At 45.4% G+C, this 288,358-nt stretch overlaps 1 protein-coding gene across 2 annotated transcripts; it reads left to right on the top strand.

Annotated features, from left to right (window-relative positions):
• The first annotated feature begins 95,309 nt into the window (after window positions 1–95,309).
• SCAMP5 (secretory carrier membrane protein 5) lies at window positions 95,310–236,349 on the top strand. Of its 2 annotated transcripts, XM_085643817.1 has the most exons (8): window positions 95,317–95,449; window positions 106,468–106,676; window positions 166,597–166,683; window positions 168,683–168,811; window positions 174,612–174,768; window positions 187,856–187,957; window positions 211,459–211,576; window positions 235,086–236,349. In XM_085643817.1, exons 3-8 carry the CDS (start codon window positions 166,677–166,679, stop codon window positions 235,278–235,280), a joined length of 708 nt encoding a protein of 235 aa, XP_085499943.1. In that variant the 5' UTR covers window positions 95,317–95,449; window positions 106,468–106,676; window positions 166,597–166,676; the 3' UTR covers window positions 235,281–236,349. The 2 variants fall into 2 exon arrangements, with proteins under 2 accessions (XP_085499944.1, XP_085499943.1); XM_085643818.1 differs by lacking the exon at window positions 106,468–106,676 and having other exon boundaries at window positions 95,310–95,449; window positions 235,086–235,428.
• Window positions 236,350–288,358: the final 52,009 nt, after the last annotated feature.

Consider the following 288,358-nt stretch of genomic DNA (forward strand, 5'->3'; position numbering starts at 1 on the left):
AAAACCTTACCCCATTTGTCACAATCGGACACTTCTGGGACTTAATCTTTCGGCAAACTAATGGTGAGGATTCTGTGTTTCTCCAAAGTGGTAGAGTGTGGAAAAACCGCCTCCAGTTGGTCAAAGTTCTCGGCAAGCTAATAAGGTAAATCATCCTTATTCTGGGGGTGCTAGCCCATCACTGAATTAACTATGACGGGGCTAATAACAACCGCAGGATGACCAGCTGATAGTCCCACAACAGCAGGTGCCCCCACCTGCACGTTGCGTGAGACGTATTGCACCAAAGCCCTATATACTGAAATGAGGGTTGTATGGAGTGTACGCAACTCATCCACCGCAAGAGTCAAATATCGGGGGTGAGGCGTAATCCGGCCAGCACTGGCCACGTGGCCCCTGGAATTGACAAAGGGCCGAGTCTAGCCGGTGCAACCGCATGGGGAAGGGCGCCATTAAACCAAATGCTATGCTGCCAGGCTGAAAGGGGAATCTCTAGCGTCCTGTATGGTGTATAATTTGCTGGGACCCGCGTATGAGTAAACGAGTGAAATGTGTTATCATCCGCATTCACTGCTGGCAGCGTCACCCAAGAGTAAAACAACTCATAAGGGTGGGAGCCATCTGCACTCACCACAAATATAACGGCCATCCCATCGTCCGGCACCCCATACTGCGTCAAATGACATCGCAGAGGCGCTCGACTATGTGCTGCAATTTCGACCGACATAAGGACACAGAGAAAATCAACAACGGATTTTACAGTAGCACAAGGGTTCAAAAAAAATAAGATACCTTTTTAATTAACAAGCTTGAAAGAACCTATTAGGCTACCAATAGGTAGGTAAAATCCGTCACTCCCGTTATCCGGAAACAAGAGTGAGGGTGTCGTGGACTAATATAAGCGTTTCAAATCAAAAGACCAAACGTTAGGTGCGCCATGTTGCAGGGATTCTGCTCATGCACAGAACTATGCGCAGGAAACAAGGACCTCAGTGAATTGTGGTGTACCAAAAACTCACCTCAGAACCCAGAACCTCTATCCGACCAGCATCAGTGTCCCATTCGTTATCTGTATTATCTCGGAGGTCCCAATGTATAGACAACCCAGAACAAGCGACTTAGAGTACTCTCAGGAATGGTGTGAATCAGAAATACCTGTTCGTAATTATTCTCATATCAGTCCACAACAAGAGTAATCAGAGACACGGTAAAGTTTAAAAGGTTTATTTTATAAACTACGTGTCCTAAGATGCAGTACTTTAGCTAACATAAGCAGACAAATGATTAAAATCAAAACCATCAGCATTGTTACAATACCATAGAAAATGAAAGGAGAAATCATAATAGAATGACAGTGGAATACAGCCACCTTCCTTTCGCTAGTAAACTAATATTATTAGACTAGTAGAAGGTCTCTAGGCTTGAATGGGGAACCCCATACCGTATAGATCAGCTTAATGGAATCACATCACAGGATCAGGTGTACTCTGCTCCTGGGAAAGCTCTTCTTCCGAATGTATGTAAAGCATGCAGTCTGCAATATTAAAAGCACTCGACGTTCAGTTATTTGCAGCTGCATGCGTGTTATGGCTAAATAGTGGGCCAATCAACCTGAACTCAAAAACATGCATTGTCTGGCGACCCAGACTGTTTCTTTACACAGTGTTCAGACCAAGGTCGCAGCGCACGTCTAGGGATGTGAACAACAGATAGTTCTCATGTGAAGAAAAAGGCGAGCAAGCAGTTTTCAAATAATAACATGTATCTGCAGTGTTGTGTGCAAAGGCAGCAAAAGTGGCAAGATGGCTTTCTAACATCTAACGCGCTTATGCCAACATAGCAATGTATGTATCTAAATCGCAGCCCTCACTACAGTTTCTGCACTCTTCTGCTTTCTGTGCTTATTTTCTGCTTTATGCCTTATTTCACTGTTTTTCTCCTTTTTCCCCCTTATTTCTCCTCTCTTGCCTGTTTTTCCCCACTGCTGCTGCCCCAGCGGCCCCTTCCCCCAACACGACTAGTGCAACCAATCCTGCTCCCCTCCCCGCTCCCTCCTCCCAGCTGTCCAGCCCTCCCCGACCCCTACTTAATGGAAGCCACGCGCAGGGGGCGCACCATGCCAAATGCGCGCCAAAGGCAAGCCCGTCTGTGCCCATCCACGACCCGACAGCGACCAGCGCCAGGAACCCTGGATTTCCGCACCACCAACGCTACAACCCGGTGACACTCCATGCCTTCAACCCAGGCAGCAACAACAACTGCAAGCTAGCGTCACCGGCTGACACCCACGGACCCTTCAGTTGTCATTGATGCTGGCACACCTGCAGCACTGCGAAGACCACTGACCCAGCTCAACCCACTCGCAAGAACACACCCGAACCGAAGACCCTGCAATGCATCCTCCTCAACGTCCGATCCCTGCACAAACATGCCACTGAAATCTGGGACCTCCTTGACAGCACCACCCCGGACGTAGCATTCTTTTTTTTTTTTAAAACAATTTTTATTAAAACAACAAACAAAAGTACACCTTTCGTCATTACATGGTAGATCTGTGCGGTACAATGTGTTGTCATATCATTCAATTTCTGACATTGATTGCTATTGTCATACAGGTACATCCAAGCCCAGTTTTCCGCCACCCGCCACCTCCCTCCACCTCCCTGACCCTCCCTCCGGTCGAGTCCCACGTGACAATACTGCCCTGAGTTTAGTCGCTTAGCTCAGACTCCGAGTTCGGTACAGGGGGTTCGCATAAGTTGCCTCTGTATGTGTTCCATTTTCCCCATATTCTCTGCCATCTCCGGGGGCAACCTCTGTTGACACACACCACCCTCTCCGCCATCATGGCACTATCTAGGTCACGGCACCATCTCATATGGGAGGGGGCGGACTGCGCCCCCCAGTATTGCGCAAGTGTCCTCTTTGCTAACGCTAGTCCGAGGGCCACTCAGGTTTGGTCAGCTGTGTTAAGGTCAGTGTCGTCCCAGACATTCAGTAAACACATCCGAGGTTCCGGCGGGACATCCCGACCGGTAACCCGTGAGATCGTGGCCATGACCTCCCCCCAGTACAAGGTAATGTCAGGGCATTCCCATAACGTGTGAAAGAAGGTGCCTAGTTGTCCACATCCCCGCAGACAGATCGGGGTAGATGCCCTCCCCATTTTATGTAGCATGTCTCTAGTGTAGTATATCCGGTGCAGTATTTTAAGCTGCACCAGCTTTACTTTGGAGGGGATAGCCACCTCCCGGGGAGACGCCAACGCTTCAAACCATTCGAGTTCGTCCATGGGCCCCACTGCCGCCTCCCATTTCTTTTTAAGGATCTCCGTGGGGTCTTTTTGATGATTCACCAGTTTACGGTAGGTCAATGTAATAGCTTTCTTGGTGAGGTGGTCTGTGAGCAGCCTATCCTCTAGCGGGGAGGACTCGGGTAGGACGGTCCCCTTGGGTATAGCTAGCTGTAGGGCATGCCGTATTTGTAAAAATTTAAAGTGCTCAGTCTGGTTCAACTGATACTCTAATTGGAGCTTCGCAAACGGCACCACCCCCCCTTTTTTCCAGAGGTCACCGACCTTGGAGATGCCTATCAGGTCCCACCCCTCAAATTCTTTACGTAGGTGACCCATACCTATCTTCGGGGAGAGCCAGAGCGGCGTCTGCTGCGTAATCACCCCTTCCCATCCCAACCTGCGCTGTGCTGTACGCCACACCTGTACCGTGTGTGCTGTGGGGCCTTGTAGCTTCTTCACCCCTGATGTGACATATAAGGCGTGGAGTACTCCATGTAGTCCCAGCAGCGCCCTGTCCATGCGGAAAGCGGGTTCATCTTGCTCCGCGTGTATCCATTGATTGACTGTTATAAGTTGGGACGCCCAATAATATAGACGTATGTTGGGCAACGCAATTCCCCCATCATACCAACTCCACATAAGTTTGCAGAGAGCTATTCTATGAGGTTTACCCTCCCACAGCAGCGAGCCCACCTCTGCGTTGATCAATTTAAAATAAGAGTCCGGGACTGGGGCGGGCGCATTCTGCAGCGCATAAAGGAAACGAGGGAGAGCCATCATTTTGAATAGCGCCGCTCTCCCCAGCAGCGTCAGCGGCAGGGAGTGCCAATGTTTGACATCACTTTTTAGTCGTTTTAGGGGCGGCAGCAAATTGCGTTCTAGGAATAGTTCTGGATCAGGCGTGATGTGTATACCCAGATATTTGAAACCATCCACCGCCATCGGGATTATCACTCCTTTGGGGAGTTGTGGCGGTGGTCCCTGAAGGACGTATAGCACAGACTTCGTCCAATTAATCGAATAGCCAGAGAATCTACCATAGGAGTCACAAATATCCAGTAATGCCGCTATGGAACGTTTTGGTTGTGTCAAATGGATGTAGCATTCTTCACTCAAACCTGGACCAACACCTCCTCAGGACCGGACATCGCCATCGCGATGGCCACAGACCTGATGGAACACCTTCATTTCAAGATATTGGCCAGCCCCACCACCAGCCTCCGAGGAACCCTCATCTACCGAGCCCCTGGACCCCGCGGATCTTTTACCGAATCCATCACGGACATCATCTCCCAGCAGGCCATCGCATCCACCAACTACCCCTCCTGGGAGACCTCAACTTCCACCTTGACAACCAACTGGGCCCCAGCACCACATCCCTCATGTACAACCTCCACAACATTGGACTTCGCCAGATCGTGACCGAACCCATGCACTCAGCAGGACACACCCTCGACCCCCTCATCACAACATCACCTTCAGCCACACCACCGAACTCCTATGGACCGACCATCGATGCATCCACTTCACTTCAGAACACCCACCATCCACAGACACCAGCACCTGCTCCCACGAAGAAATTGAACCAGAATCACCGACGACCAGCTAACCTCATCACTCAGCAACTCCACCCCTACTGTCGCGGAAAACAACGACCCCAACGCCGCAGCCCAAACCCTGCACAGATGGATCACAGACAGCGCCAAAACCTTAGCCCCCCTTAAGAAAAACAACAACACCCACACCAAGAAAGCTAGATGGTTTACCACTGAAATTCGAGAGTCCAGACGCACTTGCCACTGCCTCGAAAAGGACTGGAGGAACACCAAATCCACAGAAGCCCACAACAACTTCAGAGCTGCCACCAAAGTCCACCACCGACTCATCAGAAAAACGAGGAAAAAAGCGATCGAAGACAGAATCTCCACCCACGCACACAACAGCAAAGAACTCTTCAACATCATCAAGGAGTTCACCCAACCTACCATCGAGTCCACCGACATCCCACCCTCACAAGACCTCTGCGACAAACTCAGCACCTTTTTTCACCACAAAATCAAGAGCATCTACGACAACTTCGATGAAGACAACCAACACACTGAACCCTCACCAACCACCCCGACAACATTAAGCCAACGATCGACAACTGGACAGCCCTCACCACTGACGACACACTGAAGATGATGAACTCAATCCACTCTGAGGCCTCCACGGACCCCTGCCCCCACCACATTTTCAGCAGAGCCGCCGACACCATCGCACCCATGCTCTGCCACACCATCAACCGCTCCCTGGCAACTGCATCGTTCCCTGACGACTGGAAACATGCCAAGATCAACCCCCTCCTCAAGAAACCCTCGGCGGTCCCCACTGACCTCAAAAATGACAGACCTATCTCCCTGCTCCCTTTCCCACCGAAAGTCATTGAAAAAGCCATCAACAGCCAACTCGCCACATTCATCAGAGAGCTCAACATCCTCGACTCCTCCCAATCCGGCTTCAGAAAAAACCACCTCACGAAAACCGCCCTCCTCGCCGGAACAGATTACATCCGCACCCTACTGGACACAGAAGAACCAGCAGCCCTCATCCTCCTCGACCTCTCAGCGGCGTTCGACACAGTCTCTCACTGCACCCAATTACGCAGACTCCACAACACAGAGATTCAAGACAAGGCCCTCGACTGGATCCGCTCCTTCCTCTCTGGCAGAACGCAGAGGGTCAGACTCCCCCCTTTCCTCTCGGACCCTACACCAGACACCTGCAAAGTCCCCCAGGGGTCATCCCTCAGCCCTACGCTCTTCAACGTCTACATGGCTCCGCTCGCCCCCATCGTCAGAACCTACGGACTCAACATTGTGTCATACGCAGACGGCACCCAACTCATCCTTTCCCTATCCAACGAACCCAACACCACCAGACACAATTTTCGAGAAGGCATGGAAGCTGTCGCCAAATGGATGAAAAACAGCTGCCTTTAACTAAACACCAACAAAACAGAACTACTCATCATGGACCCACAGCCCGATGCCTGGAACGACACCTGGTGGCCCCCCACCCTCAGAAGCCCGCCCACCCCCACAGCCCACGCATGCAACCTGGGAATCATCCTGGACTACAAACTCAAAATGGACCACCAGATCAACGCCGTCTCGTCCTCCTGCTTCCACACCCTCCGCCTCCTACGCAAGACCCTCAAATGGATCCCCCTCAAACACAGAAAGACCGTCACTCACGCCCTGGTCACCAGCAGACTCGACTATGGCAACGCACTCTATGCCGGAATAAACAAAACCTCACACGCAAGCTGCAGAACATCCAGAACACCGCCGCAAGACTGGTCCTCAACCTGCCAAGACACTGCCACATCTCCCAGCACCTGCGCACACTCCACTGGCTCCCCATCGAAGCTAGAGTCACCTTCAAGATGCTCTCCCACGCTCACAAGGCCCTCCACGACACCGGACCAGCCGACTCAAATTCCATGCACCCCAAAGGACCCTGCGATCAGCCCAGCTCTCCTACGCCGTGGTCCCCCACACCAGAAAGACCAGATCAGGCGGCCGCTCCTTCTTCCTCACAGCCAGAGCCTGGAACCCCCTCCCTCTCCACCTCAGACAGACAACATCTCTCCCCATCTTCACAAGAAACTTCAAAACCTGGCTCTTCGACAGACCCCCTCCTTGATGGGCTGGAATCAGCGCCTTGAGACCCTCACGGATGAGTAGTAGCGCTTAACAAACGCATGATTGATTGACATATCAGAGGAGTAAGATGTGAATGGTAATGACTCTGTGTGAGAAAGGAGGTTGTAGCCTTTATCCCCGCCATATGGCTTGTTCCTGCCTGTTTCAGCCCTCTGCATCATGCCCTGGAACAACACCTTCCACTGTCCCCTGAAACACTCTGTGACATTCACCTGGTCCCCGACATGGACTGCCATATCTGCTCTGGTTACCAATGACACAGCAATCAGGCTGCGGACTGAACTCTTCCTCTTCCGATTAACTTGTCATTCCCCAAAGGACTCTGGTTGGCCCTCCACAGGGCGACCATGTAATGTGGGGTTTGCATGGCCATGTACTGCTCCACAGAATGTGAATAAAACATTCCAAATCGCACAGATGTGTCATGTGTATGTTCAATCAAGTATAAAAGTATGGATGAATGTAGGGACATTGATTGCACAAAAAGGTACACCCTGGGAAATGACATCAATGCGCATGTTTGACCCTGACCCACATGGCCAAATAGATGACTGTGAAGGTGTGAACTAGCTGTGGCCTCATTGCTCATGAACAACAATCTCGCAACCCCCCAACGTGGCTCCACGTCCATGTATTAAATAGGGCTGTGTGTAAAAATTTCAAATTCGGTAGCAGCCCTAAAGTAGTGTCCCCATCACATGTTACAACAGAACCTCTCTTCGCATACCTACTCACACTCAACTGTGTGGACACAGCCTGTATTAATGGATCACATTGATCCACATGGCATGAAGTTGGACACCATACTCACATTGCTGAAGACACGTAAGAGCACAGGTCTACCAGCAACTATCCCAACCACAATGTCTGGCTCACAGAGGTGGAGCTGCCAATAGGGACTCACCCCCAAGTGAAATGCGTCAGTTAGTCCCTCCCTGTGTACGGACAATGCTCATTGAGGCACACGATTTTTCATTCTAATCAACACTCATCACAGTTGAACACTAGTGAAGTTGCGTAGACTTTATTAGCATGTGTGTGTCAGTACGGGCAAGACAAGGGCCACAACATGCAGACCAATGCTTCAGACACTAACAGGCAGCATAGGAACATGTAGAGGTGCAAGAAATGGGAAGGCAAAAATAAACACCATCTTTACGGATGGTAACGGTCTCAGCCCACCTTGCCTTGCTGGACGAGTCATGTGATATTTGGCATATGCTCATTGCCTCATGTCAGGGGACACAACTCACAGCCCATGAGATCGGCATAGTGCTGTATCACCAGACTGCGCTGACTGTCTGCTCTGCTGTCAGTGAGCAGGTTAAAGGGTCCAACAAGGTCACATGTAGTACTACATTGCCATGTGTGTACTCTCCCTCCAGCAGTGTGTCAGATTTAGGAACGTTGCCAAACGACACTGTGCAGCTCTGCCCATGGGACTGCCTCCTTGCACAGGTGTGTGTCAACATGTGTAGGTGCACGCACATGCATTCTGAGTCCAGGCGAATGCAGACATGTCCACAGTTGTGGTGGGATATGTGACCATTCCTCCAAGATGCAACAAGGTGTGGGGACCTGTGTTCTGGGTTACAATCAGTTGTGGCTACAGGAACGTAGTTACTTGTCCATGAATGAGAGCGCAGCTTCCTGGGCAATCAGTTCAAAGAGTAAGTCGTTGTTGAGTTCAACGAACACGAGGGAGAGCCAATCCATTAACTGGTTCAGACAGCTGTGCTCCATCCATGCCATTTCACCAATCCGTAACACAGCCCAATAGGGGAGCGCCTCGATGTGGTCACTGCACACGAGGACTTGTGCAATCTCCCATGCCCAATCGCCAGTACATACCCCAGATATCAAGGCATCCCATGCATGGGTATCACGGTTACACTCCTGGCCGTGGGCCAACAGGGGACGGACACACAAGTCATAATCCAGTTCAGCTACGATTGTGTTGGATAGGCAGAAATCCATGGGCCACTTGGCTGTGCATGATCGACAGTGACACCAGGGCTGGCTGCAGGTGACGTACTCAAGACGGAAGCTCAGACTGTAACTGATGCGCAACACTGCCAGTGGCAGAGCTCCCAACAAATGCTGCATACGTGCACGGTACAGTTCCAAGTGACACGGGTTGTGCATGTGCCCGGGATGTCCTGCCATTGCGTTGGTGGGTCTCGTAGAACCGGCACTCTTCTGACCTGCGGCAGTTATGTGGATGATATGCCACAGCTCGGTCCAATGAGTCGTATGTGTGTGCAACATTTGGACGTATGGGTTGTTTTTTACTTAAGTGTCAAGGGCGTCCATTCAAGAGTACCTCAAGCAGGGACTTCTGTGTGTGGGGTGTGGATACATTGGTCTTTCATTAGCGCAGTTCGTGGTGTGGGAGTCGTCATAATCTGCTATGGTATCTCTCTCAGGGGGTGCCAGCCGCATTCAAGACCAAGGCCGGAGGTGCAGTTGTTCTTCTGCCTTATGTATTGAGACAAAGGAGCTTTCATCCCTAATGTTAGTCTGACTACTGCTTGCGTTCTGGACACATGATGTGGCTTTCGCGCTGGAATTGAGGCCAGGCCTTAGGCTTATGGTGCACCAATAGCGATACACACACAACAGTTGGCATGTATGAGCCAAGAGCCCGAGCGGCCTTGCGCTCCTTGTACAATCCCTCTTTTTCTCTCTTTCTCTCTCTCCCTCTCTCTCCCTCTCTCTCTTTCTCTCTCTTTCTCTCTCTCTCTCCATCTCCCTACCTCTTCCTCTCTCTCCCTCTCGCTCTCTCTCCCTCTCTCTCTATCTCTCTCTCTCTGTCCTTTGATGAACGCATGACACACCTTCTTATCTTGAGTTTTGTCTTGCAGGCTGTGACTTACAGATAGTCCACGGAAGACCCGCTATGACTCTTCCAAATAGTTGTTTTGAGTTAAATTTGGATGTAATATCTTGTTTGGAAATTCAAAGATGAATGAATGATTCTCCTTTTTCTGACCTCACATGAATGTTAATTGTTGTAATTGTGCAACATCAGGCGAATTGTTTTGTTCATGAATTCGTAAAGTTGATGTAAAATATCTTTGTCGGGGGGGGAGGTTGCGTTCCTGGGGGTGATGGCGGTGGGTGTTGTGGCCCTCTTGGGTGTCCGAGCTGCATGATCAGTTGCTCCACGGCATCTGTTGTTCTTCAGGTGTGGCTCTGGGCTGGGCTCCCTTTTATGGTGCAGGTTGCCGTCCGACTTGACACCAGGTAAGAGCAGGTGTTAAATCCCTGCTGCTAACGCGCCTTATCGCATGTTTTGAGATCTTATCGCCGATCTGGCTGGTCGTTGAGAATGTTGTGAAGTGGTGTTGTCACGGCTTTTTGCACGGGAACGCCTACTCTGCATATCATTAGCGTTAGTTGCCAGTGTCATCTGTGGCAATGTTTTTTGCGGCTGCTAACGCAGTTAAACTGGTGATATCGGCTGTTAGCACCAACTTGTGAATAGGGCGATAATTTTATCACCACTTTGGCTGAGATAAAGTGCCGATAACTCAGCGATAAGTCCTTGAGAATATGCCCCTCTATGTTTCAGTAGAGCCATTATGTAGTTGGGGAACTCGTTTTCAGGAGGTACCAGTACATATCTTAAGATGGCTTCCCTGCTCACTTGCAACATCTAGTAATATAACTAGACATCACAGGTGCATATCTGGTCATGCAGATATCTCCTCACATAAAACATGATGCACCCTGCCTTAGGGCTCAAATGCCTGCTATAGGGGTGACAGACATATATTAGATGTAGTGACTTTGGTCATGGCACACAGAAGTGTGTCATGTCATGTTTTCACTCAAGGTTTGCACCATGTCACGCAGCCTGCACTGGCTGTCTGTGTGGAATTTGTAGTTGGGTCCCTTAGGATGGCATAGGATATGCTGCAGCCCTTAGGGGCTCTCTTTAATACCCCTGCCCTAGGAACTTGGAGTACCATTTACTAGGGAGTTACAGGGGTGCTAAAGTACTTGGCCAATGGTAAGACAAATAGACTTCACCTTATTTTAGGGAAGGAGAACTGGCACTGAGGTCTGGTTAGCAGGCCTCAGTGGACTGTCAGAGTCGAAAATCTGAATCTAGTAGCTAAAAAGAGGGCAAAAGGGGAGGGGGCTAAATGCAACAAAAGCCCAGTTCCCTACACTAACATCTTTATTAGAGTTTTAATATCCATAACAAAACAATAGACAATGATGCAGTATAAAGTAATCATGGACGTTCATTAGAATAAAAAATGAAACAAACACCCACATTATCACAACTTGCTCCTGAAAGTTATGATACAGTAACTAGGCAATCAAGGAAAATCTACATATTCAAATAAGTGCATGGCTCCATGACATATGAGGGAATTTACTGGTTAAGCACCTCGTAAATATACACATTTTGCTCTGAGTTTTGAGCTGGCACTCTGGGTCTTTCCTATCACGAGTAGGAAAGTACATAAGGACCCTCAGGGAGAGAGGCTTAGGCATGTACTTCTGCTCTGAATTTTGGACGGTGATCCCCATATCTTGTTGAACTCCAGAGGCCACAATACTCAAGGCAGTCTATTGTCTGATTTGAGCTCTAATTCCAAGGCCAGGGAGTCTCAGCTGACCATGATTTTATCTTCTCTTGCTCTGAGCCTCAGGCATCTTAATATGGCAAACTCGGTCTGCGCCTACTTCTAAAGTACTGCTTTCCAACGCTCTAGAGTGGGAGGCGGTGCTGCCTGCCAGTTTTGTGATTATTGCTCATTTGCCAAGCAACAGGGTGGTGTCAACAAACTTACAGTTAGACCTGCCAATTTTTAGGCCTGACCATCAGTCCCAGCAAACATACTTTTGGATTACACAGATTCCCTTTGCGTGCCCATTTGCTTACCTAATTTGTTACTTGCACCAGAACGTCTGCAGCACTGGGCACTCCCAGACGATATGATAAAAAGATGTATATGCCTTATGGCAGCTGGGGCATTAGTGTGGAACCCTGGGTATATCATAGTAAGGCAAGCAGGTGTAAAAATAAGTGTTATGAATATAACTAAATTGCAAAATTTTCAATTTTGCATTTCTGGAAAGCGTGAATCTATGTTGAAGTGCCGGTTGCCACTCCATGTCTGTCAATTCAAGTTCTAGGTCACTTTCCCATTTTCGTCAAAAAACCTCAAACTTCCTGCTTTGTGTCATCCTCACCACCTCATACAAGACCGTTACTGCATGCCTTTGCCCTCCCTGTGTTAATATGGAATACAAGACCTTATTTGTTCCGAGTTTAAATCTTTGCCGTCACCATGTTGTTTTGACCACCTCATGCAACACAGCAAAAGTCAAAAATTACCCAACATGTAGCACATATTTGTCGCTGAGGCCCTCAAATGTGCTGAATACTGACCTCATTGTATAAGCTCAACTAAATAGTAGGAGCTTTTGTTATAATTGTGTTGATATCTGAGTGATCCATATACACACCAAACTGCAGATATTTCATTCAGGGAAGGCCTCTTGACATATTCATGCCTACAGCCACTGTAGTTGTGGCTCTGAATAATTCAATTCAAAATCAGGCACTCCAATGTCCCCCTTGTCAGCCAGGAGGTAGAGTGTTTCTAGGGATCTGCTTCACCTTCCTACGCCGCATATCTAATCAATCAATCCGAATTTCAAATTGGCAAAAAAAACTATCCCAGGGACACTGATGTCTTGACGAACAAGTATAACAGGCACACAAGAGAATCATTTCTGACTTTGTAAACAGTGTAGAATCTCTACATGAGCTTTTCCCCAAATGTAATGAGTTTGAAAGTGACTTGCTAATTTTTGCTCAAGATACAGATGTTATTGAGTAAGCACAATTAGAGGTGACAATGAATAGTGCATAACACAGGTGAGACTGTTTGTGTGGAGATTCCGTTGTCATACCTTTAGATCAAGTTTAAGGTGTGACTGCCATACTATATAGTTGATTAAAGATGTTGGCTGATTGTAAATTCTGAGAAGTCCTTCAGTTTTGCAGAACAGTGTGGCTATAAGACCCAGACAATTATGGAGGCAATTATGAATTTTGTTGGGAAGGCAGTACACAGTGAAAACTGAGACAGATAGCACATTTGGATTCTAGAGACAGAAGCTTAGAAATTGAAACAAGGAGAAATTGGATGTCAATCATTGTGGTACCAAGGCGTTCCAATAGAGCAGAATTACAGATTTATTGTCTACTGGTTATGTAAATATTATTTTAATACTAAATAAAGAGTTGTTAGCCACTCTTCTTTTGTACTTTTGTGGTATGAGAACAAGATGTTGCCCAAACCATAGAGATGAAAAGGATTTGCAGGTTTCACTATTCAATGCAATCTTTAGAAAAACAATGTATGAACTTTTCCAACATATTACCACCAGGGTAAATGCTTTTAAGTGTCTTAAGATGTAGATCCAGTTTTTAGCTTTATTGAAATTGTTTCACTTAGTTATTTATGAAAATGTTTTAAAATTGCCATTAATCTCCCATGGTATGAATTTATTAGTGTTATTGTAATATATGAATCAAATTTGATATAGGATTGTAACTTTTTAATTAATTGTGGAAACCTGGGAGCTGAAATCATATAATGGATCAGTACATTTATAAAAGGTCAAAAACTATGCACACAGCACATACATATAACTGAGCAGTTCCCACCAAATGAGACCCCCTGCCATTAACACATGGACCCCACCACTCCAACCAATTGGTTAACCCTTCGTTTCATTTCTCAGGGGGGTTCCCCCTTTTATTCCCTCGAGGAACACAATGTATAAGCCTCACTGTTGGGGAATTACTTAATTCTTCATCAAGTACATAGTATGTTCTACATTTCCCTCAGACCTTGTGAATCAATGCATTTTTGTCTATCAAAGTATATTTCAGATCATGTGACCTAAATCTACACCATGTTGTTACAGTGTATCATCTTTGTTTCCATAAATATTATGTTTTGTTTTCCAAAGGACATCAAATTCCCAAGCTCTTCACACTCAGACACGTTTAAGGAGTTGACCACATCAGCATTGCCAGAGAGGATACCACTCAGGCGAATTCTGAACGACTTAATGTTCCTACAACAGGAATTACCATGTGTAGGAGCACTGGACTTTGTTTTGCCTGGTGTAGAAATGCATTTGATGTAACCACTGAGGCTGAGTCAGAGACCAGAGGCTTAGTGCATCCCCTAGTCACACCCCTTCCACTGCGTGGAGTGGCTTGAAAATGCTCCCCAAGGTACCTCAGAGTCTGCCCTTCACCTGACACCCTAGCCAACCCCACCCCATTCATTACTATCTACTATGATACCTAACTCACATTTACCACCTGATCATGGCAAATAGTAAATATGAGTGGAAGTTGCCACAAACTAGGAAAACATGTTTTTTATCCCTGTAGTTCATGGTCAAGCATGTTATTCCTCTTTCTGGGGAAAGGCTCAGATCTTGGTTGGAGACTCCATCTGAAATTGGCAATTCCAGCCCAGGTATCTTAACACTTGCCTTTGGGCACTTTGAATGGAACCTTCAGGATGTAAGGCCTTCACATCTTCTATTTTTTTAATCAACTACTCAAACATTAGTTGCTACATGGATGTTTTCCTCAACTATTGCCATCTTCTACCCTGTCATAAGTCACTCATGTTGATTTGTCAAGTACAGTGCTCTGTTAACAATTAAATAATGATTTATTAATCAATGGCGAATGAGGGTTTATTAGCTGTTTGTTCTGTTAATAAGTTGGTAACTGTGTCCTAAAAAATACCAAAATAAAGAGTTAAAGTATAATTTACTGTCATGTCAATATCAATATTTCTAAAGGTCACATTTATTTTTTAAACTATGCATTAGGTGCCTCAGATTGATGAACAATTTGAATGCATGGTTTTCTTCTCAGGAATGAGATATAGGGGCTGATTACGATGGCGGATGGACTATGTCCGCCCTCCATCGTAGCGGTGTTTGGGACCGCCCGCCAGACATGCGGCGGTCCCACTACTGCGATTGGGATGCGCCCGCCATCCTGGCGGGTGCATCCTGGACTTTTCACATTGCGGGCGGTGCTGCTTGCTGCCGCACCGCAATTGGTTCATGGAAATGAGAGGGGTACAATGTACCCCCAGTGCAGTAACACCCTCCCACAAGAGGGGCCCGCAACGGGCCCCCAAACCCAATCCCCGCCAGCCTTTCATGGTAAGGCCTTCCCAAACCCACATCCTGTTCTGGTGGACGGTGCCTGCTAGGCAACGCCACCATTTCAGGGGCCCTGCACCATCCGCCAGGCAATCTGTGCAATTGCCATTGGTGGAAAAGCGGGGGACGGACGTTGCGTCCGCCGCGATACCTACCGCCATCCTAATTTGGTGGTGGGTAATGAGCTTGGTGATGACGGAAGGACCGCCACTGCCGCCCTGGATCTTTTGGACATTCCGATATTCTTGACATGATATTTTTGTACCACAATAATTTTTTTTATCAGATATTTTGTCTAAACACTACCACTGAAATAGAAATTATTGTGATTATTTCCCTTTCCCTCCTTTTTGAAAACCCAAGAATACAGCTCTCTACTTTAATTAGAGTTAAGAATTAAGGGCCTGAATTTGATCTCGGCGGACGGGTTACTCCATCACAACGGTGACAGATATCCTGTCCATCAAAATATAAATCCCATAGGACATACTGAAAAATATAAATCCCATATGACATAATGGGATTTATATTTCAGTGACAAGATATCCGACAGAGTAACCCATCTGCCAAGATCTTAATCAGGCCCTAAATTAGGGTGGCAGATTTTTAAATCCGCCACCCTAACTTAATTGACCATTTAAAGGAATTTTTTTTGATTTTTGGTCATTGACACAGTGGCTTCAGAGATAATGGCATGTTCTGTTGTTTTCTAATCAGGTTAAAAACTTACACGTACCAGTTTTGAGTTCCTGGCAAAAAATTGATCAAATTAGGTTTCAGATATATATGCTGTTTGATTGCCTTATTCAATTCCTCTGGTTGTCCATTGTTTGGAAAGATGTATATTTGGTAGAGTTTCGTAGTATACATTCTCTTGAAATGTATGCATACTGTAAAAAAATGTTCCTAAAAACGTATATCAAGTTTGTTTTTACTTAAACTAGGTAAAAACCATTGGCCATCACATATCATGCTGCTGCACACCTTGTTTGCTTTCATTGCCTGGATAATGATAACTGCTGGGTGTTTTATGATGGAATGAAAGAAATTTACAATCCAGGCCATTGCCAGACAGTTTGCAAAATTGAAGCTACGGAACAAAAAATAACATAATCATTCTCCAGAACAACTTTAAAAGTTAATTGTTTTAGGCTCCTGGAGACAAGTAGATTTTTCGAAAATCTTAAGCCAACAGTACTGGAGAATCACATGATACTAACCACCTATAGTATACAACCGTACCTCAAAATTGTGCCTGGGGCGTATGAGAGGATGATGTGGACCCGTTTGCAACTGGGGAACTTCCATAGGTTAATTAGCTTCCCAGTTATGAATGACTGGTCTATAACCATGTCTTTATGCCCATGTGACAACATGTCTTTGCAATCAACAATGCACGTTCTTCTATTTTGGAAATTTTATTCTCTTCCAAGAAGGAGATGTATTTTACCTATTTTAAGGATGTGAGGCCTGAGACAATGCCGCTCTGCGTTTTTACCATTCAAATTTTTAGAGCATGATGTGTTCATGAGTTCCGTAGCAATATACCTGAAAAATTTAATCAGATGTAGGAAAATTATGTGGAATCTGAACCTGGCATCTTAATCTATGGTGCTATTAACTTTTTATAATCTTTTTAATATGCTGATCTGTTCTTAATGTAAACAACAACGGGGTAACCCTGTGTCCCTTAGAACCTGGCAGTCCTGGTGAAGAGAGAGAGGTATCCCTACTGGTTGTAGAGAGGAATTCAGCGACTTCCTGAACCCTGTCTGTAGGTATTGCACATCTTAGTGAGACCTTATGAGTGTAGTTGTGGTAGAACTGCATTAATCATTGTGTTTCTCTCAACACAGGTCTCCCCTTCCCTGCTGATCCTCTCCTAATTCCCTATCCCTCGATTGATCGCCTCAATACTCATAGTGTCTATGTGTCAGTGTTGGGGATGTCAAGAGGTGGACCCCTTTGTGCATCGCACAGATTCTGAGGAGTATCTGTGGACGTAACACTTTCCCTGAGTTTAGTTGTTGTTGGAGTTTGAATAGTAATTTTGTATGGTTTATTATCAAATACATTCCTTGAGTTTAGTTAGTTTTGGAGTTAGGAATAGTAATTTTTTATTGTTTATTATGTCATTTATTTTAGAGTTTATATGTATATTCAAATAAAAAAGGAAACGTATGTTAGTTTTTATTGTTAACGTTTTTATTTACAAACACATGTATTTTATTTTTTTCTCAACAGTTTTTATTTGGGTTGGTTATACAATTTTTGACAATATTTAAAACATGATTCAGAAATGTTGATGTTATTCAGAATTTGATATAAGGTATAATATATTTTTAACATATATTTTTATGTATATGTGCAAAATTAAAAATATATTTTTATACACTTAGAGGTCCATTAGGTGGGAAAACCGGCAGCCAAATTAGGATTAACCGCCCAAAAAATCAGACCACGGCGGAACGAGGCCAAGAAAAACTACCCGCCGCAAGTATAGCGGAGACACCGCACCGGAAATGATGATATCCCTGACGGTCCCACGGTACGTACCGCTGTCTCCGACCACCGCGGTCGCACAATGGGATGAATGGAAGAGCCAGCGGAAGAGGTGAAGCACAGCCACCACGGTGGACGAACTGTAAAAAATATGGCGGACGAAGCCAAAACCCCACAAGAAGGCCAAAAAGTGCACACAGAAAACTAGCCATGTCCCCCAAATACACAAAACACACCCCAATGACACAACCACATGGCAAAACGAAAAATACAAATCCCAGGACAACACACCTGTCAGCAACACCCCAATTGGACACACCCACATAACTGAGTATAAAACCAGCCCCTTCCCTGACCACAATCCCTTCCAATACTCCAGGAGAGAAGGGACACATACCCCAGCTGACAGGAGAGGCAAAGGACACAACATCACTAGCCACACCACACACAGCACCACTACCACCTCCACACCAGCACAACTAACCCCCCTGCACAACATACACCATACACAGCACAACCACCACTCACACTCCTGCACCCACAACCACTTTGCACACCACACACCATGGCCACACAGAAAATGCCCAAATTCACTGAGAGTGAGTTGAAGGTCATGGTAGATGAGATAGTCAGAGTGGAACCACAGCTTTTTGTCACCCTGGTCCAACAGACACCATTAGCCACAAGGACACAAAGTGGGCAAGGATAGTCCAAAGGGTCAATGCAGTAGGGACCACCCCAAGATCAAAAAAGGAGATCATGAAGCGTTGGCATGATCTGAAGAGGGTGGTCAAGGAGAGGAGGAGCAAGAACCGTGAGCTGGCTCAGAGGACTGGCGGTGTCCCTCCCATTCCACCAAAACCATTCACACAATGGGAGGAGAAGGTGCTTGCCATACTGCATCCAGAGAGTCTCACCGGAGTAGGCGGGGGAGTGGAGGCTGGTAAGTACAAACAAATGACTACCACCACTCTGCTATGTACTGTCTTGCACAACTACAAAGCTACACCACCTAGGACACATACCATCCATCTGCACCACACACTCACAAAAACATGGCTCGCAGATCCAACATTCAGCCACTCCCATTCACCCCAAACGTAGCTACCAATATTACCATGGGGGCATGTGTACAGACAGACAGCACTACAACTCCCACCAGGCCCCCTGGCCCACAGCATCAGCAAGATGGATCCCTCCCTCCCACCCCACCCAGAAGCATGTGTCAGCCATTACACAACCCACATCAAACTTACAGGTAGGTAGCCATCTTCCCTGGGAGGGTGTCTGGGGGTGGGAGGCCTGCACCACTACTCCCACCATGCCCCCTGTCCCACACCTCAGCATGATGGAGCCCTCCCCCACCCAGAAGCAGTTGGAAGCCATTGCAGTGCACCAAACAAACTTACAGGTAGGTAGCCATCTTCCCTGGGAGGGTGTTTGTGGCTCGGAGGCCTGCACTACTACTCCCAACATTCCTTCTGTCCCACACCTCAGCAGGATGGACCCCTTCCCCACCCAGAAGCAGTTGAATGCCATTGCAGTACACCAAACAATCTTACAGGTAGGTAGCCATCTTCCCTGGAAGGGTGTCTGGGGGTGGGAAGCCTGCACCACTACTCCCACCATGCCCCCTGTCCCACACCTCAGCAGGATGGAGCCCCCCCCCACCCAGAAGCAGTTGGAAGCCGTTGCAGTACACCAAACAAACGTACAGGTAGGTAGCCATCTTCCCTGGGAGGTTGTCTGGGGGTGGGAGGCCTGCACCACTACTGCCACAATGCCCCCTGCCCCACACCTCAGCAGGATGGAGCCCTCCCCCACCCAGAAGCAGTTAGAAGCCATTGCAGTACACCAAAAAAAACTTACAAGTAAGTAGCCAGTACGTGCACCCACCCATTTTTCACAAATTAAATGGTGCCATATGACAACACCAGCCCTCTCATTGCACAAAGAGGCATACCTACCCCATTGCCAAGCACAGTGTAAGCTAAGGAAACTGTCACAGCTACCAAAGTGTGACACACCAATGTACAAGTAGAAGAAAGTCAGGGCACAATCATGCACAGCACCTAGTCACATGTGCATCGCCATGGGGCAAGTGCAACAAGGACCATTCGAAAAATATGACAGCATGTGTGGTGGCACAAAGCAAGATATGCACATGACAGGATAAAGGTATGCAGGAGATGACAATGGCCAGTCCATGGCCAGATGTGACATCTGCTAGGTCAGACAAATAAACAATGAGTTCTCAATTAAACACATGTTGTGCCAGGCCCTAGATGGCAAGAAGTCCCTTTAAACCTTAATTGTGCACGGGTCGCATGGTATGCCTTGACACCTCACACCATGGACAAGTAATGCCTGTACCAGTGCATCATGTCAGGAAGCACAGTAGTGCACATAGTCAACAATGTGATGATATGTCAATTGTGCAGTGTACAAAAAGTGAATGACACACAGCTAACCCAAAGCTTGCCGGGTGCACTGCAATGACCATTTCACATCTGACCCACAGGTGACCAAGAACTCACTGCAGAGGACAACACCAGCAACCTGCAGAGCCAGTCTCCACCCCCGGTACAAGGACTCTCGGATGTTGACTCCCAGGATTCCATGGATGATGAGCTCGAGGCCAGCCCATCTGGTGTGCCAGGAAGCAACTGGTCTCAGGACCCCATCATCCCCCCCACCACATCTGCGGCAACAACAACTCCACAGCAGACCCCTGCTGTCACGGCCTGTGCGGCCACAGCCACCGCCACCACCACCACCAGTGCTACCTGCAACACCCTCCCTGTCCCAGAGGATGACCAGCACACACCACCGACGGAGGAGGGCAGGGAGAGGATGCGGGTGTCCACAGTGGTGAGGCAACAGGTCCGTGGCAGCAGGCAGGTGGGAGGGGCAGGGTCACCCAGGGACACCAGGAGGCTGGGGCCCACTCCCTGGAACACATCACCAGAGTCCTGGGTGCATACGAACAGGCCCAGCGAACAGGCCCAGGGACAAACGGGCCGGTCTGACGAACTGTTGCACGAGCTCATCCTGCTGATGGGGTCGATCGACACCCGCATGGGACAAATCGTGGACCTCTTGGGCCAGCAAGTGGCGGTACTCCGGGACAGGCATGCGCCACAGACAACACCTCCACCTCCCTCTGGTGGGCTGCACAATGACAGTTCACCATCCTCCCCTGAACCCACAGAGAGGGGTGAGCCCTCGAACCCCACGGGCCCTGCAGCAAGGCCCACACCTGCCAAACGACAAAGGGCCGTCCCAAGAAGACCTTGGGAGTATCTGGAGGCCAAGCACCTGCCAGACGCCAGTCACGGAGCCAGCCATGATGGCAACCCTCTCCACCACTGCATTGACTTTTTGGACTGTCCTTCCCCACACTGCCTTGTGAATGGCATCTGTCTGTTGGACTGGGTCACCACAGCAATGTGGTGACTACTCGACTATCTCATCTATCACAACTGTCAACTCACTGCTCCACCCCACCCCCCAATGGAAATGTACACCCCCCCTCGCATCTCACCATTGTAAATAAAATATCCTCACACACGTGTTGTCGTGTCTGCTCCGTCTTTATTGCAGGATGTACAGTCTTCAACATGATCACAATGTACCAAGAGCATGGGCTGTATTTAGGCAAGGAGAAGTCGAAGGCACCTAGGGAAACACAACAGAACAAATCTTATTGGTCTGGGTGTGGCATCACAGACATCACACAACCCCTACCATCAGGATAACCCAACATGCACATGTCACAATGGCTACCAAGTGTCAACATACACGTCCTGTTGATGTTCCCAAATAACATGTCCCAGAAACATTTCCAACCACCACTGAGTCTACAACTGGCTGATGCTACAATTCTCACATGCCCCTTAACGACAACAGCAATATCATCAGACAATGGGTATGTTGCACATTGACACCCACCGTCAAAAGAAGTAGCGGGTGATGAGCTATTCACGCAGGTCAACACATTACTCCTCTCCATTGTCCTCATCACTGGACACGGCTTGGTTTGCAGGCTGGGGCCTTGGGTCCTCACCATCATCCAGGAGCAGGGGAATCTCCTTGCGAATGGCTAGGTTGTGGAGCATGCAGCATGCCACTATAATCTGACACACCTTCCTGGGCGAGTATGCCAGTGCACCTCCGGTCTTGTCCAGGCAGCAGAAACGTGACTTGAGCAGACCAAAAGTATGCTCCACCACACGACGTGTCCTCCCATGGGCCTCATTGTAGCGGACTTCAGCCGGGGACCTGGGATTCCGCAGTGGGCTCAGCAACCAGGGACGGTTGGGATATGCAGTCACCTAGGTATGACAAACCCAAATAGACACTGCAACGTCGCAGAGGTTCAGGGCAGCAGGTCACACACACAGCACACCACACGACTAGGCATGCTCACCCACAATCCATGCACGCTCGGGAAGAAGATTAGCCATCAGCTGGGGCACTATGCTGTTCCGCAGGATGTAGGAGTCATGTGCTGGGAATTTGGCACACACGTGCAAGATGGTCATATCTGCCAGGCACACCACCTGCACATTGATGGAGTGGTAATGCTTGCGATTGCAGTAAATGTGATCACTTGCCTGTGGTGGCACAAGACCGGCAATCAATGGCCCCAACAACATTGGGGATGTGTCAAAGGGGATAGAACTCTCCCTTCACAGCTGGCAATTCAGCACCCCTGGGGAAATGGATGTATCTGTCCTTGTATAGCATCATGGCGGACAGTACATCACGCAGCACCATGCTGAACATCGGTTGTGACATCCCACCAGCGCTGGCCACTGTCTCTAGGAACTATCCAGTGGCAAAAAAATGCAGGGCTGCCATCACCTTATAAATAGGGGTGAAAGCTGTTGGATATGTCCTGCGGGGCTGCAGGTGGGGCTCCAACAGATCACAAAGGGTTTTCAGGGTGGCTCTGTCCAGGTGGCATTTCCGTATGATCACAACATCCTCCATGTCCTCCAGCTCCGTCAAGTGATGAGTCAAATTTGGCCTCCCCTTTTTGAGATGATAGTGGACACATGTCAATGCAAAACTTCATGAGATGTGCATCACCACCTTGGTCAATGTGAATGCACATAGGGATATGGTCACATTTCACATGGGCACGCCTGGGAGTATAGCATCCAGCATATGTGTAACTAATCAAAACCACTGTCTCGTACCTAGCTGCTGTACCTGTCACACCTTAATGCGTCATTACAACCTGGCACACATCCACCACACAATGACCACAGTCGCCGCTGGAATGACGAATGTGTTCATGAGCAGACATGAAAGGCAATGCGAAATAGATCATCATTCATTGAGATGAGCATCACTGTGATTGTCACTGGACCTCAACACATTGTACAGTCCAGAACAACACTGTCCTGCCTACACCAACATCAAATCCATACGTGACATGTGAGTGGGTACAGGCCAATCTACGATACACACACACAAACATGGCATGTGTAGCCATCAGTGGAGTAAATTGAACATTGGCATTGTGTGCACAATGATGTGCCATTGAACATGTTGGCACTGTGCACTGTTGATGTTTGACAGATGGCCATTGCCATTGTATGGCACCCAAATCGTGGTAGCTACCGCCTGGCCCCGGCGGAGTGTCACCAGCACACAAATTCACACCAGTGCGGTAGTGATAGGCATGGAGACATGTGGAAATGGCGGTTGGCATGCTCCACCACCTGAATGGCGGAGCCTCGTGTCAATGTATGACACCCAAATCGTGGTAGCTACCGCCTGGCCCCGGCGGTGTGTCACCAGCATACCCATTCACACAAGTGCAGTAGTAATAGGCATGGAGACAAGTTGAAATGGGGGTTGGCATGCTCCACCGCCTGAATGGCAGAGCCTCCTATCAATGTATGGCACCCAAATCGCAGTAGCTACCGCCTGGCCCGGCGGTGTGTCACCAGCACACCCATTCACATAAGTGCGGTAGTGATAGGCATGGAGACATGTGGAAATGGCGGTTGGCATGCTCGGCCACTAAAACCGCGGTAGCGCACCCCGGGCCCCTGCGTTGTGTCACCGCCATGGAGCATGCCCGTACAGCCAATGGGAGCCATGATTGGGGTGGCAATTTTGAAGATCGCGGAAGGCATGCTCCGCCACCGCGGAGGCGGTCATTGGCTGCATTTGAAAGATGCACCATCGCGGTAGCGCGCCCGTGGAGGTGGAGTCATGCAGACGGGAGACACGGTGTGGCTGGGAGATTGTGGAGGGTGGCCTTCCACTTCTTGGGGATCCTAAATGGCTTGCCTGACTTTGGATCAATGGGAAGTGGTGTGGGCCCAACAGGCACACTCACCACCACTGCTGCAGCAGGTGCAGGAGCTGGCAGCCCCTCTGGTGATGTGCTAGACTCAGCGGAACGCTTTTACTTGCTTCGCCTCTCCCCCCCTTTCCCTGTTTACTAGGTGTTACCCCTACAGTGCCCTCCGGCCCCTGCTTCTCTGGTCTTGGAATAGGAGTCGAGGTGGTTGGTGATACTGCCTTGGAGCCCTTCCTAGGTATACCCTTGGCATGCACCACCTCCTTGGTGGGCACAGACACTGTACGATTATCTTTGCGCGATGCTTTAGGGGCAGGAGAGTCCTTGGATGGGGATGCCACTGAGGGATATGGGCCTGAGGTCTGCTGCTTTGCTATTTGTCCACTGGTGTCGCCTGACGGGCTTTTCTCCCTGTTGCTCTTTGCTGTGTGCCCCCTGCCTGTGCAGCTACTCATGGACTCAGTCTGCACCCTGGACTGGCCATTGGCCTTGTTGCTCTTTGCTGTGTTGATCTCTTTCCTGTGCAGCTTCTCATGGACTCAGTCTGCACTTTGTCTTCCCACTGGCCTTGCTGCTCTTTGCTGTGTTGGACCCTTCCCTGTGCAGCTTCCAATGGACTCAGTCTGCACCCTGGACTGGCCACTGGCCTTGTTGCTCTTTGCTGTGTTGAACTCTTCCATGTGCAGCTTCTCATGGACTCAGTCTGCACTTTGTCCTGCCCACTGGCCTTGTCGTTCACTGCTGTGTTGGGCCCTTCCCTGTGCAGCTTCTCATGGACTCAGTCTGCACTTTGTCCTGCCCACTGGCCTTGTCATTCGCTGCTGTGTGCCCTCTGCCTGTGCAGCTTCTCATGGACATGCTCTGCATCTTGTGCCTTGCTCTTCTCTTCTCAAGGTACCTATCTGTGTAATATGCGAATAAAGACAGTTGATCCTGTTGTCTATTTTGTCTGTCAGTGTCTTTACTGAATAAAGTTATTTTGCTGTGTGTAAATGGTTTACTGTGCCACATGGTCTGTGTGGCACTTCAACATGGTCAATGTTTGGTCTCACTTACTCTCTTTTTTTTTTAGGGGTGACAGGGTCATTTATTTTTGACCCAGATACTTGTGGTGGCAACGGTGTCAATTTTGAAAGGTTAGCAGTAGTTATTTACTTGATTGGTTCATGTTGGCTCTATTGTACACATGTCAGGGGGGGTCACTGCAGCACAGAGTGGGTTTCTGCACACAGTATTGCAGGCAGGCTGTCAAGGGTCATCATGTATGTGTGTTCTTCCTTTATGTGTGCCCAGTGTGTGGTCATCTTGTGATGGCCAGTCATCCTAGTCCCATGGCTTACTTTCCATTTGTGCTCTTGGATGGCCAGGTAGTGTGCAGTGTGAAGGGGGTGAGTGTGTGGGGAGTGTTGATGTGTGCATGCTTCTGCAATGTCAACTACACACATGTGTCACCCGGGAGTTGTGTGCCTGTTGTTTTGATTGTTCATCCCTGTGGATGTGGTTGTATACCCATGTGTGAGTTGTATGTTGTGCACTGTGCAGTGTGTTGGTGTGTCCTTGCAGTTCTGTCTGACTTATACTTGATGTTTTTGTCACTTGTGAGTATGCAGAGTGTGTTACTGGCAAGTCAATGTTGTGTTGTGTTGCACATCCATGTGTCTTGTTGCTGTTTGTGGGGACTGTGCAGACCTGCTGCTCCACACTGCCATTGTGATTGTGTTTTCTCATGCCTTGCTGTCACATGGTGCCTTCTTGCCTCCAGTGTGGCATGTTGTGTGTGTTGTCATGCCCTCCCCTATGTGTGCATTCAGCTGCCTACCCATTGTGGGTCTGCACTCCCTCTCTTTGTGTATGGTACACTCCTGCCATGTTCCCTACTGACATGCAGTACACTTCACTTTGGTGTGAGCTGTCCCCTTGGTTTGTATGTGTGCGTGCCTCCCCATGACTTCATTTGTGCCACTGTGCTTTGTGGAGCAGTTCTTTGTCCAGGGTCAATGTGTCACTCAGGGCATTTCCCCAATGGGTCATGTGTGATGTGCTGGTGCTGTTTGTCAGTCATGGTTGCTCCTATGCAGTTCAACTGTGTGTGCTGCCCAGTCCTGTGGTCAAGTTGTTTCCACCTTTGTGTCCCAGACTTGTGCATATATTGGGTGTTGTGTTGTATGTATGTGTGTTGTTTTTTGTTTTTGCTTCACTTCCTGGGTGTGCTGTTGTCTTTGTGCTGTGCTGTATGGTGTTGTGTGGGTTGCTGTTCTGTCACTGATGTCTGTGTGTGTCTGGTATGATTGGTGTTCACACACCGCTTGTTGTGCATGCAGTGCTGTGTGTGTATGTTGCCTTGTGATTGCCTGGTGTGCATCCCCTGATGTCCTGCTGTGTTTGCTATGTGATTGTTCTGCCTGTGCATCTGTTGTTTGTTTGCTGTGGCTGTGTGGTTCTGTGATGGTGCACTGCTTGTGTGTGTTGTGGTATGTTGTCTGTGCATTGTTCCTGAGTGATGAGGTTGTGCACTCCTGTTGTGTCTGTGCTCCCATTGCCTTTCCCCAGTTTAGCTGCATAGGGCATGTCTGTTGTTGTTGTTGTTGCTCTGTGTGTGTTTCTTTTGGGTTATGTGTTTGTCTGTTGTATTTGATTCCACATTTGTGGTGGCATCTGTGTGTGTGTGTGTGTGTGTGTGTGGTTGTGTGTGTGTGTGTGTGTTGTCTGTGGCTGAGCCCAGGGTGTGTAATTGTTTGTGTGTGTATTGACTGTTAAGTATTGCCAGCCTTCAGTGTGTTTGGCACTGGTGTTGTGTGCTGCTGGTGTGAGGGGGGTATGTGTGTAGATTCTTACTGGTGTTTGTCAGTCCTGAGGTGTGTAGATGGGCCCTGTGTGTAGTGCTGCTCGTGTGCTCCTGTGGGGTAGTTGTATGGATGTGTTCACAGTTTGACTTCAGGGCCGTCCTTTCATCCTTGTGCCTATACGTGGTTTGCCTTGCTGTCTCCCTGTGTTGTTGCACTGAGCTGTCTCTGGTTTGAGTTCACTGACTGTGCCAGCCATGTGTGCTATGATGGTGTGAGGGTGTTGTGCTCTGTTCCTTGTGTTGATGTGATGTACACATGCTTGTTGTGTGTCTCCATGGCCTTCCATTTGTGTGCAGCCCACTTTGGTTTCCATATTTGTTGTGCTCCTTTGCTGTTGGCATGTGGGGAGTGTATGTGTGTGTGTGTCAGTCTGTGGTATGTATGTGTGACTGTGCAGGCTGTGTGTCCATTTGGATGTTAATTCCTTGTATGTGTTCATTTGTTGCTTGTCCTCATTTATATTTCCCTGAGTGTGGTGTTGTGTGTGTTTCCCTGGCCCTGTGCTACTGTGCTGTGTATTGTGTGTTCCTGTGTAGCCACTCCTGCAGTGTCTGTCTCCATGATTGTTTGTTGTGTGGCGCAGGGTGTGTATTGCTCTGGCTTTTTGTTGTGCATGGGGTGCACAGGAGGGGCACATGGCATGTGCCTTCATGGGGTGTGCTAGTGTGTGGTGGGAGTGGGTGTGGCCCTGTGGTCTTTGTGCCCTACACATGCCTGGCACTGGCCCTGCCTTCTGCATTGTGCACAGGTATTTGCTTGTGTTCGTCGCTGCTGTGACATGACCGGGACATTGCTGCATGGTGGTGGTAGCTGTGTGTCCAGGATCCAGTGGGGTGACTTTGTGGCAGGTGGGTGATGTGTGGGTGCCCTTGTGGATGTGTCTCTGTCCCCCCTAGGGTGTCTGATGTGGGTTTGGACCCTGTGTCAGGCCGTGTGTTGTGTTTGTGTTGTTGCATACCTGCGGCGGCATCAGCGGCGGGCCATGTGTTCCTGGTGATGTAGCAGGTACAGCACCAGAATGATGTGTAGAACTGGGTCCATGGCGGTCGTGACCGGGACTCTGGTTTCGCGCTCCGCTGTCAAGCTTCCGCCATCTCTGGTTGGGCAGTGTCTCCGCTGCGGTGCGTCTGCTTGCTTGAGTCATCCTAATTTGTGGAGCGGGGCGGACGTCATTCCACGCGGCGGTGAGTCTCCATTGGCTCCCACTGCCGCGGTGGTCGGTGCACTTTGTTGGCGGTGCTCGTCGCACCGCGGTGGTCGGGAATTGGCCTATGTCTGGTCATACTAATATGGCAGGCGTGATGTCTGCTGCTGGCGGTCGGAAAAAGGCATTTTGCCACCGCCTTACATTCTAATGGACCCATTATTATTTTAACAGTTTTGAAAAATGATACATTTTTCTGAAGTATAGCCATGTAATAGTGAAGTAAATATATTTTTAGTTCTTTAATCATAAACACTTTGATTTTTATTATTTATAATTTTTTATAAGAAAAACTAAACATTTTAGCACATTTGTTTGTAGTACATTTTGTATCATTTTATTTTTCATGTAAAATTATGTAATATCAGGCACATGCATCATCATAGGGTTTTGCGATTCCTTAATAGCGATTATTAAGGAATCGCAATTAAGGAATAGCAAAACCCTATGCATGTAGGAATCGCTAAAGAAATAGCGATTCCCACAAATTCCTTAATTGCGACTAGCAAATTGCGAGTCGCAATTAAGGAATGTCTTCCCATTCATTCCTATGGGCCTCCAGGCCCATAGGAATGAATTAGAGATTGCGGGAGCAATTTGCGAGTACCAGTAGGCACTCGCAAATTGCTCCCGCAATGTCGATGGTGCAAGGGTGTCAAAATGACACCCTATTGCACCCATGTATGTTCACTCTGCACTAATGTTGCATACACACATGCTCTAAGGGCATGTGTGTGGGCAACATGAAACTTAGAAAAATGCAAATAAGTGCATTTTTCTAAGTTTTCGCAAATTACCATGAGGTCCAGCCTCATGGTAATTTGCTCACGCTAATAGCGAAATCGCTATTTTTTTAACTGTAATGCATTGCATTTAAGGAATCTCAATTAGGGATTCCTTAAATGCAATCGCTATTTAAGAAATCACAATAATTTGCGATTTCTTAAATTGCGAGTGGCAAGTTGTTTCATGCATCGCAAAAGCTATTTTTGCGATCGCAAACGGCCGATTTTTGCGATTCGCGCCGTTTGCGATCGCAAATAGCTTTGATGCATGTGCCTGTATGTCTTTTACAAAGTTATATTTTGTACATAATATGTCATTATTTAGTATATTAAATATTATTAAGAGACTAATATTTAATATATTAAATATATATATATTTTTTAATACAAACATATTTTTGTATCATTATTTTATTAAACATTGTTATATTGGGTGCGGCCATAGCAATGCGCCTCCGCCTGGTACAATTCAAATACCTACATCGGGTGTATTATACTCGGGCGCGCCTCAGATGTGGCGGGGCGGAGGGTACTTTCCTTCATACGGTTTGGCACTGTTCGTCGCTGGATGGCTTCTGGAGGGGGGGTTTTTCTTGTTTGTCCGAGGTTCTTGGGTGGCTGCTCCAGCGCACGCTACAGCTTGCGTTGTTGCATGTCATGGATGGCATCGGGGGTAATCTCTATAAGCGTTACCTCATGCTACTGGGTCTTACGTTGGCGAAACGGGACATCGCCAGGATGTGGAAAGCTGAGCGGACCCCCTCGGTGGCCGCCTGGAAGAATGGCCTTGACTTTTGTATGGGGCTGGAACAACCCATTTTTGTGGCCCGGGGTTGTCCGCGAAAGCACTATAAGATCTGGAAGAGGTGGGCGGACTACCGGGGCCTGTGGTTGGAGCCCCCTGTGGCGGCTGATGATCTCCCGGTGGGGGTTGGGTAGCCATACTATGTTGGAGTGTGCACCGTTGGGGGACGGAATTCACGGGTGGGCGAGGGGGTTCTGGGTGCGGTGGGCCCCTGCTGGGGCGGATAGCTTGTCATTCCTGTTTTTTTTCTGTGATCACTGGGTGTTGGTTGGTCTGTGGTTTGTAGGGAGTCGAGCGCAACTCGTGGGGGGGCGTGGGGGGAGGGACCTGAGTTCACACTTTAGCTCAAAGACTATGTATGCTTTCTTTTGTTTGGGAGTTATGTTCTTTTGCTCTGAAAAATGTCCTTTGCGATGTGTTACTGTGTATTTCTATGCGGCAGTAGTCTCTGGGTTACAGAGCCCTGCTTCCAATGTGCAAATGACAAATAAAATCTGTTGTTAAAAAAAAAAACATTGTTATATTGGTTGCACATTTACAGTACATGAAACAAACATACATTTTAATATATATTAAGTATTACATTTTTGGGTTTTTGATAATATATTTAATGTTTATTTTACAATTTTTGGGACATTTTTTCAACATTTGTATAAACAATTATAATAAATAAAAATATGCATTTAATTGTATGTATTTATTTAATATTTGTCCAGTCTTTTTCATTTTTATTATGTGGTGAATTTTTTTTCTCCTTTTTGTTTCACTTTTCTGTACATCTGTTAAGTTTTTAGGTCATTTTACAAGATGGAACCTCGCGGTTGGGCGGTGTGTTTCAACGGTTAAGGTAAGCTTGATTTAATTTACGTTTAGGTAGTTTTAGGGTAGGGGCAAGGTAGTAGTAGTGTAGTTAGATTTGTTAGGATGTGAATTGTTCGTTTTTGGTGTAGTTAGTTGTTGTTTTGGTAGTTTAGTATTTTATGTGTTTGACGTAGTGTTGGATAGAAGTAGAGTGTTATGTAGTGTTAGTTGCGTGTTGTTTAATTATGTTATGTTGTATTTAATGTTGATGTTAATGTGTGAGGGTTTCTATTAGTTATTGCAGTAGGGTGTTCTTTTTTTTTCTTTACAGGTTTTGCGTTTCGTGAACGAATGGTGCTGACGAAGCGTTTATTTTTTTTTAAAAAGGAAAATGTATTTTGTTTCTTTGAAACAAGTTACTTTTTTATATTTCCTTTTATTTTTTTGTGTTTGTTGGAGATTTTTTTTAAAGCTAATTTTCAGGTTTCGAGGGTTTCGTTATTGAGAGGATTGCGTCGTATGAGCCTTTTTTCTACAGTTGTATCTTTGCATTTTTTGGGGGCTTTGTTTTCTAATGGATTCGTCTTTTGATTTATCTACTATGGATTTGTTCTTTTTCGAGGACCGTCTACTGAAACATAACTGTTATTTTTGATTACTATGGGTGGAAAATGTTTTTGGTTAAAATTGTTTTTTTTGTTTCTTTTTTATTTTAATAATTATATTATGCCATTTATTTATATGTACGGTTTTAATTTTTAAATGATATAATTATAATTATTAATTTAAAAAAGAGTAGACTTGTGAAGTTTAAATGTTTTGTGACTTAAAAATGCCTATGATGTTTACCATTGTGTTTTGTTTAAAGTATCGATTTATCAATCATGTCTAGGTATTCTAGCAATTTGGTGTTTGGAAATAGTCGAGTTTTATGTTGCAGGTTTTCATACATTGTTTTTGTTTGTTTACTGAGTTTAGGGCTGATTTTAGTTAGGGATTGCTCTAGACTTAGCTCTTGATAGCTCTGTTCCTTTTTATGGCATCTATTAGTTTGTGTACGGTTGGTTGTCCTCTTCCTATTGTGGCTTGGAAGGCCTTTTGCCATCCTTCCATTGCGTTGTTAGTTTTAGCTTTTTGAGCTTGAGTGCTATGGTAGACGTTTCGCCATGGGATTTGGAACTTTGGTTGTCTACGGTGCCCTGACCTATGTAGCTTTCCCACCCAAGTGTCTTCAAATAGTCTAGGAAGGGAGTTGGTTTAGTTTTGTTTGCTTTGTAGAAAGGGCTTTAAAGAAGTATGTTGTTGTTGGTACATAGGCCAGGGCTATACACCTTTTGATTTGAGAGGCAAAGTTGCTATTGGTGGCGTAATCTATACTTAGGGCCCGATTATGATGTTGGGCAGACCGGAGTCCGTCACATTGTTCTGGAACTGTAACCGAACAACCTCCTGTCATCAGTAACAGCCCAGGAATTAGGATGCGAACCATTTTCGGTCGCATGCCTATACTTACCATGGGAGCATGCATTCCGAACGGAATGCATGTTGACATTGTAGGGGGCAGAGGTGCAGTTCATCCCTGCACCCCGTGGTAGGCACCTCAAGGTGCCTGCTACCGGGTGTTGGGATCAACAGGGGGACACCATAGGTGCCCCCTGGGCTGCCATTCTGTGGCCTGGCATCCATGGGGGCCCTGCTGAGGGCCCCCAAAGCTGTTTCCCAATGCTTTTTTGTGCCGGAAAGGCAGGCACAAAAAGGCAGTGGGAAACTGCCATCGAAATCCCTCGGCCGGGAGAAGCCGGCCAGGGGATTACTGTGGGCGTTCTGGATGGCGTACGGACTCTCCGAGCCTGACGGAAGCCATCCGGAAAACCGATTCAGTTTTCCTTCCTACTGACTCCAGCATAATGGGTCAGTTGGAAGGGAAAACGAATCAGTAATTACGATACGGTTAGGATGGCTCCGACCGAGGGTCAGAGCCAAATCTAATCGCATTGTAATCGGGCCCTTACGGTAGATTTTTGCAGGTGTCTCCAAATACTTTGCTTGAAGTGATAATAGCAACCTTGTATTGCAGTGTGTGGGTATATTTTTTAAATTGACAGAATCAATGATTATTGTTTGTGGAAAGTAGTTGTTGGTGTGTTGTTTTATTATTGTAAGGAGATCTATGTGGTTGGTGTGCTTATTAGGAAGTAGTGCGTATATGAAGGGGATGTTAGTCTTTTCATATTCACCGTGGATGGTATATAGTTGGTAAAAAGGTTTAGGGCAAACTTTTAATGTGCCATCCATCATCCACGTTTCAAAGTTTTTTAGTTTTTGTATGTTGTTGTTGGTGGCAAAGATGATAATTCGTTTTTCATGACTGTTATTGTCATGAAAAATTAATTTCTCATCTTTGTGGGTGACAGTGTATTCTGGTAAGATTTCTATTCCTGCAAAAGTTTGGGGGGTGGGTGGTGTTTGAGCAGTAGCTCTTTTAGTTCTGCCTATTAATCTTTTTAGAGTGGGGATGGATGGTAGTTGTCCTGTGACATGTTCAGGAACCATAGTCAATACTTTTTTTAGTTTTTGGATACAGGTCTGTTCAAGGCTGGTGTTTGCTTCTCTGTTTGTTTCTGGAGCATCTCTGACCTCGATTTCAGTTACATTGGGGGGATGGTTGTGTGCCCTGACATTAACTATATTTGTTTCTACTGTAATGGGTTTTGTTTCCAGTTTTTTTTCTTGCATATTAGTGTAGCCCATGTAGTACTGAAATAGTTTTCCCTTTTGTGAAGAGATGAATTTAGCTCCTTCTGTCATTTTATTGTCTATCTGTGAATATATGTATATATATATATATATATATATATATATATATATATATATATATATACATTTATTAATTAGAAGGCTTTAAACAGTAAACATGTTTGTATAATTATTATATTTGAAAATAAACTTACATTTGTCTTGCTTTAATTTTCTTGTTGGATATTTTATCGATGGTTGTGGTTGATTCACTGCTTTCTTTTTTTCTGTTGGTTTAAAAGCAAATTGTTATGTTTATTAAAGTGTTACATTTAATTTCACTATTTCATTTATTTAGTTTCTACATTTATTTACCTAAAATAAATACTTACTATTTTTAGTTGATAAAGTTTTATTTCGTTGATGTTGTTGTATGTTGAAGTTTGTAGAAGCTGTGAAGATAAAAGTATTTGTTAGTTATATTTTGCTTTTTTTTTTTTTTTTTATTAGTTTGATCTATTTGTTGGTTATTTTATATACTTGCTTAGAGGCCCATTAGGCGGGTGGATTGCCCCCGCCGGGCCGGCGGTAGCCACTGCCGGCTCGGCGGGGGCGATTCGCCCGCCATCCATGCCTGATTGACCCCCCGCCATATTAGGATGGCTGGGGGGTCTGTGGCGGACGGGAAGACCTTCCGCCTCTTTTCCCTCGACCGGGCAGAAAACGGGCACAATATGGTGGCGGTGTCTGCAAGACACCGCCATCCATATTGTGATGCAGTCGGTGATTCACATTTCCATGGCGGAATTGGCGTCATGGAAAGGCATGCGGTTCCTTCTGTTAGGGGCCTGTTGTGGGCCCCCGGGGTGTTGGGGGGTGTGGAGTGCACATGGGGGGTACCCCCCCTCATTGCCATGCACTACGTGGCAGGCACCACGTGGTGCCTGCCATGTAGTGCATGGCAATGCTGTGCACTGTCCTTTAAGATTGCGAGCGGGTCTGCAGCCAACAGAGCCACCTGCAATGTTAAAGAGCCAGGATGCACCCGCCAGTGTGGAGGGCGTATCCTAATTCACATGGCGGGACCGCCGCAGCTTCGGCGGTCGGTCCCTGGCTCCCTTGCGATGGGGGGCGGACTTTGTCTGCCCGCCATCGTAATGGACCCCTTAGTTTTTTTTATGTTGATTTTGTCCTTGTTTTTTAATTTAATCCTTGTTTTGAGTTTTTAGGTGGAGTTTTAGTGAAGTCTAATCTGTGAAACATAAAAGAAAACATATTTTTAGTTATGTTGATTATTTCTATTATTTTGTCTCAATTTTTATTTAGTTGTAAAAAAAAATATACTCGCTATTTTTCGTTGATGAAGTTTCTTTTGTTGATGTAGTGGTTTTGTTGACTTCTGAAGAAGCTGTTAAAAGAAAAGTATTTGTTAGCTATGTTTTGCTTTTTTCTGAAATTTACTAGTTTTCAATCCTTGACTTTATTTGTTGGTTAAGTCATATACTTACTTTGCTATTTATTTTTTGCAATGTTGATTTTATTGTTGTTGTGGATGTAAATCTTTGTAGGCTGTCATATTAAACCACATTTGCCTACAATTATATATTCCTAAAATAGGTAGTGCGTTAGATGTCATTATGGTAGGGGGTTTTATTTGCAGTTTTATTTTTTGCCAGTTTCAATAGCGAGAACTCGACCTGAAGGTATTGGAGCACTTTTCATGAGCACCAGTTACATTACACAAGGACACGGTCATTTTATTTTATTTAGGCACAGGAGATAAAGTGATATGCCCAGAATCACAAAATGTTGAGCCATTACGCCACCTCTTGTGGCCATCATTGCTGATTATCTTTCCCCCACATTATCCAAATCTTGGCCTTTTTTATTTGGTGAAGCCGAACATCGGGTATAAGTAGTCTTTGACCTTCCTTGGGCCGCTGGCATCGCTACTGAGTCTAATGCTGGGTTCCACAAAAGCTTCAGACTTTCTTCTCAAATATGAACAAAAATTGGGATGGATTTTACTAAGTTTCCTTCTGAATCTTTGAAGTTATACAGAAAAGCATCTGTTGGCTTCATAGGTACCTATAAATCAGTTGAATACCTATGAATCTGTTGGCTTCATGGGCATAGAAAAGTCAAAACGCTTCGAAGCTCACTCCAAATGTTTGTGGACATCTCCAATGTCTTCTTGTAGGAGAACTAGTAGGTGGTGCAATGGGTGAACCAGACAGTGGGATTACATACTCATCCCATTTCCACATGAGACTGACCAGTTTTGAAGGATCTACCCTTCTCCTGGCTGCTCATCCCCCTCACTGTCAACATAATCATTATTATTATTAGCAGCATTTATAGAGCGCAACTAACACCCGACGGGCACCCTGGCGCTGTGATACGAATGCCTGGCTAAGTGTAGATACCAGTGGAAAGCACTTACTAAAAGGAAAATTAGCAGAATGTCAGAGAGCCGACTTGAGGATAAAGCCAGGTTTTTACCCTTCTTCAAAAATGCAGGAGATCATCTATTTGTCTAATATCAGGCGGGAGTTTATTCCAGAGGCGTGAGGCTGCCGTACAAAAGGCCCTGCCTCCTGATTTAATTTTCCTGACTCTAGGCACCTTCACCAGATTGGCCGAGGAGGAACGAAGCATTCGGGAGAGGACATACCATGCAAATTGTTCCTGCAGTGATTTGGGTCCACAGCCATGCAAGGCTTTGAACACTATGCACAATGCCTTAACATGTATCCTCTGCGAGATTGGAAGCCAGTGCAACTCTGAGAGTGCCTGAGAGGCGGGAGAGCGGCGTGATCTCATCAATGCCAGCTTGACCGCCATGGTCTGTATTCGCTGTAATCTCTCAATCAGATCAAATTATGTATTGTGATCGGAGGTGAAACTCACGGTTCTGATTCATTCTGATGTCTCATTGGGCTTTTCTCCTGCTGTGGAAGTGGAATGATAAGTGGAGTATCAGAATGCATAGGTGTAGCCTGCTTATGTCCTATTGCCTGTGCATTAGCCTCAGGGTATCTTCTCTAATAGTCTAACATATGACGAAGATCTGTCACCAATGTAATGGGCGCTTTACATATTCACCTGAAACTGAGGTTGTTCCTCACATGATTCCTCAGTAGGATACTGGTCCAGGAAGGACTCATATCGATGAGATGCATATCTCGACCTTTCCTGAAATAGAAATCCTCTTCTAAGTAAAAAGAGATCTCTTTATTCTGTCTGTCATTAACCTCCTCTGGCACTAAAGCTGCGTGGGACTATATGCCGGTCTGAAAAGTCTATCCTCCGCGTCACATTCTTTGACCTCGAGCAGGTGTGCAGGAGGAAGTGGTAACACTGTGCTTGGAGATGTTTGATCCGGATGAATGGTTAGTGGAATACATTCCTCTGTAATCAGAATAGTGTCCTATGTGCCATCGACGAAAGAAGATTTCAGGTGTTTGTTGGCCCCCTGTACGCGAGACGAAGATGTTTTCGCAGTCAACGTTAAGGTGCTCATCGTCGATATCAGTCAAACAGTTTCGGCCATGAAGGTGCTGTCATCAATATTTTCGACAACGAGGAAGAAGTGTTGTGTCATGAGTGTATTTGATGCCATAATCGTCTTTGTACTCTTGTCTAAAAGTCATGTTATACCCTTCTGACATGGTGTTTAGCCAGACAAAAGACAGCTCAGATGTTACCTAAATGTTGCTTAAAGACTCAAACAGGAAATTCTCTGAGAGAAAGATTAAAGGTTGACAGAAGTCATGTGGTTAGACATCTGAGGTGTGGTGACTCTGCAGGGGAATAGAGCATCCTCTAATTGGCTTAGTTTTGGTTCTTCTAAAGCAATGTGAATTGGTAAACAATGTCACTTTATCTTTCTATTCCATGCAGGCTTGTAATTGTTACAGTAGGACATGGGGTAGATTTCAGCATGTAAATCTATGAAAGATTTAATACTAGAGAAATTGAATTCCTTTCTTAGCTAGTTTGGAAATAGGAGCCGTGAGAGAGGAGAAGCCTTCTATGAATAGTCTGTATAAAAAATTGTAAAACTCCAAAAATCACTAGATATTATTCACATTCTTTTTGCTGGTCAATACTGATGCCTTGTGGTGAGATGACATATCTAAAAAAAGACATAATTAGTGTCAAATTGACATTTCTCTAATTTGGCATACGTGGTATTCTAGCATAAACAGGAAACAAATTCACGAAGATACCAAAGAGGTTCTAGTAAAGTTTCAGAAAAGATGAGAACGTCATTAAGATAGACTGCAACAAATTCATCCAACATCACTTGCATAATGTCATTTTTAGATTTTGAGAGGCAGCAGGGCCTTCACATACCCTGACAGCATCACTAAATATGTAACGTGAACATATTTAGAGCATTATTTAGAGTTTGGTGGATGGCATACTTTGTCAGAAGCATAGCAGATATCCCGTCATTGTAATAATACATTACAAGTCATTATAGGCGGGGCGTGGCCAGGCAGCCAAGATGGCGGACGTGTGCTAGCATGGCTCCGCTGCAAATGCCCTGATTATCCTGTTTAATCCCCCCTAACGGAGGCAGCATCCGTAAACAGCACGCAGGCAGCTACAACTGTGCCGTGGGGGAACACGTCCACGACGTGGTTGTGCATTGTAGAGGCTGTGCAGAGGCGAAAACACACTGATCGCCTGCACGCCGCTTGGGGGTGCGGCGGTCTCCCATTGCCGCAGCTACTCGTCCTGAGTGGAGCGTTCCCTCTCTGCCAGGCCCTACTGACGTGCATCCGGCGACAGGAAGGAAAGGAGCCGGAGCAAGACCTACCACGGATGCGGCACATGGCATGGCGTGTTGCGGAGAGGGTCTGGTACGCCACGCCGGGGCAGCCCAGCGGTGGTCTGAAGGTGGCAACGGAGGGGACCTGGGTTGGCACAGCGCTTCCCTACCAGAGCTGCGGGCCCCAACCTTGATCCGGCCGCAGGAGCAGAGCAGCTGAGAGGAGCCTCATGGGCTGACTACCCAAGTGAAGGTGAGGAGCAGAGGGTCGGGACACAGCGACGGCGGGATCCAGGGGTCGGGCCTAGGCCTGCCGGCGGCTAATTTCCAAAATCAATCCTGCATCATCTCTCCACCCCCGCTCCCCCGCCCGAAGCTGCAGGCTCGACCCTGATCTGGCCGCATGAACGGGGAGGAGCACCATGGACCGATCACCCAGGTGTTGGTGAGAAACAGGAAAACAGGGCGCTGTGCCGGCGGGACCCGGAGGTCGGAACGGACCTGGGCCCACCGGCTATCAAATACTAGCGAGAGCCCAGTCTCATCTCACCTCTTTCACCCACCGTGCAACAGGCCCGGTGCGTTGGTGCCAGCAAGACTCAGCAAGCTCTGCCTGGAAAGGGAATTGCGGGGGAATCCACGCCTGTGCCCGGAGTCTTTGGCCCCCCCATCACTGAGAGGCTTCCCGAGGTGGATGCCCCTCCTCACTGCTACACATGAATCGAGCTAACCATACTGAGGCCAGGTTCAAGAAGCGGGGTCCCTCTCTGCAGTGGAGGCCCAATTCACAAGCTCTCCCTCGACCCTGGGCTGTGGCGGCCAAACCTGCCGCATAACCTGGAATGGTGAAACCGGTGCTCGAGGACCAGGCGACCTGCTGAGGTGAGGAGCGGAAGGGGGCTGCGCAGCATCGGCGAGGCCCAGGGGTCACGTCGGGCCCAGGCCCGTCAGTGCACCGAGTTGTGTGCAGGTCTCTCTCCCTTTTCTTCCCCCCTACCCCCAGTGAAGCTAACCCTTGCAGACACTGGAGCATGAGGGGCCCGTGGCCCAGTGCAGACTTCACAGGGATTGGTGGGTGGTTGATTTCCACCCCCTCTCTGGCAGGCGACTGCAACCGCTGGGGTCGATTCAGGGCTAATCTCATGACAGCGGGGGCTACGGTCCAGTCCCCAGCAAGCCCACCTTATCCAAAATCGGCGCAGCAGCAAAACGGCACAAGAGCCTGCGCGAGCCCTACGTCTTTAGCATACCCCGTCATTCGCCAAACATATGCCGACAGCCCAGCAGCTAGTCATGGGCCGACTACGGTCTACCTCCCTTCAGGCACCTGTATGCTCAGAGGGGCCGCAACAATCGCAAGCGCCGCAGATCGCTGCGACCCAGCACCAATTACTATCAGAAAAGATGGATACGGTCCTGAGTGCTGTTGAGAAGCTGGGCACAATGTTGGAAACAACCCGTTTCGCGCTTGAAGCGAAAATTGACAAAGTAGCCATAGACTTCATGCTTCTCCACGCGGATCATAAGAAGGTGGTCGACAAGGTGCAGACTCGATAGGCAGCCATCGTGGAATTGTGCCCGACCATTAGCTCGAATACGGCCAAAGTGGCAGGTCTCGCAACCAGAGTCGAGACACTCGAGGAACAACTGGACGATGTGGAGAGCCGGTCACGGCACAACAATGTGCGGATGGTGGGCCTGCCGGAGGATTCAGAAGGTCGTGACCCAGTGTCCTACGCAGAAAATTGGATACGGGCCATTATGCCGGAAGGGACATTGTCCCCTCATTGTTGAGAGGGCGCATAGAGTCCCAGCCCGGAGTCCCCTCCCGGAACACGGCCTAGACCCTTCTTGATCAGTCTCCTCAAGTTCAGGGACCGAGATGCCATCCTACCGTAGACCCGGAAAATCTCAGACACAAGAGTTGACAATGCCTGTGTCATGTTCTTCCCGGACTATACCGCGTTGGTCCAATGGCGCAGAAGCTCATTCCAACCAGTAAAGAAACGTCTTCAGGATTTAAACATGAGATACTCCCTGTTCCTCGCCCACCTCCGCGTGGCAGTAGACGGCACTGCGAACTTCTTTGAGTCAACAGGGATGGTCCACCGGCCACCCAGAGCCAGGAGTCATAACGAAGACACAACCAACCAGGCGACGCCGAAAGCGCAGCAAACATCAGGCAACAGGATCGCAGGCTTCACAGGTCATACCACCCAACTTAGAACAAATCATTGTATAAAGTTGGAGGGCCCTACAGGTCACGGCGACACTGGGCAATCCGTACAACAGTTCAGACCCAGAAACCAACTCCAATCAATCCATGGCCGAAGATGAGCAGCCCCAGTCGTGGTCAAGGGGTCCCAACTCCCCCCACCCTCCTGAAGGTGATGAGTGGGCTTAGCGGAACTGTGCATCGAGGAGCAGCCCGCCGAACCGCACTTCCGTGCCACACACATCCAGCAAGTAGCAAGCCTGCTCGACATCTGCCGGCCTCTAGCAGGGGTCATAACAGCGACAACTCATAAGGGCACAGCGATGAACCCATCACTGTGCACTGCAAACCCATATTGTACTGATATTGTTTGATGCAGAACGTACCTGCTCTATGGTTTGGGAGGGTTCCCATTGGAGATCCACTCTGTAAGATTTTTTCAAGTTCTACTGTTCTCCCTCCTCTACCACTCCCCTCACACCCCGTATCACAGCGCACCCCATATGAGTCGGGCACTCACACACTTCTTGGGTCAATGGACTGCGGGGTCGGCGGAGGGCGGGGTACCACATCTGGACACTAGGCACCCCAGTATGGAGCACATTAATGTTCTGATATGGAATGAGAGGGGCAACCAAACCCCATCTAAGTGCTATGCCATATACTAATACCTTCAGCTTAGAGCTGCTAGCATAGCACTGCTACAGGAGACACATATCATGCAGCCGGAAGCAACTACACTTCGCAGTCGATGGCACGGGCAAGTGTTTAGTACTCATTTTTCCACCCAGGCAAGGGGGTCACTAGTTTGGGTTCATGCTGGTACTCCATTTATTGCAGAAGAGGTGACCACCGATCTGGATGGTCGCTATGCTCTAGTACGAGGTAGGCTAAACGGACAGTCCATACTCATAGGGTCCATAAATGCCCCAAACATAGAACATCCAGCCTTCCTGCAAAAACTCACCAACGCGCTTGCACCTTGGGCTGGGATCCTGTGGCTGTTAGGCAGGGATTTTAACTCAGTGCTCGATATCTCCTTAGACCGTATCTTCCCCCTGCTGAGGTGCACCTCTGCCTCCTCTAATGCCCAGGCCCTTCGTGATTGGCTTATGCACTGGTCCTTAACATACATTTGGCGCGCCCGGCACCCAGATACCCTCATATACTCATTCTACTCCCACGTGCATGACCTGCATGTTCGGCTGGACCGAATTGGCGGGTCCTCCTCGCTACTACCATTAGTTAAAACCACTGGTTTTCTAGGTCACACGCACTCTGACCACAACCCCCAGATACTACAGCTGACTTGGGAGGCTGGCCCTCCACCGGTCCCTACCTGGCACCTTCAGGCGGCAGAACTAGAGGACCCTGCATTCCACGCTTCGTTAGAAGTTGTCACTGCACAATACTTTGAAGACAATGCTGGTACCGCACACAACACCTCTTTATAATGGGAGGCATTTAAAGTTGTCGTCAGGGGGCACAGTATGGGGTTGGTCTGGAACATGCGCAGACAACTCACCCGAAAGATAGAGCAACTAGAACAAGATCTTCTACAGTGCAAAATTCAAGTGGCATCAGGCAAAGGGAGCTCACAACCATTGCACGAGAAACAGAGCAAACACATTAGCCTCCTCGAGCGGCTGCGTTGCCTCAACTACAGAGCTCACTCGGTGCGCGTGCATGCACTGTCTGAAAGACCTGCTAGATTGTTGGCCTGGCTGTTATGACAGGAGCAGCCCAGACATCCCATACATGCCATACGCCCCACAAACAGCCCTACAGTATAAACCCAACATGAAATCCACAAAGTGATGACCAAACACTACGCAGCACTATATAGAGCTATAGGTGCACCCGATCACGCCAGGCTGGACGCGTTCCTCTCGGTGATCCAACTGCCGACCATCACACCGGAGCAACGCGAGGTGCTTGGTGCCCCAATTGAACCAGAAGAAATAAGAGATGCCATATCGGCATTAGCAACCCACAAAACCCCAGCCCGGATGGGTTGCCATCTGAATTTTATAAAGCATACGCAACAACACAGACACCATGTCTCCAAGCAGTCTACACTGCTGCAATAGAACGCCTCTTCCCTCTCACAAAATGAAGCGTGGCTGGTTTCACTACTTAAACCAGATATGGACCCTGTGCATCTAGGCTCTTATAGGCCACTAGCCCTTCTAAATCCCGGTTATAAAATATTAACGAAACTGCTGGAGGACCGGCTCGCCCCCTTATTCCATACGCTAGTACACAATGATCAAAATGGGTTCATCCCAATGCGCAGTACCCCACCCAATGTTCGCCGAATATGCGCCGCAGCAGTGGTCCAGTGCAGGATGCCTGATCCTAGATCTGGAAAAGTTGTTCGACACCCTAGGATGGGACTTCCTCTTCGTGGTGCTGCCACTTTACGGGCTCGGGGAAGACTTTATCAAGATGGTCTGTCTACTATATGACGACCCGCTAGTGAGTGTAAAGATAAGCCTATACATGTAAGCCCCCATCAAAATGTGAAGGGGCACCAGGCAGGGGTGCCTTCTGTCTCCGCTCCTGATCTCGCTCGCGGTGACGCCACTGGTGGCTATGTTCTGGGCTAGGTGCAGGGACTGGGGGATCCCCCAAGGTGATAGCATACACATGATATCGTTGTATGCGGATGACCTCCTTCTGTACCTGAGAGACACGCACTCCATCCCCGTTGAAGTAGAGCACATCTTGTGGGAATTCGCAGCAGTGTCGGGGCTGGTAGTCAATGCATCCAAATCCTGTATCTCCCCATTTGCCACGGACACTCCTGACCCGCAGTATGCTCTTGATGGCACAGGCATCAAGTGGGAGGCCCACACATTCTGATATCTAGGAATCCGGGTGTACCATTGCCCAGAGGACATGCTTGAAGGGAATTTGGGAAGAGCAAAAACATCTATCCGGTCGCAAGTAGCATTCTGGGGAACACGCCCTCTAAGCATCTCAGGGCCAAATAGCGTTAACAAAGATGATAATCCTGCCTCGATTATTATACCATTTCGCCAACTTGACAGTATATCTCCCACCGGCCCTTTTCAAAACGCTGGAAAGATTAGTGAGAGGGCACATCTGGGGGGCCTCCCGAAGCAGAGTAGCAATACGGAAACTATATCTACCGACAGACCGCGGTGGGCTTGCCTTACACAACCTGGAACACCACTACTTAGCCTCTCAGCTGCAGTGGGTAGCGGTATGGCTCTCAGACCAGCACCGGGTGGACACAGCATCGGACCTCCTGGCCCTAGCCCACAAGACTCTTCTCGCTCTCTTCCACCCATGCTGCAAGCAGAAGCCGCCATCGCAGCTCCTGTTAACTGTGGCACATCGGTGCTACCGCAGAAATCTATACTTGACGAGAGACACCAAACCGCATGCTCCTGGGACTCCCAATAGTAGGTACACCAAGTATACATGGCGCCATCACATCCCGAGAAGTGCGACATCTCACTAACGGTGGCATACAAGATGTTGGGGATCTATATTAAGATGGTATCCTGTCATTTTATGCCTCACTCATTGATGCTTATGGAGTAGCACCGGAGCATTTTCTAGAACACCGAACGCTCATAACCGTCCTACACGAGCACTGGGGAGACATGTCCACACAACCATCTATGCATCTAACCATCCAGTATTTGCACGTGATGGGGAGGGCCAGACATCTTATAAAGTGGTTTGCGACATCCCTTAGGTCCCATACAGCATCATCGTTACACTCCCTACAAGCGCATTGGGAGACAGACCTTCAACGACCTATCACAGACACTGAATGGGACAGGATACTGGAGGGCCCGTTAGGCGTCCCATGCAACATGCAGTTTCGGCTCATACAGTACTTTATTATGCATAGGGCATACCTCACACCTGCGAAAATCAATAAATACTCTGCAGAGGCGTCCGCCGCTTGCCCACGTTGTCAAGCTGTCAGTGCAGATTTGCTGCACATGCTGTGGAACTGTTCGAAACTGGGGGAGTACTGGGAGTCAGTAGTGACAGCACTAAGCTGTTACACAGGCTGCACTATCTCCCCAAACTGGGAGACTTGCATTCTGCACCTATATGCCAACAACAAATGTTTACGAGTTACCTCTCGGTTTCTGGCACTGGGCTGATCACTGCAAAGAGACTGATCACGAAGCGTTGGCAATCTGCGGAACCCACAGCAGTACAGGCCTGGAAGCGCTCGCTATAGGTCTGGGCTGCGGCAGAAAGTATAGCGCTGTGCAGGGAAGACGCACTGGGTCTTTGAAAGATCCCAATTGCGGAAAGCTGGGACACAATACTACGGGAACTTCTGAGTAGCAATGAGACCCCAGAACCCGACGATGGCCCTGCAACGGCCGAGCAACAAAGGAGACCCCTCACAGGCAACAGGTAACATAACACGTCTAGCGACACGCGTGGTGGCTGCGCGCCGCATCTACATAGACATACATTGACTTAACTAGATCACGGTGACCTCGCCCTCCCTGTACTGCGCAAGTCACCCCTCAGGTGCCACCAAATTGACATATTCTGTATTCCAGTGACCTGAAAACGATCTGCCTACCCATACCCCCCCACCCAGTTACTTGTAGTTACCCCCGACTACTTCACCACTTGATGCTCCCCAAGCAGCTCTGACACACGGAAGCAGCGAGAGTACATTCCATGGGAGCGTATTCCCCCTCCTGGCACGCAATCGAGAAGCACAGGGCACGCACCACAGAACACTTACCTGTGTCCCAGCCCATAACGCCCATTTACCGTATAGCTGATACAGCCATGCACTTTTCTCCAATAGGCAGCAGCCACGATTGCCACCTCCACACCTTTAGTTTGGGCATCTCCTGCCAGAATGGTAAACATAACTTAACAACAAGAGAGAGAGGGAAGTTACTGGAGCCACTGGAGCCACTCTTAATCCCTCTGGGCTATAGTAGTTTGCTGGAGCAGAGTTTTCTTTTAGAAAATTCTAGGGCTTTTGAAGCTCTGGCATGTCTATGCGTTTTATTAATTTATTAATAATTAACAATTAACTATTTGTCTTTGTGCAAGTGTGTTTTATTAATCAACCCGTTTGTCCTAACATAAGAGAAAGTTACACGAGGGTTAGCTTATTTGTGCTGTTTCTGTCCTAATAATAACGTGCAAGTTTTCATGTTTAAACGTTGCTGTGTGCTATTTATTTTGAGCACAAAACGCTGTCTGAATTAATGCTTTTTATGTCGCAAAGCTAGATAAATACATACACATAAGGGTATTAGTGGGGTTAACACTGTTTAATCATTATGCTGTAGTAACGTTTATTTTGTCTTTTTAATTAAGATGGTCTATTGTGGCCTATGAAGGCCTTAGCCGAGCTGACAGTATTTCAAAGCCTGGCTGTGGCATATTCTGTGATGTGGCAAGAGAGACCCCTGCTGGAAAAAGGTCGAAGACAACTGACCGTGGTCCTTGTTTTATTTTTCCATGAGGACATCAGCAGTTTGGAGGATCTCCAAAAGAAATGGAACGTCCTTGGCAAACAAAGGAGCTTCAGAAATGAACAATGAACTGTGGCCTGGCTGCCGAGGGAAGTTGTACAAGTTGGATACTTTGATAGTTTCTTGGTTCCTGTTCCGTAGTTCACGTCTTGTGACTTTTCCTGAGCGAAGATTTTCAGATGTAGCAATGTTACATCCCTTCCTTCTCGCTCTGCTCAGTGATACAGTTTATTTTGCCAACTTTATGTGTGTTTCCATTGTATTTTTCATTATAAGAATTGTTAGCTTAGGGAGGGTTTTTGCCACTTGCCATTTTACCTTTGCCGCGTGAACTTGCATTGCTGAGGATCGATGCTGAGGGACTTTGTCCTGAGAGACTTACCGAGAGACTGGTCCTGACCCGTTCTGACACTTAGTTAGAATAGGTAACTATGAGAAATGATTTATTCTGATTTACTTTGATTAATTTTGGATAAAGCAATATAACTTTTAAACATGGTGTTGAATATTCTTTCTTGTCAATTATTGTGTACATTTTGATCATTGTTGTATAGATTGTATAGAGTATGTTTAAGGATAACCACTATAATCAGGTCCTATCGTCCTAGATATAGATGCAGGGTTTTCTTCCCACAGGTCTTATGCTGGTAGAGTATTTGAGCGTATGTTAGTGAAATGGGCCCTAGCGTATGATGAATGTATGTGCGTGTAACTGTGAAATTACTCTATCCGTGGAAGTGGGTTTATTTTAGGTACCCTGATCTCTATCAATTTCTCTGGTAGCAGAGGATGGTTATAGATGGTTGTCTTGATCTTGATAAGATAAGATTGCTTGTATATTAGCTTATTGATTATTGATTTATTTATTTATTTATTTATTTATTTATTTTTTTTAAACCTTTATTTCGAAATTCAGGACACAGCTATTCAGCCGACAGCCCGAAGGTTCGGCAGCATTGCAAGTTAGATACAGTAATGTGTCCCCGATACAGTACGATGAATAATGCAGAGGTCCAATTTTAAATAAACACAGAAAAAACACACAACAAACCCCAGCAAGGCAGAAACATTGAAATCCCATGGCGAAAGCCTCCAGGGGAGGCAGGACCCCACTCATCTACTAAGTATAAGACTGTGTGCGGAGGAAGAAGGGGAACAGCAGAGGCCCAGAACAGTTACCAAAACCAAACTGTGCTGGAAGGTAGGTCAGGGGGAAAGCTGTTCCTCGGGAGGTTCCAGGTCCGGGGCAAGACATATTCCCCCCCTGTATTGGTTCCACCGCCCCCAGATGGCATGCCACTTCCGGGGGCGACCTCTAGAGCAGTAGACCGTCTTCTCCCTAAACATGCTCCAATCCATGTTCTCCTTCCACGCGGTCAGTGTAGGGGGTCCCGAGGAGCCCCATAATCGCGCGATATCCCTTTTAGCTACCATGTTACCCAGAGTCACCCATTGGGTCTGCGCCTCTTCGAGATCAGTGGGCCCCCAGACGTTCAGGAGGCAGCACCGCGCCTCCGGCTGTACCACAATGCCCGTCACCTCCCCCATAACTGCATGGACTCTCCTCCAGAACTCCACAATGACACCACATTCCCAGATGATGTGCAGGAAAGTACCCACCATACCACATCCCCTTCTGCACAGGCCGTCCTCCGAGAATCCCATGTGGACCAGCCTTGGCCCCGTAACATACACCCGGTGCAGTATTTTAAGCTGCACCAGCCTCAGACGCGACGGGATCGCAACCTCCTTAGGCGAAGAAACCGCTGACTGCCAGTCCTCATTATCCAACTCGAGGCCATCCCTGGTCCACTGTTCTCTCAGCCCCAATAGCAAGTCTGCCCGGACGTTTATCAACTTCTTATATATGAGCGAAATCGTGCTCTCGGGCATATGACCATCAAGGACTCGATCCTCAAGGGGAGAGGACTCCGGCACCTTCTCACCCTCCACAAGGACTGATCGGAGGGCGTGACGCAGCTGGATATACCTGAAATACTCTGAAGGCCCTAGCTCAAACTCAGTCTGCAACTCCTCGAAGGACTTTACCCTCCCCTTATGCAGCACATCTCCCACCTTGGATATACCTATCAGGTCCCACTTATCAAAGCCCTTCGTGTGCCAGAGTCTTCCCAACCTTTCCGATTCAAACAATGGAGTAGCGAGGGTGAGCCTATCCTTCCAGCCCAGCGAGTCGGTCGCCATCTTCCATACGCGCACCGCCACACCTGTGGGCCCCGTGAGGGACGAGTCTAGGGACCGCGAATACAACGCCCTGTAGTAGTTGCCTCCGCGCAGCAGCCACCTATCCATGGCATACCCAGGGCTAAGGGCAGGGCCGTAAAACCCATGGTTGATCGCGCTCAGCTGCGTGGCCCAATAGTACCGTCGGATGTCTGGGAGCGCAATGCCCCCATCGTACCATGGGAGCGTCAACTTCGAAATAGCTATTCGCGGCCGCCCATCCCACAGCAACGTCCTTTGGAGGCCTTCGACCTCCCGAAAGTATTTGGCCGGTACCCAGTCCAAGGTGTTCTGGAGGGCGTAGAGGAAGCGGGGAAGGGACATCATTTTGAACAGGGCCGCACGCCCAACAAGGGAGAGCGGCAGCCTCCGCCAACCTTCAACATCTCGCCTCAAGCGTGCCAAGGGGGGGAGCAGGTTCCTCTCATAGCGCACAGCAGGATCCATGGATATAAAAATCCCCAAATACACAAAACCTTGCTGTGCAACCTGTATCGAACATGTTCTAGGGATCGGTGGGACCTCGCCACTAAGAACGTACAAGTACGATTTGCCCCAATTAATCACAAGCCCCGAGTTCCTACCGAACGATGCGAGTACGTCACAGACCACTATAAGTGACTTCTTCGGTGAGGCAAGATACAACAGGATATCATCGGCATAAAGCGAAATACGGTCCTCGTGATCAGGCGACCACCGAAGGCCCCGTATATCCGGGTGCCAACGTATCCACGCAGCCAACGGTTCAAGGGCGAGGGCGACCAACAGAGGCGACAGGGGGCAGCCCTGCCGAGTACCCCTACCAAGCTGAAACGGAGTAGATGCCCGACCATTCACCACAACATTCGCTAGTGGCCCCTCGTACAGCAACCGGACCCAACTCACAAACCCGCGACCGAAACCAAACTTGGCCAGCACGGCCCATAAGTATGCCCACTCCACCGTGTCAAAGGCCATCGTGGCATCAAGAGATGCCACAACAGCCGATTCACGCAGCGTGCCCGCCCTGGCGATGACGCCATGAAGACGCCTAAGGTTCAATGCTGTGTTTCGGTGCGGGATAAAGCCAGATTGATCCGGGTGGACCAGATCGCCAAGTACCCTAATCAGACGGGTAGCCAGGAGTTTGGCCAGAATTTTCGGCTCAGCGTTGAGGAGTGAAATGGGCCGATAGGAGGCGCATCTATCTCGGGGTTTACCCTCTTTGTGTATGACCACGATCGACGCCAGCCGCTGATCCAACGGAAGGATCCCATCTCCCCGCGCCTCCAAAAACATGGCGCGCAGGTGAGGGGCGACCCTATCCGGGAACAGTTTGTACAGATCGATCGGCAGTCCGTTCGGTCCAGAGGCCTTACCCGAATTCAACGCGCGAATCGCCCCCACCACCTCATCAACCGTGATGTCGCCATCCAAATCGTCCCTATCTATGTCAGAGAGGCAGGGCAACTCGATATCACGGAGGAGATCAGTCGAGTCCTCGGGCGGCCTGTCCGACACAGAGGAATAAACCCTATGAAAATACTCCGCGAAACACTCCACAATCCCCTCAGGTTCCACAATCGCCTCTCCCCCCTCTCCAATCAACTCTGGCACCACTCTATTGACCCGTTCCTTCCTGTCCAGCCACGCCAGGAGTTTCCCTGCCTTATCTCCAACATCATACAGACGGCCCTGTTGTTCCCTGCTAAGGGTCTTGGCGGCTTCTGTCACCAGGTCCCTATACTCCGCCTGCTTCAAGCAAAGCTCATGCAATGAGGACTCTGTGACCTCCTCCTCCATATCCCCCTCAAGGGCCGCAATCTCCTCCTCCACTTGCCGCACTTCGCAATCCCTCCGATTCTTGGCAGTCACCACCAGGGAGAGGGCCTCCCCCCGAAGCACGGTCTTAAAAGCTTCCCACAGCGAGATCGCCGAGTCCACGGTTCCCAGATTGTCCTTGAAGTAATTATCTACCTTTTTTACCAGGGCGCTGCGCATCTTGGGGTCTCGGAAATACCATGGGTTAATGGGGGCCACCCTCCCTCCTCCCTCCCGACCGAGATCCAGCCGGATCCACACTGGCGAGTGATCAGAGATACCACGTGCCATGTGCCTCGCCTCGGATATCAACGAGGCATGTGCGGCCAGAGTGAGCAGGTAGTCAATCCTGGAGAGGCTACCAAGCGCCCCGGAGTGAAACGTGTATTGACTCTGTGTGGGGTGCCGGAGCCTCCAGCAGTCTATCAGGCCAAATGTGTCCAGGAGGTCTGGAAGCCATTTCTGAGCCCCCCCTGTGTCCCTGGGCGGGTATCTATCCAGCAGTCCGGAGCCCACAGCGTTGAAATCCCCTCCCACTACCAGCATGCCCCCCGGGAGAGTCAGCAAAGTCCTGCCCAATTCAGCAAATGTGGCGGCCTGCAGGGCCGGCGGGACATAAACCGAAACCAAAACCAAAGTCCTTCCTTCCCACCGCCCCGCCACCGCCACAAACCTCCCCCTATCGTCAACAATGGTGGAGTCCACCTCAAAAGGCAGCGATGCTCTAACGAGGATGCCCACACCCCTGGACCCAGAAGAGAATCCCGAGTGTGCAATGAATTTATACCCCTTCCTATTCAGGGCACAGCACGTATTGCCTATGAGATGCGTCTCCTGCAGCAGTACAACGTCTGGCATTGAGCGTTTCAGAAATTGCAAAACAATCCCCCTCTTAATGCGATCCCCCAAACCATTAACATTCCAGCTTATAACACTTAGGCCTCTACCCCCCATCCTCAAACGGAAAGAGGCCCACCCCACACCCGAGGCGCCACCATGGAACAACCCTGAGGATAATCATCATGCCTTGCAGAAATAAACCCCCCAACAACAAATTCAAACTCCCCATAACTCCCCCCACCCTGCACCCCTGCTGCAGCTTAAAAAGCCCCCCCAACTTGCAGTGTGCCTGTCGCCCTACAAAAACAAAAATCTACAAAAAGTACCCCAAGGGAGGAAAAGAGCACCCCTCGTCCTCCCGCAACCCTCCACAGTTACTGCACTCTGTTCAAATCTTCAAATATGGTCAAATCAAGTCAGGCCGGCTTTGAGATATCAGCCCTGTCCATCCCGGCCACTGTCTCCATGCTCAGCTGTGTCATCCCCGGTCCGTCGCCGGGGCAAAGCGTCCAGCCATTCGTCGGCCATAACAGGAGAGTCAAAAAAGAATGTCCGATCTTCATGCACCACCCGTAGTCTGGCGGGGAAAAGCATGGCATATTTTAGGTCCCGTTCCCGAAGTCTTCGCTTCACCCCCAGGAAGCTCTGTCTCTGTCTCTGCACCTGCTGGGTGAAGTCCGGATAAAAATTCACCGACGCATTCTGGAAGGGGACTGGGCCCGTCACCCTCGAAGCTTGCAGGATAGCGTCCCGATCTCGAAAATGAAAGAGCCGGGCGACAATCGGCCGCGGCGGGGCACCCGCCTTGGGCCGTCCGCCCGGCACTCTATGGGCCCTTTCCACCGCAAAAAACTTTCCAAGGCCCTTAGGCTTCAGATGATTGAGGACCAAATCTTCCACAAGCAGGTCCACCGAAGCCTCATCCGAGGACTCCGGGACCCCGATGACGCGCACGTTGTTGCGCCTGGACCGGCTCTCGAAGTCCTCCAGCCGGCGGGCGGCGAGGTCACTCTCGGCCCTCAGCTTCCGGACCTCGTTCTGCAGATCCGCAACCTCATCAGTGAGGCCCGTGGTCTTGTGGTCCAGGTCCTTAACGCGTTCGTTTGTCTTGCCCAGGTCCGAGCGGATCAAGTTGACATCCACCAGGATGGCATCCACCTTATGCGCCAGGGCCTCGAATTGCCTCCCCATCGAGGTCTGCATCCCATCAAGCGCGCCCATGACATCCTGCAGGGAGAGCTCCGGTGTCCCAGGCGAGTCCTCCTTCTGGGCATCCGGCGCCTGGCTCGATCCACTCGGCGATGTCTTCAGGAGGGCGTAGCGGTCCATACTGTTGACTTGGGAATACGTTCCCCGCCTGGTGGACTTAGTCTTCTGCCGATCTCCTTCTGCCTTGCCCGACATAATGGACTCCAGGCAGTCCAATGCAGTGAAGACCGTCCCCTCTCAGAGAGAGGTATAAAGAGTGAGCAGGTCCGCCTTGTTCTGCCAAAGTAGCCCACCGAGCGTCCCCGGGGTTATAAAGCCACCCAGAGCACTACAGTGTCCGGGCAGACAAAGGGAACGAAACCGAAAGTGAAAGAGCGAGGGCCTCCATCCGACAGTTCACACCTCACCAGGCCGTTGTTGATCAACTAGGAGTCGGGCATCCTGCCAACTCTAGCCCCTGGCATCTCCGGGAGTTAGGCCGCAATCTTTCGCCAGTCATAAGTCCGGTTCCCGATGGGCGATCCGACCGCAGGCAGCATCAATCGCCTCCCTGGCAACTCAGCAACACGGTGCCATGCATACCATCAGGATTGGAGACAGGATAGTCGACGGAGGGCGCGAGGGTCTCGGGAGCTCTAAGCTCACGCGGCCATCTTGGTCAAGCGCTAGGCTCCTCCCCCATTGATTTATTTTTGATGATATTGGTATATGTACTAATACTATATGTTGGAGTCGTCATGTTGAGTTATATGTAGTGCTTCTGGAATTTGGAAGCTGTTGTAGCAGTTCCGTAGTAGGGCAGAGGGAAGTATATGCTGCTCTCGGGAAAGACGGGATTGTAAGGAATTACGTGTGACAATTGAAGTTGCGCGTTCACATTGTCTGGGTTCGGAATCAGTGACATCGTCGTATGTTACTATTGGATATTTCTGGTATATAAGGAGTGTGTATCGTAGTGAAGGTTATCTGTGAAACTCTGGTCTTAAGTCCCAGGGATCCGTAAGGATTGCCGTTAAAGCTTATTGCGGGAGGAGTAATAGGTATTATCTGAGCTTGTTTGAGGAACTGGGCAGAGGTAAGCTGCTTAGTTGTTGTGAGTTATAATTCTGTAATAGGACAGATTGTGCGCTGTTCTCGGGAAGCAGGATTCTGTGTGCATGTACTATCAATCAATCAATGAAAACTTTATTCGGATCATTACAATCCATAAAAGTACAGAAAAAAAAAAAACATAACATTTATAAAATCATACAATTAGACAATAAAATGCTGTTTTGCACATAAGGGGTAAACCATATTACTTTAGGACATTGTTAGCCGGGCACGAACCACAGTTTTTAGAAAAGAGCTCACGCGAAAGACAAGTTCATCGTCATCCAGGGACAAAATCATTGAAAATGCAAGTTCCAGGCTAAGGGGTTTTAATTTTTTAAAATACGGGGATAAAAACCATTTAATATACTTCATATAAAATTTACAAAAAAATAAAAAATGTAAAATTGTTTGCCTACTCTGAGAGTCACAAGGGCATGGCTCAGCACATTGGTCATTAAAATTCCATAAAGGAAAGCTAAGTGCATATTTAATGGTGTCTGCCCTAAGGCGAAATATAAGGCCACGCTCCCAATGGCTCAACGGAAGAGTTAAATAACTAGGTGTCGGATAAATTGTAAGATTATGGGCTAGGTATCCACGGACACTGGGTTTCAGAGACTCCCTAGCTACCCTTTCGGCGTCAAATAACATATAAAGTGCTTTTTTAAGTTCGCATTTGGTGGGGAGCACAGTGGTAGTTGGTTCTAGGAAGATGTTTTCAAGATTCACGCTGCGGAATACGCTAGACACCCCTGATAACCAGGGGATAGCCAGGCCCCTGTCGCAGCGTAGACAATCCTCGATGATATCCCTAGTCAAAATGGCGGCAGGGTTTTTCCAAATCGCCAACCAAAAAAGGGCTGGGCGTGCACGAATAAAATCCCCTATAAAATGCAACCCCAATTCCCTATGACATATAAAATGTGGGGAAGTGATAGGAGCACATAGAAGTTTCCTACAAAATCTGTGTTCCTCAATAATTAAATCGGAACATCTAGCGGTTCCCCAAACTTCAGCACCGTAGGTAGCAACCGGGACGCATTGGGTTTTGTATATTTTTAGAATAGCAGGCAATGCCCCGGTTAATTTTGGACGGGGGAGACTCAAAATACAGTTAATGGACTTTGAGAACTTACTCCTGGCGTGGGCTATGTGCCCATGCCAGGAGTTGTTCGCAGCAAAGACCACACCCAAGTACGGGAAACTGCTAGTAGCGCCCAATCTTTCAGCCCCCACAACTATACTGCCAATGTGACGCCTCTTCGGGCCACAAGACATTACAAAAGACTTCTTGAAATTAGTCTTCAAATCTAGGGAATCCATATGTGCAACAAAGCCATTCACTAAGATGCGTAAAGCGTTTGGGGTGCGCCCCATAAGGACCGCATCATCTGCGTAGAGCAGAGCGGGGAGATAATTCCCTTTTATTGACGGGACATCGGTAGTTAAAGAAACCAGGTGTTTGTGAAGGCCGTTAATATATATTATAAATAAGAGGGGGGCAAGGACGCAGCCCTGTCTAACCCCTCTATTAACTGTAACTAGCTCAGAGACCTCGCCCCCAATACCAATCCTAACACAGGCCTTCAAGTCTCTGTGCAAATAGGCCAGGAAATGTACCAAGGATTCATCCAGACCGTAATCCAGTAAAGCCTTCCATAATAACGACCTATTGACAAGGTCAAAGGCAGTGGATAGGTCCATAAAGGCCAGATAGATTGGGCAATTACGTGCTACGGTGTATTTGCCCAAAATGAGGTTCAGGTTAAGACACTGCTCCGCGGTACCGACTTTGTTGCGGAAACCCAACTGGCAGCTCTCTAAAATTTGGTTATCCTCGGCCCATAATAAAATTTTATTGTACAATACTCTCCCTAAAATCTTTAAAGTGTTATCAATAAGGGAGATAGGCCTGTAACATGCCGGTTGGGAGCGGTCGCCCTTCTTAAAGATAGGCACTATTATACTGGATGACCAAGTTGATGGTGGTGGAGAAGTAAAAGTTAAATTCTTAAAAACATTCAGCAGAAGTGGGGCCCATAAGTCAGGGTGAGCCTTAATGATATCGATTGGGAGGCCATCTGGGCCAGGGGCTTTATTCCCCGCACTCTGTGCGATGGCCTCTTCCACCTCAGATAATAATATATCGACCCGTAGGGGACTGTTAAATATTGGGGTTGCCGCCCCTGAGGGTGGGGCCGCGTAGATCTTAGAAAAGTGGTCCACCCATGCGGCTCCAGGGATGGTGCAATCCATTGGAGTCGCAAGCTGGCCCGAACAACGCAGGTCTTTCACCGCACCCCAAAAGATATCCCCCCTTCCCCGGGCGGCTGTTTGCGCTAGCACCTCCCAACGTTCCTCGAGGATCTCCTCCTTCCTTTTGCTTATGGCCAGTTTGTAGCGAATCCTGGCGTTTTTTACGTCAGACAGGTTCCTCGGGCTAGCAGATAAAACTAGTCGCAATTCACGGTTTGCCAAGGAACACTCATGGTCAAACCATCCCTGGTCTTCTGTAGTGGCGCGCAGTGGGATAGTAAGCTGTGCTCGAAGAACTGAGCAGATCTTAACAAAATCGTCTACTGCCCCAGGGTTAGGACTTAAGTCAGACAAACATGAGAAAAAAAGCGGGAGGTTATCTTTAACCAGAGTCTGAACAGTTGTCATGACATTAATGCCCCTCCATTTTAATCTGAAATTGTTTGAGCCAGTGGAGAGGTCCCTAGCACCACATTCCTTATTGTAAACTGGTCGATGGATGATCTTCAGGCTGATCTTAATAGGATTATGATCCCCTTGGGACATTGGGATGACCATAGCCTTACTAATGCAATCTGCCAGCCCAGGGGAAATAAAAATGTAATCAATTGTTGAGGAACAATCTCTACCTCTAAATGTGGGCACTAGTGGGACAGTCGGGAAACGGTCCATAGCGTTCTCCAAATTATGTGTGCTCAAAAAGGTAGTTAGTTCCGCACCCCTTTGACACCCCGAGCCCAAATTACAGTCCTTGTTAATTGGGCAATGATCGATTAGTTTAGCGTTAAAATCACCACCCAGTACAAGGCCAGAAGTATCGTTAAAATCAGCCCTAGACTCCAAAGTGGTAATAAAATTGAAAAGGTTCTTAAAATGTAAATTAGATGATAAACTAAAATCATTATTATAAAAATTGATCAGAAAAAGACTAGCTTTCTGTTTAAATAAAATAGCCTGGAAATTCTGATTATTCGTCTGCAAGACCCTGGAAGAGCCTCCAACAGAGATGTTGATCCAAATGGATAAACCTCCCGAGGGGCGGCCCATCCTAGATTTAGTGGCAAGAATATTATAGCACTGAAACCCATTAACATGTAAGTTCTCAGTAGCCCACGTTTCCTGTAACATAACTATATCCTGACTCTGGATAAAGTTGACCCACCCAGGGTCTAAAAGCCTTTGCTTGAGGCCTGCTATATTCCAACTTATAATATTTAGAAAATTTGAAGTGCCAGTCCTTGGTACTGTACACCCCGGTGACTTGGCATGATCATCAGGGGGGACAGTTACGGGGGCTAACAGCGGAATAAGGTCCTCAATCAGCGACAGGGGAGAAGATTCATTACTCGATCTTGGTTGTCAATCAGGGACATCTAAATCAGACAGAGCCAAGAAACGATTGGCCAGAGGGAGGGCCGTAGATATAGTCATACAATTATTGGAGTTAGGTTTATAAAAGTGGCCAAGGGAAAACATGCATATATTCGTCGTAAGCCCTGGCAATAACTCAGGGGAGCGCATTAGAGACTGAACAATATGAGGTCTGGAAAAATTTATGACAATGCAATCCCCATTGATATTTTTGGCCGAATTGCCCACCCATCCCACTCTCCGCACCATTATAATATCATGCAATCTGGCCGGTTCAAAGCCCTTATGTTTCCCTAACCAGTCCACACATTTGTTACGAAGGTCCACCCATGATTCCTTCTTCGTGTCAGACAAACAGGGGACTCCGGCTAAAATTATGACATAAGGGTATGATGCGGGAGGGAGGTTCAAAGTCACGGTGCTGGGCAAAGTCTTCAGTATAGGTGGTGCAATGGGCCGTGGTCTGGCATCAATGTCTGGTGGGATAGGCGGAACAATCGCCGGGAGATGTTGTGATGGGCCATTGTGTAAGTGCAGGGGCTGAGTACTGTTGTTAACATTGGCTGTCCCAATACCTAGGTTGTCGGGGCCCCCCGGTAAGTGCGTCGCGGTAGGTAGGGGAGTGCAATCGGCAACCGATGAAACAGGGGCTGGCTCCCGGGTCAACAATTGTTCCATGCGTAAGAGTCTCTCATTTAAAGGGGCAAAATGTGCGTCAAATAAAGCCTTAGAGTGGCTAACAATGGCTTTTAAACCCGACTCCAGGGCTGACAAGATATCATCCTTACTATGAGAAGTAGGAGTAGAGGTAGGAGTGGGCTCGTCAGTTTGGGTACCCACCGACTCAGTATTAGATACAACAATTGGTTGTAATGCCAATTTATTACAATTGGCGGGGCGATGGACGGTATTCGGTTTGTTATTAGTGCCCCTTTTCCGTTTGGCCGGTGGACCACTAGATTTAGTCGCTCCAATTAATTTAGAAGTGTTGGATCTAGTGCGGGTTTTTTGGCCACTAGGATGAGACTCAGGGGGTGTAGCTGGGGTGACTAATAGAGATAGTTGGTGAGTGGGAGTCGCAGGCATTGGTGGCAGGGTTGGTGACACGGAGAGGCGGTGACATGTGATATCACCCTGTGACACGGCTTCAAGAGATGAGCGTCGCTGAGCCGTCATAAGGTCTAAGGATAGGCGCCGCTCAGTTAGCTCAATTTCATGGGTCAATACGCTCTCAGCCCTGATCATAAAAGCGTCCAGTGTCCCTACAACTCCCTTGCGTCTACTCATGATGTGCAAATATGATGCCCCCTCACTCCGCTAGCACGCATGTGTTACACTAAAGTCCGTTATGCAGTGTTAGACAGTGCTCCGTCGACCACGCGTAAAGATCCAAGGGGGGTGTCCCAGCCCGGCCTCCTCCGGCCCCGGACGGCAACAGACGGCCCGCCCTCTGCCCGGGCTCAGCCCGGCGCGTCCCGCGACGCGGGGGAAGCCTCTCGGTATTTCTATGCCTCCGGGCGCGATGTCGGGCGGAAGTGCCCCGCTTAGGACTCTGGGTATTGTAGTCCAATGCAGTTACGGCGGCGAGATAGACCACAGGACCACAGGACACGGCCCCACCGGGCGCTGCAGGACAGGACCCTCGCGATCCACACGAACCTCTCGCTTGCTGAGGTCAGTGTCAAATAAGCCCCCGCACCACAGAGGAAGCCTCTCGGTACTTCTACGCCTCCGGGCGCGATGTCGGGCGGAAGTGCCCCGCTTAGGACTCTGGGTATTGTAGTCCAATGCAGTTACGGCGGCGAGATAGACCACAGGACCACAGGACACGGCCCCACCGGGCGCTGCAGGACAGGACCCTCGCGATCCACACGAACCTCTCGCTTGCTGAGGTCAGTGTCAAATAAGCCCCCGCACCACAGAGGAAGCCTCTCGGTACTTCTACGCCTCCGGGCGCGATGTCGGGCGGAAGTGCCCCGCTTAGGACTCTGGGTATTGTAGTCCAATGCAGTTACGGCGGCGAGATAGACCACAGGACCACAGGACACGGCCCCACCGGGCGCTGCAGGACAGGACCCTCGCGATCCACACGAACCTCTCGCTTGCTGAGGTCAGTGTCAAATAAGCCCCCGCACCACAGAGGAAGCCTCTCGGTACTTCTACGCCTCCGGGCGCGATGTCGGGCGGAAGTGCCCCGCTTAGGACTCTGGGTATTGTAGTCCAATGCAGTTACGGCGGCGAGATAGACCACAGGACCACAGGACACGGCCCCACCGGGCGCTGCAGGACAGGACCCTCGCGATCCACACGAACCTCTCGCTTGCTGAGGTCAGTGTCAAATAAGCCCCCGCACCACAGAGGAAGCCTCTCGGTACTTCTACGCCTCCGGGCGCGATGTCGGGCGGAAGTGCCCCGCTTAGGACTCTGGGTATTGTAGTCCAATGCAGTTACGGCGGCGAGATAGACCACAGGACCACAGGACACGGCCCCACCGGGCGCTGCAGGACAGGACCCTCGCGATCCACACGAACCTCTCGCTTGCTGAGGTCAGTGTCAAATAAGCCCCCGCACCACAGAGGAAGCCTCTCGGTACTTCTACGCCTCCGGGCGCGATGTCGGGCGGAAGTGCCCCGCTTAGGACTCTGGGTATTGTAGTCCAATGCAGTTACGGCGGCGAGATAGACCACAGGACCACAGGACACGGCCCCACCGGGCGCTGCAGGACAGGACCCTCGCGATCCACACGAACCTCTCGCTTGCTGAGGTCAGTGTCAAATAAGCCCCCGCACCACAGAGGAAGCCTCTCGGTACTTCTACGCCTCCGGGCGCGATGTCGGGCGGAAGTGCCCCGCTTAGGACTCTGGGTATTGTAGTCCAATGCAGTTACGGCGGCGAGATAGACCACAGGACCACAGGACACGGCCCCACCGGGCGCTGCAGGACAGGACCCTCGCGATCCACACGAACCTCTCGCTTGCTGAGGTCAGTGTCAAATAAGCCCCCTAAGCATGTACTATATTTTTCTTGTATGAATGTGCGTGAATGCATATACATTTATTGATTGTAAGACTCTTTGGATACGTCCTAGAGGAAACAGTTATGAGATGTATGTAAGTTTTGTTGATTCTTGAGAAATAGACTCTTTTTTACTATCCTGTGGTTAGCGAAGCAGACAATGGAGATGTTTTTATGTTGTAACTAATAGATTTTGTAAAAATTTTGACACGAAGTCTACTGAGAATTTTGTAAAGGAGGGGTAGACGAGTGACAGAGACAGGAGACAGAGACTGCAGCGACTGTTGACGTCAGAAAGTCCGCGCTCTGATTGGATAGTGGATCAGAATAGGGTTCGCGCTAGGATTGGTGCGTTAGTGTGAGTCGCGCAGGGATTGGAAGAGCAGTTTAGTGACGTAGACGCTCCAGGATTGGTGCGTTAGCGGGAATCGAGTTTTTCAACCTAAACTCGTATTGTATATTTATAATACGGAGAGAATAGAGAGTTTAGTAAGCGATAAAATGTATTATCAAGAGGAGAAAAAGAAAAAAACGTTCTTTGGGAAAGTTAAAAAGTGGTTTACCAAGGATAAAGAGGTTAAAACGAGAGAGGGTGAGTTGCTACCTCCAGCGAAAACACCTGCATCCTTCATGGTTGCGAAATATGGATTACATACCTGTATATGGTTGCAGAATTGGGTTAGGTATACTAAAGAAGATGGTGTTCTAGCATTTCCAGAACATGGTTCATTTAATTTGGCCGTGATGAGAAATTTACGGGAAAAGATGTTATGCTTAGACCCGAAGCCAAGACCTACACAGTTCGAGGCTTTAGTGGAATGGGAAGAGGAAGTTCATGACCGAGAAAAGCAAAGATCTGGAGGGTATTACAGATACATGTTTGGGAGGAGACATGATCGTGAGACACATCATGATCGGATGAAAAGATGGCGAGATGCTAGTATGACAGAGGGATTATATCCAATGAGAACAGTTGAAGTTTCTGCTCCTTCTGTAGAAAGGGTTCCTGAGTCAGATATGAGAGGATATGGAGAGTATGAAGATGAGGTCTTAAATGACATGATTTACAAGAGACCACCTCCATATAGACCAGAACCAGATGAGAGTACACCAGTTGTTTCTCCCATAAGAGATACAGTTGAGAAAGAAAAAATGACACCTGAATCAAGAAGTAATAGTTCTTTCAGGGAGAGAGAGAATCGAAGTAGTGAGGAAAATGCTAGAAAATTAGCAAAAACGACAACAGAACTGACTGAGAAAATTAGGGAGTTAACGAAGAATTTGGAAGCTGTTACGGTGCCTGTAACAATAGGTCCAGTTATGCCTGTGTTTGACAAACAGAGAGCAGGTGAGAATGGACTAGTGATTCCATATGTTGGGAATAGTCTGACGAATTCAGTTGGTCCTTCAGGAGATTCAAATAAAAGAGCAGAAAGAAGTGACATGAGACAAACAAGACATGACACATGTAGTGAACTATTGGATGTTAGTGAACCTAGTTGTTCAGGGATGCCAATTTTAGAACCGCAGAAAAAGGTGGTTCCAGTAAGAAAAACTGCTGAAATAACAGTTGATGATTTGAATGATTGAATGAAGGTTCTTCAGAAAAAGGATAAGGATTCACAAGTTATTGATGTGGTTAAGTTACGTATAGAATTAGAAGAGCTTGTGACGGGTACAGTTCCAACAGAAATTCTGAAGAGTCATCATGATGGTGAATTAATGTTTATGTGCAAAAGCATAACATGGAGAGCAAGAAATACACATGACAGGCTAAGAACAATAGCAAATGAGCAGGGAGTTGACATTGATAAAGTGAAAGCTTTACAGAAATCTTACAGGATGGATTTCACAGAAAAAGACATTGAAAATTTGAATACTTCTGGTAGAACAGGACAGATTAAAGAAATGGTGGCATTATTGCGAAGATGGGGTGATGTAGAAAAGTGGAAGGATAGGTGGTATAAGAAAAGAGAGGAATCTGAAGATAGAACAACTTATTCGGCATTTCCAGTGAGAGAAAAGGAGAAACCAGTGGAGAATTATCCCATGAGAGAAATACCTGGAGGAGGATATGTACATGTTCCATGGACCAGACAGGATATATTATCATTTACGAATGATTTCCCTCGATTGAGAGAAAAGCCCGTCGAGTGGTATAGGCAGGTAGATAGGTTTGTGAAGTTGTCAAAAGTGCTGTGGGTTGACCTGAATAGTCTGTTTGATATAATTGTTCCAGCAGACTTGTGGACTGAGTGTAAAATAGTTGTGAGTTGGCCTACTGAGGAATATCCAAGAGATCCAAGAACAGGGGCACCAGATCCAGAAGTGATGAGGAAGTATGATCAGGTGATGGTATACCTGAAGAGTAAAGTTCCTCCAAAAGAGACAGACTGGGTTAAGATAGATCGAACACAACAGGAAGCAAAAGAATCAGTTCATGCTTTTTACGAAAGGTTGATACTGGCTTTTAAACAATTCAGTGGAGATGAACACCTGGGTTCCCTTGTCACAACTGTGGCCAGCTGGGACATTGGAGATCTGAATGTCCTAATCCACCATTAGTGAATAATGAGGGTAAATCCTTAAATCAACAGGTGCAGAATGAAGGGAATAACCAGCAGCAACAGCAACAGAAAGTTGTGAGACAGCAGAGTCAGGAGCCAAAACCGCCCTTGCCGCAGAATAGAGGGGTACAAAAGTACAATCAGGACTCGGGATTCTTCAATGATGAGCAGGTAAACAAACCAAGACGTTCTAACAAAGTACAGCAGTACTTGTTAAAGAGTGAAGGGAGTGAGTCTGAGGGTGATTATTGACGGTGCCGAAGAGAGGAGGAAGAGTGCATACTTGGTGCAACTCTAGAAATAGACCAGGCAGGACCATTTGTGGATGGGAAAATAAATGAGGAGAGTGTTACTTTTTTGGTAGACACAGGTGCGACAAGATCAACTGTCAGGTCAACGGATGTTAGAAATATTCCTCTCTCGGATGAAGCAATCCAAGTAGTTGGTGTAGCCAATACACAAATCAGAACACGTCTTACTGAACCAGTAAGAGTACAGATAAGGAAATTTTCAGACATGCACAGATTTATTGTCTGTGATACGAGTCCAGTGAACTTGTTAGGTAGGGACTTATTGTGTAAAATGAACTGCACAATTTTTTGTACACCAGATGGAATAGCTTTTGAGACACCAGATGATGATGTGTTGTACCGAATGACTCTAGAAAATAGAGAAAATGAGTTAATTGGTGCATTTGCTGTGTTTAATCCGGAGGATTTGCCTCAAGAGCTGAGAGACACTGTGAAAAGAGCAGTTTGGGATTTTACAGGAGAGGATGTGGGATTGATGAATAATGTAGATCCAGTGAAAATTGCAATGAAAGAGGGAATCACATATCCTAACATTCCTCAGTACAAAATGACACCAGAAATAATTGAAGGGATAACTCCTATAATTGAGAAAATGATTCAGCAGGGAGTTCTGAGAGAACTGCTGAGTAGTCCGTGTAATTCACCAATAATGGGACTGAAAAAGCCCAATGGCAAATTTAGGATCGTACAGGATTTGAGAAAAGTTAATCAAATTGTGGTGGCATGTTGTCCTATTGTGCCAAATCCATCAGTGATTCTGTATCAAATTCCACATGATGCTGAGTGGTATACAGTGATTGATTTGTGTCATGCGTTCTTTTCAATTCCATTGCATCATGACAGCCAGCCAATTTTTGCATTTAGGTTTGGCCAGCGTATCTTAGCATGGTGTCGAATCCCACAGGGGTATACGGAGAGTCCTTCGATATTCAATCAATTATTGAAGAAATCGTTGGAGAGTTTGATCATGCCCGAAAACTCAGTGTTAGTGCAGTACATTGATGACCTACTTGTGGCATCAAAGACACGTGAAGCTTGTGAAGTAGATACCATAGCTTTACTGAATCATCTGGCAGATGGAGGGTTAAAGGTATCTCCAGCCAAATTGCAGTTTTGCAAGAAAGAGGTGCATTATCTTGGACACAATATTGAAAAAGGTCTGAGAAAAGTGACTACTGACAGGATCAGAATAATCAGGGAAATGAAAGCTCCAAAAACCCAGAGAGAAGTGAGAATGTTCCTGGGTATGGTGGGTTATTGTCGTCAGTGGATAATTAATTTTTCTCTGATAGCAAAACCACTGATTAAGCTGACGAAAAGTGAAATGAAAGATCCATTAGATCTGGATGCAGAACAATTGGCAGCATTTGAAGAGCTCAAAAGTAAAATGTGTGAGGCTCCAGCTTTGGGTATGCCTGACTATGAAAAAGAGTTTGAGTTGTACTGCAGTGAGAGAAATGGATGTGCACTTTCAGTGTTAATCCAGAAACATGGACAATTGAGAAGGCCTATTGCATACTTATCATCGACACTTGACCCTGTAGCTGTGGGTTTACCAGGTTGTCTAAAATCTGTGGCTGCAACATGCAGAAGCCTGGAACAGAGTGAGGGGATCATAATGGGATATCCTGTAAGGGTATTCGTACCTCACAATGTGGCAATTCTTTTGACAAGAAGCAGAACTCAGCATATGTCACATAGTTGGCTGACTAAGTACGAAAAAGTGATTCTGGGAGCTTCAAATGTGACTCTTGAGAGATGTGTGAATGTGAATCCAGCAACACTCTTGCCGGATATTGAAAATGTGGGTGTAAAGATGGAAGATGATCATGATTGTTTGGATGTGCTTGAGTACTGTACAAAACCGAGACCAGACATAAGGGATATTCCCTTACCTGAGAATGACCATGTGTTGTTTGTGGATGGATCATGCCTGAGGAATGATGATGGTGTGCTATGTGCAGCATATGCAGTGTGCAAAGTTTCAGAGGTCATGGAAGCATCACCATTGAAAGGAGTGAAATCTGCGCAAGTTGCTGAATTAGTGGCATTGACAAAAGCTTGTGAGATTGGGAAAGATTTGAGAACAACCGTGTTGACTGATAGTCAGTATGGATTTGGAGTGGTGCATGACTTTGGCCAGTTGTGGCTGCAAAGAGGTTTCTTGACATCGGGTGGAACCCCGATAAAGAATGCTGAATTGATTGGAAAATTGCTTGAGGCAATACAGCTGCCTGAGGAGTTAGCTGTTGTAAAATGTGCTGCCCATGGTCCAGGGGATGATTTTATCACGGTTGGAAACCGTTACGCCAACGATGTGGCGCAGTATTGTGCTAAAACAAATCAGTCAATTAATCGGGACAGAATGGAGGAAATGTCTTTTCTTTCTGTGATGTTTACTAATGTCCTAGAAACGTGGGATGAAGTAAAGCAGTTACAAGATGAGGCAGGAGAAGAAGAGAAACAAGATTGGGTTAAAGCAGGATGTGCTCCAAGAGAAACAGACCATGTTTGGGTCTACAGAGATGGCAGACCAGTGATGCCTAACTCTATCTTGTCGTCAATGGCAAGGATGTATCATGGCCAGGGACATCTGGGGAGGGATGCGATGGTAAGGTCGTTCAAGCAGACCTGGTACAATGCAAAGTTCAGGACAATTGCAGAGAGCATCTGTCAAAGGTGTTTAATTTGTCAGCAATTTAACACTGGGAAAAAGACAGTGGTGAGTCTGGGAACAATAGGCAGAGAAGGAGGTCCTTTTACAAGAATGCAGATTGATTTCATTGAAATGCCCCAAGTGAACAGACTGAGGTATGTTTTGGTGGTAGTCTGTTTGTTTTCAAGGTGGGTGGAAGCTTACCCGACTAGTAGAAATGATGGATTAACAGTGGCAAAATTACTGTTGAGGGAATTGATTCCTAGGTACGGGTTTCCAGTTACAGTTGAGTCTGATAGAGGTAGACACTTTCAAAATGAACTCATAGGTTTAATTTGTGAAGCATTGAAAATACAGCAGAAGCTACATTGTGCATACCGACCAGAGGCTTCTGGTGTGGTTGAGCAGATCAATGGCACAATTAAGAATAGGATTGGAAAGATGTGCTTAGCCACTGGCATGAAATGGCCAGATGTTTTGCCTCTAGTTCTGATGACAATGAGATCTACTCCAGATAGAACTACTGGTTTGAGCCCGCATGAAATAATCATGGGACGTGCTATGCGCCATGCATTCGTGCCTGTCAATAAGTTGGTGACAATAACTGATGACATGATTTTGGATTACTGTAAAGGCCTGGCTGACGCAGTTCATTCTGTGTTTCACCAGGTTGGAGAAGAAGCTACCACACTTGAGAAGAAGCAAGCCCATGATCTGAGTCCAGGAGATTGGGTGAGGATAAAAGTTCACAGGAGAAGAAATTGCTTGATTCCAAGGTGGGGAAGGCCGAGACAAGTTATTCTGACTACGACGACTGCAGTAAAGTGTGCTGGAGTGAAGCACTGGGTACATGCAAGTCATACTCTGAGAGTTCCGAACCCGAAAGAGGGGACTGGTAAAGAGTATTTTGAAGAGTCAGATTCCAGTGATGATGAAGATACTGAAGATACGGAATCAGTGAGAAAAGAAGCACAGAGAGCTTCAAGAGAATCACTGCGAGTATCAGAGAAAAGATCAGATTCTGTTAAAGAGCCTGAAGTTTCAAGTAGCAGTGGAGGGAAAAGAAAAGAAAAAAGAAATCACACAGAGATTACTCCTGAATCAGAAGAGGAGGAGATTGAAGAACCACTTGAGATTATTCTTGAAGAAACAGGGTCAGAAGAAGATAGAGAGGGACAGATTGCGGAAGACCCCCGAGGAGGTGTAGGGAACATTGATGAGGAGCTAGGTGAAGGGACAAGTAGACAGCAAGAAGATTGCGTGTCGGAGACCCGAGGAGGGACAGAAGTAGGGAAGTCTCAAACAGTGGTGAAAAAATCTGTGGAGAAGAAGAAAACTGCTGGAAAACGGAAACAAGAGGCACTTGAAACAGATGATGAGGATGAACAAACAGAGGGTCGAGTTCTGAGAAAGAGAACTTCGATTGCAGAGAAGAGTGTTAAAGAATTAAGGCCGAAAAAGGTTGTGAAAGGAGATCGTTGGCCTAACAACCGAGTTAAAAGAGTGAGATACAGAGTAATAAGAGCAAATTCATCGAAAGCTGAACAAGTAAATGAAATATCAAGTCAAACTTCAAAGGCTGAAGAAGAAGAATCAAAGAAATCAAAAGAACCAGTAGAAATAAGAAGAGTTAAAAGACCCAACCAAAAGTACAGATCACCGGAATGGTCTTATGTGACACTGTCTGAAGAGGGAAAAGAAGAAACAGTGACTCGAGATAATCCGGAAGTGGTCTTGAGAAAAGTGGTTGAGGAAGATACTGGTGAAATTCTGAAAGTACTCTTGACTGACATTGGAGAAGAGACAAGTACTGAAGATTCCGACGTTGGAGATCTGATACAATTTGATGTTGAAGAAATTGAAGTGAAGAATGACAAATATCCAAACTGAGTGAAAGAAGGATTCACTTGAGATCATTTGGATAAACCGAAAGCTGAAGAATTGTTGGAGAATTGAATAAGTTCAAACAGTAGTGGAGTAGTAGAGGCTAAACTAAAATGGCTAACATAGAGGATAATAAAAATAGATGTGCCTTCTTTAAGAGGTGGTGTAGAATGTGCTGCTGTTGTACTGGATTATTAATGCTTCTATGGGGTGTTTTAGTTTTATTAGTTACTTTTAGAGTAGAATTTGGAATGAATATAGAAAATGTGACAAATGTAGAGAAGAATTCACAAAAAGTAGTTCCAATTAGAAGTAGTAGTTACATACACAAAGATAGGTCAATTAATAATTTTTCTAGTAATGTTTTTTCTAAACTGTTATATGAATATGTGAAGACAATGGAAGTAAGGGATTGCTACGTCTGCATGCAATTACCTGCATCTGTTTCAGAGGGTGTTACTTATCATCATTTACCAGCTACATATGGTATTTCCTGTAGTATTTTAAGTAGTGTTTTTTATTTGTTAGGAAAAATAGATTATAAAATGTCTAACAGAGATAGTATTTTTGGGCACTTGCCAATGAACAAAGAGCTGAATCCAGCTAAAGAAGCTAACACTTTTGGTGAAATTTTTATTGAAGAAAAAGGATTAACATTAGATTACATTTTTAAGAATAATTTAACTTGCAGTTTGAAAGAAGAGGAGAGAGCTTTCCTGGATATGGTAGAAGAAAGGAGAGTGAGCATGCATGAGAAAGGGGGAAAATATGAAGAGAGTGAAACAATTTGGGACATTGAGATGGGAGAAAAATTGAAGAATGGGGCTAGTCCAACTTTAGCTCTAGATGCGCCGCAGAAGGGTAAACTTTGCATTACCAGAAGGAAATCCCAATATGATACATATTTTGTGGGAACTAGTGAGTGCCATGATACATACTTCATTGCGACAGGTTGGGGTTTCAGAGGTGGAGAAGATACGATTTTTCCAGGAGTGTACTATGTTTGTGGGAACAAGGCTTATTACAAGTTGCCTGACCATTGGTATGGCACGTGTTATGTGGGCCTGGTTTTCCCTAAAATTTTTCATACAGATAAAATAAGAGATGTAGAAGATATTAACTTATTAACACGTTTTAAGAGAGAAACTTGGTCTGAAATTGTGGGTGATATTTTTGGGGTTTTGATTCCAGCAGTGGGAATTTCTTTAAATGCTTATGGAATTCGGAAACTGTCCACAGTGGTTGATCGCTTATCGACAAATACCGCAGGAGGGTTTCTTTTGGTGAATACGGAATTAAGTGCCGTACGTGCCATGTCTATGCAAAATCGACTTGCCCTTGATATTCTATTGGCCAAGGAGGGTGGAGTTTGTGGAATATTGAAAGTTCAACATTGTTGCACTTACATTCCTGACGAAAGTAAAGACCTGAAGGTCTATATCAAAAATATTACTGATTTACATGAAGAATTAGTACCACTTGAAGCTGGGAGTTTGTGGACTAAAATAGCTAATAAAATGATAGCTGTTAAGGATTTTATTGCAAAAATAGGTAGTACAATTATAGGTAGAATATTGTTTCCCTTGTCTTGTATAATTGTGGCTTTGTTAATAATAAGATTGGTGTGTGTGTGTTGTAAAAACAGGGGAGGGAGAAAGAAATTGAATAAGGAAAAGGAAAATAAGAAGTTGAAAAGAGAACCTCAAGAAATTGAACTAGAAGAATTGAGGGAGAGTGTTTATTTAGAGACAAAGAGAGATGATGAAAGAGTGACTAGTGTTTAATGTTGTGTAAGGGGAAAAGACATTTCTGATTTCTCCTAAAATGGGACTAAATTTTCACTAATTTTTTTTTTTTGGGTTTATTTGGTGATAAAATCACCAAAGGGGGGATTGCTGGAGCAGAGTTTTCTTTTAGAAAATTCTAGGGCTTTTGAAGCTCTGGCATGTCTATGCGTTTTATTAATTTATTAATAATTAACAATTAACTATTTGTCTTTGTGCAAGTGTGTTTTATTAATCAACCCGTTTGTCCTAACATAAGAGAAAGTTACACGAGGGTTAGCTTATTTGTGCTGTTTCTGTCCTAATAATAACGTGCAAGTTTTCATGTTTAAACGTTGCTGTGTGCTATTTATTTTGAGCACAAAACGCTGTCTGAATTAATGCTTTTTATGTCGCAAAGCTAGATAAATACATACACATAAGGGTATTAGTGGGGTTAACACTGTTTAATCATTATGCTGTAGTAACGTTTATTTTGTCTTTTTAATTAAGATGGTCTATTGTGGCCTATGAAGGCCTTAGCCGAGCTGACAGTATTTCAAAGCCTGGCTGTGGCATATTCTGTGATGTGGCAAGAGAGACCCCTGCTGGAAAAAGGTCGAAGACAACTGACCGTGGTCCTTGTTGTATTTTTCCATGAGGACATCAGCAGTTTGGAGGATCTCCAAAAGAAATGGAACGTCCTTGGCAAACAAAGGAGCTTCAGAATTGAACAATGAACTGTGGCCTGGCTGCCGAGGGAAGTTGTACAAGTTGGATACTTTGATAGTTTCTTGGTTCCTGTTCCGTAGTTCACGTCTTGTGACTTTTCCTGAGCGAAGATTTTCAGATGTAGCAATGTTACATCCCTTCCTTCTCGCTCTGCTCAGTGATACAGTTTATTTTGCCAACTTTATGTGTGTTTCCATTGTATTTTTCATTATAAGAATTGTTAGCTTAGGGAGGGTTTTTGCCACTTGCCATTTTACCTTTGCCGCGTGAACTTGCATTGCTGAGGATCGATGCTGAGGGACTTTGTCCTGAGAGACTTACCGAGAGACTGGTCCTGACCCGTTCTGACACTTAGTTAGAATAGGTAACTATGAGAAATGATTTATTCTGATTTACTTTGATTAATTTTAGATAAAGCAATATAACTTTTAAACATGGTGCTGAATATTCTTTCTTGTCAATTATTGTGTACATTTTGATCATTGTTGTATAGATTGTATAGAGTATGTTTAAGGATAACCACTATAATCAGGTCCTATCGTCCTAGATATAGATGCAGGGTTTTCTTCCCACAGGTCTTATGCTGGTAGAGTATTTGAGCGTATGTTAGTGAAATGGGCCCTAGCGTATGATGAATGTATGTGCGTGTAACTGTGAAATTACTCTATCCGTGGAAGTGGGTTTATTTTAGGTACCCTGATCTCTATCAAGTTAAACAATAAAAGAGTGTTTCCTATAAGAAAATGAGTTAGACTAAGAACTAACAACAAAGTGAATCACTGTGTTTTAAAAGAACCCTCACTCACCAACCTGGTTGGTGACATGCTTCATCATTGGGTTCCCACCAGAGAGGCCGAGTGCCTCTCCGGTGTGCTGCGACGCCTGAATTACAGCGGAGCTGGATTTGGTGAAGTCAGTGCAAATTGTGAGTAGTGAAAGTGCAATTTAAAATGGTGTCGCAATTTCATCCAAAAATAATTTTAATGATGGAAAACTGGACACAGTTAAAAGGGGTGTGATGGACGTGTAAGCTCTGGTAATTATTTGACCAGCTACATCCTAATATATGTGAGAGGTGGTCAACATGTTTCTGCTTCTAGAGATATTTAGGCGAAGCATTCGTCAGGACCTTAGTGGACTACCACGGCGGTATGCGCTCGCTAAGGCGCACCCTAACCTGTGGTGTCTAGGACCGCTTAACCCCTGTTGTGCCCATGACGAGCTGGACTCGTCATGGGCCGCGGTTGCGCTGTGCCCATGACGAGTCCAGCTCGTCATGAACCCCGCCCGCTAATGGAACGCCCGGCACAGGGCGGGGAAAGGGCGTGGCACACAAGGAGTTAAACTTACGGTTTTAAAATGTGGCCTTCAGGATTTCTGAAAGCTTTTGATCTCAGTTGGAACAAAAATAGTAATAAAAGGACAAACAAACAGTAATTCACAACATAAACATCGACTGACAGACAATGAGTACAGGATATACAAGTCTGTAAATGCTCTACATTGGTCTTCATTGATATTGTCTATAAGATCACATGCATGCATGCAGGTACTCAGATCTCAGTCGATAATTGTGTGCATTGCTAGTAGAAAAACAGTAGTAACTATATCACTACTTGGTATCAGTATTGTAAATTGGAACACTCTTACACTTTAAGATGAAACCGGACCTTGAGTTTTCTTACAAGAGATTGGTTTCATAATAGAAAAGAGCCATCATCAAAACTCAGAATAAATTTGGTTTACTGAGAAAAGGAGGCGAAAAGGCAGACTTAAAATCTAGTGAAAAAACGTAGGGCTTATCATACTTGATCCGATCGTGATGGCGGGGAAGGTGAAAGACAGAATTTTAATTAACGCTTACGTGAAGTGGGATTGCACATCACAACATGAGTCCTGGTGGGGGGCGGGACATGTAGTCACACTCTGTGTGAAAGAAAGCGCGGAGGTTTAGAAAAGGTTACCAAAATGAAGATTTTCCATGCTCTGTTTATATTGTAGCGCTGAGCTCCACCACCTACTTACTACATCAAAGCCTGCCGCCCGTGGGACACCTGCCTGTTCCCTCCTGAAAACTCGGATGTTAACGCGTCCATAATCCGTGAGGGTAATATAGGAAGTGTCCTGCTTGTGGGGAGGAGGGCATCACGTAAGCGCGCTGACGTATTGACGTTCAATTGCGCACAAGTGTAACAAGCATTTGCAATGCAATCGGTCTCGCCTTTGGGACCTTATAAGTATTTAGCTATGCAGCACATTAGCCTGGGTGCTGACACATCTACTGTTCTTTAACATGAAGGGAAAGTAAGCACCAAACTGGTGACACACCAGGTATGGGAACACATGGAGAGAAATGTTGCCTTTCAGCGGGAAATGGTATAGTCCAAGCGGTCGCAAGTGTCACGGCTGCATTGAAAGTGAAAGCCATGTCATGAGTCGCACCTTCAGACAGTGTTGGCGCTGTAGCCAACCTCACTGTATAAGTTCGGATTTTTGAGACCATGGTGACAGTAAGTATTAAGGGCAAAACTACAGCTCCCAGAAAGCATCGAAGGTTATAGTAAAAATCAAGGACTGGGTGTTGTTGGCACATGTTGGGGAGACCATCTGGGAGGCTTGCAAGAGGAAACAAACGGCGGATTTAGTTGTTTTCTGCAGGTTTCCTTTGTGGCTACAATATAGATGGTTAAGCAGTCATGAAGGAGCGAAAGCAAAGTCATTTCAAACACTGACACGAGATCTAACACACTAGAGCTCGTCAATAAGGCTTTTTGTCCAGTTGAAAGTACATCGGGTTTGTGAATTTGTGACACGGTCTTTATGTAGCTTGCCCAGGAGAAACAGGTTTTTCCAAAGTAGACAAAAACCCCCGCTCCTTTTCCAGCCCAGGGCAGCCTGGAACCTGGCCGAGCCGGGGCTGCTGTGAAGGGAGCAGCGTCACTAGGCGCTGACGAGGGTAGACCGTAGACGCAGCGCTAGAAATGTTAATTCAATGTATTCATTTCTTCATCTTCAAGCAAATGTTTATGCTATAAATTCAACGAGTTGCTAACTAGCATCTAACAGAATGAGGCGGGTTACAATTCTCCATGAATCGACGCAAATATCTCTCCCAATGCATTTCGTGCCGTTTTGCCCTTTGCCAAGTATAACTATTGGTAAAAGAAACACTAATCAAATTAAATCTTTATCAAACGGTAACTTAAATAAAGTCCATTAAACGAATCCCGTATAAAACCAACGTATTTTTCTACAGTATAAAACCTTAATCCCAACACACCGTTCACGAGTGAATAATAATGAATAATAATGAAAAATTAATAGAATTGCGCAAAAAAAGCATTTAAAAAAGTGCTGCATGCCGAAATAAAATACACCCAAGAGTGTACACCTTACTCCGTTGCAAAAAAATTTTTTTGACAAATCCCGCCCATGTCAATGCTGTTTCTACTCATCCACTTACCAGGGTCGGAGAAACAGGAACTCGTTATTGTCTAAATCATGTCGGTGTCTGCTGATCGAGTCCTAAACAAAAAGCAGCTTCCGGCGCTGTTAACCCTGCGTGCTGTTTACCGGTGTCGCACACCAGCTTTGCCTATGAGCTTGATTACATTGATTGAAGACTTGGAGTAAAACCGGGGTGCATCCTACCATCTTCTAAAGCATAAACAAACCATAGTAGGATAAACATCTCGGAGGCTCAGGCCTCCGACAGCAGAGCTAATTCGCAGGTTACACATATCTGGTAATTTAAATATTGCGAGTAGAGATATAATTCCTATTAGGCTGCTCCTACTGTATGTTGAGCTGAATATAATATTTATCAAGTGAAAGTGCGCCCAGCGCGCCAAATATATACAAAGCACGTTGCACGTAAAAAAAGCAAGTCACATATAAAACAAGTATTTTCACCATTTACGCGATGCGGTACGCATGCGCGTCAAAAGTCAACACAAACAGGAAGTGTTGTGTTTCTATTGGGCGCACTGTGCGCATTTTCGTTTTCAATGCTGCCGGGCTGCTGCTGTAAAATGTATATTTAAACGAAGGTGTGGGCTCTAGGGAGGCTCGAGTGAGGCGGAAGTGACGCGCGCTGCCGCCCACAAACAGGCAACTGCTGCTGACATTTGGAGGGACTACTTTAAAAACAAGCATATGCAATGCAATAGAACTCGCAATTACGCGAGTCCTATTGCATTTAAAACGGGAGTGCGGGCGGGCAAAAAGGCATGAACAGGAGTGCGGGGTGGGTGGGATTGGCCCCAAAAGTCATGGACTGCAAAAGGGAAAGGGGTGAGCAACAGCAACAAAATAGTTTTTAAAGTAAAGGGGCTGATAGCCCTGGAAGGATACAAATCAGAACATGGCCGTCAGGAGGAGGGACTAACAAGCTAAAAACCAATCAGAAGGCAGTATTTACAATCTAAGCCAATCCAAAAGATGGGCAGAGAGTGGGCGGAGCTTAAACGGAGATTCCCCCACTATAGTGTATACTGCATGCCTCGCAAAGCGATGGGAGCACATTCGTGCTGCAACGCTAGGCGAGACCTAAAAACACTAGACTGCTAACCGATTACGGCGAGCGTTTTTTTTGATTAAGTAAAGAAACAATAAAGCACCAAGAGAAATGAATATAACATGTTATTCCGTGTTTAGAGTTAATATAGATATTATATACTGAAAATTGACTGTATTAGAAAACCATTAGATTGTGGGTTTTGATTTTTTGCAAAGAAGAGAGAGCAGGGCACAAGGGGTTGAGTAAAAATATATACGCACTCTCACTCGCTCATTAATCCCATACGTGTTACAGGGAGTTGGTGTTAGAACGAGTCCTACTATGCAGAAATAGAAATAAAAATAATGATAAAGAGTACACAACAGGTACTCCTGCGGAGCGTATTACAAGACACTCATCCAGTGCATGCTCTAGAAAAAGGAAACCAATACATATACAGCTAACTGAGTTAATCACAGTGGGTGCTGATTGGGGTCCAATTTCCTATTAGGGGAAAAGTAACAGAACAAACTCAGTCAAGCTGGTAGTTGCAAAAGATAACCCAAGCTTGTTATATCTGTGAATGCTGGTAAAGCGATATCAACTAGCGTTTGAGTACTGTACCCCAGGGGATAGCATCATTAAATCCCTGTGTGTAAGTGGAAAGGCGGTAAATCCATCTCTGTTCTTTCTCAAATAATATGTTAGCAGACCTATTTCCTGGTCTTATTTGTTCAATCACAGTCCAATGGAGGTCATTCACATTATGTTTGGTTTGAGCATAATGTTCAGTTAGTTTGGTGATGTTCTTTCCACACCGTATGTTACTCCTGTGTTCTCCAATGCGTAGCTTTATTTTGCGGGTAGTCATTCCGACATATCTGGTGCCACAAGGACACGTTATTAGATATACGACATTAGACGAGTTGCAATTGGTATGTGCGCGTTGGGTCCAAACTTTTCCTTGTTTAAGTGTCAGAGTCTTTGTGGCTTTTGTTAGATGACAAGCGCTGCACGAGCCACAGGGAAAATGGCCTGAGACTTTTGGGAGACCCCAGGACTGAAGCACTGATGGTGTGTGGTCATTCATTGCTGCCCTAGGTCTGGTATGGACCAGGGCATCCTTGATACTTCTCGCTTTTTTAAAGGAGAAAAGTGGTTTTTCCCATTTCAAGTTGTTGCTTTCTAAGATGCGCCAATGCTTACGGATTGATTTAGTCACTGCATTAGATGCAGTGCTATATGTAGTGACACACGTCAGTGGGAAGTCTCCCACTGGTCTTGGGGTTTCCTCAAGTAGTGCTTGTCTTGCACGGCAAAAATTAACCTTCTAGCTTTTTCTAGTTTTCATCCTAGGCCTTTGAGAGAGAACCTCCCCTTGGGCAGTATCTCCGTATTAGGCGAAACTGCAGCAGAATGGAAGACTACCGCTCTCAATCAGCGGGATTATCTGAAAAACTACTAAAACGAGGATACCCTGAAAACATCCTCAAGCGTAGTTGCAAAAGGGTGAAAAATCAACACAGACAAGCACTACTTGAGGAAACCCCAAGACCAGTGGGAGACGTCCCACTGACGTGTGTCACTACATATAGCACTGCATCTAATGCAGTGACTAGATCAATCCGTAAGCATTGGCGCATCTTAGAAAGCAACAACTTGAAATGGGAAAAAACACTTTTCTCCTTTAAAAAAGCGAGAAGTATCAAGGATGCCCTGGTCCATAGCAGACCTAGGGCAGCAATGAATGACCACACACCATCAGTGCTTCAGTCATGGGGTCTCCCAAAAGTCTCAGGCCATTTTCCCTGTGGCTCGTGCAGAGTCCACAAAGACTCTGACACTTGAACAAGGAAAAGTTTGGACCCAACGCGCACATACCAATTGCAACTCGTCTAATGTCGTATATCTAATAACGTGTCCTTGTGGCACCAGATATGTCGGAATGACTACCCGCAAAATAAAGCTATGCATTGGAGAACACAGGAGTAACATACGGTGTGGAAAGAACATCACCAAACTAACTGAACATTATGCTCAAACCAAACATAATGTGATTGACCTCCATTGGACTGTGATTGAACAAATAAGACCAGGAAATAGGTCTGCTAACATATTATTTGAGAAAGAACAGAGATGGATTTACCGCCTTTCCACTTACACACAAGGATTTAATGATAATATCCCCTGGGGTACAGTACTCAGACGCTAGTTGATATCGCTTTACCAGCATTCCCAGATATAACAAGCTTGGGTTATCTTTTGCAACTACCAGCTTGACTGAGTTTGTTCTGTTACTTTTCCCCTAATAGGAAATTGGACCCCAATCAGCACCCACTGTGATTAACTCAGTTAGCTGTATACGTATTGGTTTCCTTTTTCTAGAGCATGCACTGGACGAGTGTCTTGTAATACGCACCGCAGGAGTACCTGTTGTGTACTCTTTATCATTATTTTTATTTCTATTTCTGCATAGTAGGACTCGTTCTGACACCAACTCCCTGTAACACGTATGGGAGTAATGAGCGAGTGAGAGTGCGTATATATTTTTCCTCAACCCCTTGTGCCCTGCTCTCTCTTCTTTGCGAAAAATTAAAACCCGCAATCTAACGGTTTTCTAATACAGTCAATTTTCAGTATATAATATCTATATTAACTCTAAACACGGAATAACATGTTATATTCATTTCACTTGGTGCTTTATTGTTTCTTTACTTACTAAAAAAAACGCTCACCGTAATCGGTTAGCAGTCTAGTGTTTTTACACTTGTGCGCAATTGAACATCAATACGTCAGCGCGCTTACGTGATGCCCTCCTCCCCACAAGCAGGACACTTCCTATATTACCCTCGTGGATTATGGACGCGTTAACATCCGAGTCCTCAGGAGGGAACAGGCAGGTGTCCCGCGGGCGGCAGGCTTTGATGTAGTAAGTAGGTGGTGGAGCTCAGCGCTACAATATAAACCGAGCATGGAAAATCTTCATTTTGGTAACCTTTTCTAAACCTCCTCGCTTTCTTTCACACAGAGTGTGACTACATGTCCCGCCCCCCACCAGGACTCATGTTGTGATGTGCAATCCCACTTCACGTAAGCGTTAATTAAAATTCTGTCATTCACCTTCCCCGCCATCACGATCGGATCAAGTATGATAAGCCCTACGTTTTTTCACTAGATTTTAAGTCTGCCTTTTCGTCTCCTTTTCTCAGTAAACCAAATTTATTCTGAGTTTTGATGATTGCTCTTTTCTATTATGAAACCAATCTCTTGTAAGAAAACTCTAAGTCCGGTTTCCTCTTAAAGTGTAAAAGTGTTCCAATTTACAATACTGATACCAAGTAGTGATATAGTTACTACTGTTTTTCTACTAGCAATGCACACCATTATCGACTGAGATCTGAGTACCTGCATGCATGCATGTGATCTTATAGACAATATCAATGAAGACCAATGTAGAGCATTTACAGACTTGTTTATCCTGTACTCATTGTCTGTCTGTCGATATCTATGTTGTGAATTACTGTTTGTTTGTCCTTTTATTACTATTTTTTGTTCCAACAGAGATCAAAAGCTTTCAGAAATCCTGAAGGCCACATTTTAAAACCGTAAGTTTAAGCGGTCCTAGACACCACAGGTTAGGGTGCGCCTTAGCGAGCGCATACCGCCGTGGTAGTCCACTAAGGTCCTGACGAATGCTTCGCCTAAATATCTCTAGAAGCAGAAACATGTTGACCACCTCTCACATATATTAGGATGTAGCTGGTCAAATAATTACCAGAGCTTACACGTCCATCACACCCCTTTTAACTGTGTCCAGTTTTCCATCATTAAAATTATTTTTGGAGGAAATTGCCACACCATTTTAAATTGCACTTTCACTACTCACAATTTGCACTGACTTCACCAAATCCAGCTCCGCTGTAATTCAGGCATCGCAGCACACCGGAGAGGCACTCGGCCTCTCTGGTGGGAACCCAATGATGAAGCATGTCACCAACCAGGTTGGTGAGTGAGGGTTCTTTTAAAACACAGTGATTCACTTTGTTGTTAGTTCTTAGTCTAACTCATTTTCTTATAGGAAACACTCTTTTGTTGTTTAACTACTATAGCCCAGAGGGATTAAGAGTGGCTCCAGTGGCTCCAGTAGCTTCCCTCTCTCTCTTGTTGTTAAGTTATGTTTACCATTCTGGCAGTGGGAACCCAATGATGAAGCATGTCACCAACCAGGTTGGTGAGTGAGGGTTCTTTCAAAACACAGAACGGTAAACATGATAACTGAACGCTACAACATGCGGGAGGAGGCGGGGGGGCATGCACTCCAATGGCCCGACCACATTATCGCCGTCAACGTTGCCTACACAACTTGTTCACAGCATTAACTGCTCACTTTCGCCATCACAAAAGCCGGCACCACAGAAGTATTATGGCACCCCAGCAGCCGAAGGGTGTCCCACATATGTACCGATTGCATGTTATTCTGATGAAGGGTATTATACTCATTTTTGATAACAGGTACTGTGTATGTCAGAGCTGCAGGGTTCTGAAATGTTGTAAACTGTATTAAAATATAGTTTCACGAAAATACAAGAAATAGATTTAAACAAAAACAAGTGCATTATAGGCTGTGGCACTTGTAATAAGGCAGACAGGATACCTTCCACATTTTGACGGGGTATCCCATCCATCATACTCTAAATATTTTGATTAGTGTTGAACTCATCCCCTTCTCTTAGTCCAGACCAGATTGTAAACTCTTCTTAAATCTAATTAAGTTGTAAAGGGGGTGAGCTGCTTGGGTTTATGCAGGACCCAATTGTTTGCAAGGCACAAAACCTGTCAAGAGGTTACACCCAAAATCCACCAATTCTTAGAAATGATTGTGCACGAGACGGGTTCTGCCAAAAGTATGAGTGAGTTCATGGGTTAAAAATCCCCAAATCCATTTGCGTTGCGAGTTTTTCTTCCCGTATTTATTTGTTGCCAAATTAAAAAGAAACAGAGAATAGCTGACACGTGTTTCGTCCATATGGCTGGCACGCCAAGGACTTTTTTAAGGCAAGGCATCTTAACATTATAAATCCAATAGTTGTCCTAGTGTTCTATAGTTGGCCTAGTGTCCTACCGGACCACAGAGACCTCCAGTTTTCTAGTCTTCTTAAATCTAACTTGGTGAACCATGGGCTGACACTTTAAGTATGAGAAGCAAGATGATCATTAGTCCCCAATCGCCAACCATGCCTTGATTGCTATAACCTCTAATTGTCCTGGCTTTTTACTCGTACTGGAAGCCACCAACCTCTGTCTACAGACGTTTGTGATGTGTGCAGACCTCTAATCTGTTGATAGCCCTGACAGCAGGCTTTCATGGTGTCCAAACACTTTGCAATCAATATTGTATGAAGGGGTCTGTATTTAGACTAATGGCCAAGGCTGGAGCCATAGTCACCTTGAGAGTCTGCTTTTATTTAAAAGTTTAAGCACTCATCCAATCCTGGAATAGTGCATTTTTCCATATTACTCATTTTTCGCAGCTGCATCAACCAAAAATCACGATTCAGACCAGTCTGAACTAGTCCCAGCAACTGCAGATTTTGGAGAAGTGGAGATTGAAAGTTGTAAATGTAGGCTGTCATGTCCGATTTGAATGTAGCTAGTATTTTCAAAGAAAAGCCATCCTCTTGTACAGCGTGCACAGCAGGCCCCTAAAGGTCCCTACCATTTGATGAGTGAACTGTGAAAAAATAAAGATGCACATGCAGACACACACACTTCTACTCACACACACAAACAAACACGCACCTCTTCTCACACTCTTCTTCATGAGGAAGAAAGGGACAACAGGAATGGGAAGTGGATGAATCTTCAATGGTAGAGAGCCAATGGGTAGTCTCACAAAATGAGTACAGGTAAAAGGTCCTAGGGAAAAGGACAACAAATCTGCTGCGACCACCACACTTTTCTGCATAGTCTGAGTTGAGGGTCCAGTAGTCATCCTCAATCAGTCACTCAGAAGACGTACATTCTAGGAGCCCCCATCATTAGAACCCAATAATGATGACATAAACAGTAAGAAGGTAGAGCAACTCAAGTGGAACCCCACATTTGTCAGGTTTACTGGAGGAAAAACACAGGGCTAACCAAAACAAGGTACATAGGAAGCTCTGTAGAGGACTCTCTCCCAACAACCCCTACTCACAAATGGTCAACCACCACTTTACCCACCTCGCCAAGAGCTATAACCTGAGAATTATCATGATGCAAAGCAGCAAAACAGTTTTTAATGTGTATTTTATATGTTTTAACTTCTGGGCAAAAAAGGCATGCAACTAAGAATGGAATTAATAGATAGCAAACTTTAAGAACCCATATCTTAAAACTGACTGGTTGAGGTCAATATATACAGTTGACAGCATTCCTCCATGGATCCACAAACTCACAAATGGGTAATGGAAACTCAGATATAGGGTTCTGGTACAACCTCAATTTCAAATAATTATATCTCAGAACCATAAGGGTTAGTGATCTAATCGGTTCCACAGTATAGACAACCAACCTTAGCCTATGCAAACCATGGTCAAGACAGAAGAGAAAAAACCTAAGTGCCCCTCTGTGGATGGAAATAGGTAGATTCCTGTGCTCTGCCTCCCTCTCCCTCACGCACACCTCCTGGATTCACCAGAGCAACAGTGCACGACGCTCCTTCTCCTACCTTGGGGCGAAATCCTGGAACGAACTCCCCTCTTCACCTGTGGACCACCTCCTCTGTTTTAGAATTCAGCAAAGGACTCAAGATCAGGCTGTTTGACTGAACTCAGCAGCTATGCTCTCTGCCCTTCTGGTTATCACCGCAGTCGTTCGAAGGTGCAGCGCACTCGTTGCCCACATAGCTACGTCCGACAGGACTCCACTAGCTCCTCCCACCTCACTTCAGCTCCAGGCCTGTTATACAAAGCTTTGTATGAGCCAGGGGCTCCAACGAGGAGAGACACCCCTCCGGGTACCACCATTTGGTCCATATTTCCGGACCAGCCTATCATTTTTAGAAGTCTTATATCCCATACCAACTGGGAAGGAATCACAACCGGCGGAGAGATCGATCACCACCTTGCATTTTGCCTCCAAGCCCAGAAGAAGTCTTGGGTTACTACCCAGACGAAACACGTGTTGTCTGGGCAATCAATCAAAATTAAATACAGAGAACATATGATACTTTTGAGTGTTCTTCTTTATATGCGATTGATTGTTTATTTTGTTGTTTCAAATGCTTTGAAGTTTTAAACACGCAGACATTGCTCTGCATACACCATCGATGTGTGCACAGGCCATTTGTAAATTTGTTGACGTTGTGTCTGTGCTTAGGGGTTTAGGGTTATCCCCCGGCTTGTGGCACCGTCATTAACTTATTAGACACATCATACTAACGCACACACGAGCAGGCGCCAACGCATACCGCATACGCTTCAACCCTTCTCTGTGCAAACAGCTATGCTTTCTGCGCCTGGATACCATCGCTGGTGATTAGCCGTGCTCTATAAATCTGGTCTGATTCATTGATTGATTAATACAACATGCCACAATGTAACAGATTATAGGAGACATGTGGGGACCATAATGGCACTTGCAGCCCTGGAATACTCTTTGTTGGTCATCAGACCTCTGCCCCACGTGTGCTTCTTGAGTAAGTTCTGACAAGATGTGCTGCAAGGTCCTTGAGGCTCCTGTGAGACTCACTCCATTGAGATGACCTCCATACAAACTTCAGTGAGTTGGGCCTTGCTCTTTGTCCTCCTACTTGCATCATAACTGGGGCAGTGAAGCAGCCTGAAACTGCCTACACTTGTCTGTGGGGGGGAGAAAGCTGGACCTAAAATAAGGGAGAGGTTTCTCTAGGGCATCTGGGATGAGGCGTGCCTCAGCACTCGACCCACCGATCAAGTTAGACAGTTTTAGTGCAGTTAAACGGTGAAATGTGAAGTCTGCATTGTTATTTCTCTGCGCTAAGGAAATGTGAAACGTTGTCTGGGTTAAAGACAACATGTTAAGCTGGGCTGGGGCATAGTTCCAGGACTCAGGACAGTGTGAATGCAATTGTCAGTACAAAGCAAATGGACTCTAGGAATTAGTACACAATAGAGCAAGACAGGCAGGAGTCTCTAGCCACTTTGGCAGACCCTGTATGGATGAATGTGTAAATGACAGATGCTCACTGTTGTTTCCATGAACTTCACAACTGAAAGCAAGTTAGTCAGCGGGTGTCAGTGCAAGATACTTTCCACACTCCCTCCACAAGAACAATTAGACAGATCACGGCAAGGTCCTATCAGGTCCTTTCTTTCCTCATTTCACCTCTACCATACCTCCCTCCATGGGAAAAAGCGGCAGCACATGACTGGTAAATACATGTATGTGTTAATGAGAGCGAGAGTGTAAAGGAGGTAAAGATGGGGGAGCTACAAAATCTAAATCTGAAGAACCCATGGCATACGGGATTACAGCCCATGCTATATTCCATCAGTATGTAAAAAGCACATGCAGGTTTTTTGTAGCAGTAGGTGGAATTCACTAAAGAAGTGAGTAAGCAGTCCTTTCTGGAGGACGGTATATTTTGATCTACTGCACTTAAACAACCTAAAGACATGATTGAAGGATCCTAGAAGTAAACTAGATGAACAATAGCTAGGTTATTTGAATCCATATGAGGAAGCAAATAAAAGAAAGCATGAGTCAATTCAATTCGATCAACTTTATTTCGGCTCAATGAGCCATAAAAATGCACAGTGCAAAACAAAGTATATACTTAATAACATTATAAATACAAATATCAGCTCATGCAATGTGCAAAACAGTCATACAACATCAGTTGTAAGAAAAGCTACCACAGTACTCAGACAAAAGCCAGAGTTACAAAAACCTCGAAAAAAGTCTTTAGGAGTGGGCTTGTTAAGCGTCTGCTATGTCACCCGGGTTATCTGAGTTAAATATCAAATAAATATAAAACAATAAATAGATGAAAAGCACAACAATCAATATATAAAAATCCATTATATATCCACCTAAAATTAATAAAACATCACATAAAAACAGTAGCCCTCTGCTTAATCGTTCAATATATATGGCAGCAGAAAATCACATCTTGATCGTGGGCAAGGTTAGCAGGAAGATAAAAGCAGCTCTGCAAAAACGAATATTGGCCACCCCGAGGATGGGCAGCAAGTAGCATTTCCTCAGCAATTAATATAATTTACAGAATAACATAAAATGTAGGGTAGTTTGGGGTGATTGATCGTCACAAGGACACAAGGGAAGTTGTGAAAAATATGGGCCTTGTGACAGAAAAGCAGCAAGAAAGTGCATTGTGCATAAACTGAGTCTAGTCAATAAGAATTTATGCTGCATATTTCCCACCCATACTAAGTATGGCGCAGGACTAACATTCGGGCAAATCCCCATATAGGTCTGTACCATTAATTTATCTAAAGCACGCCACGTTCTATCTTCCAAGAATCCCTCTAAGAACGCATTCTTCAGAGTCCCAATAGAGCTGGCTGGTGCATTGGTAGGAGAGGTAAACAAGTCCTCCCGTCCCATACTACGACAAGTATTCTGAATACACTTCAGCCCGAGAATACTCAAACAGTGATCACGTTTTAAGCAGTCCACAAGCACAGCCCTATTAAAGGAAATCTGGTTTATGGTCCATATTCTGAGCCACAAAAGGAGGGGTTGCATTTTAATGAGATCACTTATGTAGCCTATCCCTGCCTCTGAGTGGCAAATGAAGGAGCAAGTGCTTTTGGGGGGGCAGCTAACAATCTCCCAATAAAGCCATTCTCAGTTTTTTCAAGGCACCCCTGATCTTCAGTCCCCCACAACCCTGCCCCATAGCACAGCATTTGGCTTTGCAGACCGTTGAGAGTTCCTTTATGGGTTTCTAACCAAGGGGCATATTAGCAAGGCGAGGCGATAATTATCGCTAAGCGCACTTAGCGCTAGGATAATTATCGCCGGCTATCGCTGGATTCTATCGCGGAGATAGCGTGCTATCAGCAACGCTTATCTCCAAAGTGATAGAAATCCATTCGTTAGCTAGAAAACAGTGTGATTATCGCTGGAAATCCAGCGATAATCGCACTGCGACCGGCAATACCTTGCTGATAGGGCAAGGTGGATTTAGCCATGTAATCCACCTCCCATTGGATTACTTGGCTAAGTCAGAAGAAAAGCAGGCGTAAGGAAAGTAGCGATAACCACGGTTAGCACTAGTTTTCATATCGCTCTGCTTGTTAGTGTGAAGCTTGATAATTAGAGAAATGTCGGTTAGCAACATTTCTCCAGTTATTTTGGGGAGGAACGCCCACTTTGCATCTCATTAGAGATGCAAAGCTGGGCATTCAGGAAACAGGCACCAAGGCATGGATTCACGCGTTAGCGTGTCCATGCTGATAGGGCGATAAAATTATCGCCACTTTTCGTCGGAAAATGGACGCAAAAGCGGCGATAATTCTATTGCCTCGCCTTACTGATATGCTCCCAAGTTTGAGGGCAAATTTGAGAATGGTCTCCACTGAGTTGGAGAAGGCAACAGCCCTACTGGCCTTCAAGGGACCCCATGAGAGACGTGTATCAAATGGAATGCCAAGATAGGAGAAAGTAGGAACAGAGTCAACTTTCTTGCATTGAAACATTACCCTTCTTCCTTCTCCCAAAAATCATTGTTTTGGTTTACCATAAGATCTAGAATGGCCATAAACAGCAGTTGTTTTTTTATTTTTATTTTTTTTAGAGCTTTATATAGCGCAAACTAGACCCGAACATATTGGGTATCAGAGCGCTTTACATGAGCACCAGTTTCGTTACACAAGGACACATTCATTTTTGTTAAACATGTTGCTAGGTGAGTGGGTTACTGCTTTTAACAGAGATCCTTTTGTTACTTGTAGTTCATAAATTGTAATCCTCCTAATACAGCACATTGAGCTATGAAGGATGTGGGACTCCTACACCTTGTAACATCCTGTACTTTGACGTACACACTTATATGATTATTGTCGATGTATAATGTGTGCGTGTTATGTAAAGCGCATACATGTTATGTAAAGCGCTCTGGCATCCTGCATTGTGATAGGTAGTGCTATGAAAGAAACAAAACAAAATAGTGGTGTTTAACCCCTTCGTTGTAAGCCATTTGCAGTCCTGGCAATTAGGACAGTGTCGTCTGCATAAATTAATGTGGGAATACTACAGGCACCTACATGAGGACAATCTGCCCTGAGATTTACCAGTTTATCCTCCAAGCTGTTTATATAAATAGAAAAGGAGCCAAGACACAGCTCTGATGTACGTTCCTTGCCAGGCTGGTGTAGTTTACCCCCCTGCACCATACCTTACACTGGTAGTAACATTATTGTGCAGATCTCTAAGGAAATTAACAATGAAAAGATCAACCCAGATATCAGTCATGTTACCCCACAATTAAGACCTATTGACATAGTCGAAGGCAGAACTCAAATCCATAAAAGTCAAATACAACTTGCCACACTTGGCGACAATGTATCTGGCAATTAAAAAATATAGATTTAAGGACTGCTCAACTGTGCCTAGGCTGGAGCAGAAACCGAATTGGAAATCCGAGAGTATATTATGCTTCTCGGCCCATAGCTACAAATGGTCCAACAGAATTCGTCCCATAATCTTTGCAGTGGAATTAATCGGTGATATGGGGCGATAACAGTGGGGTAATTTTTTTAACCTTTTTTGAAAATAGGAACAATAGTTGCATGGGACCAGTTCTTGGGGCGGGCTGCAACTAAGGCAGCATTAAGGACATTAAGGGGCCCACAGTGGAATGTTAGTTTTGAACATATCAGCGGGAAGCCCGTCTGGACCAGGAGCACGCCCAACCGGACAACTAGCCACAGCCCGCATAACCTCTTCCAGTTCATAAACTGGGCCCCCATAAGACTTAGTGGGATGCTGGGACATAATTGGAATGCCGGTCAGCGGCTGGAGAGAAACTAAAGGGATATGTTCGGGGATATCTGAGTTCCCTAAGCAACGGTCAGCATAGAGCTTGGTAAAATTGGTGACTCAGATGTCAGAGGGAATAACAGTGTCAATACCAGGATCTTTTTTGAGCCTAAAACAAACTGCGGTTTACTGTCACCCAGAAGGCCTTGCAGCCCCTAAGTTTACTTGCCTAAACCAGTGATGAAACAGCTACCTCTCTGATAGTGTTCCTCTAGTGGAATAAGCCTCCTTATCCCGCTGTCTTTTTGTCCGCAGGGAATCACAATGCGGTCGTTACAACAACCACGTTGTGATTCCGCATACCATTACTCCGCGAGTTGGAACAACGACTTGCGGAGGGGGGGCGCTGGATGTTGGAATAGTATAACTTACAATTCCAACTCCAGTCTGTGCGGACAGTAGGGAAGGTGTTGGACTTTAAATCCAACACCTTCCCCCCCCCCCTCCGCAAGTCGTCGTTCCGACTTGCGGAGTAATGGTATGCGGAATCACAATGCGGTCGTTGTAACGACAGCGTTGTGATTCCCTGCGTACAAAAAGTTTTGTTATGAACGTTGTTTACCCCTCTAGTGTGCCTCTCTGATAGTGATTTTTTTTTTGTATTGTAATTTTTTATTAGCATTTCATAAATACGATACAGGAAAAATATAATAAAATAGCGAGTTCTAAAACATTAAGGGTGTCTCGATACAGAGTTCTACATCTCTGCACCCTGTTCTCTAGGAGTTTTTCCTCAGTGCAGTAAGTAACTGGTTATGTGCCTGGGTGCAATTAGCATCAAACCACTTTACAGGTAGCTTATGTATCCTATTGTATGGGACCAAAAGGAGGTCAAATGCTGCTCTGCAGATCTGGTCAAAGCTATTGAGGAGCGCAAAATCTGCTCCCAATGAACACAGCTGAAAAGTGATGAAGGGCTCTGACCTGAACTCATTGCACCCATTGCAAGCAGACATCTGAGCCAATGGATTCAGACCAGTTGTGCATTCCGCTGGGTCTAGGACATTGGTTAAGTATTGTAACATGACATGGAATCACAATCCTTTTCAAACCATGTCCAAGCTTGTGATTTTTTGTTTACACTAATGTTACCCACATCTAATTGCGAAAATTCTCTTGAATTGATGAGAGTACTTTTCTGATGTAAGTTACCCTTCCCTTGAATACCACTTTTCATCTGTGGGCTTTTTTCAGCCTTGTGCAGTATGATAATGAACTCTATAAACACTTATGTTATATAAAAATGTATATAAATAAACTTTCAGGCACCTTGAATCTTCTCTATGTAACTCTTCTCCATACACTCGCTGTTCGCTGCATAATTTCCTATCCCTTGTAAATATCTGTCCCTTCTCACTTTCCGTATTTTTTAAAGCATGCGCAACACATCCCTTAACTGCAGGCTACTCGCAAACATGTGCAGGCGCCTTCCGAAGACCGCGATTCTTGCAGCATAGGCTACCTGGTAAGTCACATTACCCCTACTGGGTAGCTTGCATGACATAATTCACATCCTCTAAGCCGCTCTCCTTATTGCGACCCTGATTTTATTTCAGAAACCTGGGCATCCCATATTCTGACCAACAAGACGCTGTTTGGTTGGCGTCCACCCACCACACCGGAGTTTGCTGCCAAAACTCCTTAATCATGGTAAGTGGCCCATCCGTTGCTTACCTTGACTTCATACATGGCCACCACAAGTCCGTGTATGCCTTTGACCACCCGAATTTCCCTCTCTTCTAGATCTGCAGCCCCATTCTCTTGTCGCTCTCTCAATGTCATAAATTTATTTGTGTGGACATTTCATATTGTTTTTTACCAGGTGCATGCACAGCAACTAATTTTTCTTCATAATTAATTTGTCTAGATCAGAGGTCTTCAAACTGGGAGACGGGCCCCTTGAGGGAGCCCTTACGTGATGTCAGGGGGATGGGGATGCCAGGCTCTGGCCAAGATAAGCATCATGCTTTGTTTTAAGTGATAAAAATATGAGCAATAGTAAGCCAATTTGGCATGGGCCATCACTAACATCTTTTGTCATTTATATTCTGACTGGGATTATGTGTAAAAGGGGTAGTAATATTGATTTTGGTATTGAAAAATACCAGATCAAGTTGAACAATAAAGTCAATCAGTGCTTATTTTGTAATAAAATAAGTGCCGGGGACCTTGTCAGGAAATCACCCATTGCCCTTATCTGCGATGCCAATGGCACTACCAACACAACTGCTAACCATGGTGCTCCTACAAGTGTGACAATTCAGACTATTCCAGGCCTCCAAAGCAATAAGAATTGAAGTTACATCGGTTGAGGCTTTTATAATAAACAATGTGACCTGCATCTAGTGGATACTGAAACTTTAGTGTAAATGTCCTTTTCTCACCCATCCGCCCAGGCCACTCCAGGATGCATTTTCATGTGGTCCCAAAAGGTCACTGCCCTCTTGAGCATCATTAGGTGTGGACAAAAGTTCAGCTTTTTAAGCTGTGTGTGCTGTAAGCTGCTCCTCGGTCATTCCTGGATGTCAGAATCCTGGTGCATGCCCTTTTTTGTCCCCAGAATAGAATTTAACAGCTCCAAACATAAGTCCCATTTGACACTTCTGAAGCCATACAGCAAGCTGCTGCCCAACTTCTTGCCAACAACAGAAATTTCGGCCATATCACTCCTATCCTCTCTTTACTAAATTGGTTACATTTGGAGGCACAAAGCCTTTACAAAACCATGTACTGTACATCACATACAAGGCCATACTCTTGAACACTCCTTCATATCTTGGCTCAATACTCGCTCTTGCTGGTGCAGTGAAACATCTAATAGGCAAGGCACCTCTGCGCTTTAATCTAACGCAATTCAAGAAATCCTCTACCCTGAAATGTGCCTTCTTATCGAATGCCCCCAAAGTCTGGAACTCACTTGCCATCATCAAATGAAAGCTCCATCCATCACTCAATTTAAACAGAGTCTAAAATGACTTCAGATAGACTCTGGTAACTATTCCAACACACAACATTTTTAATCTACCTATGTAAGATACTGAGACTTCTATCCTGCATAAACTCTGCACTCCAATTGTCATCTACCTCAACCCTCTGCACTATGTTCATGTCTTTTATTCCTCGTATGCTACACTCCCTGCTTAAAGCCCTAGAATTGCATATCTGGTTTTCCTTTGTATTGCATTTTGGGTTTAAGCTACCATATGAACCCATTATCTGCACTTGGCTTACTGGCTGTTACTGCATACTTTGGTCTATAGATCAGAACTTGTATTGTGCACTAATGCTGGAGCTTCTTGTATCACTTGCTTCGTGTACAGCGCTCTAACACCCCAGGTTGGTTGAAAAGTGCTATCCCAGAAACTAAAAATAGATAAATGCATAGATGCTCAGAGGGCATCTATTTAGTGGTTGCATCCCACACCTCGCTCCTGTGCAGGCTCTCAACATCCTGTATTCTGGCTGTGTTAACAGCACTCCTGTGGGTCATTCTGGGTATTTGCAAAAGAACATTTACTATGCCTGCATTTCTTGTGTGCGTGCCTGTAGGTTATCCCCAGACATGTGTCCTGATGTCATTTAGTATTGCTGGCAGTATGCAGTGCATGCCTGTTGTTTCACTCTCCTGGGGGAATTACATAGAGCATCTGTCATGACTGCCTGTAGCCAGTGCATGACGTGGACAGTTGCTCTTGGGTGGATTCTACAGCAACTTACTCAAAGACTTGCCAACATTAATGAACATAAACTTCTGGCATTCTTATTTATCTTCCAGCTATTGCACCCATGGGTGCAGCGACCTATGTTGTCTCACATGCACGAAACGCTTCTCACAGAGGCCACATTGCAATTCAACATCCTTCCAAAGAAGCACTCCCCCAGGATGTAGCATGCTACCCTGGCTGCCAATGTGCATCAGTGTGTACAACTCTTAGTGCCCCTTCATCCAACAGTCCACTTTAGGTCTCCAAGCCCCAATTGCTTCTCCGTATCCCCTGAAGCACTGCGATCCCATAAAAGAGGCTAGGATTGCACAGCTTGTGCATTCAAACCCTTTTCAAAGAGATTGCTGCCTGTGGGCCTGTCTACAGCACAGTCATTTGGACTTGCCTGGGACGCTCCAAATAACAATGACGTACGAGGTAGGTAATGGCTACTTTTCAATATATGGCAGTCCAAAGAACCAACACACAATGCAGGGCCATCAGTGTGCTGTCATGGAACATCACCTACGTGACAATGGTGTAAGATCTTGCATGTTCACAAAGTCATCCAGCTATACATATCTCTCGGTGAATTAAGCACCTGCTCCAGAGATCTCTCTGTGGCCTATATTGAAACTCATGCTTTAAGTGTACATGTTATGTGAACGAAGAAAGCTTGTAGTAGTCTGCCCTGCTGGAACTGTTGTGCAGGAAATAGAAGTACACATGTGATTTGTTCCCTGAAAGAGGAAAGCTTGCTTTGACACTGCCATGCTGTACCTGTTCTGTGAGGAATCAGTGTTTGCACTTCTGCTGCCTGGTGTGTACCTGTCCTGTGATTAAGAATGTTTGCTTTACAGTCACCTTAACTGTACCATTCCTCTGAAGGAGAATACTTTGCAGGGTTTCTGCTTGGAATGTGCCTGTTCTATGAAGAAATGTTGTTTCTACTGCTGTTGCCCCATCGCACTTACATAAAATACCCCATGAACCAGGAATGTTTCAAAATATTTGAGTGACCTATAGTCCCAAGGAATGCACCTGACCGTGTTGGGGCAATACTCGATCACATAAACATGTCCATCAAAAAGAGAAGCAGTGCCAATTGCTCAACCTTCTTGATTTAATTATTTGGTACAGGGATACCAGTAAAAAACCTTTAGAGCTCACCTGCACCAAATTTAAATGTAGGTCTGAGAGTTTAACAAAGGCAGGAAATAAATGTTATTACGAGAGACATACCTTCACCCAAACTAAGGAATCTATAACTAAGATGCTGTACAACCAGTGCACATCAGCACTCTTGAATTCTTCACAGTGCTAGATGTGGAACTCACTCATGAAGCATACCACACCAGATAAGTCAGGGTAGGGTTCATCTTCCTCTAGGAGTACATGAATGCATGGCAATTCCATAAGAGGTTTGGCTGTTTCTGTCTGTTTTCGGATAGGATACAACAGCCCTTTAACTTGCCTCACTCCCCTTTCAGCGTGTTAGCTATTTATTGAGAAGGGTTTCAGTCATGTCAACCAGTAACCCACTTTCTTACACTGGTGTTCAGCAGTGAGAATTTGGACTTGTGTTTGTGCAGTGCCATGCAGTGATTTTGTGTTACACTAACACCACAAATAAAGATTCTAAGACCATTTTGAGCTTTTTTAATTCTCCTTGTTTGGCTTCTTTTTATTTTTCCATTTCTACCCTCATTGCTGCTACTGCACTGTCTGAAACCCTACCTGCATTAATGGGATTTGAGCTGGTCAACTTGGAAAGTTACACAGTGGCTGAGCTTAAACAGTTCTGCATGTAAAGGGGACTACAAATGAAGAAGGGCACCAAAACGTTGGAGCAGCAGAAAGCTCTCAGGGCCTGGACGGAGGTCCGCCAGTTGATGACAGCCACAGAGGAACAGAATGATGAGGATGTGATGGATGAGCAGGATCAGGATCTGGACATCAGCCCTGAAATCAGCCTTCAGTGGAGGAGGATGACCCAACTCCTAAGTTAGAACTCCTGAGCCAGAGCGGTAAGCAGTGTGTTCTTGCATAGCCTGTCCCCAGAGGAGCTGGCAGAAAGGAATCAGGTAGGGAGTTCAGGCTATAGAAGGCCCACCTCATGATGGAGGAAATTAAATTGGCACTGGAAGAGAAACAGTTGGCCTATGAAAGGAGCCTCAAAGAGTTGTAACTTAAGGTAAAGCAGTCAGATTTCAGTAATGGTTGTCAGTATTTTCTCATTGCAAACACAAGGAGATAATGGACGGAGTGCTGAAACATTTCAGACACTCACCCCCAGTCACAGATCTGGGTTGAATCCATCATCATTCTTTAGCTCACTTTGCCACCTCAGTTCAGACCCACCTATATGCAAATCAGTCTTGACCCTGTGCCTCATGGGAACAGTCCAACCCGAACTGCCAAGCCAGGTCTTCCCTGAACCGGAAACAAGCATCCTGGGAAAGGTTTCTGGGTAACACCCTTTATCAGCTAGGCTAGCCTGAATCCAGTGGCAAAGTGAGCAAGGGTCCCACGTCTGGGCACACCCTGACAACTTAGGGCGAACAAAGCAAACACAAGGAGATAATGGACAGAGTGCTGAAACTTTTCAGACACTCACGCCCAGTCACAGATCTGGGTTGAATCCATCATCATTCTTTAGCTCACTTTGCCCCCTCATTTCTGACCCAGCTATATGCAAATCAGTCTTGACCCTGTGGCTCATCGGAACAGTCCAGCCCGAACTGCCAAGCCAGGTCTTCCCTGAACCGGAAACAAGCATCCTGGGACCGGTTTCTGGGTAACACCCTTCCCCCATGGTACCTTTTACAAGGGACTGACATGTGGCTAGAGAGGTGCCAATTGGGGGTACAATGCCCTGGGAACCTGATTGGCAGGGACCCAGGGCACATCAAGTCAAAGTGCATCAGTAGTCTGGCAAAATGTGGGGGGTTACTGCAACAGAAACCCAGCTTCCTACACAGGTCTAACATGTGTCCCCCCAGCTGAAAGTAGAGAGAACTACCTAAGCCTTGGAAGTTCCCATCACTAAGGCACAAGAACCTAACAAGACATCATGGTCTGACCCAGGACGATGTTCCACATAAAGTTCTTTCCCTGTAGGGAAATGGATCACCTCAACAGTTTTGGATTTTCACCCCTCATTTGCATGAGCAATCAGAGGGTCCTGTAGCCAGTCTAAACCAGTGAGCCCCAAACAAGTGAGGCGCAGCAAGGCCCTCACAGCGGACTGTGTTTGAGGGAAATGCCAGGATAGTTTCAACCTGGGCCTGGAGGGGCTGCAGCTTGCTCCCGCTCACCATGTGGCCCATGGTTCACAAACTCATCAGGAGCACAACGCTCATTGGGCTCAAAGGGATTCTAACACCTCCCCCCCTCCCTCCCCTCCCGTAGTGTGTGTCAGCCTGGGATGAGACAACTTCTCGGGCACACACACAGCTGCACCCGAGTACTTCGCAGGTCTTTAAAATACCATTTGCTTCTTAATGAGGCATTGTTGTTTTTCACCCCTTCTTAGAGCCCCTGCATCTCCACTCTGCCTGTTGCTGGAAGAATTAGCCTCCCCCACCGAAATTTGACTCTAGTTGCGCCTCTAGTTCTCATTGGCATCGCAAAAAGAATGAGGATATGGTGAGAGGTGCCGACAGTGAAACTGGAGAACTAGGTTCGAATCCCGACGTCGGCTCATCATCTTGTGATTCTGGACAACTCCCTTAACCAGGGGTGCTTAAAAATAGTAAGCTTTAATGCAAATGTTCTGATTGTCATGTAAAGCGCTTAAATGCCCATGGACCAAATTTGCGCAATATCAAACTGCCAAAAATTAGGCTCTGCACGTATGACATTGAAGCTGATGCTTGCCATGTCTCTTATGTAAGGAGGCAGTCAGGGCCGGACTGGGAACCTAAACCGGCCCTGGCAAAGTGCTCGGCCGGCCACCCGGACTTGGGGGTGCCTCCGAGCTCTTTGCCAGGGCCGGTTTTCAGGCGATTTTGTTACAGGGCCGAACGGCCCTGTAACAAAAACGGCCCCCAGGGTTCCAAAACCAGCCCCCACCCGTGCGGCGCACTGGGGGATTGCCCGGTGCCCGCTACGGCCAGTCCGGACATGGAGGCAGTTTGATACTGCACGAATTTGGCCCCTGGGCATTTAAGCGCTTTACAAGAGTATTTGCATTAAAGCTTACTTATGTGGCTACTGTTAAATTACTGTCTCACAGCCACGCCCCTAACTGCCCACCCAGTCTAATTAGTGAGTACTGGCACTTCTAATTTCCCATTTAAAGCACTGTTCTCAGTAAATGTCTCATGAGGAAAAACAACTGGGGATCCAGGCGCGCAACACCCATTGGACTCAAAGGGCTTCAGCCCTCCCCCACCCCCGTCGTGTGTGGCAGCCCGGGATGAGAAAGTTTCCCGGGCACACACACAGCCGCACCTGAGCACTTCACAGGTCTTTAACCCCTTCGCCGCGGCGGGAATTCCGCCGCGGCGCTGGGGGGTGCGGGGGGCAGCGCGGTGGCGCTGTGCTCATGACGGAGCCGCTCCGTCATGAGCCACGGTTGAGCTGTGCTCATGACGGAACGGTTCCGTCATGACTCCGCCCAGTTGCGTTGTCCCCCCGCACAGGCGGGGAAACGGCGCCGCGTGGGCGGAGCAGCCGCCAACGGTCGTGGCATGACGGAACCGTTCCGTCATGAGCACACGGCAACCGTGGCTCATGACGGAACGGTTCCGTCATGAGCAGGGAAGGGGTTAAAAGACCATTTGCATGTTAATGAGGCCTCGCTGTTGTTTCACCCCTTCTAAGAGCCCCGGCAGCCCCACTCTGCCTATTGCTTAAAGATTCAACCCCCCCCCCCCGAAATTTTTTCTGAGCCCCCCCCCCGAAATTTGGCTCTAGTTGCGCCTCTGTGTGGGTCCCCAAAAATAAGTGCCAGTGGGTCTCCCCTCCAACCACCGGCACAAATTAAGCACTGCTTAAACGTAAGTGTGAAGCACGAGCAACTCCACTATAATGCCCCGTCCTATAGTGGCACAGAAACGTGCTGCAGGCGCTGCCCCTCAAGAACCTCCGAGTTCCCTTAATGCCCCCTTATTAACTGATCCCCGTAAGGGCGTAGGCGCCTCCCTCAACGATCCAGTTCCAGAGGGACTGTCAGCTCTGCATATGTGCTTATCTACGTTCAGTATTTCAAAGGGCACATTGATGGACAATGTGACCACATGTACGAAATGACCATGGACAATAACGGAGACTGGAATACTTTGCCTTCGCTACACCTTTTACGGACCCGGTACAGTTTCTACCGTAATTTCCAAAGGCACGGACATGAATCGTTGCACTCGGGTGCTCGCCAAACCACTAGGTAGGATGGCTCACATGCCCTATTAATATTGGGAAATTGCGGTGACCTTGGATTGGTTGGGGAAATTGTTATTTTGAGGTTTGTCGTGGGAAGTCATATCAGCTGTCCGAACGAGGGGGCGCGGACACTGTATCGAGGCTTAGGATAGGTTGATGTATCGTTTTTACACTCCCTGATTGGCTTAGAGCTCAGACAATGACATGCCCGCTAGCAATCGTATGTAGCTGCGGCATACGCAGTCTTCCGTCCGTGGGCGGGCTCCAGTGACGTCAGACCAAGATGCTTACTGCCTGTGCTGCTAGTCCGTGAGCCGGCGCCCGCAAGACCTGAGTGACCCTTGTTTACGGATCGGTGCTGGTAAGTTGACTATTCTACTGGCAGGGCTCGTGCACCATCCAGCGTTATTTTCAGCTGTGCAAATGCCACTCAAGATGCTGCCGTGCGTCATGAGCGCGATTGCACACCCGGCGCCCCTCCATACCACCCTGCTGCTTCTCTCCAGCTGGCAGCTTGGTATGGTAGGTCCCCTCTCGGGCCTAGACCCGACCCCAGCATGTGCCCTTGCGCGTTAAACGGGTCGATCTCTGCTGCTGCACGGCCCCTCTTTTGCTCGTAAACCATAGAAAATGTGGGCGTCCTCTCGGGCACCATGCCCTATATTCCTTGGGCTGGAGCTCAGGTGACCACGAAACTACTACTAATCCGCGCAGTGCTTCTTTCGGAAATTGCACGCGGTAGCTCGGTGTGGAATTTGACTGCTTGTGACTTAGATGTGGGCAGCGCTGAGGCACAGCGTTCCCAACAGTCCATTTACATGTATTGAAAACCAAGACATTTATGGCATGAGTTTGGAAACCGAACGTTTTCATTTAGAAAACAAAATCTACCGCTTCCTGGCACACACATCAATTTAGGAATCGTGCTTTCATTGTGTAGTTTTCTGCTTCAAACGTTTTTAGTTGATAATACAGAGGGCATCAAGTACACAAAAATAGAAACTTGGGAAAGTTGAAAACATATGAGCAAAACGTGTAGAAGAAAGTATATGATATATTATGACTTACGTTTATTTACTTCTTGCATTGAGAAACCGAGGCTGGACCTCAGTGCGTTTGTATCGTCTGCCTGTGTAGGGTTTGGTGTAATTAAGATTAGGTTTGTTTCTGTTCGATAGAAAATTTAGATTAGTTTAGTTAAGGATCGGAAGAACTCGTCGGGAAAGAAAAGGGTAGGCATTTGTAATGTGTACGTGATCAGTTGTGCAATCAGCTATAATGTATGTTTCACTGGGATATTTTAAGATCTGTACACTAAGATTTGGTTTTCGTAGGTATGTGTCTCAATTGTAACTCAGTTGCCCCTGCCGCGTCCCCCTTAAAAAATCAGTGTGCGTTGTTCAGGACCTTCTTGGCTCCTTACTTCATTAAAACATCATGGAGTGTTAACAAATTTTTAACTTCTGTTAACCCAGCAGCAAAGAATTTCCTACCAGTACATGATATTTGGTACACCCGTCAGTCTGCGTGGCATGCATCACCCTACTGTGTGTGTGGGAACGGGCTGTGAAGACGAATTTGTTCTCATGGGCATTTGTGTGGAGTGAGGGGGATGTTCCACGTGCAGTTGTTTGTGTTATGTAGCAGTGCTTCTTGTTATCTTGCTCCTAGTCACTCATTGAAAGTAGGTGGACCATCTGTGGTGAGCACTGACATGCATTTGGCAAAGCAACACATTTTTTTCTTTCTACTTCCAGCATACTGCATCATATGATGCTCCAATATCCCTAGATGTATGTAATCATGACCCTCCCAATCACTCCATTTTTCACCCTCTACACTTAGTTTGGAGTAAAACGTCAAGTTGGGTCGCCATTTCTATGTAAATACGACTTTTTTTACAACCTGAACACATGCAAAGCAATTAGTCACATCTTTGCACCTACTCAGCTTGGCAACTTGGCTAGAGGCAGGCGAGCCAATAAATAAACGGGGAGATCCGAGCCAAGGGTCTGACTCGGATCTTAGAGTCCATGCACGAGGCGAGCCCTGAAAATATTTACGTCACTAATAAAACAAACAACTCTGACACATATACATACTGAGAAAAACTTAAACCTTAGATTACTGTTTGTGGAAAGTCATTCTTAATGTAAGAGGAAACCTCACACACTTTTTAGTGTCATGCTTCATCATAGGAATCCTCTCCCCACCCTGGTAGGACAATACCACCAAGGCGGACTAAATCTCCTCGAAGACTAACTAGATAGGAGGGAGTTCTTACATAAATCTTACTGGACAACACCATAAGACAGGGGATCCAGCTAAATATTTAAAAATACCTTAGTGTGCCTAGGGGAAATATCTATATTCAGTGAAACACTAAGTATGGTTAAAGTCAAAATTGGTTGGGTAGTGGAGTACAATGACTCACACCCAACTACTACCTGCCAACATGTTTCTGCCCATCATTAATAGCCTGTATGGTCTGGGGCATTCGTCAGGGTGTGTGGATCCCTATGGGTGAAATATTCCTAAATAATCTCCTGTTCAGACTAATTAGGTTGGTCAGGGAGGTCTCTTAATTTAGGTCCTGCCACACTATCCTACCTGTTAGTAAATAAGTTGAAACTTGAAACCTTTATTGGGGAAAGAACCCAACACGGGATACAAGGATTACCAAGGTTACCTGATGGTACATTTAGGGAAAATCAGGTAATCAAATAACTAAAGATATCACATACAAGTGCTCATTAAAACCCTCTTCAAAATATGGAGAGTCCTATGTGAACTATAGAGCTATGGCTAATAGCCTGTGTTGGACTATTTCCTTAGTTTTAGCGTTGCCGACATTACATGTCATTTATTGTGAATGTCCCTTACCCTAGCTTATAGGGCATACGAGCATCATGGTCACAGAGGAGGTGGGGTCCTTTGTAGTTCCATCCAACTATGGACCTCCTGCCTTCCTGCTCCTACAGCCCATGCCTTGGTACTCTCCAAATAAACCAATGCCTTTTTTAGAAATAGGGAAGGGGCATAGGGAAGAGTAAAGGGGTCACTTGGCAGAACCGGGAAGGGGGTCCAGACAGCGCCCCAGTACGGAAGAAACAACCGAGCACGAGCAAATCGTAGCTCCCCCTCAAAGAATAGTCATAAACCTTCACAATTGTACACTAACTAGCACAGAAGACATGGTTCTGAATAAAGGCTTTGTGACTGCACCTAAGGATGACGTCTTTAAACTGAAAATGGAAACAGCTGACTTTATCAGGAAAATTAGACTGAAAGTCTTCTTTGGAAATAGACCACCTATTGAACGAGAGGTCAACACTGGTTTATGACAAAATCAACCTTTACGCCTCCCACTGCCTCTATGCCGGTAGAGGTTCTAACGTTAGATTATCAACTTCTCTATTTACTGATTTTTCAATCAGGCAACTCCAGGAAAGGCTTCAACAATCTGAGCAAAATTAAAAGAAGGGCACTAGACACATTGGGAACTGATGACTCCATTTTCATCAAACCGGCAGACACGCCATTGTGATCCTCCCCAAACAGATGTACCATGATGAGTGCATGAAACTCTTAAATGGCACACAACATTACAAACGACTAAGTAGTGATCCTATTAATGAAGTACTAGAGGAAATAACATTCAAAGTAAATGAAGGCCTTGAAAAGGGATGGAATACAAAACATGAGGCAGATTTTCTAATTTAAAAAAAAAAAAAACGAAAACTCCCTATTTCTGCACAAACAAAAATTTCCACTGCCAGGCAGACCAATAGACTTAGGAATTGGCTCCATTTTAGAGCTTCTCTCACAATTTTGTGGTATTTTTCTGAAACCACTGGTAAAAAGGATGCCAACATACTTACAGGGCCCTGAAGATGCTTTAAATTTGATCTCTTCTGTCTGTAGAGAACTTGGTACCCGAGACTTTAGAGTGGCCCTGCACATACTGAAATCGGACACAAGACCACTATTTGTGTGCGCAACTGCAAAATATTTGGGAAACGCATGGGCAATTAGAAGGAGGGTGTGGACCGCCCCGGCTTCATACTGTGAGCTGTGTAAAGGACTAATTCCCCCCTAAAGCATATTTGCCTTGTAGGTCAGTAATCTTAAAAATGCAAGTAATAGTCTCCAGTCTTGTATACAAGTAAATATAAAATGTGTTTTTAACATTTCCTTCCCAAATTTTGCACACTTATGTTTTATGTTGGTAAGAACCCGTGATGGTATTAATGACCAGTTCAACTGACGAATGTAATCCTTAGTATCCAAGGCATCTGTATTAGAATCAGGTCTTTGCCTAGTATGTACAGTCAAGTTTGCTTGCGCTATATTAATGGGTCACTGTTCAAATTACTTAATTTGCACTTCAATCCTCTTTGCTGGATGGAACTAGCGACGAAAACCATGGTTTGCTCCACTGGTGAGCGTAATTAGTAACGGGACCTTGCTCAGTCTGCACATTAACCTCCCAGTTGGTGTGAACCTGCAACGAAAAATGAGACCCACATAGCACCAGTGGCTTTTAACCTCATGTTTTTTAACGCTTGTTAGTTCAACTCATCTTAACTTGTATTGTTTTTACTATTGATGTCCACCGGTTAATTTATATTGATATGTATGAAATTATCCCTCGAATCTTTGTTTCTTTTATGGTAAATAAAGACGATGATGATGATCAAAGGGTGTTCTTTTGATGCTTCAAAAGAACTACTCCTTAATTTTTGATTTAGAGTCATTTTACACAAATATCCCGCAAGAAGCAACACTACAGGTGGTGGAGTGAATCCTCAATACCACAGAGTGGGACTCAATCAACCCACAGGACTTTGTGTTGGATTTAGCACTTAGCCAAAATTATTTTGAATTTGAAGGACAATACTACTTACAGGTACATGATACTTCCAAGGGGAGTACCTTCGCTCCCAGCCTGGCACCGTAGCACTATCCGGTGCAAAAGAGAAGCTACTAGACTAACACAACATTACATAGAAAAAGGCCATAGTGAGAGAGAGAGATGGATTGGTATGTGTTAGAAAAACTTACACAAACACGCCCAATATGAGTGAGCACCTATTCCTATTTGAACAAAGATGGTTCTACAGACTGCATACTGATTTACATGGTCTGAACGACTAGGTTTCCTGGGGCAGTCTGAAATGATGAAATCAAGTACATTTACCAGACGCAAGCGGAATTACTAGTAATAAATATCATTTAATCTACATAGACCGGTAACACAATATAAAGACTATGGGGATAGTGAGTGTAAAGTAACTAAAAAACAACCCCCCCCCCTTGCCTTTACAGGGGTGTGGAATTTAATAAAATATCTACTTGTCCATGGGGCAGGTTACTTCATAAATCTACTTGTCCTGTAACAAAATCCACTTGTCCCTTTTGTGACATGTAATGCGGTGACAAAGTATGGCAGCAATACCCTTGTATAAGCACTCCGAAATAGCCTCTCTGAATATGCCAGGGCTCCTTCCGTAGCAGGGTATGAATACTAGCAATTCCCTTATGTTGCCACGATTCCGCAGATCTACATACTGGCGCTGAAGTTAAGCAACAGTTTCAGAGTTGGAATGCCCTTTTGATTCTGTGCAAACCTACTAACTTGCATGTTTAAAGGATTTTCACCAACTCTTCTCTAATCTTTTCCCATATTGAGAAAGGTTGGATATTTACTCCTGACAATGGCAGACATAAAATTTCTTCCTGGGTTGGGAAAAAAGTGGTTGGAGGGGAAGTAAACTTGCAAACGCTTGGATTTTCGCATGAGCAAATCTACACATGCATATTTGCTCATGCTAAAATGCAGTTCACAAATATTTTCTAGGAGTACTATTTCTTGGCCTACTTCTGTAAAGTCTTGTGAATTCAGGAAAGTCGTATATCTGCACTTAATGTAAGGACATAAGTGCGCTTTTGAGACTTTACTTACTAATTGGCCCCCTAATTAGGTCTGACGTTAACCATGACATGTTGTGTTTATTAAAATGTCTCTCTGTCAGTTGGCTAGCTTCACTGTGAATGACAGCATTCTGTTCTTTCACAAGGAGCATAATTGACACAGTCATTTTGTTCGGTGCCAGGAACTACTGTGGCAATGTGTGCTTTTTGAGACCTAAACAATTTTTGCTTTTGCCAATGTTTGTTATAATGAGGAGGGCCCAGCAGCACCCACACCAATAAGGTTTTACAAAAAACATGCCAAAACAAGTCACGCATTGATAAAACCAAAAGACTGACCCAACAATTTCAGACCAGTTGGCTTTACCAATGCTTGTTTATTTTTCTGTTTCCCATAATCTTATTAAAACTGGTTACAGTGATTTTCCATTATGAATATTTTTGGGAAATACTAGCATGCATCAACACATTTTACTAAATGATGCTGCAGAAAAACGCTACCTAAAATGTTACAGTAGTTTAGCTAAATGTTTTTCCTTTTTTTTTTTTTTTTTTTTTTTTAATCTTGAAAGCAAAGAATAATCAATCTTGCTTTCAAGCGTCTTCATATATTTGCATCTAATCAGAGAGCATTCTGGGAGCAGTATGCATAGCCTCGTATTGCTAAACAATGAAAGCGTGTGCACCCTTTTTATACTTTAACCACTGTCAGTAGTAGTCTGAGCTTACAACATGTACTTAGATCGCTCACCCTAATAATAAAGGTTTTGCATTTATGAACCATAAATACAAGTTTGAACTGTGTTAAAACATGGAAACAAATATTCCCTTAACTGCAGGCAATGCTTTCCCTGATCCAGCATGTGGGACTATAAACTGGCAGTCAAAGGGTTTGTGATGTAGGGGGTTGGGCCTACTTGTCCCAAGGACAAAATAAACATGGAAACTTGTTGCCCTTGACCCCAAACAATATCTCCTGAGCGTCGGGCAATAGGAATTCCACATCCCTGCTTTAACAAAATAACGCTGGCTAGTAAATTATACAGCACAAAGTAATAGACAACAGTCGAAATATATATATATATATATTACCTACTGGCGGTCGCCAGTAGGTAGTTATAGTTAGGACCACGTTTCCATAGGAAAACCTCAACATTCTATTTTGAATAACTTTGGCGCCGGTCGACGAATCCTCGCGAATTTCTCAAAATAGGTGGGGCGCTACGCTCCGCTCCTACCCTGAAAGTCTCGGGGGGATTCGTCAAGCGGGGGCTGAGATAAAAGGGGGGTCCCAAAACGCGTTTTTCCCATGCATTTTTCCATAGGACCTTTAGAACGAGCTACAGCCCGAACGGCTGAACAGAATTACTAGAAATTTGGCAGAGAGGTAGTCCCTAGGTCAAGGAAGTGCCTTTTGTAGGTTTGGTGTAAATCTGTTCAGTAGATTCTGAGAAAATAGCCTTTAAATCAATATATATATCTGAGCCCGCTTACGGTACGCTTACCGTACGCTTACGGTAAGCGTACGGTGGCGTGCGCGAGCGCGATTCTGATTGGCTCTTAGATCTTAGTAAACATTCGAATCGGCAGAAACCAGGAAGCGGCGTCCGCCATTTTGTCTACCGCACTGAGTGTTATGTATCAAACATGATGGCCAAAAACATGTTATGGGGATGTTTTGACAACTCCCTCTCACATAGTCATGTTGAGGGAGTCCCCAAACATCCCCCAAGAGCAAAAACGGCATTATTTTTTTTTCGGCAATTTCGCGGGGTACGCTTACCGTACGCTTACCGTAAGCGTACGGTAAAAAAATAAAAATAAAAAAAACACTATCCACACTTTCTCCACCCCTTGTGCAAATGGTGGCCGAAGGCCACCATTTGTGCATGGCTTATCAGAGCACAGAAATTTCCCAAAAAATTTCAACAGATTACCTATCACAAGGAAGCGCATAATATGTCCTCCATGTGCGCACGGTGCGCGAAGCGCATCGTGCGTACATGGCCCATCTAGCGTAACGTGGGCACGGCACTAACTGCGTAAAGTGGGTGCGCGGTGCGCGAAGCGCACCGCGTGCTCACTGTGCGCGCACGGTGCGCGAAGCGCACCGTGCGCGCACGGAACGAACTGCGTTAAGTGGGCGCGCACGCCACGAATGGCGTAAAGTCACTTAGCATTTAAAAAACCGTACAAATTCACTGAAAAAACCATAGGTTTCACACACGTTATAGTTAGGAATTAGCATTTAAAAAACCTTGCAAATTCACTGAAAAAACCATAGGTTTCACACATGTTATAGTTAGCGGAAATTTTACTGATAAAAAACCAATGAAATTGCCCCGTTATAGTTAGTGCTGGCAACTATAACTCACGCGACCGCAATCTTCTGCTGATGACATATGTGTCTTTATGAAAAAAAAATATTTGTAATATATGTATAGCTAAAAATGTATGGAAGAAGACATGGGCAAATAAGTGTCTAAATACAGTATTAGCATCAGCAGAGGATTGCGGTCGCGTGAGTTATAGTTGCCAGCACTAACTATAACGGGGCAATTTCATTGGTTTTTTATCAGTAAAATTTCCGCTAACTATAACATGTGTGAAACCTATGGTTTTTTCAGTGAATTTGCAAGGTTTTTTAAATGCTAATTCCTAACTATAACGTGTGTGAAACCTATGGTTTTTTCAGTGAATATATATATATATATATATATATATATATATTTTTTAATCCATCATAAAATATCCGATGCAGACGCTTTGTGTTAGACAGAAACTGCTCCAATTTTTAACACGCAAGCAGACATAAGCCCAATAGGAGTACTACAACTCCCATGAGCACACGGGACCAGGAACAACTTCAGGGTCCCGCTATCATTGCCTTTCCTGCTCTATGCCAGGGGAAGAACGAGCGTACATCGAAGCGCCTATAAATGACTCCAGCACGCATGCAGCCAGTCGTACCACCGGCGCAGAGTGGGGACTGGAGTAGGTAATATGGATGGGCGCTCCTTTTGACGAAGTAAGTGGGTTTTAGATATTCAGTGGGCGTATTTCTCCTATGTTAAACACTTTACCCGTAAATAGCATGGCCAGAGAGAGGTTCGGAGCCCTTCTTAATACTTAAGAACCATTACAGTTATTTTCTAATAACAGCAATATACCGATTCACTAGTACCTATACCAGTGCCGTTTTGTCATTACCAGAGGGTTGAAGAACCATATCGGTGTGTCTCACTGGCATTTTTAATCTACAGGGTGCATATAATTACTGGATGTACCATTATATGGTCAATACTTTTGGAATAAGGTTAGCTGCTTTCACGAGATGTTGTAAAGAAACCTAAACTATTCACAAAGTAGAACTGGCAAACGGTGCCTATACTAATAACCTAATGGTCTACTATGAGTTAATCAGCCTAGCATTATCTTCCAAGCAATTTCCTCGAACGAGTGGAAGACTCTTGATTACACAGAGATCGTTTTGTTAGCTGCTGAACACTAATGACAATCCATCTACTTTATATTTAAATTATTTGTTTCAAAATGTCTGTGATATTGACTAGACAAGTTGGAATCAGGACACAAGTCGCAAACCTATGAGTGAGATAGATGATAATCCCCTCCATTACCTTTTTGATTTAGATTTGTCTTTTTGTTGTGGTTCTCTCTTTGTTAGTGTGTGACTACAAAGGACCCACCTCCTCTGTGACCATGATGCTGGTATCACTTAAAACCTAGGGTAAGGGACATACACGATAAATGTCATGTAACGTTGACGACGCTAAAACTAAGGAAATAGATCAACATGGGCTATTAGACATAGCACTATAGTTCACATAGGACTCTCCATATTTTGAAGAGGGTTTTAATGAGCACTTGTATGAGCAAGGCCTTAGATATCTTTAGTTATTGGATTACCTGATTTTCCCTAAATGTACCATCAGGTAACCTTTGTAATCCTTGTATCCTCTTCTGTTTTCGTTCCCCAATAAAGGTTTCAACTTACTAACAGGTAGGATAGTGTGGCAGGACCTAAATTAAGAGACCTCCTTGGCCAACCTAATTAAGAGACCTCCTTGGCCAACCTAATTAGTCTGAACAGGAGATTATTTAGGAATATTTCACCCATAGGGATCCACTTGCCCTGACGAGTGCCCCAGACCATACAGGCTATTAATGATGGGCAGAAACATGTTGGCAGGTAGTAGTTGGGTGTGAGTCATTGTACTCCACTACCCAATCAATTTGGACTTTTTAACCATACCTAGTGTTCCACTGAGTAAAGGTATTTCCCCTAGGCACACTAAGGTATTTTTAAATATTTAGCTGGATCCCCTGTCTTATGGTGTTGTCCAGTAAGATTTATGTAAGAACTCCCTCCTATCTTGTCAGTCTTCGAGAAGGTTGAGTCCGCCTTGGTGGTATTGTCCTACCAGGGTGGGGAGAGAATGTCTATGAGGAAGCATGACACAATTAGTGTGTGAAGTTTCCTCTTACATTACGGATGACTTTCCACAGACAGTAATCTAAGGTTTAAGTTTCGCTCAGTCTATATATTTGCCAGAGCCAATAATTATGGAGCACTAAGTACACGGTTCCTTAAATTTTTGATAACAACAATTGTCACCGTACACTTATGTTGTGTTAGATGTTATGTGAAGGGACGTATGGTGCCATACCCTTCTCTTCTCCATAATTGTGTTTCGACCAATAAAACAAACCACGTGAAATATGATAATCTCTTGCAAAGTTAAAAAAAAGTATTGTTTTGATAGCTGGAGGTCTAAACTTATATTTTTTAAAGTGCTTTCATATGTGATAATTAAGAAAAAAAAAACAGTTTTAATGTAATAAGTCATTTGCCTGATAACAAAAATTAAGCGGAGAATCCGCGATGCATCCAAGTTTTCTGGTTTCACTCTGTACCAATCGGCCAATAAATGGGTTTCTGTTTGCCTTTCCTTATTACAAGGCTTTGTTTTTACCTCAGTGCACTTTTCAAACTACAGCGCTAGCTCGACCCTAAGGTTATTGGAGCACTTTACATGAGCACCAGTTACATTACACAAGGTCACACGCATTGTTTATAGGCATGGGGAGATTAAGGGATTTCCCCAGAATCACAGGATATTGAGTGACTCCGGAAGTCAAACCCAGTTCCTCATTCCGTTGAGCAGCTCTGACCATAGCGCTACATTCTGGGTAGAGGAAAGCAGGCTGAATCCACATGAAAGCTTGGCTTGCTATGGGCTTGAGCCAGAGGCAGGCTTACGGGCGCGAGCCTTCAGTGCACACCCACCTCTACACTTATCTCTGAACTACAACAACTGTGATCAGATTTTGCATGACATTTTAGATGGTTCTTGAGACAAGGCCTCTGATCTGGAAAATGATCCCCCTAATTGACCAATGACACTGCTCTCTTGTTCCTTGCAGGTAAAGGCTGGGAGTCTCAGGCTGTAGGTACTTGAACACCACCATTCCTGTCTTAAAGCCAGATTACCCCACCCAGGAAGCCAACTGCACCATCTCCAATAGCTGGCGGCAATAAAGTGCAGCACTTTAACCCAACTTCCAGTCGACAAACTGTTGTACGGTGTATCCTCATACTGGTGGACTCAGCACAACTTTACGGGTTGTTTTTGGTAGGTACACAACTATACTAGCTGGGCTTGGGCATGAGGGCAGCAGTTGGTGCACTGGCACCTGTGTGGACTTGATGCAGTTCTTGGATTTTAATTTCTTTGTATTGACACGCCTCTCTTGTCCGCCATACACTTGCACAGATTGTGCAGTATATATCCTTTTAAAGTATTTAACCAGAGATAATAAAAATGGCAATATGACATCTAGCTAAATCCATTTAATCACCAGCACAATTAAAGAATGACAAAGTGGAACAGCAAGGGAAAGTACAGGATATTTCAAATTCCTTTTATTCAAGAACCGGTAAAGAGAGAAACTTCGTGGTTGAGTTTGGATTTCCCAAATGATAATGATGAAAACCTGGCTGGAGCAAATGGTGGCTGTTAGCCATGCAAGAGAGGCAGAGTGGAAATCACAGGCTAGTTGGTAGTGGGTAATCGGCTTTCCTATATATATATATACCCAATTCAAAGATGATCAATAAAATGTGAAATTGAGAATGATAACAAATATCAGCTGTTGAAACAAATAAAAAGTATTTTTTTCACACTATTTGAGACCAAATAGTACGTGGACTGCTAACTAGAATAAATTAAACAATAATGCAGGATTGACTTCTGTGGTCTGCTCTGATTTCCCTGTCAACTCATAATGGCTCACCACCTCTTATCGCTTTATAGTGGCAATTGCAACCGTCTCTCATTTGCCAGTTGGACTGGGGGCGTGTCAGTCCAAACTTCCCCGATTGCATCATTTCTACTCCTCCAGTAAGTTGTTGGTGGGAAATGGCTATTCTTCAGTTAACATGCAACGAGAATCTTGATTTTATTAAAGCCAAAAGCTAACATTATGTAATAACCTTTTATTGATGCCCCAACATGCAGCCCTTTAAAGAACATAACAAATCAATCATAATGCACTAAATCCTTTTTAGAATGTTCAAACAATATATATGTCCAATGCACTTAGTCATCCTTTTTAAGCTGCGACAAAAGAGATATTTCGTTCATTCTCAGCCAAGAAACTTTTATTGCAAATTGTCTGCAAATAAAAAACATAAATTAATTCACAGAATTTTTATCCTATAACGAAACATATCTTCCCTCATATTAACTATTAACCGTTTCCTTATTTCTATTATTTTATATTTATTATAACCGCCCCCTTTAAAAAAAAAAAAAAGAATAGTTAAATCCTCTCCTTATAAGGTGTGGGGGGGACAGAATTAGCCTCTGTGGTCTTTAATGATCTCAAGATTTATTTTGCATGTTAATTGGAGAATCTCAATTTCATTACAAGATACAAGGCTACCATTATGCCTGTTTAAAGCCATCCACCGCCTGACTGGTCACATGCTCCAAGGGTCTTTATTAAAAGTTTGCAAAAGTATTCACATTAGACCAGTCTGCAGCCTTCAAGATCTCTGTTCGAGAACCACCTGCCCAGAAAACCTTGCTAGGCATTGCACCTCGAGAGGAGAGATCTCCAAACCTCGAAAGATCTACTCCAGCTCGACTCAACACTGTTCTTGCCCATCTAGATAAGTTAGCTGTTGAAACTGCTTTATAAGGCTTTACATAAGACCGTAATAACTATACCTCTTCATTTGCCCTAAATGACAGTAATTTGTTCTCATATGACTTCATACAATTTACTGCACATAACTTAGCACACTCGTGAAAATAGGGATAAATAAATGTCTGACAAGATTTCAGTTCTCTTCCAAACTCTAAAATGTACCTCTTCAGGAAAATAGCATTTATTCGAAATTTTTAATGCCTCAACATCAGAAACCATTTTAAAGGAAATTAAGTAAAGTTGCTAGCTTAAAAGAAACTGTCTCTGTGAAAGATACGTATTGCCTGGCCATGAAGTGAACAATCTGAATACTATACTTGAAACGTGCTAATCCATATTCATATCTTCTTGGTAAAGGCTTTATTAAGATGAGAAGACAGCGACCAGCCCCTGAGCAAGGTGGGCAGCAAAGCTCTTTCATTGTTTTCATTCAAAACTCCCTCCACATTCCTAGCCTAGTTGATTATATCTTTGCCCTGTCCTGAACACACACCTGATACTCTTACATCACTATACAACATAGCTCCCTCAAATAAAAATATGTATTTTCCTATACACTACATGACATTGCTGAAAGTATATCCAAATGCAAATCAACAATAATCGCATTTTGCATCACATTATCTTACATAAAATCTTTTAACTTTTTTGGAGTAAACCTTAGGCGACTGCTCCTACGTATTAGTTTTTGCCACAAGAATTAATATTCAGTTTTGATGAATTCTTATTTCCCATGCTTCCATTTACACGTTTTAATTTTCCACATTTCACTTTGGATAAAACAATTTCTCCATCCTTTGGCTCCAGTCATTCATGATTTAAATTGGCATTGAAATGAGCCATTTCCACATCTTCACTTTTTGCCACGTTTCTTCTATTCCATTGTTTCCCGCCATCCATTATGATAGAATATTCCAACACCTCTTGCACCTTTCTAGGCTCCGACTATTTAGATTCACCTTTCCTAGACATATTAAATTTCCTCACTCTTACAAAGTCCCCCACTTCAATTTTAGGAACATTTTCCAGCATACTTTCCATACTTTCTCTCGTCACCAATTCATATCTTTGTTGTTTCCTATATACACCTTCCCTCATAGTTTCTTCATTAATCTTTGCCACTTTACCTTAAGTTTTCTTATGCACAATTCCTCATTGACCCAAAACATCTTCATTCTCTTTGCAACAAATTGTGGGCTGTTATCTGATATCAGCTCTTCAAGGTATCCTTCCCTCCTGAATACGTCTTTACAGATTTCAATCACCAACTTAGCTTTCACTTCTCTAACAAAGCTATTCTTCGCCCATTTAGAGTAATAATCTATTAACACAATGGCACATTTCTTATCTGTCCCCCAAATCTCAAAAGGTCCTCACATCCATCCCACTCTTTGGCATGCATGTTCTGTTAATTCCATAGCAATCACAGGTGTTTATTTCGCAGTGTGTGACTTATCACTACATGCACAAGCAACACAACGTCTCTCAAATCTTTCCAACTTCCGATCAACTCCTGGCCACCAAAAATCCAATCGTACCTCACGTTTCATAGCTGACATGCCTTCATGTCCTTCATGCAGAATAGCCAGTAACTTGTCGTGTACATTTCTAGGTAAAATTCATTTGTCTTCCCTCGTTAAAACACCATTAATAAATGATAACTCTGACCAGAACTGTTTGCAATTTGCAAGCATGTCCTCTTTGTCCCATTATTTTTTCCAACCACTAGGTAGATGATGCTATATGAAATCCTGACAAACTTAATCTTTTTCAATCTCAGATTTCCATTCTTGTTCTAAGATCACCTTAAAACGAACTTCTTCTATATCAGCAATCATCCAGCCCTTGTCACACTCCCCACACTCCTGTTGTAAAGGTAAATGTGATGGGAAATCAGCATTCACTTTTTGACACCTGGAACATATTTTACTTTAAAATTATGCTTTTGCAACCAGAACAACCAATTCCCTGCATATTTAGTTATAAATATATCAATCAATGGTTTGTGATCAGTCCATAATTTGAACTCTGTACCCCAAACAAAATTCCTGAACCGCTGCATGCCCCACCAACAAGCTGTTGTTTCCTTTTCAATAGTCGAGTAATTTATTTCTGCTCCCTTCAATGTTTCAGAAGCAAATGCAATGACTCTTTCCAGGCTATTATGATTCCTTTGCATGAGCACAGCACCCATGCCTTGCATGCTTGCATCAGTTGCAATTCTAGACTGATCATTTGGATCGAATTAAAATAAAGCCACAGCATTAATTATACAATTCTTAATTTCACTAAACGCACTTTGACATTCTTCTGGCCAATTAAACATATTACCTTTTTCATTAATTCCCTCATTGGTTGTACTTTTATCAGCAAAATGATCAACAAATTTAACATAAAATTCTGCCAAACCTTAAAACGACCGAAGTTGGTCTTTGTCAGCCGGACTTGGAGCATTCTCAATAGCTTCCACTAGTTTCCATTCCAACAAACTTTATTTCTGTCAATACAGACCATAAAAAGTACAAAATACAAGAATGACAAAGAGAATACATAGCAAAGACCAATACATAAACGTAGAATGGAAACAAAACTTGATTTTAAATAGCAGATTCATCATAAGAACAAGACTTAATAGGCTTAAAAGCTTCTCAACAACCGGCATTTACCCCATATCAAGCTACTTTATTAGAGTTTCAATTCATCAATAATTCTGGTTTTTGAAATGAGAAGGTTAAAAAAAACAGTTAAGAATAAGTTAAAATGATTAGAATATGTCAAGGTCGGCACTGTGGAAGTTTTATGCTTGCAGTGATGAGTTTAACAACACCCTTCGATTTTGCCACATGGAGTTAAAAAAAAGGGAGACGGTGAAAACAATGGGTGGGTGGGTATCTGTTCTCGAAATTCTAAATACCTCCTCAAACTGCCTGGACCCCAGGTTTCTGCAAAGTGGGACAAGCCATCGTTGTCTGGCTGTTTTACAGCCAGGACAAAAGAAAAAGACATGGATAGCAGTCTCAGCTACACAGTTGCATGCACGGCACCCAAGGGGGGAAGCTTTTAGCCATTTGTTAATGAAGGCGTGAAGCGGCAATGTCCCTGTTGTAAACTAGATATATAATTTCCTAGCCAGGACGGGTTGAATGTCGTCCAGAAGGGGCTCGAGCTGATACTCCGCTTTAATGTTTAAAAAATCCGCTTTTAAATGACCAAGTTGGATGTTTCCCTCAATGTCGGCTAATTTGACGGATCTATATGCTCTTACTAGTTCTAGACGTGAAGTAGCCAAGCACGCAATCTCCTGGTTGCTCCATAGGTTTTGGAGACCTATCTTATAACATACCTCCCTTATATGTGAGAGTCATGGCAGTTTACCCATACCCGGGAGACTCAAAATCTCCTTTAGTTCTGACTGGTAGACTGCTAGTTCTGGGGTCACCCACAGTCTACGCCCGAAGGTCAAAGGTCTAAGACCGGTCTCCTCTGCAATAGGTCTGATTTCTAAGTCTATGCGTAGGGGGATAAGAGGGGTACTTGAAGGAAGGCCCAACAACTGTCTCATAAAATTCTTCTCTGTTTTAGTCCGAGTGCCTGGGGGGCAGTGGTCCCATAGTTCCGCCCTAGTCCTGGCTAGTTGTGGACCCCACTGAAAAGTTTCGGACAGTGTGACGCCAAGGTAGTCAAAAACGGTCACCCTCTCTAGCAAGGTACCATTTAAAGAGGAGTTTAGGCGGGCTGTATTGGCTGGGTTGAAGACCATAAATTTGGTTTTTGGTGTATTAATCTCCAGCCCCCAGTTTTTGCAGAATGTTACAAAACTATCAAGAACCCTCTGGATGCCCATAGGCGACTTCGACAACAGGATAGTGTCGTCCGCAAACATCATTGCTGGCACCTTTCTATGTACCAGCTTGGGGGCGTTGTTTTTTGCTACCTAATTAAGTTGGGCAACCAGAGTGTTGATGAAAAGACAAAACAGGGTAGGGGCGACGACACACCCCTTCCTTACTCCTCTGTTAACTGAAAAGCGAGTTTTTAAATCCTTTTGATTTCTGAGCACACAAGTGACCAGAACAACCTCTTATCCCTATTAGATAGAGCTGTTCTAATAGCATCCCAGCTGTCTATTTCCCAGTTCTTCTTTGCTTGTTTGGTACAATCTCGGTAAAGGGCCCTCATTGGTTTGATGAGGAGTCTGTCCTTACTTTTAATAGAGCAATGAGGGCTCTCCTGGCCTTACACTAGGTATCATTGAACCAAGTTTGATTAGCACCCTTTTTTGCTTTGGAGTGTGTCTGGGGATTAAATTTATTGGTCAAGCTAGTTGTTAGTTCAGCACACAGCGCCTCTATTCTAGCAGTGGTTCGAGGAGAGTCCATTTCCCCAACCATCTCCCCCATTTCCTGTAAGGGCAAGATAGGTAAAGACAATAGTGCGGCTCCCCTATCTGGTGACTGCTTGACTGTCCCCCATCTAATTCTCCTTCTGTTGTTGGCGAGTATTAGATTGCTTTCTACTGGGGTACCACTATCCACAGGGTTATGCAAATCTGGGAGGTATAGCATTATGGTCACTGTCCTGTCTTGGCAGGACGGCGAAGTCTGCAACCCCCTGCCATAGTCTTGTTTCCACTAAAATATAATCCAGCAGGGAGGATTGTCCAGTTAAAGGTTAGCTTCCCTGGTCTATCTGGAGTGCCAACGGGGTCCAGGTTTTTATTGGTTGGATTTGGGGGTCAGGGATTAGCCAATGTCGGTCCTCATCACTAGAAAGAGCATCAGTAGGGGCAGCAAGGGGCTCAAATTGACAGTTAAAATCTCCCCCTACGACCAGCCTTGTGTTTGGGGGGACAGTACCAATAAAAGTGTTCAGTATTTCGAAGGTCTGTGATTTGTGACAAATACTTACAGGACGGGAATAGATATTAATAAAAGTAATTTTAAGGCCGGGTGTGAAAGTGAGTACGGTACACTGAATGTTGTTAGACAGAGTGTTCAGCTGGTCCACTGTACAATCCAGGTGCGTGGCAACCAGGTACATAAGCCGCCTGCGGGTCTGCCTCTTCTCCCCCCCCCCCCCCCCCCCCCCCCACCCCCCCACCCTCCCTTTCATGGCCAGCACGTTAAAGGTTAAATATCCCATCTTCACAATATCATCCCTTGCCCATGTTTCCTGGAACATACACACATCAAATGTGCCTATGAATAACACCCATTCTGAGTAATATAGTTTACTTTTTATTCCGGCGATGTTCCAGGATAAGACCCTCAGCTTATGATCAAAGTTAGAGTTTTCACCAGGGGCATTAAGGCTGTTGGAATCTGGGGTTTGGGTGTCCTTCTGCTGGGCCATTTGGACTACTTCCGCAGGGGGACCGCTCCTAGGTGGACCAAAGATTAAGGAGTTGTGAGCTGTCGGCAGTGGGTTTCTAGGCGAGTCTACACAGGTCCCATGGGACTCGATGGCTCCCGGTTGGTTTTTGGTTTCGTGAAGCACCTAAATCGTCCTCATGACCACAGGGGGTATTCTGGTTCAGCTAACCACTATTGGATTCCCATAGTTCCCTACTTGACCCTCGCAACCCATAACTCGGGGCAAGTCCACCTTCCCACACAAGTCAATCCACCTCCTCTAAAACCCCAAACCTATTCACAACTGGGATGTTAAAAAGGAGAGATCTGGGGGGTAGACCTGCTATTGGTTGTTCTAAAGACCAGTTAGCCGGTGCACAGGTGTTAGTGATCTGTGCCTGGCCAGCCAGAAAATTCATTTGTTCCTTAGGTCCAGCTGTTTCCTTCTGGCCCTCTTTAATCTCGGGTACTCCTGTCAATATAATGACATCCAGAAGTGAGGTTGGGGGTAAATTTATAGTCACAAGGGTCACTGCTCCACAGCCTTTCTCTTTGGCCTCCACCCCTTCCCTGTCTGCCCTGGCCTCTAATCGGGTGGGCCTTTTTGCGTCCACTAGTTTCAGTTTTGACTTGAACTCTTGGGATGAGAGAATGTGTCCTAAATACTCTACTTCTCTTACTGCAAATTTGCATTTGTTCAATTCAACTGTAAAACAAGCATCTTCTAGTTTTCTCAGAACATTTCTTAATATTTCATCATGTTCTCGTTTGACACAGCCCCAGATCAAAACATCATCTTCACAATCTCACTTGCTTTAAATCTCCTAACAATGTGTGCACCTAACAATGTGTGCATCACCCGCTGAAAAACTGCAGCTGCTAGACCGACTGGCATTCTAACAAAACAATATGTATGCTCCCTCTGGTGTAACAAATTAGGTAAGATGACGATAACCATTGTGTTGTGTAACAACACATGGTGATATGCACTGGCCACATCAGTCGTTGGAAAAATATTGACCTTTGGTTACCCCAGGTAGTAACCCTCTCATATTCGGTAAAGAATGACGATCCACCCAAATGTTCTTGTTCAAATCCCTCAAGTCCACACACATCCTGATCTTTCCATTTGGCTTGCGTACTATAACTATTGGACTCAACCAGTCTGAAGATTCAATAGGTTCAATTATGACTTTTACATAGTCTTTCAAGCTACTTTCTTGAAGGAACTTCCTAAGCCAGAGGCACACTTCTCACCTTGTGCACTAAAAGTGTGGCATTTCCTTTCAAGATAATTTTATAAGTAAATTTTTTAAACACCCAAGTTCCTTACCAAATAATTTCGGAAACTCGCATGCCCATGTATTCACCTCAACATTCCCTGTAAGCATTACTCCATTGAGATCTAACTTTATCCCAAGCGCCTGTTGATTCTGTCATCTAAGCAACAACCTCCCTTTTTCAACCACATACACCGTCCACTTTAGTTTGAAAGCAACCAATAATAGGTAATTTGTCACTACAGTACTCTTCTGAATCAATGTGGGTATTACATAAATTTACACATCCTAATTTCTCCCACATTTCTTTGTTAATCAATGCACAAGGGGAAAATGAATCGGTCCACATATTCATACCATCTATATTCACTTGACATTTTCGCGGGCACTATTCATCATTAGCTCCCATAGACTCCCCATCGGCTGTGTTTACCACATCTTGTATCATCAAAACTTCTAAATCGCCTTCAGAATCGGATACATTTTCATGACCTTTCCTACTGTTGCTATCATGGTGTATGACATTGACAGAATTTGCTCTATATTTCCACCTCCTCCTCCATTTCTACATATCCTTGCAAAATGCCATACCCTCTGACATTGACAACATTGCACTCTTACAGCTGGGTCATTACTAGCTGAGGCAATGTGTTTCAAACTTCCACATCTGTAACACGGTTACCTATAACTCTCATTATAATTCTGTTTCTTTCCTTCCTCTAGTCCTTGCATCCTGATTCTTTTATTTTGCATACACTCTTCCGAGATTTCAACTCTTTAGCATACTTGGAGGTGTTTTCTACCCGTTTAGCCTCCATTATAGCTTTAACTAGCGATGGCTCTTTAATCCCTAACAATTTCTTTTTTTATTTTTGTGTTTGTAAGATTGATCAATTGATCACTTATTATTTAATCCTGCATTTCTTTAAATATACCTGCAATGGCTAAATTACTTAACTCTGCCACAAACTGATCCACAGACTCATTCGCACCCTGCGCACGAGAAGCAAATGTGTGCGTTTCCACAACCACACTTACCATGCGACTATAATTCTCTTCCAAAGCATTGATTGTGCACACTTACTCATATTCCGCCTCAGCTTCCATATCCTAATTATCTTCCCCAACATCCTCAAAACTTCTTATTCCTGGCAACATTTCCAATACTTTTCTGCCCTCAACTCAGAGAGTATGTTTTATTATAGCCACTTTCCTTTTTGCTGTGAATACCTCACCACCTATTGCCTCTAAATGCATTTTGAACGCTTCATGCCAATCTTCCATGGCATGCCAGGGTCACCTGGCTTTGCTAAAAATGTAGGTGGTGGAAAAACGAATTGCAAAATGCTATACTGCGCAACACCACTAAAATGTTTACTGATTTAACGATTACCCGCTAATAGACCTGACTTTCCAGTCATGCAAGACTTATCCACTATATACTTTACCCCAAGGTTTCACAGTAAAACACTAAGTTCCAATTCATTGGTAATACATAACAATAAAACAAACGTCCTAAAGAAAGTAGTCGCCGTCGTCTACAGGGTTATTTGTAAAAACAACCAACTAAAATAATCAATTGACAAAAATAAAGTAGACGCCGTTGTCTCTTTAAATTGTGAAAAAAATGCAACTTCTTTGCAGCACAGTTATACGCAAATCCCAATGTAGGTAAAAGTTTTAGATCACTTAACATCCCAAACAGTAATGGCCACCAGTTGCAAACTTCCTGTAAAGGTGCACCCTAGAATTGTTTCTACCTTCTGCTCACTAGTCATCTACACCGATCACAATGCTTCAAACAGCTGAAGGTAAGGCACAACCGTTTCTTTTATTTTTGAATTGATGAGATCTGCCACAGCAAACACAAGCGGTATTGGATGCCACCTAGATAGCAATCTGCTACCACTACATTGATTTACGAGCGCTCTCACAGACTTAACATTTAAGCCTCACACAACCTGGCCTTGCACAGCTGCTGCATCACAGATACTGAAGTAAAACAAATCACTGACCCTATAGCCGTTCACCACCACAGTGCTCCCTTAACCTCGCTGCAGTACTTCTCACTTCGCAGCGCGACAGCAAGGATAATACTTCTGCAGTGACAATATCGAGACTGACGTTCTCGACTTGACACTGTCACCGTTTGACTAGGCAGTATACCTTCCTTGTAGACATTAGTGCTCTCTGACCTCCCAAAAGTACTGTCAATAAACACAGAGCCCCACTCCTAGCTCAAAGATATCCTTAAAGAATCGCCTGCCGTAAGAAAAAAAAAATCCTAAACCATATATCGGGTTGGTAATGTCATTGCACTAATCCTATCCTGCGTTGCCACTGAAACAAGCTACTCCATATTCGGATCTTCTTGGTAAAGACTTCATTAAGATGAGAAGTCAGTAAACAGCCCGTGAGCAAGGCAGAAGGCAAAACCCTTTGATAGTTTTCGCTCAAACCTCGCTCCACATTCCAAGCCCAGTTTATTACATCATTGCCCTGTCATGCAAACATGCCTGATCCTCTTATAACGCTATCAACAAAACCAACATCCCATAGTGATTAGTAACAAGCCGTAGGAGGTTTCCTACCCTAACTCCCTTCATTACTTTACTTATCAAAGGGTCACTGCCTAGTGAAAAGTTGTAAACACTTAATTTCTTGCAGACACAGCTGATCTATAACAGTTAATTTTCCTATAAGAAAGACCAGAGTTGAACAGTTCTGAAAAATAGTTTGCTACTTCAGCTACTGGAGCTTCCATGGGATCCAAACCCCTTTCCATGCACCAATTGCACCATTTTTTCCATACTCCAATATATTTCCTTTTAGTGCCCGCAGCCCAGGTCTCATCCAGTAGGTATTTAGCTCTCTTCCAGGAACTGCAGGACTCCTATGGGCTCCCACGGGGAGATTATTTACTTCACGCTGCTCTCACAGCGGGCCTCCAGAGGCACTGGAATGCGGGGCTCTCGGAGCCGCCAGTCGCCGCGGGCTGCCAATATGTGGTTATGGCCGCGGGTACGTTCGGGGCTATTACCTGCCTATATCGACGGCTGTCGACGGAGCGCTTGCTGCCCCTAGTCACGTTGAAAGATAAATGGGAAGCTGACCTTGGGAAGCCCATTCCCGAGTCGACATGGCCAGCGTTGGTGCGGCGGGCCTGGAAGGGTACGCGTAATGCCCGGTTTCAGCTAGTACAGTTTTTTTACACTGCACAGGGCATACCTGACGCCAGTTAAGATATTGCAATATTTTGGGGGCACACATTCTCAGTGCCCGCGGTGTGGGGGGGATGGGGCTGATTTTCGCCATATGTTTTGGTCTTGCGCGGCGCTGGGTAGTTACTGGGAAGACGTCACGGAATGCCTGAACCAAGTGACAGATCGTAACATCGATTTTGAGATGGGGGCCTGCCTGTTGCTTTGGTTCCCCCACACCCGCCACACGAAGGTTACTAGCAAGTTCTGTGACTTAGGGTTGATCATGGCCAAGAGGGAGCTAACCATGCATTGGAAGTCAAGGGTGGGGCCTAGCTTTCTGAGGTGGAGGACGGCGTTCGCGAAATGGGCAGGCGCGGAGGGCACACTTCGCCTGCAATTAGCGCATAGGAGGAACGACGAAAAGGCGTTAGCGACGGCCCGTGCATGGGAGTCACTGGTGGTTGAACTTCAGGGGCTGATGTCAGAAAACATGGGGGAGGGGGGCATACCCGACCGACATGGGGATACGATAAGCGGGGAGTAGGAGGGGAGTCACTATGGTAGGTGGACACATTCAACGCGGCTGAACCCAGGGGAATGCCCAAGCGGACAGAGACCGGATTGAATACCCCTACATGCATGCATAGTAATAGGGAGGTTCACATCAGTGGGAGGATAGGAAGACTGGGGCACACTGACCAGGGTTGTGGGAGGGGGGGCCCAAGCGGGGAGGGTAACTTCTCCAATGCATAACTGGTTGAAATGTTGTCTGTAATATTCTCTGGTGAGTTGCTGATGCTCTTGTGGGAATTGTATTGGTATGTTGGTAAGAAAACAATAAAAAATGTTTAAACAGTAGGTATTTAGCTTTTCCTGAAATACCTAAATATCTACAGGTACCCCATAAATCTTCCAAACAAGAAGGTTTATACTCCCTTCTAAAACCAAATAGTGTTCCTCTCCCTCTGAGTCAGCCAGAAGCCCCTAAAGAAACCAGAACAATACGGGGTATCGCTACCTCGAGTTCCGTGACACCTGGAACCAAACCTGAGTCATCCAAAAAGGGGTTACCAGAATGATACTGCCTCTCTCTGACCAAACCTTCATCAGGACTCTCTGGATCACTGAGAAGAGAGGAAACGCATAATCTCCCCCTCTGCTCCAATCATGGAGAAAGTCGTCTACCTCCATTTCTCCCGTATCTGGTCTCTAACTGAAGTATCTGGGTACCTGGCACCATAGTCTTCTCGCAAACAAGTCTGCCTGAACTGGACCACTTAACCTCTGAAATAAATCGCAAACCTCTGGATTCAACTTCCAGTTGCTGAAATCCCTGAGTGACCAAGAATTTCAATCTGCTCTTACATTTTCCTGCCCTGGAATATATTCCGCTCTCAAAACAATCTTGTGATTCCACAGAAATACCATATTCATCTTGCCAAATCTGCCAATTCTTTATATCTTGAGCTGCCCAAAGATTTGTATATGAAACTGCTTTAAAACTGTCTAAACTAATCAGAATCACACTGTCCGCTAATAATCTTTTGAAGCTCATCAATGCGTTAAGACCAGTTACCATTTCTAGGCCTTTTCTGTGTAGCAGTAGTTCCTCCCTGGACTATCTACTCCCTGTCTCCAACTTGTCTAATCGTGCTCCTCAACCCAAATTCCTGGCATCAGACTCTAGAATAAATGTGGGAGCATTCCCAAAGTTAGCTTTGTCTTTCCAAGTCTCCAAATTTTCCAACCACCGTTCCAGATCCTCTCGTGCATCCACTGACCATGAAATTTGGACTGCATACCACAATCCTTTCCTCAATCCCAAGGCCTTCAGCCTCTTAAGAGCTCTGTAATGTAAAGGACCTGGACGAGATGGCCTGAATGGATGATTACAGTAGTCAAATGACCCTCGCTAAGTCCCATAAGGTAATCAAATTCCTTCCTAGAACTGCTCTTATCTCCTTTATTATCTGGGGGAGAATTAATTGGGACAAGAGTATCCACCTGAAAACCCAATAATTCGATCTCTGCATAGGGTCCACAACAGGCTTTTCCACGTTTATTATAAGCCCTAAACTCTGTAGAAGATCCCTTATCAAAGCGAGATGTTCCAGCAAATCTAACCTGCTCTGGGAGATTAGCAATATGTCGTCCAAATATATTATCAATCAGACGCCTCTCTTTCTCAGGAAGACTACTGCTAGGAGCATCACCTTGGTTATGCACCAAGGAGCTGAGGGTAAACCTAAGGGTAGACAAATTAACTGGTATAGGACACTTCTCCACCTGAACCGTAATTATTTCTGATAGTCTTTTGCCATAGGTATTGTAAAAAATGTGTCCTTTAAATCCAGTTTCACCAACCAGTCTTTTTCGCTCGGAAGATGGATCCCCTTCATCTTCAAATGCCTGCATACTAAGAATTTGTTCAACGCCCTCAAATTTATTACATGATGCCAAACATTGTCCATCTTTTTTACAAGAAAAACCATGCTCTCAAAATCGCCTAATGTTTTTAAATTTGCTACTTGAATCAATGCCCCTTTCTCTCACATCTGGGCAACTTCCTCGTCTGTCAGTTCTATCTTTTCCAAGACAAGCTCCCTTGAATGTTTTGTTTTGAACGGGTGTACTCAAACTCTATCCTGAAACCGCCTACAGTTACCAGCGACCAACTGTCTCTTGTTATCTTTCCCAATTGCAAGAGAAAAATTTGTCTTCCCCCTTCCCCCCCCCCCTCTCCCCCTCCCCCCCCAGCTCTTAAGTGGGTAGAACCGACTGTGGTGGCTGAGCTCACCTTGAGATCCTAAACCTTGAGGTCTTGATCTTCCACCACAAATGACTGAACTTCTTCCTCTGAGGATAGAAACCTGCATTGGAACAGTACTTTCTACCATAGTTCCTATAGTTTCATGGTTCCTGGGAGTAATATAGGGACCTATAGGAACCTTGGCTGACAGTCCCCTCCTGTCATCCCTCCCAAAAACACTTGTGCCGAAGACAAGCCTCATGTTATTCTGTGCCTTGCTAAAGGTGGTGAATGTGGAGAACTACTTCCCCAGAGATTTAACGAAGCTCTCCCCAAAGGGAAGCCCATTTGGGTCCCCCATGTCCTCTCTATTAGACAAATCCACCAATTTAGACTTCATTCTCATGAGGACTGCCAATCTTCTTTCCATTATTTAGCTTGCATTTGCATTCCCTGATTTGCAAATAGCACGCTGGGCCCATCATCCTAGGAGTTCCATGTCAACACTTGATCTATTGCATCTGGCTACTTAAGCCAAATCTGCGATGTGTGATAAAGAGTCCCAGCATGACTAGGACTTAAACCTGACATTGCTTCAGGCACTTCTCTATCCCCTTCCATGGGTATATCCTGAACTTAAATAACAAGCATTTGCAATGCAAATTGGTCTCGCATTTGGGAAAGTTAGAGGTATTGGCATTTTAAATGACAATGTTTTTTACCTACCAAAGAAATGAAAGAGGAAAGGAAATGGAACAGAAAGCATGTTAGAGAAAGGAGGAAAATGAAGCGTACATTAAACGAATCTGAGAAAAGGGGACAACTGGGGCGAAAAGAAAATACTGCATGTTGAAAAGTTTAAATACCAAGGATGAAGTAATTCATTATATGAACCTATTACCATTGCTGCCTAGACTAGTGCATATTATGACATGGCGGCCAATGTAATAACCTTCTCCTTAGTACACTGCTGTAAATGTATGCATCATCTAAACTGTTTTTGGCGCATCTGTCTAGGTGACTTATTGAGAAACACAAATACAAATAAACCTGAAGTAATCTAAAGTAGGCACTCTAGGTACATTTTCATACAATATTTCTTTACTAATTTGTGGCATAAGAGAAGAGGACCCACCATCTGCAAATCAGTCTTAAAGTTGTCCCAAATTATCTCTTAAGACTGAACAGCTAGCCGGGGGTTAGTGTATTCCAAGTACAGCAAGCAACCTCTGACGCAGATGCCGTTTGAGACAGCAGGCACAGCGTACAACAGAACCCACACGGTAGAGGTACTGAACGGCAGGTAATATGAAGATAAGGGTATTTAAATTAAAGATGTGTTAAGGCATTTATATTCATGAATCATGGTTTGTTGTAAGATATACTCAGCAAAACAGGGAACATTAAGTCATGTTTATACGAAAAATTCCCATCCCTCTTTGTACAGACCCTCTTCCTTACTATGTTAAGTCAACACTATAATGGCTCTTGACTATTTCTGGCAAATGCATATTATGAATAGGAGACTTACGTGGTTTTTAAACATTACAATTTAAAGCTTTTACTGGCATACTGACTGCTAGTCTACCATGTGTTGCCATATATTTCTTTCTAAATAAAAGCCCTGAAAACTCCCTTTATTGTGCGACTGAAACCTCTTGTAATACTGAAGTATGGGCTGAGGTTGACTTACAAATCTAAGATGCTCTTAAATCATCTATCACTCACAATTTTAAGATAACATACGATGCAAATTATTCTCACTGTGTAAATGTAATCAATATAAATCCCTATTTTATATTCCGAAATCCAGTTAGTACTGCGCCCCCTGTAAGCCTATGATTTCGACATCTTTGTATTTATTATTCTAACCGTAAATATGTTCTGTGATGCTGATTTAATAAAAAAATTGTTGACTGCATGTCATAAACAGCTGTTAGTTTCCTCTCAGAGTGAATAAAAGGCATCGGTTTAAAACACAGATACACTAGTGCTGTCTTTTAATGAACACCGATGGCAAAGGTTTTTCTTGGTATAAACCAAACTTAAGCTTTGTGCGATTGAAAGCGTACGTCACATGTGATTTTCAAAAGTCAAATGTTGCAGGTAAGAAGTGTGACATACGTGTACATAATATATATATTCCAGTCCATATTTTTAGCTCCATGTACCACAATGTACCACAACAGACAAGGGCCAACATTGTGCACCTCCGTCTTGGCCCTGCCCAAATTAGAAGCAGTTCAGCTCGACCTGCTGGCGATGTCGTCTCCGAATAGGAACAAAATCAATCCTAAATTGGCTTCAGCCTCAGGGCCGGCTTTAGTGCTGGTGGCGCCCTGTGCGACAATGTTTGCTGGCGCCCCCCCAATGACCACCTCCACCGCAGATTCTCTCACTAGCACCCTTTAACAGTGACTCGGGGGCATATTATCAAGGACGGCGTTAAAATTATCACCGGTTTAGCGGCAGAAAACTGCAGCTAAAGCGGTGATAATGGGCTTGATAATATGCCCTGGAAAATTCCAATAGAAGCCCATGTTCACACCAGAACATGGACTTCTATTGGAATTCTCAAGGGCATATTATCAAGCCCATTATCGCCGCATTAGCGGCAGTTTTCTGCCGCTAAACCGGCGATAATTTTTAACTCCGTCCTTGATAATATGCCCCCAAGTCTCCATAACCACATTCTCTCAGATGCATTGAATTAGTTATATAGTGCCACTCATACCAGTGTAGGGTGTCCTTAGCACTTTGCATCACACACACATTACACAGAGACAATCAATCATACCTGTGTAAATCAGTGTATAGGAAATGTTACATAAGCCAAAGGACTAAGGGGCATATTAACTGGCCCCACATAGTGGTAGAAATATTATCGCTGTCGATCGCTGAAAATTATCGCCATGATAACGCTATATTAACAATACATAGCGCTATGGAGATAATATTTCAGCGATAGCGGTGTTTACATTGGAACATCGCTGGTTTTCCAGCGATGTTCCATGGAAAACAGCGATAACAGTGCTGATACGACCCTGTGGTCGTATCAGCATAATCCACCTACCATTATTAGTGTGCCTTAGTCTGGAATTTAACAGACGTTAAATTCCAGTGTTAAGGCCGAAGTAGCGCGATTTTATTTATCGCTGCACCTCCTTGTTTATATCGCGAAGCTGCCTTCGCGATATTTTCATGTGTTGTTTTCACAGCCACGCCTTCTTTGCATCTCATTAGCGATCCGAGGCGAGGCTGTGAAAAAACGGGCTCTACATCAAAGAAACACGCGATAGTGTGTCCTTGATGATATTGCGATATAATTATCGCCGCTTATTGCCCGAAAATGGACGCTAAAGCGGCGATAATTATATCACCAGCCCTTGATAATATGCCCCTAAAAGTGTATGAGTCACATGTCATCCATACTGGTAGGCAGTATAGTTTAAGAGTGCCTGGTGTGGAGAAGCACAAACTCGGAGTCGAAAAAGAAACGGCATAGTTGGGAGTTTTCTTAAATAATAAGAATCGATTTCTAGCCAAATTTACCCTTTTTGCAACATTAATCAATGTTCTAATAATGTATACTTTGCAGTGTGTATGCAGTTCTAGGATGAAAGTTAATAGCTCACTATTCTATATTAGGACTTTAAGTTACAAATTGCAAGTAACAAAAAAGATGTCTCTTTTGAAAGCAGTAACCTGCTGATCTGTTTACATCATACGCACTCTGTAATCTACTTGGTACACCTTCTTTGCAGCAGGCATATTAACCCTCTGCACTAACTTCACCGAAGTCAAAACCTCAACTATACAAAATGCTCATCTCTCTCCAGGAAGATAATTAATCACACGAGTTATCTTGACATTTATGTGAGGCCTGGTAATTGCCGAGGGGGAAAGAAACGCTGCAGCAGGTGCTTCAGAAGCATAATAAACTTTCAAACCCGGCGCCCCCAGGAAGCCAGCACCCGGTGCGGTGGCACCGGTCGCACGGCCCTAAAGCCGGCCCTGTTCAGCCTTGTGGCACCTCTTCTGCCACAAAAGGAATAGTGCGAGTCGTGACCCAAACTGAACAAACTGGTTTTGGCATGCTGGGCCTCATCAGGAAGGTGTAGCTAGTAGCTTGAGTCCTAAAGGTCAGCACAAACTACTGTTTTGCAATACTGCCAGGCTCACTGAAGACATAAACTGTAAAGACGAGACCGGATGGGATGCAGGAAAGGTGCAGTCAAATTTATATTTATTGTAGACCAACACAGGTTGAAAGAATGGAGAGAACGCAGGGGCGGCGACCGCAGAGGTCGGGCTCCGCTGGCAACTGACAAAATTAACTGTCAGCTGGGCGTTCTAGAAAGCCCACCTGATTGCAAGGCACGAGAGCAATACAGTGCACAACACACGGAATACAACACAAGCAAACTGCCATACTCTCTGCCAGGGAGCAGGTTGTTTATCATATGCAAATCACCCTACTGCTTATTCTGATAGCATGTGACAAATACGTTTAAAATTGTGTGATCTCTTTACACAGAGGCTCTTTCGGAAGTCAGCACTGGAAAAAATACATTCATTGTTTTTTGGTGTTCTCAGAGACTGCACATAAAAAACGGGAAGCTGCTTTATTTTTTAGGGTTAAGCTAATTGGTGGCAGCTCTTCAGATGCACAGTGTGCATTGAGTGACTGGGAAGCGCACAGGGCTCATCTTGCTCCCAGAGACCCACAGCTCGCTTTAGCGTGGAGCCTGCTGTTGTCCCTCTGATGCTGAGCAGTGCCAGAGCCGTCTCAGAGCTGCTCCTACCCTGGACCGCGCTGCTCTTCGTGTTCAGGGGTGAACTTGGAAGCATCGCTCTGCTCTTCACATTTCATATTTACCAGAGCGTTTGATGCTTTGTCGCCGCCAGTCCCCGTCTGCTTAACCTGATGTACCCCCCAAAATGAGTTTTGCCCTTCTAGAGGACCAATTCATTCTAAAAGTTAACACAAGGGCCGAACACTATGAAAAAAAAAAACTTTATTGAACCCAGATATGTTATTGAATACCGATATTTAATACATGCATATCGAGCTGCAGGCTAGGGAGACACAATTCAACTGACCACATAGCTTAAATAAAAGCCTTACTAGTGTCCATGTCTGCCGTACTCGCTCTTTTCGTGTTCCCGTTTACCAGAAGAAAAGCACACCGAAGTGGATGCCTGCTTGTGCCCCGGGGGCACCGCAGACTACGTGCTAACACAGGAGCACTGTAGTCGGTCCCTGCTTGTGCCCCTGGGGCACTGTAAACTGCATGCTACAATACAGCAATGCCGAAGAGACGCACTGCCCTGAAAATCGAAAGGCAGGGATTGCGTGCGCATCACTGATTGTTCCACTGCGATACTTCAGGGAGTCAACTGTTAAAACAAACAGCTTTAGTCGGTACAGCAGTTTCTTGCTTTCTGTTAAAACAAGCATTGGCCCTGCAATAGGACTCGGGAAAAGGGGGGGCGCGAGAAGGCATCAAACTGCGGGAGGGAGGGGGGAAGGCACAGAAGAAAGTAGTCTGTGGAGTAAAGGGGCCAATAGCCGTGGAAGGACACAAATGAAGACATGTCCATCATAAGGATGGACTAACATGCCTACAACCAATCCCAAGGCTGCATTTAAGACACAATCCAATGAAAATGATGGGCGGAGAGTGGGTGGAGCTTCCATGAAGCTTCCACACTATAGTGTATACTGCATGTCTCAACGAGACAGCGCAAGCGCTGCCTAGGCGAGACCTAAAAAGGTAATACGTTTTTGTTGAGATTCGGTGTTGTGTAGGTCTAATCTATTGTGTATGGCTTCTGGAACGCTGCCTTCAATAAATTACGGGTGTCCTTGTCCAATGGTTTTCTGACACATAATTTAAAAAAATGTTGCCACATGATCCATGGTTCATCATTCTGCACTCCATGGATGCTTAATCAGGTCCTTCACACCCTTTGATGTTGATGCCTGATCCAAGTCTTCTTCCAGCCTATCAAAGAAGTCTGCACTCTCTTAAGGATCAAAAACATATTCATCAAACTGTAAATCCTCAAACTCAAAAGTATTCTCAATAGAGAATCTTTGACCATCTCTCAACTCCATTGTACCATACAAGTCACTTTTTAGGTCAAGCCTACAGCGTGCATGCGCTGTCCGCAAGACCTGCTGTAATCAATAATAACACTCTTTTCCCGCCTGCTACTTACCTTTGGTTTACTCCAGTGTCGCTTTTGTTTGCTGCCTCCTAACTTGTTCGCTTTGCAGACACGTTACTTCCATTCAAGGCTTAGGAGCACCGGCCAAGTACAGGTTACTTATGCTGGCATTCCTTATCTGTCCTTTGGGAGAACTCTTTCTTTTTTTAAATATTGCTTTACGTCGGTCGCAGACTTCAATTGGCACTGCCACCCCGTCTGCTTTTTAATTATTTTCCGCCCCTCACTCTCTACTATGTTCCGTCCCTTGGCCGGAGCTGCACAGAAGTGCCTCACATTTTCCACTTTGCTGATCGTTAAAAAAACAAAAAACGTCCATACAGTAATGAAGAGAGAAGCACACTACACAACCAAATATAAAGAAGTCGTCTGGTCTACTTTTTAAGGAAGTATTTATTAATTTATTTTCGGCGTATACAGCACTGCACTTCGTGTTGCTGTTGTGGCTACTCCTCCCATCACTCTCTACTGTGTTTATGTCCCCGTCCCCTCGCTGGAGCTGCACAGAAAAGCCTCCTACTTTCTCTTTAATTCTGCATGTTAACTGCGAAAGAACAGATTTCCGGTAGGGTTGTTTTGAGATACTACAGAGAGTGGGGATGGGCTGAGCCTGATTGGCGACAGGGTATATCAGGGTCTGTGTACTTCGGCATCTGAATTAGTGGGCCATTTAGACACACTCACTTTAAGTACAGATGAGAAGCTGCACACAGGGTGGAACTTCTGGTAAGATGTTTTTCAATCTGAACAGAAGACACTGTTAATGTATGAAGCTATTTCTTGGAACCAAGAAGTGATTGTGGTTTCTCGACAGCCGACAGACATGCATTGAATGAAGCTCAACAGTGGAAAACTAGGGAAAATCACAGGGTTCACACTAGCAAGAATAGGTAAGAGCAGGTAAGCTCTGGCTCCAACAGGTTCTTGTACCGTCCATAGGAAATTGTGAAGAAGGCCACGCCCATCCTTGACTTGAAACAAGGTACAGTGCAGCACCTTTTTCTTTACTGACCAATATGCAAACTAATTCTTTTTTAAATTTTTCTACCTACTTCTATACTTGTTATTTATGATGAACCTCTATCTCTCAACTACATATTTTGAAAACATACATACATACATACATACATACATGACTAGGAAGACAACTGGCTTGAGTGAGCTCATGCGAAATGCAGATTTGTGTAACCTGGAAGGGGTAAGTGTCGATCTGCTGAGGCTGATTCAGCCTTTCAATTTCCAAGGTCAATAGAATGTTCATATTTCTGTAATCCAGCCCTGTGCATAATTTTGTAATCCAGCCCGGTGCAAAATCCTACAGCATAAGAACAATTGTGAATTGAAAGAATTTAGTGTTGCAGAACTGCTGTGAAAGAGCCTTGTGTAAGCATGCAGCATGTGATGAGCAACGGGCGCCACAGCACTTTAATATTTCTCTTTGTAAACAATTTAGAGCCATGTGATACCCCCGCTGTTTCTTTGTGCATTCATGTTGTACAGTTCAGTACTAGGTTGACCGTGTTATTTGAAAATTAATTGTTTTGTTAGAATTTGCCTATTATGTGGTGTTATGTCTCTGGCATTACATTTTTAATCCCTTGTTTAGACCCTGATCAAAAATTCAAAGACAAAATTACTCTAGATCCTCTTTTTTTAAATGGCAGATTAAGAGTCCTTGGTCTACCATGTCTACCATTTTACTGTCCAGTTTTTGCATTATTATTGTTTCCTCATTGTCTGTGTATGCATGGACTTCGTGAATCCATGTTCTGTTTTAGTCTCCATATCTTAGCAAAACTATAGTCTCACAATCCTCTTGAAATGTTTCCCTTCCCTGCTGCAATCCGCACTCTGACACATAGGGGGGGGGAGTACGATGTTGGGGGTGATTACGATGTCGGGCAGTCCCGACCACCTAGTCACGATTTGACTGTAAACTATTCGGTCGCATACTCCCAACCAGCCGTACTACAAGCTCCCATAGAGGAATCGGGAGTCTGTGTTCATCCCTGAACTATGTGGCAGGCACCTCTGCGTGCCTGCCACACGGTGCAGGGGTGAACAGTGGGGCACCATAAGTGCCCCCTCGACCCCCACATCGGAGGCCGCAGAGGGAAGGGGGTCCTGCTAGGGGCCCCCATACTCGCTCTCCGACAGGCCTTCCACATTGGAAAACCTGACATGGAAAGCCTGCCAGAGACAGAGTATAGTAATCATAAGGGCAGCCCCAAGGGATTACGGGCCGGCCTCCGACTGGCTGACGGGCTCTTAGAGCCTGTTGGAAGCCAGATGTAATGACCGTCCGGTTTAATTTCGGACCACCGGCATTGTAATGTGGCAGTCAAAAATTAAACCGAGATGCGGCCCGGAAAGGCTCCAACCAACAGTCGGAGCCTTTCTGGGCCGCATCGTAATCGGCCCCATATTGTAAGTGGTTTTGTTGCTGATGATGCCATGTTGAAGACCCTATTGCAATTGTGTGAAACGCGTGAATGTCTGAAATCGGACTCAAATTCTGCATGTTAACTGCGAAAGAACTGGTTTCCAGTATGGTCGTTTTGAGGTACTGCTAACAGTGGGCATGGGCTGAGCCTGATTGATGAAAGGGTTTATTGGGGTCTGTTTACTTCAGCCTCTGAATTTGTGGGCCTGTTTATTTTTAGGTCGAGCCTACAGCGCACATGCGTTGTCTGCAAGGTCTTCTACAATCAATAATGCACTGGTTCCCACCTGATACTTATCATTGATTCACTTGTTTCGTTTTTCTTTGCTGCGTCCTAACTCATTCGTTTTGTTGATATTTACTTTCGTTCAAACTGAGGCGCACTGGCCAATTGCAATTTCCTCACGCTTTTTCCTCTTCAGATGTTGTGTGGGAGAACACTTTTGTTACTTTATTCCACCACTCATCGCTGCTTGTATTTACTGCTGCAGCGAGCGCTCCTTTACCGGCACCCATTGTGCTGGCTACAGAGCTGCTTATAATTCGGCTGCGCTGTAATCTGGACTCTACTTGCTGCTAGTACATGACGAAGTGTGCATTTCAAGGTAATTCTCTCCAACTTTAATTTTAAAAAGTACACAAGGGACTTGCTCTTGATTCGTTTGATGTGTTCTATAATAGTCAGACTTTCCACTCTTGTGTTTATAACTGAAACATATTTATGTGGATTTCCAGTTACACCTGCCGAAGAGCATACTGTCAGATTCTTTCATTTTTTATATTCGACTAATTATGCCCTTTACAGTTTCTGTAGTAACATAATGTAACACCACGCATGGTTTTTTTTTTGTGTTTTTTTTTTTCCGGACAATTGTTTCTCATCGTGTTTTATTTTTATTTTACGTCAGCAGTTAGGTAAAACATTGCACATTAGGTCACATTTCTATCATCACAGGGTTGAAAGTAGTTTGTTATCCCTTTCTCCGACTGACTTCGCTGGCCCTAACTCGTATTGCTGCACTACCATTTTCTTCACAGCAGTTTTTGGTTTGCACGTGCCTCCCTATATGCCTGCTGAAGTAGTGTTCAATGCGACAATTTGAACCATTTGTATGCTAGGATTTGGAATTTTGTTTCCTCCCTAGCAGATGGGTTTACACATGTTGGTAACTTAAAACAACAGAGCTGGTTAATGGTTTCACACCTTGTATTGCTTATAAGGTACGCTTTCAGCTTCAGCAGCCTGTAGTTGCTTGCATTTTATTGCAGCATTCTGTGCAGCTCTCAGCACTATCTATTCACCATGTACATAATTCCACTACAAAAATATACACCACATCACAAAATTACACCATACACAATTCCACAACAAACTATTCCAATACAACCCACATGCTTCCACTCCAATACACGTACACCCACTACACTCCAAACCAAAACACATAAGTAAAAGACATTTGGCATTTACAACACCAATAGCCCTCACACATGCAATACGTATTGCATTGTAAATGCTTGTACTTTTAATGGACAACCTATCCAAGCGCCCCGTTAAGGTGGCCCTTTCCTTTAGTTCCACTGAGGACACCATCCTCTATTTTAATGCTTAGGCTACCATCACTTACAGCCATAGTGTCTGCTCTTTCTCCGTGTTTCCTATTCTGGGAGACTTTTCCCTTCAAAAGGGTGATCGAGGTAGAAGAGGCGTCCTCCTCCAACAAAAAAAAAACAATCTTCTCTGTAGGAGTGTCTTTTTTCCCCCTTTTAGCAAGAGCTGTCTCCACCACCTCTTTAAAAGAGGACCTCAATTCCTCTTCAAAGAATTTCTTAGGAGTCCCCAACAAGTTCAGCTGTTGGCTGCACCGGAGGCCTGATACCGTCAGACATCCTGCTTATCAGTTAGAATATCAGAGAAGATATTAAAAAGTAATTTATTTTCACTGTAAGTCGGCATAAGCATACAAATACAAGAAATTCCTTACTTTAATCCTCCTTTTTCTCCAAAACGAGATAAAAATATGGTGGTTGTTTTATTGCTATGGTAACGCGCTTCCTAGCTCGCACGCAGCACCATAGTAACATAGCCCAAATGAAATATAGGACATCCTCCAGTCCTCTCTCGGTTACCATGGCTGGGCGTATTTCAAACAGTAAAACTCTGACGTGGTCGCAGAGATGACCGCTCACATGTCCAAGCCTTCCCACAAAATCAGGAAAATCCTGAATGCAGAGCAGCCTTCACCAGCAGTCTGGCTTAAGCTCCCTTTTTGACAAAGGAGACACCCGCAAAGTACACTGCTTCTCCGGGCGTGCTGATAACGAGCTACCCAGCCTGAATAAAAATGGACTCCGCACAGACCGGAATTGGCACGCTGTTAGTGATTCCGCTCAGTGGCCTTATCAGTTACAGTGGGCCCCGCAGCACGAGTTAAGTCAAATGCCTCACAAAAAGGTCCCAGCCCTCCGTTATGGAAAGGAAGTGGAGGTAATAGACCACTCGTGAATTAAACACATATATATATATATATATATATATATATATATATATATATATATATATATATATATATATATATATAGCTAAAACACAGACATAAAGACCATTCCATAAATTGGAAGGGCTAAAAAAACCTAGACTTAAGTTAATAAAGCATTCAAACCAATACAATAATACTTAGTTCTAGTAGCCATTCCATACATATCCAGTAATGCAACATTGTAGTATGAGTAAGCCCCCATGATACTTATCTGTAAGGAGTAGCAAATAAAAGAGGAGGATGGAGGAGGCTGACTGTGCAATGGACATAGATATTGTTTGAACATGCTAAAATGGATTTAGTGCTTTATGATGCATTTGTTATGTGCTTTAAAGTGCTGCTTGTTTGGGCAGCAATGAAAGGTTATTGCACAATGGTAGCTTGTGGTCTTGTAATAACATTTAAGACTCCGTTCAAATTTGCTCAGTAGGTTTGTGTGCTACCAGGGGGTGGTGGGTGGTTTGTTTTTTGATGGGGGTTTTCTGTTTAAGAAATAAAAAGCACATGAAACAGTTATGAGAAATTTTCCAAACATCATCCTCAAGACGTATACTTGTCTACATGGGTGTAATTGCTCAATTTATGATGCCAGAACTTGTATGTATGACTTGTGCTCAGGTGCATCAATAAAAACTATTGAAAAAAAGGTTGAGCACTTTGCTGTCGAGATCTTCATAACAGCAGCACAGGTCAAATGTCTGCAAGGCTGCCTGTCATTAAGTCGAGACTATAGCGGCAGCGCACATGCGCTGCTCGCTTTGCGAGGCATTAAGTTATCTAGTATGGAGTGGAAGATCTGTGGAAGCTCCACCCACTCTCCGCCCATGTTGTTAATTGGCTCCTGTCATGGTCTTTCTTATATGCTGCAGTCTGATTGATTATGAGGCTTGTTAGTCCCTCCTTATTATGGCCATGTCGTCATTTGTATACTTCCATGGCTACTGGCCGCTTTACTTGGATACTTGGACTGTTGCACGGTATGTCTAGTTTAGATTGTGAGCACTATTTAGTTCCTGACGCTCTGGGGCAGCTGTGTTGATAAGCTACATCTGCTCGAGGATCAGCTTGTGTTTTTTTTCAATTACATTTGTAAATCTACAGTTGCGATAGCTGTTTTTAAAAAAATTATATTACTGCATTTATATAGCGTAAGCGGACAATTAGTGATTTGTAAAAATGCACAAATATTTACAACCTATTGAGCCGACACGGAGTCTCGTACACGGATACTCAGCTTGTAGGGAGGTTACAGCGGAAATTGGCTGACTGATTGGCTGTGCCCTCACTCTTCTCACCTATCCCTGCCACAATACTACTTTCCTGCCTCCTCCTCCCCTGCAAGACACAGATGCGGTAACCATAGCAATAGCAATTGGCCTGACAGTCTGTTTCCCTGCCATTTACATTTGTGCATTTATATGTTGCAGGGGTGTAGGAAGGGGACAATAAGATAATTAAAAAAAAAAATACTAATATTTACAACATATTGAGCCGACACTGAGGCTCGAACACTGATTCCCTCCAGCTTGCAGGGAGGTTACCGTGGCAAAGGGCTGACTTATTGGCTGTGCCCTCTCTCGCCCCACCTCGTATCCCTCCCACAATACTGCTTGTCCGCCCCCACCACTCCTACAAGACACGGATGCGGCAACCATAGCGAGATGAAATCACTCTGCTTCCATTAGCCTTGGTGGCTTTATCTACCAAAAAGAGTGCTAACAAATACGTTAATGAGCATGAAGCTGTAAACGTATGCAATTATGCTTTCAGTGGCTTGCCTGTGCCTTTATGCAAACTTTCTTCAATTAAAGCTCATCCTATGATGAGTAGTTCAATTAAAAATTTATTTTACAAAAAGATCCTGCTTTTTTGTGATATATTTTGGGAATTTTAATTCATACAGTTTTCGTTCACAGATGTTACACATGGAGGAAACGGGACTTATTGCATTAACTCCTTGTCCTGTCTAATCACATGTAATTTGGTTGTTTTTAGGTCTCGCCTACGCAGCGCCCATGCGCTGCCTAGGAAAAAGACCTTTAGTAATCGCTTCAGCTTTGCAGGCAAAAACGTGCACGCTTTGCGTACAATGGCAACCCGCGCACGTTTGGTGATTCCCTTGCGGGAGCGAGCTTTGACAGATGGCTCCTGCTCGCTCCCGCAAGGGAAACAGGCGCAGGCCCTCTCCTCTCTCCCCTCCACCCCCCTACCGCCCCCCCCCCCCGCCTCCTCCTCTCCTGCTAGACTTTTTTTTTTTTTGCTTTCAGCGCGCGCTTGTCTCATTTTGGTTCACGTTTAAGCGCGCAGTTTTGTTGGCACTGGAAAGCTATGCTGCAAGGCCGCCTCTTTTCAGCCCTCTCTCCTTCAAGCCGAAGGTTACCAGCAACCGCTCCATCTGTCCCCGGCTCTGTGAACGTAGCGTGTGGAGCGCCCCGGGCTCCTCGCTGCGGCTCTCTCCACCCTGCCCGCCTTTGCTCTGCTGTCTCGGCGTAGCCTTGGTTTTTGGTGGATGTGTTTGCATAAGTTCTGCACCGAATGGGCGCAAAACCCGCCCCGCTCGGCTGGATCTTTCTTCCAGATCAGCGGCAAAGCCTTACCCCGAGACACTGAGCGCCGGGGGAGCTCCGAGAGCGGCCACCGGACTCTGTGAGCCCTGGACGTCTGCAAGATGGTGGGTACCGAACAAGCCCTGCACCTCGCGTGCATGTCTACAAATGCTGCTCTAGCGCTGCGGCCACTCCTCCCGCAGACTTACTATTCCCCTCACGTGCAGATGCACTATTTTTAAATCTGCAGTCCCCCTCGCCCAGTTCTTAATGGCTGGAGAGAGGCGATGATAGGCAATTAAATTCAGCGCTCGTGGCGGTTTCCACGGTGGTGCCCGTACATGATTGTGAGGTGGCTGGATGCATACGTGTGGTAAATGAATGTTAACTAAAATGAAGTGGAAGCGCATCAAAAATACACTAATCATTGGAGCATGTGGCTGGGAAATGGAGCAGGTAGTTTGTTCTGTCAATTAACTAATACATGCTGGGCGGTCTCAAGTTGAAAGGGCCATTCCTTGAAGAACTTCGACTCAACAGTGTTTTATTTGCTATCTGGCAGAGGGGTACCGTACTGGTACTTTAAGGCCAGAGTCCTTCCTCTGCCTGCTGAGCGGCAGGAGAGGGCGAGCTTCGGCTGTATCCTCCTCACAGTAGTAGCACGCCTTCCTGCCCGTTCTTGTACAGGTAGCATGGCCAGTCACGAACGTCAGTCTGTCTCGCAAGGGCTCCATTGGACTCGAACCGTGGTTCCCTTCTTTAGTTGTAACCGCATCTAATTAAGGTCAGAGGAGTGCTCCAACACAGCCACGGATTGCATACACAGCGGCTTTGTCTGGTACCCTCAATAAGAACTTCTTTGGCTTGTTCCACTCTATTGCCTTCGAGTATGTGACTCCTTCTCCCAGAGCTCCTCCCTGTGCCTCCCTCTGCCCTGTCTCCTAGGTTACAAGGTTCCCAAGTAATGTGCTGTGGTTCATAGATATTAACTGTTTGCCAGCCAGACAGCTGTATCAAAGTGCTTTTGCATAGAGATACCCATACTCCCATTTCAGTCACTAGCATTCTGAACACTCGATGTGAGACAAAAGTGCCCACAGTTTAACATGACTGTTCGATTCACGACAATGTGCCTCCTAGTTTATTGTAGCTTATTCATGGTTAGCCTGTAGAATGAGAATATTCAAGACGCGCTCATGTTTAGAGCAAAGCATCATGTTTTGAGTTAATAATAGTTGAAACACTTAAGTGGAGTTTGTGTTCTGGGCCGCTTAGTGTTAATACATTGAAGTGGTGTTGTTTCTTATTGTCACTGTAGTCTCCTGGCCGGTTAATTGTATATTTTCTTTTGTATATAAATTTTTATGACATTTGGAACCAGTCTGTTGGATAGAAAGGTATGTCCATTTAGTCATTCACACGAAGTAGCTTACCTGACAAAAATATACCAAAAACAAACATACATGGCTGAAGGTCAAATGTTCAAGCGTGCAATAGGTTTAAATCTGCTACGAAGCAGCTCAATACAATTATCTGACTTTTAAAGCTAGATAAGAACATCTTTTAGGAACCTGCATGGTATGGAATATAGTAACAGGTACACAATCTATTATCCCATGTACTATGCACAGACAACGCTCTTTATTCTACTCTCCTCCTTTGTGTGGGCTGAATAAACATACACTCCTCAGATAGGCAATTGCATACCACCAGTCTCGGATGTTGATGGAGATCATGGTTCAAGTGTTGGTACTGCGTGTAATGCGTCTGCACCATACTTCCCATGGTGTCCAACTTACAAAATTTCAGATCTTGTTTGCAAAAAATCCTTCTTTAATGCACACCACATATGTAGGATCCAATGAATTTTGATCACCAGCGCTCTTTTCTCAGCATTCCCATAATGCATGTGCCATGCTAGCATCCCCTTGGATATTCTAGTTCTGAGCATGTTACATTCCCCAGTGAGGCTGGCATTAGTTACTTGTATTTGCTTTTTCATATAACAACAAAAAGCTGATAACATGATGAAGCAATCCTTTTACTGTAGATTCCATTGTGAGTACAGAGGTTTGTCTGTACTGACAACTTTATGTTGTTTCCGAAAGCAAGCAGTTATGCACCTCTAGCAAAACAGTTGATGTTGTTGCACCAAGGATATTGTGCTGGATAACTAAACATTTATAAGGTCCCAAAGGCGAGACCTATTGGCGATGCCAATGCTTGTTATTTGAGTCTTCAGGTAGAGTGGCCCTCTCTGCACACCCGTTCATGTTATTTCTGAGCAAAATAAACATGCGAAATATTGCATCCCGCTCGTGCCTATCACTATGCTGCGTCAATAAAATAGTGAAACTGACTCGTGCATCTTCCTCCCTTACAGTTTCCAGATCTGTGAATTTATTAATGAAACCCAAGCATTTTATATGAATAATTACATCAATCAATGGGGAAATGATCTAAAATAGTGGAGATGGTACAGTAATCCTGGACATATATGGAAACTTGTGACCACTAAAGGTGATGTGCACAGCATTCTAATCAGATTGTTGGTGACAATCCTAGCAGCCTCATCATAGTTATTGAGTCCTGCAATTACCAAAAAATTAGCACAATCATGACTCAACAAGAAAGGAATTATTGAAATTGGGGGAAGGATTTACTCAATGAGTGCTTATTTCTGAATCCGAGACCTATCATTGACAAAGACACCTACATCATCTAGGCGACATTATAGGCATTTTAACACACCCATTAACTAATATAAATAGGACTAATTTTTACATCCATGTTCAGAAAACTCCAAATTTCTATCACATAACCTGCACCAGCAGAGTTTGAGGGGTATTCTATAACAATGACCAACTAAATCAAGCCATGGTAATAGGTCCCTGTAAGATTAGACGAAGCATAACATAAAAACTCTTCATACTGTGTTTTTTTGTTGTTGTTTTTTTTTTTTAGCTAATATTGCTTAGCATTCTGAAACTTGAGAGCTCATGGGGGAAGAGTTATACTACAACTCCCAGAATGCAGAGCACTGGTTTCTCCAACCTGGAATAGCTTAGGGTGTGTGATACATGACATGAGGTAACTTGCCAGCACTGCCCAAACACATTTTTGCCAGTGTTCAGATATTGTTTTTAAACACCTATTAATTTGTTAAAACATCTAAATGTTTAGTCCTTTGCACGTCCTCCCAAACTCTTATGCTGTGGGAGTAGTGTGTTATCGTGTTTGTAGCATAAGTGCTTTGTTCAATTTATCATTTTTTTGGAAGTAGTCTTGTGATACGCACTTGAACATGGTAGAGCTTTACGGTAGAGATTGAAAGTTGCATCAAATTTCTTATCACCAGTGAGCTGAGGGCGGGTCCTGCGCCTGCAGCTTTTGTTTTGGCGCTGCAAGGTTTCTTAACTGTGTCTGCACAGTACCAATTCTAAAATTAAGAATACAAGAGGCAGATGTCCAAAATTGTTGCAGAGAGGCTGGATAGGTGCCGTAGCTATGATTAGTGCAGCAGTCACAGTTGCACCAGGAATGATAGCTGTAGCCTGCTCCGGAACTGCAGTCGTGTTTTTTACTACGAAACGAGTGGGCAAGAGAACCATATTTACTTTCTTATATTGGGGCCTTCGATTCCCTTATACGCCCCTGGCCTGGATCCATACCAGATTATCAGGATAGCCACATAGGATATATTTGTACGCAGTTATTGACAAAGGTAATTATTTACATAGGGGATGGTTATCTGAAAATGTGGCATTTACTCTTCTCCTCACTCTGTCCTTTTTGCTTCACACTGCTCTTCTCCTCCTCGCTCTCCGTCCTTTTGCCTCATGCTGCTCTTCTCCTCCTCACTCCAAGTCTTTGTGCCTCATGCTGCTCTTCTCCTCACTATCCTTCATTGTGCCTCACACTGTTCTTCTCTTCCTCACTCTCCATCATTCTGCCTCATGCTGCTCCTCCTCTCCTTTCCTCACACTCTGTCCTTGTGCCTCACGCTGCTCTTCTGCAACTCGCTCTCCATCCTACTGCCTCACACTGCTCCTCTTCTTCTCACTCTCCATCCTTGTGCCTCATGCTGCTCTACTTCTCCTCACTCTCCTTCCTTGTGCCTCGCACTGCTCTTCCTCTCTTCACACTGTGTGCTTGTGCCTCACGCTGCTCTTCTCCTCACTCTGTCCTAGAGCCTCACAGTACTCCTCTTCGCCTCATTCTCCATCCTTGTGCCTCATGCTGCTCTTCTTCTCCTCACTCTCCTTCCTTGTGCCTCGTGCTGCTCTACTCCTCACTCTCCTTCCTTGTGCCTTGTGCTGCTCTTCTCCTCCTCACTCTCCTTCCTTCTGCTTCCCGCTGATCTTCTCCTCACACCTTCCTTCTTCACGCTGCTCTTCTCACTCCTTGCTTCTTCATGCTGCTCTTCTTCTCACTCTCCTTCCTTATGCTTCATTCTGCTCTATAACTAACAATAAGAATCCAACCCGCATAATTCCACTACACACCACATACATAAACTCCATTACACATGGGTAAAAGACATTGCCATTTACAACAGCAAAAGCTCCAACTCCAACAAATGCGAGACCTATTGCATTTCCAATGCTTGTTTTTCTTATGCCGGTGTTTGGTATGACATAAAATACCCCTTTGTTGTGGTGCATCGTTTCGATACAACTACACGTTTTATGTCATTGAATGTAGGATACATTAAGGATGATGGGTGGGATATGTATTTCTTTGTGATTTTGGGTGGTAGTTGGTAGTCCTAGTCACGTGTTTTGTTTAAAGTTTGCGTGCTATTTAAATATATAGGCTGCACTTGAGGTGGTAAAATTGGGATCATTCTCAGCTTGCACTGCGCACAATCGTGCTGGCATTATAGAGGGTGAATGAAGTGGTTAAACTGAGGGTCACGGAGTTAAGATTTTGCAGGTATAGGTGAGTTTTTCACCAGGCTAGGAATATTTCACGGTGTCGGCATTCAGTCTTTCACAGTGGTTGTAAATCAGGTGATCTAGGTTAGCACTTTATTTCATGACGATTTATTTGTATATTAGACATAAGTTTTTCATGATAATGGCAGGGACGGGTTTGGCGTAGACTTGTGAAGCATAGGGTTGTTGTAATTACACTGGTGGTTTTTAGGTCGAGCCTAGCGTTGCAGCGCAAGCACTGTTCGCTTTGCAAGGCACATTGTAGTAGGGACAGATGTGGGGGTGCTGTGGAAGCTCTGCCCATATTTTTTATTGGCTGGCGTCATCGTCCATTGTAAATGCTGGCTTCTGATTGATAATGAGGCTTGTTACCACCCTGTCTCCTTTTGCGACTGCCCATCAGGACAGGATCTTTTACTTGCGGTGTTACATGGTCTCTTTCATTAGTGGGGGAAGCACCATATTTTTTTCACAATGGCGACAGCTTGTTTAAAACGTACCTCGGCGGGCTCTCTTACCTCGTCCTTGGACCCCAACGGCACCGCGTCCTCCTGTCGCCATCTCCCTCTGGCGCCGCTAGGGCTGTCCAACGTGTCGCCATTACTTGATGTCGAAATGACCAGCCACGCTCCCTATCCCCAAACCTCCCTGAGAAAAGTTACCCTGAAAACCAGCCATGCTAGCAGCTATTCCAACAGCACCTTCCCGCATGCCAACATCCTCTAATTCTACGTGGGAAGTACAATTTATACACGTAAAAAGACGCATTCCAAGTATAGCTTTACCAGGGGGTTCGAATTTTAGCCCACGTTTGTTTCCATTTCCTTTCCCTCCCCCTCCACCCCAATCACACGACAACTAGGAAATACGATGTCCACTTTCTACCACAATATAATCCTCATAGGTGCGCTCAGATTTAAAACTATAGGATTTTCACTTCTATTCTATCCTTCCTAACCATACCATCATCGTGATAAAGATAGGAATACACAGGGCGGGTGCTCGCTTGCCATAGTACATAGTTGCTATTGACAAGTGCAGCTACTATCCCATTAATAGTAGTTTACTACTGCTTAGACGTGCTGGTATTCGCTCTAGACAATTCAAAAAGTGTTAGTATCCAGTATCCGACAGCACCTTCTAATTTACAGCAATGCCACAAATATTTAGATTTCCCACCTTTTTACCTGTAGTCAACATGCGATACAGTTTAACTCTCAAGATTAGTGAATGTTAACACTACCACATACACAATCTAGGATAAACCCATCGTTTCCTATGCTCAAAAGGCCTGCGGATGATATATTTTAAATCGTGCACACCTCGTTAACATCCAGTGTAAGAAGAGGAAACCATGCAACAAAAGCTTTTAGAGATACCCTACTTTTCTACTGACAAATGTGTAGTACCGTTTTTGGCATAGAAAAAGAAGAAAATGTATTCTCAATTAAACTATCTCCCTACACCTACATCACGAAACAGGTACATTTCGACATATTTGCCAAGGCTTGTCCAGTTTTCCTAAGCAAGATTTATTCTCTTTCCATTCATTGAACTAAATCCTAATTATCACGAGCTGTAGATCGGACCAAACTTAAGTCAACCTCCAGAGCCACCAACAGTACTAAAGAGATTAAGAGGGACCATAAAAAAATTAATCTTTCAACCTGGGACATTAGGGCAGACAGAAGTTTAACAACATCACCATTTTACTTTGGATAGCAATTACTTGCAATACAACAATGGTGGATCACATAGTATCCTTCCAATTTACACCTGGGACTATTAAACAGGTTTTTATAAATTACAATGGTTACTAAGCAGTTGTTGGTGCATTAGATTCACATATAAGACTGAAATTGAAGTGGCCTCCAAATGCAAATTTGGCTTCTTGTTCCTTTTCAACATTTCCAACGGAAAAGTCGCCCATTGAGGAATTCGAGTTTCCTACTGTGTAAGTTAATAGGACTATTTGACACTCATGCTTGACTTATATGCTACATTGTTAAGAGTTGGAGTGGTGTATTCTTTTTATTAAGGGGACAAATAATCCGGGAAGTGTTCATGCAATTACACAATTTAGAAGTGAGGACCTGTAAGTGGAAGTGGCTGCTGTAGCCCATAAGTAGTGCAGTTTTCTACAACCCATTAGTAATGCAGTGTTCCTCGCTCGTAGACGCACCCTCTCCCTCCCATTAATGTTGCTGTCCTTCCTGTTTTTCCTTTGCAGTGCTTACTTACTTCTGTAGCAATCGCTGCATGCTGCGCTTTAGTTTTAGGCATCTTAAGCTAAAACACAGCGTAGCGATTGCTACAAAAGTACATAAATTAAAGATATGGCGCGCACACAACTTTTTAAAATGTATTGACTTTTGTGGCAATGACGGCATGCCACCCTTTAGTGTTTAACATCTACAGCTAAAACGCACATGTCGTCATTGCTACAAAAAGTAAATAAATAAACAAAGGCGGGCGAATGCCGTATTTCTTTTCCATTATTTAATTTTGTAGCAATCGTGGCAGACCATGCTTTACTTTTAAACATTTTAAGCTAAAGCGCAGCTTGGTGCGATTGCTACAAAAATTAATTCATAGAAAAAAGAAGGCGGCCACGCAACTTTTTTTCCCTAATGATTGCCTTTTGTGGCAATGTCGGCACGCCACGCTTTAGCTTTAAACATCTAAAGCTAAGGTGTGGCATGCCACCATTGCTACTAAAGTCAATAAATAGAAAAACAAAGGCGGGCGAATGCCACATTTCTTTTCCATTTATTTACTTTTATAGCAATTGTGCTACGTCACTCTTTACTTTCAAACATATTAAGCTTAAGTGCGGCATGCCGACATTGCTACAATAGTAAAAAAATATTTTAAAAACCCGGCTGCCGCACAACTTTTTTTTTTTTTTTTTTTTTTTTTTTTTTTTTTATATATTGACTTTTGAAGCAATGGTGGCACATCGTGCTTTAGCATCAAATATCTAAAGCTGAAGTGCAGCTTGTCGCCATTGCCACAATACTCAATAAATAGAAACGCAAAGGCAGGCGGACGCCGCATTTCTTTTCCATTTGCATAACCAATCGCTTTCCATTTAACTAATGCACGACCTATTGCATTGCAAATGCTTGTTGTTTGATCCATTGGAGTATAAAACATGGGAAAACATTTCCATCAATTATTTTTTGTTTGATACAAGTGTTCTGATGTTAGTTTTAACATTGCAGTTACCCCTGAGGAAGGGCTGCTGAGCCCGAAATGCATTGGGTTTACTGGAATAAGGCTGCCCAGGATGAATGGTGTTTTTCCTACGTGCCAGCAAAAGGCCCAGTTAGGTATTTTCTCAGCATACGATAAAATTAGGAATCGCGTTGCCTTTAATGTGAACGGAGAAAGTTGTGGAAAATGTGAAAAAATGCATTAGATTAAAATGAATTAAAGTGAATTATTTGACACAGAAAGGTTTCATATCAACATTTCATGACTGTGCTGTCCGACTTGGAGCACCACAACTTAAGGAATTGCAAGCCTGTTTCATTGGGGCAAGGCACGTTACAAATCTGCACGCAAGAGTTCTGCCCAGAGCATCCCTTTAAAACAGTGAAACTTGAGTATATAGGTGTGCATTCTGTCCTTTGTGTATAGAGATACAATACCCCTAGCCATACAGTATAAGGGAATTACAAGTCATGAGTTCCATAATTCTATAGAGGAATGAGGCCAAAGACAGAGTTCCTTTATAAGTTTATGGAATACTGCAGTGACTTGCAGTATCCTTTTAATGTGTACCACAGGGTATTTTATAGCTTATAATAGAAAGTAACACCATCGCCCGTCCAACAAACGTCTTAAATCCTTGGAGTCATTCTCTTTCAAGTTCATTACAGACCTGAAGAATAACATTTTATATTGTATTGCGAAATTAAACATACTAAAAAGCTGTTACTAATTTTTGCCTAAGATAATAGAATCATTTTAATGTAAATCTGATTAAAAACGTCAGCTCAGATTGTATAGAAACATGCAGAGATTCTATTGTTCCGTTACTGCTTATTAGCACAGAAAAAATAAACATGTTGCCATAAATATATTCTTTCTGCCGATTGCTTTTACTTCCTAGAAAAAAATATCAGAAGAAGGAAAAGCCAGTTCCTGTTTTCATTGTTTAAACTACAGTTGTGATGAGGCGATGTTACCTACCTTGGCAGCTGGCTCTTGCAGCAGACATTGTAATATCAGAACTTCCCTTCTAATAACTTATACATTTCTTGGACTGCAATCAGTTGTTTGCAGCACTGTACTGTAGCACTTCTATAGCGCTTGTTGTACCTCTCGCCAAGGCCTCAAAAAGCTCTCCAAGAATGGTTTTGGTTACTGTCTCAACTAAAGTGTCAAGTTTTCATGTTGTCCATGATGTTTAGAGAGTGATCAAAATTTGTGGTACCAGCAGTTTCCTTTAACCTTTTTATACTTTGGTGCAAAGCACGTTTGCAGCACGAGTGCCTAATGTCTTGTATATGAATCTAGGAAGACCTCAGGAATTTGGGTATGAGAGTGCACAATGTACTGTGGCCTATGGGCGCAAGCAGCTAGCCCTGGTACTCCCGTGTGCAGATTGATGTTACATCCCTGTGTTTGACTAGATGACTTGTCTACATTAAATATGTTGTCTTTAAATGGTGGCCTTTCTTAAATAATGCTTTGGTAAACTTTGACAGAATAAGAATGTAGCATGTTTTTGGAAACCAAGTATCAGGCACTCTGGGCTTTCGCTATTTGATTTGGCAGAATTAATTCGTATAATACTTACTATACCTTGAGTTTATTTTGTACTGACCACAGGTTTCATGATTACGGTTACAATCGTCTGTACTATTACCTCTGAAACTGTATAATGTTGAAATGCCAATAAAAACATATACAAAAAAACGTTTATTTAGTACTGTCGTAATTAAATGGATAATAACATGGGGCAAAGCATTGCATGATGTTGAGACACACAAAACAAACTTCTCTAGCTAACACGTTTTGTCCCATAATTATGGTGAGAGACCCTGCTGCTTGCTTCCCAATCACAAAGGTGAAAATCCATTGTTTGTATTTAGAGGTAGTATGGTGGTCTTAGATTTCTGGCTGTTGGCAAGTGACTTTGTAGTTGCCCTGTGTGAAAGACACCTCTTTTCAGGTCTGGTGTTCACCAAGACCATTTTATATATTAAGATTAAGAGGGATTGGTTTACAATCTTAAAACATGGATTTGGGATAAGAGTTTTAAATCTCTAAAGGACTCCAAGTTGAACTTGTGCTCCTTTCACAATTGTATTGATTGTATTTTTAGGTCTCATGTGCTTTGCAGCGCAAAGTGCTGCTCGCTCAGTGAGATTTTGTGGATGAGGGGTTTTCAGAAAGGGACTCAAAGCCCCACCCCTCATTTCCATTGGCTGGCGTCACCGTTAATGCTAAACGGTGGCCTGCCATTGGAACGGAGGGTTTTTGGTAGACGCCCATTCGCCTCCGATCCGGACTGGGTCGCCTGCTTTGCTGCTTTCACAAAGCACTTTCTTATGTTTATGGGGCCATGTGTTTCTAATTAGAAACACATGGCCCCTTAAAGACAAGAGATCCTCCATGCTCCTGCTGCAGCGCGGTCCTCGTTCACTTTCGGGATCGCGCTGGTTATCTTACTGCAATTGTAGTTGGCAAACACACACACCAACAATGTTTTTGTCACTGAATCTTTCTTTCAAACAACGCTTAAGTTTAAATCTGGAGGAGGGGGTGCGCCAAGATAGCACCAGAGTGCGGCCGACTCCCAGAGATTTGCTATCCACTTGCTGATCACTGAAGAAGAAGCCGATCTCTCCGGGGACACTCAACATTGGGAAATGTTCCTGAGCCACGCACTACCCATCCCACTTCTGTGCCGCCGGGGGCCCAGAGAGGTACGGGTCACCGCTCTGGAGCAGCTGGCTGGTGCTTTGTTTCCAACATGGCTGAAGCTGCAGGCCGTGGACTCTTAAGGCCTGCGAGTGCGTCCTGCTGACCATTGCTCCTTGTCACTTCCTGACCTGTTAATAACGCCCCCCACCCACTTGCAGCCTGGGCCCCAGTCACTGATCGCCCGCAGCAGTCATTACAGGCTGTTGCGGCCGGGTGACTGCGCGGTGAGTGGCGGTGGGGCGCGGGACGAGGATCTGTCCTTAGTGGATCTTCTACAGCCCGATCGTTGGCTCTGAAGCCCCGTCCTACTACCCCATGCCTCTTCCTTTGATTAGGGCCTGGGGGCTGAAGTGCCATGTATTGGGGGCCATCCCGGAACAGGGGAAGAGTGGGGAATGACAGTCCTGAAATAAGTTGGAAGGCCTCTACGCACCCGAGGTGCTGCAACACGGGAGCCCTCTGGGACGCTGGCCCCAGCCCCCACCACCATTCAGGCAAGTGATACCTCCCGAGTGGGGGAGAAGGGCCATCCGGTTTTACCCACCCTCCATTCGCAGCGTGGGTTATACCCCAGGGGCACTCCTCACTGCTGCTGGGCACCTTGTAATCCTACTTCCCTTTTGGCCTGCAGTAGTTTTCGTGCCTCATTGTTGATTTCTCACCCTACTTGCCACCCCAACTCCAAGAAGTGGGTGCATAGGTGCGGGCCTGCCAGGATTAGGTGGGGACTGTGAGCAGCTCATCCAACATTCCACCGCTTGTGCCCGGGGGTTTCACAGGCGCAGTACGAGGCATGGACCCTCTTTCATCCCAGGTGTTGCTCTCGGCCCCCACTGCTAGCACGCTCTCCCTGCTGGACACGACCATCTTGGGCCCCGAGTGCTGACATCAGGATCTAATACAGGGGTTGGTGCCCTGCATCACGTGTCTCTGCTGTTGCTGGGGCCTGCCAGCTGCACCACCATGACTACCCAACACAACGTGAAAGATTTGTTTAACAAAAAGCCAATAAAGTCCAAGCAGGTCCAGGCGCCCTCTTCAACCCCACCGCGATCTGAGGACTCTGCGATGAGCGGTTCAAGTGTTATGTATAATTCCCACCCCTCCCTCTCTCACAGTGGTGCGGTTCCCATGTCTGTGCGCTCTCGCACAGTTTGCGCCCTCGTCCCCCTGGCCTGTGCCTCTGCCCCTCGCAGCCCTATTTGGATAGTCCGCTGTTGAATCTGCACCAGACTCTGGGGGTGAGCAGTGTTCCGCTTCCTAACGCTGTGTGGCAGCTGGTGCCTAGGCACACCCAGAGGTCATTACACTCTTCGAGGGACAGAGCAGCCAAGCGTGCCCTCTGTTAGAAGAGGTAAAGCACTGCGATGGGGGAAGAGAGATCATAGAATGCAATAGAAAAATGCAAGGCCAAAGGACGCCCACATTCACTGCTGATACGAGAGACTTGGGGTCCGTGTGGATGACTCAGACAGATGTACATCCGCGCAGAGGGTGGCTGTGAGGTATCCAAAGGTTTCCCCCAGGATAGTGACCGCTCAGGCTACCTTTCTCCTCATGGAAGCCGAGGCCTCTCGGACCTCTCTCCGTAATATCTCCATACAATGCCCGCTGTAGAGGAGCGGGAGTTATCACACTCCGGGGGGTGCTGCTGCAAGCCGGGCGCGTGAAATGCAGGACACTGCTCTCCCAGCCCCAGAAAAGGGCTGGGACTGTCCCAATAAACCCCCATCCGAGAAGTGCTAGTACTGCCCCTTCTCAGTCCCTTGGAGCTGTACTGACACTGCCCAGTCAGAAAGTGGCGCAGTCCTGTTTAAAATAGAAGTGCAGGCGCTATCCCAGGAACTCTCGCTTCCCTACAAGTGGTGCTGGTGCCGTTAATGTGTCAGTGTCCGTCCCACCTCGAACATTGTTACAGCCCCCTTGTGACTCCCGGCCTCGCTGACCTGAGCTGTTGCTACACTGTTTACCTTGGGCAAATGGTGGTGCTGCTCTTCGGATCAGTGGCCAGTGGCGTAGCTAGGGGGGGGCGAGGGGGGCGGACCGCCCCAGGCGGCACTGTTCTGGAGGCGGCGGCCGCGTGGCTCTGGCGGCCCGTTTCGGCGGCCTTTATAATTTATTTGGGGACACTAACTGTCTAACACTTTGTCAGTCAGTGTCCCAGTCCCCAAATAAATTATAAAGGCCGCCGCAACGGGCCGCCAGTGCCTCGCGGTGGCGGTGTTCTACCGGCCCTGTTTGAAGTGTAAGCGCCGAGCAAGCTCACGTGACCTGCTTGCAACTACTGCCTGCACAAGCGCAGGCACGCTGCACGCTGCACGCACCGTGTGGTCGCGACCGGGTCACCAGTCTCCTGGGCAATGTCAACCTCCCGCTAAGGCAGGTCCCGCAGTCGTCATGCTGAGCTCAGCTGCCACCCGCGGTGCACATCGACCGGGCGGCATTTATCGAAGGTTTGTGCTGCACGACGTTTAAGGTGGCGCCATAATTCTGCACAACGCTTCGAGCTTCGAGCTACTCGACCATGTCCCGGTGGGAATTTTTTTTTTTTTGCATCTTTTATATAGCGCGAACTCGACCCGAAGGTATTGGAGCGCTGTACATGAGCACCTGACCGTATTTACATTACATATTCAGGCACGGACACAGACAAGCGCATTCCTAATAGAAGTATAGCAGCAGCACTGCTGAAAAGTGGAGGGTGCCAGCCATTATGTCCTCATCCGTCTTCCTCCCAATAACCCTTAATTCATGAGAGAATGCTTTTGTGGACATAACAGGTCATCAAGTCAAAAAAATACATAGGTAAAAAAAATCACTTGTTTTCCCTTCCCTCCCATATTGCCAACTGCTTTTGCCTATCATATGATTAACATAAATGGAAGGCAAGATAAATGGAAGGCAACCCACCTCACTCCGTGTTCTGTTGTTTCTGTGCAAGTATGTTCACTGGGTACTGGTGATAATGTTGATTTACATTTATTGTAAGTCTATAGTAGACATAAGCCTCTTCTATAGCGACGTCCTAGCTAATACAACAGTATAAGAGGTCCTGTTTTAGCAGGCCCGTATGAAGTATTGAGGACAGCATGGAAGCCGCTGCTCTCGTAATACAAAACTGTGGCAGTTCTACTGCGGTCCTGCTTCAGCAGAACAATTTTGGATCAGCGTGCATTCTGTTTACTTGGAACACTTCTACTGGAGTGAAGCAAGTGGGGATTATTCAATTATGTGGATGCAGCTGCCTGACTCTGTAATGGCGCCACTTCGCGAGAGTTAATGTTGCTTAGCAACATAAATGAGGGAGAAAGTCATTTGCATTTTTGTAGATCGTGAGCCACAGTGTTGTGTGGGTGATTGTGGCTGTGTTTATGCAGAAAATAGAGCAGTACAAGAAGTGTCAGGTTAAGAGGCGCCATTTGGATGATGGGTAAGCCTGACCCCGAAAGTGATGATTCCCCTGAATTAGCTCCATCTACATTAGATAAACAGCGCATGATTGAAATGGCAATGACTGCAACATTTTAAACCAGGGACAATCCCTTCCTCCTGCAAGAAAAATTGTCTATACCTACCTGGTGGGCAGCATACTGAGGAGGAAGACATTAAGGGAAGGTTCTTACAAGGGACTGAGGTTCTGCAGCGCATATGGGAAAATATGGTCTTTCCTGGTATTCTGCTTCTGGAAAAAAGTGAAGACTTTCTCTGTAATAGTAAAAATAACTCGAAACACTATCACTACATGTGCAATTAAAAATGCCATGGATATGAAGAGGAAATAAATAGACAACTATTCTTCCTCTCTATTCTATTCTAAATGATATCCTATTCAGATTTCCTAGATGATTTCCTACAAGTGGTGAAAGAGGACCCTCTTCAGGGAGAAATAGCGACTCCTAGTGCTATAATTACAGAAGAGACTGCTCCGGCTGCCCTAGTCAATAAAGGATAAACCTGGCAGCAAAACTGGCCTATGTCTCATCTAATCTTCTTTTTAGAGCAACAGCATACTCTAGATGCAATTCGGTCGCTCATTAAGGACATTTAAAGACAGGCATCTTCAGGAACATTAGTTATGATGGAGCAGCAGGTACACTTACTCTCCGCAGTAGCTGTTGATCCCCTAAGCACATCAGTACCAGTGGCATAGCTAGGGGGGGGTGAGGGGGGCGAACCGCCCCAGGCGGCACTATTCTGGAGGTGGCAGCCGCGTGGCACTGGCGGCCCGTTGCGGCGGCCTTTATAATTTATTTGGGGACACTAACTGTCTAACACTTTGTCAGTCAGTGTCCCCAGTCCCCAAATAAATTATAAAGGCCGCCGCAACGGGCCGCCAGTGCCTCGCGGCCCTGTTTGAAGTGCAAGCGCCAAGCAAGCTCACGTGACCTGCTTGCAACTACTGCCTGCACAAGCGCACGCACGCTGCACGCACCGTGTGGTGCGTGCACGAGTCGCGACCGGGTCACCAGTCTCTCCTGGGCAATGTCAACCTCCCGCTAAGGCAGGGACGAGTCACAGCCTGGTCCCGCAGTCATGCTGAGCTCAGCTGCCACCCGCGGTGCACATCGACCGGGCGGCATTTATCGAAGGTTTGTGCTGCACGTTTAGGCGTTGCCATAATTCTGCACAACGCGATAGCGTGGGAGCCAGCTTCGAGCTACTTGACCATGTCCCGGTGGGGATTTTTTGTTGTTGCATCTTTTATATAGCGCGAACTCGACCCGAAGGTATTGGAGCGCTGTACATGAGCACCGTATTTACATTACATATTCAGGCACGGGGAGATTAAGTGATTTGCCCAGAATCACAGGATGTGGACGCGACCTCGAGGCTCGAACCCTGGTTTTTCTGCACCAAAGTCGGCAGCGCAGCCGACGGACCACATCCCCTCCCCTAAATGGATTGATTCCCACCACCGACGCACGCCATCCAGGACAGGCGGGCCCAGACAACGCCGGCCGCGGCTAAATTAAGTTGGTCAACAGCCTGCTAAGTGCTGGGCAAGGCCGCTGAGAGCGGCTCAAAGCAGCATGATGAGATCCCGCCTGGCGACTCGACCCATGACCTCAGGCCTACCTATGGCTTACTCGAGTGAGGCAGGCCTTCTGAGTCGCCGGCGAACCTGTGCAGAAGTATAGGAGCTGTCTAAGCTTCTCATGTTGGCACCTGCGCGTGGGATCCGATGCACAGCTGCCACAAGAAGTCATTCATCTTCAGGAGTCAGTACGAGTGCAGGTATGTTTTAAAGCAAACACTTCTGTGCAGTGCCATACATATTTTTTAGGCTACTTTTACAGCCTGCTGCATAACACGCACTGGTGCACGTACTCTTAGATAGTGCAGGCTTTTTAATGCTCACTCTCTCAAAAAGTATATATTTGAAATAAAACTGCCTACAGCCGAATTGTGACCCCTAGGCTATGTGTACTTTAATCAAACTTTTCTCCTGAGGCTTGCATGCACCCCATGCTTAATTGTGTCTCAATGTTAATTGCTTAGACTAGCAATGCAACGTAGCTTCAGATTGTTAATAAATAACGGGCGGTGACGCACACCATGCTGTTATCAACGAATTAATTTTTATCAAATTGCTCAGTGTGTCCTTTTGAGATAAATTACAGTCTGCAGAGGGGTTGTGACCTCTAAGCTACGCATGTACCCTTCCATTTCCAGTGCTTTGCAGCCGTTTTAAAATCTTCTTACAGTTTGTCGTTGCTCAAATGGGTGTAATTTCTGATATTTATGTTGCCTTTGTTTTTATTGCTTGATTTTCCTTGCGAAAAAAGTGTCACTCATAGTTGTTGAAATGTCACTCATAATTACGCTGACATTATAAAAATGGCACACTTAGCAATCTGAAACCTTGGCAGCTATGCTTCCTTTATGTCCGGCCTGCTGCTGTTAGCTGTACTTCCGGTGCCAGCTGCGCCCCTCCACGTGCACAAACCATGAGGTGAACATTGCAGGCATTGCCCTGTAGAAACGTAGACATGGCCGCCGGTTGTACAGTGGGGTGTCGGAGAGCATTCCATAAAGTATAGAACCCTGCGAATGCTGGTAATTTCTACGTTTTTATTTCTTTATTTGAAATTTTATACCACACGCAGACGATGTTAAAGTACTCTACAGTTTTTTATTTTTACAAAAAAATGTGAGAAATGATTCCAAATAATAAACATACATATTTACAAAGAAATGTTCAGGATGACGGCAGAGCATTTTGCAATTTGTAGATACATATTTTGAGAAATGCATCCAAGTCATATAAATCCATGTTAGCAAAGACGTGTTGTCTTGTAGTGAACGTTAAGTAGTCAGTTTGTTCTTCACTCTACAATATTTGATTTAAGAATGACACTGCATATGTGGCGGTGCAGGTGCTGGAGAGAGCTGCAATTAAATGTCACAAACGTAAGTGTTAGTGTTAGGTGTTATGAGGCATGAATATGGAGTTTTATTGGATAAATAAAAAAATCCATATTCTGGGTGCTGTTATTGAGATGGAGTAAGGGCCTACTTTGGAGTTTGGCCGATGGGATGCTCAGACACAAACACACAGGTGCATTTTAGCCTATAGCCTTTGTATACAGAGCACAGGATATGTGCCACTGTGTGGCAGAGTATTCCATTCACCAATCTCTAAATAAGGCCATACGATATTTTTATGTTGAATTTCAGAGCTACAAGCATCAGTGCTTCTTTATTTCTGGGGTTTCTGTTTTGCTCAGTGACTTGTAATTGCTGATGCTAGGTGGGTTGGTGAAGGGCTTTGAAGGTTATACACACTGTCCTGAGTATGCAGTGTTTCTCTACTGGGAGCGAGCTCAGACATTCTCTAACTGATGAGCTGTGGACTGTCCTTTTCCATGTTTGCAGTAAGCCTTGCTGCTGAGATTAACAATAATGTTGGGGAAGCCAGGCTCGATAGGCCAGTGAGTAGGGCAGTTTCACATACCTACCTGGTGACATCTAGAGAATGGACTAAAGTTTGCAGATCTTGTTTTTAACATAAGGCACCACAGCATGCACAAATCTTGCACTGAAACAAGATCTGCTATTCTCGAGTTAGGGCACGAGATAGGGGTTGCCTTAAAGCTGGTATTAGTGTTTGAGTTGGAGTGACAGTCAATATTAGTGTTAGAAAGAATTAGGTTATAACTAGGATGAGGGTGATGGTTAGATGAATGGGATAGGGGTGGAACGAGGACTGGAATTATTAGCATCGCTTGGATTAACAATAGGTTTAGAGATACATGTATGATTATGCTTAGATTGCGGGTTAGTTTTAAGATTTGGATAAACACAAGTGTTTCGATTGGGTCTTAACGCAGGTTTGTGGTTAGGGTTTGTGTTCTAGGTTTAGAGTTACAGTTAAAGTAATTGAGCCAACAATTGTGCAAGGGGGAATCCAGACTGCTTAACACCCAGCCTTAGCACAGAGGCCAGCAATTTACAAATAAACATAGAATTGTCAGAGACTGAATCAAGCTCTGAAAACTATAAAGGGCCTACCACAGCAGGCTTCTTTTTTTGGTCACTCTGGTGAGACACTAAAAACACACACAACATGCGCCCTTCTTTAAAAATGCAAATGAGTAAAATATCTGGTTACCACATTATCAGGCCAATACCTGCCTTAATAATGTCCAGAGGGCTTGTGACACATTCATATGGGAGGGGGACTAGAATTTCGTTGAGTCAGAGAAGGTAATAACCAAGAGAAACAGGATTGGGAACACCCAGTGGTGCTCGAACAATTTTCAGAGTGGCGTCGCTGCCATCAGTGCTTCATCACTGAACTCACAATGTTGAACATATATCATTAAAGCATGGTGTGTTCGCGCAGTGTCATTTATAGACAGCACAATCTCCCTTGAAGTGGTCACTTAACTTGCAAAGACATACAATTTTACAGATAAAACTAATGTAGCGCACAAACGATGTGTGGAAATCGGGTGTCAATCAATCAAACAAACTGGTTTTGCATAGCGCTACTTATCACCTGTGAGGGTATCTAGGCGCTGGAGGGTGGGGGCGGTGCTGCTGATTAGGGACGTTAATCGAATAACCATGTTTTTAGGCCCTTCCTGAAATCCTGCAGGGTGGCAGTCTGTGTGTTCTCCTTTGTACTGCCGGTCACCGGTGTATTTAACTGTGTAGCCTTGGACGGTGTCATGTATGTGCATGTAACTTGCATGATCGAGGTAACTATTAGCGGCGATACTATGTGTCTCTCGGTCCTTTTTCCCCAGCACCCCTCATCCCCCTCTCCAGGGGCGGCAATCTGAGGGATAGCCCCGGGCGCCACAAGCTCTAGCTACGCCTCTGTCAGTGGCGTAACGAAACTTGCGGGGGCCCCCCTGCAAAGTGCATGAAGGGGGCCCCTCACACTCTGTACCCAGTCAGGAGCGCTCAGACCCACCGGTGTGCAGTGCCAGAGGGCGCCCCCTGAAACTTGTGGGTACCAACCGCGGGAGCTGCAGGGGCTATTATTACACCACTGAGACAACCTGGTAATATTTCCTTTTATTTTAGGTCTTCTTATTTTGTAATTTACCATATGAACTCTGCTCACTCTCTCAGCTCCTATACATACTCAACAAGGACGCCCCTATATGCCCATGAGACACGGGCTCAAGCATATTCTCATTTGCATAGGGAAATCGCATCTGGACATCAGTGGAACCCAAAACAAATTAGAAATGTAGTTCTGTCCCAGGTAAATTGCATTAGGAATTAAATCTGAGTTTCTGCCATTGGTATTAAATCAATCCATGTGCAGTACAATATAATAGACAGTCATACAACAGAATTATGTACAGATGACGCTTTGCTCACATAGTGATCATATTTACAACATATAATATGCAAGACACAAATGCTTAATTTGAGCCAGTGCCTTCCGGTGCTCTGTACCAGTACTTAATTGGAAGCACTGGCTCTACTGACAGTCCACTGCATGGTGGCGTGTAGTCTGTTTAATTTTGAGATGAGTATACAACAGCCATGTTTATTAAGTCAAATCGCATTGAGAATGAATGATACCAGCCTCTCACGCCATTATTATAGCTTTGTGTGGCCTGAAATAGTCTGAATTGTCATACTTGTAGGAGTATGATGGCTAGGTGTTATGTTGGTACTGTCCTTGGCAGCGCTAGCAGGGGCAATGCACGGTGCAGGCTGCAATGGCCTTCCGAGAAGGGCCCTAGGACTTATTCTTTTACAAATTAAGCACTGCAAGACGCTGTACAAAACCCAATGGTTATATGTTAATCCAAACAAAATAGAGGGAAAAGGGTAGTTCAACTGTGGTGTAGCAAGGATACAATGGGTTCAGTAAGAGCAAGGAAAATGTCCTTTTTGACTGCTGTTGGAGTAGTAACATACAGCAATTATCAGAGTTCAATGAGTCCCCTCAAGCTTTGTGCCCTGGTGCCACTGCACCTGCTGCACCAACAATAGCTAAGCCCCTACTCTCTCATCTCTCTGTCCTTGTCTCCTCTTTACTGTCTCTCTTCTAAAGTGCCTGCTGTAATTACCTGGGGGAGCTGGAGGAAATGGCAGGGGTGCCAGAAGCGGCCCTATTCCCTCAAAAACTGGACTCCTATGGCTCCAACCCCCATGGGGAAATGCCCAATGGAATAAATGGTAAGTCCAGCCTAGGTAGAGAGTCCTCTTGGAGAAGAGGGGCACTTATGAAACCAGTCCCCTCATTTTCCTTGAGGCAAATTTCCCTACATTATGCGTGCAAATAATGGGGCTTATTTAGAAGCCCATTGCGCCGCCGGTGCATCACGTTTATTGATGCACTGGCAGCACACTGGGCTTCCCCATATTTACAAGGCCATGTAAAGTCATCCTGCATGACTTTCATGGCTTTGTAAATATGTTTACCCTTCCACGCAGAAGTCTGCGTGAAAGGGGCATTCCATGGGTGTTGCTGTGGGTGTTCCCACTCAACATCCATGGAACTTGATGCATTCATAGAATTACAACATGTTGTAAAGCTGGGAATGCGTCAGAATCCTACACCTCCCCAGGAGAGGCGTAAGGAGGCACAACGAGGAGAAAAATATTTATTTTTCCTCTTTCTATGCGTGCTGCATTCTGCAGCACGCACAGAAAGAGGAAAATGCCTTTAATTATTGTTTTTGTGCAGGAAGGTGTCCCTTCCTGCACAAAAACAAGCATCTTATCAGCACTGGCACCCTTGCAAAATGAAGGAAGGGTGTCTGCTCTGATGCATGGCTGCTGTTTGTGCACTGGCGCAGGAGAGAAGGACAGGAATGGGCCATGTCTTGTAGATACGGAGCATTCCTGCCTTTTTATTTTGATGCACGACAGAGCAGCAGGAAGGCTTGCTGCGCTACCGTGTGTCAAAATATTGTAAATGAGGTCTATTGTGCCTTTTGGGGAGATGCCGCAGTCACAACAGACTTTCTCCTTAGGGCCTAATTCCAAGTATACTGGAAAACCTGATGTGATCATTTTAACCGTGAAAGTACAGGAAGCATGGGTATTGGTAATTTTGTGCTGCCAAATCACCTATGGATTTCAAGATAGCCCCTAAGGAATGAAGAGTTAACATCAAAACTGGGGTTGCCACACCTGTTTCCATCAAAAATCCCCCAATTTATGGCCTTTTTATGGAGACCTATTCCAGCATGTGTGATCTAATGGATACGTCGCCAGAACTACCAAAGGTTCTAATACCAAAGGCGGGGATACCCCATTAGAACAAATTCCCTAGTCAGACAATCCTGTTTTGTTTCTCCTGAAACTACGAGTTCTGAGTAACTCGAAATGATGGGTCTGATGTGTGAAATAACGCTTTGGCAGGTGTACGCTCTTAAAATTGCACACCACGCAATTGCCTTCAGCCTAATCTCATTGCCTCACTAACAGAGCAGACCCACCCACTTGGACCTACAGCCACCCTTGTCCTTTCAAGCCTATCCGTCCGCCTCCATAAAATGTCCTCTCCACCTACACCTCTTTTGTCCTCCGCCTACCCCTCAGTGCCTACCCCTCAGTACCTATCTGTCCCCATTCCCATCTGATCTCCAGTTAACTCCTTAATTACCGTTTGACGTGGGCTTATCAATTTTTATGCCCACTCCTCGCCAAACTGGCCTGTCAGTCCAGAAATAAAAAAGTATAATTCATACTAAAAACTCCAGCAAGTAGTACGCATTTCCCCCAAAAATACATGCAGGCGTAATTGTCAATAAATAACACATAGTCCTCAAATTCCATCTCCCTATGAATTCTGAGAGTCCTTTCCAACTCATAAATTACCCTCATTTTGCAATTGGCAGCCTTCTTGGCCTTGCTGCAAGCCACAGGCCTGAGAGCTCCCATCCAAACTCTCTTAGGAGCCAGTTTAGTCAATAACAAATATGTCCCTGCACAATGGTCCTTGTATTAAATATAACATGTTTTTTAAGTTAATCGTTCACCACCCACAGGGGCCCACGTTTACTAATGCTATGTATAAGGTTTGTGACATTTTTGTGACACAAACCTCTCACAAAGTGTTAGGGTGTGATTTACTATCCATGATTTGCATTGGATACTATCCCAAAGTAACTCAAAGTTGCGCTATGCGCTGCTTTGCGTTACTTTACATCTACGGGGCATTCTGTGTTTGGTGCATGGGCGTTCCCATGTGACCACTGATGGGCTTTGATGCAAATCCCTATCTAAATCATTGGTAGAGAGGGGTGTGTGCCAAAATCTTACACCTCCTCAAGGCAGGTGTAACGAGGAGAAAGGTTTTTAAATTCTCCTCGTTTGTCCCATCTTACATGTGAGCTGCATTGTACAGCACACATAAATAGTGGAACAAGCCTAAAAGCATAGTTTTTGTATTGGAAGGCTCTCCTTCCGGTACAAAACGTATGTTTCAGAGAACGCACACACCCTTGCACTATGGCATAAGGGTGTGTGCTTTGGCAAATGGCTGCTATAAGCAGTAGCATAGCCAGTGTGTCATGGGTCTTGGTGCAAGGAAGGAAATGGCCCTCTGGCTACTGTTTGAATTATAAAATACAACAATAATCAGGGTTCAGTGTCCCCTCAGACCTCAGTGGGCCTGTGCCACTGAACCTGCAGCACCAATGTAAGCTGGGCTGCTTTCCTAAGGTGCACCAGCCCTGGTAGATAGAAAAAATGCACCATATTTAGTAGATACAGCACATTCTTTCTCTCTCCCTTTGAAACAAGACAGTGAAACAACTTTGATGCACCGTTGCCTTGTCTCGAAGAATAGCAAATCTGTTCCCAGACATTTATTGTTATGCAGCTCAGCAGTACTTATTTTATCAACCTCAGAAGGATGAAGGCTGAGTGGGCTTACTGAAGTTTAAACGTGTGACCATGAGGACAAACACAGACTCATAGAGTATGTCAAACACAGACTCGTAGAGTAGATGCATGTGTCCACTGATCCACGGGACCCATCACCTTCATTTCTCTCAAATCCTTTTTCATTTGTTAAAGCAACACCATTCCGAGTCACGGAGCCAAATTGTGTATTTCTAAGGTGAAATACTTAGGCCGCTCAGCAATAGTAGGCAAATGACAAAACTGAATCCCAGTTGTTCACTGAAGCGCTTGCATTCTCTGAATATTAAACCCATCTGACTTTACAAAGTGCTGCCTCTTGGCCTGCATTCTTGCCACATTTCCCAAGGCCTTTTGACTGCACAATAGAAAATACAATTTTCGAGGCAAAGTTATAACTCCTAACATAAAAATGCCCGCCCCCAGCCACACATACTTCCTAAAAGGTATACATGGGCATACGAAATCCTCCTCACCATTTCCTTACCTTGCAGTCTGACCCCACCTTTGATTTTTTTTAAACTATTTACCACCTGTTTACCAGTGCATACCCTCCCATTGCAAACACAATACCACCTCTTGCTCAAGTAGCTCTGGGACCCTGGGGCCACAAGAAAATCCAATCACACATAGCATAGATATAGTCCCCTCCCACTCTGAGACGTCACACTTCCCTACCGCATGTTCCTTTCAGTTTCCCATCCTTGGCAGCATTATTCACTCCATCTCCACCCTGACAGTTTGTTGATGGTCGACGTAGCTATGTTGTGAGCACAGTTAGCTACCAGCCAGAGGTGATGCATAATTGTGAAAATCAGAGCTGCCACATGGCCTCGTGTCCAGTATGACACCTGCAGCCAGGTCTCAGGTTTTTTTCTTTTATCCAAAAGGTCTAAGGCTTGCAGTCACCTGCTACAAAGACAAACGTTAAACTGCTATTCAGAAAATGCAGAGTGCTGATGGCTATAAACACAGGGCTACTAGAGGTATCAGACAAAAATGTGGTCAGTTGGCTACAGACGTCACTGAGTTCAGTAAACCGTACGTCACCGCAAGGAATGGTCTGTTATCTGCACACAGACCGTCCTGCAACCCCCCACTCTGTTTCACTTCCCACGCTGTCCCCAAACACAGATTTGTGGGAAAGGAGAAGCACAAGCAAATATGTGATCAGTGCGCCCTGACATCACAAATAAATAGCAAGTGCAAACAACAACAACTCATCACCGTCTGTCTTTTGAAAGCGCCAAGTCGCACTAAATGGCCAACAAAAAAATCTTTCCTTAATCGTTCAATTACCTTTGATTACATAATAGCAAACGTCTGCGACACATGACTGAAAATCGTTTAAAAGGCAGACCAGCAACAGAATCTCCTCTGTTAATTAAAATAATGTAGGACACTAGTAGAGTCTAGCGAGTCATTTGGGTTCGGGAACAGGTGTGTTAAACTGATACTGCATTTTTATCCCCCATGTGTGCACATTTAACCTAACGTAAGAAAAACACATTGGGTGATTGGCAAAGTTAAATCGACGGACCGAAAACATCTACTCCGGAAAATCAATAACGTAAGAGACACCGGTTCTGCCCAAGAGCAAAGAGGATATGGGCACTGAGGTAATCACACTCAGCCACGGTTGGGCCTTAACAATACCAAGCTAGATTCTCTCCGTTTGTAATCTTAGAGCCTCCAAACAATTTTCACATGTATTGCGTGGTCGGGATTAGAACCCCCGATCATCCCCTTCATAGATATCTCATTTAGTTCTTAGTGCTATGGTTATCTGGTGCTAAGTCTTGTGCTCTACCAACTCTTTTCACGCCAGACCAAATATACCCCGTACGCTGCAGCATTAACCCAAGGATACACTGCGTCCCCCCGCGTCCTTCATTGTTTACCGTAACCTTGCTGCTGTTTTGCTTACCTTTACTATGTATTGTCCTGAGACATTGTCGTTCTTAAACGTTTCGGGGGCAAGAGAGCCCGCGACGGCCTAAAATGCGGCGGCTGGTATCTTAAGGTAATGCCGCCATTTTCTACTGAGCATTACTGTACTGGCTATGGTGCTGGTAAGTTGCAACACGTGCGATCCTAATGATCCTTTGGTTCACCCTTGCCGAGGGGGGGTCATGGCCTCGCCCGATCGGCTCCCACCTGAAAGGAACATCCTCCAGGCTGCCCGCCAGCACGACCGCATCTTTCCTACAGCGGGCATAGAGCTGGCCTCCATGCCGCTCCTATTTCTGGCTCTCATCACCGGCAGGCCTCAGCGCCCGCTGCTGCTGCACGCTCTTGCATCCAGCTCAGTATTGCTTCTCCCGCCGGTCTTTTGACCGCGACTCGACCAGCGTGCTCACCCATGCCACTGTGCAACGTAAGTGCTGGCTGCGTGGCCGCGCCGCCGTGGAGGCGGCCCCTGGAACGCAAGGGCCTGTGTTACGTCGTCCCCCCCCCCCCCGTTCTTCTTGAGCGCGACCGCGCTCACCCAAGCCATTGGCTGCGAGGCGGCGCGGCCGCGGAGGGGGCCCCTGGAACGTGGGGGCCCCCCCGCAACGCGGGGGCTGCGGGGGCCTGTGTTACGCCCCTGCTTCGGATCCGGTAACTCTTCCCACGGTGCGATCACTGCTCTGGCGGCAGCGCTGGGCGACGTGAGTGACGAGGGGTCTGGCGCCGGGGTGTAACCTGTAGGAACAGGCGGTAGTGCCACTATCACTGCTGTGTATACGAAGTGTTGTCTGTGCTGCTCTTTTGTGTGCACATAGTGGGGGTTGGTGTCTCTGTGCTGCTATTCTGTGTGCACCTAGTGTGTGTGTGTGTCTGTGCTGGTGCTGTTATGTGTGCACCTAGTGTGTGTGTGTGTGTGTGTGTGTGTGTGTTTGTGCTGCTGTTCTGTGTGCACTTAGTGTGAGTTGGTGTGTTTGTGCTGCTATTCTGGGTGTACCTTGTGTGGGTTTGTGTGTCAGTGCTGTTGCGTGTGTGTGTGCGTGTGTGTGTTGCTTGTTTTGTGTGTACCCAGTATGTGTGTGCTGCTTCTTTATCTGTGTGTGTATCTTTAGGGCGTGATTAACCTGCTGAATGTGATGCGTGTAGGTATGTTTGCCTGTGAAGCATGCACTACGTGACCGCATTATTTCTAGGCACTTTATAGCTCGATAGGTCTGCAATGAAAGGGTTATGAGGTGTTCATAATCTACAATATAAACCCCAGTGAGGGAAACAAGGAGACCAGAGACGAAGGTCCAGGCGACCTTATCAAGGTAGAAGTGACATCATGTCCTCTGACAGGGCTTGAGATGTGTCCTGGGGTCAATGCAATGGAGATCCAGAATTAGGCTCCGAAATGACGTCCATAACACGCAAGACTTTCGAAAATGAGAGGAAGCCCCAAAGCGACAGTTACAATCCATAAAACTGGAGGTTGCAAAAGCAGAAGAATAATGTGCATAAATATGGGGTTTAAGGAGAGTAATGAGTAGGAAAACTGGAATAATGCAACCGGTTCAAAAGGGTAGGACCAATCTATGTGGCAGGGTTGACTTAATTATGTGGTAAGAAAAAGCACATTAGGTGTGAAATGAGGCACATTTTGAAACATTAATATTTTACTATTTTGTCGTTTTTACACATGTACACCCTGTGTGGTCAGTAGCTATCATTTTTTGCCATTGATTAGAAAGACATTATTATCCTTATGCAGGCTGGTCAAGCACCTATAATCTCTCTGGTAGCACCTTAGAAACCTATAATCTTTGTCAAAGTTGCCTATTATCACATAACCTGTTTTAGGAGCTGTACCCGGTCCTGTACTATATTGGACGTGTGTATGAGACTAGAAAGCCTGGGTAGAACAAGCATTTGTTATGCAATAGGTCTCGCATTTACGCAACTTTAAGCTATTGGCATTTTAGGCTTTTACGAAGCAAGGTAATTATCAGGTTTCCCTTAAAGGACATCCGAGCTAGTTGACAATTTAGGCTTGGGATTAGTGAAATCAACAGGTACATGCTGAGTTTGTCCTCTGGCATTTTTGAATGAAGCAGTGTTTGAGTGATCAGTTTTGCCTTGTTTGATCTTACGGATCGACAAGGTGGGTACAGTGTAGTTGGGTTTAGAAGGTATTTGTGGTCCATTCCGATTGAGATTTAAAGACCATGTTTAGGAGTTCGAATTTCCCCCTCTGTGCCACTAGTACCCAGTGGAAATGCTTTAGGGCTGTATTGATGTGCTCTGATTTCTTTGGACTAAGGCAGCTTTTGGCTACTTGATTTTGTAACCTCTAAAGCATTGTAGGTTCTTTTAATGAGCTTCCTTGTAGACTATGGTTGCAATAGTTGAGGTGAATTAAGATCACTAGCATGGCTAGTTCAATTCAGTGTCTGCATTGGAGAAGAGGGGACATTTTTTCTAGTCATAGTGGGGTGTTGGTTAGTACTTTTTAAAACTGCTGCGGTTTCCTTTAGCAAGTGAAATGGAAGGCTGCTTGTTATGCTCTTTATCAGAGTTTCAGTTTTGCACCATTGAGATGGAGGCAGCTGTCTTTCACCAGTGGTTTATATGTTGCAGGCATGTTGTCATATTCATACTTTGTTTTGATAGGTCACATATTGGGTGGTGGGTTTGAATGATGTACTTAAATCTGGAATTAAAATTGGTATAGGGCTAGACCTGTGCTAGAGGTCTCTTGTAACTGTTAAACAGTAAATTGAGCAAGGGGGACCATGGGAGACCGCTAATGTAGTTAGTGTTTTATGGTCCAGGAGGAGTAACCGATTTTGATTTGTTGGGATTGGCCTTCAAGGAATGCGTTTACTGTGTTGTTGACCACTGAGAGATGGAGTAGGATGAGAATCTAGGGCTGTCCTGCTTTCAGGAAGGACAGGGGAACTTCCTTAATGTCTGAGATTACAATTTCTCTGCCCCTTCCGGGTCTGAAATCTGATTGCCTGCTGTGTAATAGGTTATTGGATTCGATATAATCTTGAAGCTGCCTTGTCACCTTGTTTGCTACCATGTGGCTAATGAAGGGCAGGCTCGAGATGGGTCTGTAGCTTGAATACTCCGATGGGTCAGTTGATTGCTTCTTGAGTAGGAAGAGTATTACGGCTTGCTAAGTTTGGTGGGTACACATGTTTAAGGGAGGCATTTATGATTTGTAGGATGTGTGTGTACCTTACAGTTGGCACAGACCAAGGTCTACTGGGAGGTATGTGTGTTTTAGTTTGTTTGCCTGCGCTCTGTTTTGTTGAAGGGCTACATTTTGTACTCTATGGGGCACATGCATCAAGCAAAGGAATTGCGATTCCGGAATAGCGATTATTAAGGAATCGCAATTCCTTATGCATGTAGGTTTCGCAGAAAAATAGCGATTCCTACACCTTCCCTATTAGCGAATCACAATTTGCAATTCTCTATTAGGGAATGCTTTACCATTCATTCCTATGGGCCTAGAGGCCTAGAAGCACATAGGAATGAATTGGAAAGCATTCGCAATTTGCGATTACCAAATTGGTAATTGCAAATTGCGAATGCAATTCAAGGGGGCCAAATGGCCACCCTGATGCACCCACAAAAATGGTATTTGTGCACACGTGGCGCGCACACATGCCAAAAGGGGATGTGTATGCGCCACATGGCACTTAGAAAAATGCAATTTTGTGCATTTTTCTTAGGAATTGCAAATTACCATTAACTTGAAGTTGATGGTAATTTACGACTCCTTAATGCAAAGTCGCATTCTGAGAATGCTTCTTGCATTGCATTTCTTGAATCGCAAAATTTGCGATTCCCTATTTTGCGAATGCCTTTGGGGTTGATACATTCCAAAAGGCTATTTACTGGTCGCAAAGGGGCCGATTCTCCGAATCGGCCCGTTTGCGACCAATAAATAGCTTGATGCATGTGCCCCTATATTTAAATAGAACGCCTTCTATTTCCTTGAAGACAGTGGTAACTCTTGTTTCAGAAAAGTAGTTTTATTTACAGTCCCAAATAGTTGTTTTTTGCTTTGTCTACTTCTAGGTGTGGGTTGGGTGATTTGCAAAAGGTGATCTACATCCGGAGCGGGGGTGCGAGTATTGCTGTTCTTCAGGTGTCTCACCCATTGGTTGATTGCCTTGGGCTGGCCAGTGGTTACAATGTTCGAGGAGTGGAAAGAAAAGGAAGTGGTTAGACCAGTCTAGCATGATTGAGGTGTTGGTTGAGATCTTCTCTTTTTTTGTCAGCAGGTCCTGAGTGAAACTTTGTTGAGCCTGAGAATTGAATGCGATTGCAATAGATGAAGAATAATACTAGACGTGATGCAACCGTGTCTTATTTTCTGTCAAGCCAAGTTTAATGTCACTGAGTAAAGCTCCATGAACGTTTTGTAGATGTGTAGGTGATATGGAGGTGATGCGTGCGTAATCAAGTGTCTTAATTTCAGTGGAAGGTAAAGAATTTATCCTCCTTCTGTAGACTCTCTTTATGGAGTTTTAGTGACTCTCTGCAGTGCAGTATGCTAAGGGCGATGGAGGAGGACTGGCCACAGTTGTTCCACCTTTCTACTCTGAATTTGTAACCTAGCGATGGATTAGCTGTAAGCTTCCCGGCATTCTCAAGCCTGTAGCATGTTTTTTGAGCCAGCGCTGAGCAGGACTGTTGTTCACTTTTATAAACATACTACCTGCCATTGGGCATGATTGCGGGGCGGGGAAGAGAGAGTGCGCACCACTCCTGCACTTGGGCAAGTTGGAACTAGTTACACTAGTTATTACACCCCCCTCTTCCCTGGAACAAAACATGAGGATGGAAAGTTGCAGTCGAGAATAAACAACTGCCATCCCCATATGTAAGGTAAAGCAGAAAACCTGCTTCCTTACCGAAATGTCTGTAAAAAATTTAAAAAAAACACGGGAGGGGTGACCGTGCAGACACAGTGAATGAAGCACCTAGGGAGCAGAAGAGGGGCCGGTGAAGCAACAGGTTTTTTCTGTTATCATCGAACTCAGCCAATCCTGCACATTTTTGATCATTTATCACATTTGAACCTTCCTTGATGCCTTGAGTAGGCATTGTCTATTTCTCCCAGTGCCTCTGAATGTGTTCATGCCTTGCAGTCTCATGTGCCTGAGCTTTAAACAAAAGGTATGCGACCAAACCCAGATCACAAGGGGTTAAATGAGTGGAGTGCGACAAAATATTGCAAAGTAGTTGTCATAAGTGTGGGGCTCGATTGTATTATACATTCTTTGCAGCAGTAAGCATTTATTCGTACAGTAATTTAGGGTGAACTATAGTAATAACTTGGCGTCTGGATTATGTGCTGTGACAATAAATATGCAAGTGTGTTTACTGCTAGAAATAATATTTTGTTGCGTGTGTGTGTGTGTGTGTGTATGTGTATATATGTGTGTATGTATGTATATATATATATATATAATATATATATTCTTTTTTGTGTTCAAAATGATAGCCTGGGTCTGTAGCTTTTCCTTTTATAGCTTAGAGTCCCCAGTTTATGAAGAATGGGAGTAATAATAGCTGTGATTTGTATTTTGTTTCAGCCAGACTTTAAGCTCTGTAGCCTGGATCCTGCAAAGCATCTACTGCCGATTAGGTATTCTCCTAAGAATAGAATCTTTCTGTAGCACCTTCCGAGTGCGATGTGTGAAGCGGGGGCCTGGTAACTGCTGAAAACCAGTGAGAACATTCACAGTAGATCATCCTTGCATCCCTGAGCACACACCAGCATTGACAGTAAGAGCTGTATTCGATGAACTGCAGCAGTGTAATGCTGCATGTGTCTGTCAGCCTGGTGTGTTATGTTGCAGCTGATGGCAACAGAAACAGGTCTTAATTAGCTTATCTAGTAAGAGTGGTCTATGAGGTGCTATTCCAGGTACCACTTTACACCAGTATCCTTAGCCGTTGATATGAAAATTCCACACGTTGCTAGTTGTTGACTAATTATTCTAGTCAGCAACTAACTTGGTTTCTGTGCTAGGCACTAGTGAATACCCTCAGCACATGTGTTTTTCCCTGCAGTTGGATGTGGGATAAGGACCGTTTTTCCTTGTTCAACTACAAATAGGTGCTGCAAAAATCCACTGGGCTAGCCCACTTAATGAGCGTGTCCTCCTGGACTTAACAGAGGAAGCCTAGGAATGGGAGCATGCACCCAGGATTAGTGAGGGAAATATTTATTCTTCATAGGAATATCCAAATTATTTTAGTAGCTGCTCTGCTCCAGAGGCAGTAGGTCCTGACTGAAGTTTAAAAAAAAAAAAATCATGCCTCACCCATAGACAACTTAGCTATCTTTTGTAAAGACCTATTGTTAACAACATACTTAAAAGGCTGTACTGCTTTAACCATTGACTTAAGAAATTATCAACCACATTTTAGGTCAGCCCCCATGCTACTGGCTGTCTCTCCAACTGCTCTTAGCTATTTGTCTGTCATACAGGCGGTGCATGAAGGTAAGGTTGAAGATTAGTAGATAGTGGTGTGGTGGACCACCTGCAGGATTTTTTTGTCAGTTGCCAACAACATGCACTTGGCAGGTGACTAAAATCCCAGAACACTTTTGCTGATGAATCAGTCCCACATAAAGCACCAGCTAAAAAGGGAACCCACACTGCATAGAAGTCTGGAAGCCTTCAGATGGCATTAGCAAGTGGCATAATAGTTCACCTGTTAGTAGGTAGACTTATGACCCTTTGTATGCACTCGCTTTGGAAGGAAATGATCTCCTAATAAGTTGGATGCAGTCTAATTTTTTCTTGTGTCTTTTCCACAGCTTTGACTTCTTCCTGAGCTTGCAGAACTGTGAGGCATATCGGAATATTGTGTGCATCTATTTCCAGTCTCTAAGCAACCATGGGAGGTAAGCACATATGAGCACAATGGAAGCTAAGCACACTTTGGCCTGTCTTCTTAGCTAGAACCTATGTGAGATTGGGAGCTAATAAGTTTGCTAGGCAGGGTGAGAAAAGCAGATAAGGGAGTGGAGCATTTGTTGTCTTGCACTGCCTCTGTTTGGGCTCAACAGTTTCCTAGCTGTGTTGTAAGTTGCATAGACTAATTTTCCTCTATTTTTAAGCTTCTGACCAGTTCTTTCTCAGTTTGTTCAATTCCTTCCAGTGTTGGTTTACAAACGAGAACTGTCTCATCCACATGTTACGTCCTTAATGTGTAGAGCACATGATCCTGTATAAAGACTCTTAATGCTGCAAGTCCATGGATGCTTCACAGTGCTTGATGGTGTTCTGCTCATGCCACTTCTTGTATACAAAATAAGGTTCCACCCACTTTTTGAGTACTTTACCCAAAGACCAACATTGAGATCACATACATTGTAAATAAAGACACTTCAAATATATACATGCATGTTATGGAACTGCAGTTGAAGGCTGCCAATTCACAGAAGTACATTCATTGTATCCTATCCACTGTTCCAGTCTTCTCTGCCCCATTTCTCTGTACTAGAACACTATCCAGTACATGTAGAATCATTTGTAGTGTTTGGATTCAGAGAGGCCTTGAAAAGTGAAGATCTTTATAATGCCAGTGTAATCTCTTTAGCTTAAGGTAAAATTGAAAACTTCAATAATGTTCATCAGAAACCCATATCTTAACCAGCGACAAATTAGGATTCCACTCGTAAGACTCAAAGGCCCTGATTACAGGTGTTGTGGAGGGGCAGATGCTATTTATTATATCCGATAAAATAAGAGTCTTTGGAGTTCGAACTTTATTGGGTATCCTAATTCGCACCTATACTGGTGTGTATGTGTGTGTGTATGTATATGTATATGTATATATGTATATGTGTGTGTGTGTATATATATATATATATATATATATATATATATATATATATATATATATATATATACACTATGTAGATCTATCTATCTAATCTTCCCTCTGAATTTTTGGATATACTGGCTTGCATCCAGATCGCTGGTGGTGCAACATACCACAAATGCCTCATTTAAATGCAAGACACTTTTCTCAACCGCCAGAGAAAAATTGAATCCATAAGGAATTTCTATTTTATTAAAGACAGCACTTGTGCAAGGCGGTTGCCGAAACGCGTCGGTCGTTTGAAGCAATTGTTGCATGCCACATGCATTCGAAACGTTCGTTTAAAAGATACAAAAAGAAAATAAAAGATGAATAATCGAGCATCCTGAAGGATCTCTGATTCCCTCTGTGCCGCTGCATGGGAGGACTGTGAGAAGTGCCGCTTTTGGTTGAAAAAATATATATTCTTTTTGCAGGTTGGAATAGTAATGCAGATTTTGGTGGTGACTGCATCGAAGTATGCTTTTCAGAGTAAACACTTATGCTTTTCCTCTGTTAGATCCCGGTAGGTTAGGCCTACCAAAATTAAACAAAGGTTGCTGACTTCATTGTACTCATAAATAACCAGGTGTGGTAAACTCTGCGCAGCTCAGAATTCTGATGCCTGCTCAAACAGTGTTTGCACAGGGGTCCGACACGCCAGCCCTCTTATAATTGGGGCCTAAGTGAGCTGTAACATATTAGTCAGGATTACCTTTTTCATGCAAACTATTAACATCAGCTCCAAGATCATTGTTTCCTGAGGGTTCTTGGGAAATACAACTACCTTTTTCTTTTTGCTTTTAAACCTAGAATTGACAGTGAAACCAAATTTATCACCAATTGCAGATGTTTGTGTGGAAGAAACAGTCAAGCGCTATACATAGTTGGTTAGAAGTTGGTTCCCTCTTGAATTGACTGTATTTCAGGCTTGCCTTGGAGTTCAAACAATGCCATATGTAGCTCTTTATTGCTAGAAATGGTGATGTGTTATTAGCACTCTCAATTTTAAATAAATGTTTTGATTCCTTGTACAGAAAAGATGAATAACTTCCCGCCACTGCCACGCTTCATTCCCCTGAAGCCATGTTTCTACCAGGATTTTGAGGGCGAGATCCCTGAGCAACATCGCACCTTGGTGAAACGACTTTACTACCTCTGGGCATGTAAGTGTCTTATTTTTCCAGCCCCATGGGAGGTACAATGTGTAGAACCAATTGGCCCATCTACTTTTCATACATCTACCCTTAGGAAAGGGCAGTGCCTATAACACCCTGATATTTATTCTCTTCTCATATCTACCCATTTGAGGTGCAGTGTCTAGGCCCTCCAGTCATGCTCTACCCTAAATGTCTACCTCTTCGAAGGTGTCCTACCTAGAACACCCTGCTCCTTCAGCACTTCTCATGCACATTGGATGCCCTCCTCTGAAAGATGCCTCCCTCTCCACTCTCCACTAGACCTATTTAGAACTGTAAAATGTAGCTTCCCTCTATCCCTTTTTGTTTGTACTTGTCTCCTTTTTATCCTGCTGGCTGCAGACTTTCTAAGTATACTAATCACTTGCATCTCTAAAAGACAAATGGCATTGTCAGTTAACTGATTTATAAAAATATTAGTGCTTGATATACATCACAGTAGATATTTCAAATTGATTGGCTGAAAACAAATTACATTGTGCTACCCAGTGCACACGTTGAAACCCAACAACAATACCATTGTATTTGTAAGAATCAACGTAATAATAATTTTTGCACTTACAGCGCACTTTACCTAATGATTCTTCTTTGTTAGATGCTAATAACATTCTGTGCTTAACCAAATTACTGGTCCTCATTTACCAGCCTGGACGAATTAAGGACTTAGTCGGCTTTGCTAGAATATATACCCTATAATGTGTGCTCTTGGTGCATTATTCAACTTTGCTATCTTAATATGATAACTTAAGGTTGTGGCTAATCATAAAGTGAATTTAATAAACTTTGCAAAAGAGGTAGTATGTTGTCTCATACTCATTTTAACCGTATTCCCAGCTGGTTGGAAATTACCTCCACAGGTCAGAAGCATCAGACAATCTTCTCAAAGTAAATGCAATCACACAAACAATTAGGAATCCCATGTGTGGGCATCCTTATGCAAATTAGCTTCATCCATGAAGTGATATGGTTTCTCTTGTGCATCTCACTTTGAGATGAATCATGATGTTTCATTTGCTAGCTCCCCTTTTAGAAGCAGATAGGATTTTATATTTTTATATATTTTTCTTTTTTTTATTACACTGGATTGAGTAAATATTCTGCCACATATACCATTAATAACCAGCTTCATATACTACAGAGGTGCAAGAAGTTATTGATGGCTGACCCTCACAAGTCTTGCTTCTCGTCTCTGGGTAGCCTGTAGCCAGTATGTTCTTGTGTTGTCTGTGGTTTCTTGTTGTAGTTCAAGAAGCGCTGGATCCAAAGTAGACCATGGATTTCCTTGTGGCATAGAAGCTGTCATTTTTAGATGAATAAGGGTCAGACTACAGGTCAGTGCTAGTTAGAAAGTTGCCACCACTATTTGTGAACTTTTTACCTGCCGTTGAAGAGGGGCATCCTCCAGCTACATACACTTGTCACTCCCTCTTTGAGGAAAAGCAGCAATCTACAAGCCTTCGAGTATGTGATTACCTTTTCTGAACTGTCCAGGTCTGCTCACTTTTGCAGAGACTTGTTCCTTCTTCATAAATCCTGGGTATTTGTTAAGTATCCAGGTTCCTCAGACCAAATAACTGGCTCCTCAGACCAAATCCTCCAAACTGAATAATAAAGCTTTGGCCTTAACCCTTACTTCACTCGGATATGAGATTCTGAGGTTGAGTAAGAACGTATCCATCCCACAAGAATTTTTCTTCTCTAATGTTTGAGGATTTGGTTTCTGTTTAGTATGGAGACTTCAATTATGCACCAATTCGATTAGCTCAAGGCCACATTAGCAACCCTCCATTTCAGAGTTGCTACATTGTAAATAGAAGAAATGAGCCTTCATTATGAAAATTTATCTTCTGCCATTCTTCTGGTGTTTGCACGTGATTAAAATACAAAACAAGGGACAACCAGGGTGACAAAGCAGCCAAAATTAATGTCTTGCTGTCAAAATTTGCAGAAGTAGAAGAATTCCTGCTGATTCTACGGGAGGGCCAAAGAGTTGACTTAATAGCAGAGCAAATACAAATCTCCTTGATGGCAAGTTGTTTGCAGAGACTTGCTGGGGTGCCTACTTATTTGTGTTATGAAGTCAGAGTACATTTATTTTTTATGGATACTTCTAACCCCAGATTTCTGACCTTGTGACTATCCCAACCACCAAACTGGTTCTGGAAAATTCAAAGCAGTGCTCCTGCGCACTTGCAAGTGGAGTCGTACAGCTTTGAGTCAATGCATTTTGCTCTGCTTGGACTAACAATACCTCATTTAAGCGCCACGCATGCGCGATTGCATCAGGTTTTTTTGGGGGAGGTTTTCTGCACTTGTGAAGAAATTTCTTTTCCTTTTTCCTCGTGCAAGGAATGTCACTCTAGCACAGGGTTTAAGTCTTCTGTGACTGTCAAAAGCAGATGTTTATAAACAATCCCCACAAGGTGAACCTTTGGTGCTTGAGCTTGTCGCATGACTCGAAGGCCAGCAACGACTGCACCCAGATGAACCTGAAAGCATCAGAGATTGTAAGGCATAGCTCTGCATGGCAGAGCAGTGGAAGGGACCTCGCAGGCCCCACTCCAACTTGAAGTCAGAAGCACGGACCCGCTGCTGCTCACAAAGTTGTTTACGGGGCAGCTCTTCCTCCCTGTCGAAGCCTTCGGGTATTTCAAAAAAGAAACCAAGTCCCTGCCCCTGCATGACTGCCTTTCCATGCCACTCTTTGGAGAAAGCACGAGGGGGGTCACCATGCCTCTCAGTCTTGCTTCTGTTGTACCGAGAAGGCGATTCCATCGCTGGTCCCGATGCACCTCGAGTTTCCAGGCCCATCTGCATCCTCACAGCAAGTGGAAGCCTTTCGAGAGGCTAAGCTGTGCAAGTTCAATTTGACTGTTGCTGTGCAAGTTCAAGTTCCTTGTTGATACTTAAGAAAAAATGTAAGCAACTACAGTGAGCATGGCATAGGATTTATGGAGATGAGGCTAAGTCAAAACTTGAGAGACCTGTTAAGGAAAATTCTAAAGCCTGTCCTGTTGCTTGGGCATAATATTACTTTCATGAAATGTCAAATGCTCACAAGTCATCCAAGGAACTTTTTGGGATTGTTAGATCACTCTTTGACCTGGTTCTAGTATCCCCAGCCATATATCTTTCACAGCAAAACTGCGAGGATATTGCTAAGCTGATTTACCACAAGATTTTTCCTTGCCTATTCCTGGTGACTTGGGGGCAGAGTGTGTCTCCAAGTATCGCCAGACCTATGCCATGACTGAGTTTTTTGCTAGATGCCACTCTGCTTGAGTCTTTACTGGATTCTATATAATTTGGATCTCCTTGTGATCCCCTTCCTCCTGAGGTCATGAGGAAGATTAAGCTTGTTATTTAATCCCACTTGCTCCACACTCTAAATTCTTCTTTAAAGGAAGGCAGGGTTCCCACGATTTGGTAATGCACTATGGTAGGGGCACCAGACGTCCCGGACAGTCCCAGTTTTGAGAGTGATGTCCCGACACTTTTCTTATTTGATACGTGTCCTGTTTTTTGTGACAAACGTCAGGACATTCTGCAAAGCAGAATAGAGAGATATGATCTCCTTTTACAGGGGCCTCAGCAGTCTCAAATAATCAAAGAAATGCATCTGTTTTTGTGAGGCAGTATGCAAAAAGATCCACTGAATGCTCCCAGCAGAGGAGAGAGGCCAGCTTAGTAGGAGAACAAGGGTGCGCAGGGGGAGATCCTGCTTCACCTCATGTTATGAAAAAAAAAATATATATATATATATATATATATATCTATACACACACAAAAACGGGACAGGCCAGATATAGAAGTAAGAATAAATGCTTTAGTACTACATTTGTCTGGCCTGGCCCGCTTTTTACTTCACAAAATCTAGTCACCCTACCCTATGGTGGCCCGTGTTCTTAAAAAGCCCTCTCTTTATGCCAATGCATGGGCAAACTGTCGGCCCAATTTATGCTAAGATTCGGGAACAGCATGATCATGGTTCGCTCTCTACTTACTATAATTTTTTGAACCCTTCCCGGTCAGGCGCCCGCTTGTAGCATGGAAACTGCTCTTCTCTGAGTGGTGGAGCATCTCAGGAGACGGCTAGATAGTGGCGGCACTGCAGCCCGGGGACTGCTGCGCTCAATCTCCTGGATCTCAGAGCAGTCTTTGATACGGTGTCCCACTCTATTCTGTGTCAGTCCCTGGTCAGAGAATGCTGGTCTGCAATCCTCGATTCGAAAAAGGCGCCCTTAATTCCCCAGTCTTCATCCATTAGGGCATCTAAGGAGGCCACTAAGAGTAAGCTGTGCTCTTCCTTTTGGATGTTAAGCTTGTAGAAAGTAGATTTTCAAATGTTCCTGGTCTTTGCTTCCATTGTAGTTTGTTATTTGCTCTTATTGGGGAACCTGCTAGTTTACAGAATCTGACTCTGAAATGCTAAAACATACAAAAATATTGACAAGTGTAAGCATCACCATCATGGAACCTTTAAAACCCAGAGCCATGTGAATGATGAGTATTAACCTGGGAATTTCCTCTTTCGGTTCTTCCAGGCCACACCAAACGCGTGGCTCTTTTCTCTCAAGGTTCGACCATTCTTCCCACTATTATTTTTTTTTTCCCCATGGCCAACGCCACTTCTTTCCTTTGTAAGGCTGGCGAAGAGTGCAGCTCAATTGTGTCATAAGAGCAGACCAGCTCGAAATTGTGGGGCACACTGGCTTGGATGCCACACAGCTCACAGATGAGTAATCCTTCTGGCTAGTTGAACGGCTAATCATTAGCTTCTTCTGTGGAAGCAATATCTGACATCTACTGCTCTTTAAAAGTTCTATGTCTTGTTTAGGTTTGTCCATCAGTAGATGGGTTTGCGTAAGAAAGTAATTGTCCCTTTAACAACGATTTTATGAACCAAATCAAATATTTCCACCAGAAAGCAAATGCTCTTTTTGCTTTCTTCCTTCAGTTGAAAGACAATGTATGCAAATAAGCCACCACACAAAGCTGAACACACTGCAGCCATGGTAAAGGTTTACCTCGCTCTAAATTTGCACCCAATTGATTTATTTAATACCTTCCATAAAACGAAAACCACTTTTTCTGCTGACGACGGTCAGGTCCATTTCACTCCGTGCTCTAGGAAGTATGGAAAAGTGGCAGTTTCTAGTTTGTCCTGTTTATTTCTTATCCCTTGTTAACTGCTTTGCCTTTTCTTTTATTTCTGCCTTTATGTACTCTGCCCTTTCCCATGTCTGTTCTCTTCACTTTGCATAGGTATAGAACAATCCTAGGTCCTCTCTCTTGTCTCCAGCCTCACTCTTAGGAACATGATACTTGAACAATGTGTAACCCTCAGCTCTGGCGTTTGTAGATGGTGGGGTGTTGTGGGAGGGGAGGAATAGAAGACATAGTAAACACATAAGTTCCCTTTTATGGACTGCACAGCTTTGTGCATCTCATTACCAAATAATTTAAACCAGAATGCTGTCAGACCTGTAGGCAAGGCCATTTCCACCCAATAAGCTGTATGCTTTGGAGCCTTATAAACCAAAGCTCAAATTAGTGTTTTAATCTGAATTGTGTGTTACAATACGCATAATTTTCAGCCAAACCCTAACTGACATTATTGTTGACCAGTCACTTGAGAGTGGGAGTGGGTTGGAAAGGTCCCTATAGTTTCCTTCTTTGCACATTGCCTTGGCTTGTCACCGGTCACAGCATGGTTTTCTTGCAGTGGGTGTGCCACTCTTGTGTGTCTGTGTGTATGTGTTTGCAGTGAACAGCATCACCCTGGCAGTGAATCTGATTGGCTGCCTGGCGTGGCTCATTGGCGGAGGCGGTGCGGTTAACTTTGGACTGGCCTTTCTCTGGCTTCTTCTCTTTACGCCATGCTCCTATGTCTGCTGGTTTAGACCTATATACAAAGCTTTCAAGTAAGTGATCACCATCTCTCTACTTTCTGTCTTTGCTTTGTCTGTCTGTGTTAAGTCAGGAGTGCGCAGCTCCAGTACAGAAGAGGAAGCCACTTCTCTGAGAAATTCGATGATGCTCTGGCCATAGACTCAATATTTAGGCCAACATTTTGAGATTCCTGCACATGTTGTGGTCTTGCTCAGCTTTTTTCCCCATTTCTTGAATTAGAACCACTATGAATAAGTACGTCTAAACTGCTAAATATGTTCTCCTTCATGGTCCTCTGCCTACTGGAGCTGCACAGCCCAATTTGAATTAGCCCAATTTGAATTAGCCCATTTGCTGCTGCATTACACAAGTGTCACCAAGGTTTTATCTGTGCTGGTAAAAGTCTTCAACTTGATAATCATAATGTAGCACCTAGTCAATCACCAATCGGGTGTGGGCAGCTGGATGGGGGCTAGGGAGAATCGTTTCGCTCTGGGGTCCAGACGCAAGAACAGCCAAGGATTCCGGAGAGCCTGTTTGCTGCTGTTTCTTCTGTAAAGGGAGAGACCCTGACATTTGTCAAACTGCAGCAGTAACTGGGTTAACACTGTGTTTTTAATGAAAATTGATCTACTGACCAATTAACAGAAATCTTACATCTTTACCTGATTCGTATTTATGTTATGCAATTGTCAGTCACTTTCTGAGGCGGGAAGGGGGAGCTGGGAAAAGGCCAGATTGCAGTTTGTTTTCTTCTGGAATGTAATTAGAAGAAATGGAATGCAGCGTAGCAGTAACCCTAAGTGAGTGCATGTGCAAACGAAGCATGGAGGCCAGCTGAGGGCTTGTCCTTCATGTTGGACCACTTTCTGGGTTCAGTGCATGCACTTTGTCTAAGTACCATGAAAGATTTTAGCACAGCTTCAAAACCTTTACTATGTTGTTGTTTGATGCTGCACTTAATTTAAGATGCAGTAAGCTAAATGTGGTGACTGTACAGTAGCTTCAATTCTACATCCCAGATCTCTTCTGATATTCCTAAATGGTAAAATATCTGCAGTTTTATTAAAATGTATCTTTTTGAAAATAACTTCCTAAAGAACACTAAACCTTCAGGCAAAACAAATTCTGTTTTAACAAATCAATTAGAAACTAATTTATATATCATAAAGTACGTTTCAAAGGAACACTGGAAACTTACTAAAAGCTGGCAAGACGACTCAGTGAGTTGATGCTTATTGGAGACATTAGTTAGTCTAGGTTTGAAGGATGGTAAGTTAAGCAGCATTACATTGGGTAATAGGAACGCCTCTTGTTGGCACGGAAACACCTCCATCATTGCCATATAAAACATGCTCTTCTACCTTTTTTTTCATCTGACGACAGTCTCCACAGGCTTTTTGATTTTTGTTTTCATATCTCCATGAATCCAGCAATCGCGTATTCATGGAAGGGTTCCCTGTTAAATCGGATCTAGATTCAAAGCGACTCGAGACTAAACTGTGTGAGTTTGGAGTGAGTATGTGCGCACATGCACATACGACTTGTAACAAAAATGTATTTTGGAATTACTTTGTGTGTATAACAGCACACACTGGAAGGATCAGGTAAGTCTGCCGAGGTCCTGTATTATCCTGAAGGCTGACCCTGAAACGTTCTTGAACCCGGTAGAAAGGGATAGCATAGCTTCACCTTTATTTTTTGAGAGGAGGCCATGGAGTCTTCCTACTCCTTTTTCGCAGAATTCCATGTATTCAGCAGCTTATGGTTGATGATGCCAGTCTTTCTGTTGAAGTTTAATCTCCTGTGCATGATCGGGCCTGCTGCAGTTGTGTTACAAAGACTGTGGCTGGACCAATCTGCACACAGGAACAAAAATGCAGATGTGACGCAAGCCAACACTACTGGAAATAAAATGCCAACTTCATAGGCTGACCAGGGCTCGAAAAATCATAAAATGTTACTAGACGAGCAGGTCTAGAAACTTGAATAATCTCCTCGACCGAACTGTAATGTACTTGACCCATGGTCTTAAATTGTGTGATCTTAGGCAAATATTTGTCTTATCTAGCCGTCTTTTTCTTTATTATCACATAAGACCGCGCCTTCAAATATGCAAATTCGCGATTTCTGCTGAAAACTCGATTTACTAGACTAAACGTTTGCTTCATGTATAATGCGAATCAAGCCCACATATAGGCTACAATGAATCAATCCCTGGCTTGACTCTTAGTTCACTAATAGGATTGTCATCTGGGTAGGAGCAGGAATATTTCCCAGTTGATGTTTAAAAACTCACTTTTCATAAATATATTACTGAAGCATGATGTGGTAGTGCACTGTCATTTAAAAATATCACATTTTCCAATAAAATGGACACAAAAAATTATCACAAACGTAGTTTTACTGATGAAAACATATAGCGCATAAACAATGTTTGAAAATTGGGTTTCATCAAAAATATTAAAAATGTGCACATCACCAAGTAAAGTGTCTTGATTTTTTTGATCCTATAAAAATCTTTTTTTCACCACAGAATTACAAATGTGTCTTCATAACTAGTGAAATATATTTTAACAGTTCACTTATTAGCCATTTCGGTGGGGTTAGAAAAAAGCCTGAAATCTTCCATCCTTTCATTTCACATGCTTAGCACAGCACAATTGTCACACAGTTCACTTCACAAAATCCCCTAACTTCAGTCACAGAAAGAAAAGTAAATGTAGGAAGACAAACTGACTTTTGACCTCTGTCTCTGAAAGCTGAGCTTATGTGACCAGATAAGAAGAATTAAAGGCATCTTTATTGCTCATTTACTTTATGAGCAGGCAAAACACCCGTTGTCAGCACGCCTGATAGGGCTAGTTGGCCCTCAAATAGCTAGTCCTCATTAAATCTGGCTTGCCATAGCGAGTAGATTTTTTGGGCTCTGACCCCCACAAAACCGGGTTTACCGCCAATAATGAGCCGGCGGAAAGGAACATTGTAATACCTACGGATGTGCCTGGCAGGCACTGCCACCATTGCAGGCATTGCTGCTCCTCCGAAGAACCGATGGGCTCCTTGAGCCCGTCCGATCCATGGTGGTCAGTCTCGTCCATCCGCCCGGTCATCCCAATATGTGAGGCGGAAAACCCATTTACGATGCTGGTGGGACCGCCACCAATGTGCTGTCTGTAGCGGTCCCACCGTCATCAGGCCCTAAGTCTGTGTGTGTGTGTCTCTCTCTCTCTCTCTGTCTCTGTCTCTGTCTCTCTCTGTCTCTGTCTCTGTCTCTGTCTGTCTCACTCTCTCTCTCTCTCTGTCTCTCTCTCTCTCTCTCTCTCTCTCTCTCTCTCTCTCTGTCTCTCTCTCTCTGTCTCTCTCTCTCTGTCTCTCTCTCTCTCTCTGTCTCTCTCTCTGTCTCTGTCTCTCTGTCTCTCTCTCTCTGTCTCTCTCTCTGTCTCTGTCTCTCTCTCTCTCTCTCTCTCTCTCTCTCTGTCTCTCTGTCTGTCTCTCTCTCTCTGTCTCTCTGTCTGTCTGTCTGTCTCTCTCTCTGTCTGTCTGTCTGTCTGTCTCTCTCTCTCTGTCTCTCTCTCTGTCTATCTCTCTCTGTCTCTCTCTCTGTCTGTCTCTCTTTCTCTCCACTGACACAACACTGATGACGACCTTACCTGGAGTTTGGGCTGTGGTGGGTGAGCAGGATGACAGGCCTGCTTGGTGGAGGGCTGTTCTGGTAGATGCAGCATACGGCCTGGGATTTGATGGGTGTTCGTGGTTAGCAGCCGTGCCTTCTGGGTAGGGATCACAAGGGTTGCTACTGAGGCGCCAGGTATGATGGGCATGGCAACTCCTCCTCTAGATTTATTTGTATTCGAGCAGCAGCAGCACTAGGCCTTTAGGTGTTACGGGGCTGGTGGACAGCACGTGGGCTTGACTTCTGATCAGTCCACTGAGGGGGCCCTGATGGGAGACCAAGAGACCCCTTGCGACATGGGTCCACTCTTGCTTCGCTTTCTGTGGCAGTCATCAACTTCTGGGTGTTCGGCATGCAGCGAACAAAGTTGGCGTCTCCAGGACATTCTCTACTCCTGCAGTCTTCTTCCTTCTCAGAGCAGGCAGACCAGCTTCGAGGCGGTATGACGGCCTCAAGCTTGTTGATCACAATTCAGGTGATGTTAAATCTCCTCTCGGAAAACATGCCTTTGTGCCGACACCAGCCTGGTCACACAGCAATCTGAGTACTTTGCTTCAATTCCAAGTTTTTAATGGCCAAGGAAGGGATTGCTCCACAAGTGGGGTGGTTTGAATCCCATTTTTAGGTCTCGCCTAGCTTTGCAGCGGGAATGTGGCAATTGGCTCAGGTTCTAAATGCTGCCGGCGTCCAATTTGGTTTTAAGCTTGTTAGTCCCTCCCATAACAGCCATGTCAGTCATTTGTGTCCTTCCACGGCTACTGGCCCCTTCACAGCACAGACTACTTTCTTCTTTTTAGGTCTCGCCTAGCGTTGCAGTGCGAATGCCCTGCCATCGCTTAGTGAGGCATGCAGTATACACTATAGTGTGGAAGATTTGTAGAAGCTCCGCCCACTCTCCGGCCCATCTTCTTCATTGGCTTATGCTGCCTTCCGATTGGTTTTAAGCTTGTTAGTCCCTCCCCATAACAGCCATGTAAGTCATTTGTGTCCTTCCATGGCTACTGGCCCCATCACAGCACAGACTACTTTATTCGTGTGCTCCCCTCCTGCAAACCGATGCATTCTCGCCGCCGTCCCCCCCTCGTGCCTCGTCGCCCGTACGCATTGCTATTTGCAATGCAATAGGTCTCGCGTAAATGCGAGTCCTATTGCATTGCCAATGCTTGTTGGTATCACTCTAATCTGTTTTACGCAGTGCTTTAGGGTCACGACATAATATCACCTACCCTGTAGATGAGACAATAACCGCGGTTCAGCAATTAGACAAAAGAAAATGTATGCTCTCCAGCTTTCCCTTATTCACCGCGCCAATGTCAGTGCCGACAGAGCCCACAAGAGGGCAGCAGAGCTCCAAACAAAATGACTTCGCAGCTATTTATTTTCAAGACAATCAAACTGTCCATCTCAGAACCATCATTTCAATGTACGCTGCAGAATATGAAACTTCTCTATTTCCATACATGTGGGCTAAGTAAAATTCAGCAATCCATCACACTTAAGAACTAATTTCAGAAATTTTCAATTGGGGGCCCCAGGGAGTATTGTCCTCTTGTTCCGATCACGATATTGCTTCAAGAGGAAAGGTTTATCCGTTTATTAAAAAGAGCGGCTTAAGTGTTTTTTACACTGGAAAATAAACATCCGGGATTTAATAAAAATTAAAAAAATGAGATTTAAGTACTCGAACCTTCCTTGCTGAGTACAAATGTGTCCCCTACCTCTCCTGGCCCGACCAGTGTCCTGTATGTGACAATCTCTTGGGGCTCCCAGACATTTCCCAGGTCACAGCGTGGGCAAGGAGATGTACTCTGCAGGAGGAAGAGAGGCTCTGCTGCAGGGTGAACCGTGCGCAGCTTGTTCTAAAACCAACGGCATAGCAAATATGCAGTAAGTATGTTTTAAAAATGACTTCAAAGGTTTCTCTTTGCTACTGAGTACATGCAGTTCTCTTAGTTTATTGACTTGTTCAAGTAAGTGAATTGTGTAGCTGTGGTGTGCCAGACCACTGGACTGCTCACTTCACTGGTGTTACATTTTGAAATAATACAGCCTGCTGTGACCGCTGTGTGTATCTCCCAGCCTCTCCTGAGGCTTGCCCAGCACCATGCTGTCATGACACTGCTAACTGCGCCAGCTGACTCTAATTAATGTACGCTATTGGCCCCGTGGCAGCTGGGCTCTGTGTTAGGGCCTCTCACACCCTGTTAGGTGGTTCTGCAGTATGAATGCAAGCCCTTGCTCCTTTTAGTGTTAATTCTTAGCAGAGCTATGGGACCTGCTTTCTAGCTGTCAGCTTTTTTTGTTTGTTTTCCTAGTGGTAACATCTGAGGCTAATATTAGTAGTTACTTCACAAGTTTTACTTTCCTGCTTGCAGCATTCGCTTCTAAATAAGGTGGCCCCTGCAGTGACAGCTTTACTGACTTAGTTCACCCCACTCCAAGTGGAAAACCTTTTTCCATCACATTAATTTTTGCCTGGCCTCGTCTTGGACAACAAACACCACCTGGTAAAAGTGATTAGTTTTATTCTCCTTGTTTTACCATGCTCCTTTCCTTTTCTTTTTGTCTAATTGGCATTGCTTCTGCATTTTTATTCTTATTAGTCAATATATTATGCCAACCAAAATTTACAAGTTTATTATATGATCATTATTGTACAAGAGAAGCAATAAAATAGCAATAGAATCAAACACATACTTCCTATCAATTGTATGAAATATTTAAGTAAACAAGACTCTGTGTCAAGAACAGAAGTATGGGCATGGTCTTCAATGCTATGTCATGTGAAGTGATGCTCTCGCCCCCTTTCATATCTACCAAGGTTTCAGATTGCTATGTATGATATTTTGATAATTTCATTGTAATTATGACTCAGCCACCTCATGAATTTGCAGCAGTTTTAAGATCTTAGAGTTTCTCGTTGCTCAAATGGGTCAGATTTCTGATCTTTATGTTTCCGCTCATCTTTTATTGGTTGATTTTTCTGGCGAGAAAAGTGTCACTCATAGTGGTTCTAATGGCACTCATAATTACACAGAAATTATGAAAATATCACACATAGCAATCTAAAACCTTGGCAGCTATGCTCTCGGGTAATTTGCGCGTTTCCTGCCTCGTGCTTCAGCTGCTCAGTGTTTCTCACACCGGGACACCGGAGTAGTAAACCCAGAGCCCTGCAACGCACAAGGAACTTCACTTCCATTACAATCCATTAAAGGAGCAAGTTGGTCAGTGCACGAGCCCGAAGCACTTCCACACGCGGGGTGCGGGAGCCTGCGAGTGGAATGTGAATAGGAATAGGAAAGCACTGCACCACAGTGGGATGAGTGCTTTGTGCATCGTCGAAGGAAAAGTATTTTCCAGATGCGTCAGTGCTTAATTTGTCAAATAATGAGTACCGGTGCCCAAAGCTCTGCTTGGAAGCCCTATTAAATAAATGTCGGCGGGCCGAATACCAGGGCTTTCTAGAATTGAAACCACCCCAGGCCACGTAATCCAGTACCTGACACCCTTGGCTCGTTTCGTCCTCTTGCTTGTTCCTGCTGTCTTCCTTTGTGACGGTACTTAAGTCTTTCTCATCCTCCTTCTTTCCCCTTTGTGGGTTTAGGTCGGACATTCAAGACCTCTTGTATATACTTTAGTATATACTTGTATGTGTATGTACTATATGGGCTCTGGAAATCAGCCCTAGGAGGTCAGTAAAATACCAGAATCACTTTAGCATGCTCTAGATTCCAGTCCATAGAAATTGTCTTCCACGAGCACCCGTAGACAAAAATATTTTTTCCAAATCTTGACTTTTCAGTGATATGACCACCGAAGGCCCTGATTTTATATTAAAAACAGAGCTTTGGACTATACCATTTCCCACTGAAAGGCAATATTTCTCTCCATGTGTTCCCATACCTGGCGTGTCACGCAGTTTGGTGCTTACTCTCCCTCCATTTTAAAGAACAGTAGATGTTCGGCACCCAGGCTAATGTGCTTCATAGCTAAATACATATAGGTTCCCAAAGACGAGACCGATTGCATTGCAAATGATTGTTAAACATAGCCTTTCTGAATCAGTTATCAAGGGAATACAAAAGAGCAGGCCATGCCTAGAAATGATTTCACCTTGAACAACAGAAATTATTGTCCCTTCCCTGACCCTTACCATCTACTGAATGACCGTGCTCCGGAAGAACAAACCAGAAGCCTTTTTCTAACATGTTCCTTGTTGAAGTTTTAGAGTCATTCCTATCTCCATCCTCCCTCTCTTCAGTCTGGATCTCCTCTCGCTAGTCACAGGAATTCATTCAATACTCTCCCACTGTCTACAAAATAAATAAGTCACACACTCAAGAATAAACCCAAGACCAATTTAGAAAAATAGGTGATATTGTTATTTAAAATTTCGATACCTAGAACCTTATCGAGTAAGTACTTTTTAAAATATCTGTTTTTACAGGTAAGTAAAATGTTCACTTGAATGCATCTTTATGCAGCAATGCTTTCCTATAGGGGAAAAAGGCATACGTTGCATAGTTATTTACAGTCTGTTCTAGGGGGTGGAGGCTCCTTCAGGATTTAGGGACATGGGGGGAGGCATGGTCCGAAGTACCACCAGCAGTTGTTAGTTACCTGCCCTGTGGCATACGAGTGCAGAGGTACTGCTTGGGTTTGTAGCTTTCTGCGCTATGCCAGTGGAAAGCAGAGCGGTGGGGCACCCAAAAACAGGCTGCAGAAGGACAAGCCCGGGAGTTCACTAGAGTGGGCTCAGGTCACAAGGGTCCTGAGAGCAAGAAACCTCAGTCTGTTCTCTAGTGCAGAGTGGATAGGTCAGTTGGGCTCAGTGTGTGAAAAGCCCTTGCGGTTGTCGGTCTCTCCAGTTGAGGGTGCAGAAATCTGGACTGCTGGTCCACTCTGGAAGTTGGTCTCTGCGATGCTGACGTCCTTCCACGGCTGCTCTATCTCGGTGCAGTGGGCATCCGGATTGGACTCTTACAGGCTTTGTTTGCTGCGAGCGGTCCTGTACCCCAGGTAATGGTGCTTTGCGGCTCCAGGCAGTCCTGGTGGGGGTGACGGATCTGACCTTCGGGAGCACAGGTACCTCTACCTGGGTGGCTGCAGCGTCCGGTAAATCGGAATCTGTGTCTTCTGTGCCTGCAGACTGCAGGGGAGTAGCTCCTCTACTCCAAGGTAGATTGCTGGCAATTTGTGAAGGGCTGGAAGTCTACCGGTGTTCTGGGTAGATGTTCAGCTGCAGGACGAGTGACTTGGTCCCGATTGTTGAGACTGGTGCAGGCAGGCACTAAAAGTCCACAGCAAATCTTCAATTCTCATTTTCTCGTGACTGTTCTTTGTCCTTTTCTTCTGGACCCATCAAAGCTCAGTTTCTGGCATCAGTGGTGCCTCTTAAATACTACATTCAGGGGCGTTAAGGGGAGAGACAGGTAGAGCCAATGGGGTACTTACCTCTAGGGTGACTACACCCCCTATATGACCACTTCCTGTGGGAAGTGGGCATAACCCAGTGAGCCTAATTCCACCAAAAAGCAGGTTGGTGGAGTTCTAGTTTTCTTGTTCACATCAGGTAGTCACTTTAGGAGTGAAATTAGCCTGATAGGTTAAACATCTCTAGGCTAGCTAATTTTTCCCACCTGACTTGGAGCCAAATGGGACCGGAAGGGGGTGGAATTTCAACTTTTGGGTCGCATATCAAAGGCGGCAGAAGACTTCAAAGGCTTCTGCCAACCTTTGACATGCGACCCAGGCTTATGCTGATTACTTAGTCATCTTCTTTGGAGGATGCGACAACACCTCCGACCGGAGCAGGCATTGTTCCTGCCCTTAGAGAGCATGGGCTCTCACCTACAGGGAGTCAGAGACCGGTCTGTGGGGGCAGGCTGGTCTACACCAGTCAGCCAGTACACTAGTGGTTGGTAGGTTTTCAGTGGGCTCCTCTAAGGTGCACTCCGGATGCATGTATTAATAAATCCATTACTGGAATCAGTGTGGCCTTGTAAATATGAGAAGTTTGATACCAAACATCTACAGTTTAAATGAAGCCACCATGTAGCTGGGGAATTCATATTCACCAGTGCCCAGTACATATACTCAAGGTGGCTTCCCTGTTCACTTGCAATGTCCAAGAATTAAAATGGGCATCACAGGGACATATCTGCTCATGAAGGGCTGTAAGGCCTGCTGTAGGGGTGACTTACTTGTATTACATGCAGTGTCTTCAGGCATGGCACACAGGAGGTGTCATGTGGTTTCGTCACTTTTCTCTGCACCATGTCAAGGAGCCTGCAGTGGCAGTTTGCACGAGTGTGGTGAGGAATCCCTTAGGATGGCATAATACATGCTACAGGCTTTAGGTAGTCTCTGTAGCCTCCCTGCCCTAGGTACCAGGAGTACCATTAATAAGGACTTGCAGGGTATGCTAAAGGTATTGTCAATTGAGGAAACAACTGTACAGTTTTAGGGAAAGAGATCTGGCACTGGGCATTCAGATAGCTGGAACCCAGTGCACTTATGTCAAATTGCAGCTAATATCAGGCAAAAAGTGTGGGTGACCAGATAAAAAGGGGCACTTTCCTACAGGAATGCATTGTCAGACCAGTTTTTGCACATATAGGCAAAACAGATGTTGAAACAGCTAGACACTTCTACTGTAGTGTCTTTAAATTCATCTGTCACATAAGAAAAGAAAACCCCTTACAGATTGAAATGGCTTGTCATCAGAGGACGAACTGCAGATTTTTCACCCACACTTGACCAATTTGGCTTGACCTTATACTCATCCCAGATTCTACGAAAGTTGTAAGTGTAAATTCTCTAAGCAGGGCAGCATGTTATTTCCTTTTTGACATGAAGACTAGTTACTGACCTAAATTAAACCTCACTGAAAGCTTGTAATTTAGATAATAAATCTAAAGATTGGAAGAGAACAACAATTTAAAGTATGACTATCGCTGTATATGGAAGGTGACATGCACAGTAACCTCACCTTCTTCAAATATCAGGAAATAAAAGCAAACTCTTATTTCCGGATTATCGCTGGCAGATTAACAAAGCCTCAAAATGGTCTTGTTAAAATCTCAGAAACCTAAATACAGGAATGAAGAAAGCTACTTTGCAAACATTACAAATCCATATTCACAATGCTGCTGGAGCTAGAAAAGTTGTGCTGTGTTAATGGGCAGTATCCTTTACTGCGCATAATTCTTTACAAAGCTGGTCAATTACTATTTCATTATATGACTGTTCTCGCCATCCAATGATGGGGTGTAATAAAAATTTCAGATGGGCGCGGTTGGTGGAAAGTCTTTTAAATTCTTTTCTGTTCCCTGAAAACAGGATTTTTATCATATGAGTTCCAAATGAGGAGGTTTTACTTCAAAACCAGTTTGTCCGCAAAAATAAATGTATCTTTTTAGGATGTGGCTAGGGTATCTGCCTGACTCCCTCTTGGAGTACAAGACACCATTTGTCATCTAGTAGCATGCATCACAGTGGCGGATAAGGAGTGGAAGTTTCATTCTTTCTCCTCCGTGGGTGCTCATCTGTCCGATCCAATGTGTGAAAAATTATGACAAGTTTGCACACTAAATCTACCCCCAGTTCAGATACAAAACCTCATTAGACGCAATTGGAGTGAGCTCTAAAAAAAATAAAATGAAATATCTGAAGTTTTGATTCAGATGCTTCTTAGTCCCCAAGATATTTGCAGACATCAGTCCTCTTCTAAAATGTTATTTGACATTTTCTTCATTTGTACTATTTCCACATTTTGACAACCGTGCATATTTTAGAGGCAGTTTACATGTGCAGTTGGGTGTCCTCTTGAATTGGTGACTGTAACTGCCAAATAATAATCGAGTAATAACAGTACATGGCTTTGGTGACTATAGTCTGCTATTGCGCCTGTATTACTTCCTTGAGAGACTTCACAAATATAATCTGAAGTTATCCCCAATCTCCTTAGAATACATCTTTATTCCTTCTAGACAACTGTCTTTCCAGGGGTCTGATCGCCAGCCAAGTCTTTTTGAGAAGAGTGCGGCTCACAGCATGAGATTATCCATTGATCAAGAGAGAGTCTGGCTGATCCTGGATAAATGCTTCAATTTGTAGGGGAACTAATTTATTCTTCCCTTGGATTTGGCAGAGATTGTTCATTTGAAATAAAAGCAAATTTTCTTTTCCTCTACCCACTGTTTCACAACCTAAAAGACTTGTTTTAATGCAGCTCATAAAAGATCATGGAATTTTATTTTGAGAGTTGGGCCTCAACCTTGTAAGTGCTTGGATGATGCAAGTATTGAATACTATGTGGCTCATTATAAATGAGAAAAGATGCACAGGAAATTCTACAAAGCACATTATGAAGCATTTTCTGGCAATAAAATTAAATCGTACTGCTTTTGTGCCAAGAGAGTTGGACCGAGATTATGGATTTCCAGTGTACAACTGCTGAATGTGTGGGCCAACCCATGTAGAAATGAGATGGTCTGGTGCCTTCATCTTCTAACAGTAAATGTGCTCACGATTCCTAGGGCAGCACCACAGGTACAAATCTATAACTATCTCTTCCTGACATCATGCTCAGTTTCCAAGCTTTCTCTACAAATCAAGGTTTAGGAAAACTGTATATTTCCAGAACATTGAACCCTTATATTTAAAGCACTACCACTGTTAGAGGGAGGATAGCCTCATGAATTTCAAAATCATTCTGAATAAGGAAGCATTCAAGCTCCTCTGAGGCATAATCATTAAACCATAAGAGCAAAAGCTGCAAACGTGGTTTTAAATACACTTTCACATCCAACAACTGCAGAGCACTAATGTGAGAAGGTTCCATATGCTGGCATTACTCACTATTGGTTCTTCCAGAAAAATGCAGATTTTCTCCAGAACGTGCTGTACAATTTATTTGCTTGAAGTCAGGTTGGGCATATGCGGTTTTCCAGAATTTCTGGACTTTGAGAAACAGATTTTAATCAGTTTAGATGTCGGTAGAGCAGGACTCCAGACTAAGAAAATTAAATATTATGAGTCCAATTTACTCTAACCAATTCTACTCTGCCTCCCTATTACAATTCATCCATTGTGCCTGAAGTTGTCTGATTTGTTTAATCTTGAATATCCGAGGGGCTTGGAGGTAGAATGCAGAAAAATGGTAAGGCAAATTGGGACGTTACGATGGGGGAGCGGGCCTTTCGCTACTGAAGGATAGTTGAATATGGGCCCCACTGAAGATTTTTGAGTAACAGTTTTTTTTTTTTAGATATGCTTATCTGGTCCTACATTTATCTGATTGTATTCTCAACCAGTTGTGAAGGTGGACGACCAGGGCTAAGAGTTCCTTGAAATCCTAAGAACATGATTTTTCCATTATCAGTAATTAAGCAGTTTGAGTGTCTGTGCTAATGAGTCTTCCTTTGCTCTTGCTGCAGGACGGACAGCTCCTTCAATTTCATGGCGTTTTTCTTCACATTTATGGCTCAGACCGTGATCAGCATCATACAGGCTGTGGGCATTCCTGGTTGGGGAGTTTGGTAAGGAGTCTAATTTTGAATTCTAAAATGGGGGTTTGGATGACGGAATGTGAAAGGAGAATACAATGCTTGAGTTTGTGTGAATTTTACATGCATTGCATATTTATTTGTGGTGGGTACACGCGTCATCTGATGCGGAGTGCTACTTTAACACAGTGGGATGTGGAAAATATAGATTTATATTGTAATTTCCTCAATAGAAGAGATGTTGAGGATAAAGTAGGATGTAAGATAACAATGCCCTTTTAATGGCTTACAGTAAATTTAATCAAATCATAAAAGAGGGCCAGAGGAGATTTAAAGACCAGCAGGAATTAACTCCCCAATGCAACACAATGAAACACCTGGGTCAAGACAAAAAAAGACTTTTTTAAACCAGAATAACATAGCTGGAATGAAGTATTCCCTTTAAAGGATGATTTCCCCCACCCAGCATAGGTGGCATGCCCCATCATCTGGAACCTCCTCACACCGTCATACCTAGTCACGGTGCAGGCTACAACCCCCTCACTGAGAGGGAGGAGCCCAGCGGATGTTTTAGAGGAATAATAAATACCCTTTAATAAGCCTGGGGTATTGAGGTAGGCTGAGCGTGCAAGAGAGTGTTCTAAGTTAAAACTAGCTCCAGAGTACGTGAACACATTTATTTATGCGTCTTTGGGTCAGGATTAAAATGCAAGACACTACAGGAAATATTAAACCTGCTGGGATGTGTCACAGAGGTAGATGGTGGGGTTAAGGTTGGTGCTAAGATAATGCTTTTTAATGGCTTACAATAAATGTAAACACAATTTGGAAATTCGACTAACTAGCCACATGCTTATTTTACCAACACATGTTACAAAGGAAGGGCAGCACAATAACCCCTTGTGAGCATCGGTAACATCAGTGGCGGCTCATCTGCTAAGGTGGAGGAGGGTTTCCCCAATGAGACGCAGCAGTGAAATAAAGGCAACGTAAAATACCTCTATGTTAATTTAACTTATAATGAGGGGTAGCTCAGCGCCGCAGTGAACCATAGGCAATGCAGCACTAATATCAGAATGTTATTATCATTTTATGTTTTCCTGCTCAAGCAGGTTTTGGGGCAGGGCGGGGTTGGGCTGCTTACACAGGAGCAGGGGGAGGAGTGGTTTGCCCACTCCAAGTGCGCATGAATGTTTGGCCAACCGTCTTAGGCCGGCCAAACATTCATGCGCACTTTGCATGTTCCCCACCCAGGCCGCATTACAGCCTGGCTGGATAACATGCCCAGGCTCCCACTGCCTGTCTGAGCGCTGAACCATTGCGCTCAGACCAGTCACAATGCTGCTTTGAAGCATTGTGATTGGCTATGGGGAGCCTGTTGCTTCCTATTCTGGCCAGTAGAGCTGCGTCCCCATCCGATCAGTGCCGGACGCCACTGTGTAACAGAACAAACTAAAGTCAATGGCCTACAAGGGGTTATTCATAAAACAGTATACTTGGTCTAGATATTTAGGCATATATGATATGACGCAATGAATCAAATCTTAAGAATTAAACATGATCAAGTGTTAACTGCATTAAAGCAAATGCACAAGTCTATTGAATTGACTAAATAAAACAAATTAGAAGTAACAAAACAAATGGAAAAACAAGCTTACAAAAAGAATGGTATTTCATTCACTTTGTGTATTACAGAATAACATACATTAGTAGAGGTTCAGAAGGGTCATGAGAGGTAGGGTCCATATTATATATAATATACACTTACCTGTGAAATACTTAAATTTTCATTGTAAAGGCATGTGCGGTAAAGTGATATGCCTTGTAATGGATTCGTGGTAAAGGTAATGTGTGGTAATGGCTGCGTTGTAAAAGCTGTTTCCCCATTGTCCCAATCAGTGCTTAATTTGAGCCAGAAGTTTCAGGTGCTCGGCACCGTCACTTAATTGTCAGCGCTGGGTCCTGTGACAGTCTGCCAGAAGGTGGCGCTGTCTGGCTAATTTATAGATGACACCACAGCAGTTAATTATTAACTCAGTTAATATTAATCTTATTGTATACTGCTACCCAAACCATTCTTATAGCTTTGGGGACCAGAAATAGTCCTAACTGTCACTCTTGTAGGAGTGTGAATGTTAGTACTTGTGATGTTACTCTCATTGGCCACGCTGGCACGGGCAATGTGTGGTACTTAGTACAGTGGCCCCCTGACAAGAGCTTATTTGTTTTACGAATTAAACACTGGTCCCAATTGAAATGCATTGTAGTGAATGTCAGGTTTTTAGGGTCACAAAAAGAAGCACGTATAAAGGATTATAATAGATTTTAGTTACAATATCAATTATTTGTTGGTGTTACCATACTCCTTTAAGAAATTATGGTGTGTTCTATGGTTATTTTATCCTGTGAAAAAGGCTGACCAACTGCAGGGGTTTCTTGAATCATGTTTGAGAGAGAACTTTTTTCTCATGATTTTCTCATAGAGGTTAGGGGAGGTGCCCCAGAAGCTAAAATGAGAGCATATTTTCTGTAAATTCACCCTATATTTCTCAGCCTTATGAGAATGAAGTCTGACATTCTCAGTAAAACGTGTACTTTCATCAGGAACAGCCTATCAGTTGATTCCTGTGTTCTACTGGAGCCTTCCACGGTGTTCTAAAGAACAACTAGAGTGCTAGCAGTCTTACTTCTGACAAAAGTAGGCACACCTGATGCCATATTGATGATTGAATCAAACTGGTAAAACGTAAAACATTTCATTTAGAAAGGAACCAAATGAGGGAGTTTTTTTGTCATAGAAATTATGGTTTGTGCTTTAGAAAGCACAATTAGTACACATTTTAAATGAATTCTCAAATATCTTCCTCTTCTATTTCATTAAAACATTATGACAGACATACTTAAATGTGTACTTTCAACACCAGCAGCAAACTGCCAGTTAACTCCCTGGCGGTCAGCAGCTTCTCCAGTGTTCTAATGAGCAACTAGAGTGCTGATATTCTGAATGTATTCCAGAAGTGTGGCACATCTGCATGCCATCTTGGTAGAATTGAAGTGGAAAACTGAAAGCATTTTCTACTGAGTATATTTCAGTAAATGTGGAAATTGGGGAGATTTATATATCGTGGACTTGACCCAAAGGTCTTGGAGTATTGGAGTGCTTTACACGAGCCTTAGTTAATTAGATTACACAAAACCACATTAATTTTGATTTTAGGCATAGGGCAGAGTCAGCACTACGCACCATAGAGGGCGGGGACAGATAGGGCAGGGTCAACAAACCAACTAGCAAGGACAGGCAAGAGGCTGTGGCACTACAACAGACCAGTAAGGGCCAAAGGGAGAGGCAGTGGCAATACAACCATACATGCTCACTGACACGATACAGGCAGGAGTGTCCGGATGCTTTTTAGTTTAAAAGGGCTTTAATTCAGCCGTCCTCAGCCTAAAATCTACTTTTTATTCAATGTAAGTCAACAGAGAAAATCAATTTAGAAGATTTCAAAATATCCCTTTTTAAAAGTTAAAAATGTTTGCATGTATGGTACAGTAGACCACAGAGGGTAGGAAGAATGGGGTAGGGCCATGGACTCGGACGATAGAGAGCAAAAGGGAGGTGGGAAGGGGCACCAAACAGACCTTACAGGGCAGGAGCCTGGGGTTGCAGCAGCACCATACAGCACACAAGGCAAGCGGGAGGACTGTGCAGCACAAGTGACCATGGAAAGCAGTAGAGAGGGGAAAGGGCCATTCACATGGAAATAGCAGAGAGAAAAGAGGCCAGGGCAGCAAGCTGACAGACAGAAGGGGCTGTTGCAGCACAATGGACCATGAAGGGTAGGAGGGGGAAGAGGCACGCCTAAAGACTGTGGAAGGGAGGGGCTAGGGGCCTGCACATTGAAAACCGAGGTCAAGGAGGAAGGAGCAGCAAGCTGACTATGTAGGGCAGGTGGGATGGGCACTTTAAGCCCAACGCCCCTTGGAAGGCAACAGGGAGACTATAATGGCATACAAACAGACAATGGAGGGAAGGTGTCCAGGTCAGCAAGCTGGCCTCACAGGGCAGGTGGAAGGGGCAGTGTCAGTTCAGAATACTGTGCATGGCAAGTAAGAGAGTTAGTGGCAGCACAACGGCCATGGTGGGCAAGAGGGAGGGGGTGGGCAATGTACAAAGGACCATGGAGGGCAGAAGGGAGAGGTAGGGGTTGGACACAGACAAGACAGGACATGGGAAGAGGGTAAAGGGCTTCACAATAGATCATGCAGGGCAAGCAGGAGGAGCAGTTTTAGCACAACCGACATTGAGGGCATAAGGGGAGTGTCAGCAAATTGGACCATGGAGGGACGGGATAGGGGAATGATACTCGAACAATGGAAGGCAGGGTGGAGGAGGCAGGGACAGGTAGCAGCCATCTGACCATCCTAGGCAGGTGGGAGGGGCAGCTGCAGCTCAATGGAACACTCCAAGTAGACAGGAGGCGTAGTGGCAGGACAATTGAACATGGAGGGCATGAGCAGAGGCATGCATACAGACATCGGAGGGGTAGCCTAAAGAGGTTAGGGGCAGCAAGCTAAGCACAGAGGCTAACCAGAAGGGCAACAATAGTGGCATAGCCGAAGGTAATGGAGGGCAGGAGCAGTGGGCACCAAGCTAACTGGTGGGCAGCACATCGGACCATACAGGGCTGGAGGGAGGGGGCAGGTGCATGGACTCGGACAGTAGAGAGCAGGGAGGAGGTGTCTAGGGGCAGCAAGCTAACTTTGCAGGCCCGACGGGAAGGGCAGTGGCAGAACATCAGCCACACCGGGCTGGATGAGGGGAAAGGAGTATGGACTTGGGCAAGTAAGGGGGGTAGGGGCAGCACGACAAATGATGCCAAGCCAGATCTGCCGTCCAGCCCCCCACTCAGTGGCGTAACGAAACTTGCGGGGGCCCCCCTGCAAAGTGCATGAAGGGGGCCCCTCACACTCTGTACCCAGTCAGGAGCGCTCAGACCCACCGGTGTGCAGTGCCAGAGGGCGCCCCCTGAAACTTGTGGGTACCAACCGCGGGAGCTGCAGGGGCTATTATTACACCACTGAGACAACCTGGTAATATTTCCTTTTATTTTAGGTCTTCTTATTTTGTAATTTACCATATGAACTCTGCTCACTCTCTCAGCTCCTATACATACTCAACAAGGACGCCCCTATATGCCCATGAGACACGGGCTCAAGCATATTCTCATTTGCATAGGGAAATCGCATCTGGACATCAGTGGAACCCAAAACAAATTAGAAATGTAGTTCTGTTCCAGGTAAATTGCATTAGGAATTAAATCTGAGTTTCTGCCATTGGTATTAAATCAATCCATGTGCAGTACAATATAATAGACAGTCATACAACAGAATTATGTACAGATGACGCTTTGCTCACATAGTGATCATATTTACAACATATAATATGCAAGACACAAATGCTTAATTTGAGCCAGTGCCTTCCGGTGCTCTGTACCAGTACTTAATTGGAAGCACTGGCTCTACTGACAGTCCACTGCATGGTGGCGTGTAGTCTGTTTAATTTTGAGATGAGTATACAACAGCCATGTTTATTAAGTCAAATCGCATTGAGAATGAATGATACCAGCCTCTCACGCCATTATTATAGCTTTGTGTGGCCTGAAATAGTCTGAATTGTCATACTTGTAGGAGTATGATGGCTAGGTGTTATGTTGGTACTGTCCTTGGCAGCGCTAGCAGGGGCAATGCACGGTGCAGGCTGCAATGGCCTTCCGAGAAGGGCCCTAGGACTTATTCTTTTACAAATTAAGCACTGCAAGACGCTGTACAAAACCCAATGGTTATATGTTAATCCAAACAAAATAGAGGGAAAAGGGTAGTTCAACTGTGGTGTAGCAAGGATACAATGGGTTCAGTAAGAGCAAGGAAAATGTCCTTTTTGGCTGCTGTTGGAGTAGTAACATACAGCAATTAGCAGAGTTCAATGAGTCCCCTCAAGCTTTGTGCCCTGGTGCCACTGCACCTGCTGCACCAACAATAGCTAAGCCCCTACTCTCTCATCTCTCTGTCCTTGTCTCCTCTTTACTGTCTCTCTTCTAAAGTGCCTGCTGTAATTACCTGGGGGAGCTGGAGGAAATGGCAGGGGTGCCAGAAGCGGCCCTATTCCCTCAAAAACTGGACTCCTATGGCTCCAACCCCCATGGGGAAATGCCCAATGGAATAAATGGTAAGTCCAGCCTTGGTAGAGAGTCCTCTTGGAGAAGAGGGGCACTTATGAAACCAGTCCCCTCATTTTCCTTGAGGCAAATTTCCCTACATTATGCGTGCAAATACTGGGGCTTATTTAGAAGCCCATTGCGCCGCCGGTGCATCACGTTTATTGATGCACTGGCAGCACACTGGGCTTCCCCATATTTACAAGGCCATGTAAAGTCATCCTGCATGACTTTCATGGCTTTGTAAATATGTTTACCCTTCCACGCAGAAGTCTGCGTGAAAGGGGCATTCTATGGGTGTTGCTGTGGGTGTTCCCACTCAACATCCATGGAACTTGATGCATTCATAGAATTACAACATGTTGTAAAGCTGGGAATGCGTCAGAATCCTACACCTCCCCAGGAGAGGCGTAAGGAGGCACAACGAGGAGAAAAATATTTATTTTTCCTCTTTCTATGCGTGCTGCATTCTGCAGCACGCACAGAAAGAGGAAAATGCCTTTAATTATTGTGTTTGTGCAGGAAGGTGTCCCTTCCTGCACAAAAACAAGCATCTTATCAGCACTGGCACCCTTGCAAAATGAAGGAAGGGTGTCTGCTCTGATGCATGGCTGCTGTTTGTGCACTGGCGCAGGAGAGAAGGACAGGAATGGGCCATGTCTTGTAGATACGGAGCATTCCTGCCTTTTTATTTTGATGCACGACAGAGCAGCAGGAAGGCTTGCTGCGCTACCGTGTGTCAAAATATTGTAAATGAGGTCTATTGTGCCTTTTGGGGAGATGCCGCAGTCACAACAGACTTTCTCCTTAGGGCCTAATTCCAAGTATACTGGAAATCCTGATGTGATCATTTTAACCGTGAAAGTACAGGAAGCATGGGTATTGGTAATTTTGTGCTGCCAAATCACCTATGGATTTCAAGATAGCCCCTAAGGAATGAAGAGTTAACATCAAAACTGGGGTTGCCACACCTGTTTCCATCAAAAATCCCCCAATTTATGGCCTTTTTATGGAGACATATTCCAGCATGTGTGATCTAATGGATACGTCGCCAGAACTACCAAAGGTTCTAATACCAAAGGCGGGGATACCCCATTAGAACAAATTCCCTAGTCAGACAATCATGTTTTGTTTCTCCTGAAACTACGAGTTCTGAGTAACTCGAAATGATGGGTCTGATGTGTGAAATAACGCTTTGGCAGGTGTACGCTCTTAAAATTGCACACCACGCAATTGCCTTCAGCCTAATCTCATTGCCTCACTAACAGAGCAGACCCACCCACTTGGACCTACAGCCACCCTTGTCCTTTCAAGCCTATCCGTCCGCCTCCATAAAATGTCCTCTCCACCTACACCTCTTTTGTCCTCCGCCTACCCCTCAGTGCCTACCCCTCAGTACCTATCTGTCCCCATTCCCATCTGATCTCCAGTTAACTCCTTAATTACCGTTTGACGTGGGCTTATCAATTTTTATGCCCACTCCTCGCCAAACTGGCCTGTCAGTCCAGAAATAAAAAAGTATAATTCATACTAAAAACTCCAGCAAGTAGTACGCATTTCCCCCAAAAATACATGCAGGTGTAATTGTCAATAAATAACACATAGTCCTCAAATTCCATCTCCCTATGAATTCTGAGAGTCCTTTCCAACTCATAAATTACCCTCATTTTGCAATTGGCAGCCTTCTTGGCCTTGCTGCAAGCCACAGGCCTGAGAGCTCCCATCCAAACTCTCTTAGGAGCCAGTTTAGTCAATAACAAATATGTCCCTGCACAATGGTCCTTGTATTAAATATAACATGTTTTTTAAGTTAATCGTTCACCACCCACAGGGGCCCACGTTTACTGATGCTATGTATAAGGTTTGTGACATTTTTGTGACACAAACCTCTCTCAAAGTGTTAGGGTGTGATTTACTATCCATGATTTGCATTGGATACTATCCCAAAGTAACTCAAAGTTGCGCTATGCGCTGCTTTGCGTTACTTTACATCTACGGGGCATTCTGTGTTTGGTGCATGGGCGTTCCCATGTGACCACTGATGGGCTTTGATGCAAATCCCTATCTAAATCATTGGTAGAGAGGGGTGTGTGCCAAAATCTTACACCTCCTCAAGGCAGGTGTAACGAGGAGAAAGGTTTTTAAATTCTCCTCGTTTGTCCCATTTTACATGTGAGCTGCATTGTACAGCACACATAAATAGTGGAACAAGCCTAAAAGCATAGTTTTTGTATTGGAAGGCTCTCCTTCCGGTACAAAACGTATGTTTCAGAGAACGCACACACCCTTGCACTATGGCATAAGGGTGTGTGCTTTGGCAAATGGCTGCTATAAGCAGTAGCATAGCCAGTGTGTCATGGGTCTTGGTGCAAGGAAGGAAATGGCCCTCTGGCTACTGTTTGAATTATAAAATACAACAATAATCAGGGTTCAGTGTCCCCTCAGACCTCAGTGGGCCTGTGCCACTGAACCTGCAGCACCAATGTAAGCTGGGCTGCTTTCCTAAGGTGCACCAGCCCTGGTAGATAGAAAACATGCACCATATTTAGTAGATACAGCACATTCTTTCTCTCTCCCTTTGAAACAAGACAGTGAAACAACTTTGATGCACCGTTGCCTTGTCTCGAAGAATAGCAAATCTGTTCCCAGACATTTATTGTTATGCAGCTCAGCAGTACTTATTTTATCAACCTCAGAAGGATGAAGGCTGAGTGGGCTTACTGAAGTTTAAACGTGTGACCAACAAACACAGACTCATAGAGTATGTCAAACACAGACTCGTAGAGTAGATGCATGTGTCCACTGATCCACGGGACCCATCACCTTCATTTCTCTCAAATCCTTTTTCATTTGTTAAAGCAACACCATTCCGAGTCACGGAGCCAAATTGTGTATTTCTAAGGTGAAATACTTAGGCTGCTCAGCAATAGTAGGCAAATGACAAAACTGAATCCCAGTTGTTCACTGAAGCGCTTGCATTCTCTGAATATTAAACCCATCTGACTTTACAAAGTGCTGCCTCTTGGCCTGCATTCTTGCCACATTTCCCAAGGCCTTTTGACTGCACAATAGAAAATACAATTTTCGAGGCAAAGTTATAACTCCTAACATAAAAATGCCCGCCCCCAGCCACACATACTTCCTAAAAGGTATACATGGGCATACGAAATCCTCCTCACCATTTCCTTACCTTGCAGTCTGACCCCACCTTTGATTTTTTTAAAACTATTTACCACCTGTTTACCAGTGCATACCCTCCCATTGCAAACACAATACCACCTCTTGCTCAAGTAGCTCTGGGACCCTGGGGCCACAAGAAAACCCAATCACACATAGCATAGATATAGTCCCCTCCCACTCTGAGACGTCACACTTCCCTACCGCATGTTCCTTTCAGTTTCCCATCCTTGGCAGCATTATTCACTCCATCTCCACCCTGACAGTTTGTTGATGGTCGACGTAGCTATGTTGTGAGCACAGTTAGCTACCAGCCAGAGGTGATGCATAATTGTGAAAATCAGAGCTGCCACATGGCCTCGTGTCCAGTATGACACCTGCAGCCAGGTCTCAGGTTTTTTTCTTTTATCCAAAAGGTCTAAGGCTTGCAGTCACCTGCTACAAAGACAAACGTTAAACTGCTATTCAGAAAATGCAGAGTGCTGATGGCTATAAACACAGGGCTACTAGAGGTATCAGACAAAAATGTGGTCAGTTGGCTACAGATGTCACTGAGTTCAGTAAACCGTACGTCACCGCAAGGAATGGTCTGTTATCTGCACACAGACCGTCCTGCAACCCCCCACTCTGTTTCACTTCCCACGCTGTCCCCAAACACAGATTTGTGGGAAAGGAGAAGCACAAGCAAATATGTGATCAGTGCGCCCTGACATCACAAATAAATAGCAAGTGCAAACAACAACAACTCATCACCGTCTGTCTTTTGAAAGCGCCAAGTCGCACTAAATGGCCAACATAAAAATCTTTCCTTAATCGTTCAATTACCTTTGATTACATAATAGCAAACGTCTGCGACACATGACTGAAAATCGTTTAAAAGGCAGACCAGCAACAGAATCTCCTCTGTTAATTAAAATAATGTAGGACACTAGTAGAGTCTAGCGAGTCATTTGGGTTTGGGAACAGGTGTGTTAAACTGATACTGCATTTTTATCCCCCATGTGTGCACATTTAACCTAACGTAAGAAAAACACATTGGGTGATTGGCAAAGTTAAATCGACGGACCGAAAACATCTACTCCGGAAAATCAATAACGTAAGAGACACCGGTTCTGCCCAAGAGCAAAGAGGATATGGGCACTGAGGTAATCACACTCAGCCACGGTTGGGCCTTAACAATACCAAGCTAGATTCTCTCCGTTTGTAATCTTAGAGCCTCCAAACAATTTTCACATGTATTGCGTGGTCGGGATTAGAACCCCCGATCATCCCCTTCATAGATATCTCATTTAGTTCTTAGTGCTATGGTTATCTGGTGAGAAGTCTTGTGCTCTACCAACTCTTTTCACGCCAGACCAAATATACCCCGTACGCTGCAGCATTAACCCAAGGATACACTGCGTCCCCCGCGTCCTTCATTGTTTACCGTAACCTTGCTGCTGTTTTGCTTACCTTTACTATGTATTGTCCTGAGACATTGTCGTTCTTAAACGTTTCGGGGGCAAGAGAGCCCGCGACGGCCTAAAATGCGGCGGCTGGTATCTTAAGGTAATGCCGCCATTTTCTACTGAGCATTACTGTACTGGCTATGGTGCTGGTAAGTTGCAACCCGTGCGATCCTAATAATCCTTTGGTTCACCCTTGCCGAGGGGGGGTCATGGCCTCGCCCGATCGGCTCCCACCTGAAAGGAACATCCTCCAGGCTGCCCGCCAGCACGACCGCATCTTTCCTACAGCGGGCATAGAGCTGGCCTCCATGACGCTCCTATTTCTGGCTCTCATCACCGGCAGGCCTCAGCGCCCGCTGCTGCTGCACGCTCTTGCATCCAGCTCAGTATTGCTTCTCCCGCCGGTCTTTTGACCGCGACTCGACCAGCGTGCTCACCCATGCCACTGTGCAACGTAAGTGCTGGCTGCGTGGCCGCGCCGCCGTGGAGGCGGCCCCTGGAACGCAAGGGCCTGTGTTTCGCCCCCCCCCCCCCGTTCTTCTTGAGCGCGACCGCGCTCACCCAAGCCATTGGCTGCGAGGCGGCGCGGCCGTGGAGGGGGCCCCTGGAACGTGGGGGGCCCCCCCGCAACGCGGGGGCTGCGGGGCCTGTGTTACGCCCCTGCCCCCACTGTGCATTATGATGGGCATCTTACTTTACATTAAAATAAATACTATAAGTTCTCTTCCAGGGGATCCTCATCAAAGTCATAAGCATTAGAATATTCCCGCCCATGTGCGGGATCCCGGAAACAGTGTATTATATGTGCCCCATATATATATATATATATATATATATATATATATATATATATATATATATATATATATCCATACATATATACCTATATGTATACACAAGCAATTGCAGCCTATAAACCCTAGAGCTGAACCATGCTGTAAGGAATTTCCACTATACATAAGAAAATAGCATTATAAACACGAGAAACAACATTATAACTTGTTTAGAAACTGTTTTAATGCTTAGAAAACAGCAGAAATTCTTAGAAAACACTGAAAGCATAGGAAGCTCCCAGGCTGCATTGCAAATACCCAGTCTAAAAAGACTGAAAAGCTAACTCATAGCTGCATAGCAAAAACTGACACCGTGCCTTTAAGGCACACCTGACCCCCACCTTCCCATCATGCCTCAGGGGTGGCATTTAGGTCAGTTGTTCTTTCCGGCTCCTTCTGGAAGGATCCTGGCAACAGAGCTCCACTTTTTTCTGAGTTTGTCAGAAAATATTGTCTGTTTTTCAACTGTTTTTTCCCTTACTTCGACGTTTTACATCTAAGAAAGTAAGAGGCTGTCTTTTTTAGGCAGTTTTTGGCATTTTTTCCAACTTAAAATGCCATCTCTTTTCGATCCTTGCCCTGCTTGTGGCAAGAAGAAGGCCAGGACTGACTCTCATAGGGTCTGTATCCTGTGTCTACCGGAGGATCATGATTCCAAGACATGTACTCACTGCCAAAGCCTGTCCAAGAGAACTTTGAAGGACAGAGAGCGAATTCGCATTTATGGCCTGGCACAACCATCCAGAGGGCGATCTCCGGTGAGGAAGGACTCTAAGAGGCCTAGAGATACATCTAGAAGCAAGTCCTCTCGTCCTTCCGCCTCAGCGTCTGGATCGGCGCTGAGGAAAGATGTTCCGGTAGGTCGTGTTTCCAAGAAGAGACTTTCGACAGGGGGCTCGCAGTCGAGAGCAGGTACGTCGTCGACGTCGAAGTCCAGACCGCCATCGTCAACTCGGCGTCGAGATCTAGAGCCTCTCCGCCGTCGTCAACCCGGCGACGATCGGCGTCGAGAGACACCACCCCTCCGCCTTCGTCAACCCGGCGACGATCGGCGTCGAGGAGCAGAGAACCTCCGCCGTCGTCAACCAGGCGACGATCGGCGTCGAGGAGCAGAAATCCTCCGCCGTCGCCAACCCAGCGGCGATCGGCGTCGAGGAGCAGGGAACCTCCGCCGTCGTCATCTCGACGACGATCGGCGTCGAGGAGCATGGACCCTCCGCCGTCGTCAACCAGGCAACGACCGGCGTCGAGGAGTGTCACCCCTCCGTCGTCGAGGGCACGATCCCCTCCGTCGTCGCGGTTCCATCAGCGTTCGACGTCGAGAGAGCAGAATCCTCCGCCGTCGTCATCCAGACGGCGTTCGGCGTCGAGGTTGCCATCCGCGTCGACGTCGAGAGTGGCAGCATCTCCGCCGGCGTCCCCACGGCGTTCGGCGTCGAGGGAGAGAGGGCCTCCGTCGTCTGCTTCACATCGCCGTTCGACGTCGGGGCGGCATTCTTCGCCCACTGAACATGGCCGCCGGTCCACATCGAGGCGTCGTTTGACGTCGAGAAGAGTCCCGGCGAGAAAGAAGGCGACGCCACGGATCGACGTCAAGACCACGCTCGACGTCGAGACAGGCCTCGGACAGGTCGGTGGTCCTGGTGACGGAGTCGGCTTCACGCCATTCCTCCTCTCACTCAGGGGCATCTCCACGACCGGCAATTCCACGAGAGCCTGCCAGCCAACCCCGTAGGTCTTCCCCTCAGACTCAAGGGACCATTTCTCTGTCGCCCAGATGGCTGCTGCCAGCACATCATTGGCAGGACTCAGGGGCTACAACGAGGCTGCGGGAATATGTCAGTCAAGTGCATGACTCTCCGCTGCAACGGCTGGTGGAGGCTGTGGACAGAGCTAGTCCTCCCAGACCAGCACGTCAGAAGTTGCCTGACAGCCGGTGACGCAGATCGCGCTCCCCCAGGCGGGAGGGGCGTTCATCCGGATCACGGGCTCGTGATCATCGCCGGGAGCGGAGGTCACCATCATCGTCCTCTTCCTCATCCACCAGGTCCTCCATCAGGGACTATTCACTTCGGGCAGCCCAGTGTCCAGGGTCTCGCCCATAGACGACATCAACACCTACCAGGAGGTGCTGCAGAGGGGAGCGCAGAATTTGGGGATTGAGATGTCAGTCCCCCAAGTCACCACGTCGGTGATTTTTGAAACACTTCACCAGAAGTCTGCCTCTCGTCCACTGCTGCCTTTGGTCCCAGGAATCATGGAACCCGTCATGGACACCTTCCTCACCCCGGCGACCGTCAAAGAGGTTCCGGCTCGTATCCTCAAAAAATACAAGCCAGCTACCTCTGATCCGGTCTTTGTGAAGATGGACACGCCTGCGGGGCCTGCTCTTCCGCGGCGGCTTCCCTCAAAATCTCCAGCGCGGCGGCGCTGTTGGGCAGACACGATAGGGCTCTCTGGGACTCGATGGAGCGATTCAAGTCCAAGCTCCCCAAGGAGGACTAAAAGGACTTCGAAGAGATTGTCACTGAAGGGGCTCTGGTGGCTAATCAGTCGATTAGCACGGCGGCAGATGGTGCGCTACTCTCAGCCCATTCTTACACACACGGCGTGTGCGCCAGGAGGTCGTCCTGGTTGCGGCTGACAGGGCTCAAGCCAGATGCTCAGCAACGGATTTTAAACCTCCCGTTCTCTGGCACCTCCCTCTTCGGCACTCTCACGGATGAGGAGATGGGGCGCATGAAAACTGAACTGGACAACCTCAAAGCTGTGGGCTTGGAGAAGAAAAAGGAATTCAAGCGCCGTTTTCGACCCACCCAACGCAAGGGGCCTCAACAGAGGGTTCAAACCCCTCAGTGGTCTCAGAGGAAAATCGCAGTTTCGAGGCGGAAAATCCGGCAGGGGCAGAGTTGGACACCAGCAGCAGTCCTCCACTGCCCCAAGAGGAGGAAAGTCATGAGCTGTGGCTTCCTTTACGACCGTTGCCCACTCCAATGGGAGGAAGTGCGTCACAACATCTAGCAGAGTGGGACAGCATCACAAAAGATCGCTGGGTGCTGAATATACTGCAAAATGGATATGCGCTACGTTTTCGAGCGCATCCAAAAGACATCCCGCCAAAAAGGTCCCGTCCTCACCACTTAAAACTGAGGGCCCTTCTGCAAAAACAGGCCATAGAAAGAGTTCCTCCTTCGCAGGTCGGAAAAGGAGTGTACTCCCGGTACTTCCTTGTGCCCAAAAAAGATCAAGAGCACAAGTTTCGGCCGATTCTGGACCTTCGTCTCCTAAACAAAGTCATCGTCAAGGAGAAGTTCCGTATGTTGGCGCTTCATCAAATATGTCCACATCTGCAAGTAGGGGATTGGATGTGTTCGGTGGACCTCCAAGATACGTACTTCCACATTGCAATTGTGAAACATCACCGCAGGTACCTGCGGTTTGTGGTCGGAAGCAAGCATTATCAGTACAAAGTCCTTCCATTCGGGCTCAAGTCGGCTCCGCGAGTCTTCACCAAATGTATGGCAGTGGTGGCGGCCTGCCTACACAAGCAGGGTCTATTCGTCTACCCTTACTTAGACGACTGGTTGCTGAAGGCTCCATCCCAGCAGCAGGTGAAGAAAGACTTCCAGACCTGTCTGAGACAGTTGCACGCTCTCGGCCTTCACGTCAACATGGCAAAGTCCGTGCAGCAGCCCACTCAGTCCATCCACTACCTTGGCTCCGTTCTGGACACAAGCGTGGGAAAAGCGTATCCTTCGGGGGAGAGACTGTCTTCAATGAAGCGGAAATGCAGGCTTATGCAGCAGATGCAGAGGCCGTCAGCCCGGCAGGTAGCATCTCTGCTGGGATCCATGGCGTCCTGCATTTTTCTCATTCCCAACGCCAGACTGCGAATGAGACCTCTGCAGCAAGCTCTAGAAGACCAATGGGATCAGTCCACAGGCCGTTGGGGAGATCGAATCTCTCTCTCTCCCAGGTGGCGAAATCTTCCCTTGCATGGTGGACTCGTCAGGACAATCTGATGGTGGGAGTCCCGTTTCACCAGCCACTTCCGGTGCAATCGGTGGTGACAGATGCATCGCTGCAAGGTTGGGGGGCCCACATGGGGTGCCTCCAAATACAGGGTCGGTGGTCTACAAAAGAGCAGGGCTACCACATAAATATGCTAGAACTTCGGGCAGTCCACCTTGCTCTAAAGGCGTTCCTCCCAGCAATCAAGGCCGATTCAGTCCTGGTGCAGACCGACAACACCACGACCATGTTTTACCTGAACAAACAGGGCGGGACTCGGTCACGCCCCCTCTCCCTGGAGGCACAAGCGATCTGGCACTGGCTGCTCGCCCGGAACCTCTCGGTAGTGGCAGTGCACCTTCCGGGGGAGTTGAATATCAAGGCAGACGCACTCAGCAGGCACTTCGAAGATCAGCCAGACTGGGTGCTGCACGACGAAGTGGTGGCAGACCTGTTCCATTGTTGGGGTCGTCCAGAAATCGATCTGTTTGCAGACGACGAAAATTCAAAATGCCACGCCTTTGCGTCCAGATTCCACCGTCCAGGGACCAGGGGGAATGCTCTTTTGATGGACTGGTCAGGGACATTTGCCTACGCCTTTCCGCCCCTGCCTCTGATTCCGAAGGTGGTATCCAAGCTGCTCAGATCCGACATGAAGATGATTCTCATAGCTCCAGACTGGCCGCTCCAGTGGTGGTACCCGGACCTTCTCCACCTCTCAGTGCGGCCTCACAGGCGACTGCCTTGCAGGCTGGACCTGCTGTCCAAGATGGGCGGGAGGATTCTGCATCCCAACCTTCCCTCACTGAACTTAACAGCATGGCTCCTGAGGTCCTGCAATACGGACATTTAGGTCTACCACCTGACTGCATGCATATTCTAAAAGAAGCGAAGCGACCCTCCACGAGAGCGTCTTATGCGTTTAAGTGGAAGAGGTTCTTCATTTGGTGTAGGGAGAATCACCTTGATCCTACAAAGGGGCAGGAGGACGTCATCCTTCCTTACCTTCGGCACTTAGCTAGATCAGGCTTGAAGTATGCATCCATCAGGGTCCATTTGTCTGCCATTACAGCTTACAGGAGGTCTCCCAGTCAACCTTCCTTTTTCCAGATGCAGGTGGTCAAGGACTTCTTACAGGGGTTGAAGAAAGTTTACCCCCCTGTTCGAAACCCTTCTCCTCCGTGGGAGTTGAACTTAGTTTTGTCCAAGTTGATGGGCCCACCTTTTGAGCCGATCCACAGAGCTTCCTTACAGCATCTGTCTTGGAAGGCCGCTTTTCTGGTAGCCATTACATCGGCACGCAGAGTAAGCGAAATCCAGGCGCTCTGTACTAAAGAGCCGTACACAGTTTTTCACCAGCACAAAGTGGTCTTAAGGGCACATCCATCTTTTCTCCCTAAGGTAGTGTCTGATTTTCATATTAATCAGTCCATTTCTCTGCCATCCTTCTTCCCGAATCCAGCGACCCCCGCTGAGCGGTCGCTCCACTCCTTAGACCTCAAGAGGGTACTTAAATTCTACCTGGAAAGTACCAAAGGCATTAGGAAGATGGATCAACTGTTTGTCAACTATGGCGCCATGAGAACAGGCTAAGCGATCCATTTCCAGATGGATTGTTTCCTGCATTACCCTAGCCTACCAGCTGGCGAAAAGGCCTTTACCTTTGGCCCCTAAGGCTCATTCTACTAGGGGGAAAGCGGCCACAGTAGCTTTCTTGCATGACGTTCCAATGGCAGAGATCTGCAAGGCGGCCACTTGGAAATCGGTTCAAACCTTTACCAGGCACTACTGCCTCGAATCCGATTCCAGGGCGGATGCCCAAGTAGGCCAAGCCTCCTTGAGGAACCTGTTTGGGTAGCTGGGTCTATCTAAGCATACTGTTCCTTCTCTGTTTTCTTTCCTTTGCCCGCAGGGGGATGAGGTGAGGCTCGCTATTCTATTCTAATGCTTATGACTATTGATGAGGATCCCCTGGAAGAGAAGGATTAGTTACTTACCTGTAATCCTAGTTCTCTTCCAGGGGTATCCTCATCAAAGTCATAAGCAACCCTCCCGCCTCCCCGGGCAAAGGTGTGATCGTTTTCAGAGGTTATTATTTCTTTGTGCCATGACTTTTCAGTCTCCGCAAAGAACAACTGACCTAACTGCCACCCCTGAGGCATGATGGGAAGGTGGGGGTCAGGTGTGCCTTAAAGGCACGGTGTCAGTTTTTGCTATGCAGCTATTAGTTAGCTTTTCAGTCTTTTTAGACTGGGTATTTGCAATGCAGCCTGGGAGCTTCCTATGCTTTCAGTGTTTTCTAAGAATTTCTGCTGTTTTCTAAGCATTAAAACAGTTTCGAAACAAGTTATAATGTTGTTTCTCGTGTTTATAATGCTATTTTCTTATGTATAGTGGAAATTCCTTACAGCATGGTTCAGCTCTAGGGTTTATAGGCTGCAATTGCTTGTGTATACATATAGGTATATATGTATGGATATATATATGTGGGGCACATATAATATACTGTGTCCGGGATCCCGCACATGGGCGGGAATATTCTAATGCTTATGACTTTGATGAGGATACCCCTGGAAGAGAACTAGGATTACAGGTAAGTAACTAATCCTTAACTGACGAAAACAAAGGTTAAAGTGATGTTCTAGTAAGGAATTGTTAGAATATCTAACTTTACATTAACAAAAACTTGGAAATTCACTGAAAAACACAACGGTTAGAGGGATGTTGTAGTTGGGTGAAAATGTCACGTCAAACATACCATTTGAAAATAACAAAACCACTGAAATTCCCCATTTATAGTTATTTCATGTAACTATAACTCGTACCCTAAAGTAACCATAAGCTGTGCATCTCTAGCCACAGTTCCTGCTGAATGGAAACTAGCAATCGTCAAACCTCTTCAGAAAAACAATCCTTGGACCAGACGACACCCTCCAACTTTCGCCCAATATCTTTATTACCTATCCTGGGCAAAATTACAGAAAGACTCGTCTACAATCAGCTATACAACTTTCTAGAGCATGCCAAAATACTACACCCCTCCGCCAGTCAGGCTTTCGCCCCAACCATTCAACGGAATCGGCACTACTAGAAATAGTGGACACATTGAAATGTACCCTGTTCAAAGGGAAATTGTCGGCACATGGCCCGCTTATTTCGTTAATATCTTCCTTTAACATCGAAACAACATCCTAGGCAGATGATGCACAGCTGATCCTGTCCTTCGATAAAGACGACAAAGCAGAACTTGACTTTAAACTATGCCTAACAGGTAATCCATTGGATTGAGGATAATCATTTTAAATATAATATGGATACAAAAGAAATACTGCTAATAGGGAAGGACAATCCTTTTGTTCCAATCCAGTGGTGGCCAGAAGACACGCCCGCCCCACTCAACGCAGTGGAAGTAGCTAAGAATCTGGGGGTAAAATTCGATACCTCTCATTTCAACCCCAAGCACTTGCTTTAGCTGGAACATCCTTCAACCTCATTAAAAGCCTTAAAAAAATATATATGATTACATTCCCTTTTCTGCAAGAAAGACAGTGGCGGTAGCGCTCACCTTGTCCAGACTAGACTACTGCAACAGTCTGCCCCGAGGCGCTAATAAACAAGCTACAGGTCATACAAAATGTAGCGGCAAGTCTAGTGCTAAAACTACCCCGTAAATCATCTACCCCAGCAGCCTTAAAAACCTTACATTGGCTGCATAAAAGGATCTTGTTCAAGGTATTATTATTCACTTTTAGAGCCTTTAGAAACTTCGGAACCAAATATCTAGCGACAAGATTCACGCCCAACATCACTGCTAGGACCCTGAGATCCTCCTCAAACCACCTGTCTTTAGGTCCAAAAGAAAAGGAGGCAAATCTCTGGCAGTCCTAGGAACCAGAGCATGGAACCTCATACCAATTAAGGCTGATAGGATCAGAAACTCAATATAGGAAAGCCCTTAAAACCTGGTTCTTTGGATCCTTTGATGCACTGTGTTCTTCACTAATATAACCAGTGTGCAGCACTTGTCTGTCGGTCTTCCCTTTAACCCCTCCACATAGCGCCAGGATGCTCCCTCCGGAGTGATAGTTGCGCTTTACAAGTAATCAAATCAATCAAATACCCTAGTGCAAAAAATTAAATACATAGATATATATAGATGTATAGATATATTAATATCACACCATGGCGATTGCCACGGTGTAGTTATAGTTATGAACTTGGTTTGCTAACTTGATGCTGTTTGACAAATCTTCACAAACGTTTTTCAAAAATGATATCACCCACCTCAGCTCCTTTCTTGTATATTTCAGGAAGATCCGTCATGCGCAAGTTGAGAAAAAAAGGGGTTCCACAATACAACCTCCCCAGCCAATTTCCTTAGGGATTCTTGAGCAACAATGCAGCCCAAACAACTGAATGGAACTACACCAAATTTGGCAGCAAGCTAGATCTTGACCTAGAAATTGTGCGTTTTATTATTTAATTTCTTTATGAATTCGGGTTCAGAATGTGTATCTGGGCCGTTTGGCTGAAATAAAAAAAGATTAAGCCTTCTGATTGGCTGAGGGAGGGGGTGGTGTTCAGCTCGCACGCTCTGATTGGCTGTCTGTGACTTGAAAATAAATGTTGCTGCGGCCTTTACAGGAGTTGGGAGACTTTTTTTGATAAAGGACTCAAGTGAGCGCTGTAGAGATGCCTGACCCCCTACTTTGTGTGGAGGGATCTTAGAGAGATGCCCTCCATGATTTTATATTTTTAATTAGTCGTGCGGCCCCGGGAATCCCATCCCATGGGGTTGCGATAAATGCCATGGATTATCTGGTTCCCTCCGGGACACCCAAAGCGAATGCAGGCCAGGGGCAGCGGAAGCTTGCTGCATTTGTTTGCTTACTCCTGGCAGGAACAGCTTTTCTTTGCTTCTGCCGGGCAGGAGCAAACCTGTGTTATCTGCCCAGAAGAGCACCGGTAGGAAGTTCTCCTATCGAGCCACATGGAATCAAGGCCACTGCATGGGTCAAGGAGGGAGCCCCACACTTCCTCCCCACAAAAATAATTTGGTCCCTGGGGATAGAGTCCCTGGGACTTCCACCCAAAAAACAAACACAAAAAAAAACTTCGCCCTCGAGCATGGAGTCTCCGGGGCCTTCAGAACTTGGGCGGGGGCAAATTTCCACTTCTTTAAAAAAAAAAAAAAAAAAGTAATTGGCCCTGGGGATAGTGTACCCGGGCCCTCAGAAGGCTCATTGAAGGGAACTGCATGCCCCCGCAACACTGGAGAAAATAATTATTTGCCCTTAGCACCTCTCACTAAATAAACAAAACAGTGATAGGCCTCAGGTGGAGGGAGGATCTCCGGGCCCATGAAATGGCTCTGGGACTAGGCAGCACGTCGTCCGCCCCCCCCCCCCCCCCCCCAACCCGCCAAAAAAACCTGTTAATGTGAAATGAGCAGTGTAAACACTAATTTTACATTAATTGCTCAAGCTGGGAGAACCCAACGATGACCAGTAAGGTGTTTTTTTAATGCTGTTAGTGTCCCTATATAGGCAAGGGACACCACCTCACTTTTTTAAAAAAAATGTGTTATATTTAAATGTAGTGGGGGGCTGCAGGGAGCACAGTAGCCCACTAACAGCATTTAAAAATTAAAAATAAAATGCTGTAAGTCGCCTCGGTCATTGAATCCAGGACCCCAGAAAAGCTTTGTATTATTTTTAAAGCACTCAAGCTCCAGCTGTTTGCTCTTCAGCTGGAGTGCAGTGGCCCCTTGTGGTTAATGTCCTAGCTACATTTTGTATCCTGATTTATTTAAATTTAAAGGTCAACATCGGTTCATGTTTTTTTAATGGTTTATTGAAAATATGATGTGACCATCACTTTTACTAAACATCGTAGTGCATGAATTTATAAAATGTACATTTGATTATATATATTGTCCAATTAGTTAAAAGAAATATTTTTCAAAAAGCGTTAATGGTATAGTAAATTTGAAATAGGATGTTCTGGTGCAAAGTGCTTTTGCAGTGCAAAACAGTGCTAGGGTTAAAATAGTCCTTCCGTAAGAATTTACTTGGTTGTTGAAAGGCTTGGCTACGTTCCACTTGACAACTCCCTATTCGAGTCTGAGTTGGAGAGAAAGACAGTGGCTTGGCCAACTTGCATGCTAGAAATTTTCATTTTGTGTGCCTGTAGGGCTCTAAGCAGTTGTCAGCTGCCTGATGGCTAGAGCGATGTCTGAGTAAGAGGCAGACTCGTTCTGCTCGCTGCCTGGCTGGCAGAACAATGGATGATTGGTAGGAAGTATTTAAGAGAACTTCATTTTGCTCCCAGAGAAAGCAGTGTCCCAAACAGCAAAACTTCCATTGTCCGGTTAGGTGAAAAAACCAACTAGCAGATACTAAATGTTCATAAACCTTGTGTATCCACAATATTTGCAAAATGTTAAGTGTGTAAAATCACGGTAAAATAAACCAGAAAATTTGACTGTTCATATAATGTTAACTTTGTGTGCCTAAGTGCATCAATGTTTGCATTCCATGCTTTTGAAACTGAGACCTTGGATGCAGGTCAGCAATCTATATCTGATTCTGGTCACCATCATTGTGAAAATCGACTGATTTGTTTTCTGTTATGCAACAGAGCTGAGCTTCTTGGTCCCAAGCATGGAGTCTTCTGCGTTAATAGCAGTGTTGAATGGTGCACAACGTTAATGCATCACAATTAGTATTTTATCGCTGGCGGTATGTAACTGAGAAGAAAGGGCACCAAAGAGGCTACCCGTTCACTCAAATTTGAATGCTCTACCTCCTGGTGATGTGTACTTATTTTATTTCTCATATATTAAATGAAGAGGTGTGGCGCAGCAGCCAGGGTGTCTGATTCCGGACTACGGGGTTCACGGTTCGATCCCCGGAGCCGGCGGCAGGTTAGCCCAGCACCATGTGACTCTGGGCAATAGCTCGTTTAATCTTCCCAAGGGCCCCCAACCCCGGGACACCACTTCGGAGGTAGCTGTGCGCTTTACAAATACTGGTATTTCATTTCATTTCATTTCATTTCATATAAGAAAATATACGGGAGGGAGACTAAGAACTGGCAGTGCTTTCTAGATTTGACCTGCACACACTCATGCTTTACACTCCACAGGTCTGCTAGAGACTGGAGCACAGACCTGCTAGATGAGTGTTCTAATATTGTAGCTATTAAGGCAAATATTTAAAAGGTATATAAAGCTAGTGTATGTTTTTAAAATGTTTCTGCTTCTATTTGCTGTTGTAAACTAGTGCTGATCCCTAGGGTGCTCGTTCAGAACACTATGGAATATAAGAAAGGTTTGAGTGAATGTAGACTGCTAGAGGCTTTCTTTATACAAAAGTTATTTTGATGTTTTTTTTTTTTTTTTTTTTGAGTTAACAGATGTTCTACAAAGAAAATCCACAAGACTGTGAAACTTAATTATCCATCAAATGCCTTAATGAGCTTTTAGCAAAATAGATACAGAAAGTTATTTTGATGTTAATGCAATGAATCGGACAGCAGTAAACTGAAGGGGAAAAAACCCCAGACCTTATGGTTGCAAACCTTTATCTGCTCGGTCCTGCATATGTAAATGAATGTACTTTATTATTGATGCAGACGAAATCATGAAATTACATATGAAATTCTTTTAAGAGCACCTACAATTAAGAGACTGTGGAACTTCATAAAATGCTTATCATAGTACTTGGGAAAGTGCATATAGGATTATCTGTGTTAACTGGTTACTTCTTCATAGATTTGCTGCATTATCAGGATCCTCATTACAAAGATGGAGGTGTCTCATGTCTGTATGTTTTTCTTTCTTTCTGCAGCGGCTGGATTGCAGCCATCTCCTTTTTTGGGACAAATGTGGGCTCTGCAGTGGTGATGTTGATTCCGACCATTATGTTCACCGTGGTAGCTGTATTATCCTTCATTGCTCTCACTAAGGTACAGCTCATAGTAATATGCTGTAATGTTCTAAGAAGATCCACAAGGCATCCACAGTTCGTAGTATGTTACGGCATGTTCGCTTTTATTAGTGGTTGATACTGTAGAGAACTTTCTTGTAATGTAGTAGATTGGTTTAGTTGACTCCTGCAGTGTTTCTTTCTTTCTTGTTTTTCAGTTTTTGCTGTTTTCCCCCAGCTGCAATGTAACACTTCGGCACAGTGAGCAGAAAACCCACAAACAAGACTTAGTATGCCTCAGATGTTTATGCTCTCATAAATGCATTAATGACTAAGTCAAATTTCTGTCCATCTGATGTGCTGCCATAGGATTCAAATGTGACCTGTCTTAGAGCATTGGCTTAGTTTTTAGAGATTGGTGCCACAGTGCCAAAGGTCACATTGTTAATATCAAACTTTTTCATAGGTTACCGTAGTTCACTTTTTTATGGATACATCTAACTACAGATTCCTCACAATGTACATATCCCAAGACATCAGACTAGATCTGGAAAACTCAAAAGCACTGCTCTTGCGCACCAGTGGGTACTGCTGTGCGGCTCATCAGCCTTGTTCCACTCCAGAAGTGGCGATCAGAGTTGCATAAAAGCGCCACCAATGCATGTGCATCAGTTCTTTTCTTTCCACAGCTTCAGACGCAGATACGGAGCTCCACTCTTTTTTTAGTTGTTTTTTTTTGTTCACTCTATAGGATATTTTTCCTCATTCCTTTTCCAGTGTGCAAGATAACATGTCACCTTCTAAGACTATATGATTTAAGGTTTGTGACGGAACCCCTCAAAGTGCATCTATGGTTCCTAGGTTCATGCACCACTCCAAGGCCTGTGAGGACTGCTCCCAAATGAATCTGAAAGCCTTTGGTGATTGCAAAATTATACATGATAAAACACTGCAAGAATCCACACGTGCAGCTCCCGTTTGAATTGAAAGTACAGTACTGCTCCCGCGCTGAAGTAGTTTCCGTGGCAAGTCTTCTTCATTGCCGAAGTCTTTGAGTACATTCAAGAAAAAACGCAAGATAAGTCCCAGTGGGATTCGGCTCCTTCCTGTCATTCTCGTTCTCTAGAGCAGGTGGAAGGATGTCACTGTGCCTCCAGGTCTCACTCTCATTCCACTGGGCAGCCGATTTACACTTTTGTCCTGGTGCACCCTAAGTTCATGTGGCCATCGGCGATGCTGCAATAGGTTGTAGCCTTTTTAAAGGCCAATCTGTTCAGCTTTGGCACACTTCTGGATTCCTTTGGCATGCCTCTAAACTCAATTTGAATGTCTTATAGAAGGTCTCTGACAGGCCGTTCAGGCGCCTTTGAACCATCGAGTGAGTCTATAGCTTGGCTAAGCTCCTGCAGTGAATGGCTCGCTAGGGAATTGCACCTGGCCAGTGGTTAGCCAAACCATTGCCACCTCCTCCAGGTTGGAATGATGATGTGTGAAGTCGGCAGGGAGTTTGGTAGTGTATAGAAACTTGTAGTATGTTACTTATTCTTTTAATATATCCACGTTGTCTGTTGCTACTGTGTCGTCAGCTCCCCGTAAGGATGTTATGTGTCCAGCCCAGCGGGGTGAGGGGGGGGTAGGGGCCCTCCAGGCAGGCAAGTGTCCTACTGGGTCACTCCCCCCCTCCACATATCTACATGTCGCGTGTTATTTGCCTAGCAGTGTGGCTTCTCTGTCCGCGTGGTCATTAAATTCCAGTAGTAGGGCTTTTCCGTGTATGGGAGGTGTCTGGAGTGTTGGTAGAACTATCCAGTTTGGCCAGTTCAGTTTTGAATTAGGCGAGGCTGCCACGTATTGCCCGCAGCACCCTGGCTTGTTTAGAAATGCAGATGCCGCAAATATATGCCATAAAGGCGTCCTGTGTATTGTGTCACCGAGCCTGTGTTAAGAGTAAAGTACTCGAGGATCGCGTCCTGAAAGTCTGATTTGAAAATTTCGTCTAGTAGTGCTGTGGCAGGGAATGTCCATCTACGTTCCCAACCAGTAGAGTAGGGAATTACAAGGTGAAGTAGCACAGGCGTGTGGTCTGACGGAGTGCGGGGCAGTGTTTCCACACTGCGTATTCATTGAACAGTAGGGGTGTCTACAAACCAATAGTCGATACGTGCTCACACTGAGCCTGGGGCTGAGTGGAATGTGAAACCCAGGTCTCCGGGGTGCTGCACGTCACACGCACCGTGGAGGGCCAATGAGGCCAGAAGATCATGGAAGGCCTGCAATGCCTGGGGTTTAGAGCCTTGCCCTGTTCCGGATGTGTCACGACTGGGACCCAGCCAAACATTCAGGTCGCCACCAAGGATTAAGGTGTCCGGTCTAGCAATGCGAGTAGTTCAGAGAAAAAAGTGGGGTCAGCAGTGTTGGGTTTGGAAATATTAAGGAACAGGGTTTTTTTTTGCCCATCAGTGTCACCCTCAGAAATACATATCGCCCATGTTCATCTACAATAGTGGTGTGGAGCGTAAAGGGGAGGCTGTGGTGTATCAATATACATACTCCACGTGAGTATGTGCTGTATCCAGCGAAGAATCCGTGAAGTCCCCAGGAGGATGCAAATGGAGGGAAGGATTGCGGGGGCAGGTGAGTTTCCAGCAAAAAAGCGCTCTTAATGTGGTGTCTATGGAGGTAGGATAGCACTAGCTTACATTTCCGGTATTGTTGAGGCCACGTACATTCCAGGGCAATAACCCCGCTTCAACCTGTGTCAGGAGCTACCGTCATGTAGGTGCCGGAGTGAAAATGTATCGGATATACATGTGGAGTGTGCTATATGCGAGTGGGGGAGTTGTGCACACGAGAGGGAGAAGAAAGGGGGAAAACTGAGAAAAGACACAAAATGAACAAATCCAATCGACCCACCTACACCCGGCGAAAACAACCTGGCAAACCCCTAATACCCAATTCTAGAAAAACATCATCCCAACATTAAACCAAGCGGAGTTATCTGTCGCGGGTCGGCAATGCTTCGGGAGCCCAATGCCCGGTCTGTAGAGATCGTCACTGAAATGGTGAGGGTTATTGTGTATGGTGAAAGACCCTTAACTTTCCATGGCCGAGGTGTAAACTGTAATCATGCAAAAGTACATAGCAATGAAAACTGTTATTTGCATGACCGTAATAGGGTAATCTGATGATAGTGGAAAAAGTGGAGCAGTCACTACTCCGGAGGGAAGAGTTCTGCACTGCCGCCAGCTGTCGATCAGGGGCAGAGAGGCTAGGTGAGTGGGGAGGGCTCTTACAATTATTATTCTTTTGTGTTTTGCAAAAAGCCAGGCATCTGCCAGAGTTTTAAAAAAGCGGGATTTGTCACCTACAGTCACTTGCAGTCTTGCTGGGTATAGCATGGCTTATTTTAGGGCGAGTTTGTGGAGTTGTGCCTTAACTTCAGTGAACTTTTGCAGAGCTTCCTGAACCGCTGCTGTGTGGTCAGGGTAGAAGGAGAGCGAGAAAGCCAGATACTGCAATGGGGAGTTCACGGGCCAGTCGGAGGTCGGTGTTGCGGTCCCTATAGTTTAAAAGATATGCGATAATGGGCCTCAGAGGGGCTCCAGGGTGAGGGCTTGGGCCTAAGGACATGTGCGTCCTTTCCACAAGGAATACCTTGGAGAAGTTTTGGAGCCCAAACTAATCAGTGAGTAATGTCTCTACAAAGTTTTCCGGGCGTCCGAGGTTGGTTGATTCTGCTTGTCCCAAAATCCGTATGTTAATCCTCCTGGATCTGGCCTCTAAGTCCTCGTTTCTGATTGCCACTGCCTTAATCAGTCATTCATTTTTTTTCCAGACGGCGTGTCGTGTCTTTTGCCCGGTCTTCATGTGTGGATATGCGCTCCTCGGATACCTCCAGCCGGGGTGCTGTGTCTGTCCAGGCGTAATCCCATTTTGTCAAGCCACGTAGCAAGTGTCGAATCTTGCATCAATGGAGCGGAATCCGGATCTTAGTTCCGTCATAATGGCTGCCGTGCTTTAAGGGGGGGGGGAGGTTGTGCTTCAGGTTTTGCAGCGTGAATCTTTCTGGATTCACTATGCTGTTCATTATTCCGCGATCTTGTGGTTGGGTCCGGATTCGTAGTCTTTTTTTTTTTTTTTTTTTTTTTTTTGTAGCCCAGGTGGGCGGCGACGACCACCATTTGGTGCACCTTCCGTGACGTCGTCGTGCTTCCTGCGGAAGTCCACCTTTGGGGCGCCATCTTCAGATTCTTTTTTCCGCCGTTGGGTCTGGATCGTCATCGAGAAGCTCCAGAGTTACAAACCGAAGAAAGAAAAGCGAGTTTCGTCGACAAATACATCGGAGTTTTCACAGGAAAGGAGGTTATTTCATCAGGAGCGCGAAGAAAGGAGGTTCAGCGCCCTTTTTTTCTTCGACGACCTTGGAGAATGCGCACTCAGAGGCCCTGAGCGCAATGGACAAGACGCCATTCAAGTTCTGCCCAAACTGCCACCACAAGTTCGCGCAGAAGGACCAGCATCCGGTCTGCAACCTCTGCCTACCGGTCGAACACCAGAGTAAGGACTGCAACGCCTGCTCAGCCTTCGCGCCGAAGACGCTCAGGGTGAGAGATCGGCAGAGAAGAGCCAACGCCAGCATGGATGGCAAGGGTAAGGCCCCGTCGCTCTACGATCTGGGCCTCTCCTCGGACGACGAGGACAACGTCGCCGGGACAGCCGAAAACTTCACGGTCGTAGAGACCGACAAGAAAAAAGAAGACGAGGTAAGAGAATCGTTGAGCGAAAAACAGAAAGTACCTCAAACACGAGGGTGACTCGAGAAAATCAGAGTCTAAGTCCACGAAGGGAGCCCCGGCGCCAAAAATTTCGACGACCAAAGGGGGAACCATGGACAAGAGGCCGAGCAGATCCTTAGAGAAGGACTCCCTGGTGCCGAAAGGCAAGGGTCGTCGAAGACAACCCAGGGAACGGCCCGATCGACACTGAAAGAACGGTCGACGTCGACGCAAGTTTCGACGAAAAGATCCGCTGTCGACGCCGAAAGCATCTCCGAGATGGAGAAAAAGAAGAGCTGGCTCGAGGCCGAGATGGAGAACATCCTTCAAAGGAAGAAGGAGTTCGACGCCAAGATGAAGGAATTCAAGATTCCAACGGTTTCATCGGCGGACGTCGTCGAGGTCGAGGATGAATTCGACACCGAGGGTCTGATGAGGGATCTCGAAGAGGAAGACGAGACCTATTATGAAGAGGAAGCCGAGGAAGAAGACCAACAGTCGGTCTACGGCTCAGCACCATCGACCAGCCACGAGATCGAATGGCAGGATCTCGACACCGAGAACCCGGAGGAGTCCGTGGACACGTACCCTTCGAGGCCTTCGCCAACCGACGACATCGGGGTGTACAATATGGTGGTCAGGAGCGCAGCGACAGCCTTCGGCGTCAAACTCGACGAAGAAAAGCCGATTTTCTCATCGAGACCCTGCTCCCCATCCAGACGAGGAGCCAGTTCCTCCCCATGCTTCAAAGCGTGATGAATCAGGGGCGAGAAGCCTTCAAGGAACCAGCGACCTGCCGGTCGATCACACCCAGGACTGAGAAGAAGTATAAGCACTCTTCCCTGGACCCCCCTTACATCAAAGGTAGCGTGACCGCAGACTCCATCATAGCTTCCACGGCCAGGAGAAGGGCCAACGTACCAGCAACCTCGGGCCCACCACCTGATAAAGAGAGCAGGAGGATAGACCTCACTGGAAGAAAGGTCGAGAGGAACGCCGCTATGCACTGGCGCATGGCGAATTCCAATGCTCTCCTCAATAGACACCAGTACCAGCACTGGGACGAGATGGGGGAGCTAGTAAAGCATCTCCCCGAAGAATACCGCCAGAGAGCCTCACACCTAGTAGATGAAGGCAAAAACATCGCCAACTCCTGCATAAAGACGGCGTTGGACGGGGCAGAGACTTCAGCAAGACTCATGGCCATAGGGGTCACCGAGAGAAGGCATGCATGGTTAAGAATCTCGGGATTCAAACCGGAGGTGCAGAACAACATCCTTAGCACCCCCTTCAACGGAGATACACTGTTCGGAGCAACAGTTGACGAGAAGCTCACCCAGCTAAAAAGAGATAACGAAACGGCGAGGTCCATGGGGGCCCTACAGCAGAGGGGAATGAGGCGAGGCAACCCCTCAAGGAGACCCTACGGTAGGGGAGGAAACCAGCAGGGCCCGTCGCACCAGACGTTCCAGCAGGGTCAGCAGGGTGAAGGTCACGGACAGGGTCAACAGAAGCAAAACTGGCAGTACCAGCCCCGGGGCCAGTCCTTTCGCGGGAGAGGGAACGGACGTGGCCAGAGAAGGAGAGGGGGGGGAGCAGCCCTCATCAAAGTGACTCTGCACGCAGGAGGACGCCTACCCTCGACATGCCCCCAGGGGTGAGGCGCGAAACAGTAACATCGAGGGGGAGAGAAGGATCAGAAGCCTACGAGCATACACCAGTAGGCGGAAGGCTGAGGCTCTACCTTCACGAGTGGCAGCGTATAACCACAGACAAGTGGATACTGAACACCATGCAGTACGGGTACTGCGTAGATTTGGAAAGGAAACCGCCAAGCAGGAAGCCAAGGGGAAGGCAAAGATCGGGTCAAGAACTGACCCTACTCAGAAAAGAAACACGGAAGCTTCTAGAAAAGGGAGCCATAGAGCCAGTGCCGTTCAGAGAACGCAACAAGGGGGTCTACTCAAACTACTTCATGGTCCCGAAGGTAGACGGGAGCCTCAGACCCATCCTAGACCTGCGATACCTAAACAAGTTCGTCAGAACGCAAAGGTTCAAGATGACTTCGCTGCAGGAGGTGCTGCCCCAAATAAGACACGGAGACTTCATGGTCACCGTGGACCTCAAGGATGCCTACCTGCACATCCCAGTAAACAGAAGACACAAGGGACTTCTAAGGTTCAACATCGACCAGGAACACTACCAGTTCACAACCCTGGCATTCGGATTAAAATCAGCGCCAAGGGTTTTTACAAAATGCCTGTCGGCGGTCGCGGCCCACCTACGAAAGCAGGGGATACACGTCTACCCCTACTTAGACGACTGGCTGGTCAAGGCAAACTCGCGCGAAAAGTGCGAGAGGCACGCAAAACGCGTAACACACTCTCACGAACCTGGGGTTCTCGATTCACTGGGGGAAGTCGTCGATGGAACCGGAGCAGGTGAAGATTTTCCTGGGGGCAAAAATCAACTCCCTGAGCAGTACAGTGGTGCCCAGCGACAGGAGGACAGATGTACTACTGAAGGAGACGCGGCTCTACCAGAAGGGGCGAGCTCTGACAGTGAGGTCGGTGAGCAAGTTGATGGGGATGATGGCGTCATGTATCCAGCTGGTGCCGAATGTACGCCTGCATATGAGACCATTCCAGGAATGGCTACAACAGCAATGGTCACAAGCAAACGGAAGTTGGGAGGATCTAGTGGTTGTTAGGCACGCAGTGCAGGAGGAGATAACTTGGTGGAACAGAGACAACATGACAGCAGGGAGAAGCCTGACACCACCAAACCCAACAATGACCATTACCACGGACGCATCGCAAAAGGGATGGGGAGCACACATGGACAACCTCAGAGTGAGGGGTCTGTGGGCTCCAGCAGATGCGGTTCGCCATATCAATTACCTCGAGTTGAAGACAATCCTACTAGCCCTGAAGGCATTCCAGAGGCACCTGTACAACCAGAGGGTGTTGGTTCAAACAGACAACACCACGGCAATGTTCTACATCAACAAACAGGGGGGGACAGTCGTTCCCTCTCTCCTCTCTGGCTCAGGAGATTTGGAGATGGGCCATACCTCTCAGGATAGATCTACTGGCAATTCACCTACCGGGGAAGGACAATGTGGAGGCAGACTGGCTAAGCAGGCAGACCTCTGCATCTCACGAGTGGGAGCTCAATGGCCAGGAAACGGAGAAGCTTTTCCGGAGATGGGTAACTCCCACAATAGACCTATTTGCAACACGCCAAAATGCAAAATGCCAAAGCTTCGCGTCCAGGGAACCAGATCAGCAATCCCAGGGGAATGCCCTATGGATAAGCTGGTCGAGGACATTTGCCTACGCCTTTCCACCGATACCCCTGTTGCACAGAGTGCTCAACAAGTGCAGAACCAGCAACATGACTCTAATCCTAGTGGCTCCGCAGTGGGCGAGGCAGACATGGTTTTGCAGCGTGAATCTTTCTGGATTCACTATGCTGTGCATTATTCCGCGATCTTGTGGTTGGGTCCGGATTCGTAGTCTTTTCTTTGTTTTTTTTTTTTTGTTTTTTTGTAGCCCAGGTGGGCGTCGACGTCCACCATTTGGTGCACCTCCCGTGACGTCGTCGTGCTTCCTGCGGAAGTCCCACCTTTGGGGCGCCATCTTCAGATTCTTTTTTCCGCCGTTGGGTCTGGATCGACATCGGGAAGCTCCAGAAATTCACTCGGAGGAAGAAGGAAGAAAAGCGAGTTTCATCGATAGAATCAAGAGAAGACATCAGGAATAGAACAGATTTCATCAGGAGCGCGAAGAAAGAGGACCAGCGAGCTTTTTCTTCGACAGCCTTGGAGAATGCACGCTCAGAGACCCTGAGCGAAATGGACAAGACGCCATTCAAGTTCTGCCCAAACTGCCACCACAAGTTCGCGCAGAAAGACCAGCATCCGGTCTGCAACCTCTGCCTACCGGTGGATCACCAGAGTATCGACTGCAACGCCTGCTCAGCCTTCGCGCCGAAGACACTCAGGGTGAGAGAGAGGCAGAGAAGAGCCAACGCCAACATGGATGGCAAAGGGAAACCCCCGACACTCTACGAGCTGGGCCTCGACATGGACGACGAGGACAACGTCGCCGAGACAGCCGAAAACTTCACGGTCGTAGAGACCGACAAGAAAAAAGAAGACGAGGTAAGAGAATCGTCGAGCGCAAATCAAAAAACACCTCAAACACGAGGGGGACTCGAAGAAAACCGAGTCAAGGTCCACGAAGGGAGCCCCGGCGCCGAAAACTTCGACGTCCAAAGGGGGAACTTCGGACAAAAGGCCCAGCGGATCCTTACAAAAGGACTCCCTGGTGCAGAAAGACGCCGAAAGGCAAGGGTCGTCGAAATCATCCCATGAAACGGGCCGATCGACGCAGAAAGAACGTTCGACGTCGACGCAAGTTTCATCGAAAAGACCCGCGGTCGACGCCGAAAGCATCTCCGAAATGGAGAAAAAGAAGAGGCGGCTCGAGGCCGAAATGGAGAACATCCTTCAAAGGAAGGAGTTCGACGCCAGGATGAAGGAATTCAAGATTCCAACGGCTTCATCGGCGGACGTCGTCGAGGTCGAAGAGGAGTTCGACGCCGAAGGGCTGACAAGGGATCTCGAAGAAGAAGAGGAGCCCTATTATGAGGAAGAAGCCGAGGAAGAAGACCAACAGTCGTTCTTCGAATCGGCGGCATCTACCAGCAACGACGTCGAATGGCACGATCTCGACACCGAAAACCCGGAAGAGCCCGTGGACACGTACCCCTCGAGGCCTTCGCCACCCGACAACATCGGGGTATACAATATGGTGGTGAAGAGCGCAGCACTGGCCTTCGGCGTCAAACTCGACGAGGAGAGGCCGAAAGCCGATTTTCTCGTCGAAACACTGCTCCCCATCCAGACTAGGAGTCAGTTCCTCCCCATGCTACAAAGCGTGATGAACCAGGGGAGAGAAGCCTTCAAGGAGCCTGCCACCTGCCGGTCGATCACACCCAGGACAGAGAAGAAATATAAGCACTCCTCCCTGGACCCACCTTACATCAAGGGTAGCGTCACCGCAGACTCCATCATAGCCTCCACGGCCAGGAGAAGGGCCAACGTTCCAGCAACTTCGGGCCCACCTCCGGATAAAGAGAGCAGGAGGATCGACCTCACAGGCAGGAAGGTCGAGAGGAACGCCGCAATGCACTGGCGCATGGCGAATTCGAATGCACTCCTCAATAGACACCAATACCAACACTGGGATGAGATGGGGGAGCTAGTAAAGCACCTCCCCGAAGAATACCGCCAGAGAGCCTCTCACCTGGTGGATGAAGGAAAGAACATCGCCAACTCCTGTATAAAGACGGCGTTGGATGGGGCAGAGACTTCAGCAAGACTCATGGCCATAGGGGTCACAGAGAGGAGGCATGCATGGCTAAGAATCTCGGGATTCAAACCGGAAGTGCAGAACAACATCCTTGGCACCCCCTTCAACGGAGAGACACTGTTCGGAGCAACGGTGGACGAAAAGCTCACCCAGCTCAAGAAGGAAAACGAGACAGCGAGGTCCATGGGGGCCCTACAGCTGAGGGGAATGAGACGAGGTAATCCCTCGAGGAGACCCTACGGTAGGGGTGCAAGCCAACAAGGGACATCGCACCAGGCGTTCCAACAAGGTCAGCAGGGCGAAGGTCACGGTCAAGGTCAGCAGAAGCAAAGCTGGCAATATCAACCTCGGGGCCAGTCCTTTCGCGGGAGAGGGAACGGACGTGGCCAAAGGAGGAGAGGGGGTGATCAGCCCTCCTCGAAGTGACTCACCACGCAAGAAGACGCCTACCCTCGTCAGGTCCCCAAGGGTGAGGCGCAAAAAAGTGTCATCAGGGGGAGGAGAAGATTCAAGAGCCTACGAGCATACGTCACCAGTAGGCGGAAGGCTGAGGTTCTACCTTCAGGAGTGGCGGCGTATAACCACAGACAAGTGGATACGGAACATCGTGCAGTACGGATACTGCGTAGACTTGGAGAAAAGACCTCCAAACAGGAAACCGAAAGGAAGACAGAGATCTGCCCAAGAACTGGCAATACTCAGAGAAGAAACGCGGAAACTCCTACAAAAGGGAGCCATAGAGGCAGTGCCATTCGGGGAACGCAACAAAGGGGTCTACTCAAACTACTTCGTGGTTCCGAAGGTAGACGGAGACCTCAGGCCCATACTGGACCTCCGTTACCTAAACAAGTTCATAAGAACGCAAAGGTTCAAAATGACTTCACTGCAGGAGGTACTGCCACAGATAAGAGAAGGGGACTTCATGGTCACCGTGGACCTCAAGGATGCCTACCTTCACATCCCAATAAACAGAAGGCACAAGGGCCTTCTAAGATTCAACATCGAACAGGAACACTACCAGTTCACAACCCTGGCCTTCGGATTAAAATCAGCGCCAAGGGTCTTTACAAAATGCCTGTCGGCGGTAGCGGCACACCTACGAAAGCAGGGCATACACGTATACCCATACTTGGACGACTGGCTGGTCAAGGCAAACTCACGCGAGAAGTGCGAGAGGCACGCAAAACGCGTAACAGACACCCTCACAAATCTGGGATTTTCCATCCACTGGGGAAAATCATCGCTGGAACCGGAACAGGAAAAGATTTTCCTGGGGGCAAAGATCAACTCCCTCAACAGTACAGTAGTGCCCAGCGACAGGAGGACAGGTGCCCTACTGAAGGAGACGCAGCTCTACCAGAAGGGGCGAGCTCTGACAGTGAGGGCGGTGAGCAAGATGATGGGGATGATGGCGTCCTGTATCCAGCTGGGGCCGAATGTACGCCTGCACATGAGACCATTCCAGGAATGGCTGCAACAGCAATGGTCACAAGCAAACGGAAGTTGGGAGGATCTAGTGGTTGTTACGCACGCAGTGCAGGAGGAGATAACTTGGTGGAACAGAGACAACATAACAACAGGGAGAAGCCTGACACCACCAAGCCCAACAGTGACCATTACCACGGACGCATCGCAGATGGGATGGGGAGCGCACATGGACAACCTCAGAGTGAGGGGTCTATGGGCTCCGGCAGACGCGGTCCGCCACATCAACTACCTCGAGTTGAAAATGATACTGCTAGCCCTGAAGGCATTCCAGAGACACCTGTGCGGCCAGAGGGTGTTGGTACAGACAGACAACACCACGGCGATGTTCTACATCAACAAACAAGGGGGGACACAGTCGTTTCCCCTCTCATCCCTAGCTCAGGAGATTTGGAGATGGGCCATACCTCTCAAGATAGATCTACTGGCAATTCACCTACCAGGGAAGGACAATGTGGAGGCAGACTGGCTGAGCAGGCAGATGTCAGCATCGCACGAGTGGGAGCTCAATGGCCAGGAAACGGAGAAAATCTTCCGGAGATGGGGGACTCCCACAATAGACCTATTTGCAACACGCCACAATGCAAAATGCCAAAGCTTCGCGTCCAGGCAACCAGATCAGCAATCCAAGGGAAATGCCCTATGGATAAGCTGGTGGAGGACATTTGCCTACGCCTTTCCACCGATACCCCTGTTGCACAGAGTGCTCGACAAGTGCAGAACCAGCAACATGACTCTGATCCTGGGGGCCCCACAGTGGGCGAGGCAGACATGGTTCTCACAGATTCAAGAAATGGCGCAAGGCAATCCGTACAGGTTCGAGAGGAGAAAAGACCTGCTCTCAATGCAAAACGGGGAGGTCCTGCACCCAGAGCCAGAGACCCTCAACCTAGCAGCATGGCTCCTGAAGACCTAGAGTTCGCACACCTAAGGTTACCTCAGAGCACTATGCGAGTGCTACGGGAGGCAAGGAAACCTACTACAAGAAAGTGCTACAGCGCAAAGTGGAAGAGATTCACGGTGTGGTGCAGGAAGAAGGGCCTGCACAACAGAATGACAAGAGACTCAACTGTGCTGAGGTACCTCACACACCTTCTAAAGAGTAACCTCTGCTCGAGCTCCCTAAGGGTGCACCTAGCAGCGATCGTTGCCTACACCAGAGGTGAGAAGGGTGGAAGTTTCTTCAGCTCGCAGGTGGTGAAGAGATTCATGGAGGGAGCCAAAAGAATGGCACCCCCGAAAAGGTTGCCGCCGCCGGCATGGAATTTAAACGTGGTTCTGACGGAGCTCATGAAGGCGCCGTTTGAACCCATTCACAAGGCCAATCTACAAATGTTGACGATGAAAACTGCCTTTCTAGTGGCCATAACCTCACTACGCAGGGTGAGCGAGCTTCAAGCACTAACGCTACAGGAGCCCTACATTCAAATTCACAAGGACAGGGTAGTCCTGAGGACGGACCCACACTTCATGCCCAAGGTAGTGTCGGCGTTCCACATGAATCAGAGTATCCAGATACCGAGTTTCTTCCAAAACCCGACTACAAACGCAGAAAAGGCCCTGCACACCCTCGATGCCAGAAGAGCGGTGATGCACTACATTGAAAGAACCAAGGAACTCAGGAAGTCGAAGCAGCTGTTTGTGTCCTTTGCTACTAGCTTCATGGGTAGACCAGTGACCAAGGGCACCATCGCTAGGTGGATTGCCCTCACTATTCAATTCTGTCACAAACAGGCTGGACAGGAGCTAACGGAGGGGCCACAAGCTCACTCCACAAGGAAGAAGGGGGCCACAGTTGCCTTCCTGGCAAACACGCCCATCCAAGACATTTGTCTCGCAGCAACTTGGGCATCTGTGCACACGTTCACAAAGCACTACTGCGTGGACATTCAAATGAATAAGGAAGCACAGGTCGGACAGAAGGTGCTACAGCACATTTTCAACGACCAGCGATCATCTTCCACCCAGCCACCACAAAAATAGGAAAACCGCTACAAAGTCTATGCACAGCATAGTGAATCCAGAAAGATTCACGCTGCAAAACGAAAAGTTTCTTACCTGTCGGTGTAGTTTTGCAGCTTGAAGATCTTTCTGGATTCACTAGCGAACCCACCCACCTCCGCCAGGAAGATGAGGCTGGAGGAAGAGGGGGTGAAATGGATAGGATCAAATAGGTGGAGACGTACAGAAATATGGACAAAAAGATTAATCAATCGCCTAGGGTTAAAAAAAAAAAAAAAAAAAAAACAGGGAAAAAAGAACCCGAAGATGGCGCCCCAAAGGTGGGACTTCCGCAGGAAGCATGACGACGTCACGGGAGGTGCACCAAATGGTGGACGTCGACGCCCACCTGGGCTACAAAAAAAAAAACAAAAAAAACAAAGAAAAGACTACGAATCCGGACCCAACCACAAGATCGCGGAATAATGCACAGCATAGTGAATCCAGAAAGATCTTCAAGCTGCAAAACTACACCGACAGGTAAGAAACTTTTCGTTCTCACAAATTCAAGAAATGGCGCAAGGCAATCCGTACAGGTTCGAGGGGAGAAAAGACCTGCTCTCAATGCAAAACGGGGAGGTCCTGCACCCAGAGCCAGAGACCCTCAACCTGGCAGCATGGCTCCTGAAGACCTAGAGTTCGCACACCTAAGGTTGCCTCAGAGCACTATGCGAGTGCTACGGGAGGCAAGGAAACCAACTACAAGAAAATGCTACAGCGCAAAATGGAAGAGATTCACGGTGTGGTGCAGGAAAAAAGGCCTGCAAAACAAAATGACAAGAGACTCAACTGTGCTGAGGTACCTCACACACCTTCTAAAAAGTAACCTCTGCTCGAGCTCCCTAAGGGTACACCTAGCAGCGATCGTTGCCTACACCAGAGGTGAGAAGGGTGGAAGTTTCTTCACCTCGCAGGTGGTGAAGAGATTCATGGAGGGAGCCAAAAGAATGGCCCCCCCCAAAAAGGTTGCCGCCGCCGGCATGGAATTTAAACGTGGTTCTGACGGAGCTCATGAAGGCGCCGTTTGAACCCATTCACAAAGCCACTCTGCAAATGTTGACGATGAAAACTGCCTTTCTAGTGGCCATAACCTCACTACGCAGGGTGAGCGAGCTTCAAGCACTAACGCTACAGGAACCCTACATTCAAATTCACAAAGACAGGGTAGTCCTGAGGACGGACCCACACTTCATGCCCAAGGTGGTGTCGGCGTTCCACATGAATCAGAGTATCCAGATACCAAGTTTCTTCCAAAACCCGACTACAAATGCAGAAAAGGCCCTGCACACCCTCGATGCCAGAAGAGCGGTGATGCACTACATTGAGAGAACCAAGGAACTCAGGAAGTCGAAGCAGCTGTTTGTGTCCTTTGCTACTAGCTTCATGGGTAGGCCAGTGACTAAGGGCACCATCGCTAGGTGGATTGCCCTCACTATTCAATTCTGTCACAAACAGGCTGGACAGGAGCTAGCGGAGGGGCCCCAGGCTCACTCCACAAGGAAGAAGGGGGCCACCGTTGCCTTCCTGGCAAACACGCCCATCCAGGACATTTGTCTCGCTGCAACTTGGGCATCTGTGCACACGTTCACGAAACACTACTGCGTGGACATTCAGATGAATAAGGAGGCACAGGTCGGACAGAGGGTGCTCCAACACATTTTCAACGACCAACGCTCATCTTCCACCCAGCCACCACAAAATTAGGAAAACCGCTACAAAGTCTATGCACAGCATAGTGAATCCAGAAAGATTCACGCTGCAAAACGAAAAGTTTCTTACCTGTCGGTGTAGTTTTGCAGCTTGAAGATCTTTCTGGATTCACTAGCGAACCCACCCACCTCCGCCAGGAAGATGAGGCTGGAGGAAGAGGGGGTGAAATGGAAAAGATAAAAAAAAATGGAAACGTACAGAAAAATGGACAAGAAGGATTAAGCAATCGCCTAGGGTTAAAAAAAAAAAAAAAAAAAAAAAAGGGGGGGAAAAAGAACCCGAAGATGGCGCCCCAAAGGTGGGACTTCCGCAGGAAGCACGACGACGTCACGGAAGGTGCACCAAATGGTGGTCGTCGCCGCCCACCTGGTCTACAAAAAAAAAAAAAAAAGAAAAGACTACGAATCCGGACCCAACCACAAGATCGCGGAATAATGCACAGCATAGTGAATCCAGAAAGATCTTCAAGCTGCAAAACTACACCGACAGGTAAGAAACTTTTCGTTCTGCCTCGCAATCAGTGTCTTGGTTCTGTCCCGGGCGGTCCGGTGCACTAGGCCTGTCAAAAGTTAACAAGCGCTGTTTAGGATTGCCACGACCCATTTTGTCTGCAGGGGGCTGTCGACAATGCAGGTAAGGTGTGGGCACCGTTAATGCTGAACTTTTAATCGTGGGTGATATAGCGTGGGTCATGCATCCCTGCCCTTAAAGGAGGAAGGTTGGCAGAATCTAGTGATGTTGAGGTGCAGAATGTGAGAGCCCGGCGGAGATGCCTCATGTCCAGTGAAGAAGTAAGTGGGGGCCCCTATCAGCGTGGGGCCTCTGGGGCATGCGACGCAGATGGTAGTTGCCCCAATAGAAGGCCACAAACAGGGATGCCGCCTAGCAGCAGAGCTTGACTGGGCTGGGCCGCTCAATGCTGTATTGAGGAAGTAGGTAAGGTCTCAAGGGGATCCCACGCAGCTCGGGCCCAGAAGCAGGTCTGGTGGCCCCACACCACAGCGCCGAAGGGTCGTGTTTGTCCCTCAAAAAGGGAAGATGCAGCATCTCAGCCCTGTCCCCATAGGCCGGGACACCCGGAGGAGCGTACTGCGCGCCACAGGTAATGGCCGGGCCGGCTCAGTGGTGCTCGGGCCCATGAATGGGGGCCAGCAGCCCTTGTGACATACAGGCAGTGATGTAGGGCCTTGTGGCCTTCAATGAGGCCCACCGTGTGAGGATGAGGAGTCTCTGGCAGGGGCAGAGGGGGACCCAAAGTCTTGATGAATCGCTGGCGTGGATCGGGGAAGCGGCCGCAGACTAGGCCAAATCTTCACTCCTGTCCACACCAGCTCGCATCCGCCGGAGGACTGCAGCGACGGCCCTAGCCACTCACCCCGGGCAGTGTCGCAGGTTCCCCTGGTCATTCAGCGAGGCAGTCCCCGGGCCGCAGCAGTGATGGCCAGATACGTGTGGAGTGGAGGGGAGGCCCAGCGGGTCACTGCAACCCCAGCCTCATGCTTGCCCGTGGCCCCTGTTGTAGCGGGCCTCCGAGCCAGGCTAGGCGCCTCCCGCTCCAGCAAGGTCTTGCAATGGCTCAATGGCAGAGCTGGGATCGGACAGCCTTCAAAGCTTTCTTCTCCGCAGGCAGCAGGATCACTGCATTTTCGGGGGGAAAAGTGACTGGAACACAATAGAGTCATGAAGATTCGGCCGCTAGGCTCCGGAGCGTCAGTGCCATGCGGCCATCTCGGCCGCCGGCTTCGCAACACCCCCAATTTGGGACATGGTTGGTGAGGTCTTTCTGGCATTATGTTAATGGGTTTTTGTAGCGCGCACAGCTACTCCTGGGAGGCTTACGGGTTTCCTTGGCTCAAACCATTCAGGATCACAGGATGCGAAGTTCATCATTTGCTTGGGTATAGACACCACTGATGCAGCGCTCTGGCCCCACGCATGGATGAGATCCGCTTCTCCCAAAACCTCCAGGTGTCCTTGATGGACATGCCCTACGATGGTACGTGCTGGTTTGATAAAAAGGTGGGTTCGGCCCTGGAGCGTTTCAAGAAGAGACAAGTACAGCCCACTCTTTGGAAGGCGGTAGGATATTCCTTCCTTCAGGGGGGCAGCAAAGCATTACATTCGACAGGTGGGTCCTTCAAATTGTCCAGTGGCAGTGTTACTCCCTGCCATTTCTTCTAGAAATGCCGCACCTGCTGCCTACATCAGAGCAGCTTTTGGAGGACCATCTGTCTGTTTTGCATCAGGAGGTGCAGGCTTTGTTGCCCAAAGGAGCCATAACTCCGCTTGCAGAAGTAGGGACTGTATGTTATAATCACTACCTTCTTGTACTGACGTAGAACGTATGCCTATTTTTGATCCTCTCGTGCTCAATGCCTACCTGAGCAAGGACGAATTCAAGATGCGCATGCTGGCATTGGGTCTTTCTGCCCTAGATCCCAGAAACTGCATGGTGGCGTTTGGCCTGCGGTATGCCTATTTTCAAATCCACATTTTGCAGGCTCAAATATTCTACCTGTGGTTCGGAATTGGCCATGAGCACTTTGAGTTTGTAGTTCTCCCTTTAGGCTACAACAGTTTCCCTTGGATGTGCACCAAGTGATGATGATGCTCACCGGCCACCTTCGGAGGTTGGGAGACACCAATCTTCCCCTTCATTGATGACTGACTGTTAAAGGCAGGCTTGCCAAAGTTAGTTGCGGACCACCTCATTGGACCTCATTGGACTTCTCAAACAACCTGCCGAACTTGCACATGTCTCCTTCACAGAGGCTCCTTTTCATTCGAGCCATCCTGGACACAGTGCGCTCCCGTGCCTTTCCTCTGTACCAACAAGTCCACAACATTCGGGCTGTGATCCTGAAATTTCAGCCTCTGTCCTGGTTCTCAGTGAGGAAGTCTGAGGCTTTTGGGCCTGCTAACCTCCTGCCTCCTTCTCGCTGACCATATTAGATGGGATATGCGGGTCATGCAGTGGGATCTAACGTCTCATTAGGCCTAGAACCAGGGGACCTGTCCAATTCCAGACAGGTATCCTAGAAGACTGCAACAGGTCTGCAGTTATGCCTGCTCATCCTCAATTGTACCTATCCCACCCAGAGTTGACAAGGTGACGGACGTATCACTATTGGGTTGAAGAGGTGTTTTGGGAGAGGTAGAGATCAGAGAACTGTGGTCTCTGGCAGCGACCTGCCTCCACACCAGTATGCTGGAGTTGCGGGCGATTTGCTTGGCCTTCCTGCCCACCATCAAAGTCTTTCCGGTTGCAATAAAAGCATGCTATGTGTTGGGATTTATTTTTGGTGACAGACCGTATTTATCGGTGTATTCCAGTTTGCATCACTCCGCACACATGTAGGAAGCTGGCTTTTTATGTTGTAATGCCAGTGTAAGGACACACCATGCAAAAGGTCCAGACAAGCCTTATTGGTTTGCAGGGCTTACTTTAATAATCCTAAGTGCTCTGGGTCTCCATCGGATCCCTGTCCTCCCAGATACCCTAAACTCAGTTTCTGGAACTAGAGCGGGTGTTTGAACGCCAATTATTAATGAAATGTTTAGGCAGGGTTCCTTTCCATCAAATATAAATTCTGCTTCAGTGCTCCCCCTGCTAAAGAAACCCCAGTTGAACCCTTCCGTTGCTAATATTTACCGCCAAATTTTCAGGCTCCCCTTTACAGCTTCTATTCCAGAAAAGGCAATTAACAAAGAGCTTACCTTATTCCTGGAAACAAACGATCTATTGGATCATTCGCAGTCCGTGTTTCACTTCCTATACAGTATGGAACTGGCTCTAATTACTGCCACAGAGGAACAAAGTGCAACGCTTAATAGGGGAAACTGCAGCGCTCATCCGTCTAGACCTTTCGGCTGTATTCGACACGGTCAATCATAAGATTCTAATTGAACATGTTGAATCTCTGGGTATTTGTAGCTCAGCTCTATTATTATTATTATTAGCCTCCTTTCCCACAGATAAAGTGCAGTCAGTGTCTTTGGATGGCTACTGCTCAGATTCTTTTTTTCTCCCTAGTGATCATCTTTGAGCCCGACCCGGTTTAATCTTTACGTGGCTCTGCTAGCCACATTGATTAGAAATTTGGGTTTTTCAGTCATCTGCTATACTGACGACACGCAAATTGCTGCTGGCAACCATAGAGAGTCAGTGGCATCCTTCAGCAACCGCATACAACAAGTTAACAACTGAATGACGTGCAACTGTCTGAAGTTGAATTACAATAAAACCGAGGTGTTCCTTCTGGAAAATAATACCTCGTTTTAGTCACTGGATTGGTGGCCGGAGGAGCTTGGCTCCATTCCAACCCTGGTCAAAATCGATTACTGTAATGGTCTGTATATCAATTTACAGAAACGGTTCCTTAGCAAATTCTGCAGTACTCCGCAGCTCGTCGTTTGCCGGGAATACCTAGACAAGGCTCAGTGGCTAAGGCTCCAGTGGAGCTTCATTTGCTGCCCGTTGATAAGAGGATAGACTTTAAGGAGCTGTGCGTCACCTTTAAGTCATTACATAGAGAAGGTCCTGATTATTATAAAAATAAACTTACCAGATACATTACAGCTAGGCCACTTTGATCATCCTCAGCAGTCTATCTTAAAGTGACCAAGTTTAGAAGAATGCGTGGGGGGGGTTAGAAGCTTCTTGTAAGGCACAACCAAACGGTGGAATGCCCTACCCCCCAACTTAAAGACCAGTTATTCCCTATTAGTTTTTAGAAAGAAGCTGAAGACCTGGCTTCTTAACTTTTAGCTCCAAAAATTGTTGTCATAACCATCTTTCTGCTGTGCTACCAGTGCCAAGACGCCCTTAGACATTCGAGCGCTTTATAAAACTTATTTTATTTTCATTTCATTTCATTATTTGTGGTAGTGTGGTCTGTCAGCTCAAGCTGATCGGAGAGTAGTGTAAGCATTGTTGTAAAATGGTTTACACGCACACACAATATAGAATCTGAGACCAATTTTATAAAAATACACTAAATTTTTATACAAAAAATGTACTCACCAAGATTTTTAGAATAACTTCAGTACAAGCGGAAAGATTGATTTTAAAGAGTAATCGAAAAATAGCTTGAATAACAGTTTTGAGGCCTCGAACGCTACATTGTTATCCTATGGGAGAAAAACACAGATAGCAAATGGGTACTTGCAAAGGGAATGCAGAGGTGCCCTTTGGAACCTAAGGTGCTAGGGGGCAAAGGTCCAAAGAACAACCAGCAGTTTCACTTTACCAGGGTGTTCATGTGCAGAGGTGCTGGCCGTGATAGTAGCCTCGAGCGCTACACTTTTTAAGTCAGTGGGACTTGAAACAAGGACTGCAAGGAGGGACTGACGGCAAGTCTTGATGAACCCTAAGGGTGACTCCGGTCGTGTTGACCCTTAGGTCAAGTCGATGCAGTCAGAAATCATGGACCTGGACTGTGGAGCTCTGGTGCAAAGAGGGTCTTGCTGGGCTGGCCACTGGTATGTCAGGCTCTCACGGTTGTCAGTAGAGCAGCAGAGGTAAGGAAAATAAAACAGCAGGACCACTCTGGTCATAGGTGTTATCTGTCCTGATGTCCCTCGACATGCAGGAAGGATTCCAAAGCGGTAGTGTCCGAGCTGTACACAAAACAAACCTAGGCTGATGCAAGTGCCCTGGTACCCAGGGTATTGGTGCAGGGGAGCTCCAGGAGGGTGAAGCGTCTCGACAGTCGGCTGAGAGACGGGGCTGACCTCCAAGAGCCACGAAGACCTCTTGCTGAGGTGATGCTCCCTTGGTGGGCCCCATCGCCAGCATCATAGTGAACCGGACAGATGAGGTCAGTGCCTGCAGATGCAGGGAATTGGCTCCTCAACCCCAAGGGAGATGATAGCCGGTTGGTGCAGTGCTGAACAGCCCTCCAAGTGTTTGGGAGGATGCACAGCCACTGGACTAATCAGGTCTTTGCAATTGTTAAGAAGCAAGCAGCAAGTCAGGGTTTGGGGCTAGTTTCTGTGCAGATCCTGGCTTCTCGCAGTGTCGCCTCTTCTTTGTCCTCTTCAGTTCCCAGGATGTCAAATCTCACGACCTGGTGTCAGGATGGACCCCTAAGTACTCAATTTGTGGGCATTTTGGGGAGTACGAGGTAGTAGCCAATGGGCTACCTTCCACGAAGATGATTACACCCCCTATATGACCACTTCCTGTGAGGAGTGTGCATAACCCTGACCCAGAAGTCCGCATTTTACCGAAAACAAGGTGCTGAAACCCTTCTCTGGCTGTTAACTTCAGGAAGCTCACCTTAAGGCTTGTGGCTAGCCTGTGGGTATAACACGACTCCTGAATAACTAATTTCCCCCCTGGTCTTGTGGTGAATGGGCCCCAGGGCAGGAGGTGGCTTTCCCAGGTCTGGGGGGGGGAAGCTGGTGTGGCATGTCATAGGCGGCCAAGGGTTTGAAACCTCTTGCATTGATTTGCTTAATAGCTAGCCATCCTGCTGGAGGAGGTGATACACCTTCTGCTGAGTAGGCATTGTTCCTTGCCTCTGCGAGCATGGGCTCTCCCTCGCAAGGGGCAGACATCAGTCTGTGGTGCCAGGCTAGTAGATACCAGTCAGTCAACACACTAATAGACAAGTTGGGCTACTGGGGCACATCTAAGGTGCCCTTTAGTACATGTGCCAATAAAGCTGTAATTGGCATCAGTACAGATTTAATAAGACAAGAAGTTTGAAAGCGCCCTTACTCTGTGTAGCCATTATGTAGCTGAGTAACCCTTAATAACCAGTTCCCAGTAAATGTCCTCAAAATAGCTTTCTGAACACTTGCAATGACTAGCAATGGAACTAGTCATCACAAGGGCGTACTGGCTCATGTACATGTGCCCTCATATGTAATATAATGCACCCTGTCTTAGGGCTCTAAAGGCCTGCTGTAGGGGTGAGTTGCATATAGTCCATACAATAGACATGGGCATTGCACACAAGGAGTGGGCAGTGTCATGTTTTCAAAATTGCTTGCACCATTTTTCACATTCTGCAATGGCAGTCTGCATGTAGTTCGCGTGGGAAGTCCCTTTGGGTGGCATAGTACACGCTGCAGCCCTTGGGGACCCTCTTAGTTACCCATGCCCTGGGTACAAGGGGTACCATGCCCTGAGTACCAGGGGTACCATTTACCAGGATCTTAGAACGGTGCGAAAGTCCTTGTCAGTTGAGTTGCAATTAATGTGTGTAGTTTTTAGGGAATGAGCACTGTCACAGAGGCCTGGTTAACAGGAACCCAGTGCACTTCCTATCAAAAGTATCAGTACCAGTGAACAAAAAGTAGGGGCGACCATGTCTAAAAGAGGCACTTTCCTACCATTATGTATTTTGTGGGTAGAATGCATATTTACCTCTGGAATCTATTGCTGGGAAGCATTTTGAAATCCTTCACCTAAGCAACTGGCCAGCCAGCATACATTTGCGATTCAGAGTTGTGGCTTGTGAGCAGGCAAAATATTGCAGGCCTTGAATAGCTTGTCCATGGCTCACGTCTAGCTGGTTTGCCTGCAGTTGTATGCCTGCTCATCCTTTATTTTACATGTGGTCTCTACCATCAAACCACTTTTCTCCCCATGCCCATCCTCAGTGTTGCTATCAACAGCAGCTCTGAACTGGATCTACCACCTCTTCAGTGTGGCCTCTTAATGCCAACTACCATTGAGAGTCTGATTGGCCCTCTTCGAGTGGGCTGTGTGAGGGATGCATTTCCTTTTTCTGGTCTTTAAACTCTTGTGAATGTTACAGCATCATTTTGAATATAAATACCTTCTCCGGGACAATGCTACCCAGTTCTCAGCTTAAATAAAAGAAGCCGCCCGGTCTGTATTGAGAAGAAATACAAGATTGAGATGAGGCGCAACCGGTACACATCACGGGTGAATGCTGGAAAACATTACGTCTTAGTGAAGCCCTCACCGATTTTATTTCCATTCACATGAGCAACACCAAAACAAATTGTTTCATAAAGTCGTTGTTTGAATAGTGCTAGGTCAATGCTGGTTAAAAATGGTATGTTGTAAGTGCTACAAACAGAAGCATGATCTTAAGATGCAATACTGACTTTCCATGTGTGTCTTCTTAACAGGAAGAGTGGGGCTTGTCTTGACGTCGTTTTTAGCCTTACATTGTTATTCAAAGTCGTTCATGTTAACATTTGTTTTCTCTGCTTTCTCTAGGTTCATAGGTTCTACCGAGGATCTGGAGGCAGCATGAGCAAGGCCCAGGAGGAATGGACCACCGGTGCCTGGAAGAATCCTCAAGTGCAGCAGGCAGCTCAGCAAGCCGCCATGGGAGCTGCCCAGGGGGCTATGACGCAGCAGGACCCCCAGTACTCCTCCACCCCCAACTATGGTTACTCCAACCAGATGTGAGGGTCGGAGAGTACTCTGCACTATCGGGAAGGAGTGCTGAGGGATCAGTAGGGCTAGGGGGGAGGAAATATGTGGCAGTGTGAACGTTTTAGTGAAAGGGGGTGTCTGTGTGCAGGTTTATTTCCTTGTCTTGATAAACTAATTACGTGCTACCCTTTCTGTGCTGGGGACTCCAGGCATCGTTGAGCCACTTGTATTGTGCACCAGTTTTGTGCTGTATTTCCTTGTGAAATGGTTTGTGCTGGTGATAAAATGACTGTGGTTGTCGGTGTCTATTTGATGAAATCAGGAACCAAAAACTGAACATGAATACAAAAGTCATCCTGAGGCAGATACTTGGAGCTTCCTGCGTTTTCAGTGGCCGCTGCATCACTGCCTGTTGTACGGGGTGCGGCGCATTCTGAAGCTGTTCTATATTACCATGAGAATCAAGCCAGGGTGGATCAATCCGATGCTTTCAGGGCCCCGCTGCTGCCTGGCACTGTTTCTGTTGGCTGTAGCCGAGCTCTTTGTAACAACACAGTCCAGTATGTGGAAAATGTGCTTATTGACGTATCTTTTGAGAGACAGTACTTTGTGGACATGATTTTTGGGTGGAGCCAGATGAATTTATTTGGCTTGAAGATTTCTTATGTGCATAGATAAGATTCAAACTCTTCAAGCCATGCTTACCTTTCTGTTGGGAATAAGGGCCTGATTTAGATCTCGACGCACGGGTTACGCTGTCACAATAAGGACGGCTATCCTGTCCGCCGAAATATAAAAACCATAGGATTTAATGGAATTTATATTTCGGTGGACGGGACATCCATCATCATTGTGACCGAGTAATCCGTCCGCCAAGATCTAAATCAGGCCATAAGTCTTTTTCTGATCTTTGTACCACTCCTTGTGCACATTTTCTTCCATGTTGTTCTCTCCATCAACCATTCCAGACTTGTCCCACCTTTCCAGTGTCTTCCAGACGCCCACCTTCCAGAATCTGTTCAGAGGTGATTGTTTTGTATCACATATTAGCTCTACTGACGGCATCGGCTATACTGAAATAAATGTAGTACTGTCTCATTCATTTCAGGTTATTTCTGAACTCCGTTTATTTCTCGGCTTGCACATTCCAAACCAGCCTGGACTTGGCTTTCAGTATTATCTTCCAATTTTAAACCCTGCCCATGCTGTGGATTCCATAGTTTCTCCCTGGGTGAGTGATGACTAGTAACCTTTTAGTCATGCTCTATTATATCAAAGGCCATCTAATGTAGTTAAAATCAAGCAGTCTTTACCCAGTACTGCATCAGTGACCCTCAACAACGAGCATTCTAGATAATGCCTTTGTTTGTTGACCATTTGAGATCTGTTGTAATGACTTTTACCAGATGGATCAATTAACTGTTGTGATTTGTCTCTACAACAAAGAGTAACTGGAGGAAAATGTACTGTCTTTACCTTCAAGAATTCAGCAGACCATGCTTAATGAATGGTTGGTGGCTTGCTGTTCTGAACAATAAGCAGAGCCACTAGAATTATGCGGCAAGAAAAGACAAATTATGCCGCGTATTGTGGCACGTTTTCTCTCAGTATTATTTTATTGTTTTTAAATTGGTTAACGCTGTCAGGGCAAAAGGTCCACCTCATAAGTAACAGTTTAAATCTCAAACACAGCAATAAGCAATTGAAAAGTGGCCAGTCGACTTTCGCGAAGGGCCTTCCTCTGGGCAGCAATATGCTGCCACCTTTTCAGTCACTTGATCAGTTTGAGATAGAATTTTTTTTTTTTTTATCTGTACATTATGCTATAGATGATGGATTAAGTGGCAAATCCATAATTATACGAAAAACGCAGCAGCACATTTCCCATAATTGCAGTGGTCTTGACTATAACCTATCTCTGCACTAAGTGTAGGCAGGAAATGACTAAGTTAACTAGCTACTATCCTGGTTGCTCTTGACATCTTTTAATGTAAATCTTATATGTGGAAGAAGTCCTGCAGCAATATTGGAAAACTTAAGTAACACTCAGTTGTGTTTTTTTTTTTTTTTACTTAGCTACTTTGCTCTACGGCATACAGTTTTATAGCTTGAACTGTAGTAGACATAAGAATAATTTTGGTAATGAAGAGGATTGTTGCCCTTTGCTGTTGAGAGCATGTAGGATTTGTAGAAAACCGTACAATGTCAGTGCACTGATACTGTTGCTAAAGCAAAATATTTTTTGGGGAGCGACAATTATTGAAGGTACTAACATTTCAGTTAGTACCTGCAATAATTTTTACAGTTTTACATTCCGGTTATTTGAACCAGCCTGGCTTATGTTAATTGTACAGTTTGCCTTTGAGCTAATGTGTGATGCGTTGAAATTGGCAAAATATTAGAATTACTTGCAGCTGATGAGTTTCTAGTATGCTGAATTGAATGCTTCTGATTATAATTATTAATATCATGACCTCCGATTTTACCTAACCATCCCATCAGTTACTTTATGCTTAATCAGTAAGGTGGTTTTCAAGTGTGCTGTTCTGTCTCAGCTGTTTGCACTGATTAGTGCTTACAGTGTTGAGGTCAGTTTACTCTTAGAATGACGATGTATTGTGATCGGAGCTAAGGGATAACATTAAAGGAAACACATTTTTTTTTAAACAAGTTACTTCTTTATATGCATTTAAGAGCAAGTGGCAAAAATATGCTGATCAATTTTGTGTAGTCATAGAACAGGATATCTGTCGAATTAAAAAGAGGGTATCTTAAATCCAAAAGCGAGAACATTACTGTTAAATTGTATTGGACTGTTTCTCCACCTCGTCACCTTTCCTAGTGCAAGCATCTAAGTATCAAGATTTGATTTGTTAGAGATCTCGCTTGTAAGAAAAAATGGCTACGAACCATCTTTTATCAGAAATGACAGTTTACAATTTGTGAATTTTTGAAAATCTCAAACTGTTGGAAAATCTGTGATGGCCATTTTAAAAAAATTTGTAAAACTGTATCATGAATTGCAAATTCACAAAAACAAATATCATAACTCAAAATCCTCTTTAACCTGGAGTAAAAAGTTGTACTGTGGTCTTACCTAATGTCTTAACACAGCTATCCTGTCATGATTTTCGTGTATGAAATATAGTTTATGCTCCGACCAAAATATAAGTGCAGCATTTAAGTAATTGTTCCTGAATTACTTTAAATTAATAGATTTCTCATGTTTACTGTGCTTCTGCAGTGAAATTACTTGCAATGATGAAAGCTCCTTAAGAATACTTAATAACACATTTAGGGCCCTGAAGTGTTTGAGCCATCACATTTTTGTGAATGTTATTGTGTCGAGTAAATGGACATTAACATAAAATGTTGGGTCTCCATGGGCTTGTTATAGGAGATAATGACTTTATGAACCTATCTTTAATGTGAAAAACAAATTGAAATGTTTCTTGTATAATAACATCTAGAAATTAGAAAAATGTAAATATTGTCACAAGTAATCAAAACAACACCAATGAAATGTAGAATCAAGTTTCAAAAATGAGAAACGTAAAACGCAAAAACATTATGGCATGTATAAAACGGTACACCTCCTAGCAAGTAAAATTGAGAGGATAATCATTTTTTAGATGTCTGAATACATTTTAAAGCTTTCTCCAGAAGCAGGTCTTGGAATATTACGCAGGAGTATCGCAGTTTTCTGTTTTGTTTTCTTGGTTTGATCTTTGAGTTTAGAGTTGGATAGGCACATGGGCAGTTTCTCCAAGTGTGTGCAAACACAATGTACTACCTGTGCCTGTCAAGACAGTGAGAAATGGGTAAATGGTTGTTAATTATGGCCCCTCAGCTTGGGCTTTACTGCACAATAATTCACCAGAGGGCGAATTGACAGTCCTATAATTCACTGCAGCTTTGATGCTTCTTAGAGCAGAACAACAATGGGTGTATTATATTTATTTATATATTTTCTATGGGGGTTTTTTCTACAGACAACCGACCTTATGGTGTCAAGTAGTTTGCGATTTTCAAGTAGCTATTACTACTGTAGATAATCGCTGTTATTTCTTGGTTGGATCTGCCTCTGAAGTGGAGCTTGTCATGTTTAACTTTGGAGCAGGCGAGTACAGTTGTCCCGTTCACAATTTTCCAGTGCAATGTTATATAATAATGACCAGTACTATGAGGACAAACACATGCCATGCAGAAGACGTGTGAGACCATGGTGCAAAAAAGTGTAACTACTTGGCAATGTATATAATGTCTTGCCTGGGTTTTCAAGTGTTTTTAACAACTTTGCACTGTTGACATGAAAGTCTATTTGACAGTTTGTTCCTGGAGTTCAGGTTTTCTAGCTAAAAGGAGGCTGGTGGCATGCCGACAAAACTGGCTTCAATCACACCTCCCTTTAAACATGAACAGACTGAGAAAAGCAAGTACAGGACTACTGGTTTGGTAGCATTCTGCTTTGTTTATTATGTTGTGTTCCACCTGGAGATTGGACTACCGGGTGTGCTGAAAGTTAGGAGAGTAGAATGTCATGGAAGATCTTCACATTATATTCAGTCTGACTAGAGTATGAGCCGTAGTCTTGTGTGTTCTAGGACATTGAGTGGCTGAAATGTGATTTCTTGTTTATTTCCTGTGTCCTTTGTCTATCCGACACACACCATTGGATCGGTGGGCCCTTCAAAGCACTGGCTAAGGTTTACTGATGTCTTCACGAGTTAGGTACTGACTCACAATTATTCACGTAATCGGAGTACATTCCCATCTGCTATGCTGTCTGATTTTAGCTAAAAACCATCTCTTAAATTGCTGTGATTCAGAGCATTGATGCTTTACCCCCTCTTGAATCCTTTCATCTCTAGTAGTAACTCCATTGTGTAGTGAATGTGATTACTTAGGGTGTCGTAACTAAATTTCAATAGTTTGTGCAATATAAGAACTTTTATCTAACTTAAACATTCCACAATTTATCCGCATCAACTCCAAACTGTAGTCCCACTATGAGGCATCCTTGAAGTCCAGATCCTTGGAACATTGAGGGAGAGAAACTTCAATACTACAACAAAACTGGAGAGAGTGCGAATAAGAGGAGTTTTAATGCTGGAGACAAGTGTGTAGTCGTGTAAAGTGCTAATTCCTACTGGCTTTAAAACGTGCACTTCACTCATTTTGTTTGACCAATTGTTCCTGGTGTCTCCACACTGCATTGTAATGAATGATTTTTCTGGGTGTCTGCGCACACGCTCCTCATGCACTGAGATATTTGATTGTTGTGTGTAATAATGTTGCTCATAAGATCTTGTGCCAGGTTGATTGTCTGGAAACCTCCATCTGACAATGTTTTTGATGATAGGAGTCCAATCTGCCTCCCTGTTTTTGACGTAGCCTGTTGATTACTGCCTCGACTTCAATGCAGGGGTGAATAATTAAAGTAAAGATTAACCAAGATTTCAGATGTATTTGTTGTTTGGAGAAGGAGTGAACAGTGCTTTTTATTTTAGGGAAAGGATGCTGGTGTTCACCTATTTGTTTAATAGGAGCCATTGATGAATCTCTGCAGTTTTACTAGTCTATTTCTATATTAAGTGTGTTCCCAGTCCTCCAATCCATAGGTTCCACATGTTTACAGCAGAAGCATTAACATATTGAGCATTCTTGTAAACTGATGGCAGTACATACCCTTGTGTTAAGCTCCCTAATTTTTATTACAAAGGAGGCCTGTAACCCAGCTTGAACACAACGGAGCATGTCCTTAATTTCCCTTATAGCTCTTACTCCTTTCAGATAAGTTTTTTACTGGGCGATTTATTTAAAATCATTACAGTGAAAACCACAGTTGCATGTTTGTATAAGATACATAAGAGAATACTAAGAGAATACTTATGTTAAACTAGTGGGAGGCTTAAAACCAATACAAATAAAAAAAAATTGTTAAAATTAGGAAAGGAAGTAATTGAAATCCCTGTGCATTTTGTAATAACACACCGATTTAAGGTGCTAACTGTTAAGATACTTAAAGTTCTAAAATACAGTTTTTGCTCTAAATGGGCTGCAAAACTAGCCCCATAACAGAGCATGTGATCTAGTCAAAAGATACTTATCAGTGCTCAATGCATGTAAACAAAGTCCAAATTAAAATGCAACTGCTTAAAGGATTTCTCAGAAAGCATAAAGTACTAATGTTATTCTGTAGAATAAAAACATGCAAGGCACACTGAAAGAAATTGGCCATATGGAGTTTATGGGCATTTAGCAGCTTATAGGAGGCACAGCATCTGGTGAATTTTTAGGTAATGCCAGGGTTGTGTAATTTCCACTAATCAGTAGGAACTGCACATTTATGGACAACATAAACATTGAGATTGTGCCTGACTAATTATGTGCTCCCCCACCAGGATGTGTTGTCCCTTAGATCAGCTAGCTCACAGTGCCACCATAAGCCCCCCCCCATACCCCTAAAAAACCTAGACGGGAAACAAACCGTTCTGGCAACCATTGAACATGACATGCCTATTCCCTCGGGTACCGTGGTGACAGATCTGGAACCTTACACTCCTTCACTTGTTCTCTCTTTTGCTCAGAGAAATATACGAAGAATACACAAAGGGACCTTTTCAATGTTTATTGAACCAACGTGATTCCTGTATAGAATATATGTGCTGCAATGATCAGTAGGCCATTACAAAAATGGGGTAACCCAAGGAAGAAGGACCTGGGCGAATTAGTAATATCAAAAACAATGGTCCTTATCCAATGATTGATAAGTGTGTAATATGTTTTACTTAGTCAGTTAGTTAACTAATCAGGAGCCTAGACACAATTATACTTAAACAGAGGCTCGTAATATTGAATAGGTCATTCTAATCAGCAAAAGGACAACAACCAAAACACTGAAAGCCGTTATATATACATTTATTTTATAGTTTTGGCAATTTTACTGCAATATTCATAAAACAGAACAAGGTTGCTCCAAGAGGAAACGTGCATCAGAGGAAAGTGATTGAAAAGTGCGTGGATAGAACAAGGAATGAAAGATGCATAGTAGTAGGGGTGATCAATTAGTTACAATTACAGGCAATGTGAATCGGTTGTAATTCACCGTACACAAGCCAAAAACCTGGTCACATTTATTGAGAACACAATTAGTATAGTTCAGAAAGAAGACCCCATTGGTGGTCTTGCACGAAGGACTGGAATTGTGTCCCAGGTAGCAAAGGGTGGGCGTCGACGTTTCGACCCGTCTTGATGGCCTATGTGGATATTTAAACCTTGGCCTTGCGGGTCTTCATCAGGACCAATAAGGGGCAACCCGACTGGAGGGTACTTTAATTAAACCACCTGAAATGTTAAAACAATTCGGTATGAGGGAGTTGTCCTAATAAAAACAGTTAAAATGCGGTGTGTAGGGAAAAATTCGCCTACCTAGTGGTGTGGTTCCACAGAGAAAATGGCCGGGTAAGAGGGCTTGGTATTGAAGGGTCTTTAAATCCGTGTCTAATGGAGAAAGAATTTGGATCAGACAACTAATGGTGCAAACCATATTAAAAGGAAACAAAGTCGTGACTAATTAACCAGCTCTTTCTAAGTGATAAAGACCCAGGCATCTTACCGCTTCAGTAGAAAGGTCGAAACTGATAGCGATGTGTCCAAGGTTTGTTCATGGATACCCAGCGCAGAGAATAAATCAGGGCTAAAACAAAGAGGGGGCATCGTTACTTAAAAGCCTCCCATGTGAGTGATCGATCTACAAACTAAAGGTGGTGGTGTCGGTAGAGCTTACCATGAAATACACATCAAATGTGTTCAAGAAACCGGAGCGTCTGTCTCCGTTGAAGGCCCGGCGCGGTGTGAGCTCGTCCGAGGCTCCGTGCGGTTACCAGGGTAACCGTATTGGCGTTTAAGTCAAGGGGCTCGGAGATAGTAGACGGACTAAGGTTGCGTGTCTCAGTTGGAACGCACGGCGTAAGTGTGCTAGACCGAGGCTACCGTGAGGTTGCCAAGGTAACCCAGCATGAGTCCGGGATTAGTGAAGGGACTGCAGATCGCGGAAATGTGGATCGTCATTCTCCCTATTTAGGCAGGGTGGAAGGCGGGACATCATTCATTCCCATGGTTGAACCCAATAATGCATAGATAGCGTGGGACGACTAGTGTGTATCGGGGGGATGGATTACTCTAAAGAATTCAATTCTGATACAAAATTAGAACAATCAGAACAACTTATCAACGCCGTTTGGATGCTGTGATACCTTACAGACACAATTACTGTTCACAAACCACATATTGACACTTATTTACAAAGACAATGATAAAACATATATAATAATTTCACAGACATTATATACATACATACTGACAATTATAGAGCACAATATATACATTACTGTCATCATACAATGGATATCCAGGTGATACTTAACAGTCTGTTCCCACTCAATACGTAACACTGATTAAAGATCCCTTTAATCACAGAATGAGTCGGGGGGGGGGGGGGAATTTTACTCTATCTTTGATTCATGGTGGAAACTTGTTTGTTGGTTTCTTCCAATTCGTTCAAGCCCCTGGTGACCGTGTCAAGGGAATGGATCCATCTATACTCATGTTTATTCAGTATTTCAGTAAAGTCACCACCTCTAGGGTTAGGTTTAACTTTTTCCAAAATCCACCACCTCAGGCTGTCTGCTGTATGTTCAAAATTGGTGAAGTGTTCAATCAGAGGGGCCCCAGGTGTCTTGCATCGGATACGGCTGCAGTGTTGCAGTATCCGGCACTTAACCTTCTGAATGGTTTGACCCACGTATAGGAAGTTACATGGGCAGGCGATCACATAAATAACTCCTGAGGTGTTACAGTTGCTGTGTTCCCTTAATTTGTACGTGTGGTTGTTATGTGTGAACTCTTTGGTGGGTCTGGTTAGAGCGCATGCTTTACATGAGCCACATTGATGGTGGCCCATGACCTGAGTACCCCATAGGGTAGTCTGTCCTCCCGTATGACTAGTAGGTAGTAGAGATTTGATAAGATAATCTCGGATGTTTTTACCTTTTCTAAAGGCGTGGAGGGGAGTGGGCATGTTACCTAATTCGTCAGCCACTAGGTGCCAATGCTGATTAATGGCCTTCTTGATGGCATTGCTCTTTGTGTTAAACGTGGTTACACAAACCAACCGTTCCTCTTGGGTGTTATCTTTATTTTTGGGTGTGAGTAAGAGTTCCCTGTGATTGTACCATGCGCGTTTGCGCGCTTTTTTTAAGAGCCTGATAGGGTAGCCACGGTCTACCAATCTGGATAGTAGGCCTGCGGACTCCTCCATGAAATTCTCTTTTTTGGAACAGTTGCGCCGAATCCGTAGAAACTGTCCAAACGGTAAGTTATCACGTAGGTTGCGTGGATGGTGGCTGGAGTAACGAAGAAGAGTGTTCCTTTCGCTACTTTTCCTGAATAGTGTAGTGTATAGTTTCCCTGATTCTGAGTCTGATTTGATTGTAATGTCAAGGAAATCAATTTTTTCTCTACTGTAATTCATCGTGAATTGTATATCAGTTGAACATGTGTTCAACCAAAGGTGGAATTTCTTGAGATCATCCTCCTCACCACGCCAGATGAATACAATATCGTCGATATAGCGACGCCATAGTTCTATACACTCACTATATGGGTTAACCTGGTTGAGGACATATTGATGTTCAAATTCACTCATGTAAATGATGGCCAGGTTGGGAGCAAAGCTGGCCCCCATCGCCACGCCCTTAGTTTGTAAGAAAAACTGATCCAGGAAGGTGAAATAGTTTTGGGTCATTGCAACTTTAAGTAGTGACACAATGAATTCTGAAGGAACCGGGTGTGGTGCAGGTCTAGCGTCCAGTGCTAGTTCTATGCATTGGAGAGCTGCCACCTGTGGGATGTTAGTGTAAAGGGCAGTGATGTCCATAGTGACTAATAAGTGGGTGTCAGGGTCATATGGATACTCATCCAAGAGCTGTATGGTCTTATGGTGTCAAGTAGTTTGCGATTTTCAAGTAGCTATTACTACTGTAGATAATCGCTGTTATTTCTTGGTTGGATCTGCCTCTGAAGTGGAGCTTGTCATGTTTAACTTTGGAGCAGGCGAGTACAGTTGTCCCGTTCACAATTTTCCAGTGCAATGTTATATAATAATGACCATCTCTCTAATGCCTCCTTAGCATTGACTAAAGCCCTATCCTCAATAATTTCTTTTTTAATTTCAGAAATTTCCTTGATAAGTCGTTGTACCTCTTCAACTGCTGTCTCTATACCGAGCACCATCCAGTGCCTTGAGCAGTTGTTAGACACAAAGCTGAAGTTCTCTTTGAACTTGGGATTATCAAGAAAAATGGCCGGTTCGTTCCTTACTTGTAGTCCCACCGGGATGACATTCGATTGGAGATATTGAGCGAGAGTGCGACCGTGTAGTCTAGTCCTGATCAATTTCTTCTCAAGTCTTTCTAGCTTAGACACCTTTTCGTTAAGGGTTAGGTCTATACTTGTAGAGGTACCACCTAGGAAGGTGTTACCTCCTTGTAGTTGTAATAGTTTCTCGATATAATCCTCGCTGTATGACAGTGTTTCCCTCTCTGACATAGTAGGACAATTTGTATAGAAAATTTTTAAAAAGACAACAGTGTGGAAAGAACAGTCGAAACCACAAAGATGAAACAATTCAAAAATACACAAACAATGAACATTTAAACAATTAAACCCTCGCAGGACTTGCCTGCACAAAGGTGGCCATTACAAAAATGGGGTAACCCAAGGAAGAAGGACCTGGGCGAATTAGTAATATCAAAAACAATGGTCCTTATCCAATGATTGATAAGTGTGTAATATGTTTTACTTAGTCAGTTAGTTAACTAATCAGGAGCCTAGACACAATTATACTTAAACAGAGGCTCGTAATATTGAATAGGTCATTCTAATCAGCAAAAGGACAACAACCAAAACACTGAAAGCCGTTATATATACATTTATTTTATAGTTTTGGCAATTTTACTGCAATATTCATAAAACAGAACAAGGTTGCTCCAAGAGGAAACGTGCATCAGAGGAAAGTGATTGAAAAGTGCGTGGATAGAACAAGGAATGAAAGATGCATAGTAGTAGGGGTGATCAATTAGTTACAATTACAGGCAATGTGAATCGGTTGTAATTCACCGTACACAAGCCAAAAACCTGGTCACATTTATTGAGAACACAATTAGTATAGTTCAGAAAGAAGACCCCATTGGTGGTCTTGCACGAAGGACTGGAATTGTGTCCCAGGTAGCAAAGGGTGGGCGTCGACGTTTCGACCCGTCTTGATGGCCTATGTGGATATTTAAACCTTGGCCTTGCGGGTCTTCATCAGGACCAATAAGGGGCAACCCGACTGGAGGGTACTTTAATTAAACCACCTGAAATGTTAAAACAATTCGGTATGAGGGAGTTGTCCTAATAAAAACAGTTAAAATGCGGTGTGTAGGGAAAAATTCGCCTACCTAGTGGTGTGGTTCCACAGAGAAAATGGCCGGGTAAGAGGGCTTGGTATTGAAGGGTCTTTAAATCCGTGTCTAATGGAGAAAGAATTTGGATCAGACAACTAATGGTGCAAACCATATTAAAAGGAAACAAAGTCGTGACTAATTAACCAGCTCTTTCTAAGTGATAAAGACCCAGGCATCTTACCGCTTCAGTAGAAAGGTCGAAACTGATAGCGATGTGTCCAAGGTTTGTTCATGGATACCCAGCGCAGAGAATTAATCAGGGCTAAAACAAAGAGGGGGCATCGTTACTTAAAAGCCTCCCATGTGAGTGATCGATCTACAAACTAAAGGTGGTGGTGTCGGTAGAGCTTACCATGAAATACACATCAAATGTGTTCAAGAAACCGGAGCGTCTGTCTCCGTTGAAGGCCCGGCGCGAGCTCGTCCGAGGCTCCGTGCGGTTACCAGGGTAACCGTATTGGCGTTTAAGTCAAGGGGCTCGGAGATAGTAGACGGACTAAGGTTGCGCGTCTCAGTTGGAACGCACGGCGTAAGTGTGCTAGACCGAGGCTACCGTGAGGTTGCCAAGGTAACCCAGCATGAGTCCGGGATTAGTGAAGGGACTGCAGATCGCGGAAATGTGGATCGTCATTCTCCCTATTTAGGCAGGGTGGAAGGCGGGACATCATTCATTCCCATGGTTGAACCCAATAATGCATAGATAGCGTGGGACGACTAGTGTGTATCGGGGGGATGGATTACTCTAAAGAATTCAATTCTGATACAAAATTAGAACAATCAGAACAACTTATCAACGCCGTTTGGATGCTGTGATACCTTACAGACACAATTACTGTTCACAAACCACATATTGACACTTATTTACAAAGACAATGATAAAACATATATAATAATTTCACAGACATTATATACATACATACTGACAATTATAGAGCACAATATATACATTACTGTCATCATACAATGGATATCCAGGTGATACTTAACAGTCTGTTCCCACTCAATACGTAACACTGATTAAAGATCCCTTTAATCACAGAATGAGTCGGGGGGGGGGGGAATTTTACTCTATCTTTGATTCATGGTGGAAACTTGTTTGTTGGTTTCTTCCAATTCGTTCAAGCCCCTGGTGACCGTGTCAAGGGAATGGATCCATCTATACTCATGTTTATTCAGTATTTCAGTAAAGTCACCACCTCTAGGGTTAGGTTTAACTTTTTCCAAAATCCACCACCTCAGGCTGTCTGCTGTATGTTCAAAATTGGTGAAGTGTTCAATCAGAGGGGCCCCAGGTGTCTTGCATCGGATACGGCTGCAGTGTTGCAGTATCCGGCACTTAACCTTCTGAATGGTTTGACCCACGTATAGGAAGTTACATGGGCAGGCGATCACATAAATAACTCCTGAGGTGTTACAGTTGCTGTGTTCCCTTAATTTGTACGTGTGGTTGTTATGTGTGAACTCTTTGGTGGGTCTGGTTAGAGCGCATGCTTTACATGAGCCACATTGATGGTGGCCCATGACCTGAGTACCCCATAGGGTAGTCTGTCCTCCCGTATGACTAGTAGGTAGTAGAGATTTGATAAGATAATCTCGGATGTTTTTACCTTTTCTAAAGGCGTGGAGGGGAGTGGGCATGTTACCTAATTCGTCAGCCACTAGGTGCCAATGCTGATTAATGGCCTTCTTGATGGCATTGCTCTTTGTGTTAAACGTGGTTACACAAACCAACCGTTCCTCTTGGGTGTTATCTTTATTTTTGGGTGTGAGTAAGAGTTCCCTGTGATTGTACCATGCGCGTTTGCGCGCTTTTTTTAAGAGCCTGATAGGGTAGCCACGGTCTACCAATCTGGATAGTAGGCCTGCGGACTCCTCCATGAAATTCTCTTTTTTGGAACAGTTGCGCCGAATCCGTAGAAACTGTCCAAACGGTAAGTTATCACGTAGGTTGCGTGGATGGTGGCTGGAGTAACGAAGAAGAGTGTTCCTTTCGCTACTTTTCCTGAATAGTGTAGTGTATAGTTTCCCTGATTCTGAGTCTGATTTGATTGTAATGTCAAGGAAATCAATTTTTTCTCTACTGTAATTCATCGTGAATTGTATATCAGTTGAACATGTGTTCAACCAAAGGTGGAATTTCTTGAGATCATCCTCCTCACCACGCCAGATGAATACAATATCGTCGATATAGCGACGCCATAGTTCTATACACTCACTATATGGGTTAACCTGGTTGAGGACATATTGATGTTCAAATTCACTCATGTAAATGATGGCCAGGTTGGGAGCAAAGCTGGCCCCCATCGCCACGCCCTTAGTTTGTAAGAAAAACTGATCCAGGAAGGTGAAATAGTTTTGGGTCATTGCAACTTTAAGTAGTGACACAATGAATTCTGAAGGAACCGGGTGTGGTGCAGGTCTAGCGTCCAGTGCTAGTTCTATGCATTGGAGAGCTGCCACCTGTGGGATGTTAGTGTAAAGGGCAGTGATGTCCATAGTGACTAATAAGTGGGTGTCAGGGTCATATGGATACTCATCCAAGAGCTGTATGGTCTGCATCGTATCCCTTAGATAGGTAGGTGTCTGTTCCGCGATGGGCTTTAAAAATACATCGATGTATTTACAAAGGGGTTCTAAGACTGAGCCACAACCAGATACAATTGGCCTCCCTGGGGGATTTTGCATCCGTTTATGTACTTTAGGGAGGGTATAGATAGTGGGAAGTCTGGGATGTTTATTATTCAGGTAGTCATGCTCTAGTTTGTTGATATAACCAATCTCCAGGGCAGTACCTGTTAGGTTCCTTATGGTCTTACTTATGTCCTGAGTGGGGTCCCTACGTAGTTTCAAATAGTTACCATCAACAGCCAGTTGGGAGTCAATCTCTCTTTTGTAGTCCTCGGTGTTCTGAATAACAATGGCACCCCCCTTGTCAGCAGGTTTAATCACAATATGGGGATTGTTTTTTAAGGTGTCCAGAGCTGCGCGTTCCTGTTTACTGATATTATATGGGACATATTGTCTGTTAGTCAGTATGTTGTTCACATCCCTCATAACCACCTGTTCAAAGGCCAGAAGTTTATGTGGCATCAGTGACGCAGGGGGATTGAATTTAGACGGTGGTCGCAGTCCGCTGGCAGAAAAGGTGGGGTTGTAGGGGGTTTTAAAAAAATGATATTTAAGACGCAGTTTGCGAAAGAATTGGTGTAATTCAATCTTCAAGTGGAGGTTGTTAGGCATGTTGGTCGGGACAAATGACAAACCCTTTTCCAGGATCCCTTGTTCATTAGGGGCTAAGGTATAATTAGACAAGTTGATGACAGGGTTGTCAGTTTTGTAAATTACCATCTGTAATGCTGCCTGCGTGTTTGGATCTCCCCATGTGTTTCCTGTTGGAAGTGTGCCTGTCTCCTTGACTGGCCTCTCCCTTGGTTGCATGTCTGTCCTCTGTTCCCCCTGGGTCTCCCCCAGGGGCGGCCCCGTCCTCGCTGGCCCCACCATGGTTCCTCTGGTAAAAAAGAGGAGGAGGACGAGGGCTGTTGGTTGGATTGGTTCAGACCACCAGTAGGAATGGCTGTACTGGGTCCTGGGCGTTCAGAGTCACTCCCTGAGCTGCTGCCAAAGGAGGAGCCTGAGAATGTAGTGTACCTTCTAAACCCACTCCTACCTCTACTGGAAAAGGTACCCTGTTACTCCCTAACGTAGTAACCTTCTTGCAAATATGGGTAAGTGATCTTCTTGTCATAAAATTTAATATCTCTAGTCACTTTGTCTAGTTTTGTTGCCTGTGTGTATGTATCAAAATCCTGGATTGTACGTTCTAATCTCTCTAATGCCTCCTTAGCATTGACTAAAGCCCTATCCTCAATAATTTCTTTTTTAATTTCAGAAATTTCCTTGATAAGTCGTTGTACCTCTTCAACTGCTGTCTCTATACCGAGCACCATCCAGTGCCTTGAGCAGTTGTAAGACACAAAGCTGAAGTTCTCTTTGAACTTGGGATTATCAAGAAAAATGGCCGGTTCGTTCCTTACTTGTAGTCCCACCGGGATGACATTCGATTGGAGATATTGAGCGAGAGTGCGACCGTGTAGTCTAGTCCTGATCAATTTCTTCTCAAGTCTTTCTAGCTTAGACACCTTTTCGTTAAGGGTTAGGTCTATACTTGTAGAGGTACCACCTAGGAAGGTGTTACCTCCTTGTAGTTGTAATAGTTTCTCGATATAATCCTCGCTGTATGACAGTGTTTCCCTCTCTGACATAGTAGGACAATTTGTATAGAAAATTTTTAAAAAGACAACAGTGTGGAAAGAACAGTCGAAACCACAAAGATGAAACAATTCAAAAATACACAAACAATGAACATTTAAACAATTAAACCCTCGCAGGACTTGCCTGCACAAAGGTGGCCATTACAAAAATGGGGTAACCCAAGGAAGAAGGACCTGGGCGAATTAGTAATATCAAAAACAATGGTCCTTATCCAATGATTGATAAGTGTGTAATATGTTTTACTTAGTCAGTTAGTTAACTAATCAGGAGCCTAGACACAATTATACTTAAACAGAGGCTCGTAATATTGAATAGGTCATTCTAATCAGCAAAAGGACAACAACCAAAACACTGAAAGCCGTTATATATACATTTATTTTATAGTTTTGGCAATTTTACTGCAATATTCATAAAACAGAACAAGGTTGCTCCAAGAGGAAACGTGCATCAGAGGAAAGTGATTGAAAAGTGCGTGGATAGAACAAGGAATGAAAGATGCATAGTAGTAGGGGTGATCAATTAGTTACAATTACAGGCAATGTGAATCGGTTGTAATTCACCGTACACAAGCCAAAAACCTGGTCACATTTATTGAGAACACAATTAGTATAGTTCAGAAAGAAGACCCCATTGGTGGTCTTGCACGAAGGACTGGAATTGTGTCCCAGGTAGCAAAGGGTGGGCGTCGACGTTTCGACCCGTCTTGATGGCCTATGTGGATATTTAAACCTTGGCCTTGCGGGTCTTCATCAGGACCAATAAGGGGCAACCCGACTGGAGGGTACTTTAATTAAACCACCTGAAATGTTAAAACAATTCGGTATGAGGGAGTTGTCCTAATAAAAACAGTTAAAATGCGGTGTGTAGGGAAAAATTCGCCTACCTAGTGGTGTGGTTCCACAGAGAAAATGGCCGGGTAAGAGGGCTTGGTATTGAAGGGTCTTTAAATCCGTGTCTAATGGAGAAAGAATTTGGATCAGACAACTAATGGTGCAAACCATATTAAAAGGAAACAAAGTCGTGACTAATTAACCAGCTCTTTCTAAGTGATAAAGACCCAGGCATCTTACCGCTTCAGTAGAAAGGTCGAAACTGATAGCGATGTGTCCAAGGTTTGTTCATGGATACCCAGCGCAGAGAATTAATCAGGGCTAAAACAAAGAGGGGGCATCGTTACTTAAAAGCCTCCCATGTGAGTGATCGATCTACAAACTAAAGGTGGTGGTGTCGGTAGAGCTTACCATGAAATACACATCAAATGTGTTCAAGAAACCGGAGCGTCTGTCTCCGTTGAAGGCCCGGCGCGAGCTCGTCCGAGGCTCCGTGCGGTTACCAGGGTAACCGTATTGGCGTTTAAGTCAAGGGGCTCGGAGATAGTAGACGGACTAAGGTTGCGCGTCTCAGTTGGAACGCACGGCGTAAGTGTGCTAGACCGAGGCTACCGTGAGGTTGCCAAGGTAACCCAGCATGAGTCCGGGATTAGTGAAGGGACTGCAGATCGCGGAACTGTGGATCGTCATTCTCCCTATTTAGGCAGGGTGGAAGGCGGGACATCATTCATTCCCATGGTTGAACCCAATAATGAATAGATAGCGTGGGACGACTAGTGTGTATCGGGGGGATGGATTACTCTAAAGAATTCAATTCTGATACAAAATTAGAACAATCAGAACAACTTATCAACGCCGTTTGGATGCTGTGATACCTTACAGACACAATTACTGTTCACAAACCACATATTGACACTTATTTACAAAGACAATGATAAAACATATATAATAATTTCACAGACATTATATACATACATACTGACAATTATAGAGCACAATATATACATTACTGTCATCATACAATGGATATCCAGGTGATACTTAACAGTCTGTTCCCACTCATTACGTAACACTGATTAAAGATCCCTTTAATCACAGAATGAGTCGGGGGGGGGGGGAATTTTACTCTATCTTTGATTCATGGTGGAAACTTGTTTGTTGGTTTCTTCCAATTCGTTCAAGCCCCTGGTGACCGTGTCAAGGGAATGGATCCATCTATACTCACGTTTATTCAGTATTTCAGTAAAGTCACCACCTCTAGGGTTAGGTTTAACTTTTTCCAAAATCCACCACCTCAGGCTGTCTGCTGTATGTTCAAAATTGGTGAAGTGTTCAACCAGAGGGGCCCCAGGTGTCTTGCATCGGATACGGCTGCAGTGTTGCAGTATCCGGCACTTAACCTTCTGAATGGTTTGACCCACGTATAGGAAGTTACATGGGCAGGCGATCACATAAATAACTCCTGAGGTGTTACAGTTGCTGTGTTCCCTTAATTTGTACGTGTGGTTGTTATGTGTGAACTCTTTGGTGGGTCTGGTTAGAGCGCATGCTTTACATGAGCCACATTGATGGTGGCCCATGACCTGAGTACCCCATAGGGTAGTCTGTCCTCCCGTATGACTAGTAGGTAGTAGAGATTTGATAAGATAATCTCGGATGTTTTTACCTTTTCTAAAGGCGTGGAGGGGAGTGGGCATGTTACCTAATTCGTCAGCCACTAGGTGCCAATGCTGATTAATGGCCTTCTTGATGGCATTGCTCTTTGTGTTAAACGTGGTTACACAAACCAACCGTTCCTCTTGGGTGTTATCTTTATTTTTGGGTGTGAGTAAGAGTTCCCTGTGATTGTACCATGCGCGTTTGCGCGCTTTTTTTAAGAGCCTGATAGGGTAGCCACGGTCTACCAATCTGGATAGTAGGCCTGCGGACTCCTCCATGAAATTCTCTTTTTTGGAACAGTTGCGCCGAATCCGTAGAAACTGTCCAAACGGTAAGTTATCACGTAGGTTGCGTGGATGGTGGCTGGAGTAACGAAGAAGAGTGTTCCTTTCGCTACTTTTCCTGAATAGTGTAGTGTATAGTTTCCCTGATTCTGAGTCTGATTTGATTGTAATGTCAAGGAAATCAATTTTTTCTCTACTGTAATTCATCGTGAATTGTATATCAGTTGAACATGTGTTCAACCAAAGGTGGAATTTCTTGAGATCATCCTCCTCACCACGCCAGATGAATACAATATCGTCGATATAGCGACGCCATAGTTCTATACACTCACTATATGGGTTAACCTGGTTGAGGACATATTGATGTTCAAATTCACTCATGTAAATGATGGCCAGGTTGGGAGCAAAGCTGGCCCCCATCGCCACGCCCTTAGTTTGTAAGAAAAACTGATCCAGGAAGGTGAAATAGTTTTGGGTCATTGCAACTTTAAGTAGTGACACAATGAATTCTGAAGGAACCGGGTGTGGTGCAGGTCTAGCGTCCAGTGCTAGTTCTATGCATTGGAGAGCTGCCACCTGTGGGATGTTAGTGTAAAGGGCAGTGATGTCCATAGTGACTAATAAGTGGGTGTCAGGGTCATATGGATACTCATCCAAGAGCTGTATGGTCTTATGGTGTCAAGTAGTTTGCGATTTTCAAGTAGCTATTACTACTGTAGATAATCGCTGTTATTTCTTGGTTGGATCTGCCTCTGAAGTGGAGCTTGTCATGTTTAACTTTGGAGCAGGCGAGTACAGTTGTCCCGTTCACAATTTTCCAGTGCAATGTTATATAATAATGACCATCTCTCTAATGCCTCCTTAGCATTGACTAAAGCCCTATCCTCAATAATTTCTTTTTTAATTTCAGAAATTTCCTTGATAAGTCGTTGTACCTCTTCAACTGCTGTCTCTATACCGAGCACCATCCAGTGCCTTGAGCAGTTGTTAGACACAAAGCTGAAGTTCTCTTTGAACTTGGGATTATCAAGAAAAATGGCCGGTTCGTTCCTTACTTGTAGTCCCACCGGGATGACATTCGATTGGAGATATTGAGCGAGAGTGCGACCGTGTAGTCTAGTCCTGATCAATTTCTTCTCAAGTCTTTCTAGCTTAGACACCTTTTCGTTAAGGGTTAGGTCTATACTTGTAGAGGTACCACCTAGGAAGGTGTTACCTCCTTGTAGTTGTAATAGTTTCTCGATATAATCCTCGCTGTATGACAGTGTTTCCCTCTCTGACATAGTAGGACAATTTGTATAGAAAATTTTTAAAAAGACAACAGTGTGGAAAGAACAGTCGAAACCACAAAGATGAAACAATTCAAAAATACACAAACAATGAACATTTAAACAATTAAACCCTCGCAGGACTTGCCTGCACAAAGGTGGCCATTACAAAAATGGGGTAACCCAAGGAAGAAGGACCTGGGCGAATTAGTAATATCAAAAACAATGGTCCTTATCCAATGATTGATAAGTGTGTAATATGTTTTACTTAGTCAGTTAGTTAACTAATCAGGAGCCTAGACACAATTATACTTAAACAGAGGCTCGTAATATTGAATAGGTCATTCTAATCAGCAAAAGGACAACAACCAAAACACTGAAAGCCGTTATATATACATTTATTTTATAGTTTTGGCAATTTTACTGCAATATTCATAAAACAGAACAAGGTTGCTCCAAGAGGAAACGTGCATCAGAGGAAAGTGATTGAAAAGTGCGTGGATAGAACAAGGAATGAAAGATGCATAGTAGTAGGGGTGATCAATTAGTTACAATTACAGGCAATGTGAATCGGTTGTAATTCACCGTACACAAGCCAAAAACCTGGTCACATTTATTGAGAACACAATTAGTATAGTTCAGAAAGAAGACCCCATTGGTGGTCTTGCACGAAGGACTGGAATTGTGTCCCAGGTAGCAAAGGGTGGGCGTCGACGTTTCGACCCGTCTTGATGGCCTATGTGGATATTTAAACCTTGGCCTTGCGGGTCTTCATCAGGACCAATAAGGGGCAACCCGACTGGAGGGTACTTTAATTAAACCACCTGAAATGTTAAAACAATTCGGTATGAGGGAGTTGTCCTAATAAAAACAGTTAAAATGCGGTGTGTAGGGAAAAATTCGCCTACCTAGTGGTGTGGTTCCACAGAGAAAATGGCCGGGTAAGAGGGCTTGGTATTGAAGGGTCTTTAAATCCGTGTCTAATGGAGAAAGAATTTGGATCAGACAACTAATGGTGCAAACCATATTAAAAGGAAACAAAGTCGTGACTAATTAACCAGCTCTTTCTAAGTGATAAAGACCCAGGCATCTTACCGCTTCAGTAGAAAGGTCGAAACTGATAGCGATGTGTCCAAGGTTTGTTCATGGATACCCAGCGCAGAGAATTAATCAGGGCTAAAACAAAGAGGGGGCATCGTTACTTAAAAGCCTCCCATGTGAGTGATCGATCTACAAACTAAAGGTGGTGGTGTCGGTAGAGCTTACCATGAAATACACATCAAATGTGTTCAAGAAACCGGAGCGTCTGTCTCCGTTGAAGGCCCGGCGCGAGCTCGTCCGAGGCTCCGTGCGGTTACCAGGGTAACCGTATTGGCGTTTAAGTCAAGGGGCTCGGAGATAGTAGACGGACTAAGGTTGCGCGTCTCAGTTGGAACGCACGGCGTAAGTGTGCTAGACCGAGGCTACCGTGAGGTTGCCAAGGTAACCCAGCATGAGTCCGGGATTAGTGAAGGGACTGCAGATCGCGGAACTGTGGATCGTCATTCTCCCTATTTAGGCAGGGTGGAAGGCGGGACATCATTCATTCCCATGGTTGAACCCAATAATGAATAGATAGCGTGGGACGACTAGTGTGTATCGGGGGGATGGATTACTCTAAAGAATTCAATTCTGATACAAAATTAGAACAATCAGAACAACTTATCAACGCCGTTTGGATGCTGTGATACCTTACAGACACAATTACTGTTCACAAACCACATATTGACACTTATTTACAAAGACAATGATAAAACATATATAATAATTTCACAGACATTATATACATACATACTGACAATTATAGAGCACAATATATACATTACTGTCATCATACAATGGATATCCAGGTGATACTTAACAGTCTGTTCCCACTCATTACGTAACACTGATTAAAGATCCCTTTAATCACAGAATGAGTCGGGGGGGGGGGGGGAATTTTACTCTATCTTTGATTCATGGTGGAAACTTGTTTGTTGGTTTCTTCCAATTCGTTCAAGCCCCTGGTGACCGTGTCAAGGGAATGGATCCATCTATACTCACGTTTATTCAGTATTTCAGTAAAGTCACCACCTCTAGGGTTAGGTTTAACTTTTTCCAAAATCCACCACCTCAGGCTGTCTGCTGTATGTTCAAAATTGGTGAAGTGTTCAACCAGAGGGGCCCCAGGTGTCTTGCATCGGATACGGCTGCAGTGTTGCAGTATCCGGCACTTAACCTTCTGAATGGTTTGACCCACGTATAGGAAGTTACATGGGCAGGCGATCACATAAATAACTCCTGAGGTGTTACAGTTGCTGTGTTCCCTTAATTTGTACGTGTGGTTGTTATGTGTGAACTCTTTGGTGGGTCTGGTTAGAGCGCATGCTTTACATGAGCCACATTGATGGTGGCCCATGACCTGAGTACCCCATAGGGTAGTCTGTCCTCCCGTATGACTAGTAGGTAGTAGAGATTTGATAAGATAATCTCGGATGTTTTTACCTTTTCTAAAGGCGTGGAGGGGAGTGGGCATGTTACCTAATTCGTCAGCCACTAGGTGCCAATGCTGATTAATGGCCTTCTTGATGGCATTGCTCTTTGTGTTAAACGTGGTTACACAAACCAACCGTTCCTCTTGGGTGTTATCTTTATTTTTGGGTGTGAGTAAGAGTTCCCTGTGATTGTACCATGCGCGTTTGCGCGCTTTTTTTAAGAGCCTGATAGGGTAGCCACGGTCTACCAATCTGGATAGTAGGCCTGCGGACTCCTCCATGAAATTCTCTTTTTTGGAACAGTTGCGCCGAATCCGTAGAAACTGTCCAAACGGTAAGTTATCACGTAGGTTGCGTGGATGGTGGCTGGAGTAACGAAGAAGAGTGTTCCTTTCGCTACTTTTCCTGAATAGTGTAGTGTATAGTTTCCCTGATTCTGAGTCTGATTTGATTGTAATGTCAAGGAAATCAATTTTTTCTCTACTGTAATTCATCGTGAATTGTATATCAGTTGAACATGTGTTCAACCAAAGGTGGAATTTCTTGAGATCATCCTCCTCACCACGCCAGATGAATACAATATCGTCGATATAGCGACGCCATAGTTCTATACACTCACTATATGGGTTAACCTGGTTGAGGACATATTGATGTTCAAATTCACTCATGTAAATGATGGCCAGGTTGGGAGCAAAGCTGGCCCCCATCGCCACGCCCTTAGTTTGTAAGAAAAACTGATCCAGGAAGGTGAAATAGTTTTGGGTCATTGCAACTTTAAGTAGTGACACAATGAAAAGTTCCACCATCGTACGGAAACAACGTACATATGCAAGCATATAAAATAATATAACAATCTGGTTTACTCCTACTATGCGTTCCCTAACCGACGTGTGGGTGTGTGTGTGTTTGTGTGTGTTTGTCTGTCTGTCTGTCTGTCTGTCTGTCTGTCTGTCTGTCTGTCTGTCTGTCTGTCTGTCTGTCTGTCTGTCTGTCTGTCTGTCTGTCTGTCTGTCTGTCTGTCTGTCTGTCTGTCTGTCTGTCTGTCTGTCTGTCTGTCTGTCTGTCTGTCTGTCTGTCTGTCTGTCTGTCTGTCTGTCTGTCTGTCTGTCTGTCTGTCTGTCTGTCTGTCTGTCTGTCTGTCTGTCCGTCCGTCCGTCCGTCCTGTCAAGGATCCCTGTGCTAAATAGTTCTCGAACGACCTGAAAATTGGCAAACTGAACCTCCGGCAAGCAGAAAGGAAATGGTGGTTGAGATACGTGCCAGACCTGAAAATAGAGTACTATCAACAACTTAGAATTTACAAAAACCTTTTGCGTCAAACTAAAGGAAGCTTTTTTTACAGGCAGAATAATCAATGCCTCTAAAAAAAAAATCTAAAGAGATTTTCGAGATTGTCTCTGATCTTGCTAACCCAGACCGAATTACTCTGCCAGTTTTACCCACTCAAGGTTATCTGAATGCCTTTTTTGTAAATAAGATTACGGCCATTATGAACAGTATTCTGTATAACAGTTTGGCCTATAACAAGATGGCCGCCGAATAGGAGCTCCTCCGCAGAGCTCCAGGGTAGGGGAATACCAAATCGGTATTTATGCCCTGTTTACCTGGCCATCCGACCCATCCAAATGCTGCATCTCTATCATTGAAACTGCTACCATTGAAATTTATGGAGTGAAACCAAATTAGATTATCGTCTTACCCCAGGACTCGACCCTGACTTGCCCGGACTTCTTCGCTCCCTGGGCAGCGTCCTGGCTCTCTGGTTCGCTCCAGCGGTTCCACTCATCACTCGACCTCCGCGGCCCTCGTTGGAGGCCTGCGTTGTGGGCGTCCGCTGCCTGGGTCCTGACCCGACCTCTGCCCGGTCAGAAGAGCAGACCCGATGTTCCGATACCTTGACCTGCACTCGCTGTTGGCCCTTACGGACGCCGCCCGGAGCCTGCCGCTTGATGTGAACACCCGATCAGACCTTGCAGCGCGGCCCCCGGCTGAATCGGTCTGTTCCTTGGAGGGGACTGCCCAGTGGTATCCGGGGAACCGACGCTGAGGATTGAGACCACTGAGATCCACAAGAGCACCCTTGATGCGAACCCCCGATCAGACCTTGCGGCGCGGCCCCAGCTTCCCGCTGCTCACCTGGGGACATTTGCAGGCACACCCGAACCACCGCAAGATTGGCGGAGGACGCCCTTTGTGAGTGTGGACAGCACGTTGGATTCGTTGAAGCCGACGCTGGAGCGGAGTCCACCGTGATTCCCTGATCAGTGTCTGAGGACTGCGGTTTCAGCGCGCTTTCGCTCAAGGTGAGCACACTGTGTTCTATGGGGGGGTCCTTTACTTTACTTTAATTTAATTAAAGTGAATTGGCTGGGGCTGCTCGGTGGCCTGCCGCTCACCGGAGACCCGGTGGGATGGCCCCGGAGATTCTTTGATCCTGATCTGCCTTGTGGCTTCGGTCCTGCTGAGCCCCCTCTGCCCTCTTATCGCCGAGGACTGCAGTACTACACCATTGAGGCCCCAAACGAATCCATTGAGGCCCCCGCCCGAATCAACACCTGAGACTTGGGGGCCTGAGCTTTGACTCCCCGCTGCCTGCCCGATACTCACCGAGATAGCCCCCGAGGGCCACTGGCAGGTAGGGTTGACCAATGGCTCCATACTACTAGCTTGAGAGCTCTCCAATGACGGCCCGGGATCCCCTAAGCTCTGCACCTCACTTGAACCTAATGAGACCCTTTTCATGGGGTCTAACAGAAGCCGCATGAGCCTGTTTTGAATGGACAGGTTACTTGTGGGATCGGCTGGTGCCCCTTGATCCCCGTCACTTTTTCTCGCAACCTCTGATGAAACTCTGGTTCACTGCTACCATTTTAGAGTCTGATTGTGTTTCGCTGCCACCATTTTGAACCACACTTGAAAGCCCAACGCTGCCTTGTCATTGGTCCGTCCTAGAAAACCTTTCCATCAACTCTCACTTAACTGCATCCTTACATGGGGTGCCCCCATGAGCTAACATTCCGCATTCTCGCCTACTTTCTCTGTCACGACGATCACCCGACTACCGACCGTCTCCATGCTCTGGCATGCCCAGTACTCCTCCTGCCTCACCCCCCGCAACAACAGAAGACCGTGCCCTATTCCTTGGACCTGATCCCTGGGCCCACAACCTTAGGCTTTCACCCACGAATCCGGAACTTTTTTTAACCTTCCCCCAAAAGGGGGGCCTGTCAATACTTTGACGACTTCTCATTGTTTTATGCGCTTGCCCTTCCTTTCTCCTCTTATTATCTCTCTTTTTCACTCTAAGCCTCCACCCCTCCTATCTATCACGCACCCTGACTACCTGCTCTAAACTTATTCTCCTCTTCTTCCCCTACATGTTCTCCTTATACCCCCATCACTTATTATATCAATATCAACATGCACTATAAATTGATTGTATTGATCCTATAACTTAAAATATACTGTCACTCTCATCTCACTCACTGTCTTTACTATCACTACTTTATCATTTACTTTTTCATTACTGTTGTTGAGCCATTCACTACTTATTCCATACCTATATTTATCATTACCGTTGTTGTTTGTGCCACTTACTGCATATTTCATACCTATATTCATCATTACTGTTGTTGTTTCTCTCTACTGTATTGCCACTCACCTCCCTATCCATTCTATTCCCCTCTCTGCTATAGAAAGTCTTCCCCACTCCCCACACTATGAGAATCACCACTGCCCACCCAAACTCGGATTCTTACCTCTCCCCTACCCTCCTGCTTACTTCATCTCAACCCTTACTCCAACCCGCTACCCCCCCCCCATCTTATTAGCACGGAACCCCTGCTCGGTCACCAACCTAGACCTCTTTCTGCCCTCTTTTTCGCTACCTTCCTAATCTTAATCTCCCCCTGCCCTCCGCTAACTTGCACAATTTTTCCTCATTACCCCCATCAACCCCACCCACCTACATCCCCCCCCCCCCCCCGGATCTGCAGCAGGGTCACAAAAATCGAACCCCCGCCCCTCCCACACCCACCCCCTCATCGCTCTTACCCAAATCTCCTTCCCCCATTCTTCCCCATCATTGCCCGCCTCTTTGTCCGCTGCCACTTCCCCCCCCCCCTGCCAAACCTCTCCATCATGCACCTCCCCAATGCCACCCATACACCACGCCCCTCTCAAGCTCTAACTGACAAGCTCCCTGCACTCTCCAAACATGGCCCCAGCTCTTGGACAATTCCATATCCTACCAACCTCTCAAAAAATGCCAAAAAGAACCTCAAACATAAACTCCTAATCCGAAATCCTGAAACCCTTATTGAAGACTACTACCACAGCCTCACTTCCCCCATTAAAACCAACTATATTTTCTACACCAAACGCCCCTCCAAATGGAAGAGCACCTTTTTACAACACCTCCCAGTATCTAGCTCGATTAAAATCCCCCATGGTCACAAACTCACCACTTCCCCGACCTCTCTTTTCCCTGGTGAACTAACCATTTCCATCCACAAAACTGGAGACATCCTGATTCAAGCCTCCGAACAGCACCTCGCAATTTTTGAACTCATCTTTAACACTCTTACTGACCAGGTGTTACTATCTACCCCCCCAAACCGCCTTTACTCCCAACCCTCTCCCCAATGACAGTCCTTGTTCAACAACTCCTACTTAGTCACCCTCTCTTGAACCATCCCCCGTCACAATCCGATTCCCCCATCACCTCACCAACCCCCTTCCAGACCCCCTCTCAACTCTCCTCCGCCCCCCCACCCCATGCTACTCCCAACCTTAATGACACAGCCCTCGCACTAACTCCTATCCTACCCTCCTCTCTGGATCCAACCCCCCCTCACCCCCATGCCTCCCAATGACCGACTTACTCTGACACCCTGCAACCTCCCCTGTACCCCTCTTTCCAGTCCCTTGACAACCGTAACTCCTCAGATCATCACCCCTTCCCTCACAAACTTCACTTGCACCCTTTTTACCGCTACCGCATCCCCTCTCACCCCCCATACTCTCCCCCCTCCTCTCCCTCCCTCCCCCCACCAAGCCATCACATGTAATTCCCAGCCCTCCATGTCAACACCGGCACATACACCTCTCCTTTCCCCTAACCTTTCCCAACCCCCCCTCCTAACACGAAACCACCTGCTGTATCGCCCCCTAGCAATAAGACCACTCCAAGCTGCTAACATCCCCTCCCTACTCCACACTACATCCCTAACCCCTCCTCCACACTACATCCCTAACCCCTCCTCCAACCCAGACACCTCCACTTCCTTCCTACCCGACCTCTTTCAGACACTTCGTAATTTAAACCACAATCTCTCTACCCTAACTACTGAACTCGCCCTTCTCAGAAAGGATCTCAATTGGATCAATTCCCACAAACCCATAGCCCACCCCTCTTGGCCCTATGCGCCTAATACTAGCCACAGAAAACATCCATATCCTAAATATTGGATAACATCGCCTCTCCTCACCCGCTCTGACAGACCCCTTCGAACCTTGAATCCCTACTCCGCCCACGACATCTCTGCCCTCTGCAATGCCTACCTTAACCATCTCCCTCCTATTGACCCCTCCCCCACTCACTCCAAGATCCCAGTTATCCTGGGGACTAGCAGAATCCCTGATGCTCCGAGCGCCCCTAGACCCCCCCCCAACTCACCAACATTCAACTTCTACCCGCCCCTAATACAAATCCTAAACCCTTTTCCTGCATGCTCGTTAATTGCCACTCGGCTGTCCGACATGCGTCCGAAATCTCTGAAACCATCCTCAAAGAGGATGCTGACATTGCCTTTCTTACTGAAACCTGACTCAAAGACCACTCCACACCCATCCTTGACCTCCTGGCCCCCCCTGGCTACTCTATTCTCAGAAATAGGGGGAGGTTAAGCAATTATTTATAAAGAAGAATTTCAACTCTCCTCTATTTCTAACACTGACTACGCAACCTTTGAATACCTAGGAGCCGAACTTAACATTAAAAACTCCCCCTCAATCCGACTCCATAACATATACCACCCTCCTGGTGAATCCCTTCAATTTGCCGAAGAACTATCCGACCTTCTTACTAAATCGCTACTCTCCAACTCCAATGATCTGTTCCTTGGAGATCTTAACCTCCACTGGAATGAGCCCGACGACCCTGCAATTATCTTTCTCAACAACCTTCTTGAGATTAGTGACCTCAAACAGCTCTGCCACTCCCCCACCCACGCCAAAAGAGCTACGCTTGACGCCATCATCTCCAACCTTGATCTGACATCCTTATCCAACATCATCCCCATCGATTGGTCTGACCACCATCTTATCTTGTTCTCAATCTTCCCTCCAGCCCCTCCGGCCTCGATACAAAAAAATAAGACTACAACTGTGACCAGAATTCTTAGGCAAATCCCCCCCGGCACTCTGGAATTTAAACTCCAATCCCAACTCAGTCTCACTGCCCCCTCCTCTAATGCTAACAAACTCACTGAGCACTTTAACAAAACTGTCACTTAGGTTCTAGACCAACATGCCCCCCTGAAAACGAAAACGCTAAAAAATGTCCCATCTAAAAATGCGCCCTCCGCCAACTGGACTAACACGTTGACACATTTAACCTCCTAGACCCCCTTCAATCGGGATTCCGCAAAGGTTGCAGCACTGAAACAGCACAGCTCAACATAGTCAACGATATTCACTTAGCCCTGGACAAGGGCGAGAGATACCTACTCATCCTCCTTGACCTCACCGCGGCATTTGACATAGTCTACCGCCCAACGCTACTCAATGCACTCGAACGTTTCGGCATTAATGGCACGGTCCTTTCCTGGTTCACATCCTACTTCCAACATAGAACCCAACAAATCAAAATTCAAAACAGCCTCTCCAGGCCAACCCCTGTCTCCCTAGGTGTTCCTCAAGGATCCATCCTCTCCCCCGCCCTTTTCAACCTCTTATTGGAACCCCTGACCATCATACTCAAACAAGCAAATATCAACTATCACCTATACGCTGACGACACACAACTGTACTATAAAATAAAGTCCCATGCCGATATCCTACACCTTTACAATACACTTATCAAGATCCAATCCTGGTTTCATAATAACCATCTTAAACTAAATCGTAACAAAACTGAGATCATCCTCTTCTCTCCCAAAAACAACCCTCTCCCCACCCAAACATGGATCGCTGACCTTAATGCCCTAAACTGTTCTTTCTCCCTCGCCGAATCTGTTAAATCACTGGGCATCACCATCACCAATAAACTCACACTCTACTCCCTTATAAAGAACTCAGCAAAAAGTGCACTTTTCACACTCCGACATCTCAAAAAAATCAAACCCTTCATACCAGCTGATGACTTCAAAATAATTATCCAATCTCTGGTCCTATCCAAAATTGATTACGAGAATGCCCTTCTCTCTGGTACTCCCAAAATCCACCTTGCCCCCATCAAATCCGTCCTCAACCTTGCAGTAAGACTGACAACCAACTGCAACCGCCTCGACCGCATCTCCCCTGCCCTCAAGGCCCTCAAATGGCTCCCCATCGAAGGCAGATCCTCCTACAAAATTGCATGTATCACGCACAAAGCCCTCTATCAGAATGCTCCAACCTACATCTCAACCAAGCTCAAAAGAGCTGGCAGTGCCCGTACGCTGAGAAGCTCCAACACTCTTCTTCTCATACCCCCTCTTCTAAAAAAAAAAAAAAAACGCTCCTTCTCCGGCAAGGCCCCAACCATTTGGAACGCCCTTCCCAAAGACCTCCGCTGCAACCCCTCCTACGACAGCTTCAAAAGAAACCTTAAAGTTCACCTTCTCAATAAATTAGTGGGGTAATCACTCCACTGATCTCCGCTCACCATACCCTCCCTCCTTACTATGTGCAATAAGTCCCCCCCAAGCATACTGTTATATCACTACTTATAACTTCATTCTGGTCCTCTCATTTTGTTTTCTGTTTTCAATTTACGCAATCTGCCAAATATGTAATCTTAATTTTTCCTTTTATTTTTATATGACATTGTGTTTAATTGCTTTATCTATTGCTATTGTTGTGTCCAAGTTTATTTCTCATTGTCGTTGTAAACGCTCTGATACCCTCGGGTGTAGCTAGCGCTATATAAAACCTTTCAAATAAATATTTTAAAAAATAAAAAAAATATTCCTCCCTGTTCGCCACTTAATAATCTATCCGCAGACATGGTGAATAGTCAAACGCATGCCTGCTTCCCCAACTTAACGCAAGAGGACCTAGCACTCCTATTGACAAAGGTAAAGACTGGTTCACCAACTGACATCTGCCCTACGAAGGTCTTGAAAGCAGTATGTACTTGGTTGCCTGACCATATACTGTAATTTCTTAATCAATCTGTCAAATTAGGGTGGTCCCTAGGTCCTTTGAAAAAGCAATTATTGCTCCAATCATAAAGAAAGTTGGTGCTGATCCCACGGATATGAAACATTTCCGGCCTATCTCGCTTATACCCAATTCTGCTAAACTGCTCGAGGCCCACATAGCCCATCATCTATGTCTATTCATTCATCTCACCACTTGTTTCAGGATACTATGCTGTTCATCTGAAGTTGAACCCCGATAAAATGGAGATAATTCTCAGAAAAAGCGAGGTGAACGATTGGTCCCCATCATTCTGGCCTAGCGAGATCAGCTCTCCCCCACACACAAAAAAGCTGTAAAAAGCTTAGGTGTCATTATAGATGCAGAACTTTCTTTTAAACAGTAGGTAGGAGCTGTGACTTCAGCTTGCTTCTGCCAGTTACGTTTACAAAAATCCTTACTAAAGAGGCTTTGATCCAAGTAATCGTGGCTCTAGTTATGTCTAGATTAGATTACGCTAACTCGATTTACTTGGGCTTCATAAAATCCTCCTGCGCAGCCTCCAGCTAATTCAAAACCAGGCAGCTCGGCTGATATACACCTTGCCCAAACATTGCCAAAACTTCAGGCAACGATGGACCTTCATTGGCTGCCTGTTGTACAGAGATCAATGTTTAAAGCATGCTGCATGGTTTTTAAGTCCCTCTACCTGAATTGCCCTGTTTTTGTGAAGTCTAGGATCACAAAACACCACCCAACCAGAGCTTTAAGATCTAGCAACTGGCACCTCTTGACAACTCTGCCTTGGAAACAAAAAAGGTTTGGAGGGCGTAGGTTTGCCGTTATCGGTCCTTGTGTATGTAATAGCCTGCCTCTGGATCAATGGTCCTCCGTGGATCTTGCTACATATAGGAAACCCCTGAAACCACTGCTTTTTAGACAAACTTACCTCTAAGGGAGGTTGAAGCTGACTCGCTACCTAACGCAAAGAGACTGTCTGGTGGATGTGCGCTTTATAAATGGACAATAACATAACATAAAATTATCAAATCCCTTTAAGAGGTGGGTAAGAATGTAGGATCATGAGCTTGACACCCCTCTTGGAGATCTTAGTCAGCTGCTGGGCAAAATCATCAGCATGTAGAGACCTCTCGATGTCAGCAAACGTGCCCCTTCTGACTACACCTGGAAACCGATATTTATTTATAGAAAAAGGCATCCTTGGACTGAGATTGTGATCAGGCTGCCATTGTTTATGTGGTACAGATAGCTGTGTTGTCATATGGGTGAAAATAAACACGTTTGCACAACGTATGTGTAGGCCTTGTACGTTGTGTCAAGGCAATACTATAGTGTTCTTGTAAAGATGACCTGTGTAAGCAAGGTTGATGTTTCTAGGAAACTAACCCAAATTGTCACGAATGCAAATATGTGTCAGAAGTCTGCGATAAGTGAAGGCAACTTTAAGAAGGCCCTGTGTTCATGTAAACTGGTAACCTTTCCTTCTTGGCCTCACTGAGACACATGACACCACTCAGATGACATAAGTCAACTAAGAAGCTATCTAAAGCTAAACATCCTACTACTAAAAATGCAACAGCATATGTAAAGGAGATTGCTTATAAAATCACGTTAAGATAATGACAAAAAGCTATTTTAAAAACACTTATGCTATTCTGCTACCCAAAGCATAACGAAAGCCAAATTTCGTAAAAAGTAGTAAAGATATATATGAGATCAATTTTATAATCACTTTTGTATAATAAGAACAGGCCAAATAAAAAGTTCCCACCAAACGAATAACCTGGTGTTTGTGTTCTGAGTAGTAGACGAAACATTTCTGTTCCCAGTGTCCGCAGACGATAATCCCAGAGGCACACATCAGAGCAAGTTGATAGAGCAAGTATGTATGTATGTACGTACGTACACACACTCACTCACCTACCTGCTTACTTGGGGAGTGAGATCAGCCGGTTGGTGTTCGTTATGCCAGAGCCAAGATCCAATCCACCAGGCACAGATGCAACCCAGGAAGGCTTGTAGAATGTGGCCAGGAGCAATGGAATGCGCAGAGGCAGCTATACATATGGACCTTTAGTGGGTCCATCAGTACATGTATGTCCAAAGTTCAACCAATTGCGAGCCCAAGCACAAATCCAGAGCACACTCATAATTGCACACAAGACAGCTGAACACGGGCTGTACACAGTGAAGCAATACAGGCCGAAATGACAGGAACAAATGCTCATCCAGTTCCCGCAGCAAGGGTGCACCAAAGTAATGCATCCTGTACTCACGGCACAACAGGAAATGAGCTAGTGCCAACTCCATTCGATCTTCATATGGGACATCCATTGTGGAGCAAAAATATTAAAACCTCTATCCCTGCAATTAGGAACAGGATCAGCAGAAGATTTCCAAAGATGCTTCAAAGGACAAAGTGATTGAAAGATGGAATTACTCCGAACAACGTCTGGTAGGTGCTAACCAAGCTGGCGCTTAGGCCTTTGAAAAAACGTGCTATTCCTGCTGCATGGGATATTTTAAAAATACAATGAACCAAGCCGCTAAATTGGCGTAAGAAGTAATTGCAGAGTAGTGACTGTATCTCTGAAGAGGACCTTGCCACCTGAAGATCAAACATCTCCTTAGCAGAAGTTGAGGCTTTCACTTTGCTCAGGGCATCAAAACACACATTGATAAGATTAATCAAAGGCCACAGTGTATCCTCCCTAACTGTTAAGGCAGGCAAAAACAGGACTTGATACAACAAGTAACAATGGAAGACACTGGCACCACATAGGCAACCCCTGGTTTCATCCCACAGCAACCGTGACTGTTCAACATCATGGTAACTTCCATTTGAGCGTAATCTGAATATGGGACATATTACGGCCATCGGGGAGCCTTTCAAGTAGCAAGTTCGCCACAGATGCATTACATGATCTGTGCAACGAAACATCTTTGCATACTTGGCACACACTCAAAGTAATCTCGCAATCAAAACCACAGAGAAAAACTTCAGTATCCTTATTCCATCACCTGAATGTGATAGGTATTTGCCAATGTTCATGTTCGAACCCAACAACTAACGCTTCATATCTGCCCACTTGATGGTGTTGTAGACAGTACTGAAAGTGTAAAGTCAAAATTGGTTATGTAATGTACCCATGGATTATCCAATCCGAGGATGCTATTTCAGCAACGGGTAATTTCTCCCATCTTTCAATATGTAACATACTATATTTTGCATCCTTTCTTGCCAAAACTATGTTGTTCTATAAGGTGATATGTTGAAAACATATTTGTGATGTTAATGTGTCTCCACAGCTCATGGCCAGAACGTTGTGTCTGTAATGTCCAGCTCTACAATAGAATAGGTGTAAGTTGGGTCTGTCTGTGTTGTAATGCATATCAATTCACACTACGGGGGTAAAGAAATGTGGGGGAATGTGGAGCACTGCTTGTGTTCGGACGAGAACCCTCACTCACCCTAGGGTGTCATGCTTCATCATAGAGTCCCCTCTGCACACCGGGACCGCAAGGTACCCAGTGTGGGCTACGACTTTCCCATAGGAAAGGAGCAGGGTTGTTCTATAGCACATGTAGTACTACTGCCTAGGAGCAGAGTGCAAAAGAAACGAGCATTAGAAATGCAATAGGTCTCGCATTTGCTTAAGTTAGAGCTATTGGCGTTGTAAATGGCGTTCTAAATGACAATGTCTTTTATCACATACAAACATTTGAAATGAAAGACCATGACGATTAACCCTTCGCTGTTCAGCTCTTCCCAAAGTACAAAGTTTAAAACTTGGCCTACTTGGGAAACAAATATCTGTTCTAACATTATGCGTTTCGCGGGGAGCCCAGGAAACCAGCAGAGACGTGGTTGTAACTACGAAAATAACCCAAAATGGGCTTAGGGGCGGGGGTGTTTAACTTTTTCCCCTCCCCACGCCAAGGAAGCCGTGTTTAAGAATGTAGGAAGGGGAGGCTGGACACCACGTCCAGATAATATACACACCATGTAAAACAGAGTCCAAGAAGTGACAAACAACCCTCTTCACCCCCCACTCCCCTGACTCTTTCCCCTCCCTCCCCCTCTCCCCTGACTCTTCCCCTCCCCCGATCCTGCAGAAGGACCCCATGGTTTTCCACGGTGCAGTAAACAAGTTGCAGCGTCTTATGTTTTGACAGAGCTGACTGGGGCGAGGAGATTGACGAGGCTCACCGGAGAGTCACAGTCACACACTAGAGTTTGGAGGCACAAGGCTCACCTCTCACACAGTAAGCGTCACAACCGGGGATACATTGAGTTGGGGTCGGGAGAGGAGAGAGTCAGAGTCCCAAATAAGATCATACACATTAAAATAAAAGTAGAAGCACATGGAGGAGGACAGACTGCCGAAGTTCAAGCAGTGTCAGCAAAATAGCCAAGATTTGTTGTAGGCATGGTGGGAGGAAGAGGCATGACCGAGTGAGAGAATCAACCAGCAGCTGTGTTAAACTGACGTCTATGGAGGTAAAAAAGTTGCTCAGAAAGTCAGTGGGAGAGCCGAGATTTTGGTACAGGAAGGTGAAGGGACTCTGGGTGTCAGAGAAGTTTGTGGCAAAACCGGGGTTAGCAGAGTTATGGAGAGAGACCAGGACTAACATGAAGCTATCCTAAAGTGTATGCTTTCAATATTGTATGTTTTTCATACAGAATCTGTTGCAGAGCTGATTGGGGCGGGAGTAGATAGGAGGTATGTGGGCGCAGCATGGTGTAACAAGCGCAGGGCCCATGGCAGAGGTCAGTGGGGATCGAGGGGTTGGGGACTAGCGAGCCTGGTGTGATAACAAATAGCGTTTGTGACAGGTGACTGGGACGCGAGGAGCTGGTGGCGGCTTGCCCAGGATCACACACCACACAGAATCTGTGGCGGCTAGGAGGGACAAGGGCCTAGGCTGGTGTTGCAAGCACGTGCCCCCGGATGTGTGGTAGAGCTGACTGGGGTGTTGGGGACTAGGCTAGCGTCACAACAAACATTGTTTTGACAGAGCTGACTGGGGCGAGGTTGTTGGCGAGGCTCACCGGAGAGTCACAATCACACACTAGAGTTTGGAGGCACAATGAAGTGAATGGGCTCACCTCTGTCACACAGTAAGCGTCAAGACCGGGGATACATTGAGTTGGGGTCGGGAGGGGAGAGCGTGAGAGTCCCAAATGAGATCACACACATTAAAAAAAAAGTTGAAGCACATGGAGGTGGACAGCCTGCCAAAGTTCACGCAGTGTCTGCAAAATAGCCAAGATTTGTTGTAGGCATGGTGGGAGGAAGGGGCATGACCGAGTGAGAGAGTCGTGATACCAAAAACAGTGGTCCTAGACCAATTATTAATACATCAGAGCAATATGCTTCGCACTTAGTTGAATGATTTACCTAATCATGAGCTCAAGAACAGAAATCTTTTAAAGAGGGGCTCACAATATTCAATATACAATTCAATCAAACAAAGGGCAACATCCAAAAATTGTAAATCGCTATACATATGTTTATTGTTTTCACCAATTTGAAATATTGATAAGCCAGTACGTGGTTGCTCCAGAGGGAACGTGCATCAAACGAAAGTGATTAAAGGGTGAGTGATTGAGACAAGGAATGGTAGATACATAGTAGTAAGAACATTCAATTGAGTTAAACAATGGGGATCGGTTATAATTCACCGTCCAAAATCCAAAACCTGGTCACGTTCATCAATTGCGAAAATATATTGTTATGCTTCAAATAAGCGACCCAAAGAGTGATCTAGCACAGAGAACTGTTATGTGTCCCAGGTGGTAGAGGGAGGGCGTCGACGTTTCGACCCGTCTTGGTGGCCTCAAGGGAATTTAAGCCTTGGCTGTGCGGGCCTTCATCAGGACCAAAGGGGGCAACCTGACTGGATGGTGGTATTAATCAAGCACCTAGAACATTAATACAGGGAGGTACAAGGATGTTGTCCTAAATAAAACAATTTATTAAAAAACGAACGAAAGATCAGTCTCATGGGTCATGTACCTGATCAGATTCAGAGTTAATTAATTCAAAGGAGGTGTCCCAACTTCCAATAGATGGAGGACTAAATGTCACGGGTCAGGGACTTCATGATATTCTATTCAAGCTGTTAAGAAATAGCAATAATGAAACTAGAATCAAAGTTTGCGGGGTAAAACTTGCGAGTAATTGACTAAAGTGACGGGATCACCTTGAAAGAATCGTGTCGCTGGGTACACAGTGAAAGGGTGAACAACGACGCGTAGGAGTTGCTTGGTCTTAGTAATGGAACTGAGATCGTGGCGTATATTTCAATCCGGGCTGTGAGTTAAAAACAGATTACAATTAGGGAATTAAATTGGATATGAGTGACATGATTCATGAAGAATATTGTAACTGCTGAACATCTTACCGCGTCGGGTGCTAGTGTATGAGTTCACCTGCTGGTGATCCGTCTTCGTTGGATCACCCACTGATTGGATGGGTCGCCGAGACATGTGATTCAGTCAGGGCTATAACGGGAACGGACATTGTGGAGATAGAATGAAGCTCGGAAAACGGATCAGGGTGTGTGGTTTAGGGCTTAAAGGGAGGATATCTTACCGAGAGAGCCACAATTTATGTGCTTAGTTAATGGCCATCCATCTCCATTGAGTCACCAGCTCTGTGTGAGCTCAACCGCGTGTACGTACGATTACCGGGGCAACCGTCTACGTATTAATGACGGTTCCCGAAGCATGGGCAGAGTTGAAAGACTACTGTAACTGCAAGGCTCCCGAGGGACCGTAAATACGTTATCAGATTCAATCATGATTTTAATTATTGGGGTATTATCGGTTAACAATAAATTACGAGGCTGACATACTTACTCTGGACAATTCTGCCAACATAACATACTTAGTAAAAGACACAACGGGGTACATACCACAGTCAAGGAAAACAAATAAATCTATTGAATGACAAATTAAATTGACAATACCGTGTTGCCATATAAAATGACACAATGCACAAACATAAATTAACATACATTAATGGACAGTTCATATAAAGGTCACATTTGACAGGAACACTTGGGAGTCCATAGAAGCAATTAAGGTAATTATATCTATAGAACAATGCTCAATCCAAGTGTAAAATGACTAAGATGGGTCACATTATAATCTAAGACATTATGTAAAAAAACTATTCGAATAAGACTGAACGCCCGGTCTAATTAACAGCCTTGGCCTAGACGATCTTACTCAGGCCTTCTACAATGAGAGTGGGGGCTGCAAAGGGAGGGCCAGTGTGAGAGATTAGCTTTATCTACAACTCATGATGGAAACTTGTTTGCTAATTTCCTCAAGTTCGTTCAGACCTCTCGTGACAGTGTCTAAAGAATGGATCCATCTGCACTCTCGCTTGTTTAGTATATCAGTAAAATCACCTCCTCTAGGGTTAGGCTTTACCTTTTCCAGAACCCACCACCTCAGGCTATCTGCATTGTGTTCAAAACTGGTGAAATGTTCCACCAAAGGGGCCCGGGTGTCCTGCAACGAATACGGCTGCAGTGTTGCAGTATCCGGCACTTCACTTTCTGGATAGTTTGGCCCACATATAAAAATTCACATGGGCAGGCGATCACATAAATAACCCCAGATGTATTGCAGTTGCTGTGTTGCTTAAGTGTGTAAGTCTGATTATTGTGTGTGAATTCATTGATAGTTCTAGTCCGAGCACAAGCTTTACACGAACCACATTTGTGGTGTCCCATGATGGGGGTACCCCATAAGGTGGTCTGTCCTGACGTCTGACTGGTAGATAGTAGGGATTTGATCAAATAATCCCTAATGTTCTTACCTTTTCTAAAAGCGTGTAGTGGAGTTGGTATATTACCTAGTTCGTCAGCCACTAAGTGCCAGTGCTGATTAATGGCCTTCTTGATGCTGTTACTCTTAGTGTTCAACGTGGTCACACATACCAACCGTTCCTCGTTGTTCTTTTCTTTTGATTTTGGGGTTAACAGTAATTCCCTGTGATTATGCCAGGCACGTTTGCGTGCTTTCTGCAAAAGTCTGATCGGGTAACCGCGATCTATTAGTCTAGCTAGTAAACCTGCTGATTCATCAAAAAAATCTTCTTTTTTCAAGCAGTTCCTGCGAATCCTCAGAAACTGTCCGAAGGGTAAGTTGTCCCTTAGGGTCCGGTGATGGTGACTTGAGTAACGTAATAGTGTGTTCCTTTCGCTACTCTTCCTAAACAATGTAGTATATAATTTGCCCGATTCAGAGTCTGATTTAATCGTGATGTCAAGGGTGTCCATGCTTTCTCTACTATAGTTCATAGTGAATTGTAGGTCTGTTGAGCATGTGTTCAACCATAGATGGAATTTTTTGAGATCCTCTTCTTCACCTCGCCAGACAAACACAACATCGTCGATATAGCGGCGCCACAGTTCTATACACTCACTATAGGGATTCAATTGGCTGAGGACATATTGGTGTTCAAAATCACTCGTATAGATAATGGCCAGGTTTGGGGCAAAGCTGGCCCCCATCGCCATGCCTTTCATTTGTATGAAAAATTGACCCAAAAAGGTGAAATAATTTTGAGTCATTGCAATTTTAAGTAAAGCCACAATGAATTCCGTAGGAACTAAATGTGGTGCAGGTCTAGTATTAAGTACTGACTCAATGCATTGAAGGGCTGCCAGTTGTGGAATGTTTGTATAAAGGGCAGTTATGTCCATAGTCACTAGTAGGTGAATATTAGGATCATAGGGATATCCATCCATCAGTTGTATGGTTTGCATGGTATCCCTTAAGTAAGTGGAAGTATGTTCCGCAATCGGTTTTAAAAACACATCGATGTATTTACATAATGGTTCTAAAACTGAGCCACATCCAGACACAATTGGCCTCCCTGGAGGATTTTGCATCCGTTTATGTATTTTAGGGAGGGTATAGATTTTGGGTAGTCTGGGATGTTTACTATTCAAGTAATCATGTTCCAACTTACTTAAATATCCATTTTCTAGTGCACTTCTAGTGAGGATACTTATAGTCTTACTTGTATCTTGCGTTGGGTCTTTACGTAATTTAACATAATTCCCATCTACAGTCAACTGGGAGATAATCTCTCTCTTGTAATCCTCAGTGTTCTGTATAACAATGGTGCCACCATTATCCGCGGGTTTAATCACAATATTGGGATTGCTTTTTAGTGAATCCAGGGCTGCGCGCTCTTGTTTACTTATGTTGTATTGGACGTACTGTCGACAAGATAGTATGCTGTCAACATCTTTCATTACAACTTGTTCATACGAGTGAGAGAGTCAACAGCAGCGGTGTTAAACTGATTTTTACGGAGGTAAAAAGATCGCGCAGAAATTCAGTGAGAGGCTATTCATCCTAAAGTGTATGCTTTCAATATTGTATGTTTTTCATAAGCAGCGCAGCACGCCGCTTGAAGCGCGAGCGCGCCTCGCGCTGCAGCGGGAGAGAGAGGCGGAGGGGAGCCCCCGCGAGTGGTGCGTGCGCGCTGGAGAGAGCAGTCTGCTCTTTTTTTAAAGCACATACTCGTGCTTGTGGCGCGCCTCTGCGCACTTCCGCAAGCTGTATGCCGCCACAAGCACGAGTATGTGCTTCGAAAAAGAGCTGTACGACGGGTAAAGGTCCTCCTATGCAGCGCATGCGCGCTGCGTAGGCGAGACCTAAAAATGAATAAAACTATCTCATGGGTGGCAAAAAAACGTTATTCAAATGCCCCAATGGATAGGCATTAAAAGTGTAGTGAATTAGGGATATGGATATTACCCTATCTTGTGTTGTAATGCAGACATGTCTTGCTGTATGACGTCTATTGTTGAGGAACAATATTACCCAAGGAGTCTATTCTAGATAAGGTGGTCATACTGTTTTCCGCTACTGCAAGAGCCTGTTCTAAGTTGGCCCTGTCAATCTCACTTAAACTTTCTGCAGCCTCCTGTAGAGATATTTTCCACATCCTATTATAGATGGCATTAAGAAAGCATTTTTGATGAGGTTTTCTAGGACCGAATAAAAAGTCCCATAGTTCCAGGTCATCAGATAAAAGGGACAAGTACTGTACCTTAGAGAGTGTCGAGTGTCGAGACACTAAGTTGTCACCACCCCCGAATGTTGAGTCTGCACATATTGTATGTTGGACCTGTTTGCTCTAAATCCCTTACTGTTAACTAGGAATTGAGCCTGACAATTGTTCGTGTCTTATGGCCAGGCTAACCATCCTTTCCAATTGGGTTCTGATAAGTTATGCTTACTCTTACACAGCATGGTATCTATAGTATACTCAGTTTATGATGTTTATTTCTGCCAATTCTCAAATCATGCAAGAGTGGGAACCTATGGTGTATTCAAATCTTTTATCCTGGCGAGACCAAGACAAGTCTGTTGCTTAGTTTTGTTCAGGAAAATCATTTGTTGTGGTATTAAGCAGGCTCTAAATAAGACATCAGTTCCCTGAAGCTGCCAATCTTTAGTCCTCAAGATAGAGTTTGCATCTATTGTGTCCCTCCAAAAGTCAAAACCTTGTACAGAGAGCTGGGAAAGGAAAGAAGCAGAGTAAATCGGTTTTGTGTCTTTTAACAGATTTTTCTTTGCAGGTGAGAGTGCAAGCCTATAATGGAAAGAGATTGGGTCAGAAATGCCCTACCCAGAAAAATAATCAAACTTCTGTGCAAATGCCTTTGAACTACCCTGTGGTGGTGCAGGGCAATGTTCTCATTGTGTAAAGTTAAATCGTTTTTTCCTCTCCACTACTGCGATTCGCTCTGGATGGAATGGAGACAAGAAACGCAGGGACACACCCAAACTTACCATGGCTTCCTTGTAAGCCGAAGAGCTAAACACAAGACCCTGGTCGAAATGTAATGTTCCAACTGTGTATTTCCCAATAAAGACTTGCAGATCCTTTATAACAGTTTGGGCATCAGTTGATCGCTGTGGCCGCACCTGCAGGAATCCACTTCCACCGAGAAATACTTGTAAGCCCCTTCTGATGATAGGGCGCCCCAGTGGACCAACTAAACACAAGCCAATGGCTTGTTTTAATTTAGTAGAGATGTCTGTGGTAGACCCACCACAGTGCTACCCTTCCTCTACTGGCAGATGTCGCATCGAAGGACAAATCCTTGGTCTGTTTGTAAAGACCTGGCCACCAATAGCGTTGCTGCAATAATGAAATTGTAGCAGCTGGCCCTGCATGTACAGAAGCCAGACCCACATGTGCAGCTATAATAAACCCCAGTCTGCGAACACTCTTTGGTATTACTCTATCCCCCACTCCAAAACCTGGGCAAAAGGTGAATTCTGCTCATCTAACTTGTAGGAATACTGTTAGATTTGGGGGTCTCTAGTTGATAGATGGAGGTACCTTTGTCCAAGTAGGGGCCCTTGCGTCTAGTCTGGGTAAGGGGGTACACTCCTAAAATAACCCCTGCTCACCACCTTTGTAGATTGGCACGAACAGACAGACTTCTCTCAGAGGCAGTGTGTAAAGCATTTGTGAACACATACAGTAACCAAGTGACAACACCACAGATGGACACCACACAAGTTTTATGTCAAAAATAAGTATTCTTTATATAGACTTATCACAAGACCACAAATGACAAAAATCCACAATACTGTACTTAAAATGGTAGAATTAGCTTAGTTCTCTTTAGATGTTAAATTGCGATACTTTGAGTTCAATGTACCTTAAGATGCGTAACGCAATACAACGAAAGTGTTGCAGGGAAGGTGATGCGTCTGTTCTTCACACGCAAGAATGGTGATGCATCGGGTCCCTACTGCTGCGTAGGGGATGCGTCGGTTCTTCTCTGTAAGGGGAGGTGATGCGTCGGTTTCTTACTGCGCTTCCGTGGCGATGCGGCACGCAACGCCGTGATGCGATGAAGATCCGGTGCAATGAAACAAAGATGGCATCTTTTCTTGATGTGACAAAATGTGGACCGCGTCAGGCCCTGCGATACACTTCTTGGTGATGCAGCGCCGTCTGATGCGACATCGATCCTCTTCTCCGGCGATGCAAGGTAACTATGCGAGCCGCGACGGGCCCTGCGACATGCTTCACGGTGATGCGGCAGCATCTGATGCGACGTCGATCCTCTTCTCCGGCAATGCCAGGTGCTTCGGGGACCCTGCAATGACTCAAAGGTTCTTCTGGGCAGCGACAGGCCCTGCGACACGCTTCCCGGTGATGCGGCGGCGTCTGCTGCGACGTCGATCCTCTTCTCCGGCGATGCGAGGCGCTTTCTCGTTGTGAAGCGGCAGTGCGGCGACACACTTCTTGCTCGTGAGTCGCGCTTCCAGCTTCTTGCGACACGCAGTCCCTCAGACAGCCTCGCAAAACAGCAGGCACTTCCAAAGAAATCTTGGGGAGCTGGTGGGTGAAGTCTGTTGTCCCTGAGACTTGAGCAGGAGGCAAGCTCTTTTCTCAAGCCTTTGGAGATCCTTCACACGTTGAATAAAGTACACAAAGTTCCTTTATCCTCTCTTTGACAGTCAGGCAACCACTGCAGGCCAATCCCTCAAGCTTAGGGATAGTCTCTCTGGTTCCTCTCCTCAGCAAAGGTTAATTCTTGTTTCCCAAAGTGATCTAAAGTTCTTGGGTTTGGGTCCCAATATTTATACTCAGTTTCTCTTTGTTCTCTGAAGGCAGAGAGGCCTTTGCCTAGTCCTAACCAGTTCTGGTCAGTCCTGGAGCACTTTGTTGACAAGACTCCTTCTTTCCTTTCAGAGAGCAGGGCAGAGACATAAGACGCACCACAGGAGGTGGAGCCAACATTGTGGAGAAAAGGCACAGCCCTATTCAGGTCCCAGGTGCAACTCCTCCTACCCATCTAGATGCAGATATCTATATTCAGCCCTGTGCTGACTCACCCTGTCTCCTGGAAACCCCCAGCCCCTGTCACTCAAACTCCAGACAAGGAATACACAACCTAGCAGGGGCAGGTTTGGATGGTTAGACAGTTAAATACCTACTTTCTAAAACTGGTATTTTCAAACACAGAATATTAAAACCAACTTCACTAAAAGATGTATTTTATCATTCTGAGTTCAGTCTGATATGAAGAAAAGGGAAGGTTTAGGGACTGGCAAGTGGGTGCACTTGCCAAGTCAGACTGCACACAGGCTCTGCAATGGCAGACCTGAGACACACTTTTACAGGCTGCTTCTGTGGGTGGCACAACCAGTGCTGCAAGCCCACCAGCTGCATTTGGTTTACAACTCCTGGGCACACTCAGTGCACTGTACTAGGGTCTGACATGTAAACCAAACCAACCAATCATGGAATCACTAATCCATACATCAATTTACCATAGGGAGAGCATATGCACTTTAGCACTGATCAGCAGTGGTATAGTGCCTAAAGTCATAAAACAGCCAACAACAGGCCAGAAAAAATAACCGGAGGAAGGCAAAAAGTTCAGGGATGACCCTGCAAAAAGGGCCAAGTCCAACAAGTACTTGAGTGGAAAGCCTGCCGGCAGGTGTGTCATTGCGAGCAGCATTGATGGCTACCATGATGTCTCTGTCTATGCTTGTACCATAACGAGTAATTGCAGCATCTGCGACAGTGCGAACTGTCGCTTTTGTGGTTTCATAAGCCATGGGAATTGCTGCAACGTGAATGCCAACACGCTAATGGCTCAGTGTGTGAAAGACATGAACCTGTGGCTAGCATCCTTTCAACTTTGCAACTTGTTCCAAAAGCAGCTTGTGCAGTCTTTTGAGTCTCTGAAACCATTCTCGCTCCAATAATGTAGACATTCATTATATGATTACACACAATAATACGAATCACACGCTATAAGTGGGGGGAATTCAGCATCCATATTCTGTAGTGCCGCTACTAAAGCTTTTAAATCTGCCAGCTGCGGTGTGCAATTACCTAATGACTGCTTTTAGGTTTTCTCAGGATGGAATTCTTCATCTTCCATACGCACTTTCACAAGCAGCTGATTATTGGTGCTTTGTCCCTATGGCAGGATGAGCAGAACCATCAGTATAAATGATGTAGTTGTAGCGATGTAATGGCAAAGGATATTCTTGTTCGTACTGCAGGAAGGCTTGTGTTTGTAGTGTAGAATCAAATCTGTAATCTACATCTGTTACATTGAGTGAAGTAGTCCAATGTATCCATTGTGGATGTATAGCTTTAGTGTTTGGAACATTTGCTCTCGTGACGGCTTCCAGAATCGATATAGGGGTCATGACAATTATGGGTTTCCCTTGAGCCAGGTCTTGCTCGCTCACTACAGCAGTCTGTACTGCTGTCAGTATTTTATCAGTAGGTGCAAAATGTATTTCAGCATTTGTATATAAATGAGATTTATATGCAATTAGTACAGTGTCACCTTCACTGAATGAGACATATGTGTACCCTGATGTACCCATCATCACACGGATCACAAGGTTTGTTGTGTTTACACGTGTTTTGGAAGCTATCATGTCAGCTTGTACACAACGTAGAATTTCTATGTTTTTCTGTGCCCAGTGTGTGCTGGAAAAGTCTGGACCCAGCCCCAAGGTGCACTCTGGGAGCTGTAGTTTGCTATCTTCCAACCTGAACTCCTTACCTCGATTCCTGATCTTACTCATTGTGATTCTTAATTGCAGGTCTTTACTTTCATTGCTGCCTGTTTAAGTCCGTCTCTAATCAAACCAAACAGCTTACTTTCAGTTGAAGAAAATTCACCCCGGTCTTCTGGCTACTCCGAGTCAGCAGCCGCTCCAACTGATTCTGGCGCCGATGTTTCTCCAGTGAGGGGAGAACTATGCAGTGCTGTATCCCTCAGCGTCGATCTCCCTCTTCCACTGCCGACCGAATTCGCGGTGTGGAGCCCCCAAGCAGCGGCCGCGCCTAAAATCCACGGCTGCCCTTCTCCAACATGGGAGAAAGGCGGGGGCAGGAGAGGGAGGTACCGCCGGCAGACACATTCACCGGTACCTGCCGTTCCACCATGTCAATTTCCTTCTAATCCTTCGGAATCAAACACGCTCTGTCATCAGAGCTCTCCGCGGGTCCGATTTGTCGGCATAATTTTGAAATCAGCTACGCAGCGGTGCGAGTCTCGGGAGTCAGATCGGAGCGTGCGAACCGCTCTAGCTAGCGGCCGCCATGTTTTCCCCCGACTGAATGCATATTACTCAATGCTGCACAAGCATCGTGTCTCTCTTTGAATCAGGAGCTTAAAACGAGCTTAGCTGAGATCAAGGGAGAGACTGTGAAAGAGGGGGAAAAAAACACTAGGCTAAAAAAGACCAAAAACAAAAATCTGAAAACCCCAGGAGGTATAACTCTATCACTGCGCTCCTACTTCAAAGCTCAGCCCCAAGTGTTAGAGATTACGCAGGATATGGCAGCATCCAGGGTAGAAAGCCTGCAGCAGGATAAGCAAGAAAGGCAGGATATATCTAAAGCTGTCTCCAGCTCAGGCTCCTCCTCTAACCCGTCCTCGGAAGAGGTAATGCCCGAGGCTCCCTTAGCACCTATTCCGCCTGACTCGTTAATGGTCATAGAGACTGCTACTGTTAGCAAAACAACCATTCAACAAGATAAAATGCTAGTTGAAGAGACACAAAATGCAACAGTACCAGGAAAGGAGACGAAGCAGGATGCAGTAGACTGGGGTCAGGAAGATCTGGGAGTAGGTAATGCACTTGAGGCCCTAGTCAGTTCTATTGCTGCCATGAGGGAGGAGATAAGACATGATTTTGCAGTTTCTAAAACTAATCAGATTGAAATAAGAGCAACATGTGAGGTATTAGGTCAAAAGGTGGATGGCCTATGTGAAAGAACTGAAATATTGGAAAGTTCAGTAGGTCTTTTGACTACAAATTTAGAGACTGCTAGATCTAAAATACACACCCTCCAAAGAGATGGGGACAATATGAGAGAGAGGATCGAAGTGTTGGAAAATTATTCAAGACGTAATAACATTCGACTACTGAAAATCCCAGAAGGCAAGGAAGGTGCTGACCTCATAGGCTTTATAATTCAGACATTAAAGGAATCCCTTAACCTTGACGAAACAGCTGAAGAACTAGACCAGGATATTCAGCGAATACATAGAGATCTGTTTCGCATGAATCCAGCAAGAATTAAACACAGAAAGGTGTTAATCAACTTCCTGACTTACGCACTTAAACGATCTTAAACCTTGCTCTGAAAGCTAGAACGATGAAGGGCCTGGATTTCTCCTTTGAGATACGTTCAGACCTTTCTAAAACCACACTGGATAGACAGTGGGAGTTGGGGCTGCGCATGGACAAATTTAGGTCACTAGGAGCCACAGTGCAGATGAGGTTCCCAGCATTTGTACGGATCATGTATAACAATAAGGCACAATATCCGTTCTATACATGATGCTGATGACTAGAATCCATCAGAGAACACGCCCAGGCTCAGAGCACAAAATAACTTAGGTGTGACTAGTAGTACAGAGGTCCCTTTGGGCCCCTATAGGTCTCTATATGTCCCTATATGTAAGTTATCTCAAGTTATCTCTAATTCCTGCAGTAATTTAAAAGGCATGATATAATAAGGGGGTGATACAATAAAAGGGAGAAAAAAATATATATATAACAAATAAATGATATAACTAAATTTAAATTTACAAAGGGAAAAGAGGGGGAAAAAAAAGGAAACATTTATATAATCTTATCTTAAAAAAGGAAGAAAAGAAAATAAAGATATAGGGGGGAAAGGAGGAGAACAAAAAAAAAACCTTAAAAGAATGAAGGTAATGTCCAAACTTTTTTTGGGATACTATTAATGGTTTATTTTGCGTCCATATTGGTCGGCAATAGCAGCTTCTCACCTCAAAACATAGCAGCGGGGGGTCGAAGGGTAAGGCTGTAGGTGGGCGTACATCTGGCCAGACACCAGGCCAGAGTAAGTAGGGGTGGGTTTTCCAGGGGGTGGGGAGGGGGGGGGGGGGAGAAAGGTTAATATAGCAAAAATCCTCATCTGTCTACCCTTTTTATTTTTTCAGCCTGTCCTTTTTTCCAAATTCAGACTTTTAACATACTAAAATCAAAATGTCACCAAACGGGGTATAAAAGAATGAAGGAGTTAGGGATAGTATCTATAGCATGACATTTATCCACTATATGTCCTGGAACGTTAATGGTCTGTGTGTGAGAGGTAGACGAGATCGTATTCTATAGTATCTGAGAGAATCTCAAGCGCAGATCATAGCTCTCCAGGAAACACATCTCCTTAAAACAGAGGCCATTACCCTACTTAAAAAACAGAGGTGGATTGATAAATTCTGCTCCACAGACCACAATGCTAACATCAGGGGGGTAATATTCTTTTTTTTTTAAATCCGCAAAAGCGCAAATCCTGGACTGCAAAGAAGACCACACAGGGAGATGGCTATTAGTGAGAGTCTTGCTGGATGGTCAGATCCGTACATTAGTGGGTTACTATGGTCCCAACTCAGATGATCCTTCGTATTTGGATGCTGACAGAAATCAACTAGTATTAGTCCAGGATCCAGTGATTTGGATGGGGGATTTTAACATCGTCCTTAACCCCAGGCTGGATAAATCAACAAAATATAGAACTTGTAGCTCCGTTAAATCTAGGCAAACCCTTATTACAATTATGACACAACTTGGTTTGGCGGATTTGTGGAGAGAAAGAGTTGGCAATAAGTTAGGAGTGTCCTTTCGGAATAGTCGCTTCAAACACAAATCTAGAATTGACTATGCTCTTTTTAGCTATTGCTTAAAGGACACTCTGACAATGATAGACTATTTACCATCACACTTGTCAGACCACTCCGCACTAACATTCACTTTGAGATCTGAAAACAACATTAAACACCCATACTGGTCTTTTGACCGGACACTCTTGCTCGAAGATCAAGAGGTTAAATTTCTGGTAGCTGAGTCCTTAGTATTTTTTGATATAAATAGGGACTCTGCAGGCTTGGCTGTTGTCTGGGAGACATTCAAGGCCTTTTTAAGAGGTCAGATTACTAACAGAGCCTCTTATAGGTGAAAAATGTATAGAGAAAGGGTAGCTAGTCTAGAGCAAGACATGAAATGTCTAGAGTTAAAGATTGACCCGTCCTCAGGAACATCAGAGGAACAGGAAAAATTGGCAGAGTTAAAATCACAACTGGAAAATATCCTACAGGAGAGAGTAAATAAAAGGTGGGAAGCGACCAAGATTTCCCAATTTGAATTCGGAGAAGCCGCAGGGAAAGTGTTAGCATGGAAAATAAAATCTGACCAAGCCCTCAAATATATTAAGGAAATCAGGATAGAGGGAGAGGCCACGGCAAGATTCACTAACCTAGATATAGGTGGAGCCTTCTATGAATTTTTTGAGGCGATATATATGGAAGATCTTCCCAATGACCAGCAGGCAAGGGATAGATGGCTGGAAGCTATTACGCTTCCAACCCTCTCAACAACACAGAGTAAGTCCTTAGAGTCTGAGATAACAGAGGCTGAGGTGAAAAAAGCTATTCGTCAATCGAAAAAAGGGAAAGCGGCAGGTCCAGATGGTCTGCCGGGGGAGATTTATAGATCATTAGAAATCGTTATCGCCCCCGTGCTGATGGCCCTATTTAATGGCATCCTAATAGAAGGAGATTTACCGCCTAAATCTTGGGGGGAGGCTACAATTGTACTTATCCCGAAACCAGGGAAATCTCCCCTTGAGTGCGGGTCATATAGACCAATATCATTATTAAATAATGACTATAACATTTTTACAACAATTATTTCAGCAAGACTGGTTAGTGTTATTGGTACTATGGTTCATTTAGATCAAAAAGGATTCATTAAAGGTCGACAACTATCAGATTTAACACATGAATTGATAGGGGCCATAGACATCGCCACAGCCTTTTCCCTACCTTTAGCTACCCTAACCTTAGACGCAACTAAGGCTTTTGATAGAGTCAACTGGCTCTATCTGAATGACGTACTTAAAAAACTCAATTGTGGGGAGGGTTTTCGCAGAACTATAAACCAGGTTTTTGGTGCCCCTTCGGCCAGGTTGTTGGTCAATGGGGTTTTGACGGATGCCTTTAATATAACCAGAGGTACAAGGCAGGGCTGACCGCTCTCCCCCCTCCTCTTAAATTTATATATTGAACCGTTTGCCCAGCTTTTGCGGGAGGAGGTTAACATTCCATCTTTTAGCTTTAGAGAATGGGAAAGGCGGGTGGCACTTTATGCAGACGATATCCTGTTTTTTTACATCTGACCCATTAAAGGCACTTCCAGTCGTTATTAAGCGGGCAGAAGAGTTTGGTCATATCTCGGGTTATGACATTAACTCGAGTAAAAGTGAAATAATGGTATGGAACCTATCAGATATACAGTTTGGGGTAAATATCTCAACCTCCATGCGTTATCTTGGGATAAGAGTCACCCAAGAAGTGGGCAGCATTGGTCAAACCAACTTGAATAGAATATACGGTGAGAATAAAAGACTTTTAAAATCTTGGACTCACTTGCCACTTTCTATAATGGGCAGGGTAAATCTGGTCAAAAGGTGTATTCTTCCAAAGTTCACATTCATTTTTAATGCTATCCCTATGGCATTTGACATTAAAACAATTGAAAAATGTCAGCGAGAAATTAACTCCTTCATATGGAATTACAAATCCACCAGAATAGCATGGAAAAAGTTGAGGAGAAGAAGAGAGAAGGGTGGGCTTGCTTTGCAGGATCTATTGTACTATGCATGGGCCTTCCTGATGTCAGACTCTAGGATGCTTTTAAAAATGCCATCTAATCTTCCTACTGGGTCAATGTATAGAGCTATGCTAATGGGGGCGAATCTTGCAGTAGATGGATTCATGTTCAAATTTGGGAGTCATAAATTCTTTAAAAAAAATTTCACTCAAAACTTTACAGTCATGGACTAAAGCCTCGCTTATCATTAGAAAAAGATCGGGGTTGTCCTACTATTCTAATTTCTCCCCAATCTGGGACTCGCCTGGTCTACCACCATGTTTGAGAGATAGTCTGTCTTCCATAATACAACAAGCCGGGTTCACAAGATGGGGTCAGCTATTTAAGGAAGGATCACTAATAGCCTGGGATGAGTTATACGATCGCGTTGGCCCTGGGCTTTCTAGATTTAAGTATATTCAACTGGAAAGCTGGATGAGATCCCAACGCCGTATAGACGCCCACCTTGGGAAGGCTAGCATATTGGAGCAACGGTTAGTGGAACGACCAATGGGAGGGAAAGAAGTAGCCATATGGTATTGGCAGTTGTTGGAGGAAATTGATGGGGAGTTTCTCCTTCCAGATGAGTTATGGGGGGGGGGGGGGGGGGGTGACTGGCCTCCAATGCGAGGAGATGTGGTTAAACTCCTTCGGTCTTCTTCATAAAATCGTGAAACCATCATGGTTAAGACGAAATCATCTTTTTTCAGCTCACCGTGCATACATAACACCGTTGAAACTGTCTAAATTTCTCTAGGACAAAAAGTGCAATAAATGTAACTTTATCGGAGCATGTGATGTTCACATGTTCTTGGATTGCCCTGACATTGCCAGATTTTGGGAGGAAGTGAAGAATACCTTAAACTCCATTTTAAATGCATCCTTGTCAATAACTCTACCACTTGTCATCTTTGGGATGGAAGATAACATCACTGGCAAAGCAAGGTCCTTCCTCTTCTATGCAATTTTACTGGCCAGAAGGCAAATTTGTATGCATTGGGTAGAGAAAACAGCCCCATCACACTCTGTGTGGCTCTCGTCTCTATATGAAACATCAAAAGCTGACCTCAATAGATCATGCAGTAAACGTAACTTGGCTTTCTGGGATCTGTTGATCAAATGGAGATTGTACCCCGGGTTTTTTTTTTTTTCTTTTTTCCCCGGGTCCTATGATTATGCCACGAACACTCCCTGGACCGGGTCTAGCCTAGTTACGATAATAGTCCTGCAGGTTGGAATATACCTAGATGGAGTCAGCGAAAGCCCCTCTGGTTTTGGGACATCTCTGCCACCAATATAACAACTCATGTCTTTGCGTCGTGTAAGGTGGTTGGAATCTCCCATATTGAGGGCAAGGCAAATGAGGACAACAAAAAAATAAAAAAGTCTGGACGTATCAAGTAGTAGAATGGTGTAACCTGTTCTGCGTTATCTGAAATGCATGTCCTGCCAAAATTTAGAAATCCCAATATGGATTGTAATTAAAGTGGTTGGAGGTTGGAGCAACGAATATTTTTCTAAAGAAATGTAGGACAATGCCTGGTCATCACAATTTTCAAGTAGTTCTGTAACTCTGCCTGAGAACAGCCCAGGGCTATTCTTAAACACTTGGGGCAAATGGCAGAGCTATTTTTTAGAACAGAGAGCACTGAATGTTGTCCAGTGTCTCCTTCCAGGTGCTATATTTTGGCAGAAAAATCTATTTGATCTATTTTGCATTGTTTTGTACTTTCGCACAGTGTTATTCATTAGTGCATCACAGTATGCGCTTTGCACTGCAAATGTGCGAGTAGCTGAGTTCAAATGTCTGTATTCTAATACTAGATGATATGGCTGATCTTTTTTCATGACTGGAAAAAAAGAATTATTCATTGAAGAGGTGCAACTTTTTATTACACCTTGGTATTCAAGTTGTTCTAGGATTTCCCTAACTTGTTGTTTAGCCTCATTTTTTATTGTATTTGAGGTTGTGGGGTTGTCCTCAATGGAATGTTATGATAAGGTGAACCGTCATCCCACCCCACATAGTTGCGATATAACGCAGGACTTAGCTCTAGATCCCACTCCTTGGCATTTGAGTGTTTAATTGATTCTGTGATGAGGTCGGATAAAGCTGGTAATATTACCGTTTCCCCGTTTGGGCAATCCATTACAAAATCAGGTGGACAATCCTTTTCAGCAAGAAGAATATCCTTCCCTTGAGTGAGGTTATCCCAAAAGGAGACATTAATGAACCTGGGCATGTCCCCTCCAACCATAGTTGAACTTCGTATAGACGATGTGAAACACTTATCTGGTGTTTCCACCGTGATGTTCTCACTCGGTGCTACTCCCGCATGATAGTCGATCAGGTTCTGGTGAACTATCGTGACCTGCTGCGCAGTCTAGCAATGTTAGTGCCCATTCCCCGCTCAGAAGCAGAGTCCTCAATATCCGGGGCATGCTTGATCTTAAGTCCAGCAATGTTCGTTTTGAATTGAGGTTTTAGGTTTTTCTTCTTGCTTAATAATGTTGTGATTTTGTTTTATCTTTGTTTTTCTTGTTATCCCATGTCTTCTTTGTCGAAAAGTCTGGTGCTTGCTTATATTTATCCTTTTCAGAATTACTCTTCCACTGTGGTTTCCCAGGTCTGGCTCCAAATTATCTCTATCAAGCATAGCATAGGTTTCTTAGATAAACTTTGTCAAA

The sequence above is a fragment of the Triturus cristatus genome, chromosome 3_1 (genome assembly GCF_964204655.1).
Source record: "Triturus cristatus chromosome 3_1, aTriCri1.1, whole genome shotgun sequence".
Classification (NCBI taxonomy): Eukaryota; Metazoa; Chordata; class Amphibia; order Caudata; family Salamandridae; genus Triturus; species Triturus cristatus.

What these genes read in the sequence shown, in the direction of transcription:
- SCAMP5 (XM_085643818.1), top strand. An exon ending in ACTTTACTACCTCTGGGCAT is followed by an intron (nt 168,812 to 174,611) that starts GTAAGTGTCTTA and finishes ATGTGTTTGCAG; the next exon opens with TGAACAGCATCACCCTGGCA. An exon ending in ATTCCTGGTTGGGGAGTTTG is followed by an intron (nt 187,958 to 211,458) that starts GTAAGGAGTCTA and finishes TTCTTTCTGCAG; the next exon opens with CGGCTGGATTGCAGCCATCT.